General features: G+C 37.6%; 11 protein-coding genes and 3 long non-coding RNA genes across 21 annotated transcripts in view; 7 read left to right on the top strand and 7 right to left on the bottom strand.

Annotated features, from left to right (window-relative positions):
* Positions 1-18,761, top strand: part of card11 (caspase recruitment domain family, member 11) — a 28,409-nt gene extending 9,648 nt beyond the window's left edge. Inside the window, exons 2-24 of one of the 2 annotated variants that reach the window (XM_082189082.1) lie at positions 3,076-3,291; positions 4,738-4,875; positions 5,187-5,512; positions 5,651-5,830; positions 5,943-6,089; positions 7,875-8,000; positions 8,097-8,291; positions 8,453-8,602; positions 8,698-8,749; positions 8,889-8,995; positions 9,088-9,191; positions 9,400-9,452; positions 9,552-9,687; positions 9,866-10,064; positions 10,142-10,268; positions 10,582-10,822; positions 11,005-11,089; positions 13,865-13,960; positions 14,069-14,189; positions 14,541-14,723; positions 15,729-15,853; positions 16,847-16,962; positions 17,111-18,761. In XM_082189082.1, the coding sequence (XP_082045208.1) occupies positions 3,090-3,291; positions 4,738-4,875; positions 5,187-5,512; positions 5,651-5,830; positions 5,943-6,089; positions 7,875-8,000; positions 8,097-8,291; positions 8,453-8,602; positions 8,698-8,749; positions 8,889-8,995; positions 9,088-9,191; positions 9,400-9,452; positions 9,552-9,687; positions 9,866-10,064; positions 10,142-10,268; positions 10,582-10,822; positions 11,005-11,089; positions 13,865-13,960; positions 14,069-14,189; positions 14,541-14,723; positions 15,729-15,853; positions 16,847-16,962; positions 17,111-17,315 (3,414 nt within the window). In that variant the 5' untranslated portion in view covers positions 3,076-3,089 and the 3' untranslated portion in view covers positions 17,316-18,761. Of the gene's footprint in view, positions 1-3,075; positions 3,292-4,737; positions 4,876-5,186; positions 5,513-5,650; positions 5,831-5,942; positions 6,090-7,874; positions 8,001-8,096; positions 8,292-8,452; positions 8,603-8,697; positions 8,750-8,888; positions 8,996-9,087; positions 9,192-9,399; positions 9,453-9,551; positions 9,688-9,865; positions 10,065-10,141; positions 10,269-10,581; positions 10,823-11,004; positions 11,090-13,864; positions 13,961-14,068; positions 14,190-14,522; positions 14,724-15,728; positions 15,854-16,846; positions 16,963-17,110 lie in introns of both variants that reach the window. The other variant, XM_082189081.1, reaches the window with a different exon arrangement.
* Positions 18,762-23,769: 5,008 nt separating this feature from the next.
* Positions 23,770-58,381, top strand: gna12a (guanine nucleotide binding protein (G protein) alpha 12a). Its single transcript, XM_082189616.1, has 4 exons — positions 23,770-24,766; positions 33,851-34,066; positions 54,957-55,007; positions 55,701-58,381. The coding sequence occupies exons 1-4, from the start codon at positions 24,446-24,448 to the stop codon at positions 56,268-56,270; spliced, it is 1,158 nt and encodes a 385-aa protein (XP_082045742.1). The 5' UTR covers positions 23,770-24,445; the 3' UTR covers positions 56,271-58,381.
* On the bottom strand, positions 34,366-47,253 carry LOC309513951. The gene is made up of 2 exons (XR_014211574.1): positions 35,794-47,253; positions 34,366-34,503 (listed from the first exon to the last, which is right to left on the bottom strand). It is a non-coding gene; the product is annotated as an uncharacterized lncRNA (long non-coding RNA).
* A 3,543-nt stretch (positions 58,382-61,924) lies between the features above and the next one.
* Positions 61,925-74,434, top strand: eif3ba (eukaryotic translation initiation factor 3, subunit Ba). The gene is made up of 19 exons (XM_082189373.1): positions 61,925-62,162; positions 62,544-62,736; positions 62,991-63,110; positions 65,545-65,602; positions 65,707-65,835; positions 65,955-66,112; positions 66,434-66,565; positions 66,662-66,728; positions 66,816-66,862; positions 67,183-67,393; positions 67,481-67,553; positions 67,641-67,763; positions 67,858-67,936; positions 68,024-68,162; positions 68,696-68,821; positions 68,915-68,992; positions 69,097-69,205; positions 73,778-73,890; positions 73,976-74,434. Exons 1-18 carry the CDS (start codon positions 62,060-62,062, stop codon positions 73,876-73,878), a joined length of 2,046 nt encoding a protein of 681 aa, XP_082045499.1. The 5' UTR covers positions 61,925-62,059; the 3' UTR covers positions 73,879-73,890; positions 73,976-74,434.
* LOC309513957 lies at positions 71,340-73,771 on the bottom strand. Its single transcript, XR_014211575.1, has 2 exons — positions 72,933-73,771; positions 71,340-72,902 (listed from the first exon to the last, which is right to left on the bottom strand). It is a non-coding gene; the product is annotated as an uncharacterized lncRNA (long non-coding RNA).
* Positions 74,435-76,324: 1,890 nt separating the features above from the next.
* chst12a (carbohydrate (chondroitin 4) sulfotransferase 12a) lies at positions 76,325-83,090 on the top strand. 2 transcript variants are annotated; one of them, XR_014205577.1, is made up of 3 exons: positions 76,325-76,462; positions 77,955-80,159; positions 80,194-83,090. XR_014205577.1 is itself a non-coding variant. In XM_082167768.1 (2 exons), exon 2 carries the CDS (start codon positions 78,002-78,004, stop codon positions 79,316-79,318), a length of 1,317 nt encoding a protein of 438 aa, XP_082023894.1. In that variant the 5' UTR covers positions 76,325-76,462; positions 77,955-78,001; the 3' UTR covers positions 79,319-83,090. The 2 variants fall into 2 exon arrangements, 1 of the variants encoding a protein (XP_082023894.1); XM_082167768.1 differs by having other exon boundaries at positions 77,955-83,090.
* Positions 83,091-97,442: 14,352 nt separating this feature from the next.
* On the bottom strand, positions 97,443-100,421 carry LOC309506606 (neuropeptide FF receptor 2). The gene is made up of 2 exons (XM_082180486.1): positions 100,351-100,421; positions 97,443-99,618 (listed from the first exon to the last, which is right to left on the bottom strand). The coding sequence occupies exon 2, from the start codon at positions 99,451-99,453 to the stop codon at positions 98,164-98,166; it is 1,290 nt and encodes a 429-aa protein (XP_082036612.1). The 5' UTR covers positions 99,454-99,618; positions 100,351-100,421; the 3' UTR covers positions 97,443-98,163.
* Positions 100,422-102,740: 2,319 nt separating this feature from the next.
* Positions 102,741-107,090, bottom strand: grifin (galectin-related inter-fiber protein; the record flags this gene model as incomplete). The annotated part of the gene is made up of 4 exons (XM_082166923.1): positions 102,741-103,063; positions 103,170-103,332; positions 105,007-105,086; positions 106,932-107,090. The coding sequence occupies 4 exons, from the start codon at positions 107,088-107,090 to the stop codon at positions 102,899-102,901; spliced, it is 567 nt and encodes a 188-aa protein (XP_082023049.1). The 3' UTR covers positions 102,741-102,898.
* Positions 107,091-145,582: 38,492 nt separating this feature from the next.
* Positions 145,583-164,614, bottom strand: LOC309496137. The gene is made up of 3 exons (XR_014204962.1): positions 163,440-164,614; positions 163,320-163,345; positions 145,583-152,560 (listed from the first exon to the last, which is right to left on the bottom strand). It is a non-coding gene; the product is annotated as an uncharacterized lncRNA (long non-coding RNA).
* lfng (LFNG O-fucosylpeptide 3-beta-N-acetylglucosaminyltransferase) lies at positions 155,222-163,215 on the top strand. The gene is made up of 8 exons (XM_082166147.1): positions 155,222-155,774; positions 160,168-160,216; positions 160,484-160,586; positions 160,683-160,836; positions 160,937-161,022; positions 161,114-161,279; positions 161,382-161,467; positions 161,563-163,215. Exons 1-8 carry the CDS (start codon positions 155,361-155,363, stop codon positions 161,627-161,629), a joined length of 1,125 nt encoding a protein of 374 aa, XP_082022273.1. The 5' UTR covers positions 155,222-155,360; the 3' UTR covers positions 161,630-163,215.
* An 8,750-nt stretch (positions 164,615-173,364) lies between the features above and the next one.
* Positions 173,365-242,701, bottom strand: ttyh3a (tweety family member 3a). Its single transcript, XM_082189486.1, has 14 exons — positions 241,763-242,701; positions 224,028-224,197; positions 212,158-212,269; positions 211,786-212,006; positions 210,537-210,632; positions 207,408-207,480; positions 204,604-204,679; positions 198,460-198,515; positions 194,344-194,436; positions 193,255-193,347; positions 191,511-191,647; positions 185,483-185,656; positions 182,973-183,048; positions 173,365-176,960 (listed from the first exon to the last, which is right to left on the bottom strand). The coding sequence occupies exons 1-14, from the start codon at positions 241,886-241,888 to the stop codon at positions 176,886-176,888; spliced, it is 1,578 nt and encodes a 525-aa protein (XP_082045612.1). The 5' UTR covers positions 241,889-242,701; the 3' UTR covers positions 173,365-176,885.
* A 2,254-nt stretch (positions 242,702-244,955) lies between these two features.
* snx8a (sorting nexin 8a) lies at positions 244,956-256,532 on the top strand. The gene is made up of 13 exons (XM_082189498.1): positions 244,956-245,109; positions 246,608-246,735; positions 246,936-247,065; positions 248,028-248,218; positions 249,507-249,627; positions 249,951-250,087; positions 250,287-250,367; positions 250,456-250,616; positions 252,345-252,474; positions 252,553-252,621; positions 253,164-253,313; positions 254,678-254,827; positions 254,973-256,532. The coding sequence occupies exons 1-13, from the start codon at positions 245,088-245,090 to the stop codon at positions 255,060-255,062; spliced, it is 1,560 nt and encodes a 519-aa protein (XP_082045624.1). The 5' UTR covers positions 244,956-245,087; the 3' UTR covers positions 255,063-256,532.
* A 303-nt stretch (positions 256,533-256,835) lies between these two features.
* nudt1 (nudix (nucleoside diphosphate linked moiety X)-type motif 1) lies at positions 256,836-260,081 on the bottom strand. Of its 5 annotated transcripts, none has more exons than XM_082189842.1 (5): positions 258,944-259,079; positions 258,773-258,834; positions 258,466-258,624; positions 257,445-257,590; positions 256,836-257,343 (listed from the first exon to the last, which is right to left on the bottom strand). In XM_082189842.1, exons 3-5 carry the CDS (start codon positions 258,618-258,620, stop codon positions 257,171-257,173), a joined length of 474 nt encoding a protein of 157 aa, XP_082045968.1. In that variant the 5' UTR covers positions 258,621-258,624; positions 258,773-258,834; positions 258,944-259,079; the 3' UTR covers positions 256,836-257,170. The 5 variants fall into 5 exon arrangements, with proteins under 5 accessions (XP_082045968.1, XP_082045969.1, XP_082045967.1 ...); XM_082189843.1 differs by having other exon boundaries at positions 258,773-258,820; XM_082189841.1 differs by lacking the exons at positions 258,773-258,834; positions 258,944-259,079 and adding an exon at positions 259,943-260,081.
* mrm2 (mitochondrial rRNA methyltransferase 2) lies at positions 259,475-261,995 on the top strand. Of its 2 annotated transcripts, XM_082189706.1 has the most exons (3): positions 259,475-259,599; positions 259,781-260,096; positions 261,354-261,995. In XM_082189706.1, the coding sequence occupies exons 2-3, from the start codon at positions 259,796-259,798 to the stop codon at positions 261,776-261,778; spliced, it is 726 nt and encodes a 241-aa protein (XP_082045832.1). In that variant the 5' UTR covers positions 259,475-259,599; positions 259,781-259,795; the 3' UTR covers positions 261,779-261,995. The 2 variants fall into 2 exon arrangements, with proteins under 2 accessions (XP_082045832.1, XP_082045831.1); XM_082189705.1 differs by lacking the exon at positions 259,475-259,599 and having other exon boundaries at positions 259,613-260,096; positions 261,354-261,994.
* The last annotated feature ends 26,363 nt before the right edge of the window (positions 261,996-288,358 follow it).

Below are 288,358 nucleotides of genomic sequence, written 5' to 3'. Positions count from 1 at the left end.
GCGTCATAATCACGCGACTCTCTGTCGCACAGTAGAGAGATTACCGTATTGACGGGAGGAGAAGCTCACGAGCAATCGGGGAGACGTGGAGGCAAAATGACAAAATAATTAATCAGAATACCTAGCAAAAGTTTCTCCTGCTCCTAGCTCATGGACACCTCCTACTCACGATCTCCGTCTCTGCAAGATTTGGAAGGGAATGATTCAGATTTCTCTTGGCACAGCCACTAGAAGACAGACGGGTTGCTCACGTCACATCTACGTCGTCAAGCTCAGTTTGAGTCTGCGCGTCAGGAACGGAAGTCCTAAAAAATCGCTGAAAATGGGCTTCACTTGCCTCAATTGAGTTCCAATGAGATGACTCTGTCCATTTCTTATACTGTCTATGGTTATAATGCGTTGCTATTGACGACCGTCATTATAAGGAAGGAAATGCCACTGAATATAATCTTGCTTAAAAAAGTCCATAGAGCTGCTTGTTTTATTTGTTGTTTGTTGATTTTCAAATATAAAACTTGTTGAACTGTTTGTAGTGTGAGCATCAGTTCTTTTTGAACACTTTCATCTCGTTTTAACAAAACCGTGATAATATTGATGATCACGATCATTTTGATCACTATTATCACGATATGAAATTTTTTTTTTTTTTTTGAGGCAATTCTCAAAATATCTATGCTTTTATTGTGCCCTACCTATACACATAGAGCAAAGATCTCAAAGCTGTTCATTACATTAATAAACCCCTTAATTTATTAATCTAGTATTAAATTAGCAGCAAGCGTTCGGTACTTGCACCTCCTCACTTTGAAAGCTTTATTAAAATTAGATTTAATACAATTTAAGTGTTCGTTTAATTCCAGTATTTTTGAGTCTTCATAATGTATTATGTAAAACCTTTATCAGCATTTTATCAGCCATCTGCAGGCCTGCTCTCGGCACTCATAACATTTGACCGTTAATCACTGTGCCGCAGTACCGAACAGCTACACCGTTGATTCACACGTGTGTGTGAGTGTCTGTTTGAGCTGCAGCCATCAGCTATTCAGAAGACAATCAGCTCAGTTCTGCAGTAGTGGAGACAAACTCTTTCACATCAGCGGTGTGCTGTGACATCTTTACAGCCACTGTCCACAAGGTTTAAAAAAAAAGATATGGTTTGTCACACCTCTCTGAAATGAGGCAGTGTGTGGTGGCACTGACAAAAGCGTTCCCACCACCACAGGACATGAATACCCACTACAGCTGCAGGTCAATCTCGCATGAATTGTTTCATTGTTGATTTTATGCTGAAGATATTCAAAGACAATAAATGGCTATTAAAGGTAGTAGTGTTAAAGTAACTTTCCACAATTGTGGAAACAATAATCATTGTAACTGAAAATGTATACAGTTGCAAGTGTCAGGGACAGTTTAATAACATATCGTATTACTCTCTTGTAACAAGAAGTTGTATTTAAATAAACTATAATTACCCATTAAGCAAATAAATCTACATGAAACCCTGTTTGCGGATTTAAAATCTCTAATGTGAGTGAAACGGGAGGAAATCAGTTCAGCTGACAAAACCTTTGACAAAATGTCAGATTTTCAGTATAGCTAAAAATGCTATAAAATAGTTGTGAAAATTGTAAGTTTCAAACCATGTGTGATCTGTAAAACTGTACGTCTATCCATCACAGCCTCATTTTCATTAGTGTTAAATTCATTATGGCATCTACCCTGATTAAAGTTTATTGGCTGCACGGTCAGAGACATCAGCAGAAAAGGAAATAAAACGTATCAAAAAAGATTATATTTAAAGCCTGTATGATTTGGGGAAAAAACTACTAAATAAAATGATAAAATTGCAGTTTAAAATACCATTTTAAAAATTGCTATGTTTGTTTGTATGGCTACACAATTTGGCAAAAAAATAATAATAAAAGGATTATATATAAACAATAAAATAATAATAATGATGATGATGCTTATAATAATAATAATAATAATCTTAACACTTAATAATGTTTCATTAGTTAACATTAGTTAATACTTTAGTTAACATGAACTAAGTTAACAATCTTAGTTTATGTTTATATTAACATTTGCTAATACATTATTAAAATCAAATGTTGTATTTGTTAACATTAGTTAATGCACTGTGAACTAACATGAACAAACAATGAACAGCTGGATTTTTATTAACTAACATTTAACAAAGATTAATAAATTCTGTAACAAATGTATTGCTCATTGTTAGTTCATGTTATTACATGTCTTGGTTGAATTCTAACGTAGAATGCGGTGTGTTATTTCTTGATAACAGACGCTGCTAAGGATAACACACCGTTGCCATGAAAAACAGAGCGTTGCTATGGACGCAGGATGCTAACCGTAGAGACGGAACGGACTATTTTCTTTAGCGGAAGCAATACAATCGTTTTTAAATCAACAAACTCCTTTTTAAATCAATATTTTGTGTAAAATGATTGATTTATTTGGTAGGTAGCCATGTAATAAGCGGGATAATGTAGAGCGAGGTGGTTGTTATTGCGAATACAACCCCTTCAGGCTGACTCAAGACCTGATCAGCCTGTCGGGGTTGTATTCGCTATAACAACTGCCTCGCTCTACATCATCCCTTACTTAGTTAGAATACATTAACTAATGTTAATAATTGAGACCTTATTATAAAGTTAAAATTCTAATAATAATTGTTGTTATTATTATTATATACAAATATTCAACAAAATATGATTACTATTGTAATATTTGATTTTACAGTGTAATTGTACATTTACAGTGCTAATATTTATGTATGTGTTCTTCAATTTCAAACGTTAAACCATCAAACTTATATTTTGGTGGAAAACTGCAGGTAGCCCTTAAAGCTTGTAGAGAACACAGTGCTGTGTTTATTCCAAAAGCCCTATTGTGATTTTGGTTGTATTTCGATTAATCATGCAGCCCACATCTATCTTTGTGCATGCAAAAACATGTTTTTAAATTTTTTATCGTATGTGCTTTCAATGCTGTGGGTGTGAAAGGAGTGTCGAAATAGCGTCTGAAACTTTATTCTCCCTCATTGTCTCATAGGGGCCTCTGCAGGAATGGAGAACGGAAGCTTAATGAACTTGCTAGAACATGGGGAGGCCTCGTGGGAGAATGCAGAGAAGAACCGGTACATCTTATGCCGTTTCATCAACCCCAACAAAATAACCTCATATCTGCGGCAATGCAAGGTCATCGACGAACAAGACGAAGATGAGGTGCTCAACTCACGTCTGCTGGAGTCCAAAGTCAACCGAGCAGGTATTATTCAGTGTCCTTGTGTGTGTTTAAGCACTGTTGATGATGTGATACGGATCCATCCAAGGTTGGTTTCACTCTCTAAGTTGGATTGAGGAGACATCAACATTCATAGATGCCAGTGACAGACAATACTAAACACTGTGGAATATGGAAATGCAAATTCCATGCCGAAAACATTTACATGCAAATCACATCATCAATCAGTTACTCGGTCACCCCATCTTTCACTGTGTTTTTTCCAGTGGTGTAATTTGATGATGAATGGACGCTTTTAATCCTGTGAGCTGCTGCTGTAGTTTTTCTTTCCCAACGACTCCTTCCTGAACCTTCGTATCATTTTTCAACTTCGGAACGGCCAGAGGCAGAACGGATGACAAGGATTTCGCCGAGCAGCTCGCTGAAGTCTGCACTGTTTGTTTGTCACAAAGCAGCACATCAAAATGCTTGTTTACCACGGCTGGGATTTTCACAGCCCCCTAATGATTCTCTTTTCCCTCTGGGACTAGCAGTTTGGCATGTAATACAGAAGATCTTTCAAGTGCTTTTTGTGCCATGACTTTCTCTAGTGAGTTAAAATACAATGCATCGCTTTTATCAAAGACAAGTCTGGACATTCCTGCTACAGTGCAACAAAACTACAAAGTATAAGTCCAGCTTCAAGCAAAATGTCTGTCCACACCAGATGCGACATTTCTAATAGAAACTAATAAATAAATTACAAATCACAGCCAATCAGAATAGTGTGTGTGTGGGCGGAGCTTTCTCTGCAAGGGCATTTCAGTCTCATTTTAATATAATGTAGATCACAATCAGTACCTAAGCTGTCAAGCTGTGAAATGATAGGGGTGTGGTTTAAATGGATAGTTTACCGTAAAATGAAAAGATTTGTCATTAATTACTCACCCTTATGTCTTTCCAAACCTGTAAGACTTTCATTCATCTTCGGAACACAAATGAAGATATTTTTTATGAAATCTGAGAGATATCTGAGAGAACTTTGTCGCTTCAACAAGTTTCATTCAAATATCTTGATTTGTGTTTTGAAGATGAACGAAAATCTTGGAGTAAATTATGACAGAATTTACATTTTTGGGTCCACTAACCCTTTAAGCACTCAGAGAATAGATGGGGTGAATTTCCATTTTATTCTGACTTAAAATGATTATATACAATTGATCAATATTTGCTTTCATTTTTTGTCTTGTCGGCTAAATAACTAAACTAAGATGCTGTTTTATTGAAGAACAACATAAAAAATGACAATTATATTACATAAAATGACTAAATTAAGTCATTAATTTACGCTGCTGCTGTTTGATATAAATGATTCGACCTGATCCAATTAACAGATACTAAGTATTTCTTTAAGGGTCACATCAGTTAGAAAAACCACATTGTACTTTTCTCAGTTCAACAAGTGTAATGCTGCAGTGTTTTTTGTCTCAGGTCGGTTGTTGGATATCCTGCACACGAAGGGAGAGCGAGGCTATGTGGTTTTTCTAGAGAGTCTGGAGTTGTACTACCCTGACCTCTACAAACTGGTCACGGGGAAGGAGCCCACTCGCAGATGTTCCACTATAGTCGGTGAGACGCTTTTAAATTAAAATGCCACCCATATAAATGACCTACGACCATGCCTTAAAATGTCTGTTGCCTTCCACCTGCTTCCCCTCTGGGATGAGCATCTGCCTTAAATCCTCCTTCAGATTTGTGCAGTAGCCTAATAAACCAGTACTGTGGTGGTACTATGGTGCACTAGTGGTATCAGAGGGTACTTTGGTGATAAATGATTACCATACTCATACACCGTGGTATTTACATTACATCTCAATAATAACATGGTACTTTTTTGTGCAGTTGTGTTTCTTTGACTGTATTTGGTTGTTTGCCTGTAGTGGAAGAGGGCCAGGAAGGACTCATCCAGTTCCTAATGAATGAAGTCATAAAACTACAGCAGCAGTCCAAGGCTAAAGACGTGCAACGAGTGGATATCTTGACCAAATGTCGCACACTAGAGGATGATTCCAAGAAGCTACGGCTGGTCAACCGGGAGTTGCTGACTTTCCAGGAGCGCTACAATAAGATGAAAGAAGAGCGCAATAACTATAATGATGAACTTATAAAGGTGAAGGATGACAACTATCAGCTGGCCATGCGGTACGCTCAGCTCAGCGAGGAGAAGAATATGGCCGTGATGAGGAGCCGAGACCTTCAGCTTGAGGTCAGAGGGCTTCTGAAAGCATTGCATTGTCTCTGTCTCCTAGATTTACTACTAAAAGTGATGGGTCACTCATATTTACATGAATTATTTGACTATGTGGGATACAAATGTTGGCTGCTGTCTCTCCATTTCCTCTAGATTGACCAACTAAAGCACAAGTTGAACAAGTTGGATGAGGAGTGCAAAATGGAGAGAAGGCAATCTCTGAAATTGAAGAATGACATTGAGAACCGCCCTCGGAAAGAGCAGATATTTGAGCTGGAGCGGGAGAATGAGGTCTTGAAGATCAAACTCCAGGAGCTGCAGTCCATCATACAGGTGAAGACCCTTTCTGCATCACAGTAAATAGAAGACAGTGAAAAGCAAACAGTTGGGAAAGGTTATTCAAAGTTAGAGTTTTCACAGTCGTTTTGTTTCTTTTCGTGCATAGCCCGGTCCTCTGCCTGATTCAGACAAGGCCATCTTGGATATCCTGGAGCATGACCGGCAGGAGGCTCTGGAGGATCGTCAGGAGTTAGTCAACAGACTCTATAACCTGCACGAAGAGGTCCGACAGGCCGAGGAGCTTCGGGACAAGGTCAGGACTAGCCTTATGCCTTGAATAATCATTTCAGCTTCAAGCTCCTTCCCAAACAATGCATTGCAAATATACATGTTGGGTAAAATAGCCTATTTTTAATTAGATAAAAAAAATGGATGCTTTTTAAAAAAGGCCTCGCTAGGAAAAACGTAAAAAATGTTAAAACATCAAATTGAAATATATTACTATTCAAAAGTAAAAAAAAATTATAACTTTTATTAATCAAAAGTGACAGTAAATATAACATTACAAAAGATTTTACATTTCTAATAAAGGCTGTTCTTTTGATCTTCTATTCATCAAAGACTCCTGAAACAAAAATGCATCAGTTTCCACAAAAATATGAGGCAACACAGCTGTTTTCAATATTGTTGATAATAGGAAATGTTTCTTGAGCATCAAATCATCATATTAGAATGATTTCTGAAGGATCATGTGACACTGGAGTAATGATGCAGAAAATTCTGCTAAATGGTGAATAAATTACATTTTAAAATATATTTATATATAAAACAGTTATTTTACATTTAAAAAATATTTCATAATACTGTTTTCTGATCAAATAAATGAAGCCTTGATGAGCATAAGAGACTTTTCAACAACATCTTACCGACCCCAAACTTTTGAAAAGTAGTTTTCATGACACAATACAAGTAGCCTGTCCAACATGGGTGTGCTAGTTGCACTGTATTCTGGGATTACCTTATCTGCAAGTAATGCAGTACTTTTTTTTTGCCAAAATTAGTCATGTCATATAACAGCACAACTTTGCTGCCTACTGTTTAGATCAGTCTTTATGTCATGAGACTGTATGTGATGCTTTAAAATGCTGTCTGGATAGGCAGCTCACTTTTGGAAGAGAGCTTCAGAATGGGGTCATATTGGTCACTTTTTGGTCACATCCTGAATGTTTAAATGTCATAATGAACATGCCAAATGTGATATTACATTGGCATCATGGGGCATTAAGTGTGTTTAATATGGACTCAGCATGTGAGTTTTTAGTTGATGGCTAGAAATAATGAAGTGTAGGCAAAGGTTGTTTTTTTCTTGTCACACATGAACGAGAAGTGACAGAGGCTGATGAGGACTGGCTGCTCTAAGTGGCCCCTTCTGCAATGTGCTGCAGCTCTAATTAGAAGTGCATCTGAAGTGACGTGTGAAAAGTGTCAGAATTCAGGGTAAGGCAGGAAGGGGGGAGGGGTGGTGGCAGTGACGACTTATCACAGTCAGACCTTTTTTTGAGCTTTTCAAATGTTCCAATTCTTGCATAAAATGTGTATTTTATAGTGCTGAAGGCCTACTTTTGGCAAAAAAAAAGTATTTTAGTTAGTCTTACCAGCATCTTTCTTAACTCTGCAACCATGTTTAATACATGCAGAATGCTTGTCAAAGCCAAACAATATCTTCCACATTCCCAAATAGATCTTTGGTGTTTGTTTGTTTATTGACATGGAAAGTAATCCTAGTTTGAAAGGATTTCTGTGCTATACTGAAATTTCTGCTGCAGCAAAATGTAAATGTATGCCGTAGCAGAGCTTTTTCTCTGTAAATGATGAAGCAGTCAGCAAGGTTTGAGCTGCATAACACCATTGTGAAGTGTGAAATGTTGTTCTGAGGGTTAGGTATTAATAACGTGCTACAAACTGTTGCTTATAAATCTTTTTTACAGTTTAGAAGGTTTCCTCTCAGGTTCATGTGATGCAGTGTTGAATGATGCCACTGTGCTCTTTATTCTACTGATGGGTTTAAATGAGAAATGTTTAATCTAATAATACACAGTACCTGGAAGAGAAGGAGGACCTTGAATTGAAGTGCTCCACGTTGGTGAAGGACTGCGAAATGTACAAGAACCGCATGAATACAGTCATGGTGCAGCTGGAAGAGGTGGAACGTGAGCGGGACCAGGTTGAGTACTAATGTGTTCCTAGCGATGGCTTTAAATCAGTTCACTTCCTGTTACTTAAGAGCTACCGATATAGTATTGCTTTCTTCGTCTCACAGGCTTTCAAGTCAAGAGATGATGCTCAACACCTCGTGTCTCAATGCCTGGTTGACAAAGACAAGTACCGCAAGCAAATACGGGAGCTGGAAGAGAAGAGCGATGAACTTCAAATTGAAATTGTACGCAAAGAAGCCAAGATAGTCAACCTGGAGTGCAAACTGAGACGGTTGGCCAAGGAAAATGGTTTGGATCAGGTGAGACATTATCTGTCCGATTGACAAGTTGTGTTTTTTTCTATTTTGAAACTCCCCTTTCATGTCTTTGTCACAATATCAGTTGTTGGTGCATTAGATATATGCTTTATTCCAGCCGCTGAATATTTCTTCTGATTTCTTTCATGATATTTCCCCCTCAGAGTTTGCCACGAGACATTACTCCACTAATTATAGCTCAGCACTTTGGGCAACCTGATGCAAATACAGGAGGTCCTTCAGAGGACTCTGGAGAAGAAACTGTTGATGATCACGAGTTTAAGCTCCAACGCAGATGTAACCTCAAGGGCAGAGTGAGTAGAAACTTCTCATTGAATGTCTTTGTAATTATTATATGGGTATAAGCTATTATTGCTGCATTTCAACATTTGTCATTCTCATTTATTAGATTAACAGACCAAAATCTCCAGCAGCTGGACCCAGAAGTCCTCAATTCCAAGGTAAAATGTTTATTGAAGAGCTCTGATGGTGCTGTATGCAAACTTGCAGTTAATATGTGGTTAAAGCATGATAACGTTCACGAAATGTTTGCAATAAGATTGAGCTTGGCTTCTTTTAATTTCATCTCTTATTATGTAGCCGTGCCTTTCACCAATGGAGATCTATCAGAACATGCAGCTTCTGACAACACGGGTCTTACCAGTGCCAGCGTAATGATTTCTCCTGCAGAGACCTTCTGTAAAAATGTATGACTCATTTTCATCTCATTTGTTTATCTCTCCAAGTAGCTTTAATTTGAAGGCAACTGTTGTGTATGTGCTTTTTTTTTTTTTTTTAGCTACGTCCCCGTAACGACAGCATCTTGTCCACTGCGCCAGAGCCTCCAGGCCCTCAATCCATTGTCAGGAGGATCAAGGAGAACCCAAACTCTCAACACAGGTGGTAAGTGTAACATACACCCATACAACTTGTGTAGCTGTATATCTTTAAAACTAGCTGTGGCTATATTGTTGTTACTTTTATAGATTATTTAGACTGCATTTCCACAAAAAAATACCATAGTTAACGCAGTAACAATAGTAAAGTCATATTGAATTGTTGTTGGTTGGTATTATAGAGTAAGATTTACTGTGCTGAATCTATCTTTCAGTCTTCCCTGTTCAGAAACTGCAGATACTGACAGTGGAGACAATGCCGACATGGGTATGAACATGCATAAATGATTTATTCTGCCCACTCACCGTCTGAATCATACACTTAAGTGACTTGTCTTTGTAAAAATGTATTTTTCTTTTGCTGTAGATGACCATGACTTAGACATGTCCTCCTACGGGCCTTCATCCATCCATTCATCTTCGTCTTCCCATCAATCTGAGACAATGGACTCGTATGATTTGGAGCAAGTCAATAACATCTTTAGGAAATTCTCTTTGGAGAGGTTTTTTTAATTTTATTTATAACCATTCTTTGAACACTGCTGTGAATTCCTTTTTGGTGACTTTGAGAAAAAAAATCGCTATGTCTCCGTCATCTCAGTTCATCCTCACTTTACAAAAGCATAAATCAATATTATAACTTCTCTTTGATCTGTGCATTTCTCTTCTTTTTTTTTTTAGACCATTTCGTCCTTCATTGACCTCAGGCCCTCAGCGAAACTCATTGCGGCCGGTGCAGAGCCTTTTTCTCTCTGGTGAAAACCTACTGTCAGAAATCACTATGATTGGTGGAAATGATAGTGGCATCTTTGTGTCCTTTGTCCAGTCTGGCTCTGATGCAGAACAGGCCGGAGTTAAAGTCGGACACCATCTTTTAATGGTGAGTTGAACTCCTGCATTTGTTCCAAAAAAAAAAAAAAAAACCTGTAGTAGTGGTGATTTCGTTTTTTCCCCAAGCTGGAGGGCAGTATCCGTGGAGAAGCCCAGAGTGTGGCTTTGGACACCTGTACCAAGGAGGAAGCTCACTGGACCCTGCAGAGATGCACCGGACAGGTGCATCTCCATTACAAGTCAAACCATGATGGTGAGTCCAGACTCTTAAAAGGAAAGAGTTTCAAGATTTCAGTGCGAGGGTCCAATATTTCGAAAAGTCTTGGGAAGAGCCTACTAACATATGCAGACTCTAAAGAAAAGACAGGGCTTTGGTTCTGTCTGAATCAAATGAGCTGCTGCTCTGTTTGGTATAAGTCTACTCTGAGTCCATCACACACACCATCTTATTCAGTGTGGTGTTGGGTTGCATTCAACTCTCAGCACCTCAATGGCTCCTTTTCTCAGATGTTATTTATTAGACCAAAAAAATAAATCCTGTTTTGAGCCCGCTTTCTTGTTTCCAGGTTACAGACGGCTGCTGAAGGATATTGAAGATGGCACAGTGGTGTCTGGAGACTCCTTCTACATACGTCTCAATCTGAATATCTACAGCCAGTCGGACAGCTGCTCACTGAACGTACGATGTGACGAGGTCCTCCATGTTCTGGACACCATGCACCAGGGCAAATGCGAGTGGCTGTGCGCCCATGTGGACGCTTTCACCGACAAGGACCTGGAGAGAGGCACCATACCAAGCTACTCCAGGTAAGGACACTGAACAATGAGTGACCATTATAGTGTCGGTTTCAAATCGAGTGTTCACATTTGTCTATTGTCTGCTGCAGATTGTTTGTCAGTGTGTGGGTGAGTGTGTGGGTGTGCATTTTTATATCTGTTGACTGTGATGAGAAGCTGTGAAGCAAACTTAGCTGTCACCTCCTCCCCAGAGCCCAGCAGCTCCTCTTGGTGAAGATTCAGAAGCTGATGTGTCGAGGAGGTCGAGAGGAAGCTGAAACTCTGAGAGGGCTCCGGGTCAGTTCCTTCTGCATTGTTGGAGAAATGTGCCCACTTTCGGCTTTTACATTTGTAGATGAGTCAGAACTGATAGGACACAACTTGAATGCCAATTAAAGGGACCATATTCAACACTTTTTGTAGCTTTTTATCATTTTGAAGGGATAGTTCTCCTAATAAATGAAAATTCTGTCATCATTTACTTACCCTCATATCATTTTAAACCTATATGACTGACTTTCTTCATGGAACATAAAGATATTTTGACTGTTTTTGTCCATCTAATGACAAAACATCATCTTTTGTGTACTGGTCAACTGTAGGTCTAAAGGCCCGTTCACCCCAAGAATGATAGCTATAAAGAAAACTATAACAATATTAGCAGCATCCACAACATCGCACGGTAACGTGGTGGATTCTGTTGACTATCAATGTTTTTATCAGCGATATTGTTCTTCTGTCAATAATGTTATAGATGTTGATTGCGCCATTCTCACAGAATCAGAACGATTATTAAAACTTTTATCAGGGGCCAAGCACCGAAAGTGCGTACTGCGTTGGCACCATAGACTGTAAAAAAAAAATATAGACGTAGTGTCCGTGACGTCACCCGTAGGTTTCTGAAGAGTGTTTTTTTGAAGCCTTAAGTAGACGGAGCCAGCCGTCGCCATCTTGGCAGCGCGTCACTCCCGGATAACAGAAAATGGGCAAAGAGGCGGGACGTGGGTGGAGCTGAGGTGCCTGGTTGTTGAAACCACGCCTCCTAGCTTGACGTGATCTAGTTTGCTTAGGCTTAGGAGCTAATGCTATATACGCTACTGGCCTCGTGCTAAAGTGACAGCTGACTTGAAAAAGTAAAGCCAATAGTTAAAGTTCATGTTTTTGCCCTTCGAAATACTATAATAGTTAAAAGACAACTAAAAGTGAGATTGTGTATCGTGATACATTATTATTCTGCTAGTTAAAAATGTATTATCATGCAGTAACTTACAATATTGCTCTGCTTGTGCGTATGACAGTGATTCATGCGCATACATGTCAGTCAGCGTGGCATCACATGTCAAGTTCGTTTGAGAGCTTTATTCAGTCCATTCTAGGTCAGGAGATATTAATTTTTTTTCTTTTTTTCTTAAAACTTCTAAACGGATTGGCCAAAAATCACAAAACTGGTCTCTTTAGATTCAGTGCATCATGCCGAGTCGAACGATACCCAATTTTCCCATATCGGCCATTTTCAATTTGAATTGAATTTTGTTGTAAAATGCTACATTTTACGAACGCATTGGCGTATCGTTATGCAACTCGGTTGTTGTCTTCGGCACCATGCACTGACAGTACTCAAAACGTTTCTGGGCAGCGCCAACTTGTGGTCAAAATTTTAAATGAATTTATTGAACAATTTGAATAAATTAGCCTATAGGCCGATGTCACACTTCCTGCTTCCGGAACGCGGAGTAGGGATTCAGAACTTCCGGTCAACAGTATTTCTCCATAAGGATTTAGATTATCAGCCATAATGTCTAAACCATCCGAGGTAGACTGACCACGAGCTATGAGGTTGTGAAACGAAGGTTTTTGCTCCTGTAGAAGCTATAAGTTCGTATGAAATCAACCTTGTTTTAAGAAAAACATGTTTTATCCGCGATCTTATGAAAAAAAACTAAACTACCCACAATCCTAAGCGTAGCAGCAACGTCTGCTGATTGGTCCAACTCGCTGTTACCATAGAAACGTTTACCTAACTGGCGAACGGCCCGCCGCTGTTGTTGTAGTGTACCGGGTTGCTCTGCGTCAGGACGTAGACAGCCATAACTCAGCTTTCACGCTTTTCCACTTGAGAGTTTTCTTTTACCATCCGAACCACATCGTCATATGTGACTTCAGGCAGGTTGCGGAGAGATTTGGTCCAGCGGTATCTATCGAACTCCGCCATTGTAAAGAGCTAACCGGAAGAGCCGTATCCCTACTAAAAGACGTACTTCCGGTCTTCAATTTTTTCGTGACATAGGCCTATTGTAATGACACTGGTCTTAATAATTAATTTGGTCATGCTGAGAACATAGATACCAATTTTGCCATTTTTGGCCGATCTTCCTGTCCGCCATTTTGATAACTTTAAAAACCTACTTTTTCGAACTCCTCCTAGACCATCTTCAGACTGTGCCGCCAAAAAGTTATGGATTTCGTGTCGATAGCTGTTTATACCTCAGCAACAAATTTGAGGCATGATGCCAAAATGATTCTGAGGCTGTATCTCAGCATAGTGGCACAGACGTTACTCTGACCACACCACATCAATTTGGTCACAGCGCCATCTATTAGTCGAAAGTGATAGACACGTTATGATTTTTCAGGCATTTTGCCAAACATGATCTTAATATGCCTTTAATTACTCATTGTTGCAGTTGTTCTGATGCCCAGCCATGCTTGTCCTTGGTGTAAACAGGCCGTTTTAAGTTTATTTATAATGTCTGTCAATGCTTCTTGGACCAAAACAGTCATAATTTGAACATCAGAATTAAACAAACTGTTTTTGCTACTTCACCTCTGTTATGATTGGCTAACCTCCATATTACAGTAGTTCGCACTGTTGTTGATCAGTGTCGCTCAATACGTTGTAGGTGTTGATGTGTGTATGGTAATATGTCACATTATTGATAGTCGTGATGTTTTACCTACAATGGATTTGGAATGAGACGTTTTTCAGCTTAGTTTAAAAAAAATCTACTGGTAAATCTCACTTTCCATGTCTTCCATTCTAATGAATTCTCTCTCTTCCGTTTGTGCTCACAGAACACTCTACAACCTGAGGAACCCGCACCTTCTCTAGACCCCAAGTCTAGTCCACGTCTGTCCAGAGCCAGTGTCTTCATCTTTCAGTTATTACAGGTAACAGGTCCTCTTGAGTTTGCTCACACTGCCATAGGGCTGAGGTCTTATCTGCAGATAGGAAAAGAGTGGAGTCTTGCTGAGATTAAAAGCGATCCCTGGTGTCAGTTTGTCAGCAGGGTGGATAACAAGTACAAGAGGATGAACAGCAGTGAGCGTGTCCGCATTGTCAATGGAGGAAATCCATCATCAGTTTCCAGACCAGGTTTTGAAACCCTGAGGCCTGAGGGTAAGACTGCCCAGCCTTGTCTTTACTTGTTTATTTCAGCAGTATTTGCAGTGGATGCCATAAGATGGGTTTTCATACTAAATATTAGGGAATTTTTATAGCTTGATTTCCAGGACTGAAAAATTAATGGAAAATGCAATTGGAAACAGAAATGTTATGCTCTAAATTGTTCTATCAGCTAGTAATTGCCCTTTTTGAGTGCAATCTCCAAAAAAATATGTTTGAATGCCTGGAAAATGTATTGGTTTAAAGGGATGGGAACAAAATGCTTATTCACAGTCCACCCATGTCCATTTCTAGTGTTTATGCTGATTCACATTTGACATTTAGCAGTTTTTTCCATTCTTTCAGACACATCTGACCCAGAGAGCGACTTAAACAAGAGCTTGAATCTGATCCCTTACAGTCTAGTGACCCCACACCACTGCCAGCGCAAAAGACCCATCCTTTTCACCCCCAACATCCTAGCCAAGACCATCGTCCAGAAGTTCCTTAATCTTGGAGGGGCTATGGAGTTCAATATCTGCAAACCAGGTAAAAATAGCTGGAAGAGGTAAAATTATCTTTCTAATTATAGCAGCACACTGTGGTGATGATGATAGAGATGTTGTTCTGTATATAGAAACAGTGGTTGCTAACTATGGGTCACATATATGATATATTTATCTTAATAAATGGATCCTTATTTTAATTTGTTCCATGACTTCAACTATTATGTCACAGGCAGCAACCCACTCAGTCCTTGTTTAGCACAAGTATTTGCATAGCATTTTTAATGTATGTTTCCAGCTGTTACAGTAAGAAACGAACTTTATCAGTTATTAATGTAGAGTGGGGTTTCAGTAGGGCAGGGCATAGAGATTGACTGGTGTTAATGCGTAAGTGCCTAATAACCAATATTCAGGACTATATGCATTTATTTTTTTGTTTGTATTTATTTTTGTTTTATTGTTCTTTTTTTGTTTTGTTTTTTACAGAACTGAATCATTCATTAATCTGAAGGTGTACAGCCTGCTTTCTGAGACTTGTATATAAAAATAATTTATGCAAGTTCAAATAAAGTAAAAAAAATGTTTTTCAAAAAATAAACGAGTAAAATAAAGAAACCCCATGTGACAATCAATTCATTAATGGTTCAAGGAAATCTGCATTCATAAACTTTTTTTTTATTTTTTGTGCTAAACTGACTCTGCAGGGGCATGGCAAAAAAAATAGTTTCAGCTTCAGAGATTGTGAGAATCTGAATGCGAAGAGAGAGAAAATGAGGTGCCATAGTCAGATTCATGAAAGAAATGAATCTCATTACCTGGTCTTTTAATGAATGAGTCGAAAAGACTCTGTTTAATTGAAATGTGAGACTTAAGTGTCCACAACAGAGTTTAATTGTAATGGTGCTTCAAAAGTACCAAGATAATCATAAATATAACATTTAACGAACTGGAACTACTTAAGAATAATCGAATCAGTACCACATCCTTGCAAGCAATGTTTTCCTTGACACACCTGCTTACAAGAACTATAAATTCATCTTCTTTCCAGACATTTTGACAAAAGATGAATTCCTCATGAAACAGAAGATAGAGCCCATCATTTATTCCAAGGAAAAGCAGACAGGCACATATGAATGCATCACCCCAGATAATATCGAAGCGGTTGCCTTTAAGGTACAGTAATAAATGTTCTTTTCAGAACAATTTAATAATAGCTAAATTATGTTTTTGCTTTTATGTGTGGTCACATCGTCTGCTTACTCAAGAAGCTTGTCAGTATGTGTGTGCTTTCTGTTTTTCCAAACAGTCTCATTTAGAAGAGCTTCCTCTTAGTGAGTGCTTAACCCTTTCCTAAAGACAGCAATGGGATTTTCACACTACACCTAGCCCTGGCCCAACTTCTTAAATACTAGTTAAGGCCAGCAGTTTCACACGTTCATCCCGAAAACTGAAAATTCAGTCATTCTTTACTGACCCTCATGTCCATCATTCCAAATCCATAAGAAACACAAATTAGGATATTTTTAATGAAACCTGAGAGATTTCTGTCCCTCCATTGAAAGTTCAGGTAGCCAAAATTTCAAAGATCCAAAAAGGCGTCATAAAACAAATCCATATGAATTGAGCGCTTTAATCCAAGATATGATCGCTTTATACTGTTTGATAAACAGATTTAACGTGTGCTCTATATGTGTGCGTCGATCATTGCCTTTATGTAAAAGCCTATCACATATGGTAAACATGGAAACTCAAAAAGTCTCACTGTGTTTAATGTGACTGAGAGGGGAATCGGCAGTAGTATATAGGAGACAGACTGCTCCTGATGGCTGCAGATGCAATCTGCTTGTTGGGGTTTTATCAGGTGGTTAGATGAGAGGCAGCATATTGTTTTTCACTTGCTAATGTGTCAGGAGATGAGTCTAATTTTCCACTGCAAATCTTGTTCGAGAGGTGTGCCAAAAACAGGACAAAAAAAACGAGAACCGACACCTTGCTGGATGAGTTCTCAATTCTCAATTCTCTTTTCTGGTTTAAATTATACATGCATATTTACAATATAGTTTATTAAGTGCGGCTTTAATTGTTAACGCATGAATGCAACAAAATGAAAGTGTATAGTTTAAAAAAGAAAAAGACATTCTATTAAATCAGTCTTTTGCGTCTTAGAATAAGCACTGTCTTCTGGAAGCTGATCTGAGCTGTGTCAAAGACCTGTTGAGGAGAGAGATCTACCCCATCGTGATCTTCATCAAAATCTGTGAAAGGAACATCAAAAAATTAAGGCAAGCAGTCTTTCAAGGTCTTCAGACTCATTGCACTCTTTGAATGCATGTCATATTGATTATTCAGCTCCAGTTTGAAGATTCATTATTCATGGGCGAATGATCCTTAGACCGTTTAGTAATAGTTTGTGATGTTTTCTTCGAGCAGACGGCTCCCTCTGAAGGTGGACTCTGAGGAGGAGTTCTTGAAGATGTGTCGCTCCAAGGAGAAGGAGCTGGAGACTCTGCCGTGCTTGTACGCGAGCGTGGAGCCTGACTCATGGGGTGGGGTTGAGGATCTTGTCAAGATCATCAAGGACAAGATTTTTGAGGAGCAGAAGAAGACGGTCTGGGTGGAGCAGGACCTGCTGTAACCTGATCACGGAAGCAAGTTTCTGCGCTCCAAAACTCTTGTCTGTTTGCACATTGGTGGAAACGTGTGCATGCGGCGCAGGCTTGTGAACAGGAAGTGACTCTGTCAAAGGCCACAGCTTGGTGAGGTGTGTTTCTCTCTCTGCTGTCAAAAAAAAGAAAACGCTCGGTGGAGGAACGGCTCCATGTGTTGCACCTGAGGTTCACATAGTAAGCAGTGGAAATGTTCTCACCCCTGAGATTTTTATCTATTATTCTCCTGAAGCAAAGCTGTTGTCAATAAAACATTATCCTTCCCAGCATTCACCTGTAATGCTCAATATAGTGCTGCCAACTGCATTTTGCTTCAGTTTTATTCTGGCCGATTTGTGTACAACTGTAAATTCAATCAGATGCAATTATTGTTGCAGCATAGAGTATGTACTTTTAATCTTTAAAGGCACATTACATACGTTAATATAGTTTGTTTGGCACTTCTATATTTATTTTAACACAAGCCCATATTGTAATGTGTTTTCTAAGTTAATCTTTATACAGATAACACACATGTGGCTTTTCTCGTGCCCATTTCAGCTGCTACCTAAATACTTGCCAAGGTTTTAAGCTTACTGTAGTTCAATGGCATTATATGTATTTACATGCTGAGCTCAACTTTGTGGATTTAAAAAAAACATTTTTTTTAATGTTGGCATTATTTTGGAGTCTGTTTAAGCTGCCATTGACGTCCTAAAGTGGGCTCTCATGTTCTCTAGATGTTATCATAACGAGAGCTGTTTCTGATGTAAGCCTTATCCAAATATTCTTATCCATGTACCGTCTTTACAGATGATTTACTGTTTGCCATTTATACACACCATGATTTACGGGTAGCTTACGAATAATAGGATTTTTACATTTTAGGTTAATGTGAATGTATAAGGGAAAATTTATATTTTAGGTGTTTATTGTCATTCACGCCTTGAATGTATGAAGTCATCAAAAACTTCAAGTGTAATAATTATAAAAAACAAATATTGAACGATTGATGTCAACTACCCTTATTCTGACCCTTGTGATTTTAAACACAGCATACAGATGTGTATATAATTTTATATATATATTTATTGTTGAGATTGATGCCAGCCTTATCACCTGTTTAATAAAGTGAAACGGCAGCGACCATCTAAATGACAGGATGTTTTTTTAGTTAATGTTTGTATATGGCATCTTATCTAGGGATGTACATCCTTGTTTCGAGGGGTATAAATTTTGGAAAAAACAACACAAATTTGTCACTATTATGTTGAAGATATTAAGAAACTTTTTTTGTGTGTAATATGCTACCCCAAAGCCTTGATTTTAATGATATTTGTACATATTGTTTTATAAACGGACACAGGAATGTACTTTGCATCTGACACAACATTGCATGGTGTGTTTTATGTAATAAAAGGATTTGAGAAGCAGCATTAATGGGTTAAAACTCACTCTTCACGCACATGTGCTTCAGAAAGTGACACATTTGTGCTGTTGAAATGAGAAGTGAAAAACAGTAAAAGGGCTTGAAAAGAGGAAAAATCCTGAAGAGAGTGTGTCACGAGCAGCGCAGTGGAAATTTCAGTTGGGCCCTGACAAGCAGACTTCTTGTTGCTTTATGTGGTGTTGGTGGTGGTTCCTCTCAGAGTAAGCGTCACTCGCAGACAACAACTCTGACGGTAAACCAACTTTCCACTGTGATTGTAAACACCATTGAAGAGGCTCTCGGATCTGTCGCTGCTCACTAAAACAAGGAGAACGCAACACATCACATTAGATGTTTACCACCTGAAAAGACTGGGCATCTCGTGTTGTTCAGAATGAAACGCTGTGTCCTTTTGAATGCGACAGGTTCTTGTTTAGGATTAATGCATATGTAAAAGGCCAAGGGGAAGTAGAGATATAGAAATATAATTTGCACATCAATGCAAACACATTATGTCTTGGACAAACAAACGTGTGTGGCCCATTTACTTTAGGGATTATGCACAAACTGATTTGTATCCTTTATCATAATATATTCAAAACCCACAACATGAAAATCCAGTCTATATATAACTTTGAGCCTTTCATTGCCACACTTCCAGCGGTTTCTGTTTGTGCCTTTCTTACACAGAAGATCGCTACAGGAAGTGTTGCGTACGTCTCGAGCGTGTCGATTTGCTGTGGCAGATGGCTTGCCAATCTGTTGAATGCAGTGGTCCCTGCATCCATCAATCAAATCTGCGAGAAGCACCGGCGCTGAAATGTCATAATAGACTCCATGAAGGAGTGTGTCTGTCACAGACATCAGAACCTTTGTGTCTCAGGCCATCTGTATCTCCCTATTTCACCCACAACCGTATAAGCTTTCAGATCTCACTCATCCTTTCTTCTGAGAAGCACAAGGCGTTTAGCTCCTCTTCTAGCTGCTCACCAAAGCACAGATAAATATGTTTTCCGCATTGTTAAATATGTTTTTATGTGCAGAGAAATTTGTTAACAAAAACACATTTACAAGATCATTGCTTCGATTAGGAGAGGAAAGCTTTTGCTCATCAGCTGCACCCTTGGAAGGTGTTTGAAATCACCATGAAATCGAAATGAACAATTCTTGTTTCTTTATGGAATATTGCAGTATTTATTATGAATGATTTTTCTGTCAAATTTTTTATTTATTATTATATAATATATTTGATCAAAATAACTTTTCCTCCCTCTTGCATCTCTTCTCTTCTCTGATGACGTGTTTACTGGCGCGAGGGCGGGACAATCTGTCACTCACATGAGATCGACCAATAGCAACCCACAACCATCCAATCAATTTCCATGGACAAAACCAACTTTTTTTTTTCTTGTTCAAGAAGCCGTTTCACTCACAATACATCACAGGGAACAGGCTAGGTAAGAAAAGACTATTGCAATTTCCGTTTCATGCAGACTTTAATGTTCACATACTCTATGCTGCTCTTATATGTTAATATTATCACTTTAAAGTTGGATGTTATTTATTTGGTATCTGCTTGTGAAAAATACAACTGCTATTTTCTTTTGTTATTATTCCTTTCTCCCTCCCCCTGATAAACATGGCCTTGGTTTTTTTCTTCCAGCAACCCTTCCTCAGGCTAAAAACATCGTGGCCATCAAGTACGAACCTCTATTAATGACACATACTCTTTTCCATGTATGAGAGTCAATATGCTGGAATCAAAGAGTATAGCATAAATTTAATTATTTGCTGTTTATTTAATTAGACATTTCCCTCTATAGTCCTCTGATACCAGATGCCTGCTGGGTTTAGTGAATTCTTATCTCACTTAATTAGACTGGACAAAACAAGCTTTGAATCTGTTTTCTGACTGTTTTACTTTCTGATTCCCTTGCTAAATGTGTTTTCCAAGTATTTGTGCCTGAAAACATTATTTTATCCGCTCAAAGAGGCTTTGTTCTAAATGTTCTTAAGGAATAGTCCTAAATAACCGTTAGAAAACAAGGTTAAAGGATTAGTTCACCCAAAAATTAACATTCTGTAATCATAAATCATTCTTGGCCTATAACAATAGTTCATAGTGAACGGGGCCAAAACAAAAAAGTCACCATTAAAATAAGACTTCTGCATGTACTTGCTTGAGAAAAAAGAGCTTTGTAAACATCCCTCAAATATTCTCCTTTTGATGTACAGGTTTGGAACAACATAAAGGGGAGTAAAAAAAGACAAATATTTAATTTTTTGCGTGACTTGTCCCTTTAAAACGACTGCTTATTAACAAGATTTTTTAACAAGGCTTTTAAAGACTAAAGAGTCTATGCTGTTCTGATTTCTTATGTAAAATGCATACACGAATGAATGTTTTTTTTCTTTTTTTTTTTTTGGCTGACATTGACAACACATGCTCATTCGCCAGAATATGCAAAAGACTTACCATAAGACAATAACTTTGACCACTACACCAAAAAAAAAAAAAAAAAAAAAAAAAAAAAAAAGAGAAATGAAATGAAATCTACATTTAAGGCTATGTTTCAATTCAGTGACTTACCAACAGTTTATATTCAATTATTAATGCCATAATAACTGTTGTCTGATTTTAGTACATTAGAACATTAACATTTAAAAAGCTCCAATGCATCTTACATGGTGAATTAAATAAAACTCTTGCTGTATCAAATGAATGAACTATATGAATACCCAAAGTTACAGCACTTGGTGCTGCATTGCTGCCTTTGCTTGGAAGCATATAGTGTGAAACATGGATGGCGGTGATGGTTATTTCAGCCTTAGCTCGCCTCAACACTCTCCAAGAATGCTATCATGTGCAATTGACTCCAAAGAGAAGAATGGATACTTGTATTTCTGTTGCTTTCTGAATTTGGTGATGAAAATGTGTAATCATGGCCGTGTTGCTTTCTGAAAGCCTCTTCAGCTGCATTTCGTGTGCATGTTGATTTCATTTTCCCTCCAAAAACCCAGTCCAATTAACCTCCTGCTTGAAAATCAACTTGAAAGCTTTTCCATTAAATGTTTTCCTTGTGCACATCAACTCGACAAATAGGTTTAAGAACTCTGCATCGGGACCACAGTAATCAGAGAGTGTTTTTTTTCCAGTGCTGTGAATGGTATTGAATAATCTACTTGGAGGAGGAACGGAAAAATTGTCACTATTTATATGCTAATTTTGGAAGCCCTGATTTTCATATGTAGGTGGTCAGTGGGACTAAATTAGCCCGCTCTACTTTACTGCACCTGTGGTTTTAATAAGAAAAATGTGTTTGTGATACTGTGCTGCATGGGCAAACATTGAAATATTAAATATTATTTTATATTGTAGGACATCATGTGTAATCACATAATGACGGTGTCTGATTGGACAAAATAGAACAAAGCCATACTAATGATGACTGATTTCCATTCAAGATGTTTTAATAAATAAGCTCATGTTTTTTTAACCTGCGGATGAAGCTAACTTTCCTTTTCAACAATATTATTGATCTGACTGACAATGATATAATTTTTTTTGCAGAATTGCTTTATAGATGAAATGAACTAATTTAATAACTGTAATGAACTTTACAACAGAACTGAACTGAATGCATCATTTTCCAGGTATCACTGTAAAGCTGCTTTGAAACCAAATGTAGGCCTATTGTAAAGTGCTATATAAATAAAGGGGACTTTTCTTTTCTTTGCTTTTGGCTCGACACGTATGAATCTAACAGACAGAGCTCATTTTACAAAACAACAACAACAACGACAATGATGTACATGCACTAGCAAAACATGACTAAAAGGAAATGTATGAATGTATGCGCAGGTGAACACTGCCCTCTGCTGAATGAACAGGGTTTTTTTTTATGAGCCTTTTTTGTCCCTATAATAACCCATGCAAATATATATAAAATATTTGTCAGGCATGATTAAATAAGTGTGAGATAAAGTGGTATTCAGTTGGTCATACCATATCAACATTGCAGCTCACTTGAGGTGACCCGCTCAAATATTAATGCAGGAATTTATTAGCCTACGAATATGACTAATGATCATTTAAAACTATATGTAAGAAAAATACACTGTAAAAAGAGTTGCTGCCTTAAACTTTTAAGTACAATCAACTTGGATGTTTAAGTTATTTCAACTTAAATTACATTAAACTGACTTTTCCTGGTCTTGTATATCATTAAAAGGCTGAGAAAAAGTAGCTCCGCATAATATTTTTCATTGATAAGCAGTGAATCGATTTTGTTTAAAATATTAATATTTGAACAACGTTTGTCAATCAAAAAGCAACTTTGTTGTCATGTGACAAGGGCTGGGTCTCCTGATTCGATTCACAAGCTCTTGATTCGCTTTACGATTCGCTTTGATTTCGGTATATTTAGTGTCCATTTTGCTTACATATTAAGAAACCCTCGCTGCTAATGCTGTAAATATACAGGGCAATAATAATGATATTAATACATAGGTCTTATTCAAGGAACTTTTATTTTCCTTGTTTAAGACTATTTCAACTAATGAAATACTAATGTCTTCAAACTAATGTTTAAGACTATTTCAAATCAGATCTTGTCCTTTTGAACAATTCATTAAAGTCCCCCTGTAGTCAATAATTGTATCCCTTAAAACTCATCTTTGATCACCAGATGACATATTTAAAATAAAATAAAAATTCATGTGAAAAAACATCTTCATGCCTTAAAGCTTATATCCATGAAGATGCTAAAAACTTGATTTTCACCACACGGGGACTTTAAAAGAACAAACCCATTAGGTTAATTTTTTTTAATGACATTTGCCCTTAAATGTTACACCGCTGAACACTGTAGACCTAACATGTAGGGGAAAAAAATTATGACACCAAAATGAATATTGCTCCATTTACATCTCAGAAATCCTTATTAGTCACTGATCCAGTTGCTTTGTACAGAGTGTATCATGCAATTTGTTTTAGCCAATAATAGGCCTACCTTTTTTTTATACGCTGTTTGCTAAGTTTCAAGTTTTAGTAAGCACTGCCACACAGACAGTAGTCCATGACAGACTTGGGGCCACTGAATGGCATTTCTGGCACTGGAATCCCCCTCAGGTCTATTCAAACGGGCATCTCGCTGGCGCCCCCTACCGACCGCGCGCTACACAGCAGGAGGGGCATCAGATCGGTCCAGCAAAGAAACTTCCCACAACTGAGAGGAAACATCAGAAAGTCGCTCGCGCTCCTCCAGTATGAACTTTTGGGACTTACGTCGCTACCAGATTATAAAGGAATACGTGTTTCAGCGAAATAACATTTCCTGACAACATTTACCGCTTGATGTTTGTTCATTACCACGACCAACGGATTTGTTAGAAGGCAGCTGCCTTTTTTCATAGTTTCAGCGGACAGCAGTGGTCGCTTTGCTGGGGAAGAACTTCTTCAGTGTCAACGGTTTTTCCTTCACAAATGTCTTTATAATGGAGGAAAATGCTTATTGTGTTTCAGCTTTTTCCGTTTATTGTTTGTTTTAACCGCTGAATATTCGCAGATTGATATTTGCCGGCGCCAGCTGAGTCTATTCCATGTAGATTTTGTACAAAACATAAAGTGAAGTTCTCGCGCACTTTAATGAATACATCAGGTGGTCACTAACCGTGTCGAAGTTGTAAAGGATGGCTGGCGTGGTACGCACCCTGAGCCGGTGTCTGCTGCCCGCTGAGGCCGCTCACGACGACAGGAGTACCGGGAAAGAACGAGCCCGCGAGCGCGACGTGAACCCGGAGCGCGAGGCGAAGCGGCGCAGTCGCGAGATAGATGCCATGCTCGCGCGCGAGAGGCGCTCGGTGCGGCGTCTGGTGAAGATCCTGCTGCTAGGCGCCGGAGAAAGCGGCAAATCCACATTCCTCAAACAAATGAGGATCATCCACGGAAAAGAGTTTGACCAGAAAGCGCTACTCGACTTCAGGGACACGATCTTTGAGAATGTCATCAAGGTACGGTCTAATACATGACAGCTTGCTTGAGTTTTTGTTGTTTCTGACGTCATAATTGTCTGTTTTGTTTGTCAATAATTTTGTGGATTTGCTGCCTTTTAATTTTTTTTTATGTCAGTCATACACTAAATGGGATAATCAAAAACATTGTTCATTCACACAAACAACTTGAATTAACTTTAAAAGCGGATTTGACTACTAGGATAGAGAAACGATTAATTAATTGTTCAAGTTAGTGATTGATAGATAGATAACTTAGGTTGTTTTAAATGTTACTGATATAAATATAAATTACTTTTTAGTTTATAAATTATATACATTAGTGCTGTCAAATCGATTAATTGCGATTATATGTATACATAGTCTACATACATACATACACACACACACACACGCACACACACACACACACACACATACAGATATATTTATACATATATATATATATATATATATATATATATATATATAAATGATACTTATATATATATGTGTGATTATATGTGATTTGATGTGATTAATCCCAATTAATCGATTTGACAGTGCTAATATAGGCTACATGAAAACAAAAAAAATTAGTTTTGTAAATTATTTAATCAATATTTATAATTTACTTAAACTTGAAGTTACAGTGGACATGACTTGATCAATAGTCAGAATAATTTAGTTAGTAATAGATAGATTTAATTAAATGCAACTACTGCATCAATAATCTTAATAAAATAATACTTTTATAGCATCAGAATTCAAATGGTCTTAAAATGATGTGCCAGATGATTTAGTTATTCTAAGGTCTAAGGACAAGTTTCTTTTCCAATCTTGCCTGTTTTCTGGTGAGACAGGCTCTTTTGTCACGTAAGCTAAACATGCTCCTCACAAATGAGAAACACACATAAATGCAATTTTGCATTCAGCATAATTAATACTTCCTCACTCAGTCTCTGTGCTTTAGTCACCAGCAAGTGCTCACATGAACTCCCATCACATGTACACGATCCTTCTTATGCTGTCAAACATGCAGTCACATTAGTTGCTATCAAACCAATTCTTTCTTCATATAGGCCCATATCAGATCAGACTAAATCTAGATGTCCATCTAGAAGGTGTTTGGACACCCATGGCCATGTGAAAAAAAATGATTATATATCTGACTAATTAATTTTGCTGTTAATCATGTGATGATTGTTTGAGGCATCTGCTCTACCGCAAAGCAAAATCCATGGGGATCGTTCTTGGGTCATTTCCCTATAAGCACGTCTGTTTAAGATGCCTGTGTTTAATAACAGTGGCTTGACTCACAGCTCAGAGTTAACGGGAAAAGAGTGAAAATGCATCCCAGAATGTGTGTGTGTGTGTGAGAAGGCATGGGCCTGGGGCTTGTTGGAGTTGGCGAGGATCATGAGGAACAGTGTTTGGCCTTTCTGGTAGAAACAACTTTTTTATATATTTTTTTACAAACCAGTAATCACAAATCAGCAACTTAACATTTACAGGCTGGCAAATGTTCTCCAGAATTACCAGAAGACTAAGTTTAGCTGTCCTTAAAATTAAGCAGTACATTGAGTCACTTTGTTTTGTCTAGGTTCATCCCTCACTCCGCTATGAACGGAGAGACTGTGTCTGACTTATCATTGTGATCAGCTCATGTGCTTTCTGAGCTCACGTGTCTTTGGATGTCTCAATATGTCTTGATAAAGAAGACTTCTGTTATTTTCCCCTATCTGTGTACTTTCTGCTCTTGTGTCTTCCTCTCTTAATCTCTTACTTAGTTTCACATTAGGTTTAGGAAGTTTACTGATGTGATACATCTGATGTGATCATAGTAAAGACTTTAAGATGAGCTGCTGATAGCACAAGACATGCTCGCATGTTACAATAGAGATAGAGAAGATCTAACACTCTTTCATGTTGTTCAATACGTCTATGTGCTTAACAAGCAGATGACGGAGTCAGAATTTTTCTGTGGCGTTTATTTATAACAGAGCATGTCCTTTGTTAAAAAAATCAGTGTATTGTGCATTGTCTTGTCATTGTCGTCTTTTTTGTTGCTTTGATTTTATGTTAGATGAAACATTTATAGAGCTGAAATTATATGATCAATGTCATGATGCTCATTCTTGCCTTATCTAAAAATGTATTAAGAATACATAAAAATGCTGTTTATACAACATGCAGAAACATGCAGTAATGCAAAACAGGAAATGATATCATAGTGAGGAGGACCCCTGCTGACCTTCATGACTGTGTGTTGAGGTCAGTAAGTCAAAATATCAGACCATTTTAGCTTTTTTGACAAGGCCGGGTTAGTTCAGGTTTTAAAATGTCATGTGGTGCAACTCCCCAAAACGCAATGATAAATTATGAATTAAAAATTCATGATATTGTAAAAAGAAAACACCTTTTACCTTGAAAAAGTTTGTAAATTATTTGATTAAATGCAACTACATTAATCATCACTGTTGTATTGCATCAAAACATTTTAAAGCAAACATGGTCAACACAAATGAGAAACACAAACAAGTGGCATATTTTGAAAGTAAACATTAATATTTGTACACTAACATGTATTCAAGGTTTAAAGAAAAGTTATGTTTTAAGTGATGGCTACACCACATGACATTTTTAGAGTCATTTAATTTTAGTTTTTAAAAATGCCATAAAGTTTTTCAAACCAGCTCTACTGAACACAAATATGTCTGTATTCTGGCAAACTATGGTGATCATTTATTAAGTGGGAAACTGAAATGATAAATATTCCTATCCTTGGTCTTGTTATCTTGCCCACAGTTTGGCCCAAAGCAGTGCTGCCAGATCAGAGGTTTGGCTCAGTGGAAGAGTTTTGCTTTATATGGAAAAGGATATGTTTCTCAGAACGTCAGTGCAGAGGTCCACATGCTCCATCTCCATCATTCTTCTTGTCCACCAAAAACTTAGCCAAACTGTCAGGCATCACATCATGCATCCTTCCCAAAGCCAGTGAAATGTTCTTATGTAAGCTTTTGTTTAGACTCCAGTAGAATATTTCGTACAATGACACGGCTGAGACAGAGCTAAAAGATTGACTTTGTTCGACTGGGACTGATTGCGATCAGATCCTCTTCTAACCCCACAGAGGACCTGGAGCAAAGCTGCAGAACTGAGCTTTCTTTGTGCAGATGATGTCATCAGTTTATTGTTAATAAGACCCCTTCACCACAAAGTAACTAGTGGTTCTGATCTTTTTAATTAGCTTCAGAGGCAAATGTTGAGGTCTGTCTTTTGGAGCATCTATTTGTATATGAGAACTTGAAGTGAGTTTTATGACTAGTTGCACTAAACGGCCTAAGTGTATGTGTTGGCACTGATTACATGGTCCACTCACTGCCCTTTCAGTCAAGTGAAAAGAGCAAATGGGCATGAAGAATGTGCCTAAAGTCTTGTGTTTCTAAATAGTTTACCATGGAGTCTTGTCACCAGTCACCACACTTGGTTTCATTAACTGTAGATGTCAAAAAGCTTTATGAAACACCTCGTGTAGATTTGAAAATCTTAGATTATCAGGGTCTAGGAAGAAAAACGGAGGCCTATTTACACTAAAGACTCTTTAACACCAAGAACGGTAATGATAACTACATTAGCATTCACACCAACGGACAGTAAAAATATTATAAACCTGCCACAGCTATGGCACTCTAAATGCAGGTGGCAGTCAAGGTTTTTATCATTCATCAGCTGGAAAAAAATCATTCCATTAGTGATTCCAACAATATCATTACTCTGTGTCGTTAACCTTATAGTTGTAGTGTGGACTTTTCTACTCTCATAAAATTTTAATAATTTTATGAGAATATAAAACTGCTTTTATTCAAGTCAAAATATTTTTTGGCTGAATCAAGGTTACAGCAACAAAAACCCTAATATGCCCTTGTGGTGCAATTTTAGCCGTTTCCCACACAATGTGTATTTTGATGACATGACTGCTAAAAGTATTTTTTTTTTATTACACTAGCATAGAGATGACACAGTTTGACTAAAAGCCTAAAACGTTTGATTTTATTGAGTGTCTAATGGTGAGTCAGAAATATGATACGTTTTTTTTTTTAATTAATTCAGAGGTTTTGTGAACAATTCATGCAGCTTTCTTTTTAGGAAGTATAACATTTCTACATTAGAATTGGTGTGAATAATTTGATAAAATTGTTTGGGAATTTCATTTAGTTTAGGTCTAAAACAGTTGCCCGTTACTGGGGCAAAACCTTTTTTGTAGAACAAGTGGCCAGTAAACGTAAAGCATGTGATAATATGTTATTTCACAGCCCAAAAGATGTGTGAATTGGATGCCGAGCTGGACTGGAGACCTTGTTTGTTAGCGAAGAAGTCAAGGTCAGATTGGAATAACTCCACAATGGTGGTCTCTATGGGCTCTTGGTATCGCACAGTCCACAGAGCCAGAGGAAATGCCTCTCCTCAGTGCAGACAGCGAATACCGCAAACAATGGCGATTCAGTCGTGCCATCATCTCCCCTCTGACCATTTGTCATCACCCTGTTGTTCAGCCCATCCCTCTGTAGGCTTTAGGATGATGACAGTGTCGGTTATGTTTGTTTCACTGATACCAATTTGGAGGAACCCCAGTCCAGACTTTTCCTCAGTGGTGGAAAAAAACATGAACACACAATTAGCGAGGTTAACAGTTGCGTGAGCGAATCTCGGCGTATGTGCTGATCAAATTATTGGTTATTTTAAAGATAACATTATCTTCATTTCAGCCACTTTACAGTGGCAAAAGTCCAGGACATAGTCCTCTCAACTCCTTCCAGATCCTTCTATCAATGCCTTTTGAGTATTACGGCACCATTTGTCTGTAGAGGTGATCTGGAAAGAATGTAAAATGTTTTTACAATCATTGATTTTTTTTAAAGACAACCTTGTAAGTTAAAATCAAATTTTAAATAAATCCTTTACCATCGTTCCAGGCCGTATTATACATGATTTGTCAGTGCACATTATTGGACAAAAAGGGGGTAACATTTTACTATAAGGTCTAATTAGTTAATGCATTGACTAACAACGAGCAATATTTTTTTTACAGCATTTATTAACCTTTGTTAATGTTATGTAGTAAAAACGCTGTTGTTCATGTTAGTTGACAGTGCATTAAGTAATGTTAACAGATAGGCTACTTTTGATAAAAAAATAAATAAAAAAAGATTAATAAATGCTGCCGAACTATTTTTCATTGATCATGTTACTGATTTAGTTATGATCCGATCCAAAACTAGATGGGAAAATCAAATCAAATCCCATCCCATAATAATTCCCACTGAATGTCATTTGATTTACAAATATGCATTACAAAAGCTAAATGTGTTGTGAGTACAGTCTTTAATGTCCATATAAATTATTTGATACACCACAGTCAGTCTTTCCTTTCCTGCCTTGTTGTTGTTAACGCACTTTGAGTAGGTTGTGTAATTTATGTCTGGGAATTTATTACTTCCTAGATCAGTAGCGAGCTATCTATTCATTACTGTTAACTCTTTGTGAGAGTGATTTAAAGTCTGACCTGAGACTGACATGACATGTCGGGACACGATAAGATCTCACCTCTGTATGGCCCCTCGTACCCCTCACTTATCATTTGATCCTCCAAGAGTCAATTTCCCTATTGCTAAGGTCTCTTGTGCAATGGGAAACCACTGGCATTGAAGCATTTCCTCTGTTTACTACATCCTTGAGAAAATAGTTGCGGTATTCAGTAACTGCCCAGAATGTGTTTTTGCTCCATCATCCCAAGGAGAGCGCGTACGGAGGAGCAAATTATCAATAAGTTGTGCCACACCGAAAGGTTTGAATTCATGCGTCCTGTTTGCAAGAAGTTTGTGGGGGAGGATACAGGAAGTAGCTGAAGGGTGACACAGGGAGCAAGCATATATCAAGCCCATCTTCCTGTGTGATAAATCTGAGAGTTCCTCTGTGACTAGAGTCTTGGGAGGCTCCTTCACAGGCGGCTTGTTTATGGCTAAAGAGTTGTTGCTGATATAGCTGTGGTTGCTCACCGGTGGGGAACCCATGAGCGGCTGCCTGGATTGCTCCCCACATCTGCTTACGCTGCAAAATCACAGTGCTGCCATGACCACCACTGGAGTAATTACTACGCCTGACACGCAGGGCCCGTCTAATGCGTGTCAGATGAGGGCCGATGGTTGGGATTCGCTGTCAACTGTGTCTCTCGACAGAAACCAATATCCCTGAATTTCATTTTTACTCTTTGTTGACTGAAGATTCAGGAAATCCCCTCCTTTTTTAACAAACAACAAGGAGAATATAATGAGTTGTTCTGTTTTAGACATGGAAAAGTCTGTGGCTTTTTGTTGAAGACTTAAAAAACAAGTCGCTTCGGAAGATGCCATTCAAAACAAACACTAAGGGCTTGTTTTCAGGAGGCATTCAAGAAACACTAGGAGACATACTCACGGCGAGGTGAGGTTTTGGTGGTTTTCAGAGATATTTTTGGGACTTTGCCACAGCTCAGGAAGAGATTGGAAGCCCTGCAGCTGACCTCTCCGCTGTGATAAAGCCGCCTCAGCGCTCTCTTTCTCCTCTTGCCCTGACTGTGTCAACGGATCAAGCCAATGAGGGCAGGAAGATACGTCTACGCTTCCCAGATAGTGTTGGCCAGAAGTGGGTGAAAGGTAAGAGATGGTTGGAAGGGTTTTGGGGACTGCCTCTTGGAGACAAATAAAGGCAGAAGTGTGAGTGAGTTTGGCCCCTAGGAAAGTACCCTGACAACCCTGAACCAAAGCACACTATTAAGATCATTAAGCCTAACCAGCAGGGAGGCCTTAGGCATGAACAACTGTTTACATTTGTGAACTGTTTGATGGCTTGGGAAATCTTGGGATTTGGGAGGTGGGGGAATCTGATGGATTTGATGGAGTCAGCCAGACTAACAGGACTGTACCACATTCATTTCCTGTCGCTGTCCTGCTGTTTTATTGGTTTTGCAATGCATGCGTCTCGTGCTGATATGCAGATCAGTTGTACATGCGGACAGACTAAGAGTCTCTGTTGCGTTTACACCTAACCCAATGACCTGTCGTGCTGGAATGGCATTAAACGGACTTGTCCGGGTCACAGGGTCAAATCCCATAAAGCACCTGTGCCTGAGGGACCCTTTATCTTCTTTGGAGGCAAAATCTGGCTGGGCGCTCTAATTACTGTAGCATACATTTGCCCAGGGCACTTTTGAGTGCTAGTGTCGATGATTCATACGTGGCCCTGTAGAGCAGAAAGAGAGGCCTAGGACCCCCTTCTGGGACCCTGAACATCAGGATGTTATTCCAGTGAAACAAAAGGAGGGTGAAATGTGCTGCAAAGCAGGATTTTGCCTCGGTTGATAGAACTGCAGTTATTATTGTGAAAAGTCAATGGCCTTATGTTACATTTACAAAGCGTCTCATGATATTTCTGCTCGTCCACAGAGCCCAACCCTCCTGGTTACTGCCAAAGAGTCTCAGTTCAGGGTTTTGTGTATTCAGTGTTATGCTTGGAAGTGAAGAGGCTCATCGCGGAAGTTTAGTTTCAGTGCATTTGCTGTCCTTAACAGGGCTTTCTGGAGATGTTTTCATTTTTGGCTTCAGAGTGGAGTGTTTCAGGCATAGGCACAAATCTTGTCTTTTGGAAATACATGTCATGACTGAACAGCAGCATTCTTCGCCCAAATGCAGTTCAAACACCCTTCAGATTTGTCACTCTTTTAACTAACAGTGGTGCATATTTAAAGGGACCATATTATTGACTTTATTTTATTTGACATCTTTTAATTTTTATTTATTTAATTATTATCCTGAGGTACAAAATATAATGCTAGGCAAAACCGTTTCTTGCACCAACAGTAGTAGTTTTACTAAATGTTCTTCTCTCTCTCTCTCTCTCTCTCTCTGACACTTTTGTTTACAATAAAAGCCTGTCCACACCAACATAAATGTTCAGCACAAAAATGATTGTTGCATGCGATTTGTCTGTTCAGGCCAATATAGGTAAAATGCCTCTAATATGATTGGCTAAACTCATATTGGTGTAGTTCACACTGCTGATCATCAGGGCAGGCTGCCATGTTGCTGAATACTGAATTGCAGTGGTATGGGCTAGGGCTGTCACTTTTGTGAAAATATCCTGTTCGATTTTTGAGACATAAGTGTTAATTGAATCGATTATAAAATCGATTTTCCATGTCTAAAGACGTTTCCATTTTAAACGCCAAATATGGGCAAATCCACGGTCAACTAACAGGCATTAGGACGCACGTAAAGAGGGCGCTTGAGACGCACAAGTCAGCAATATTTCTGATGATTTAATGGCGTGAAGTTTCGTGCACAATGACAAACAGGACTGCAACATTCTCGAAAAACAATAAGCAGAGTGGATTGCCATAACATCAATGAAAAAAATTACTGCAGGATTCAACATGGCTGTGTTTACGATTAGAAATGTCAAACAAATTTAGCCTACGTAGGCGATTGTAGACCGTAGCCCGAATCTGTATCTGTATGCATGAGACTGTCTGAATACCGGCAGAATTCACATTTTTGTAGTAAAAACAGACACATTATGCAGAAGTATAATTTGCTGTTATGTGTGTTTGTCAGAGCCTGCAGTTGCTGTGTGACGCGCGTTCGCTGCGGGCGTATCATGACGAGCTGGACGCGCTCCGAGAGAAGTTGAAATCGATTCCCTATTTTCGTTTTCGAAACTTGTGTTGGTTGGTCCGATCGATTGTGCAATCGATTTTCGAACGTAAAGTGACAGCCCTAGTATGGGCTCATGATTGTATTTATCCAAAGCCTTTTTACTTAAACATAAGTTAGTAACTAGTTTGAAACTGTGCTTGGGAGATTTACAGGGGCAGGATTTTAGCATGTTTAAAGTGTGCTGTAGTTAACGTGAAAACATTGCTCATATCTTTATTTTGTCTCCAGAAGAATTGCTACATCCAGCTTCCTGCTTCCAGCTCCAGAGGACACACCCTGCTGTTGTTATGCACCCTTGACATAAAAACATGGCATTCATCTCTCTTTGTCTTTTTTTTTTTTTTCTTCAAAGGGGATGCGGGTACTGGTGGATGCCCGAGACAAACTTGGCGTTTCCTGGCAGAACTCAGAGAACGAGAAGCATGGCATGTTTGTGATGTCCTTTGAGAACAAAGCAGGCATGCCCGTCGAACCTTGTACCTTTCAGCTATACGTCCCGGCACTGCAGGCGCTCTGGAATGACAGTGGCATCCAGCAAGCCTATGGCCGACGGAGTGAGTTTCAGCTGGTGAGTGTAATCATATTTTCTGACAACCTGTGCCACCTGGATACTCTTACACGTCACAGGAAGCGCCACACGGTTCTTTGGGTAGTTGCCGACGAGTGTTCTCATAAAACAACTGATGTATTATTTACCTGTATTCACCTGGGTTAAGTGCATTGCTCAAGGGCACAGTGGTGATTGCTTATGGATAGCCTGCTATAGTGGAGCTTCAATCTGACTAACCTTTAAAATATAGTGATATTATTTAGCTAAATTGTGACAGTACACCCATTTATAAATTAAATGATTTCTATTTCAAATAAATGCTGTTTTTTATTTTATTTTACTTTCTATTCATCAAAGTATCCTGAAAAAATGCATCATGGTTTCCACAAAAATAATAAGCGGCACAAATGTTTTCAACATTGATAATAAAAATTAATATTTCTTGAGCAGTAAACCTAGCCTGGGTTTCCCCATACTGCCTTGAGCAGCGCGATTTTATTCACGCTGCAAGGTAGTCTGGCTACCATGGGCTAATTTTTCCCCTGAAATAGGGAACCAATCACAGAACGGGGAGGGAGCAGCAAGACGATGACGAAGTATATGCGACACACCGAAGCAGTTTGTTTATCTATGGATCCAACATGACAGACGTAAAAATATATGCATATTTAGTTTAGCAAGCAAACACATCTACAAAAATATGCCTGTATTCAAGTTGATAAAATAATTTAAAATCCACATCAGTTTATTTGTGCCGACGCGCCACCCCTCCCAGGATCTATAACGTTACCTAGGCTACTTCCACTTTTAAAAATTCATCATAACCGCGCGCGCGATCTGCTTGCAGTCGTCGAGATGGATGCTGAGGAGTTGAAGAAAAGAATAGCTAGTGGAGATTGTAAAGTTGTCGACAATACGTCATCAAAAATCAAGTCCAGTGTGTGGGAGAAATTTGGAGTTATCTGAAGAAAATATTGTAAAAAGCTTTGCTGCAAACATTTTCGTGTTGGATAGCCGCAAATGTGGAACTTCATCCCTGAGGAAGCACGCAGATAACTGGTAACAAAGCCGTTCTATCGAACGGTATTTTTCATATTTAACACTGTTAGTATGTGTGGTGTGCAGGGCGTGTTTGAACCCAAAATTGTCAGATGTAGGCTAGACGAAATTGCGTGGCATATAGTGGTGTAGCCGCGTCTGTTCGATTTGTGTGGTAACGTTAGCCATGTTCTTAATGTACCGGCCTTTTGACAGCTTCGGCTGAAGTTGTCCTTGTGTTAATTGTCGTGTAACTTCTGTATGACCTGGCAATAAACATTTTTGTAAGTGTCTATAATGTGATAGTCTAAACTGATTTTATTTCGGGTGCGGGTCGGGTGTCGGTTCTATTTTAAGCGGGTCGGGTGCGGATTTACAAAATCGGACCCGTGCAGGACTCTCTGGTGTACACATAAATCTCTGACCCATCGTCGTCTTCTTCGTTGAATATCTGTCGCTCTACTTACGTCATCTGGTATAATTTGAAACGATTGGCTATAAGCTACGTACAGGCGCATTTGATAGACATTTGTAGCGCCCAATAAACGGCTCTGGGCATTCGTAAACCACGCCTCAAATACGAGAAAATGAACATGTAGTATCCAGACCACGTCTCAAAGAGAAAGTGGTCTGACGTTAGCCAGGCTATCTCTAATGTAGGCTAGCTAGTGAGTTGTAATTTGTAATTGAGCCAGGCTACAGTAAACCAGCATTTTAGAATGATTTAAAGGATCATGTGAGTAATGATGCTGAAAATCCAGATTCTCCATCACAAGAATGAATTCCATTTTAAATGTATTAAAATAAAAAAACAGTTATTTTCAATTGTAGTAATATTTCATATTACTGTTAATATTAATTTAATATAATCAATCAAATAAATAAATCATAAGAGATTTCTTTTCAAAACATAAAAAATCTTACCAACCCCAAACTTTTGAACAGTGGTGTATATTCATATAAAAATAAATAAATATGTTATGTTAAATAATATACTTCCTGACTATTCAATACATTACTTGTATCTGTGTTCCCTGAGAATCAAAACCACAAGCTCTACCATTTGAAAGTCTAGAGGTTACGGGAAATACAGTAATATTTCAGTGTCATTTAGATGTAAATCGTTGGCCTAGCTATTAAAGCTAGACACTGGGAGACCTTAATTAAACGTGCTGAGTGCAGAAAAGCAGAGGAAGCTTGACTTATTTATGTGCATCTCATCTCAGCGTGTACGTTGCACAGGACTTTAATGAGTTCAGAAGCTGTGCACAGGAGTCTCTCAAACTTTAATCGCTCTGACTGCGCACTGGAGCGATGCGAGTCACATACACGTCTCTGTCACAGCACCTCTGGATCTTTATGAATTTTTTAACTTTGTTGAGAGTCCTGAAGATCTAGGTCAGTGGTGCAGGATGGAGGACAGGATAGACAGTGAGGAAACCTATGAGGAAATGGCACAAATGTCCCTTCATGCATGAGATGGTTTGACTTCTCACTGCTCACGTTTTTCATAAAATCTGCTTTTTCTCTGAAATTAGGAGTGTCTGAAGCATCTCATTGATTATTTTGATGAAGTGGCTATGATCATACTCATTTCAAAGGCTGAGAACAGAGGCTGTAATTTGCTAAACCATATTTCTGTCTTTGGCTCTGATGTGATGAGCTCATCTGAAGAGCTCTGCCCCCAAAACCCCTTGTCTTTTTCTTTCTTCTTTACAAGTGGGTTTACATCATCAGCCTTTGCTACTGTGATGAAACACAGAAGGTCCTGATTAAGGACGTGTGCATCAAAAAAAGACTATTTACTTGTAATATTCTTCGGATAAAAGTTTAAAAAGTTTAAGATATTCAATATATTACTCAAGTTGGACAATTTATTGTGTATTAAAATTTGATATACTTCCCAATTAAAGTCACAGTGATTTTGTCCAAATTGAATTGTGACTAGAAAAATGTGAAATTTTTTAGAGTAATGCTTTGGTTTAATTAGTGGTCGAATGGATTTTCTATTTACAAAGTTCAATGTTGATATCTATAATGCTGATATAGTCTATAATAAGTTTTAATGATAGTAATCGATAATATTTATACAAAATGCTGCAATTATTTAAATATTAACCAAAAAAAATAAAAACATAACATATAATTTTTAACTGTTGACGCCCAGAATGACGATTTATACTATAGTATGCTAATATGGATTAGAAGTAAAGAAAATTATATATTAAAGTTTTATGGGAGTAGATGAAGAAGAGTGCTGTTTTTTTCCCATTTATTTCATTGAATAAAGTGAACAGATCTCAAGTGATGTCTGTTGTCTTTTTCCCATTGTCAGAGCAGAATAAAAAGAAGGGCCGAGAACTAACATCACAGCACTTTAATGAAAGATAAAATAGACCTTGATGGAGAATTTGAAACCCAGTCCATCAAAGTGATAATTTAGTGAGAAGAACTAAGAATCTCTTAACATTCAACATCTAGCTGGGTAAGCTTTTTAAGTGCGCTTCTGTCCTTTTAAAGCCATTATTTGCATATGTTTGCCTTAATGAAACATGTGTGACGACTGTGGAGTTTGACCCAGCTGTTTTTCCAATTCGGTCCGTGACATGAGTCTTTTGACCCTATAAGGGTTACGTTGAACTGGCCGACTGGGCCAAAGGTTTGGTGCCCCTGCCTCCCTCAGTCTCTTTTGTTCTCTATTTGCTGTGAAGGCCTGTTTGTTTGTGAGTTCATTCAGAATCCTGTGAGTGGGAGGACATTACAGGCTTCAGCCTGTCCGACTGAGCAACTCCTGTTCCCTTTTGACCAGAGACCAAGCATTAACCCTGTCCTACAAAATTTTAGTTTCTGCCCCAAACAAAAGTGCGCCTGTGGGAATGCTTCTCTTTTTTCCCTTTACAGAAAGTCTCTTTTCTACCAGTCCTATGAAACATTGAGTAGAGGACAAAATTTGAGACCAGAAACTCACTCTCTAGATCCCACAAACCATCTCCAAACAATACACAGTAGTATAGTGTAGTATACTTCAAAATTCAGAGACTGAATCTGAATTACACTATGTAGAGGATTTTCTGGATTTTGAACATTTAATTCCAAAGAAATGTTATGATAGGAAATTAAGGAATATTTCAGTAATTTAAGTAAATTTGAGACTTTGATCAGATGTTTCGGTCTGATGTTCTTTGGATCATCTCAAATCATGCCGGAGAACATGATCATCAGATTTGACATACTTGTGGAGTTCATGCATCTCTTTGTGAGAATCTTGGCCCGGATCTCACCAGTCTCTACTCCGTTCCTTTAGCTCTTGGGAGGATTATGGTGGTGCGAGGGCGGTCCTTCATCCCTCGGTTGTAGCCTATTAGAGGATCTCTTTAGGGAAAAAGTATTGGCATTGACTATGAGAAACAAGCATAAGACTTTTTGTCAGTATGCAACCCTAAATTAATGTCAGAATTCCGTATGACCATCGGATGTGAGGGATTGTATTGACTTGGCTGAATGGATCTTGATAAATTTTTGTGATTTGAATTTAATGGTTGAGTGAAGGGATTTGTGCTGAGATGTAATTTCCTTCTACTAGCATTTATACGAGGAAAATTTTGAAGGGAAACTGGCTTTAATGTGTGTGAGACTTGCACATTAACATACAAAAAACAAAGAAAATGGATTGTATCCATTGTCAGTAAGGCTGCCAAAATCCCAAGACTCGCCATTAGCGGGAAGGCGGCTCTGGTCATACTGTGATTGAACACAAACGTTGCTTTGCTTGAAGGCTGCGGAGAGTTCATGGACAGGAAGTCTGTATTGCTGCTTTGTTGAAGGCTGATGCCGCTGCTCCTCCAAGAAACCACGCTAGATCTCACGGCCCAGACCAGCAGATCTGTATGAGCAATGCAGCTTCACAGCTGTTGAGTCAGGGCCATCATAAATTCCTTCCTGGCAAACTCACCATAATCTTCACATACGCACAAAAAAGGGTGGGTCGCTTGGATATCAAGTAAAGTGAGATGCTGTTGAATAATCTTCATAAAACTTCATGAATATTTTTAAGATTTATAGGAAAGCTTAATTCATTTCAAATGACGGTATTTGGTTTGAAACCGAAAACAAAAATTGTGTAATCACAATGTTACTAGTATTGGCTGTGGCTGTGCATCCACAACTGGGTGATTCTCCGAGAGATCGTGGTTTGTATTTTGGATCATATTTCTCCTCAATATAAACAGAAAAAAAGGACATTATATTTTGCATAAAGAAAATAGAGCCTTTAAAGGGATAGTTCACCCAAAAGTGAAAATTAGCCCATGATTTACTCACCCTTAAGCCATCCTAGGTCTATATGACATTCTTCTTTCAGTCGAATACAATTGGAGTTATATTAAAAAATGTCCTAACTCTTCCAAGCCTTATAATGGCAGTGAATGGCCATCTGTCGGAAGCTAGTTATTTTAGTTGATAGTTATAAATAGCTTTTATCATGGATGGATGCACTTTTTTGGGCTTCAAATTTTGGGCTCTCATTCACTGCCATTTTATTAGCCAGGGCATTTTTTAATATACCTCCGATTGTATTCGTATGAAAGAAGAATGTCATATACACCCAGGATGGCTTGGGGGTGAGTAAATCATGGGGTAAATTTCATTTTTGGGTGAACTATCTCTTTAAGACTTATTTGCATTGTGACATTATTTTCATTACAGTACACTACACAATGAATTATAAAAAAACAAAAAAAGTTGTTTTCTTTTGAGTTGGAAATGAAATACACAGAAGACAGTTTCTGTAACAAAAATCTTGTAATTGCGACTTTATATTTATTTATATATTTAAAATAAAGTTGCACTTGCAATATAAGTTTATATTGTGAGATCTAAATATAGCCTACATAATATACAAATCTCATTATGGTTCTGATTTCTCATAATTGTGACTTTATACAGCATGTCACATTACTTTTTTGTAAACTATATTTCACAATTAGCCTATCTTATTTTGACCTTTTACAGGCTTACATAGAAATATAACCTAGATATGTTCTTGACATGGTATTATTCTTATCTTATATTCTGTTGTTGTTCACCCTAAGGACATGAAGTAGACATTTAATTGATCTTTTTTTTTTTTTTGCCCCGTGATGGTCGGGATCAGATGAATGGATTCCAATGCATTTTGTAGCACATATGAGAGCTTTGTCAGAGGACAAGATCTATGTTTCTTAAATGTCAGTTTCTTAAGTCAAGGCCCAGCCATATTTCACCCGTGAAAAGCCACCTCAACCACGAAGGGAAGCTCGCTGGGATTTTGCCAGCGAAAGAATCTGCAGGAGGAGTAATGATGTCTATTTGTGCAAGAGAGGGAGGGCTGTGTCATTTACACAGAGAACAGTGGGGCTTGTCATGTGAGCTTCAGCACATATAACCACACAGAACATCGTTATACCATTCCATTAGTGAGCTTGTTATCTCATGTACACAAAGAGCAGAAATGAAGACATTTTTCAGGTTTCACACATCCGCCCCACATAAGAACATTTCAGGTCGAGCCCCAAGAAAGATATCCCTGCCGCTTCCCAAGAGCTGGGCGGCATTCAACATTCCTCAGGGAGATTGATGTTGCTGGGATGTGTCTTAAATTCCTCACGGCTGAAAATAAGATGGGTGCTGGTACCCAACTTTTTCTGTACGAGATGTTTTAATGAGATTCCTGGCAGCAGACCGAGCGACCGTGCTGTGCACATTGTTACCCAGAAACAACAATTTTAAGGATGATCTTTAGTAGTTTACGATGCCTCCTGGCAGTCTCACCAGGTCTGGGCCTGCCTTGCTCTATTTTTCTTTTTCCACTCTGTAAATGTGAGGACCATTTGAATTGTTTGATGGTCTTAGAGGGCCAATCCAAAATATATAAAGTGAATCCATACAGAGGAAGGGCGTATTTGTTTACTGAGCGAGCTAGGAGCGATGGCTTATAGCAGAACATAAGCCGTCCTCAGAAGAGTTGGAGATAAGCAGAACAGCTCACATTCCTGAGCAGCTGCAGAGTAGATCTCCAGAGACCGGTCCACCTCCCCAATAACACACTCAGCCTAGACATCAGCACAACACAATAAACAAAAAAACAAAACAAAAAAGCATAACTAGAAGCCAATGCATGGCTATTTCTGTCAGCAGCTAGTACTAGTACTTAAATGTTTATTTGTTTTTTTTGCAGATTTGTTAAAGGAGGATTTAATCATAATGACATATAAATTAACTCGCCCACGTGCCGTTCCAAACTCCTTTTGATTTCCATTTTGAAACCCATTTCCTTTTTCTGTGGATAACTTAAGGTATATTTTACAGACGAACATCTTAAAGTGCTTATTTGAAAATATGCAAATGGGAATGAGTTGAAATAGGGTGTAAAAGTGCAGCTTTAACATTATGCTAAACTTCTCCTTGTGTGCTCCTCTAAACCAAGTTGCATCAGTTGTGCATAAGTTTCAACTTAGCCTAATTGTGATGTAAAGGGACACTAACTTACACACTACTAAATATTTTGCACTATTAAACTTAGTTGAAATGTAACTCTCGTGTTTAATCTAAATATGATTATGTATTGTTTCAGTGGAATTTTTTTTTAATCGTTATTTACACAAGGCAAAATAAGTAAAAAATCCACCTTAACAAGATCACCTGAAATCACTGTTTCAATACTTTAAACTTCTGATTCAACTTCTTATTTGAAGTATGATATTGTATTATTGAACTGAATTGAATTGTGATATTTAATTTTTTTTTATTACAAAATGCATTTTTAGTACTTTCATATTTAATGTATTAAATATAGACAGCAATTAAAATGTTTAGCACAATACATTTGCCCATGTGCCCATTTTGATATTATTGACAATTACATTGAATTTTTTACGTTTTCTTTGCTTCCTATGGAGGCAGTATTCTCTGTAAAACTGCTTTGGAACAATATTTATACTCACTTTTTAAGAATGAAACAAATAAAAATGGATTGAACATCTTTTTTTTCAGGTCTATACAGCTAGCTAGGTCTGTCGCTATTTAAAATAATGTTTGTTAGTGCCATCAAGTTGAAGTTTTATGTAACAGCTGCAGCTCAAGGCATGTGACCAAAAGCGCAAATCTTACTGGTTGGCCAGTTTTATTTACAGTGCGATAGAAAAGAAATTAGAACATTTCTCCATAAATAAATCCATTGCACTGATGGCATGCAAATGTTCATGTCGGCCCGAACAGAAATTAACGGCTGTTTGTTCAAAGTAAAAAATGTAACGCACCGAATTAGTTTTTTGCACCGAACATTTGTCTTGGTGTGAACAAGCCTTAATAGTGAGTATAAAAAAGTTCAATGTCAGCATTATACAAAGAAAATATTTTCCCAATGAAATTTGAATAATTTTTTTCACACATTCTAAATAGGATTTTATACATAAAAGTTGTTGTTATACTTTAGGAAGGGGTGCCCTTGGATGCTTGTGTGTCCTTGGCAAAAATTTGTTTTGTTTTTCGAGTAAATGATGACATAATTTTCATATACTATTCCTTTATGTAACGTTGCTGAGGAAGACAGGCGAAGACAAGGATCTAAACGCAGGGTATTTAATAAAGTAACAAGAAACAATGGAACACAGAACTCAAAGGAACAAAACCAGGGGAATCACAGAGACAACCATTACACATACAACAACTGACAAGGTAACAAGTGAAACACAAGGGCTATAAATACACAGAGACAAACAAGCTTAACTAAGTAACAAGGGGGCGTGGTTAATAAGAAACACCTGGGGAGACAAAAAAACAAGAAAGACTACAAAGGACTACAAAACATAGCACAGAACAGGAAATAACAAAAGTGCACACAAGACAAGGGAAACACAGGACAGGAATCATGACACTTTAAATCCTTTTGAATCAGTAAAGTTGTATGTTTCATATAGATCTCATTGTGGATATCTTCCATTTTTGGCTTGTGACATCTCAATTTGTATCGGCACCTCTCAAGACTTTGTGCTTTTGTCACTCCTCTCTTCTTGTTGAATCAATCTGGCTTCTCCCCCAGCGGATGTGGCTGCGATTACTGCTGAGCGTTTGTGGCCGCTGGAGCCCGAGTATGCTTAGTCAATAGTTGCTTGGTTTTTACACACTCTGTAATTAAAGCAAATCCACCTAAGAGTGTGTGCAATAAGCAATAATATAAGTGCTGAGCTGTGGGAGAAGTTTTCTTGCTGAGTCCCACCACTCCTTTGGCTGTGGCCAGGGTAAATAATGCCTTATTGTTGCTCAGTTGACTCCCGGTCAACGGGTAACACTCTCCACCCCAGAACACAGCCAGACTTATTCACACAGCTGGGATATAGACACTGTACTGGGACATTCATAGCAGAGTCCGGTTTGAAATGTATGAATACATGGAGGAAACGCAGACACAATGTCATTCATGGTTCAGAGAGGGTTACGGTTAATTACTGCAGTTAATCGCTAGTGGCAAGATTGATGAAGGCATACTGACCAGATGTTTTGTGGGTTTTGGCTGAGAGATTTGCTGAGATCATTTCCAGAAAACATTTTATTAATTCCTCAGTTTTTTTAATTTATTTACAGAGAGCAAGAAAAAGCACATAATGAGGGAGATGTAGACATTAGATAAATAGCTTTGCTACTAATGGGTTCATTACATTATTGCTACTTACAAACCTTTAATTGTTTGTGTTCATCCACTGAATTGTTTCACATAGCTAATCTATACAAATAGCTTTAAAGGAATTATAATACTTCCCCTCTGTTTAGGGCATCCGTAAAAGAGATGAAAATAGACATGTATATTTAACTGTATTTGGATATCTGTTATGTAACATACTGTTTTATGGAAATTTACAACAATCTCACTTCTGTTCTTCTGAGACAAACAGAATTGTGTTTTCTTGCAGAAGGAATCTTGCAAATGAAACGTGTGGGTACTATTGCACCCTCAAACCAAAGGGAAAAGTAATTCATTATATTTTGCATAAAGGAAATGAATCCTATTTTTTTTGCATTGTGACAATGTAAAAATTCTCATTCTCATTCCTGTAATATTGTTTTATTACTTATAGTTTTATTATTTTTTATTTACATCACTTTTTTTTGTTATGAAATGTGTTCTTTATACATTTTGTACATTTTGATACATTCACCCAATCAGACTTTTATTTTCAGGCCCATAATCTCTGCATCTAAGATGAAATGGCTTCACTTTAGGCGGAAGTACCCGCTTTTTGACATGTTTGCACCGCAGGAACTAGGAACGATTTTAGTTATAGGAACGCCTTTTGGAGGAACTAAATTAGTTCCTACTTCAGAGTAGTCTAACCCAGCACAATAGGAACTACCAGTGACGAAGTGCAGTGTACATTTATTGGCCGAACCCCAGACAGCAACATAGTGTCGGCCCAGATCCGGGCCAAATCTGGTACATGTGGATTCCATGCGGACGTCCCGGATGTGGGCCTGATCTGAGCTGACACGTTGTTGCTGTCTGGGACGCATGCCATACGAAACACCTGCAAGCCGCATTTAAAAAAAAATCTATCGTGTAAACACACAGCTTGCATATACTTACTCCACAAACTAACATTTAGCACATAAATATATAAAAAGATAATGTTAACGGCATTTACTTTCCCGCATTTGTCTGCGACGTTGTGTTCTTTTCTCAACCTTGATGATGTTTAGCACTGCAAGTTGTTTCAAGGAGATTTCGTCTCTTAGCCCTCCTTTTTTTGCTCTATCAATCGCATAACTTATACGTCTACATTCCATCTCCGTTATCACGAAACCCACGACACACCGCACAAACACAGCTCCAGTTGTTGCATTATTGAATGCCGCGCTTAAATGATGTCGCTGTTGGCCGGCTTTAGGACCCGATATACTCACGGCAACGTACTTTTCCGTTCTTCGCTTAGTGGGTAAAGCGAAGTTCAAAAGACATGAGCAGCGATATGCTGTTACCGAACATCCAGACGCCACCCACACTGCTGAGAGCTATGGTTAGATGAATTTGTAAATAGGTGCTGTGCGCTTTCCTCTCAATAACAAAATAAACACACAACAAAATTTTTCTAAAAAAAATAAAAATAAAGCATAAGAAAAGCATCGTGTATATGTTTGCATGAGCTCTGCAATTCGGCACTCTAGTAAAGTTACGTCACGTTTATTTATAGCACTTTATACTATGGATTGCTTAAAATCAAGCAAACAGTGTCAGTGACTTGTTTCATCAGAAGTACAACTTTTTCTATTATAAAGCAGCTCTCCAATGTGTTCATGTTTTCACTTGCGGATGTCTGACCTCAACGGACTGAACAGGAGAAATTAACCGGAAAATTAACCTTAAAATTAACCTTTCCACGTCAAAGAAGGCGCTCTGCACATATCTACCTATTGCATAATCGCCACAGACCAGTGGTCGTACAAAAGTGTTTACCAGCCGTAGCAAACTATCCATAAATTTAGCATTGGCAAGCTGTTTCGAACGCCCAAGTTTGGCCTGATTTTGTTGGAAATTACGTCACATTAGTTCGCTCTTCAATTTCACCTGAAGTACATCGGACCCTTTATGTCACTTCAGAGTTCCTAAAAGCGGTGTGAATGCAACCAGGAAAATGTCCCTAGGTGAACTAGTTCTCAGGGGACCGAGATCACTGTTTGTGCTGCTAAACATTTTTGAATTTGCCCCTTATCTAAAATGACTTAAAAAAAAAAGAAACAGTTAATTTAGTCAAAAAACATAATTTAAAGACCTTGACCTGCAATTCAACATCTCAAACAGCACTAAAATCAATGTTCCCAGATTCCTATCATTCCCACATCCCCTTTCTTCCCTCTTTTCTGGCCATCATGTCCTCGCAACATCACTATAACCCCTCATTTCTCAAGAGGCATAATAGAAGTGACAGCGCAGAAAGGCTTTTGACTCTGAGAGGTGTCACTGGTGCATTCAGCCATATTTCTTCGACTGCCCTGTCATCTGTCATGTGCTATCTGTAGACAGACTGTCAGGAGCGATAAATGCACGCTCATTTTGGCCTGCTCCTCCAGTGTCCTATCTGTCTGTCTGCCCTATCTAGGCCATTATAGTACAACTTAGTCAAAGTACTCCACAGGCATTGCTGAGGTTTGATATGACCATGACAAACACTTCCATTGCCTTGACATTCCTAGGCTGGAGATTATACACCTAAGTGGCCTATCAAGGTTATTTCACTCCTTATAATGGAAATGAAAGGGTTGTGCATGTGTCTGCAGGTGGTTTCTAGTCTAAACTCCCATTCATAAGTTTAAAATATCATAATGTGATAATTCCTTAAAAAAATCTTTCAGCATTGATTCCTTTTTTGGAATAATTTTTTTGTCTTTAAAAAAAAGATCTTATTTACTTTTACTCAAAAGCTTAGTCTTTTTGTCCAAATAAAATAAATTAGGATAGTAACAAAAAATTTGCATTTTTTTATTATAATAATTATTTGATTATGTCAAAGAGGCTTTTAAGGGGATATTTTACCCTGTCATAATTTACTCATAACATTAAACGACTTTCTTTGTTCTGTGGAACGCTAAAGGAAACTTTTTGAGTTATGTAATGTAGATTTGAGGTAAGACTGGACATTTCAATCTGTAAAATGACATCTTTTTGAGTCTAATCTTTTCAATGAATCGAATTATTTGTTTGTCAGTCTGAATGGTTTGTTCATAAATAGTTTTTCAAGTTCATCTCACTGTCTAAGGGATTCGTTCACAACGGTTGTTAGTTTATAAGATTATCAGCGAATAACAACATAATTGTTGATCTGTTTCTCACACAATGCTATTGTATGACTTCAAAAACGTCAAAAATAGTCATGTGGGTCACTTTTTTGTTACTTTTATGGGGCCTTATCGAAGCTCCCTTGTTTTCAACTTTGATAATAATAAGAAATGTTTTTTGAGCATCAAATCAGCATATTAGAATGATTTCTGAAGGATCATGTGACACTGAAGACTGATGCTAAAAATTCAGCATTACCACGACAAGAATAATATTTTTATTCAATAAATGCAGCCTTAGTGAGCAAACATTAATAAAATCGTACCAACCCCAAACTTTTGAACTGGGGTGTACATTATACATATATGTGTGCACACACACACACACACACACACACACACACACACACACACACACACACACACACACACACACACACACACACACACACACACACACACACACACACACACACACACAAAGACATTAAATTCCAAAATCACAATTGCTTTCTGAAAGGTCCTCTGGGAATGATGTGCTAAGAGAGACATTGAACAAATTCATATTGCTCCATCTGCATGTTCAGTAAAGCTCGGGACACAATTTAAAACCACTTTCATGTCCATGAGAAAAGTGTGAGGATTAGCAATAGATATTAAGTTTTGAGCCCCTGTGAAACAGATGGCGAGTGGGCTGTTCTTTTTGAAAACAGACCCAAGGGGAGCTCAGTACTGGAAGAGGAAAAACGGACTTTACAGGCAGCCGTGTCCTTGGATGTTTGGCTGTTGTTGAAAACATCATACACCCACACTGTTTTTCTTGACTATTTTATCTCCCTCACTGTTTTTATTCCACCCGTCAGTGGTTTGTTTCCAGGCCTGTCTAGGGTCAGTCTCCCTGAGGGGCCGCCATTAGGCGAATGGATAAGATAGGAGCTGAACTGTTTGAGGTGAGACACAGGAGAGAAAAGTAGGAAATGCCCACAGAGCCATAGAGCGCCGAAGGAGGAACAAACACAGCGGCACGGCTCTTAGTCTCACGCTTTTTACACATTCTCACATTACAGGGGACTTGACAGACTGTGTCTGCTGCTGAGGTCACAGCCACAGTTCACTTAAATTGAGCTGAGGAAATGATGACACTAGAGCTGCAACAACTAACCGATAAAATCAATACAAATCCATAATAAATGTTCTCTATTGAATAGTTGGATGCTTGAGACTTGTCCCCATTGACGTCACTTTACAGTTGTGAAAACCACATTTCTATGGAGAAAAAAAAAAATAGCAGAAAAACATGACCAATGTCGTCCAAAGCATAAGCACTTTATATTAAACACTTTATTTCTCTCCAGTGCATAACTTAATTTATGTTCTCTGTAAATGTTGTAAATTAAGTCATTATCTGACAAGTATGTTTAAAATAAATCTATTTATAATCATAAAATCATGTAATTATATTTTTTATAAGAACAGTGACTGGTGGCATAGTAGTAAATAATTCTTGACATTTACAGTCAGTATAAGCACAGTAAATGTCAGTAATAGCACTGCTATTTTTGTATTTTTGATTTTGTGAAAAACTATCTGTGATTTTTATAGTAATATTTATATTTTAAAGGACAATAACAGTATGTAGAATACCCAGTGATTTGCACATTACTTGGAGGACAACATTGAGCAGGATATAATAAATAAAAATAAATAATTTAAAAAAAATTATATCAAAGATGTAATTGGCAGATTAATCAACAGTTTTTAGTTGTGGCCCTAGCTTACACCACATTATCTTGTGATTCAACAGGACAGGCGTCTCCTGTTCTTCTATTACTGCTTTGAACCAGAGCAATGCATTAGATTGACAGGGTGTGCAGATCTTCTGCTTGGAAGTGACATTTCTGTCATGGTATCTGTTCCCATCCACTACCACTAATGTGAGATGTCAGAAACCTGTGGACAGATTTCTCAGGTTGTCTGCTCATGTGTTTGACATTTTGGCCGTTTTCTGTATTGAGCGAGCAACAATGTGTCACATAAAGATATATATATATATATATATATATATATATATATATATATATATATATATATATATATATATATATATATATATATATATATTGTGCTGTCAATCATGATTAATTGCATAATTTTTATTATGGTTAATATACAATACAGTTTAAAAGATTTGGGTCGATTGTTTTATCGAAAGAACTGAAGTCCCTTATCCTCACCAAGGTTGCATTTATCAAAAAATACAGTAAAAACTGTAATATTGTGAAACATTATTACAATTTAAAATAACTATTACATTTTAAAATGTAAATAAAATGGATTATGCAAGTCTTCAGTGTCACATGATCATTCATAAATCATTCTAATATGCTGATTTAATGCTCAAGAAACATTTCTTATTATCAGTGTTGAAAACAGATGTGCTGCTTAATATTTTTTGCTGAAACTGTGATGCACTTTATTTCAGGATTCTTTGATGAAAACAAAGTTCAAAAGATCAGCATTTATTTGAAATAGAAATCTTTTGTAACATTATAAATGTCTTATTATACTGTCACTTTTGATCAGTTTAATGCATCCTTGTTGAATAAAGTCATTACTTTCTTACTAACCCTGAACTTTTGAACGGTAGTGTACATAGTCTTTTGTTTCTAGGAGCACAGCTCATGTTATTGCTAACATACCTCTGGCATAATGCAAGTCTTCGAATTATTTTCAGAGTTCCCTGACACTCATCCATTTTCCTTCTTCTGGTCTCCTCCAAACTCAAAAATCTTAATACGAGTCTATCCGCAAAGATAAAAGGCAAGGTGTACGGTTACAGCTAGATCAACAGTGTGGGAGCAGCCCGAGGTTCTGTGAAGTTCTGGAGGTGAAGGAGCTCCATGTGGGGGATTAATATGAGTTCTCTTCTCGCATCCAAACCAAACAGGCAATCCCACTCCAAGGACCGGGAAATCAAACTCTGTTTGTTTTGTGTGAGGATTATTTACATAGTCTGATATTTACGGAGGCGAGGGCAGACATCGTCACTACAGAAGAGAATTTTTTTTCTGGCTGAAATGAACAGAAATGAATCTTTGCTATGGTCTTGGTATTCGGTAACACTTTACAATAAGGTCTCATTAGTTACCGTTAGTTAATGCATTCACCAACATTAACTAACAATGGGCAATACATTTGTTACTGCATTTATTATTCTTTGTTAATGTTATTTGTAATATAACTTCATTTTTAGTTAATGTTAGCTCAGGTCCATTAAATAATATGGGAACACTTTATTTTGATAGTGCACTTTAGACATTTTGCAACTACCAGTCATTAGAGTATTAGTAGACTGTGAGCTTAATATCTACTAACACTTTATTTTGATGCTCCACAACAGACATTCTACTAACTAAGTTACTTTGCAACTACTGTCAACTTATTCTACTAACCTGAACCCTAACCTAAGTCTACTAATACTCTAATGAGAGTTGGTTGACATGTATGTAGTTGCAGTTACGTATAGTTCTATCTAAAGTGGAGTGGACCATCGAAATAAAGTGTAACCAGTAATATTAACAGATACAACTTTTGATTTTAATAATGCATTAATAAATATGAAAGCTTGTTTCTGCCACTGAAGGTAATTGCGATTTTGTTTTATTTATTTTTCATCTCACAATTCTGACTTTTTTCCTTGCAACTGTGTGATATAAACTGGCAGTTGCGGGTTATAAAGTCAGAATTGCGTGATATAAAGTCAGAATTAAGAGTTCTCGCAATTCTAACTTTTTTTATTAACGAGTTATAAAGTCCAATTCTGAGGAGGGAAAAAAATGTATTTTTTCTCAGAAATGTTAGTTTATATCTCACAATTCTGACTTTATAACTCGCAATTGCTAGTTTATATCACACGTCCTGACTTTAAAACACACAATTGCGAGTTTACATCTTGCAATTCTGACTTTATAACACAATTGTAAGTTTATATCTTGCAATTCTGAGAAAAAAGGTCATAATTTGTGAGATAAAAAGTCGCAATTACCTTTTTAAATTTTTTATTCTTGCAAGCTTCCCTAAGTAAATGTTAAAATTAACATTAACTAAGATTAATAAATGCTTTAGGAATATTTTTCCCTTTGTTAAATAATGTTAACTAATGGAACCTTATTGTAAAGTGTTACCTGACATGTTTGACATTTCCATCATCATTTACTCTTTCTTTCTTCCATGGAGGAGATATTTTGCAGAATGTCTAAGCTCCTCTTTTCCAAACAGTAGAATGAATGTGGACACGGGTTTTAAAGCTCCCAAAATGATAATATTTTGTATTGAAAGTCCTCTGAAGCTATACATGTTCAATTTTAGGATGAACAGAATTAAATTGAATCATAATTTGCTGAAAATCTTTTTAAATGCTGAAATCTCATTTGCGTTAGCATTCATTTTTGCCATTTGGACCCATTCATTTTTTACATTCTTCCAAATTTCTTTGTTTTCAGTGTAAAAATAGAAAGCCATTCAGGTTTGGAATGACATGAGGACGAGCAATTATTGTAAAACTATTATTGTAATCTATTCCTTTCAGCCAGCCAAACAATCTCTCTTGCGAAAAATAGGAACACACAGCTGTATTTCACTTTTCTAGGCACAATACGTTTCCTACAGAGAGAAAAATGAAAACATTTGGTGATATGTCTGTTCGCAGTCACTGTGGAACGGTTATCCACCAACAAAGCACAGCTGCTGGATCTGGCAGTTAAACATCACTTTAACAGGATCGCCACTCACTGCCTAGGAAGGTTTTTCTGTCAGATATAACAAAGTGTGAGGTGAAAAGAAGCCCTGATGAACTCGCTGAAGCTCTAGGAAAGCATTCATCCCTTTCGCTCAGCTTTGTTCACATAAGCTCTATCCCAAGACGACTCTCATGCCATTTGATTGAAACAGAGACTAAATAAAGATTTATCAGGGCTAGTTTTATGTCATGTTCCTCTCAAAATTTTCAAAGATGTTTTCCTTCAAGGCATTTCCCTTAGTTTCTTTGCGATTAGGCTCTGTATTTGAGTTTAGGGTCATGAGGGATGCCTTTAATTGGATCTCATTTCTGCAGATCTGCTGTTTATTTGAAGAAGACTGGGGCAGAATTGCAGCGACTGAGATCACCACTGGGAAGGGAGGGGTTAAGACCTCTGAACATGGCCGTGCTCAATCATGCTTCCCCTTACTCACTGCACAAATACCCATGGGCACACTTTCCTACATTGTGCTAAAGTAGTGGCTGTGGCCTGCAAGGCCTCAGCGTAGATCTTTCCCACACTCTCAACAGGCCGTCATGTGTGCGTTGAGCTCAGATCGAGGGAGGGGGGAGACATCAAGCTTTATTGGCCAATGACCTGCAGCGTATACTATTGTGCAGAGCAGGGACCAATCAGAGAGCTCACAAAAGGGTCAGTCGACAGCCCTGTGCTTTAGCTCTGCTCTGCTGCAGCTTCTGGCTACACCGCATTGGGAGGAATTCATCAATAACATTTATATACATTTATATAATGGTACTTTCAAAGTTTTGTCAATAACATTACATTACGATTATTATAGAAAAGTTATTTAGTTTTGTTAATTTTCATTCTGACTGTTTTTTAAGTGTTTTTTGTTTTGTTTTTTCACAGTATTTATTTTATATTTATATTATTTTTGGGCAGCCGAGATTAATGCATTAGCTAATGTCATTTAACAGTATTTATCACTGTCTTTAGTGCAGTCTTGTGTTATTGATAACAAGGTTAATTTTCAGATAGGTTGTAAAGGTTTAAAATGTTATAATATCCTGTGTATCTAAAATTAAATGGATTCTGTGTCAGTTTAATTTTAGTTTTGGAGTCACGACTATATTTTAGTTCCCTTATTTCAATTATGTTGTTTCAATTATTTCAGATAACAATTTTTTTTTATTTTATTTTTTTATTTCGGACTGCTTTTGGACAATGTTTCAAAAACATTGCTTAACAATTTAGTAACAATATTTAAAATAAAAAAATATTTTATACATTGCCCATCTAAAATAATATATTTAGACATAATTATTTATATAGCCTATACTTTTTTAGTGCCGTAGAGGTTTTTTTATTATGTGTGCATATCGAAAGGAAAGATCAGAGACCGATAAATGCCACATATCAGATATCTATGTGATTTCCTTCCTGTGGTACATTAAGCCCTGATGATACTGTGCCGTGTATTTGTGTGTGAGTGTGTGTGGTTCAGGTATATCCTACGTTATGGGGACATATTTTGGTCCCCATGAGGAAAACAGCTTATAAATCATATTAAATTATGTTGGTTTTTTTGAAAATGTAAAAATGCGATGGGTAGGGTTAGTCTTGGGGGATAGAATATACAGTTTGTAAAGTATAAAAATCATTATATCTATGGAAATCCCCATAAAACATTGAAACCCAACGTGTGTGTGTGTGTGTGTGTGTGTGCGTGCAGGGTTTGGGTGTTGGGCTTCAGTCTGTTATAGAGGGCCAGCGCTGTTCTACAATCCCCTGTTTTCACACACAGCTGTTTCCTGTTGGGAACATGGGCCAGGCTAGGGGCCTTTGTGAGACACACACAAACTAGAGGACACAATTTGCTTTTCCAGACAATGTTCACTGAAACGCCAAGGCCGCAGTGTCTGCCATCCAAAAGCCTGCGTGAAAACAACTTTGTCAGGAAATAATGCTCAACACAGCAATTTAGTTCATCTCTCTATTTCTTCATTCTAGGGAGTCCATTCCATTAAGACAGAACATGTTTTTTGCTGAGAAAAGTCTCCAGATATTGGGCAATAAATGCAGTTATCAGTAGATTGTGGCTTATGAAGTCAGCAGATATAATTGATTCTTGGAAGAAGAAACCAGTGTGAAAAATCCTGTTCTGACTCAGATCACCCTGAGCTTCAGACTTCTCATCAGTCAGCTTTATTTATGGATTAGGCTCTAACCTCTGGCCTGATTCTCCTGTAGAATAGGAGTGAAAGTCTGAGCTGAGTTCAAGATAAGAAGCCTCCAGTCATTCTTGTGCCTGTTCATTTGTAATATTTGGAAATAATAGGATCCATTTATTACAGCCAACGTTCTGTAATGTAAACCACCCTTAATGTAATGCAGTCAGGACTGTAAAATGTGTAAATGTGCACTTAACCAAATGTTGTTCCAAGGGAGCAATACTTGAGAATGATTATTCATCTCCCTACAGCACTTAATGAAGTAACAGGAGATTATAGGCATTATGTGTAAAAGCTACGTTTTAGAGTTAACTGAAATTCTGCTGACGGGCACTGTGTGGTATGAGCGTCCCGAATAGTTCTCAGACAAAGATAGGAACATCCTGTTACTTTTAGACTTTCCATTCCTGAATTAGAACTGCTTTTGGGATCGTGTTGCCCTATTTGTTTTAATAAAAGTGTAAAAAAATATAAAAATAAATAAGAGAATACGAACTCAAAATGTGTTTTATATCAACTTTTATTGTCCTGCTTGTGTAGAAGTCTCTTATGCTGTTGTATGCAACACAGTTCATGTTCAGGTTAAGGAGCCAAACGATAAATGTGAACTTTAATCACAATATAAGCAACAACAAAAAAACGAAAGTAAGCGGCAACCACCCCACGGCCGACTGTCACTTATAAAGATAATAAAGCATTACCGTAAATGTCCCAAGCCTGGTCCTCTCTGATCTTCTACTGCTGTCACTTGTTATTTTATCTTTCCGGAGCTCCTCCATTTAAAAAAAAAAAAAAAAAGTCCTTACTGTCACGTTTGATCAATATAATGCATCATTGCTGAATAAAAATATTAATTTCTTGCAAAAAATAAGTATTACTGGCCCCCAATTTTTTAATGGTACCTCAAGGTATGAATCCTTTATTTAATTATAGTGACTGTATTAGTTGATGCCGGACTGTTGTAATTTATGTAATTATTTTATTTAGCTTTTTACTTTGTATAAATGGGAATAAGCTGAAATGCTGTTGTTCTGTGTACAGAGTGAAACACTTATCTTTTTGTTGGTTTTTTTACAGAGTGAATCAGTGAAATATTTCCTGGACAACTTGGATCGGATTGGCCAACTGGTGAGTCATGATAACGCAGCATTATTAAATAGTGCCAGTTCTTCATGGTATATGACCATGCAATATAAACAAAGATAGTCAGTAAGAATAGTGTTTGTTATGCAATGTTTCCCAGCAGAGGTGGGGGCATTGAAGACTGGAGACACTGAAAATGAAAGTAAAATGGTCTCTTTGAGATTGATATTGGCCAAGGTTGCCAAGAACACATAGTGTGTCTCAGATGAGTGATAAAAAAAAAGGCCTGGAAGTGTTTTGTGTGAGCATGGAAACCAAGGCCAAAGACAAAACAGATACATGTTATAGTTTGGGTGGGATGCGGGCCTTTTGAAAACTGCTTCAAAGATCATTTTTTTCTGCCCTTGTGGCAATTTTCATTAAGGATTGTGTATTTGTGACAAAAGATTGCCTGGAAACCACTCTTATTTTTGCTTTTGATTTATTTTTATTTTAACACATAGATTTCACAAAAATCTGAATGGTTAAGTTTGCAAAAAGTATAGTTTTTCTGTTTTAAGTTGCATAAGTGAGAAAAGAAGATCCTGGTAGAAAGTGAAACTCTAATAGACCTGTGTCAATAATAATCCTTCTTAATAAAAATATTTCAGATCAATTTAGCTAAAGCAAATTGTAAAAAATGTGTGCCAAAAAAAATAAATATATTATTGACTTTATTTACTCAACCTGTTCTTACAGAATTATCTACCAAGCCGACAGGACATCCTATTGGCCAGGAAGGCCACCAAGGGAATTGTGGAGCATGATTTTATCATTAAGAAGATCCCTTTCAAGATGGTAGATGTGGGTGGCCAGCGCTCTCAGAGACAGAAATGGTTTCAGTGCTTTGATGGCATCACCTCCATCCTCTTCATGGTGTCCTCCAGCGAGTATGACCAGGTGCTGATGGAAGACCGGCGCACAAACCGCCTGGTGGAGTCCATGAACATCTTTGAGACCATAGTCAACAACAAGCTCTTTTCCAATGTGTCCATAATCCTCTTCCTCAACAAGATGGACCTTCTGGTGGAGAAGGTACGCAAAGTCAGCATTTGCAAGCACTTTTCCGACTTCCGGGGAGACCCTCACCGACTGGAGGACGTGCAGGCCTATCTAGTGCAGTGCTTCAACCGCAAACGTCGTAATCGCAGCAAGCCACTTTTCCACCACTTCACCACTGCCATTGACACTGAGAACATTCGCTTTGTCTTTCATGCCGTCAAAGATACAATTCTTCAGGAGAACCTTAAGGACATAATGTTGCAGTGACATTTACAGTAGTTTGATCTGTTTTTGCCATTGTTTGAGTCCGATTTCCATTCTATCGCAGGAGGAAGTGCCATCTGGACTTCTTGCGCAGGAAAAAAGTCATGGTGCAAAATGTACTTTGCATCTTGTGTTAGCTGATCAAGTACTCCATTATGCAGAGCTTTATATGAGAGACATGACATTCATACACAAAAATTGAATGAATCTCTCTGTCATCACTCATTTTAATTTCTTCCTGTGAAACAGGAAGTTTGAAGACACCTTAGATGGTGGAAAAGCCAAGAACATTTGAGGGGATTTTAGAGTATTTTCACCTCCTTTCTTAAGGATAAACTCAAACAATGCACAATAACTTTATACTGGCTCATCTCCCAAATAACATCCTAAAAATAAATGGCAAACCTGCACTGAACATCCTGCTTGGTACAAGTAGTTAATTTCATGTCATTCGACAGGTTTATTTTTGATATAATCTAACATTTAAATCACATTTTGCTTTATCTATACTTGTGAGTTTATAGATAACATGCAAAGTTCTCATTAACAACTAAGCAGGGTTTTTGTACATAGAGTGAATAGCCGCTTTTGTACATGTTAACTGTGTCTGCTTTTGTTTGTCTCTTCACAGTAAGCTACAAGCTTTGAGATTTAGAGTAGGGTCAAATCACTGGTTATGCCTAACACCACTAACTTAAGATGAATAATGCATTAATGGTATTCTTTAAATGTCATTATTGCACAGCATATGTACTTTATGAGTATTCATATGATGTTAAGCCTCTGTGTAAATGTATATAACCTGTTTAGTTTATGACTCTCCAATGAGAATTATAGAGGGAGTCAACCTGATGCTGTTCAGTTATACCATCAGATCTTAGTTGTTCCTTGATTTCAGCCAGGGACTGAGCTTTATTCTCCAGGTCTTGTTGAATGGCAGCTGTGAACAGCTGTGTGCTTTTGGTTTTAGCTGATGTGGCTGCACGAGTCCCAGGTTGCGACCCCGGACGAGCCCCCGATTTGTTGCACCCATGTTGCGGTCTATTCTTTTGAACTACTCCATGAACAGGGTGTGAAGCGACTTCCCTGAGACTTCTGCTAATGCTGAGGAGCATTTGTTGGTGGTGGTGGCACAATTTTATCTGTTTTCCAGACATCTGTTTTTGTCATCAGAGGTAGTGGCTGACTCACAGTTTCCTCGGAGGGCGAGCGGTTTCAATTTCAGTGCAGGTGTCTGCTTGTCAGAAATTTTTTTTGCTGTTGTTTTGTGTTGAGAGACAGCTTGAGATATGTTATCAAATAGTTTTCAAGAGTTTTAAAAAGAGCATCAAGCTCTTTTCTTGAATGCTTTCTGTTTTATGTACTGCAGTGGACACTGTGACTCATTTCTATTACAAAGCAACAATGACAATGTTTCTCTGTGCCCTAAAGGCATTTAAATTCTGTCCTTCCTTGTAATCACCGCAGTGCCATGTTGGCTTACTGAACGTTGGCAGGAAGGGATTTGATTTGAGAAATTGGACACACCCTGAACCTTTGTCCCTGACAGCTCTTCCCAGTGGGAGCAAAACATGTGCATTTACTGGAAGATCTCTGGCTCTTGTGCACATAAAGAAGTGGAATAGATTATTTAATTCAAGGCTGTGTTCATCGTTGTTTCCTCTTTTAAGACCATAAATCCATTGGTAGAGTTTAAAAGTTAAATAGCGGAAAAGAAACACAAGTACAAAGACTATTAAAACTCGTAATCAAGATAAGCATATGGCGTGTTCTTAATTTGATATTAATTAGGCTATATTTGGAGAATAATAAACAGATAAACTATTTCCAGTTGTGATTTTAATCTGCTGAAGATGATTTAACTACAGTATTTACATTACATTTGCTGCTCTGGTGTTTTGTCCCACTTAGGATGTCATGAGTGTCACTGTTAACATGATGTCTACTTCAAAACTCCTTTGAGTTTTACTGTACTTTTTTCCACTTTCATATTCTGCTTCCCTAATGTTTTACGTATCCAGTGGTTGTAAAAAGTGTGAAATTCCAGATTAACTGCATTATGTGTGTTTTGTATATAAGAACTGTATAAATACAATAAAAAATGTTGAGTTATGCTTTTTGCCTTGTTCTTTACTGCACATTGTATAACTCAATATGCACTGTAACAAATATCCTGTTATATTTTTGGTTAAAAAAAAAATAATAAGCAGCTGTGGTTGCCTGAAGTTCAGCATAAAAATTCAGTGTAAATGTTTCAGGTATTACAGGAAGGCATATTAGTGCCTGTATATCTTACAACTTATAACTGTAGGCTATATTTTATTAAGTGATAGATTATTAATATACCAATCATATTTTTTCAAGTCTTGTCCTTAAAACATGGCCAACACTCATATATAGACGTGGCCAGAGTCACACACACAAACTATCTGATGCAAAAAAAATAATGCAATAAACATGAACTAAAATGTAACAAAAAATGTACATTACTGATATGAACATATTAATGTCTGAGAATGTTCTTTTATTGCATTTCATTGTAAATTTATATGGTAATTCATAGTTTGTACTTACAAAAACATACATTATTTTAAAGTAAAATTACTGCAATGTTAAAATTTACAGCTTTTATGTGGTAAGTTAATTTACTGTTAAGCAATTAAAAGGTTTGTACTGTTGCATTAGTATTTTTTCTGTATAAATACATTTTTTTACAGTATGTAGAAGTTAAAATCAGTCATAGGTAGGCTTCTACCATGCATGTGACTTCCAAATACCATAGTTTGATCATACAATCAACTTTTGACGTCAACAACACCCTTTTTAAAATATCTTATGTCCGATCATAAGAATAGATGCATTTCATTATTTGGCTTTTGCATTGCTTATTCATTTTTAGGTCACCATTGTTTGAGAACCACTGATATAGGCCAATAGCCTTTGTATGTTAGCAGACTATTTGGGATAATTTATTGTTGTTTCTGCATCTTATTACTGTTAGCTTTCTGATGTCTTAGTTGTGTGTAAAGTTTAAATCTGCCATTTTCCCATATATGAAAAACCAAACTTGTCCCCACACTGTGCATTTCCTGCACACTGCTTTGGGAGCAAGTTCAAACAGAGACAAATAAACAAAAGTTATGCAAGAGTTAAGTGCCAGAGGAAGTGTTATCCCAGCCTGTGCTCAGTAAGTACCATTCTAACTTGAAGCTTAGATGCATCTTTTTCAAAACGCCACCCGTCTTTGTATCCAGCTATTTTAGGCTTTATTGTCATATAAGAGTTGCTGAGAACTTTTCCTTTCCTGTGAGGGATCTAATGTTTGACTATGAACAAAGAGGCCCTATTATGGTAAGACGCATCTAAACAAATATTCCCCATGTAACCCTTGAAAAATCCCCTGCTCAAGGAAGAAGATAATGTCTAAGCACACAAAGTGCCTTTTCTGGCCCCACCATGGCTTATTTGCGTGAGGTGAAACTCATGACTTGTGTTATACTCACATTTCCTCCAGGCTGCCTTTCATTGCACTTCAAAATTGAATGCTGATATTTAGTAATAGTAAATAAGGGCAGCAGTCATTGCCAGACTATTTAACAACGTTTCAGTCTGCCCTTTATTTTAATCATGGGATTAATCAATCGTGATATTCCCAGAATAAAGGAGTGAGAGAAAATGTCAGCTCTGACATTCGCTGGAAAAGATGATGAGCCTACGGGAATTTTACTGTTAGTAATCTAATAGCAAATGCAAAAAACTTTGCTGGAAGGACACGAATCAGTGTGCAGATGGTCAGAGTTTGTACAGACAGAACAAATCATCTGACTCTTGTATGACTGGGAAATCTCTCACCAACCAAAGAAAACCATAATGAACTTCAAACACCTTGTAACAAGAGCGCCCCCTACTGGTTATGAGTAAAGAAGTGACTTTTTTTTTTTTAAACGACCCCACCTTGTACTATAAATCTCTTTAGTTTAGAACATGATATTCAATATTAGAAGGTAATTTAAAAATACAATGATGCTTATGTTTAATTTTTTTTTTTACATTATGTCCAATATCAGCTTAGAAAAGAATAGTTGGCCTTTCATTTGATCGTTTTAATTTATTTATAAAGAAATGTATACTTTTATTTAGCAAGGATGCATTAAATAAATCATAAAGGTAAATGAAAGTAAAGAAAATAATTATATTTAAAATAATTAGGCCTACTGTCCTGTTCTTTCAAGCTTTATATTCATCAAAGAATCTTTCACGGCGTGTAAAGTAAAATAATGTATCACGGTTTCCACTAAAATATTAAGCACCACAACTGTTTTCAACATTGATAATAATGATAAATGTTTCAAATCATCATATTAGAATGATTTCTGAAGGATCATGTGACACTGAAGACTGGAGTAATGATGCTGAAAATACAGCTTTGCATCACAGGCATAAATTACATATTACAATCTAAATTTAAGAAACATTTGATAAACCAGTATAAAGAGGAAGAGTTACAAGTAGTTGATTCATGGTTCAGGTACTTACTGTGAAGTAATAGCTTTTAACAACCAACATTGTCGAAAATAAATGAGGTTCTTAATTAGGGCCTTTTGAGGAGGTTACTTTGCAATCTCCTCCTTCTACCAAAAAGTATTTATGTATCAGAAACTTTTAAACAAGTGTGTCTTTATACCCCAAAATATACGGAATATATGGAACAGTAGCTTAAAGTTCACACAGATGCGAATACAATTCATTAGATGTTGAATTGTGGTTTAGGTCCACAGTTCATTTACTGGATGAAAAGAGTAGCATATCTTTATACTCCACTGTGCTTATTTAGTACGTAACAATCCCCTATTGTGTTTAATAGTTTCCGTGTGGTGTGTTTCTAGGACTGCCACAGGTCATTTTCAATCAGTTTAATCAGCTGGAAAACATCCAAATAAAATAGCTTCTTAAGGTTTTGGTAATGAACGAAATCATGTAGACATAAATTGTGTATTGCCGTCATGCCCTGAGGATGTATTTGATAAATTACTCTCTTGTAATGTTTCCAGCCGCCACAAAGATTAAAGGGTTTCATTTGTAGATCATTACTAGGCTTTACCGTGTATGTGTATATTTTACTATGCAATGTAACATGCATCAAGCAAACCTTTTATGCACCCTTGAAGTACAGCAGTATATGTCCTCCTTATAATTTTTTACCTGCTGTTCAAATGTGCTAAATGTGTCGTTTTACTATGAAATGTTGAGTGATTGACCCCTTATGACAAACGTGGTCTTTCCCTTTGCTTATCCCTCTGCACATCCTATTACTAGGGCTTGCAAATTAAGTCCCAGTTTGACATACAGCTTTTTGCAATTGCAAACTACAGTAGTGAAGTACCAAGTACGCCTATTCGGACGGGAGGTACATGTCACATGAACAGGAAGTTCAGAGAGATAAGCACAGGGAAAGACCACGTTTGTCATAAAAGGGGTCAAGCATTCCACATTTCACAGTAAACCGACACATTTAGCACATTTGAACAGAAGGTATGAATTATAAGGACACATACTGCTGTTATAAATTCGAAAAGTTATCTTCCTCCTAAATCTGTGTTGTACATGAATACTAAACAGTCACCAAGAGGCTTCACCCGCTCTCCGCACACATGGTACGGTCCTTCTCTCGCTCGCAGTGGTTGGCGCCGGTTGCTTTGCACATGGCCGAGTGAGAAAAAATCTCTGGATTACTGCAGTAAAATTTACCACCGACTTCTCACCAGCCCGGACTGACAGGAATCGATCTCTAAATGCGAGATACGGAGAATATGGAGGCCGAAATGGAGTATGACGACGGAGAAGAGCCTTCGTTCAGCGATCCGGAGGATTTCGTGGATGACATCAGTGATCAGGGTAAGAGAGGCCTACGCTATTTAGCCCGCCTGCTAACAGCCTACGAGTCGCACACTAAACCCTAAAGCTGAAAATGTCGGCCTGGAACTAACACGAACACCCTTCGGGTTAACTGTTTAGTAACAGTTGATGCTGCACCACTGCCCTGTTTAAGAATAAACGCGTTTTATTCCGGTTAAAGCGCTCTTATTAACGTTAAACATGTGCGCGAGCAGGACAAAAGCATCGTAGCAGCTTTAGGGAAATAGACGCGCGTGTCACAGCATTGAGTCAGCAGCTGTTTGCGCCTTATTTCAGAAGGTGTGTTGTAGTGCTGTAACGTCTGTTTACCCATACAGTGTGTTTAAGATGTTGACGGGGTCTTTATTTATCTGTATGCAGAGCTGCTGGAGGATGTTCTGAAGGATAAACCTCTGGAGGCTGACGGCATCGACTCGGTCATTGTGGTTGATAATGTCCCTCAGGTCGGACCAGAACGCCTGGAGAAACTCAGGAACGTCATCCACAAGATCTTCTCCAAATTCGGCAAAATCACCAATGAATTCTATCCAGACGCAGACGGAAAGACTAAGGGGTAACTTTAACTATTGGTTTGCATGGGTGTGCTATGGGAAGTAGGAATGCTCCATGATGTCGTTGTCATTTGGTGAATATTATACGTCTATTGCTGTTTTAAAATGGATATGTTTATATAAACGAAATGGATGGATACTGTACTTTTGTAACCTATTATGCTTTTACTGACTAATATGATTCTTGATATGGTAAAGCATGGTGGGATTGTGTCAGTCGTTGAATTCTAATTTTCAATGCGCTTCATCTTCACAGGTACATTTTCCTGGAGTATTCTGCACCAAGTCACGCTCTTGAAGCAGTCAAGAACGCCGATGGCTACAAGCTGGACAAGCAGCACACTTTCCGTGTCAATCTGTTCACAGACTTTGATAAGTATGTTGTCCTTAATTGTGCTGATATTGTGACAGCATTTGTTGCAGAGCTCACAGAATTATAATGGAAACGGCACAGAAGAACGACACTGTTGGAGACAATTTCAAAAAGATTTTTTTCTCCAGCTTATGAGCAATGAATCATTGACAGCCAATCAGAATCCATCCTGCTCGTTAAAGTTCAAGCATTTAAAGCGGCAGACAACAAAACTGCAGTGCGCCCATATAATAAACAGCACATTTACATGCACACCAATAAGATAACCCACAAAAAACAGCTTAGTATATAACCTGTCATCTAGGGCTGTCAAAATTGCTCAAAAATGACGTTCGAATATTCCCTCTAAAAAACACACGAATATTCGAACTATTCGAACATCTGGTTGCGCATTTTGTCAGTGACGCACATTACGTCAATAACAGGACAAATTAATACAAAGAGACATAACTACTTGTATAGGTAGTTTAAGTTTATTTGACAACGTATTACCTACACAAAAACAAACAAGTAAATCTCCTAATGGCCAAGACCGCAGACCTCACTCTCGCTACCTCACTCGCAGGCACTCTTTCTCTCTCTCGCCCTCACCCGCTGCGTTCACACACCAAACACGAATAGAGCGTCTGGCGCGAGTGATTTCAAATCTTAAGTCAATGTAAAGACGCGTTTACGCGCGTCTGGAGGTCTTGTGGCGCGAATGAGGCTTCACGCTCTCCGCGCATAAAACTTTTGCTTTTGACGCGCGAATTCAAAATGTTCAAGAGTCCAACTAGACGCGGTAGATGCGAATTCGACATTGAACGCTCCGAGCGAGCTGTGCAGTGGTAAAAATTTAACTTTTCCTTGACATGAAACGGTAAATAATCAAACCAGTGGAAGCCTGCAGTGCATGAAACTGCTGTATCTAACCTACCTTATTCATGCTGCGCAATATCTATTCAGTCAGTGCAGTAGCCTACTCTTTAGTAATGTTTCTGTTTACCGTTAACGCTTCTTCCTGTGACCTGTCCCTGAACCCTCAGGCAGCGCGCCCACTCGCAAAGCAGACAGCCGCACCTCTGCTACCGCGGGCGTTTTTCCACATTCGAATATTATTTTTCACATTCGAATTTCAGTTTTTTAAAACTATTCGAATATATATTCGAATTTAGAATATTCGTTGACAGCCCTACTGTCATCCCAGTATACATGCAAACCTGTAACGCAACGCAAGTAAACCGTGTTTACATGATTCAAGCTGGTTAAGTGGTCGTAAAAAATAGTCACAGTTGTGGTCTTCGGTGAAAAATGACGACCATAGGAAATGAATGGGAAATCGACACCAATTCTGAGAATTCTGAGTACAATCTACCAATCGGCCACAATGTTGAAAGTGCACAGCAATGAAGGGGTGAAACTGAAACCTTTAGGAGTGCAAAACAGACACACACACACTCACACACCAATGAACTATAATAGAACAAATATGTTAAATAAAATCAATAATTCAGCGATTTCAATGCAGTACAAAAGTGGACAGCAAGGAAGGGGTTACTCTCTAAAACATCAATAGTGCAAAACGACCCACACACACCAACACACCTACAATTATGTAGACAAATGAACTGGTAGGGCTATTACCATACAGCAAAAATGAGTCAAGAGTGAAATAAGAGGTTGAAATGAGATCAGATCCAGGTGGATTAAGCTGTGATGAAGCATTCCTGTTTATTTTTGTTACATTTTTATTGAATTTTATTGTTACTTGTAATGAAATGCTTTATTTGTATTCAGGTTTCACTGTAATTATAATAATGCAAAAACGTGTACACTTCATATATATATATATATATATATATATATAATAAACCTTGACAAAAAGTAGTATTTGAGAACTTCTAAAAAATACATTCAAATCCACATCTTAAAAGTAAGTAATTTTGTCCAAAAACCTCTAGAGGATTCAAAAGCCACTCCATAGAGAGCTATACAGGCATCTAGTGGTAACACCATCAAATTACATGTTTTCTTTTATTTTCTCTCAACAGATTGCGCTAATCCACCTTAAAATTAGTTTGAAAAGGCCTAGTCTCTATATTCATCTGAAATACTGAATTAATTGGAAAATTATTAAGAAAAAAAAAAATTTCAATGGCAAAAATGGACCATAATTATTGCATAAATATTAATAAGTACCATCAAATTCTCTCAAATTACAAAAGAAAAAATATTATTGAACTTAATATATTACATTGATTTTACTGGGGAAGGGAGTAAGTTTCATTTTCAGGTGTCCGGTCACTTTTGACTGCAAAGAGAACAAGTGTGACTCCCAAATGAGGAGCACCAATTCCTGATAGAAGCCCTGCTTCCGACACTTATCGGCCAAAGAAAACACATTTCAGCAAATGCAAAATATTGACAAACACTAATCTAAAATTTCTCATTTCTGTAGGTACATGTCAATCTGTGATGAGTGGGAAGCTCCTGAGAAGCAGCCCTTTAAAGATTTTGTGAGTAGTTATTGTTAAGAACTTTTCTGATTGTGTGTAATCCAGACCTGTATGCTTTCAAATCTGATATGCTTCTTGATTAACATTTGGTGTTTTGGTCTCAGGGAAATCTGCGTCACTGGTTGGAGGATTCTGACTGTCGTGATCAGTACAGCGTAATCTATGACTCTGGTGAAAGAACAGGCATTTTTGCTAATGATGTCAAGGAGCCTATTGAAGTGGAGGAGAGAGCGGTGAGTTAAGTTTCAAATTTTTTTTTTTTTTTTTTTTTTTTAGGAGCGTTCACCCATTCATCTTTAAAATATAGCCATGTATACTGTATTCAGTACCTTTTTGTACATTTTGCTTGTAGCGCTGGACCGAGACATATGTGCGCTGGTCTCCAAAAGGTACCTACCTGGCCACATTCCATCAGAGAGGCATTGCTCTGTGGGGTGGTGAGAAGTTCAAGCAGATCCAGAGGTTCAGTCACCAGGGGGTCCAGCTCATTGATTTCTCTCCCTGTGAGAGGTATGCCATGTTCCCGTGTTGAAATGGGTTCTTATGTTATATAATGATGACGGTGATAATTATTATATCATTATTACTATATTTATTTGATAGAGATTTCGGAACTTACTCTATTTAAAAACGCACTTGCATGATTCAATTTATGGCGATAATCTGAGTAGCCAAATAATGGCAGTTGAGTCGTTCAATCACTAATTCATTTGTTTAAATACGTCTTTAAGCTAGCATAACATTTTTCAATGTTTTATTGAGCAATGCATGGTACATTCTTTTCTTTTTCATGCTATTAAACACATTTTTTAATGTAATTCGTGTTTGCAGATATGTTGTCACGTTCAGCCCTCTTATGGACACTAAAGATGACCCGCAGGCTATTATAATCTGGGATGTTCTCACAGGACAGAAGAAAAGAGGCTTTCACTGTGAAAGCTCTGCCCACTGGCCAATTTTCAAGTAAGTGTGGTTTGAGTTAATTTTCATGGCACGTGTTACTAATTTGATTAGTCGAATTGGAATATAATTACTTAATCTAAAACTTGTTCTGCTCAGGTGGAGTCCAGATGGGAAGTTCTTTGCCCGAATGACGCAGGACACACTGAGCATCTATGAGACTCCTGTAAGTATCTTGTGTCAGAGATGCAAGGTTGGAAAATCCTCAGGTTTTATTTGTTTAATTAACAAATCAACTTTTGTCCTTTTGTAGTCGATGGGTCTTTTGGACAAGAAGAGTTTGAAGATAAATGGAATCAAGTGAGTAAAATAAAACTATTGAGAACATAAATATACTGTAGTTCAAAATTTTGGAGTTGAAAGTAAGAATTTTCAATGCTTTTAAAAAGGATCTCGTAAGCTTCACTAAGTCTGCAATTATTTGATCAAAATAGTCAAAACAGTAATATTGCAAAATTGCTTGAAAAATAAAAAAGCACTATCCCTAAACTTTAAAAGTTTTATAAATTTAAATGGCTTGCGGCAAATCTATCACTATCCATTACACTGAATTATTTATCTGTTTGATGTGTGTTTTTTAAAAGACATATTTTAATGTAAAATGAATGCAATGTCCATAGGGATTTCTCCTGGTCACCTGGTGATAACATCATTGCATTCTGGGTTCCTGAGGATAAGGACATCCCAGCAAGGGTGACACTCATGCAGCTTCCATCAAGGAACGAGATCAGAGTCCGCAACCTGTTTAATGTTGTGGATTGTAAACTTCACTGGCAGAAAAATGGAGACTATCTCTGCGTGAAGGTTGACCGAACACCCAAAGGAACACAGGTATAAGAGCTGTATTGAATTTATACTACCAGGTTTAGCTTAAACATTTCCTTTTCATGGATTTGATCAATTCGTTTTGTACTTCAGGGCGTCGTCACCAACTTTGAGATCTTCCGAATGAGAGAGAAGCAGGTACCTGTGGATGTGGTGGAGATGAAAGGTAAAGAAAAGATAATGTTGCGGTTTCTTTCTTTCTGACTGTCTTTTACCCATACTCTTGGTTCTGATTTCTCTACCTATCTTACAGAGGGCATCATTGCTTTTGCTTGGGAACCAAATGGCAGCAAGTTTGCTGTGCTACATGGTGAATCTCCCAGAATCAGTGTATCTTTCTACCATGTGAAGAACAATGGCAAAATTGACTTAATAAGTGAGTGTTCACATTGTAAACGCATTTCTCTTGACAAGTAGTTTTTAAGATATGTGCATGATCTAAATATTAACCCCAAAATGTATTGTTTCAGAAATGTTTGACAAGCAACAGGCAAACAGCATCTTCTGGAGTCCACAGGGGCAGTTTTTGGTCTTGGCTGGGTTGAGGAGGTCTGTACTCAATAAAAAGTGTGGTTTTTCTATGCATTTATTTTTAGAGTGGTTCATTTGTATAATTTTACATGTTTCGTCCTGTAGCATGAATGGAGCTCTTGCTTTTGTGGACACGTCAGACTGCACCATGATGAACATCGCAGAGCATTACATGGCCTCAGACGTGGAATGGGACCCCACTGGAAGATATGTTGTGACATCCGTCTCCTGGTGGAGTCACAAGGTGATTTAACTGATTTAAATACAAAAAAAGCTCAAATAACAGTAGTGGTCAGAAAGAATCGAATAATACTGAAAAAATGACCACAAAACAATTAATCAGCACAACTGTTTAAACATTAATAATAAATGATTCTTCAGCGGCAAATCGGTATATTAGACTGATTTCTGAAAGATCATGTGACACTGAAGACTGGAGTAATGACTGCTGAAAATTCAGCTTTTCCCTCAGGAATAAATTACAGTTTAAAATATATTCAAATAGGAAAGTTATTTTAATTCTAATATTTCACAGTAATTCAGTTTTTACTGAAAATGACTGCAAACTTTGTGACTGTAAGAGACTTCCTTCAGAATCATTTAAAAAAAAATATCTTACCGACCCCAAACATTTGAATGGTAGTGTATATTTAAACTCTTGTACCAAAGATTTTTTTTTTTTTTTATGTATTTTTTACATGTTTATTATTTTTGTTTAATGTGTTTGGATTGGGAATGCATCTCAGGTGGTTTTTGAAAAAAATGTTTTTGATTTAGGTGGACAACGCTTTCTGGCTGTGGACATTCCAGGGCCGTCTTCTGCAGAAGACCAACAAGGAACGCTTCTGCCAGCTGCTGTGGAGGCCCCGTCCTCCCTCTCTCCTGAGTCAAGAGGAAATAAAGGTGAGATGGGGTCAGATGCATGGTCACTTTCATTACTCTGTCAACTCACTTCAGTGTGAAGTCTAATCCCACCTCGCCTTTTGAAACCCACAGCTCATTAAGAAGGACTTGAAGAAATACTCCAAGATCTTTGAGCAGAAAGATCGTCTCAGTCAGTCTAAAGCATCAAAGGTATGAGATTGATGCTGTTATTTTTTTTTCTAGGATGCACACAGTATTTAGATGTGGATCAAAGTTCAGTGCTCAAATTTAGATGAGTGACTTGTGCTTTACAGGAACTGGTGGACAAGAGACGTGCCATGATGGATGAGTATCGCAAATACCGTGAGAGAGCCGCGGATATTTACCAAGAGCAGAGACCTCTCCGCCTTGAACTCAGAGGAGGTAACTAATGCAGAGAACAGCTCTGTCCATCGAGTTTTATTAGCCGCTTTTCCACTGTCGAGCCACGGCTAACAATGCGCCGGGCGGGTTGCCAATAGCCTCAGACCTCGAGCCGCGAGACCAAAATCAAGCTGCGTTTCCACTGTCGGGCCAAACAAAATGAGTGGGCCACAATATATTTATTTATAGGCTATATATATATATATATTATACACATATATGTGTGTGTATTTTCCTTACAAATGTTCAATGAAAGCATAATTTATGTTGTTTGGAATGCAGTGGCCTTATACATTAAAAATATGAAACTCGCTGACAGAGGGCTGCTTTCAATTTCAAATAATCTTTTGGCGTAGGTCGACTTGCGTACGGCCGTCTGCCGGAAGCTAGTTATTTTAGTCAATAAAGTTTTAAATATGGATATTTTTCTTACACGAAAAAGATATAGGCTATTTAAAATTCTTAACATGCAATTGTTTTAATTTAATTAAAGTGTAATTATTTTAGAAAATAAGTTCTATTAAAGGGTCATGAAACCCTCCTCTTTCAGCTCAAGTCTAGTTCACAATCTTTTTGAAAAATGCAACTTAATTGGGCGTGGATGGCTGTGAGAAGAAGGGAGGGGAGTGGGTGTGGTATGGCACGGCAGGGGAGAGGCGAGGGGGGGATAACCGTCATCACCAGTGGCCCATGCATATCGACTGTCACAAAAATCAGTGGTAAAACGTGAGGAAATGCTCTCTTTTTTTTTTTTTTGCTGGCAAATTTAAAGTCGAATGAAATACACTGACACCTTGTTTTTGTCCTTTCAAAAGTAACTGAATGCCCTGCTTACATGTATTAGCCTACAGCAGGGTTTCTCAAACTCGGTCCTGGAGGGCCACTGTTCTGCACAGTTTAGCTCCAACCCTGATCAAACACACCTGAGCAAGCTAATCAATGTCTTGAGGATCACTAGAAACTCACAGCTAGGTGTGTTTGATCAGGGTTGGAGCTAAACTGTGCAGAACAGTGGCCCTCCAGGACCGAGTTTGAGAAACCCTGGCCTACAGTAATTGTATTTAAACTAGAGGTGGGCATAGATTAATTTTTTTAATCTAGATTAATTTTGAAATTAATCTAGATTAATCTAGATTAAAATGGCTCATTTGAATTCTGCCGAAGGCATTCAGAATATGTGTGCTACCCAAATAATGACTATAAAAGTAAGTCTTTGAGAACGGGTTTCTCAAGCCAGGTGGCGCATTAGACCAGGGGCTCATCTCCTGTTTCCAAAATGCATCACAAACTGCTTGAGAAAGCTGTTCTACTCATAGACTGTAAAAGGTTACTACTGTACTGTTACCGTCCGTAGGCAACATTAGGTAGGCCTATGTTATTATCAACTACTATAGGCTATCAATTAGGGATGGGCGATATGGCCTAAAATCTATATTGTGATATACATTGCAGCCTCTTGCGATAACGATATACAGTATATTATAATAAAACCATTTCAGAACAGATTACACAGACTAGGGCTGGATGATTAATCGAAAAGTAATCGAAACTGAAATTCAGAGCCTGTAACCGACATAATTTTACCAAGTCGGTTATTTCGGTTTTTTAATCCTATTAATATTTCCGCCTACTGTGTGTGTACTTTCCCCTTAAAACATATTACCGCGTGTGTAGTCACTTGACTCCGCCCCGTCCCTGAACGCGCGTCTATTTCGCTTCAAACGCTCGCTTACGCGCGTCCTATTCGCTTTGGACGCGCGAATGGATTCAAAATGTTTAAGCGTAGAACTAGACGCGATAGACGCGAATTTGACGCTCTATTCGCGTTTGCTGTGAACGCAGCATAATGAACAGGCTGCGATGTCAAGATTGCAATGCTGGAATGTGTGTGTCAGAGAGAGAGAGGCACGGGCGCGATCGAACAGTGGAAACATAAAAACATCATTCGTCATTATAACATCAACGTCAATTTGTTCATACAGGACATCATTAAAACTGCAAAGTGTTCAGCCTACTTATATTTGTGTAAAACATTGTGCTTTTGTCAAACTGTAAACTCTTGTCAAACTGTAACCTACAACTGTCACCCAACCAAAATCACACACACACACTGTGTACATTTTTTAAAATCAAATTATCAAAAAGCAAAAATGATCTCATCTTTTGGACATTCATCATATTGCATTGGTTTTCATTTCTTGTCCTAAAACAGAGCACTAATCTTTTTATTTTTAAGTTACACATTCTACATTGATTAAAAAATTAAATCAAATGTTTTTAATGGTAGTATTATTTTATACAGAAATAAATTATTTATAATTCAGATGAGAAGTTAAAGTTAATTTAAATTTTAAGGAAACAAATATATTGATCTGAAATATAGCAAATTAATTTTAAATTCATTCAGGTTACCAAACATATCTCAAGGCCTTTTGAATAAAGGGTGGCAGTCTTTCATTATCAACTGTTGTTGTGGACTACTGGAGAAGTATTTGTTCTCCATTTGAGTGAGATGTTTTTATGTGGCTAATTGAGGAAAGTGCTTCCATATATTTTATTATTAGTAGTATTAGTTCAAGAATAAAATAAAGATATCGGCAAATAGCCAAAGCTGCGGCATCGGTATCGTATCGGAAGTGAAAAAGTGGTATCAGGACATCCCTAACTCTTTCATTAGAAAAAATAACCGTGAACGTATTTACAGTATAAGCCTTGCCAGTGACATAGGAATTTAAAAAAAAAAGAATCGTTCAATAATCGTAATCGAGGTAACTTGTTTGATTAATTGCGATTATGATTTTAGCCAAAATCGTCCACCAGCCCTAACACAGACCCATGCTAAACAACTGCTAAATGTATTTTTTTTTAAAGGGTGTATGTAGTTTTGAGAACATATATTGTGCAAAACTGTAAGTATACAACACAATTTTGCAGATAAATAAAATTTAAGTACACTAGCTGCAGAGACTTAAGTAGGTCTAATGTTTATTATGGCTTGGAGCTTATGAAACCCCAAATTTAAAATTAGAATATTGTCTAACTGATGTCTTTTCAGTTAAAAAGAAACACAACAACGATTCTTAAAATCGAGATTATGTGCTACACCACTAAGATATATTGGAATGGGAATAATACGCGCGCGCTGGTATTCAGTGATATCATGTTTCGTTTTGAATTTGAGGTGGTCGAACGGATTAGTCGTGTGTTAACTTACCGCACTGTTACCCCACACAGAACTCTGTATATAGTTTGCTGCTGCTCGTCTGACGGCTTAAACCCGAACCAAGTCCAAATAATGGATGCTGCACCGATCTTTTTCACCAGCTTTCACTTTCAGCCGTGTTTACTTAAGATGACGACGAATATGCGTTGCAGCCGGGTTTACCTCGCGAGTCGCGGCCGCGGGTAGATTGCGTCATCATAGCTTGTGGAGCCATCTCCCAACCCAACTTGGAGAATAGATTAACGGCGATATTTTTTTTATCGCGCGATAAGAGTCTCGCGTTAACGCAGCACGTTAACGCCGATAACGGCCCACCACTAATTTAAACATATTAATGTACATGTATAATTATAATGTCATTATAAAATATATATTTATTTATATACACACTTTAAATGCATATATTTGAAAATAATACATTTTCCGCTTAAAAAAAAAAGGGTAAACTTAAAAAAAAACACAAAACAAAAAAAACTTTCCGTACATAGCCTAGATCTATGCTACGTTCCGTACATAGCCCCCTGAACCCCCATAATAAAGATGGACAGTGACAGAAATTTATTTATCTTTATATACAAAGATTTATTGATTGTCTTTGTTGAATAATACAGAAATTACTGCATATTAAATCGCAATATTGGTTAAAAAAAAATCGCAAGTTCAGCCCTGGTGTCATTGCACCATCATAAATGACTTGCGTCTCAGAGCGCGCAGATGAAATACAATAAACCCTATCATGTTCTCTTGCATTTGGATGCTGGTGTTTGGGAACACAATCGTGAGACACTTCTGTGAGGGAATTAAACTAAATCATTCTGATGACAGACTCTAGCTCAGGCATTTCAGGATGATCAAACCAACATTTGAGATGCTGTGCAATAAAATTTCTCCGCTGGTTAGTCTAGTTATCCAATCACATTCTCTTTTTAGGCAAAGTCATGTGAGTTTTTTTTTTTTGTTTAGTTGTGCATAGAGGGATTTATTTTGTCAATGTGTTACCATTGTAGTTTGTGCACGTCGTCTTATACGATAACAAATTGAACCACCTCAGTTGAGCTTAAGTTTAGGCACATTTTTAGAATATATGCGATTATTGGCGCTTTCATCCAGCATTTTTATTTTATGCAATATCCCAAAATGTGCATAAAAATAGGTGAATGGAAACAGCAAGTGGCAAGGAACCCAAAATACATGACAGAAACAAGACTCAGTCTGTGATGGTTATGACATTTAATTGTCAACAGAATAATTATTGTCAACATGTAATTATTGTGACCGTCCTACCTAGAGGTTGAGTTTGGGTTAAACACTATATTCTAGTCATCACTGGATTTTCTAATCTTTTCTAGGTGTGGACACTGATGAGCTAGACAGCAACGTCGATGATTATGAGGAAGAGACCATTGAGTTTTTCATCAATGAAGAAATTATTCCCATTGGAGATCTGTAATTCCAACTGCAGGTACTGTATGTGCAGCAATATTACTCTGGTATGGTCTTTGTAATACCTTGGCACAGTTGTAATTATATTGTTTTCTTATTTTCAGTATCCGTTTTTTAGTGGAGGAGTGTGGCAAATTGAGGGATCCCCATATAAGAGTATTCCTTGTTATCATCAGTCAAGTGCCTTTTAATACTGGTCGCTGCAGAAGGAGAATTTGGTGCCACTGTTGACTGCTGCTTTTTAACAAAATCATCCAGCTGTGGGAGAATCTGCCCTGCCAACATCATCCAGGCCTGCTTTTGGTGGATCTGATCGTAACGTGTTCTTGTTTCCTGCCTTTGGTTGGTCTACCTCATCAAAGGGTGTCACCATGGCACAAAATGCCATAAACTGTTTTTACATTAACTCACCGAAGGGAAACTTTTTGTTTCCTAAGATTTTCCAAAAGGCAAACTTGTACTCTAGTGTGCAAAAATGGCACTACAGTGGTCTATATCCTCCTCCATTCAGATTACCTGATATTAAATGTGCAACAAGGGAATAAAGTTGAACTGAAATTTAAGTATTTGTTGTTTTTCTGTTGAATTTGAAGCAAAAACACATGATGAAACTTTTGCTAGTTCTACCTTACTAAACTTTAGTTGATGGGGTATTTTAGACAATAATGTTTTTGTGCAGAAACAATATGGGGATTTTAGGAAATGTTGGAGTAAATATAAAGGAATGATCAATTTTGTATTCTGTGACATTCAGGACATTCAGACACACACACACACACACACATTTAATTTAATTCAACGTTTAAATGAATTTATTTAAAATATATTTTTGTGTGGAAAGATGCATGCCTACACTTGCTAATATACAGTATATACTGTATAAATAACAAAAAGCTGTTTCTGCCTAATAAAATATTTTAGAGCTAGGCATAACTAGAAAAATATTTATTATATTGACTGGTATTTAAGTCAGTGGGGTCCATCAACTCCCATATTATTCAAAATATATTTTGTGTTCAACAGAAAAAAATCATACAGGTTTGGAACAACTTGAGGGTGAGTAAATGATGCCAGAACTATCCCTTTAAAGTCCCCATGAAATCAGAATTGAAGTTTTTTTGGGGCTTTTAGTATGAATATGTTAGCCTTACTGTTATCTATGAGCTAGTGTGCTCCTAAACAATGACAAAATTCACATTTAGAAGATAAAAGCGTTCAAAACTTACAGTCCCTCACTTCTGCCAATATGGATCAATGATTTTGATATCACTCTGCAATTCAGCTTCTCCTCAGATTTTCTGTCCAATCAAATGCTCTCTATAAAGTGTCCTGCCCCCTACACTATAAATAGATGCTGAAGCTGAGGCTAAAATCTGTCATTTTGTTCACACATTTACTATCTTCATGATGAATGGCACATAGTGCACTATATGGTGGATAGGGAACAATTCAGACAGTGTAAATTATACTTTCCATTGGGGCGAATTAAGTCTGGTTTTACGTTACTGTCGCACAAACACAGACTGTTCCGGTCCAGAGACACGATATCACAGAGCGGATAACAAAATGTATTGGACCCCATTTGAATTTGCACAGAATGCTATATTTTAAAGCGATATGGAGGAGAAATGTCTAGAGATTGGGAGGAAACTGCGGCTTTACCAAGCTGGTAAACTCTGGCTGAGCTATTGGCTATTTTTTTTTTAAATGGGAGGAGCTATTCGGTATGCCCTGCCCTGTCTTCCTGTTTCAGTGGAAATTACGCCTAAACTCATCACATTGACTGCATCCGGAATGGCATACTTATAAAGTAGGCGAAAAACAAACATTATGTGACACAAACTATGTCCGAATTCACAGTATTCTAACGAGTAAGCAAAAATACCCGGTAACCTACTTCTTCCGGTGAGATTCTGAAGTGTGCATATGATGGACACTTTCCCATGAGGCCACGAGAGAGGATTTATGAATGGCAGTGAAGCGAGGTAACTCTGACTGGTAGGTCACATGATAATTACAACATGGCGATTCTAGTCCAGATTACATTCATACAACACACATTCACCTTGTGAAGTAATTTTTTATTGAAAATAAGTAGCCTACCTACCTAGTATGCGATTTCGGACGCAACCATTGAATAATGCTGCACGTTTCAAGGCACTTTCTTGGGCTTTTACATTTTTTCCCACGTTTGATTTTATGTGGTCCCATGTTGCTATGATTAACATTGTTGCAAATGTTAATTAGATTTATTTTAATTTTTATTGATGCTGGCTCTAGACACCAAAGTTTTATTGTGGTAGCGTTTCCAACTGTTGCATTTTGCCAGAAATTATTGTATTGTAGGTAATACTCGTTATTCTCTGACACCTTTCATTATGTGGTCTTTTCTCTATAAAATATAAAAAGCGAAAGAGTGCTGTGCTGACAAAACTGTATCAGCAGAAGAACCTTGCGTTCACAGTCACAAATCTCGCGATATCTGTGCGGAGCACTGAAGCGCTGCTGTGTCAACAACCCGCGCGCTGCACATCCCTCCTCAGCTGACGCCGACTGCCTGCCTGCCGAGAAATATACACTCCTGCTATGAGGTGAGACCGTTATCGTTACAGCCACGTTTGGACACGTTACACATTAATTTCGACCATATCATTCTAAACATAGTACTCATTTAATTCCGTGTGCTCGAATCACAACCGATCTACAAAACCCCAGGCATGAGTAGCTTCATGACTTCCTATGGAAAAAAGTGGTGTAGGCACTTCCTCTAGATTTGAATTAATATCTTCATGTTGTCAATTTAAAAAACAATCGACACAGTATCATCCAATTTAACCGGAATCAGCTGCTTAGTAGAAAGTATGTATAACGTATATGAATGGCTTAGGAGGAGTTTTCACGGATAAGCTCGAATGTTTGCAGCTTCCTCCCACAGTAAGAGATGGTGTCAAAGAGCTGCATTGTGTCCAGCTGAATGTGAGGGGTCGCCTTCGCCTTTGAAATGAACGCGAGGGCATGGCAAATGTATAGCTGTTCAACTGTGAGTTTTCCGAATAATAATTGGCCTGAATTTAAAGAAATTCATACATCGAAATTTAAAAATCCACATGTGTAGCTGGTAAACATTTGTCCGTTTTTTTGAGTGATTATGATTACGCCTCGCTAGCTACTATGCACGCACATTTTGTTTGTAGCCGACATCATTTTGTGTTGTGCTGTGACGCCATTCACTAAACGAGCCAATAACTGTGCGTTATCAGCCTCATGTTTTGTCACACACGACAAATGTTACTGAGGAATTTAATGGTTCTGTTCCAACAAAAACATTAATTACTGCTGTTTCCTATGTAGTTGTGTTCGTATTCTGTCTCCGCACTCCCTACAAGAAAGATAATAATCATATCAATATTTAATGTAGAAGCCTGTAAACCCCTTCAGGGTAATATGAGGCCCCAGTGTGCCAAAATAATCATTGACAGAGGTTACATTACATTACTTATTAAATAAATCTGTTTGAACAAAACACCCTCAGTGTTATGTAGGGGATAATGTTTAGTCAGTCAGTCAGTCAATCTGTCAGTTATTATGCTCAAACAACCCCTGACAGGATTTAATTTGTGAAAATGGCCTGCTGTCCAAATAAATGGACATGAGGATCATGTGTCAAAATATGAATATCATATTGTTTATCTTAAAGCATCCAATAAGAAAAGATCTGACAAGCATCTGGTCAATATTATGAATTATTTGTAAAAGTAACTTTTTCCATGGACCGGTTAAGGCTGAAATATACTAAACAATTTAAAAAATCCTACCAGATTATAATTTTTTTTAAACACTATGCATCATACACTTGCTGACTGTACATAAATGGTTAATGCACTAAATGACTGACTGATCACACACACAACACTCAATCACGACCATCCAGTCAGAAAGAAATTAAAATGTTGTGTCATGTAAAGAGAATGTGAAATGTTACTTTTCTATTGCATAATGAAAGTCGCAATATTGCAAAACATTGAACCAAGTCGTTTGCACATTCTTGACTTCCCTTTTCTGATTTGTTTTCCTCTACTTCAGAGTATGATGTATGCGGTCTGGGCTGTGGATTATGTAATGGAGTTGAGATGAGAATGGCACTCTCTCAGTCAAAATCAACCAAAATGGGTAAATCGAGACTGTTCCGCATTTTTATGATCGTGTGTGCCGTCTTCATGATCCTTCTTATAATCATATATTGGGATGATGTGGGAGCCTCTAATTTTTATCTGCACACAACCATCTCCGGGCCCCATCCGTCCCGCCTCTCTCCACAGGCCCGTCGTGACCCTGAAAAGAAAATAGAGGAAGACAAAGAGAGCTCGTTCTTGATGGACATAGATGCTTTTGTCAACCAGTTCTTGGAAGGAACCGCAGACCCCACGGAACAGGTGAGAGGAGAACCGCCCCCTGGAGACCCTCACAATCAGTCCTCTGAGAAATCGGATGAGAAATTTGTCCCGAGACGAGAGTGGAAGATCCATCTGACGCCAATTGACCCTGAGAAAAAACAGAAGCAAGAGAGTAGAAAGCAGCTTATCCAAGATGTGTGCAGTAACAGAAGTTTTTTAGACTTCCCTGGGAAGAACAGGACTTTTGATGACATACCCAATAAAGAGTTGGATCACCTCATTGTGGACGACAGGCATGGAATCATTTACTGTTACGTTCCCAAGGTGGCCTGCACAAACTGGAAGCGCATTATGATCGTGTTGAGCGAGAGCCTGTTATTGGACGGCGTGCCCTACCAAGACCCTCTAGATGTTCCTCAGGAGCTCATCCACAACAGTAGCCTGCACTTCACCTTCAACAAGTTCTGGAAGCGCTATGGAAAGTTCTCACGGCACCTCATGAAAATCAAGCTTAAGAAATACACCAAGTTTCTGTTTGTCAGGGATCCTTTTGTACGACTGATCTCTGCCTATCGCAACAAATTCGAGCAAGAGAACGAGGACTTCTACAAGAGATTCGCTGTTATCATGCTGAAAAGATATAGCAATTACTCGGACCCCCCGGCCTCAGTCGTGGATGCTTTCGCCGCTGGGATTCGACCATCTTTCTCAAATTTCGTTCGGTATTTACTGGATCCTAACACTGAGAAAGAGATGCCTTTCAACGAGCACTGGAGGCAAATCTACCGTCTGTGCCATCCCTGCCAGATAAATTACGATTTCGTGGGGAAGCTGGAGACCTTGGATGAGGATGCTGAGCATTTGTTGCGGATTCTCCGCGTAGACAATGTCGTCGAGTTCCCGCAAAGTCATCGTAACCGTACGGTCAGCAGTTGGGAGCAGGATTGGTTCGCCAACATACCATTGGAGTCCAGAAAAGAGCTGTACAGGCTCTATGAAGCCGACTTTAAACTGTTTGGGTATTCCAAACCAGAGAAGTTGTTACATGTGTGATATGTTCATCGTCAGCTTTACTGGGGTGCTGAAAATATTTTCACAGCACAATAAACACCGTGATAGGAGCTCCTGGTTCCTAATGCGTGGCTTTTTCACTTTATGCTGTTTATAAAGGCTCTTTCACATGACTCTCGTCCAAAGGATCAGTGTTTGTTTAGTTTGCATGGTCCACTTAAATCCTGCAGGTTGATACTCTAATTGAACCATCTGCTTTCAAAAAGCATCTTTCTCCACTCAGCCATGCACATTACGTGCCGGGAACAAAAACAAGATATTGTGGCCACGTTGTGCAAATTAGTTCAGTGTGGCCACATTCGTTCCCTTGTTTTAGTCCAATCTTAGCCATGATTTAACCTGTTAAAGGCAGAGTATGCACGTTTGCAACTGCTAGAGGTCGCTTATTCAAAACAATAACACCAACGTAGCTTGATGACGCTGTGACGGAGCGTGGAATCATGGGAGTTGTCGTGTTCACCTCCACAGCTGTTTTCTCTTTATGGGGTTATATTTGGCGACAGAACCCACAGTAAACGGTAATGAATAATTTGTGGTCTATCACGTATGTGCAAAACAAACAGCTGTGGCTTGCTAGACGTGTCTTAGCTATCACCATAAATGATGTATCATTCGAAAGCTTGCACACTCAATTTATCCTGTGAAAACCGTTTTGAAATCGGAAATTGCATTACAATGGAAATGGTCATTTAAATCCTTTTAGCGGGCTCAATTTTTGTGATATCAACTTAAAATTTGGAACACAACTTGGTTTTGGCACATCATGCCTTTGATTTTCTAGCACGTTTAGAGTCCAAATTATGTTATCATTTTTTTTAGTTCAGTACATTTGGTTTACAGTAAACAATCTTTTATAGCTTTATTTATTTTATTTTTTTAAGTGCTTTCACATCTGCAATAATCGGCTCAGTATCCTCTTTAAAAAGCTTGCATGAACTACAACCATTTTCACATATATGTTCAAAAAGCGGAGTGACAATTAACAGGTTAAATAACTTAAAGGGAGCAAATTAGTTTAACGTGGCCAATTGACCATGATTTAACTAGAACAAGGGAAATAAGAGTACAACATGGACACAATTTAACTAAAATGAGGGGACAATTTGTTAAATCATGGCTATAAATTAAGTTGTGGGAAGGATGATGATAATAATAATAATAATAATAATTTGTTACGTTTATATAGCGCTTTTCTAGGTACTCAAATCGCTTTACATGGAAGGGGGAATCTCCTCAACCACCACCAATGATTTCTTCTTGGCCAGAGTATCTATTTCTTTCGACTTGTCATGTCCGTACAAAAGTATTTGTTTTCACAAATATTTAATTGTATAATTTGTTTTATCACTTTATATTATAGTTATATTACCATTGTATTATAGTTTTTTTTTTTATGATTTACCAGTGCCTGTTTAAAAAAAAAAAAAAACGATTAAATGGGATTTGGATGTTTTTTCCTGGATCTAGCCTTTGACGTAAAAGCTGTGTCACTGGCTGCACTTCCAAAAGATCAGTGATAAACAGCAGACTTTGCGCTGTTAGCATTTGCCCTGTCCTGAGGGTAATGCTGTAGCTTGATGCTTCACACTATATGGTTCAGTGCATCAGATGCGAGTCATGTGAAAGAGTCTTTTGGTCTTTGTGAAGCTTATGGGCATTGAAAGTAATACTGTAGTGAATATACATTCCTTGCACACAGGTTACATTTCCTCAATCCATTTCCCAGTAACCCCCTAAATGTGTAACTGTTTGCATTTGTATATGGACCTCATCGACAATTTGGAGAGAGACATTTAGATGGTTACCTTCTCAGTGAAGCCTGCACAATGTTATTTTTTAATATACCGAACAGTGGTTTAAAAACCAACTCGTCACCTCATCAGTATTTTTCTTGTTGTTTGGATGGATGTAGATCAGAATGGATGTTCTAATCCCAGCAAGAGACATTTGTCCCTCAGTTTTGTAGTTGTATAGTTGTGTGTATTAGTTAATAAACATCCACCAAACTAAAATATCACAAGAAATAAAAAAAGTATTGTACATTAAGCAAGTGCACATATTAGAGTATTTTAGAATATTTTTGTAACCTTTTACAATTAAATGTGAAAAGTGAAGGCACATTTGTCCTTGGAAAAAAGCTAGATAACATTTTGAAATGCAAGCAAACATTTGACACATTTATTTTTTAAAATCATAAAGGGATCTACTGCTCTTACAGCAGTTCATTTGCTTTTCTTTAAGATGGCACATTTATGTGTCCGTTGTTTCCATGGTTTCCACACATGGATTTCCACACACTTTTTTTCCACACATGGATTGTTTCAACCATTTTAAAGCAGTTCACAGTCTTTTATTGTACAAAATTGCTAGTTTTCTGCAGTGAAACAAGTAAATGGAGTAACTGACATCAGAAGACATTTCTTTGTTACAGAGGCTGGAGTATTCAGATTATGGCGTGTTCTTGTCAAGGAAATCTTGCCTTTCATCATTTTGATCCTTTTCTTCTATTAGTGTGTAGCAGGGTCTGATCTGCAGCATGCTATAGATGTTAGCATGTGTGCCTTGCAGTCCTTCATAAATATGCATCACTCAAGAATACTGTAGCAAACTATATTCATTTTTTGCTCTGGAAAAATAAAGGCCTTGTTTGCATATTGTTCGGAATATGAGTGAAGGCACAGGGTATTTATTTCTTACCTCGTAAGAGTTATTCTGTGTAATTGCTTTAGAGAGTTAATGCACAGATGTCAGTTTTGTTTATAGTTCCTCTACTAGTCGCAATTTGAACGTGGGCATGTGCAAAAGTAGTATTTAAGGGTTTATTATGATTATTTTGAATAGTATTTACTTTACTAAGAAAGTGTTTCTTGTACTTTCGGTCATGTTTTTGTGCCGCATTTTGCACATCCGATCACATGTATAAAGCCAACCTTAAAGGCAGTGAGAGATGGGATGAGATATTGTAGTAGGAATAGGATTTAATACTGTGGAGCACAAGTGTAGCATGATTGTCGTGATAGGGCCAAAGGCAACGGGACGCCCCAGTTCAGCCAGCCTTCAGGGGAAGCCACAGTTCTGGATCGCTGCATTGTTGGGCCCATTTGGTTGCAGTGCCTTTGGAGAAAAGTTTACACAAAGTATTTTTGTAAGCGAGTCTCTGACTTGCCGTGAAAACAATCAAAGCTCCTACTTTTTAAAAAAAAATTAGTAGTGCTTATAATATGTGTTGCATCATGGAAAATATCAGATTTTTTGCCACAATTCTGGCGGTGCTGTTGAGATTTGTCACATCAGTTCAACGTGATCTTATTTCATAAATCACAAGACCTGTTACTTGGGGAAAAGTTTTTAAAACGCATGTGCAGTTGCCAATGTTGTTGATTTCTGTTTTAAAATGAGGACCTGTGTTTTGTATACAGTTGGTGCCACATTGTACAAAGAAAAGTGTTGTTTAGTGATTGTTTTAATGCCAATATTAATGAAAAATAGTAATTTTTTTTGTACTTTTCAGTCATAGGAATTTCTTTGTTGCATGAAATATTTTCCAGGAGATCATGATGAGTGCAAAAGGGAAACATTTGTTATACATTAAATCAGGTCTTAGCCTAATAATGTTTTCTTGACATTTTGGATTGGTTTGCTTTTCTCTGTTGGCCAATGTACATAGCTCTTCTTTTATTTATTATGATATTATTTAATGCTTCAAAAGAAAAAAGATTCAATAAAGATCAGTGCATGGTGCAAACACTGTAAAGCTGTTATCTGCCCTTTATTTGTTTTACAGAAGTGCTGTTCATTAATACAATAACCACGTGTATTCAGTGAAAGAGCTCTGCTGATGTTCAGCCAGATTGATTCAAACTATAAGTGTATATATTGATAAACTGTCTGTTGTATTGTATCCCAAATTTCTCTACTCCAATGCCATGTTAAAATTTAGTGCATGCAAGTAGAATAAATAAAATACTATAATTATCAATTTAAATGCTACAAGGGAATTTAGCCATCACAATATTGTAATGTACAGAATGAAACATTAATTTAGATATTTTTTAAAGATTACATTCAAAATTAATTTGAACAGTATTATTTTAATTTTTTGGGTGATTTTAAATATGAACTGTGAGTGTAAGATGACTGCATGCAGAGGTAATGTAAATATAAAATATGCAATTAAATAGCCAGTATCAGCCATATATATGTATTTATTTATATATGTCATATAGGCTGGTAGATTGTGTATTCATAACAAAAATAGGCTACATCAAAATTCCTACTACAGAGGATTGGCGTTTTGACAGCTTCTTAACCACTAGATGGCACAGAAGTACACAATTTCACTGCATGGTCGACAGCAACCTTATGGAGCGCGCACGTCTCCGGTCGCGGGAAGGGATTGTCAAATCAAGATAAAATCTCACACTTTAATTGTATTTATATCACCTTACTTGAATAAAACAGGCTGTGGGACTATTAGGAATGATTGCCTGAAAATGTAAGTCTGCATACAAGTTCAAGGGACTTTTTAAAAATTGAAATAGGCCTACATAGGCTACACCTCTTTAGCTATTGTCACGTGCCAATGATTATCCCTCCTGGTGGCCATGTTGGCGACCCATGACATATGGGAACTTACATAGGCATAATAGTAATAAGCTGATTGACTGGTCTTATTATCAACGCAGTGTCCACTTTTTGAAAGATTCACCACCTCTGGTATTTAAACTGGGGATATAGTGTCTTCATGTTGGATAATACAGCTATTATTAAGAAAAAAGGGGAGTTAAAGCTGTTAGGACTCACTTTGGTAGGTGTCTGTGTGCTGTAGGTACGTGTTACCAATGTACTGAAGCATAGAATATGTCTTCCTCTGTCTGGGGAAACATCAGTGTGTGGAACAGTGTGGTCATGAGGGCCACACAGATGGACTGAGCTCTTTTCTTTACTTCACCCCATGGCTACAAGAAACACAAGTCAGGTTTTTGTCAGTCTTGATTCCAACAGAAATATGATCAGTTTTTATTGCATGCTCATAAACTTTTAATGAACATTTGAAGGATGTTATTAATTATACTAGTGATGTTCGTCGGTCTAGCTGTGGCTCTTCACAAATGAGAAATTCCACTCAGGATCACAAAGGGGTGTAAGCACATATTTGGTATGTTTTAGTGTAAGGACTTGCAGACTAAGAATGGCACATTAATGTTACTGTCAGCAAAGACACAATTTATAATCATAATCGAATGCGTACTAATATAGATGATTTGTATGCAGAGCTGAGTGGGTAGCTTGCATTTGTTTCCACATTTTATCTTAGTGCATAGAGTTAGACCCTAAAGATATTTGCAATTAAAGATAAATGCAATATGCAGCATGACTCTAACAATTTTCATCCGCAGGCTACACCGAAAAGATAAATTAAAACGCCTGTTACCTAAAAACTCAGTATTTTATAATCTAAAAATCAATATTTACCCTATTAATTAAGCCTCCAGAGCCATTTCTGTTTCTGAATTTATGAAACAGCTTTGGCCTGTGGGGAATATGAATAATTATTCACTATAGATGCACAGAGGCACATTTAAAATAAATAGGAAATGAGATTTTAAATGGCAAAAATGTAAATGTACACCATGATCCTGAGACCGAGACCAGTTAGAGCTATTTCAGTCCTACCAATATCAAACAGACCTCTCAGATTGAATAGAAGATGAGATCCTGCCAAGGGTTTTGCAAAGTGATTGCCTTTTTAATTAGTTAAACTTCAAAATGACATGCAGGTATTTTGTGCTTTATTAATTGAATCAGAACTCCCAATTGATTTCCTGCCTCTCCCTTTTTGTCTTTGAGCAAGACATAGCTGTTTTTAATGAATGTAGACACTCTTTTTACAGTTTTTTGTTGGTCCAGTGGTGTCTGTGCATGTCACTGTGATCATTTTCAACAGCTGTCTAATGAGAAATGCTAATGAAAATGGTCTGCCGATAGGTCGCATGACCGAGGGCATAAAGTCTGGTCAATCACGTTTTTCCTTCGCAATGAAATCAGTGGTGTTAACCCTTTTATCGAATTAGAATTAGATCGGCTGAAAGGGCAAATGTGTCAGCAAGTTTAATTTTAGGTGGTATTAAAGGGCAGGAAAAGATCAAAAGTTTTAAAAGTGTTTCTAAGAACTATTCTCCTTGCAGGCACGTTTCATGAGAATGAAGGTTACGATTTTTTTGGGTTAATCTTAACCCTCGTTCTCTCGAACCATGTGCCTGCTGCTAGTAATTTGCGTAAAACATGCCCAAAGCTTTCCATACAACCCTCTATCTGCTCACTTATGCTTTCTTTAGCTTGCGCATGTGTGGCAAAGTAATGCATTTGGCCAACCGTGTAATCAAATTACTTATTAGGCCAGCAAATATGATTTTTGTGTATGTGGGGTTTCGGTCCAAGGTAAAAAGTATATGCCAATTAATTTGATGGTCAATTAAGAAGAATACATTTTAATTCGGAGAAATATTGCAAGCAAGATTTCCAGCTAAATCTATGGATGTTCCTAACTTCAAGGTGAGTGCTGTTAGAATGACCTTGCTGTTAGTAAGTTGTTTTTTTGAAAGGCCAGCTGGCGTGTCCCCAGGAAATAACCCAGGGAGATGATTGCAGATGTTTAGATGCAGCACTCCTCCTCTCTCTCCTCTCTTGAATGAATGCTATCACAGTTGAGGCGAAATGACTGCAGACAGAGGGTTAAAGTAAGCCATAACACACATCTGCCATGCCACTAAAGTCAAAGCTTCTGTCCCTCTGCAGAGGAGGTGATAGCATTGTAAAGATGAAGTTGTTGACACTTTGCTGTCTCCACAGGACATAAGTGTCCTGTAAACATGTTTTTGAAAATATGCCAGACTGGGCTGATGGCCTGCGGTACAACAGCTTTCTAAAATAAATGCTGAATTCATGTCTACAGCAAAGAGGTCATCTGTCTATCTGTCTGTCTATCTATCTATCGTCCGTCCGTCCATCTCCTACATACAAGAACATTTTAGGGACAAAAACCTGACAAATGTCTTGAAATATAACATCTGAACAATGTCTTCAGGTGTTGTAACCGTAGTAGAAGCAGAATAACGGACTCTGGTTCATTGAATTAAAAAACTAATGCACCATTTCGGGTGTGCATTAGTTTCTAATAATTCAACCGACCATTGTCAATTATTCCTCGATTACACACACATGCACACACACTTCTGAAATCAAATTAATTTTGATATGTTTATGAGGTGTAAAGTAAAAAAAATCTGGATGATAGTCCTGGAATCATAATGATTTTTTTATTTTATTTTTTTACTCTAAAAGAACATTTTTGGAAAGTTTGGCATAATCTTATATATATTAGTATATATTAATATATTATTAAAAATATATATTTTAACTAAATGTTTACCTTGGAAAATAATATATTTAAAACATTTGTAAAAATAATGAGGTGTACACTCGCATTTATTCAAAAGTGTTGCGCCACATGATATTTTTAGTCATTCAGTTTAATCTTCTCTTGAAAATGGTATGAAAGTTTATACCAACATGAATACAAATATTATATATATATTTTCTAGACACGTTTCAAACTAGACTTTTAAAATATTTTTTTTCCTTTTATCTTCGACATTGTGATTTGTTATTGACCCCAAAAAGTCAAGACCTAAAGGTCTCATCTCTAAATGGATTTTACACATAGTCCATTTGTGTCACATGACAACCTGCTTGGAAACTGTGCAGAGGTTTAAGTTATCTGTCATCATAAATATGAGACAATAGCACTTAAACGGGACAATAGCACTTAAACGGCATTACTTATGATTTATCACTTCAGATGAACTCTTCATCCTCATGATGAAGTCATCTATCACCTGACTGCATCCTGAAGTACCGAAAGACCAATCTTTATATGCTGCAGCCTCCAATCCTTATATTTATATTCCCTCTGGTCTTTCCTTTGACATCATGAGAGAATTTGTGGCCATAAGTTGATGCGCCACAACTAATGGATCAAAGCAAACGAGCTCTAGAGATCCGCTTCTTGAGTATTTGTATCCATTACAAATTTCCATGAAATGCTCAGAAACTGTTTTGGTGCTTTTCAGAAAGCTATGAAATCTGCTGGGGGATGATACTGAGGGATTTGAAATCACATTTACAGGAGGATTTTGAGCAGAATTTAACACAGAAAATAAGGTTTGGTGTCTTTTCTGAATAAATGCTTGTGCTCAGGGACTATCCCTGATAGCCTAAAACAAGCTTACACCTCTTCTCAAAAAACCTTCACTTGATGATAGGGATTTTAATCATTTTCAACCTATCTCAACACTTTTATTACCAAAGCATTGTAGAAAACTGTTCTCATTCAACTCCGGTCTTTTCTTTGCTCAAATAAAGTTTTTGAAACTTTCCAGTCTGGCTTTAAGCCTCTGCACAGCACTGAGTCGGCTTTATTACGTGTTTTTAACGATATACTGTTAGCGACTTACTCTGGTGACTCTGTGATCCTAATACTGTTAAACCTAACCTCGGCTTTTCATCATAAAATTCTCTTATCTCAACTAGAATGTTTTGTGGGCATCCAGGGAACTGTCCTCAGTTGGTTTAGATCATATTTAACGAATAGACGTTTCTCTGTTAGACTGGGTAATGTCTTCCTCGCCTGCTCAACTCTCCAGTGGAGTGCCACAGAGTTCAATTCTCGTACCCATTCTTTTTTCCCTGTATTTACTTCCTCTGGGCTCCATTTTCTGAAAGCATGGTGTATCATTTCATTGTGAGCTTCTGTCATGAATGTGTGGTTTGCCCTTGTCTCTTTATCTTGTGTTGTGTTCAGCACTTTGGTCAGCCATGTTTGCTGTTTTTACATGTGCTATATAAATAAAATCAAACTTGAAACTTGAGTATTTGAATTAGCCGTATATCATATATGTCCTACGGTGTCACTGATGGATTTGTTTCTAAACCACTTGCATAGAGTATCATGTCCTGCAATTGCATACTTGGAACACGACAAGCGTACTAATGGGCCCTGTTGGTTATTTGGACTTAGGCTATGCCGTGGAATGGCATTATATTTACGTTAGATGACCTTGAGAATTTATGGAGGGAAGTGTATTATGGTGGATCAGCACAAGTGTATCAACCTGCACTCATCCACTGCCGATGAGATCGTAGCAGGTGCTCTTACTCTGCTGACAGGTCTCTGGGATTTATCTTAGCAGATGGTATTAAAGGGAACATTGCAAATGGAGTTAGATATGTGACCATCTGTGTTTATTCTCTGACTCACCCTGCTGGGGTTAATGGAAGTGGAACCACACCAGGGTTAAAATGAGTCATAGAAGTAACTTTTGCACCGTGAAGGAAGAGAATCCATCACTGGGTATCATTGAACTGATTGTTGCAGGTTGGATCAATGGTTCACATGATGATGATGATCACTGTGATTAAGAAGGAAATAGAGGAAATAGAGAATATTAGGAAATAGAGGCACTATAGAGACACCCATTATACTCTCTTCTTCTGTCTTTCCCTTCATGATGACATGACATGACTTTGTTTCATACATTTGTACGTACTTGGTGTCTTTTACCTAAAGTACATTCTTGAAACTCTTCTGCCATTTGTAGAAGTACATCTGAAAGCATCAAAATAATATTTGTATGTCATAAAACATTTTATGTTTGAGGTATAGGCCTTTTTGAGATATTACTACCACTGAAAGCTTTCCAAGGGCTTTTTTCTTTGACAAAAGCATTTGAATTATGCCATTTTGTCCCATTTGTTGGTTGAAAGAACTGGAGACTGGATGGTTGTAACCCTTTAGCTTTAATAGCCATCTTTCAAAAGGTCAGTATGTTTTTTTTTTTTTAAATGTTTTTTTGTTTGTTTTTTTAAATAAATGAATACTTATAATTCAACAAGGACACAATAAATTAATCAAAAGTGACAGTAAAAACATTTATAATGTTACAAAAATGTCCATATCTAATAATTGACATGTAGTTCCAAAGGTACTTAATAGACTGTCTAAAGAAAACCATCGGTTTACTCCCAACTCTGTGAACATTTATACAATAACACAATTCATGCAAACAATTACATGCAATAAACCCTTAAGATTAGAACATAAGTGGTTATTATTATTTTTTTAAAGTAAATATATTTGTACTTGAAGCAGAAATGACCCTCTTAGATCATATAATGGGTGCAGATAATTTATTTGAAATGCCTGATTTAGTTTCATTTGAGCCATGCCTCTATCCATCTATCCATATATCCATCTAGCCATCTATCTATCCATCCATCTTTGAGTGAGGCATTTCTGAATGTCTCAGTATTTGGTTTGTCTGTCTTTTAATTAATGATGAAACTTGAGGATCAAACCTGAGGATGTGCCCGGTTGCATAAAACGCCTTAAGTTTTTCCCTTAAGTGTGGGACTTAAGGCGTGATTTCCCCTTAACTAAGGGAATGATTTAAGGGTGTTGCATATAATCCCTTAAACAGTTCTCTTAGGTAAAGGAAACCGTTAAGTGTTTCACGACAGCGATCCAGGTTTGCCGTTATAAAAATCTATTGTTGCCATAGACACGCTACTGTACACATTAACCCATAGCTAGCTTTAAAACAATGGATACAATAGATAAAGAAATGGATAAGAAAAACAAAAAAAGAAAGCCAAATTGGATAGAGGTTGAGAAGTGTATTCTTCTTGATGAATATGGGAAAAGAAAAGCAATTTTAAGAAGCAAACTTAATCCTGTTATAACTGCTGCCAAAAAACATAAACAGTGGGAGGAAATAACCGAGAAAATTAATCTCCAGAATGATTTGAGATTTTCCAAAGAAAATCTTGAGCTTCAATAGAAAACATCTGAGCATCTGTACAAAGAGTCACATGATCAATGTTGTCACACATTTTCTTCTTTCATTAGTGACCCAGAATCTAAAATTCTGAATTCATTGTGTGTGAACTTGAACAACTTTTTCAAAGAAATAAAAACACCACCACCACCACCACCACCAACAACAACAACAACAACAACAACAACAACAACAACAACAACAACAACAACAACAACAACAACAACAACAACAACAACAACAACAACAACAAGAAGATTTGTGAGCCCCTTGGTATGTATTTTTTTTAGAGGTGGGCATAGATTAATTTTTTTAATCTAGATTAATCTAGATTAATTTTGAAATTAATCTAGATTAATCTAGATTAAAATGGCTCATTTGAATTCTGCCGAAGGCATTCAGAATATGTTTGCTACCCAAATAATGACTATAAAAGTAAGTCTTTGAGAACGGGTTTCTCAAGCCAGGTGGCGCATTAGACCAGGGGCTCATCTCCTGTTTCCAAAATGCATCATAAACTGCTTGAGAAAGCTGTTCTACTCATAGACTGTAAAAGGTTACTACTGTACTGTTACCGTCCGTAGGCAACATTAGGTAGGCCTATGTTATTATCAACTACTATAGGCTATCAATTAGGGATGGGCGATATGGCCTAAAATCTATATTGTGATATACATTGCAGCCTCTTGCGATAACGATTTACAGTATATTATAATAAAACCATTTCAGAACAGATTACACAGACCCATGCTAAACAACTGCTAAATGTATTTTTTTTTAAAGGGTGTATGTAGTTTTGAGAACATATATTGTGCAAAACTGTAAGTATACAACATAATTTTGCAGATAAATAAAATTTAAGTACACTAGCTGCAGAGACTTAAGTAGGTCTAATGTTTATTATGGCTTGGAGCTTATGAAACCCCAAATTTAAAATTAGAATATTGTCTAACTGATGTCTTTTCAGTTAAAAAGAAACACAACAACTATTCTTAAAATCGAGATGATGTGCTACACCACTAAGCAAGGCTGGATTAGTACCCCCAGGGGCCCCTGGGCACTGAAGCTCATGGGCCCCCTCCCCTACCTGACAACCACACCCTCCAAAGGAACACACACCAGGTGTGGGATTTAACATGCCAATCACTATTGATCAAAAGCTAAATGACTAGTTCACAAGACAATGATACGAAATACATTTTTCTGAAAAGTATGGCTGCACGATTTGGGGAAAATGTCATATTGTGATTATATATTGCGATATGTGATTGCGATATAGTAAACAAATGGTTTCATGAGTTAACTTGCTTATTTCTCAAGTAAAATGCACACACAGATTAGTGATAATGCTGAAATTTGTAGCCCATTTCTCAACTCAAACTAGAAACAACAACTAAATGCACTGTTTTCAAATTAAAATAAATTCAATATTGTTATTTGTCTCAATAATACAAGAGTTAAAAATAAATGTCATATTTACCTGTGCCTGTCAAACAGGTAGACCTAGGACATATACCGAAATTGTCAAACTGCACTGCATAAATTAAATATAGACTAATCCTTATTATAGCAAAAAAAAAAAAAAAAACTTTAGTCAACAGCAGTGAGTCATTTTCTCTGTTCTTTTTGTTCTTTGATTAACTTTACTGACAGAAAGCTTTATTGGCTGCTGTCTCTTTAAGACCAGCTGACGGAGACGCGGCTCTCGCACGCGCCTCATTCTTTCACAACTCTTGACGTTCATCATAAGACAGCTCTTATGTTATGAAGATACTCGACAAAACGGACATTTTGGCATAATTGTGTGTGTTATTGTAAGTTCAAGCACGAAAGATAACTGTATTCTGGCGTGCTGACCCCACACACTCTGTATATAGTTTGCTGCTGCTCGTCTGACGGCTTAAACCCGAACCAAGTCCAAATAATGGATGTTGCACCGATCTTTTTCACCAGCTTTCACTTTCAGCCGTGTTTACTTAAGATGACGACGAATATGCGTTGCAGCCGGGTTTACCTCGCGGCCGCGGGTAGATTGCGTCATCATAGCTTGTGTAGTATAGAGCCATCTCCCAACCCAACTTGGAGAATAGATTAACGGCGATATTTTTTTTATCGCGCGATAAGAGTCTCGCGTTAAAGGAGAAGTTCACTTTTGAAAAAACTTTTGCTGATAATTTACTCACCCCCATGTCATCCAAGATGTCCATGTCTTTCTTTCTTCAGTCGAAAAGAAATTAAGGTTTTTGATGAAAACATTCCAGGATTTTTCCACATATTATGGATTCCATTGGGACCCAAACGGTTCAAGGTCCAAATGACAGTTTCATTGCCGCTTCAAAGGGCTTTAAACGATACCAGACGATGAATAAGGGTCTTATCTAGCGAAACGATCGGTCATTTCAAAAATAAAATAAAAAGTTGACGTTTTATAAGCACAAATGTTCGCCTTGCTCTGTTCTGTGATGCGCGTTCGTGACGTCACGTAATACGCAATTACGTTGAAAAGGTCAAGTTTGATGTGTTTACAAATGTGCGGAAGGAGGACCATATAAACATTTTCAAATGTATTTGTGTCAGTTTATCGTTTAAAATGCCCATTTCGTGTGCGCATCCTGAGTGTTTTAATATTAAAAAGCCAAAAAGAACATTTTCTTCAATTTTTCAAGCGTGACCTTTTCAACGTAATTGCGTATTACGTGACGTCACGAACGCGCATCACAGAACAGAGCAAGCCGAACATTTGTGCTTATAAAACGTCAACTTTTTATTTTATTTTTGAAATGACCGATCGTTTCGCTAGATAAGACCCTTATTCATCGTCTGGTATCGTTTAAAGCCCTTTGAAGCGGCAATGAAACTGTCATTTGGACCTTGAACCGTTTGGGTCCCAATGGAATCCATAATATGTGGAAAAATCCTGGAATGTTTTCATCAAAAACCTTAATTTCTTTTCGACTGAAGAAAGAAAGACATGGACATCTTGGATGACATGGGGGTGAGTAAATTATCAGCAAAAGTTTTTTCAAAAGTGAACTTCTCCTTTAACGCAGCACGTTAACGCCGATAACGGCCCACCACTAATTTTTTTCTTCTTCAAAATAAAAATTATAACTGTTACTCCACAAATCTAAAAACATTGATGTGTCAACAAATCCCTCATGAACAAATAGACAAACTTTGATATTCAACATAATTCAATGTCATAGATCACTATTTTCCAGAGACACAAACATATAGCTAACTAACCTCAAAACTGGCTGACTAAATCTCACAAATGGTGATATTCAGATGGAATGACAAAATAAATAAAAATATAGCCATGAATCAAAAGTGCTGAGATGAGATTTTGTGTCATCCATGGTCAGGATGTTACCCTACACATTGTTATTACATCACATGTACGTTTTGCAGTTCTTCATTACATTCATGACCAGGATCTCAGTGTAGATTTGGATTCCAAAATGTAATTAGAATTTGGTGTGCAAATTCAACGTTTTTGTGTTTGAGTTGTAATAAAATAACAAGGCATTTAATTTTTCATATTCAATTGAGTTAAAACCAACAATTTTATTTGAAACATTCCTAAATATACTAAATGCAAATATAAATGCAGAATGTGTCAGATTATAAAACATGTATTTTGATGTCAGCTCATCTAGAGGGATAATACTATCTTCAAGATATTCACTGATTCTGGGTCGTTGTTGTAGTTTTTTTTTCCATCCAAAAAGTGCTCCTTATACTTTCTATAACACCCAGTTCCTGTGAAAGACGTGCTACTGAGCTCGGGTTAATAACTGCTTGCGGTCTGAATCTATATTAATATATAACAAAATTACTATTCATCAGCTTCCAAAATCTGCTCTCAGTCGCTCGTTCTTACTAAAGTGAAATACCATTATTGCGTATTATATAGGCTAATCAAGCCCTATTCTGCAGATTGAGTGATGTGACAGTTGCTAATCAGAATTAGCATGAATATGAAGGGCAATGCTAGTGTCTGTGGAAGGCAAAGAAGGAGCTCTTGCTGAGACGAGGATTCATGACTATGAATAGCTAGGCTACTTGAATGAGGATATAAAATCTCTATATGGCTTCATGTAAACGCTTTTGTTATTGTAGTGTTCCCACTGTCATTCAGACTTTTATGAATTCTGTTTAGTCCATCTTTTGCTTTTGTAAATCTCACAAAGTCTCATGAAAACAGAAATGAAGAGGCGAAGGTTGTTTAATTCATTGTATTCTCTTCTTCAGTGTATATGTGTGTGTGTGTGTGTGTGTGTGTGTGTGTGGATCTGTTCCCATCAAAAGATCTGAGGGCATTTTAACTTAGTGAACCATCTCTGATTCTATTCATGTTGGCTTCCATTAAAAAAGGCAAGTACAAATGATTATTCACAATCAAGCACAGTACATTTAATTAAAATCAAATTGCTATGCATCTTTACAAGGCATTTAGGACCTATACATTCTCTCTGACCATTTCCTTTATGCACCCATGAAAATGACAAATTTGAACGAATGCAAATGTACACGAATATATGTTTATAGAGACAGTATGAGAAATCGATGTAATACACTACATTTTTTATCCACCATAATTTAAAACAGAGTTTTCAAAACATTTTGAAGTCAAGGACCCCAGCATGGTGACATTTAAATAGGCAAATGCTTGTCTATGATTGGATCATTATTGCTGTGACTATTATGTTTCTAGCATGTTATGTTTGGCAACAGTTCTTCTAACCCTAACTGATGGAGTGTGAAGCTTTTCATTTCTTAAACAACATATTCCAGGATGACAATGACAATGACAATGACATAAACTCTTAAGCATTTGCCTATTTAAATCCAAAAAGCAACCTTTTTGGCAGGACAGTGTATATTCATATGTAAATACCCATTTACACTGTATGAGAAAATATTAAACATGATATTATAAGAACAATTAAATAATTAGCTTTTATATTGTATTTGTTCTAAAGCCAAAACAAGTGATTAAAATATCTGGAAAATTCACAATTAGTCGACAGTGTATTTTTTTCTTACTGCTATTAGAGTGCAGTTAGATGCATAACATGAAACATTTTAATTTTAATTAATTTTTCTTTTCAATACAAAAGCAGTTTTCACAATCACAACAAATATAATTTTAAACACAGCTTTATAAATGAGCTTATTTTGCCTTACAACCAAGATAAAGGCAAAAGAGGCAAAGAGAAACTCTGTAGAATGACACAAATACTAAACTATTCTTTAACATATTTGTAGGTCATAGGGAAAGAGTAATGGCCACTTGGAAATAAATATATTTTTCACAAAACAATGCAAATTTAGAAAGAATAATGAAATAGTAAGAATATTCAATTTGGTGAATGTGTTTAAAATCACTGTGTTAAACATGTTTAATAAATATATTTAGTTAACTGCGAGTCCTAAATAATGCATTTTGAAAAAAATGGTTATGTTTTTTTATATTTTTTATACAAATGTTCTGTTTAGCTCCTAATGGCCTTTGTGGGGCCCTGGACCCCAGTTTGAATACCCATGATTTAAAATACATCTGTCCTGCTTTTTAGTAAAGGAATGTTCACACCAACACAAATGTTTGGGAAGAAAATCTTTTAAATCAGATTTTCGCATTTCCAAAGAGTAAAACAAAAATTAAAACACAGACAGACTGACAGTAGAAGTACTTACACAAAAGTAGAAAGCTTTCCATTTCTGACACCTGTCTGTCACAGAGAAGAAAGGAAGTTTCACTCAAACAGCCATTCAGATTTTTGTATTTGCTTTTTTATTTTTATCAAACCACACCAAATACAAGAGTAGGCTACAAAGAATGAGCGCCAGATCTGGATCCTTTCTGTATACTATTCACTGTCACCTAGAAAAAGAGTCTGCTCAAGTCATTGCACTGCAAAGACTGTTACAGCAAAGAGCTATGCATACTTGTTTTCAAGCAGCTAAACTTTAATGAGTGTTGATCATTGTTGTATTGGCTGCTTGCCTAGTGTTATTTTTCTTATAATGCTTAATGTGCAATTAAATTGGACGAAATGTGAGTCAAAAGAGTTTAGAACACCTCTCTGTAAACAAATTTGGCACATTAACTGCATGTGAATGTTCGACTAGCTGTTCATTCAAATTAAAACGTTTATCACACTTATTTTATCGCATTTTTGCATGCGAACATTGGTCTTGGCCTTAATTCAGAATTTATGTACAATCAGTGATGTCTATACAAAACAGTGCTCTTTATTTACAGGAAGTACAGTGTGTATGTATCACCATGAATGTGATGATGCAATGTAACAGTGGATGCCCTTACGAAAAATAAGTTTATTCAAGTGTTCTATGAGTATACTTCTTTTAAACTAAAAATAAGAAAGTATACTTTCAGTCTACATTTTATATACTTCTCAAAAATATACTTTATGTACTTCTCAGAAATATACTTAAAATTACACTTAAGTGACTTATACTGAGAGAAAAGTCCAAGTATATTTGGCCTGTAGTTGTACTCGATATATACTTAAAAGTATAATTAAGTATTCAAAGTATACTAGGCTTAGTTGTGTTAACTCTTTTAATCGAGTAGCCTATTAAATATATTCTTTTTTTTTCATACACAGTCTTATGAAACTTACATTGTTTGAAAATATTGATTAGAATATTGATATAACACAGATATGTTTCTAATTCTGCGTATCAGATTTTTTGTGTAGGCTAGTCCACTGGTAGTGTATAGGAATTTACTCTAATTCTACCTTTCCCCACCATTGACTGAATTTTCCAGCTATCCATGTTTTCACTGTTATACGGTAGGGGGCGCTATGACACATCTTCTAGAACAGAATCTCCGGATCAAAACACAGGAGAAGAAGAAGCTGAAACAAGTGATAGAAGATTGCTCACTCAAATGTAAAATAACGTGATCATCAAACATTAAACAGCTTGTAAATCAAAACTGCTTAATGTTACCAAATGAAATGAAGCATAACCCATGAAGAGAAAAAGACTGTGAAGCTTTGGGGTGTTGGACTCGATCTACTCCATCTGTGTTTTGATCATCGTTCTTAATCTGATAAAGGCGTAGTCTTTGACAAAAATGTGATTTTCTCAACCTTTTTTTTTAAATGTTGCCTTTCTTTATGAAACTTACCGACATTCAAGTGTTGATTAAAAAAGGATGCATGAAGCTGATAAAATGTTTTTCAAATTAAAGTACAGTTTAATGTATTTTTCAAGTATTAAAAAAATTATATCTACATTTGAACATAGTAGTATACTGCAAGTGCAAAAATAACATATAAATAGTAAACTATAAGTATAATATTATGTTCACTTAAAGAAAACTTACAAGTATACTTGCAGTATAAACTACTAAACTTCAGTGTGTACTTTCATAAACTAAAAAAATTACTTGTATTAAAATAGTAAACTAAGTAGTTTACTACTCTTACACTTATAGTAGCCTACACTTAAATGTATACTTTTATATACTAAAAGTGGGCCAATTTAGTCCCAAGCAGTATTGAAATAGTACACTTACAAGTTTACTACAAGTACACATTGATATTAGTATACTTACTACATAAAGTATACTTTAAAATATACTTGAACATTACTTAAGTATACTTCATAAAATGTACTTGAAGTATACTTCTTTTTCGCAAGGGTGGTTACGAACACGAACTATGCTACATGTTACATTAGAATCACATGCTTTTTGACAGTACGCAAGACAAATGAACAATACTTAAAGAGATAGTCCACCCAAAAATGAGAGTTCTGTCATTATTTACTCACCCTCATGTCGTTACGAAACCTGTATGACTTTCTTCTCCTCTGTGCAACACAAAATAAGATGTTTTTGGGTGAACAATTCCTTTAAGTGCTCTGTGTCCTTTAAGGTAACATGCGCCCTTACTACAAGTTCGATAATTCAAGATTGCTTGTAGACATTATCTTCTCTGAGAGGCTTTGGGGAGAAACCATCTGGCTGTTGTTGGAACACCAATCAGAAAGAGTCTCTACTGACACCTGACTCACGGCACCTTGTCGACGGCCAGTTTTCTGCATTTTGAGAGAGAGAAAACTGGACAGTTTAGAAGAGCTGGATGATCTAAAGACAGAAAGCATCCTCTGATGATACTTGGACCTGACTGCTCTGGCAGAACGGTACAAATCGCCCAAGAAACAATAACAGATGGGATTGAGGCTGGAGTTAGTAAGGCCCAACCACTGTGCGAAAGGCCGAGTCTGCAGAACCCAGTGAGGAGGATGAACCTCGTGGTCAATGAGGATGTCTGCCACGTAAAGCGGGAGCCAGGAGCCGGCGAACAGGAGGACCAAAGTGACCACCACCTTAGCGATCTTCTTGCGCATCTTCAGACGCGAGGCGTGTATGGCCAGGCTGTGCGGATCGAAGTCTGCGAAATGTTGAGAAGCCCTCCAGAGCTTCCTGCCCGTCAAGAAGCTGATGATTAGGTTAAAGGTCACAGGGATGCAGTAGAGAGCTACGAAAAGGAGCACGTTGTAGACCTGCTTGAGTCTAGCCTGCGGCCACAGCTCTCGGCAGATTGGCACGGCGATGTCGATCAAGTGGATCTTGTCCAGCTTGATCATGAAGAGCAAAGGCGCGCAAATGGCAGAGGACAAGACCCACACGCACACAATGGTGATGTAGATCTTCTTCTGGGTGAAGTACGAGAGGGAATTCAGCGGGCTGTGAACGCTGTAGTATCTGTTGACGCTGATGACGGTCAGGCTGAGGACGCTGGCCGACACGGACACGGCCTGGATGAAAGGAACGGCCCGGCACAGGAGGTCTCCGTACACCCATGCGGTGTAAATGGTGTGGCCGAGGGTGATGGGCATGCAGATGCAAACCACCATCAGATCACACACTGCCAAGTTCACGAGTAAATTCCGGGTGGCACTGATACTCTGCAGCCTCTTACTCTTCTGGCAGGTAAGCATGCGAATGGCCATTAGATTTCCAATGAATCCCACCACGAATGATAGTGAATACATCACCGTGAGAGCGATAGTGGTGGGCTCTTTGATCGTCAGCAGAAGCAGTCTCTCCAGCTCTCCACTCTGGTGGAGGTAAACATCGCTCATGAAGTCCTCGGCACCGTGGAAAGAGACATTCAACGACAGCAAGGTGTTTAAGAGCATATGCTCCTTTTTCAGCAAACCTGCAGTGAAATTCATATTCCTTTTGTTTCCCTTAAGGAGATATGCAATGTTTTGATATGCGGTGGTTGGAATCCAAAGGCTGCTTCAGGCATGCCAGAGTCGAGTAATAAAGCTTAAGGCATCTTCATCTTCAGCCAAAACGAGTAAGGTAATGAAATCCATCATTTAGCCAACCGCCCTCTACGGAAACATGGCACACATTAGGAGGGAAATTAAATTACAAGAAAACAAGAAATCCAAGGAATTGCATTGACTTAACTGTAAGCCTTAAAATCGACTGCCTGATCAATGATAGATAACACAAATAACTCTCTCTTTTAATATTATATTTTCATTTCATTTTCTTTTCAATCTTCTCTTTTGTCATACAAGATTAAATTGTGAATTATGCAAACCACAATAAGTCGCTGTTACAATAAATCAGCTGCTTAAGCAGAATAAATAGTGTATGATATTGTGTGATATTGCTTAAGGACACAATTTTGCTAAATTATTCTCATTTCAGACAGTTTTGAGCTATGTATTTGCAATAAAAAAAATAAAAATAAAAATAAAAAACCTAGAGAAAACAAGCATTGTGTTGTGCTTCGGAAAAAAAAACTCAACACAGGGTAGTATTAATAATAAGTCTGGCTTTTAATATTGCATGCTGATTCTTTCCTTCAAAATCATTCAGAATTAAACTGAATTACGCAAACTCTCGGAAATGAAGGATCTGGACCAGCAATAAATCTATCTTTACTAGCTGCTTAAACATAATAAATCCAGCTGTTTTTAAGTACTACCTATTAGCGATTTCCCACTGACATATTTTACGCATGTGTCACTTTCTCCTTATTTACTTCTGCCATGCATTAGAGTAATTATTTAATCTACAATGTAAACCGCATCAAGAGAAATCCAAGTACATACCGATGTGTGTGCAGTAGCAGGTGCAGTCAGAGGACGGACTGTGTTAGTGTGTTCAGTGTGTTTCACTATCATCTCCAGCTGAAGGAAAGAAACGAGGGTCTGCGGATGTGGCTCTCTCTCTCTCTCTCTCTCACACACACACACACACACACACACACACACACACACACACACACACACACGACTCTCTGCTGACGGAGGCGATGCATGTCATTGATGTAATGGAAGCAGTTTTCTCATTTACCACACACACACACACACACACACACAGGCTGCGTTTTTAAATATCCACTCACCAATGTTTTGCTAATTAAAAAGTATCCACATAACGAAAGGAACCACACTTTTGAGAAATACAATTAAATAATGTGCACCCGAATGAGAGATTTTGTAGACACTACAAAATAATTTTTTTAAAGAAAAGGGGGCCACATTATGGGTGCCGTCATGAGATCACATGGCCATCTGTGTAATTCAAGTGAATAATAATAATAATAATAATAATCATGTTTACCTGATTGCTATGGCTAAAAAATGCTAGCACACCAAACAATTCAATGGAATTGTCAATGCTGGAGTCAATAGCGTAGTCCAGAGTGCGTATTGATCAGCACTTGTGTGATCCATGGTTCAAACTTAATGAGCATGAGTGAAAAAAAAAAAAGTCCACAAAACAACCCAGGACAGTTCTTTGTATTTGTATTTTCTTAAAGGGTTAACAAAAAACATAAACCTTTAAGTTCTTAAAGGGTTATGTAACCCAAAAATGAATATTCTGTCAGTAATTACTCACCCTCATGTTGTTCCAACCCGGTTAGACTTTCGTTCATCTTCGGAACACAAATTAAGATATTTTTTATTAAATCTGAGAGCTGGCTCACTCCCCCATAGGCTTCTATATTGAAACTTGCCGGCCCAGAAAGTTAGTAAAGACAATGTTAGTCAAGAAATAGTCCAAGTGACTACAGTGGCTCAGCATAAATTTATCAAGCGACGAGAATACTTTTTGTGCGCAAAAACAAAACAAAAATAATGACTTTATTCAACTATTCATTTTCTTCTGTGTGGGACTCTGAGTGAGTTCATGTAGTGTAACAGCGCAGCACTTCTGGGTTGTACGTCAGAGCGTATGATTATTTTTTAAAGTTAATTTTTTTCGGGCACAGCTTAAAATGTTAGCTAAAATCTATTGAAGAAGGTATACTTTATATAGATATTTTCTGCCATTAAACAGTCTATTATGAGCTATAATGGCTTTTCAGCTTATAAACAGCATTATATGATGGGATGCCCTTTTGTGATGTACTTTGTTAAAGCTCTTTATACAAGCTATATTTAGTCTGCCTGTGGCTGTGAGGCAGACCGCCACTCTCAGCATCTGTATCTGCCAAAAAATGGGAACACATTGCATTATCACTGATTAAAAAAAGTTTTTGACCACCATTCAGAAGTTTGGGGTTAGTAGCCTACGATTTTTTTATTACTTTTATAATGTTGCAAAATACTTTAAAGGCTTTTGGACTTTCTATTCATAAAATAATCTTTTTTTTTTTTTTTTTAACTAGTTTCCCCCAAAATATTCAACTGATCATAGTAAGAAATGTTTCTTGAGCAGCAAATCATCATATTCGAATGATTTCTGAAGGTATATGTGACACTGAAGAATGAAGAATGCAATACATTACATTTTAATACGTATTCATTTCACACATAAATTATTCTAAATCTAATAATATTTCAGAATATCACAGTTTTTTTTACAGTATTTTTGATCAATTTTAATGACCAATCCTACATTTGTAACTGTAAAGCATAAAAATACATATATATATATATATATATATATATATATATATATATATATATATATATATATATATATATATATATATATATATATATATATATTGTCATATGAAGTTCTGTTAAAGAGAGAGAAAAAAAATCTAAAGTTAACCAGTTATATTTAGATTTATTTGTCATTTGTACAGTTTCTACATACAGTATATTAATTAATATTCATAATAAGATTTTTCTTTTGGAAAATTGGTTGAAGAGTTTTATGTCAGTTTGGCTAACTGTAATGTATGCAGTATATGTATAATTTTATATTTCTATTCGTAAATGCTTCCATGCAAAGAAAATAGATTACAAGACTATTGATGTTTGTGTTGTTATTCAATGAGATGTGAGCATATCTTTAGTATTGATTTCTTAGGACATTTTCTCATAAGCCGGCCCAGATGGATCTCCAGAATCTTTTTTTTTTTTTTTTTTGGGACACTGATGACACCAGGAAGTCACCCAGAACACTCTGACCAGACGAGTCTTTCATAAATCTTTTTTAAGCCTCTCATTTATTCACAGATTCATATGAATATGTAGTTCAGCTAAGGTATGTCAGTACCATTAATCACACCTTTACAGGGAGATGAACTCAAGATGCATGAAAGGTGTGTAAACAGAAATGCAAAAAAACAATAACCAACTGTAAACAAAGAAACGGCTCATTCCAAATGAATCGCCTGCTATGCCTTACTGCCCACCCTCAGAAATAGTGTTTTTTGGTGATCTCTAAAGAGGAGATATTGACGTCGTTCACCACTTGTACTTTTGTGATGGTCTTCAGCTCTTCCACACGGTGTTTATACTGCATCACCTTGGTTTCATCAATGAAAACATGGAAGTTATCATTGTCAGAGTAAATTTCAATCTGTTGAGAGACAGGGAGTTGATGATGATTAAACAACTCACTCATAATCAAACTCAAACTCTTAATTATCACTCAAAATAAAAATGTTCTCATGACGCTTTATCACCTGGAAAGGCTCCTCTACTCCGAGGGGAAAGTTGCTGCACCTCTCCTCCTTCCCCCAGTGGTTGGCCATGTAGGAATTGCAGATGATATCTGACTCAGTGAAGCGGGGGTTGAAATGGAAGGCTATTCTGTCATCGTGTTCACAAAGGAAATTGATCTCAAACCTTGAGGACAGAGAAAGAAAGACCAATTCGTTATAATGAACCAATCATCTTATATTAGCCAATACTGAACCTGTGACAGCTTCTTGTGCTAAGATGAGGCACTTGTGTTTGAGCTATTCTCCATCACTCTCCTACAAATGAATTTGAACAAGAAATGGTTGAAGAAATCACGTTTAACCTAGATTATACTTTAGCTTGTGTTTGTCTCTATAAAAAGAATAATAATTGAACTGCATCTGGATTGATAGATCTGTTCTGTTCAGCATTCTCAAGAAAATTGCACATACATGAATTGCCACATGAATGCGTGTCTCCTATGATTGTATTGCCATTTTTATTATGTTGGCTTTCTGATCTACTTCTTAAGGTTTTTTGTTATTATTCCTAAGACAAAAATTTCTAAATGCATTTCTGTGAGAATAAAAATATAAGTAGCAATATTCTTTTTTTTCTCTCTTTGACACAGAATCATCCAGAAGCTCTCAAATCACTCATATTGATGAATGATTCATTCATCAGGTTGTTTATAAAGAATAACTGCAATGTAAACTATTTTATAATTGAAGAGTAGTTCATAACAACTATTAAAAGCCTAACCAGAACGTTTGAAGTGTAGTTTAAACAGCTTTAACCCTTAACCCAGAAAATGATAAGCAAAAAAATAAAAAAAATAAAAGTCATTTCATGTAACTTTTTACATCATCTTGACTTAAGTTAAACATATCCAAAGGATTTTCTTAAATATTTGATATAATTTGGATTTTATGAGTATCTCCATTGCCCTAGTTGATAAAAAAAAGCCAAAGTCATCAATATTTCTATATTTGATATACATTTTTTTACTGCACGTATGATATGTTTAAGTGTCCTAAAGTTGAGGCATACACATTTCTTGTGTTTTTACGCTGCTGAACTGTCTCGTCTTCAACCTCAGGTGTGGGAAACTGTTTGATGTCCAGTGTCCTGCAGGGTTTAGCTCCATCCCTAATCCATCACATAATGCAATTTATGATACAGCTAATTACCGTTTTTTGTAATGATAAACGATTGGCTGCTGATCCTGGGGATTAAACAACTATCCATGTGGGTGTCTGTTTGGGCTTTTTAGCCTATAAAGTAATCCTGAAGACTTTGGTTAGACTTTTCTAAAATATTATATATTTTGCATATTAATCTTTTTTTTTTTATCAAATAAATCGTAGAAATATTGATGACTTTGGCTTTTTTATACCCTAATAGGGCAACAGAGATACTCATGAAATCCAAATGATATCAAATATTTAAAAAAATTCCTTTGGATATGTTTAACTTAAGTCCGGATGATATAAAAAGTGACATGAAATGTTGAAATTAACATTAACAAAGATTAATATATGCTGTATAAGTGCAGTTCATTATTAGTTCATGCTAAATAATAGTAAATAATGAAACTTATTGTAAAGTGTTACCAACAAGAATATTTCAACTGATATTTTCAATCTCACAGAAGTTTTGAATGGGCCTATGGACTCTTTCTTCTGTATCTCTTTGTCAATTCTTAAGAGCGATAAAAAAAAGCAAATATTATCTATGGTTTGCCATTAGCACAACACTTAAGTTTTTTTTAAAAACAAGTTTTCTTTAGACAACTCCTTTTGCATTTGGCAATGAGCTTTACAGAGGCTGATGACTTACTTGGTGGCCTCTGCTGGAGTCTCTCCTTTCAGGATAACACTCCATCCTGGACATAGTCCATTAGGACAGGACGCCTCAAACTGATTAAAAAACATACAAAATATCAAGCATAATCAATTTCACTAGTACAGAGTGGGGGTCAATCCATTTAGGGTTTTTTCAAAGGCTGATGTTTATAACGATACCGATAACCAGAGAGCAGGGTGGTTGATATAATTCCAGTATACTGTAAGACTATATATAGATCAGGGGTGTCGAAACCTGCTCCTGGAGGGCCACAGTTTAGCTCCAACTTGCCTGGAAGTTTCTAGCATAAAACTTTAATTAGCTGGTTCAAGTGTGATTAATTGGGGTTGGAGCTAAACTCTGCAGGGCAGTGGACTTCGAGGAACAGAATTGGACACCTCTGATATAGATAGATATAATTCACTTACAGCAATTTAAATGAACACATATATATGCAGAATACACATGCAGTACTTACAGTAAACAGTTTACATCCACAGTAAATATTTAACAAAGTATTCTAAACATATGAAATATATATGTACCAAATGTATAATATTTGAGCCTTTGTCTATTGACAAGGCTGTTGGTAAATTTAGGAACTGTACCAAGTGGAAGGAGATGCTGATAATGTCTGAATGACCAAATATCAGCAGATTTATAAGCCTATCATGGTCTAGTCTAGGGGCTTCAATTGTGCAATTACGACAGGCGTCCATTCAGGAATCTCTGTTTTACTGCACGGCTATTGCCATTTAAGAAAGAAATGAAGATGTTAAAGCAATATTCTGTGGCCTGAAGCTATCTGTGACATCAATAATCTAACAAGCAGCTGTGTTTCACACAGATAACTGACTGAGTAACTGATCCCATACGTTTCTGCTGAATAAATTTTTTTTTTTTTGGCAGTGGTAGGCAAAATAGTAATTGCCCAGTAAGGTCAGCAAAATCCCAATTCACAAATTGCTAAATGTATGAAGCCATAGCATAAACAAAAACAAAGCAGTTTAGATGACACACGAACAGGGCAATATGAAGATACTGGGCTAGAAATCAGGTAGACAGAGAATAAACTCGGTGATGACTGGAAAAACATGAGAGGAGAGAGATGAGACGCCGCCTGCATCCGCAGAATCAATTCAGCTCCATTGGCCAGCACCTGTTTTATCTGAGACTTAGATGTGCTTCTGTGCTGTGCCACATGCTCTGTTATCTGGATTATGAACCACGTTCATATGGTGCCACAGGGTGTTTGGGTAACCGAAGGGAAATTGCAAAAATCGGCACATCAACGCTGAGCGTCAGGCTCCAATAACTGGTTGCAAAGATATGCACGAGATGTCATGCAGCATATATGAGCATGCAAGCAGCAAACAGTGTCTGTCGACTTTTTGCGTTAAAAGTGCAGATTTGGAGCTGCACCAAAAGCCATTGATTTTTAAAAGCCTCTCAATGACTTTAGAAAGGAAAATGAGATGATTTCTGGTGTTTTACAGGTAGTGATGGATTGTTCTTTAGATCGAAACTGAGCCTATTTTAATGTCCCCATTACTTTGAGTGCAGTCACATGGAAAATAATTAAAGCATCATTAGTTTAGCTTGCAGAGAAAGAGAGTGAGAGTGAGAGAGCGGGCAATGCACTATGCAGAAGAGTTAAGAGTCACCTTCTCATCTCACTGGAGAAGAAAGTGCATTTTAAATCAAATATTTATCATCTAAAACTGCTCCTGGTTTAAGTGATTAAAATGTAAAATGCCAGACCACAAACTGCTGTAATCACATCAGCACCTTTCTGTTTAAATGCTTAAATGCATTTTAGCATCAGTAAATCTTGAAAATCTTGGCATTACTCAACACAATAAGCAAACTTGAGCGGACTTTGTTCGCATGTTAGCGGAGCCGGAGGGTGTTTTGCTTACCTGTAATGTCATCTCGTTGGCAGTGCCAGTGTATTGATCAGCTTCCAGCTGGATGTGTTTTGGCGGTGAGGGGTCATTTAAAGAGAGTGGGACACCACGTGAGGGTGAGCTTAGCAGGATAAAGGCTGCAAAATAAGCTTTTGTGTGTGGCAGGTTCATGCAGTGAAAAAAAATTAAGTGTAGAAATACAATGCAATACAATAGATTTGCCTTTGGCCACATGGGAGGCTCGGGATAGACAACCAGAAATAAACAACATCAGGTCAAAATTTCAGGTACTTCACCAGTTGCATAAACACGATTGCAGATATAATGGATATCGTATATGGAAATAATGATGTGGTTAATGATCCATCGCTCATTATGAAACACAAAACATCACTATTGAAATGAATCACGGGATTTGTTTTTCAGCCAATGGAGTGTATACATTATCCGGGGGAAGATAATGTGTTTTTGATGACCGTATTTCAGCCGCTCGGGACTCCCGTAGGAGCTGGCGCAGAGGAATTGTTGACATCAGCAACGAGCGAAAGGTGCCATGTGACTTTTTTCAAGGTTTTTTTTTTTTTTTTTGTAACGTAAACTATTGGCTGCTGATCCTGGGGATTAAACAACTATCCATGTGGGTGTCTGTTTGGCTTTATAGCCTATCAAATCTGCCAGCCCTCAGGAATTTCCTGTCTGCCTTTAGTCACAATGGCTCACTAAAGCTCATCGGGGCCGAGTGTATGTCCCTGCTTACAGCTGCAAAATACTCTGAATTTCAATACCGCCTAGGCCAAAACGATACTAGGATTCATAAATAAAATTTCACGGTTTTGTGTACAGTCTTTGCACAATGTTAAAGCAAGTGAAAAACTCTGGCAGATCTTCTGCGGACTCTTATTACTATGGCCTTTGGAGACTGGAGAATGTCCAAAAGTACCTAATCTACTCTCAGCCAGATCATGTCTTGTATAGTTCAGTGTGTGTGTGTCTGTGTGTTTACATACATGGCCCCTGGCTCCTCTGCAGTTCTCATCAGTTGGCCAGGCACCCCCTATACCTCTGAGATAGAAGAGAAGGACACAGCAGCATATTCTGATCACAGTACTGTCATCTCCATGCACGCCAGGGGCTCCGTCCTGCTAGATTACATCTCATATGAGGCTGTGAGGTGCCTCTCGGGTAACTCGAGCCCAGACACACAGTGACAACAAATGGCTTGTAACTGGGTGCGGGTCTAAACAGAATGCTAATATGAACTATCAACTACACTGAACTATCACAAAGCATCGTGACAAATTGTGTCGCTTCTAATGCCGGTGTAGTGACATATTAAACACTCTTTGGTGAAGTCAGCTTTACGCTTGTAGGAATTTAGAAATGAAGTGTGTCTTGTGAAAAAAGTTATTAATATTTACTTAGACAGACAGACAGACAGATTGACAGACAGATACATTCACGCTTAGATACAATAGTGTAGTAATTAAACAGTTGAATGCGTTACATAAAGTGCAAATCTGAATACACACATGCATGAATGCACTGGGTCAAAGAGTGTGAAATGAACTGTCCAGTGAGGTTATTTTGTGGAGGATGGGGGAAGGTTGTACTGTCTGATGCAGTGAGAACAAATGATCCACCATATCTCTTTTTGGAATAATGTTATTTATAATACTCATGGTTTAATTAGGTAATTACCTATGTATGAGTCCGGTGTTTGTGTTGCCTGCCCTCTTTCTCATTACAGAAAATCACTTGTGGAGACACATCATTATGGACTGAAATTTCATTCTCCATTTATTACCATACATTTTTATTGAGAATCTAAGCCACTGGGGGAATACTGTGGAGAAGATGAATGTCTGAGTCACATATGCTAACATTATATGCTGTAGATCTCTGCTGGCAACCTTCATATGTTCAGATGTTGTTTGGCATCATTATGTGGTGTGTGTGTGTGTGTGTGTGATCACAATATTACATATTTATAATATTACAAGGCTGTGCACAGATAAGCCTTTACTGACCTTTATGTTTGGCATCTTTATAACTGATCACAAACTTGATAACATGCTATATCTGTCTGGGGTCTCAGTGAATCTGGATATAAAACAGGAATAAATGCAATAAACTTTTCCGTGGCAAGACTGTCTAACTGGTGCTTACTTCACTGTAGACTATGTACATTACTGACAGTTTATTTATTATATTTATTTATTCATTCATTCATACTGGCTTTTTCTATGTTTTTCAGGGGGAAAATTCAATTGAATTAAATTGAAAATACTTTTAAATTGTCCTCAAACACAAGCAACATTATGATGTTTCTTACAGTCATATTTTAAAAGAGCATATCTTCTCTAAATCCGTAATACCTTCAATAATACATCTGGTTTAGGTAACAGAATTTACTAAAATAATTTAATGGGAAAATGAATGCTAATTTTGTGAATGTTGCATGCAGCCCTGCCCTGCAATAATAAATATACAGTCAATTCTGTCAGAATATTAGAGTTATGGAGGTATGCACTTGGCCAGGAGAGGGCGACAAAGATTGACTTACATTCATAACGAATACAGGAAAGACCTATTGTGTGAAATGAAAAACCCTGTTGCTATTGGTATTGAAACCAAAATAGACACCACAAAACGAAGTGCATTCAATAGAGTGTCTGCCCCTTTTATCATTATCAACTTCACCGCCATTTTCTTTCTCCATTGGCTATAAGATGCACATACCCATAACCTAATGTCATTGTTTATATGGGCAGCCAAATATATGTGTTTTCCACTTTAATAGGCTTTTACTCACACAAGACGGAGCTTAATATGGAATAACTCACCAAACATCAGGGCCTGGGAGAAAAGTCCTGTGAACTGCGTCCGTACTACCGATACTCCCACTGTACTAAAAGCAAACGACCCTGGTCTCCGCTGAAGCGATATTATGTTCCATAAATAAAAGTGAAATCTAAAAGGGCCCCAAACATATTCTACTTCCACTTACAGTATAAACAAGCAGGCTATACATTATACTAGTATATGTCACAGATCAGTTTTGCCCCTTCATAAAACACCCCATAAAATGATTCTCAAGGCCTGATTCCTTCAAACCCCAGTTCGTTGTTTACATCTCAGTCCTGTCTCAGGGTTTAAAGCTCTCATTCCCAAGAGAGTCTAGACAAAAAAAGACAAACATGCATCAAGCATGTCTCCATTTTTAAAAGGCCTCCATTATTCACCGCGTCATAATGCCGTGTCTTTGTTTGCTCCGTCCTGTGTGCATAATAATGAGAAGAGGCTGAAGTTTTGGCCTTGTGTTCAAGGCCCCCACCGATCTCAGTATCTCTATTTACATATTGATGCTGTGCGATGCAACTCTCTCAGAGCCTTGTGAATATGTGCCATATGGTGCAGATGGGCCAGACTACAGCATGACAAGCAGGGCAGCCTGATGGAGCTCTGACAGCATTTTCTCACCCTTCGCTTGACAGAGGTCACACAACAGGCTGCTCTTGTGGACCCTTCTTTGTGACAGTCAAAGCATCATGAATCATCCCACTTGTGCCATATGAACGAGAGGATCCTATGATTTTCAATGTGTAGAAGGACAGACAAGGAAACAGTGTCGGGCTCTGGCTTATTTTGCACGTCTTCAGTTTGCGGATAAACATTGTTTTTGTTGTGCTTCGGTGAATATGATTATTCTACTGCTCATAAATCATTCACTTCTAGGCTTAAGAGAAATAACCAGTTTAGATGGAAAGAATCTCAAGCTGACTAACTGAAGACGTTACCCAGACAGATCCGGCCCACATCTAGTACACGTGGATTCCACACGGCCCAAATGTGGGCCGGATCTGGGCCGACACTATGTTGCGGTCTGGGTAGCTTTACACATTATACCAATAATTCAATACTTCATTGAAAATAAATTCCAGCACAACACTACAAAACAACCATAATGAAATGACCCTTCACAATACTCACAATATAACACTTATTATAGGCTTACTGTAGTGAATCAGGGTAAGACAAAAACACGTTTTGGAAGAAGGATGTTGCATTGACTCATTATTTAAATGACAAAAAGTTACACAGTGTACCTTCAAATAACATTGAGCAATACATTTGTTACATTTATGAATCTTTGTTAACGTTAGTTAATTCAAATACACCTGTTCATTGTTAGTTCATGTTAGTTCAGGTCCATTAACTAATATTAACAGATGCAAATTTTTATTTTAAATGTTAAAAATAACATTAGGCCTAATATTAATGAATGTTAATTTATTATTGTACATCTCATTGTTAATTCATGTTAACTAATGAAGTTAAATAATGTTAGCAAATGAAATCTTATTGCAGTTACCAAAATTGACAACAAAATAAATAATTAAATAATATCACATTACACTAGTTGTTTCCCCACCAAATCCATTCTGATGCCACAGTCGACAGCATATGAAGCTATTTATGAATATATCTTCACTAAAGCAACTTTTTGACTCAAATCCGGATTTAAAACACACATTCATGTGGATCTGTTTTTCACAAAAAGCTCAGATTCACACAAGTATATGCGCTCACACGCATATACATGTACAACAGATGGACAGATGCATCAATACAATAGGGTAACTAAGTCCAGATGGGAGCCATATTAGCTCTACTAGCCCCAGCTGCTGTCTGAACATGACTATACAAAATCCATCAGCTGCCCTATCCTAACAGACAGCGGCCTGTTCATAGCCATGGCAACAGCTCGACTGCCTCGGCCGGTACCTCCACATGTGCCTACGGAGAAAGGGGCATGCACCGAGCGATCTGATTGGCCGACGGGCCTCCTGCTCCTCAGCTCTGTTTGTGTCTCTCTATGGGGTAAAGTCTGGGAATCCTTTGAGGATGACAGTCCTTTAACCTCTCATGACACGCAGAGCGAAAGGGCACCAGAGCTGAATTTGAATGCTTAAAGGTTGCTCCTTTATAGCTCACCCGACTAAATTAAGTTATCAGATAGGTTTCATTTAATTATCAACTTTGTCTCTATCCTAATTATCCGTAGCAGAAAAATTTTGCAGAGCAAGGGTAAATGTGACTACACCTTAACTCTAGAGAAACATTATTTTAGATATTTTTACCCCCTTTCACTGCCATTAAAAAAAAAGCAGGTGACAACTTCTGCCACCTACTGGACTGGAGTATGAAGCACTGCATGGCGCACAGGAGAGAAAAGTCATCTGTTGTGATTTTACTTTTAAAATGACTTAAATATTTGGTTGTTTCCAACCATAACCAATCTGAGAACTTGGAAAATGATCAGTAAGCTGCATATACTTTTTTGCTGACAATCTTGGGTGCTTTATTAAGCATTATAGCAAGACACTATGTACCGTCAGTGTATTGAATTAACACAACCAGATATTCAATCTTTTCTTTTCTACATCAGAAAAAAAGTAAGTCATACAGGTTTGGAACTACATGAAGGTGAGTAAATGATGACAGAATTGTCACATTTCAAGCTAAAGTCTCTCAGTGCTTTCTAGGGAAAACAATTGAGATATTAAAGAGATGTCTTTCCTATTGACTAAGCCATCATGAGGGCCCAGTAAAAGGGCAGCATGCCGGCTCAGCTACTGTTTATGTAGAGACCGCCCCTGACCCTCACCAGGTCACACACTCTTGACTCCTCACAAATCACGGGGCAGAGGAGAGGAGGGCTCATGTGTGTTTGTTTGTCCGCGAGCAGCGCATGTGGCATGCCTGCCCCTCACAGATGATAGACATCCCAGGGGAGACCCCCCCTGCAGAAACACATTCCTTCAGCTGCGGAGGCTGTGGTGAGTCTTGTGACCACAGCTCTGATCAAATACGGACCCTTTGATGAGGAACTAAGCCCTCAAGATCAACCTCACAAGCATAATGCAGTAACTGTTCACATGTTCACACCACTGAAGAGCTGTCAGGACTTCTGTTAAAGCAGATTTATGATATTTCTGTCCTCATTTACATTACGACTTTACTAACTTGTATCACTTTATTCATTTAATGAAATACAATAGGGACCAAAACAACATTGAACCATATCTTTTTTTTTGTAAATATCTTCGTTTGTGTTACACAGATCAGGGCCGTCATCATTTAAGAAGTGAAGGGGGACAGACATTTTAAGTTTTATAACTTTTTTTCTGACCTTTGTCAAATTTTTTATTTTATTTTTTTATTTTTTACTGTATGTCAACAACATTGCTAAGTCAATATTATTTGTTTCATTTTTATTTTTCCTCTTTTTAAGAGTAAGAATGTTTAGAGAAACACCTGAGAGAAAGTCATAAAGACCATAATGAGATATAACTGGATCTCCTGAACGAGAAAAAAAAAAACCCTCCAGTATGGTGGAGGCATGAAAATATCTGCTGGATTTTTCAAAGATAAACCTCATTTGCTCAAAGAAAGAATAAAACGGCTGGAGATACACAGTATACAGTGTAAAATCTATCACATTTGAATTTCCATGGTTTTATTAGGGACCATAAACAGCCCTGGCTCCACCAATAAAGACCTAACATGGCCTGCTCAGGACCCATGAAAGGAAATGAACGTCTTTGTTCTTGAGGAGGTGAGATAATGCGGCACAGTTAACATTTCTTTATCATAAACCGGGGTTGTTTGCACAGGTGTCTGATCTTTCGCAGTTTTGACTATATAAATCATACTTAAGTTGTAAGCGTTCTTGTTTGTTAGCGGTCTGCCTTATCTGTTTGGACCAAAGTCCTGGATTTGTTAGGCATTTCAGACAATGCTGCTGTGTTTTTTCACAGTCAGGCTCTGTTAGGCTCTCTGCTTTGAGGTCAGCTCAAGAAATGCAAGACAATGACAAGCCAATGATAAGGAAACTTTGACAGATAAAGCAACACTTGAAAGGCAGCCCCAAAACACTAATATTACACTGTAATTTAGCAGGAACAGCTAAATATTTGGAAAATTTGGAAGTTGTGAAATAATCACATTTGGAAGTGTGTTTTGTGTTATTTTTCTCACTGGTAACAGCAATAAATCCAACACACGTTTTTGCACTTAAGGAATAAAAAGGTTGGCAAATGTTTCCCCTCTATTTTAGTCAGTGTTACTCAGTGATGATGTAATGCTCCTCTGTGCTCCCTTCTAGGGAATACTGTGAGGGGGAGACAGAGACCCAGGAGTAACTTTCTGCCGCATTCATTTGTTGACTCACAGGATTTGAGGCTCTAAATCTCAGTTAAACAAACTCCTTCATGGTCTGGTGAGACTTACAGACCCTATCAGTAGGATCCATGGTGTCTTACTACTGAACCAGTAAATCCCCAAGACAGGGGAGGAGAGTGACGGGACGGGGCAGCAAGGGAAGGGAAGGGAAGAGAAGAGAAGAGAAGAGAAGAGAAGAGAAGAGAAGAGAAGAGAAGAGAAGAGAAGAGAAGAGAAGAGAAGAGAAGAGAAGAGAAGAGAAGAGAAGAGAAGAGAAGAAACAATGAGAGGCGAGAAGAGAAGAGACGAGAGGAGAAGAGAAGATGCAAAAAGATGGGAAGAGACGAGAAGGGGCAAAATGAGAAGAGACAATAAGAGACGAGAAGAGACAATAGAAGATGAAAAGAAATAACAAGAGACGAGAAGAAGCAAGAAGAGAAGGGAAGAGAAGAGATGCAAAAAGATGGGATGAGACGAGAAAGGGCGAAACAAGAAGAGACAACAGGAGACGAGAAGAGACAAGAAGAGGAGAGACGAGAAGAGGAGAGACGAGACGAGACCAAATGAGACGAGGAGAGGAGATGAAATGATGCCAAAAAGAAATAAAACAAATTGATAAAAGAAGTGTGAGAAAAGTGAGAAGAGAAAAGAAGAGAAGACTTCAAGCAAGATATATTTAAAATAAAATAAAACTATGAATGTTTGTAAGATGCTTTTATAAGAGAGAAAAAACATTTATGCCATGCAGTTCCCAAAAGGTAAAGCAGTACCTGAGGGTCCTGAACTGAACGGCCCATCAATAAGAGGCATGTCACCTGCCCTCTGGTCTACTCCTATTAGACTGCTGTCTCAGGTGGGAGGAAACATTAGGATCATTAGGACTGACCTCTCTCCTTTAGAAACCAAAGCTCTCTCCTGTCCTCACAGAAACCCTGAATCATCGCACTCTGTCATAACACTGACACTGCGCACTAATGCAGCACTTACCATAATTACCAGTCCAGATCTGCACTATCTATCCTGCTCATAATTCTGCTCATTTGACAATCTGTGTATTAGTGAGTGAGTTGTTAGTACAGGGGGGCTGCTCTGTGTTTACTCAGCTTTTATTGGCCACATTTCAGAGAACGAAATGGCAGCAAACAAAACAGAGGCCTTATGGTGCCCAGCAGGGCTCCTACAGGAATAGGGGCAAGTGGTTTGTGGACCCCGTTCTGTTTTTTCTGTCTTTCTTTCGTACTATTTATTTTCAATGACCCCGGGCACATGCAAACTGTTTTCTGGCAGCACTGTCATATTAATGACATTTACAGGTGCTAGAGCACCGGGACAGCAAACAGCAGGCATTGGGATTTTGCCAAGACATGTTGACACGAACATTTAGTCTGAACTCCCTAACCTATCCATAACTTATCCCTAACTCAGAGGGAAATGATGAATAACACTGAAGAACCTAACCCTGGTTGTAAGTCTAAACTTGACATAAACTGTAAACTTGTCCCTCAAATCTGATTGGTTGATTGGAATGTTGTTCCAGGATTAACAAAGAGGTTGATCCAGGAACATGTTGTATTTGGTGAAATCACGTTCACCTCATAAACATGAGCCGACTTCATGCCGTGCAATGAAAAGATAATGTCAAGGACATGAGGTATTTTTCATAATAACATATAGATTTGATTGTATTAAATTCAGACAGATTTTTTTATTATTATTTATATTAATATTTTTATTTGGTCAAATAGGAATTGTGTAAATGGCTTAAGAAAATATTGATTAAACCTTCATTCAGTAATTCAATTTGTACTTCATAAATTAATTGTTGCATAATAAAGCAAACTGTCAGGCAGAGCATGGAAATACTACAACTGTAAACTAAATCTCGAAAAGTAAGGACTCCCAGCCACAATGTGTAGCACATAACGCTGTGTTTGTGACATTTCACACCCGTCGAGACAGTCATAGTGTCGCCTGACCCTCTATTTTAAGTTCTTTGATAAGATTAGGCCTCTTAAACCTGACAGGTCGACTTGTTCTGTGTCCAAAAGCACTGCACGTCTGTCACTGCTGTCTGAAGATATTGTGTCTCTTCAGTCAATTCCAACAACCAGTCTTGTACAATGAGCGAACTGATCCTTTACATTTAGGCAACATTTAATCAAAATTCTATACATAGAATCTAGATTTAATGTAGCCTAAATGTAAAGGATCAGTTGACTCACTGTACAAGACTTGTTTTATATGAACATGAGATGATCATCATATTTTCCTTTAAAAAACATAATATCTATCTTAAATAATATAGGCTGCAATCTGTTATATGCTAATAAAGCAATAAGCTACGAGAGGCTGAGAGTTATAATTTTTTTACCACTGGTAAAGCGACCAGTAGTCATACAGAGCTGGTAATGTGAGTGTCCAAAAAGTCTGATAAAAGACACCAATGTTTTATACAGTTTAGTCATGATAACTATCGGGGTAGTTTATAACACATTATATTAACACTTAAATGCATGAATGTTTCTCCAATCATTTTTACATATTCAGGTCTTTAGCAAACCAGATCTATATCTAGCGCGGATGTCGTGATAAAACTCTCCTGATATTAGAGTAACAAGTACAGAAGAATAACATAAACCATATTGCTACCTGGAGCTTGGAAGAATTCAGTTGTTTTATACCATCATCACTGTCCTTGTCAGAGCTCATTTCCCAGTATATTCAGAATCTGCGAATTCAGAATATTTGCGATCTCAAACATATTCTCAAAACGATTATTTTTAGCATCTTCAAAATCAAAATTTGGATCGCCGACAGCTTCTTCACCTGATCCACCAATCAAGTGACAGTGACACTAATATTTGATTGCGTTCAGTACTTGCTTTGCAGTAAATCGCTGAGCCATTTCAAGTTTTGCTGATGATACTTCCTATTCTTTTGTGAAACGTCACTTCATCATTTCATGGCTGAACTATTAATTTCTGCTCATATATAGGTTAGCATATCTCTTGTAGAATATGCAGGATTATAACAGAGTAAGAGGGATCATAAAAATGTATAACTGAATTTACATAATTAAACCAGTTCAAAAGTTAAACATCTGTTTTATGAAATGGCTTATTCAGACAGTACTAAATAAAAAAAGTAAAATGCAATTTATATGATCCTTCTTAATGGGCTAAGTAATATAGTTCATAAGCCTGTTTATGGTTGCCAAACATCATAGCAATTTGTGTAATATCGTAATATCTACCACTAAGATCATTTTATTAATATGTGAACCTGGACCAGAAAACCAGTCACATGGGTTTTGAAATTTATACTGAATAAATAAGCTTTCCATTGATGTATGGTTTGTTAGGATAGGACAATATTTGGCCGAGATACAACTATTGAAAATCTGGAATCTGAGGGTGCAAAAAAAGTTTAAAAGTTGTCCATTTATGTTGGCGATTGTGCAGCATTCACTCACAAAAATAAATGTTTTATATATTTACGGTAGGAAATTTACAAAATATCTTCACGGAACATGATCTTTACTTAATATCCTAATGATTTTTGGCATAAAAGAAAAATCAATAATTTTGACTCATACAATGTATTGTTGGCTATTGCCACAAATATACCCGTGCGACTTGTGACTGGTTTTGTGATCCAGGGTCACATATGTGGTCCTAGTTGTTTTATCTGTTTTACCTGTTTAATCACTATTTAACAGTATAGCGTCAATATACGGCTCATCCAACAAAAATGTATAATCAGAACTGTGTGTATTAAAATGAGTTATTTTTGTGTATTATTATTAGATTATGATAAAGAACAAAGTATTAAGAGTTCTTTATATAAATGACAACTGGTCTATGTTTATAGTCTGTGCAGTGTAATGTGCTGTGCTGCTTTAGCCCGTCCTGAGCAGTTTTGTTTACCAGACGTGCGTAAATCATGATATTGGAGGTCTTCTGGGGGCGTAGGGCTGTGTTGAGGGTCAGAGCAGGGTCATCTGCTAAAATCATTAGCCTTTTGGACGTGCACAAGCGCATCTCTTGCATCCACCACTCATGCGACTAGCCGCTTATACATTTCACCCATTCAAAACAAGGCAGCAGATATGCCATAGACAACCAGGCACTGCAAACGCCTTGCCATTAAACATGTTTGCAAGATTAATGAATGGAAAGAAGCAGAGAGCACTCTCAGGATATATAGCGACATGGTTCAAATGTGGGATATGTTGATAATTAGCATTTCTAAGCATGTTAGCCAGGGTTCAGGGGTCACAGATCAGGTTCGCGGTGTCTGTTACTGAAGAATATACCATGTGTGGGAGCATGAGGTGAGTTGCTTTAATAATTTTTGAATATTTTCACAGATGCATCCCTGCTACCATTTTGTTGCACAATTTTGGGTAACACTTTACAATAAGGTTATAACATTAGTTAATGTATTGACTAATATGAACTAACAATGAGCAATACATTTGTACAGTATTTATTAAAGTTAGTTAATCTGTGCATTGATTGTTCATGTTAGTTTGCAGTGCATTAACTAATGCAACATTTGATTTTAATAACGTATTAGTAAATGTTGAAATTAATATTAATTAGATTAATAAATGCTGTAGAAGTATTGTTCATTCTTAGTTCATGTTAACTAATGTTAACTAATGAACCTTATTGTAAAGCGTTTTCATTGTTACACGTTACATGTACTTATTATAGTAATAAATAATAAATAATTACACACAACTAACCAGCCCCAGTAAGTACATGTTGTAAATGAATACTCAGTACTTAAATGTATAATTACACTGTAACAAGGACACCATCAAATAAAGTATAACCAAATTTTGGTCTTGTAGACATCAAGTCTGCAAATTGGATGTTTAGAAAACAGGAAAATTTGACTGAGAACAAGAAAAATGTGCACGGCATGTTGAAAGTCAAAACAGGTAAGAGCACTTACAGCTGTTATGTGAGATCTTCAAAGGGTACAATCATTACGACACATCAGAAGACAGTGTTTTGCCAGTTTTAAAGTAAAGTCAACATGTGACCATCATGTCATAAAGGTCCCACGGTGGTTTTTGGAAGTTATGTTGTGATTGTCCACATGGAGATAATGACCCTCGTGCTCTGAAGCCTGCAGGCCAGACGGCAAGCCTTAATTCAATAGCCCTGAAGTTCTTCTTGTGTGTGTCATGTCTGGAGTGATGGTCCACACGTGTGTTAGAGGAATCATCTCTGATTTGACACCTTGGCCTCAGATCAAAGGTAGGCCAGGACTAGAGGTCTGGGCACAATGTGTACAAAGCAGTCCGTTGACAGATTCACGTTCTGACCAGCCGTTCTTCCTGAAGAAAAAGCTTGTGCAGGATGAGCCACATATTATACTGAGTGACACCCATGATAATTTGATCCATACACCAAAAACTGGAGATGAAAACCACCATCACCCTTCATCTCAAGCGTAACAAAGGCTCATCTACAGTATTTCAAGGGGGTTTCAATCTTTTTGAAGCCAAGTGAAGAAGAGGGACCACCTTCCCAAAATATAAAGAAAGCTATGTATTATGCACAAATTTACACTAAAAAAGGTTAGTAAGTTTATATATAATACTATATATAGTAATACTTTTTCTTTCATTCAATTGATCAAAAGCAACAGTAAAGTCGTTTATATGATTTATATGATTTATATTTATATGAATGATTTCTGAAGGATCATGTGACATCATGTAGGATCATGCTGAAAATTCAGCTTTAAAATCACAGGAATAAAATACATTTTAATATGTATTCAAATAAAGCAGCCTTGGTGAGCATACAACTTATTTCATAAGATTAAAAAACCTTACCCAACCCCAACATTTTGGAAGTGTATTTTTACACTTTATAGAAAAAAAAGTAAATGTGATTGTTTGCTAAATTAAATCAAAAGAAGCCAAAAGAAATCAATAGATAATATCTGGAAATCATTTACTTTGTACTATTATTATTATTATATATGTCTTATGTTTCATTGGAATATCGCACTTTCTAATATACAGTATGTATTCTAATTTATGCATTCACTATTCATGATGATAAAATAAATTTTTCCCCTTATGCTTTTAGTAGGCTACCCCATTCCCTGAGCCCTTCGACTACCTGTATTTTAATTTATTTCCTTAACCTGTTGGAAGGTATGACTGACAGAGATATGGTGTTCCTCTGATGTTTCCAGGTGCTTTCTTGTCTTCATCCTGTTAGCCATTTGATTGTAAATTTCGGCCCTGAAAGCCTCCTCCTCCACACATTCCCACATCCTTTTGTTTGCATTCTTCAATAATGGTCTTTCACTTGTAAGAGTGCTTACTTTTCCTTTAACTAACTGATTTCCAATCAGACAATTATTATTCCACCATTCAAGAGCTCTTTTAAAAGCGACCTGGTGTTTATAGTGTTTACAGAACATTTACAATTAAAATAGGGAAAGGGACTTTTTCCTTTTCTCTCAACAACATGGCAGCATGGTGCTAGTCGACAAAATAATTATTCTGTAATTGTTGTTACTTTCTATCGATATCTCTCAAGTTCCAGGCTGTCTGAAGTGCTTTTAGGATTTCATTTTCACTTTTTTCATTTTTTTGTAACTTAATCGGGGGCAACCTGAGAACAGACACAATCACTCTATGTTTCCCAACTGTTTTATATTCAAAAGAGCCACAAAGAGAACAATTGTGGAAACAGGTCAAACTGCAACGAGAGGCTTTATGTGGCGATATTATTTACAACTTCCTTTATCATCTACTGTTCTGATGTTGTTGCTGTTCCTTTGTTATTTGACGGACAGTATTTGTTTCAATGAACAAAACTCAGAAGAGATAGACCAGGTTCAGAAAAAGGAGAGGCTCTGTAGAACCAGAAGTGCTTGGATACAGGAAATGAACAGTCTTATAGACCTCTCGATTAATTTATCTACAGCTTGATGACAGAAAAAGCGAGTGCAAATTTGTCATACTTTTTACTCAGAGCGACCAATGGAACATTGAATGCATATGTGCACAGAGCATGTGCAAGATCATGTCTGAGGAGCGAGGGAGGGAAAGAGAGAGAGAGAGAGATGGAGAGAGAGAGGGAGAGAGAGAGAGAGAGAGAGAGAGAGAGAGTCATGGCAGATGGTGGGGCAGGGCCCCTGAGGCTATAGAGCAATGCTATACCCTGAGACCAGAACACCTAATAATGCCCTGTTGAGCTTCCCACCTGCGGCTCCCCAACAGACAATGTTATCTCATCTCCCTGACCTATTGTGCATCTCATTGGCTGTAATGATGGTGGAGAGATCCACACTACAATCCAGATATCTCCCTGGAGAGATGGACCCTGGGAACGGCTCTGCAATCAATGCATTCTCCCCATTACACCCAACCATCAAAATCACCACCAATGCACAGAGACGTGATAGAGATCTTTGAGGGTCAGTCATCTATGAAGAGACATGCAAATTGCATATTCCTGAACAGTGCTTTACACTTGGTTGGTTGTGATCCAAAAATGACCAATTGCAAACACTAAAATGCAACCAAATAATCATGGATTAGGATAGCATAATAAATAGGATCGTCAGTCATTAAAAGCATGGGAAAAAAATGCTTCTCATATCTTCAAATCAAAAATCAAATTGATCTGTCATTTGATAGAAGAAGCCAAATTAGACAGACACCAACACGGACAGGTTGAGTACAAGGTTAAAATAAAGTTACTGTAAATATGGGTCCACTTGCCACTTAAAATACTATATTTTAAAGCGATATGGAGGAGATTAAGAGAAATGGCTAGAGATTAGGAGGAAACTGCGACTTTGCCAAACTCAACGGATCTGGCCGAGCAAGCTGTGAGATAAACAAAATGCTATTGGCTATTTAAAAAAAATGGGAAGAGCTGTTCGATATGCCCCGCCCTGTCTTCCTGTTTCAGTGGAAATTACATTACATTACAAAAATATTAATAAAATATAATGAATATAAAATGTACTTTAAATATTTTTTTTTTTTTTACAATATTACAAAGTGTACTTGTTAAAAGTGTACTTAAGTGTGTTAATAAACAGACTGGAAAGTGTATTCTCTTTTAGTATAATTAAGTGGTCTTTTATGTAATTAATATTATATTATCTGCAAATAAAGTTTTTTTTTATAGAAATATTTAAGCCTTGAACTACACTACAAGTGCACATTAAATACAATTAAGAGCACTTCTTTTTCACAATGGTTAATACTTTTAATGTTTTTTTGGTTTTGTTTGTTTATTTTCTTATTTTGGTCCTGTGTTGTGTCACCACTTGATGTCCCACTGTAAAATCTAAAGCAAAAGCAGACTTTATATGCATATTTGAATGTGTATGTAGAGATATGGATCCATATGTTGATATAGCAATTAGTTGTCTCAACATGACCACCAGTTTATGTATTTGTTTTAATTTTGGGGCTTTTGCCTTTTTGATTGGACATCAGTTACAGGAAACGATGGGGAGAAGGAAGGGGTGAGATCAAGGAATGACCCTAGCCGGGTTCGAACTCAGGTCACCCAAACACAAGCTAAAATGTCGGAGCATGTGAATTACCCCTAGGTCTCTGACTAATTTTTGTAATACTTTCTGAAGTCTAATATGAAGTCATTTTGACAATCATAAAGTTATTGCACTGTTTAATAATGATACAACTTTCCAAAGACAGGCTACACTGTTGCTAAGTTTATTAGCTAACATTTAAGATAGTCTAAGGCCGATTGTTTTCTGCATTGCAATGGACTTGTAAGCTTAAAAAAAAAAAAAAAAAAAAAAGTGACAGAGACACATCACGCCTTAACACTCGCCCTTATCAGTCCAAACACAGGCACTGTCCCAAATCCCTGCACTCTCCCCACTGACTTAAATCCACACAAGGAATGTGACTGACCCGGCTTGGAATGTGCCAAAACAAGGGTCCCCTCGGATATTTAAATAGCAATCAAGTAAACTTTCACATAATCTGCCAACACAGAATATCTGACCCTCGGTTTTATTGGGTGCATCTCTCTTGAATGATTTACAGTGTTATTCTTCTGTAACACAGCACCAGACCAGTGCAATGCTGAGATAGTAATTTCCAGTGGCTTCTGATGGAGGTTTTATTCACAGGTCCTCCTGATAACAGTGCTAATCATTGTGTTAGACTTTAATCTGCAATGTAGGTTTGCCAAACAAAGACGCTCATTGTTCTTCAACAAAAAAGAAGCGGCTAAGAGGAAACAAAGTGGTTCAAATGCTTTCAATATGCTGAGGGGTTTCTTGAGAGCACCTGGGGCACTGTACCGTTACTGAGAACAAATGAATCATGAGACAGGTGGAGCGAAGTACCTCTTAAAGGTACTGCCTGTTAACAGAGACCATTTGTAGGACTCGTTTTAGGGTTTATAAAGAGAAAAAAAATTCAACTAACTTTTTTGTTAATCTTGTGGACTGGAATTAATCTTGCTATTTGCGCTTAAAAATTAAGGTTGAATAATGACTTCCCCAAAGAACCTGTTTCACTGAACAGTTCTTAAAAGAATAATTTTTCTTAGTGCAAAGAACATTTTAATAATAAAGAACCCTTTTCAACTATGCAGAATCGTTTGTGCGGTGGAAAGTTTCCATTGATGTTAAAGGTTCTTCATGGAACATTAGATTCCAAGAGAGAAGGCTGCATTTTAGTTAACAACACAAGCTACACAGCTCACATAAATCTATGAAAAGTCTTTGATCTTTTAACCCCTCCACCTCAAATAGTTAAAAATGTAATGCATATTTTATGACAGGCTACACTCCAATGAAAGTGAGATAATTACTGGTAGAACATATACTGCCATTACCAATACACATCTAAGCACACAAAGAGGGAATGTTCTTAGGAAACTGGAACCCAGAGCTTTGTCCTACCTCTTATCTAAATGTCTCTAGAGAAGACTCTTTCCTGTAACCCTCTGCCCTTTCCCTGCCTTACTTTACATTATCCTTCCCATAAGGGAAAGCCAAGAAATCGGAGTTCAGCAATCACATCTCAGATCTATTTTCAAGTTTCAGATCTAATCAATCAAATGCTCAATATGCACTATAATGATTTGTAAATGTGCTTTTAACAACATACCATTCTATCTCATTTACATTATAATGGGTTTGCAGATCAGCAGTTTTACTGGTTGAGGTTCACCCATGCATAGGATCATTAAGGGCTGGGAATGGAATAAACAGATGTTGATGTGTAAGTAGTTCTGTCAGCTCTTAATATCTCTGGCTAAGTAAAGGCCTTTTCAGCGAATATTCGCCGCAGTAAGGCTAAATTAAAACAATGTCTCCCTGTGGATCTATTCACACAGACGATGAAAATTCAACTGACAACAAAATGAGGACTGGGATATTGTGGTTCTTAAACTGGCTTATTCTCAGAGATATAGTTTCGATGACATTTCTAAAAAGGCTATCACTACAGTCACATCTTATAAAGCTGTAATGCATCTTTTACTGATACAGGCCCTGGTCCTGTGCGATCCTCAGTGTTGGGTAAGTTACTCTAAAAAAGGAATGAATTGCTAGCTACTAATTACAACAGTGTAATACGATTACTGTACTAATTACTCTCTCTAAAAAGTAGGATTACTTTTTAGTTACTTTCAAAAATCCCATATCAACCTCGACCAGTTGAACAATACAAGGATAGACAGGAAACTGCTCTTTTAATTTTTTTCAAATAAATAAAATACAATTGCATAAATGATTCTAGAACTGACCAAAGTACTTGGAGAAGGTTACATTAAAAACATTTTAACATTAAATGTTGATGTTAAATCCACTATTGTTTTATATCGAATTGTTCTATAGTATACACAGTATTTAATGCAATTACATCAGAAGTAACTGTAATTAAATTACTGAAAGATTAAGAGTAATCCCTTTAAATTACAGTAATTAGATGACTTCGTAATTATGACTTCGTAATTAATAACACCCAACACTGGAGATCACCATGTGTCCTGGCAGCAGATGAAAATGAGAGCTGTAATCAGAGCTCAATGCCATGCTTTGAACCATGCCTGACATCAGCCCGTCTCTCCTGCTATACCAGAAAGGCATCGACGTTGAGGTGAGATCACTTGTGCCTCTGTGCCAAACCATGCTGGACATTTATCTACCGCCCTTGTGGACAAAAAACAAACTCATGGCAAACTTGCTTGAGAGAGAGCAAACAAAGCCTTGCTCTTTACTGATGTCAAAACAAACAACTCTCCCTGTTATTTTTAGATGATAACATCTACAAGCACACTAACTCAAACAGTATGATAAAACGGTTCCTGTCATCTTTTGCAGTACTCAAGGGCCGATTGGCACATATAAATGACCTCGATACTTGTGTATCTATCTTAGACTGAAAATTAAAACACAAAACTCACATATCAAAAACAAGTCAAGTCAAGTCACCTTCATTTATATAGCGCTTTTAGCAATATGGACCGTTTCAAAGCAGCTTTACAGTGATAATAGGAAATTAAAGTAACAGAGATTGTGTTGGCTTTACAGCAGCTCTAAAATAAAGTTATTGTCCAGTTAAAGTTAGTTTTGATTGATTCACTTCCGTCGCAACAATCATTAGTTATTAACTTAGGGGCCGCTTACACGACACCGTTCTAACAGAAAACCCTTAACGTGCTCCGGCCCGCTCATTCGCAGAATTATTTAGCGCTTCCGAGTAGCCAGTGAACCGGAACTATTTTGACAACGCTTTATCTGTAGAGAGGTAAAGGGAGGGGAGGGAGGCCTTCACAGGGGAGGGACTAGTTGACACTTCAGGAATGCGTTGTCGTCGTGTCCAGGCACAGGTCCTTCATCAGATCCGGATACGGCCTGGATCCGGCGGACTGCGGTAAACCTCGGGATAAACAGAGAGACTAATAGCATAGACGCCATTCTTCTTATGATGTAACGAGTACATCAGGATTTATTGGGAGTGTTCCCGGTTCCGGCAATGCAGCCTAACATTTCATATGTTATGAATATAGTTTTTCATAACATATATGAATACAGTTTTTTTTTTTTTTGGACAAAAAAACGAACTTAAGTTGTAGCCAGGAATGTGAAGTATTTGAGAAGTACATTACAATCCTTCAGTATTATTTTGAGGTTAAAAATGTCTACCAAATGCATAAATGTAAATGGCAAATATGAACTTTTATAACCAATCACATCCATTTTTAGTGAAAATTGCATTTGGATGCAACTATAGACCTTGTGAAGAGACATCTCAGTCAACAAAATAGGTGTAACGATTAGAACACAAAAGAAGATATTTTAGATGATATTTTAAAGAATGTTGGATCAAAGTCAATGGATACCGTTAACAGTTTGGTTACCAACATTATTTAAAATATCTTCTTTTGTGTTCAACAGAAGAACAAAACTCATACAGGTTGCTTTTAAGGTTGCAAAAAAAGATTCAAGTGTGAACACGGTATAACTATTCAACCGTCAAACAAGCAGAAAATCAGACGCTGATAAACATTTGCAGGTAACAAATTTCAGGATATCAAAAACACAATTTCTCAATTCTTAATACAAGATAGATCACAATGCAATTCTAGTGAAAGAAAAGCCAAGGGAAAGGGAGAGTAGAAAGGACTGGAGATTGACTCACAGACTGACAATGAAACTGATGAGCTAGAGCTTTAGGACAGGAAGTGGGTCTCAGTCAGACTCTCTCTGCTCTTATCTCACCCAAGCCAGGAGCTCTCATCCCGCCCGGAGCAGTCAGAGGGGGTCACACACATGCTTTCAGTCCGTGAGCCAGAGCACTTCTGTTTACACACTCTCCCTAAAGCTGTCACAATGGCAATTAGTGAAGATTTACACCACTTTCTAAGGAGAGCTATAATCTTAGGACCCTTAAACAGCAACCATCTGAGACTAATCAGTACAGATAAAGAGAGCAGAAACATTCTGCTAATGAGTATTTCTAGTAAATAGCTTTGGATACTATAAGGGTGAATTCACTAAAGAGCTGGTGGCATAAAAAAAAAATAAAATAAATAAATATATATATATATATATATATATATATGACAGGGATATTTAAATTGAGTTCAAAATGTTTTTTAGAAGGTGTAAACTAGAATTTCTTAGTTTGGAGTCTGTTAGATTTTTAAAAGAAGTCTCTTATGTTACTAAGGCTGCATTTATTTGATCAAAAAACAGTAAAAACAGTAATATTATATATGTTCATCAAATCATGTTGACCAATGTTGGCACTTAACACACTCCTTCCAACATCTCATCGCCACATCAATTCCACCTTTATTATGTATTGAATATTATTTAAATATTATACAAATCTTAATTAAATAAGTGGTGCAGGAGGTATTTACAATTTCAGACATATGGACGAATGCTCCATCACCGACAACAAGCCAAATATGTTAACCTTCATCCTAATGAGTGTATTATGAAACTCTGAAGTCATTCATGTGTTGTATTTTTTTTCAGCACAGACACGTTCTTTTTATTAAAAGGGATAGTTCGCCCAAAAATCTACATTCTGTGATCGTTTACTCACTTTTATGTCCTTCCAACCCTGTGTGACTTTTGTCTCCGGAACATAAAAGAGTTTCAACTGTCCATACAATGAAGGTCACTGGAGTCCAAAGCTACATTGGACCCCACTGACTTTCATTGTATGGACAAAAAGCACAAAGTCGTATTTTAAATAGCAATCTTCATTCCACAGAAGAAATGAAGTCGTACAGGTTTGGAATAACATAAAGATGAGTAAATAATGACAGAATTTTTAATTTTGGGGTGAACTATGATGACAGAATTTTCACAGTAAATTACATTTTATTAAAGAGATGTTTGTGTACATTTTCTGTTGATCGTTGCAGCAGTTATTGACAATTGACGATGGAATGATGCATAAAAGGCACTTAACTCTGCATACGTATATTAGTATAGATGAGTGCATTTTTGGAAACTTTAGGAGATTTTTCAGAGCACTAAGAACTGACTCCTCAGAACTGACCCGCAAGTTGGGGAACTGCACTGTGCAAACTGTCAGATGACTGTAGAAGATTTCCGATTTAATGCTTCACCAACAAATATGCTCAAGCTTTAATTCATCCTTTCAGACCAGCGTGATTAGACACAAGCACAGCGGACATTCAATGGAGCATTACCAATGGAAACCGAAAAATTCCCTGGATGTTCCACAACAGCACATCCTGTGTTCTCTGCATATCTGTGTCCAGCAGCGCTGCTCTGTTTGCTTTGTGGCTATCGAGTGGAAAAACTGACTCATGGTGTGGCTCGGGGAGCCCACCGACGCTATTGGCCTCGCTGTTGAGCAGGCCGCAACATAAACACAGATCCCTTCAGCAGCCCTGTGTCAATTTCCCACTATGCATTGATGCAAACACATTTCCTGTTGAAGGAACGGTAAATTCCTAGCACTGATTCTCAGTCCCTTTGACTGAACTGGTGCTTCAGACAAGTAGATCTGGTGGGAAGTCATAATTACAAGGATGAATAGAGGTTATGTGCGCCGAAAAGACAAATTTAAGAAGCTTTTCAGCTGCACTTAGCAGGCTATCTAAACACTTGCCTTGGCATGGGTGTTTCAGGAAAGTGCACTTTAAAAATATATCATACCACCAGTAGGAATTACAATTTGTTTATCTTAAAATGCTTCGCTTTATTTAGATTGCTGTATATGTTGGAGCACAAACAAGCCCTTTTCAACCGAGGTCGACTTCAATGGCAATTTTCACTTTATTAATCAGTGCTTTTTAGTATTTTGCAGGGTTATTTTTCATTTCCTGTCCAAAGAGGCAGTTTCGTATCAGATATGGCGTAAGCCCAACTGAAACAAAACTGACATGTTTTCCCTCAGTATCTGCGGCACGGCGTGCGATACGATCTTCAGCCCCGATTCCACGCCACTCGTGAGTTTCCAGAGTTCACGGTTCGTGTGATTAGAGGAACAATGATAATGTTCAGTATGAGAGATGGTGTGTATGGCTCTGGAGGCCCGAGGGAGTCCCACCCATGGAGAGGGAAGAGGAAGAGTGGAGGAGGGTGGTCAGACACGCCGGGCCCTCACTCACAGTGCTCGCTCTGTTTGTTCGCTCCTTTGCCAGAGACAGACAGTAAGACTTTATTGGATCAAAGCGTGCACTAATAAACGTACGCCATGTTCCCACACATAGCATCAGCAAGCAAAACAAGTCAGATAATAAGGGGAAGAACTTAGATCAGTCTCATTCTTAGCTATAAATGGCTTCCACTGTTTTCTCTGATGAGCAATCACACACACACACAAAAGCAGTTATACACAAAACCACATTTATAAACCATTTTACTTCTATAATGTGATGTATTTCCAAGTGAAACAGGATATTCAACGAGAAAAACAAACGTAGAGCAGGACTTGATTTTATCTAATGAATTAATTGGATCATGAAAAGTGGGCATTCTCCTGAATTGCAAAGATTGCAAAGGCAAACAATTTATTTCCTTTAGAATAACATGCACTGACAAAATGTGCACAATAAGACCAGGAATGTGCATTAATAAAGTAAATAGAGACCATTTTGAACTCATGTTGACTTTAGGGCATTTAGATTGCTTACCATGCTTGAGAAAAAGAAAGGTTCTTAATTGTGTTGATGAATGTGCATTTAAAATCTTAAAAGTATATTTCTATAAAAGTATGGCTGGTCTATCTGATTTTCCAGCCTGGTCATAGCTGGTTTAGCAGGCTGGGTTTAGAGGGGTTTTGGCAAATTCTTTAGATGGTCAGGCTAGAAGACCAACTGACCTACTAGCTAAATGCCAGCTTGGCCAGGCTGGGAGACCAGTTTAACCAGCTTAATCCAGCTAAGACCAGTCAACCATCTTAGTTTTTTTTTTTCAGCAGGGAAATACAACGCAACACTATAAACAGCAACGTATATTTGTGATCCTACAAAGCTAAGTGTTAACAAAAACGGCTAGTTACTAGAAAACGACATGCTACTGAAAGATGTTGAGTAACTCAACATACATCGAAACAAGACAAGCATTCATAGCTCTTTAATTGAACATGCTAAATGCTACTTTATACTAACTAGTAAGTTACGATGGTGTGTTGAATCTGATAACAGCCAGCACACTGTCTCCTTCAAGGCCTTTAATGCATTGCCAAATAGGATTTATGTTTCCAGCAGATATGTTTGAGCCTCCATGTAAGCAGTCCAAAGAGACAGTAGGGATGTGATAAATAACTCCCATAACAGCCCATGAAAAACTGTTGACAATGGTGGGAATCTTCACCGTAGATGATGAAGCGCTTATATGTACGAAAACAACTGCCCACACCAAAAAGCATGACAGCCATCCAAGTTCTCTGTGAGCTTCTGCCTCAGCTGAGGATGACTGATATTATGATTGTTGCGCGGTAGGAAGCGCATGAGGAATGTTTCTCTGACATCAGAGACCTCTGAGTGTCCTGCTCCACGTCCCGGCTGAAAGGGAAAGGAGGGTGGAATCCAGGCAAACGACTGGGTGTTTTTGTGATCAGGGGTTTTCCTGGAAATTTAAACACATTTACATTCCTCGGGTCAGAGGAGCAGTGGCTGGTCAGGTTGATTTGAAAACACAGAGCTTCCTGTGGACACCCCATAACCTGAAAGGAAATGGATGTTTTTCATTTTTTTCATTTTACCTCTCAGAAGAATATGAAAAGATGTCAGAGGGGGGTGACTCTTCCCTAATAATCAACCTCTGGCTGGCTGGAAGGAAAAAACCTCCTCCCAAAACATGGACCCCCACCCTATGATAAGGTCTCTACATTTATCTTGGCTTACAATTGAAAACATGGTGAAGAGGATTGATCGCCATATCCTGTAGATCTGCTTATGTAGACAGTTTATGAATGACTGAACTGTGATCCCTCTCAATCTCTTTCAAATCTGTCACATATGTGGACTATTTGTAAACCAACTGAAACAATTTCACAAGCTTAGTGTGTGTTGGCATAGACTTTTGTTTGTAATATTAGATCAATAGCGCGGATACAAGACTTAAGGAATCATTAGCAAAATATATGAGTGTTGTACATTTTTACATCTCAAAATTTATCATAAACAATTTTATATTGTTACAATCCTTTCTCTTGTCCTCTTGCCCCTGTAAAAGAAAGTTTACTTTAGCATACTTGGATATAATATACTTTAAAAGAATACAGCCTACTTGTGCAAACTGAATTTAGTTTCAATTTAATGACAATGTATTATAGTTTTCATTTATATTAAATGTAATTAACTGAACTTTACAGGTTTTTTTTTAGCACTCTTAAGTAGGACTTACCGTAAGTATATCTTGATGTGTAACTTCATACATACTTCTAGTGTTTTTGAAATATGGTTAAAGTGTGCCAAATATACTGGCGAGCATTTATGTTAAACTAAAATATACATGAATGTCACTTCTATTAAAACTTGTATGACATGTATTTAAATATATTTGTAATTACACAATTATTATGAAGTTGCACTTTAGTACATTTATAAACATTATAAATAAGTACTACAGTACATGTGATTTAGTATGTTAGTCAAAACATCAAAATAAGTGTACGTCTTTAAAGCATGCCAAAAGATTATGAAAGCATAATGATTAAAAATGTGCAAGGGATTAAAACTTTTTAAAAGTGTACTTAAGTGTTACAGTAATAAACCTTGTCATGAAAGTGTACTCTCTTTAAGTACACCTAGTGGCCTTTTATTCCATTAATATTACATTGTCTGCAAGTACAGTTTTTTAGAAAATATCCAAATGTTATGCATAATAATAGGTTTCCTCGTGCTCATGAGGTTTCCGAATGCACTCCAAATTCCTCGCTGCAAAAAATGAGACGTGTCCTTTTTAATTGCACATGAACACATTTACACCTCACTGTCAGTTTGGGTGATTTAGATGTAAAAAGAAGCACGTGTGAGCACACTCGCCATTAAAGCAGGGTGAAGTTAATAAAATAGGCCTGAAACGTGTCAAATAACAGACCCACTGGCTACAGCTGCCACTTGCAGCATATAAAAGAGGCCCACATGACCTCTGACGGACTCACATTTTCAACTACATCAACTTCCATAGGATAACATTTCAAAAATGCTGCAGCCATAGGCTCCCGTTGACCTCTGGCTGAAGTTGACCTTCAGAATCCTGACATTTCAATTCGATTGAATCACACTGAGAATTGAGGATGGATTTTTTAAATATATTTTTTTAAGATAAACAATCTACCAGTCTCGATAGAATCCATCTTGCATTTTAATATGAAACCGTTTTATAGAATGTTCGGAACACATCCTTACTTTGTGAATAAAATTGTGAGCAATTAATGTCTTTTCTGTTAAAGGCCACGGTTTGCCCCGGTCAGCAGCTTATTTGCTCCAGAAGAGAACAAAGAGAGAATTTATCTTTTGAACCACTTAATCCACACAGATCTCTCAGACCACCATGAAAACCAGTAAGCACTGCCACAATCTATGACTTTGCATATAATTAATGAAATATCAGTGCTTTTTCTAATCTGACAGCACTCAAAAAATATTCAGGTCTCTATGTATTCACATTAAGTTTCTGTTAAAACTGTCATTCAAATGGATGAACTTTTATATGCAATTCAGTGCAATCCCACAACCTACAGTAAATAACACAATCAAAGACCTATCATGGCTCAAAATGCTTCAAGATGTTCTCCTAACCAGCATCATCCAAAGTCTCTGTCTTATCCCCAGAAAGAGTCCTTCGCAGGTCTAGGATGTGTTGAAAACAATCCAGATGAACACATGATTAAAGCTGGATGGTTCATTCACGGTTAAAATATTTTGACTTGAGCTGGGCTTTTCAGTCTAAAGACTTGGCTTTTCAGACTTTAAGACTTGGCCCCGTTCTACTCAGAGGCCGGACCAATGCTTTCCTGCACTCTCTGACCCAAGGCTCAGCTAATGTCATGCATCAGCAGACTGACCGATGCAGTAGCTGTCGGGAAGCGCATGCACCAGCCGAGGAGACCTAAACAAACTGAACAATAGCATTTGTTGAGCAAAATCACGTAAAATGTGGCCTGTTTTTCGGTTTCAGTTTACAGCTTTTCTGAATCTTTCATGACCCTTTTATAATGTTGTTGTTTTTTTTCTGGGGGAAGTTTTTTGATTTGCTATAATACACTAGTTCCATAGAAAGGGTATTTATGGGTCCCTCTGCCAAAAATGTAAAGAATTGATTCTGACAATACAATCTCATCAAATGTATCTATCACCAATGAAAGATGTTGGGCCTCATTTATAAAATGTTGCGTAGAAACCGTCCATAAGATAATTTCTCGCAAATGATTCAGAGAATGAGCATACGCACAAAAACAGTGCGTATGCCTCTCTTCCAGAAGTGAAATTTATAAATCGTGAATGATCTTGAAATTGTGCGCAGCTGAATGGTTTCAGATCTCCACCTTGTAAATGGCACCTAATTAATGACATTAACATGTAAAATAGCAGCAGTCAAAGTCCAAATGCTTTAGTTGAGAATGGGCGGCAAAAATGGCGTAGATTTCCAAATACCTGCAATACTCTGACTTTCTGCCACAAGGAAAAGTGCGTACGTCTGATCAGAACCTGACGTGCATGGCGCTTTTCCACGTCACAGACCATTTTTATAAATATGAATGTTGGTGTGGAGTTTAGACACACTCTATAGTCAAATCTGTGCGTACGCACGTTTTATAAGTGAGATTGTCCGTGTTTTAATGCTCTGTTTCTCAAGGCAGTCATGTTACACTGAGCCCAGATATAAACACTTAAGCGATGCATTTTCCTCCTTCTGTCAGTTTTCTTCTGTCACTATATATTCTGTTGTGATTTTGAATTAAACGCTTTGACTTTGCTCCAGGTCAGCAGTATGATGAACTTCTGTACTGCAATGCTCCATCTCCCAGCACTATTTTCAATTACTGCAATGATTAATAAACAAATTCAATTCATCCCTCACCCCATTTTCCCTTCTGCAATGTTGTTTCAAGCATTATTAATAAAACATTCTGAAGTAATCCAGACTCAAATAGTTATCTCCCGTGATTTGTGCCAATGTTTTCTGCCAAAAAAACGACTTGGTCTTTCGAGTTTGTTTGTTACTTCTGAATTATGACAAATTTGGCATTGAGTTACAGGATTTGTGTTCCTGTGGGAAATCTGATTGTTTTAATCACATCAGAATCAATGTCTTAAAGTATTCTGTACAAACTCAAGCTGTGGTTGAACACAATGTACTTTCCTTGGTTGGCGTCTTTGTGGATCTTACATTAATTGATTGACACCAACAAACCACAATTAACAAAGGAACATCTGGCCAGAACTAAGAATAAGCAGTTTTTTTTTTTTTTTTTTCTTATCTTGTGTCTGCAGCTCCCTGTGGTTTTGGAGTTGCTGCAGTCCAATGATGGGATGGTCTGTGGCCAGTGAATTCCACAGTTTCTTGTGTAAAGCAGTGCCAGTGACTTCATAGAGTGAGTTGACTGCAGGCCTCCAGCAGAGCCCCGTCTCCTCCCAGACTGCCCTGCCGTCTGCCACAAGTGCCTTTAGCCGCTCTTCAGCTCCTAAATATGTTAAACAGGACACATGGCAATGAGCTGTTTTGTTGTTTAGACCATTTCATTTGGCAGATTACGAAGCAAATTATTTTAAACAGCAATACTGCCACTAATTCACTTTTAAAAATGCATTGATAATTGAACATGTATATGACTGAATTGATGATTGAACATGTACATTGAAATACAATTTAATAAATGTTTGGACACGAAGTCAACACACACATGAATTTAAGTGTATTATTTAACATAATATGTTTCAAAAAAACATTTTTTTAATAATTAATTAATTAATTAATTAATTATAATTAACTATTTTTAAGCTTCAAACTATACTGTTCAAAATTAGAACATAAAGCAAGTGGAAACGATCTTATAGTGGATGGATGGATGGATGGACAGACTAACAGATAGATAGATAGATAGATAGATAGATAGACAGATAGATAGATAGACAGATAGATATAATATTTTATAGCTTAAATCTATCTATCAAATGTGAAAACTGAATATGAGATCTGAAACTGATTTTAGTTCTGATAAAAGATCAGATTTTTTCTATAAATTTTTATATTTTATCTAATGCAACAAAAAAAAACCTCAATGTGAAGTGTGTCTCAAGTGTCCAAGTACCTATAATTTATATGATACTGCCACAATATTGTTTTTCTTCAATGAAGGAAAATATTTAAAAGCAATCTTGGCACCATCCCACTTGTAAATCCATCAGCCAAGTACTTAAAACACTGACCACATATTAGATTTTATTTTTGGCATCCTGTAGGGTTTTAGTTTTGACTTGAGTATTTGAAAGTATGTAGAGCTGGAAGGACCAATAGCATTCATCTCCAAGAACATTCACTGTCGCTGTCACAGCAACCGGTCGTCAAGGAGACAAGCCTGTTTGGGCTGTGTGATTTTGTAGGAGTCTTTCTCTTTTGTCCCTCTATAGCGCCACACTTTCCCCTAGGGCATTCCTCATACAACATCTGTCCCTCTCAAGTCCCCGCCCCACATGCTCTGCGGGCCTCTCCCATGAAAGCTCGGTCACTCACACCTGCTGAGAGGGTCAGAGGTCGCCCTCCAAGCACGCACACATTAATGCTTCTTTACTTGACTGCAATTCGCTGCCATCCAATCGTGACCCTGTGGTCCGCCTTTGTCTCTCTGTTTGAGGAGAATTTTCCACTAGGCATGACAAACTCCGCAATTAATAATTCAAAACTGGGGTTGAGAGGCTTGTTCAGATGGTTTCTCATTCGTCTCGATGTTAGAGGCAATGCCAGTTATGAACAACAGCCCATTCAACCGCATTACGCATGCAATTTGTGCTTTCGTTCTGAAAAGAGCATATATCATTCTAAGAAAAAGTCTCTGAAATGAACGATGACTGTAAGAGGATTACTTTTGAAGCTGCTTTGATCTACGACATTGGTGGCCTATTTCAAAACTAAACTCCGAAACATTCCTGATGTTAATGGTTAGTCTGGCGCACCACGTGTGCGATGCCCTAATGAAGATGACAAAACGGGCTAGTTTGCAGATTATCAAAGCATGCATGTCCTGGGCACATGTTGCTGAAAACGCAGGCCGCATCTGCTGCGTGGAAAGAGTCTGACCCCTGTTGCTCATGCTGACGTCCCTGTAGGAATGACCCATGCAAAGCCTCTTCAATCTGTCCGAAAATTCCTTTAGCACGGACAATAGCAGCTCTCACTGACTCTGGCAGATGGCTCGCCTCGGGCTCTCCAAGCCAAGCCTCTTTTGTTTACCCCTGGGCTCGATGAACACACTATCAGTCATCCTTTTCACTCTATTTCTGTCACTCTGAGCACCATACCGGGAGATGAGCCATAGATCTTACCCTAGAAGACGTTGTCATACAAAAAGCAGAGGATTTTCTGAATTTGTAGGTGCTGCGTACAGTGGAGGGCAAATGAAGGGTGATTGATCACAGCCACTGGTGCCTTCCATTCATGCACTGAGATGCACATGGCCTCAGAAATCTGTAAAACTCAAATCCTTGTACTGACACTTAACTGTGATATGGTGAAATCAAAGAGAGATCTCACCACTCTGAACTCAGAATTAGAAACTCATACAATAGTAATATACAATAAATTCTTGACTGTAATGCACCTGTTGTTGTTTTCTTTCTGAGGGGGCATTGGTGGCTTACCTGGTCAAGACAATACATGACATAAGAAAAATAAAAACTAGCAGTATATCTCATGATTTGTGTGCAGAGTGTCTCTGGTGCAAATATGGTTGTAATGCATAATTGTTTAAATAGACCAAACTATATACAGTGCCTTGCGAAAGTATTCAAACCCCTCCCCGACAGAAACACAGTATCGGCCCAGATCCGGCCCACATCTGGTACACGTGGATTCCACTTGGCCCAGATGTGGGTCGGATCTGTGCCGACACTATTTTGCAGTCTAGGCTTCATTTATTTCACATTTTGTTATGTTGCTGCCTTATGTTAAACTACTTTAAATTACTTTTTTTCCTACACTCCATAAACCATAATGACAAAACAGATTTGAAAATGTATTAAAAAAGAAAAAGTAAAATAAGTATATTGCATAAGTATTCACTTAACTCAGTACTTGGTTAAAGCACCTTTACAGGTTCAAGTATTTTGGGGTATGATGCAACAAGCTTTGCACATCTGCATTTGGCAATTGTCTGCTGTTCTTCCCCTCAGATCCTCTCAAGCTCTGTCAGGTTGGATGGCAACCATCGGTGGACGGACATTTTCAGGTTTCTCCAGAGATGTACAATTGGGTTTAAACCCTGGCCAGCTCTAGGAACAGTCCTGGTTGTTCCTTACTTCTTCCATTAAGGATTATGGAGGCTACATGCTTCTGTCAGCCTTCAATACAGCAGATTGTTTTTTGTAGTCTTCTCCAGATCTGTGTCTTGATATGGCAAGAACAGATGTTTTAAGAGGCAACATTGAGGAGCTATGGAGACTTTACTGGCACATGATGCTCCCTGTGCCAGTTTGCTGTAAAAACAAGAGGGGAAAGTTAGTCACTGTGGTTAAGTTGTGTCATGAGTGCACTCACCACAGGCCTAAAAGCCAGGAGAATCCAAGTTCTCTAACCGTCTGCTTGGAAATTAGCATAAAGCTGTTCTGAAGAAAAGGAGGAGAGCTTATTCAGAGTTTGTAACGACAGGCTGCGCTTTCTTTAACACATCTGCTGCGTGCATGTCCATACAGCTCACAAACAGGTCTGTTGACAGCATCTCCTTTCTTCAGACCTGAAAGAACCTTCCCACCCTCTCTGACAGATAGCCTTCATTTAAATCAAAATAGCCTCCCCGCCGAAAGAGAGAAAGGAGAAGCACCACTCCAGCGCACCCCTGTGTAAAGCCCCTAAAAGCTGCCTTCTCTCTAAGAAGAAAGAGTTCTCTTAAACAGCCTGATACTGAGCCTAATCACATACAGAGAGAAAGAAAAGAGCTTGTGTCCCAGCCTTAGGCTTTATACGCCTTTAAAGCACAGATCCTCTTCCTTTAACATGTCTGCCATGACACACTGTAAACAGCCACAATAAAAACGGCTAAATCCAGGCCACGTTATAAACAGCTTTATTTTGTCCACATGCAACGAATCTGAAATGTATTTAGGTGGTTGTACCTCACAAAGCGAGCTTATTTGAACATAACACATGATAACAAGGGCTGGCAGGACAGGACAGTCCTAATTTGCTTAGGCTCAATGCGTAATAGGAACGATGATGTAAGACAGCTGGGAATCAGAAGCTGCGTTTCTGAAAGTACCAGCTTGAATCACGGATACAGGACTAAGACCGTGTCTAAAGTCATGAAGTTATTCTAACGGGAGAACGACCAAGGAAAACAGAAAACTGGATGCAATTATGAAACCCTTGAAATAGTCCATATCAAACATTTAATTTATATCAGACACATGCTGTGCATGTTTCCAAGGTCTTACATACTCTGTTTATTTCAAAGTACAAACGCAACTATCTTTTTTTGTCAGTCTTGTTTTTAGTTACATCCTCATAATCTTACTTGGCGTGAGAGAATGTGATGAGGCTGCATAAGGAAAAAATCTTATCTATGGTTGTGGGTGAGTCAGGATGTTTTCCTTCAAAGGAACATTACTTTTCAGGATGACAACCAGGTATAAATACAATGTTTAAGACTTTGAGACAGCTAGCACTTTTAGATAGTTTGCTGTTGTGTACTTCAATGTACTTCAAGTGTGTGTGTGTGTGTGTGTGTGTGTGTGTGAATTTATATATATACTTCATATAATTTAAAACCCTGGTAGTCAAAGTAAATCAGAAGTTTTCAATTTGAGAGAATATATAAAGTTTGGGGTTGGTAAGATTTTTGAAAGAAGTCTCTTATGTAACATTATAAAAGTCTTAACTGTCGCTTTTAATCAGATTAATGCATCCTTGCTGAACAAAAGTATAAATGTACTTAAAAAAACAAATGGCAGTGTATACTGTATATTTATCACTGTTGCTATAGTATCTATGCTTAAGCATTCATTTGCCTCAACTGACACTCATATTAATTGTTTAAGCATAGGCCTGTTTTGCTTCCTAATTCAGCAATTAAGATGAATTGGAATGTGAGGTCAGTGAGCGGATAACATTTATCAGACCACAGATCCGAGCAAATACGACCGGGCTCCGACTGTCAAAATAACATGATTATACTAACCACTTTTTGACAGCATGAGGAAAACAGACTAGGATTACAAATGGTGATAAGCGAATCGCGTTTTACCAAAGTCAATAAAATCAACTAATGCTGTTCTGGAGTCATGCTCACATCAAAAACAATCAGTCTTAGCATAAAGAAAAACACTCTACATGGAAAGTTTTTGCTGTGAGCGATGTGTTTTTCATTGTTGAACTGAGTTCCAGTACGGGGCAACATGCTTCACTTGTCATATCTCATATACACCACATGACCACAGCCAGAGTCTATCCCAGAGCGTAAACTATACAATGACTTTCAGGGAGGTCTGCAGTTTAAAAAAAGTCATTTTTATAGGATTTTTTTTTTTTTTACAGCACAATCTGTTGAGGTTCATCTCACGGTCTCCAAATTGTCCTTTTAGCTATCTACCAGAGCACTGAATGTATTAAACAAAACAGTTAAGCATTTTGAAAATATAATTGTGAAATGTAAATCTATAATAATGACTGCATTTGTGTTTTCTAAATGGTTCAATGGACAATGATAAATCACTCTTGTAATTAACTGTTGTTATTACTGAAACATTTGAAAACACTGTTGAAACATAAATAGTTTTAAGGCCCTTTGGTCTGAACCTTTAATTTGACTTCATTTGGGAGTTCATGCCTTTAATTAGGGGATCAGATCCCCCTCCCCCCTCTCCCCGCCCAACCCCCAATCCCCAATCCCCAATCCCCAGTTATTAAAACATGGCCTACATTTTAAAAGAACAGACGCAGAGAGGAAATTAGTGAGATCCTTAATAGTATCGCACAAAAATGTCATGTCATTTTTCTAAATAGCCACATTTGACTGGTCAACATCAGCTACATTGGCTACTGTTCAGCTTTCTACTGCATTCATTGCAGCACCCATATTAATAGCATTATGTTACTGTTTATATGCCAGGGAATGTACCCTATCATTCAAACGTTTGGGGTTAGTAAGATTTTTTTTTTTACATTTTTGAAAGAAATCCCTTATGCTCACCAAGGCCACATTTATCTGATAAAAAATACAATATTGTTACAATTTAAAATAACTGTTTTCATTTGAATTTATTTTAAAATGTAATTCATTCCTGTGATGTCAAAGCTGAATTTTCATCATCATCACCACTCCAGTCTTCAGTGTCACATGATCCTTCATAAATCTTTCTAATATGCTGATTTGCTGCTCAAGAAACATTTCTATTATATTATTATCAGTGCTGAAAACAGTTGTGTTGCTTAATATTTTGTTAATATTTGAAACATTCTAAATGTCTTAACTGTCTCTTTTGATGAATTTGTGCCCTTGCTGAATAAAAGTAATTTCTCTAAAAATAAATGTGTTCTGTGAATGTAGGGTACGTTTACAAGTCAACGATGTACTAAAAAAGGAACAGTTTTTCCTTCGCGTTTTTCTCGTGCAGACGACAACATAGTCAAAACGATCTCCATTCACACGGATCCACAGAAAAAAAAACTAAAAACGTTGTATCATTCATGCCAGGCCAGTAGTTGGCGATGTCACTTTGTAACGAAACACTACGCGCCTATAATACGCATTCGCATGATGTCATCGTTTCCACAAATTCACATTTTTTTAGTTTACATGTAGGCGATTATCGTTTACAAAGGTTTGCATTTTCAGGCACCCAAAACACTGTTGTTGTGTAAATGAACAGTCAAAGCGTTTTTAGAAAACGGTGTTGTGTACTCTGCACTCTTTCTAAAATGCCTAGTTGTGGCTATTCACAAAAGAGCACGACCTCTCGTACATTATCGCCAATGTGTCCACACTCACGTACCATCCTTTCCTCTCATTAGGACATGCTGTCTCTTCAGAGCCCATGCCATCTCCCCTGTATTGTCTCTGTTGGAGCTCCATCTTAAATTAGAACGGACAGTTCTGGAGCAGCACAATGGGCCTCATTGTAGGGCCCTGAAAGGCGAGCATGTGCTTAGCTAATGCTGCAATCACTGCAGCCAACCTCCAGGACAACTTCTACATTCAGCCTTTGATTAAGGAGGCACATTTAGGCATGGATGACTTCCTCAGAGGTGCCTGGGGGTTGTGGGAAAGAGACGTGGAGCAAGTGTGGCCTTGTCTATGGCTGCCGCCGACCGGACTGAATACAATCAGAGGTTATTAATAGTGGGTCTAATATGCTAGTTGGTTCCACGAGGATTGAGACATGAGGTTACCCCAGTTAATCTGGATGGGACAGGAGGTGTTTGAGGGATTTCCTCAGAGTTGAGAGATCTTACATAAGTCTCATACCTCAGATCAAGTGGTTTCAAGAGCCCAAAGACTATGTGGAATGAGGGTGAATGTTGAGGACAACAGGTGGCACTTGTACAAGCTTCAAACTTGTCCTTGTGGTTAAAAGGACATGTGTTTGGCATCATTCCATAACTTCTGTCAGTGTAACCACTCTCTTTTAGGAGACCTACGCATTTTCAGAGCATGCAGGTTTTTTTGGGGCAGTCCAGGTTCACTTGGTGCCATAGACAAGACATAAAATGAATAAAGAAAACAAACTTTTTAAATAATTATTAGTACAGTGTTTAACAGTTTTTATTTAACACTTTACAATGAGAATTTAATTAATCTCCAATATTTGTATTAAAAAAAATATATTTTTATATTTTACAGTATTTATTAATGCTTATAAATTTACTATTATATGCAGAATTAACATATAACCTATATCTTAATAAATGTAGTAAAAGTATTGTTCATTGTTAGTTCATAATACCCAATGCAATGTTAAAGTATAGAATCTTACTGTAAGGTGAACATTATTTAAAATGGTTTAAATTATTTTTAATTATTGTAAAATAAAATAATCATGCATTATATTTTGTATTACTGTAAAGAGAACCGTAATTCTTTATATAAATGATTGATTACCTAAACTAATCTTGCAACTTCATTTTCAGATACAAATATTTTAATATTTTTAATTATTAATATTATTAATATTATTAATACACTTAACATCTACTTCATTTTTTTTATTAAATTGTTTATTTTAAATAGTTATGCAACTTAATTTTCAAAGAGACAAATATTTTAATATTGTTATTTTTTATTTAAATTATAATTTTTTTATTACTGTAAAGTGTCATAAACTGGCTGTATTGAGCACAAGGAGGAGTAGAAAACAAAAACAGTCTTTAATAAAAATAAACAAGGAACACTCGCAGGAGAATATATAACAGCCACGTTAATACTGATGATACCGGACAGTGAACAGAAAGAACTCAAGGCTAAAATACACAGGGAACGTAATCAGAGAGAACAGAAACAGGTTTGTGGAAACCAATTAACAGCCAGGGAAACTAACTAGGTTTACTAATTAACACAGTTTACTCGGGAACAATGGTGTTCTTTCTGGAAGCATCATGTGATTGAGGAATGTTTACTCTGCCACAAGCGCTCTGAAAAATCAAAGTGACCACAAAATGAAACATGGACAGATCATATGATACAGTTATCAGTTGTGGACATTCATTCGGTGTAAAATCCCTCTATTCACTGACGAAAATTAGTCTAACTGAAACCGTAATGGGTTTTCATTTATGCCTATATTGAGCGCGAGTTTTTGCTCGGGACAGAGTGTTAACTCTGATGAAAACACTAGTGTTATGAAAAACACGGTTTATGTTGGTCTGGTGATGGTGGACCAGCACAGCAAAGATTAACTGGTAAATACAGTCAACCAGCTTTCTGATGAAGCCAGCTGACTAGTGTAAACCTTGTTGGCATCAAAAACACAACATATGCCGGTGCCCAGTTGCGCTGGTCTTTGCGGGATACCCAAGATGCTGTTTTCCCAGTCAGATGCTCTAGATGTGGTCAGAATTACACTCCTGATGTCTTACCACAAAAAACATTTGTGGTAAAATAATAAAAGAGGTTTTATGGCTGAACTAAACATGAAAAGCAAGCTGACACAGAGAGAAAAGAAGACAAGCACTTTGAGAAGTACATGTCTGTCATTGGGAAAATGAATTAAAGGATCCATTTAATCCAACTGTGCAGAGACTAATCATAGTCTTAATGGCCATTCTCAAAGGAGTTTGTCTGTCATATCACAACACCTTTTACGGCTCATTTGAGCCACTCAGTTCCTTCTTTTAATAGCCCCATATGCTTACAGCAGTTTCTTAAATGAGTCCAACTGTGGCGAGTTAACCTGCTCCTCTGTGATTCCTCTCGTGGGAAATCAGGATCCTTGTAACCTGTGGAAATGCAGTCTGTTCCCACGCTCACTGTACGAGTTTGGCAAACTCACCAACCTCGGCTGGCTCTGTAAGACCTCCACCTCAATCTAATCATACCACGAGTCTCTGTCCATTTTACATTAGCATTCCTAACTCTGGAGTCTGTATGATTAAAAAAAGAAGAAGAAATGAATCGTTTTTTTTTCAGCAAGGATGCATTAAATTGGTCAAAGGTGACAGTAAAGAAGATATTTATAATGTTACAAATGATTTCTATTTCAAATAAATACTGTTCTTTTGAACGTTCAATTTATCAAAGAATCATGAGAAAATGCATCAGTTTCTACAAAAAATATTTAGCAGCACAACTGTTTTCAACATTATTAATAATGTTTCGCAGCAGCAAATCAGCATATTGAAGATTTCAGAAGGATCATGTGACACCGAAGACTGGCGTAATGATGCTGAAAATTCAGCTTTGACATCACAGGAATGAATTATATTTTAATATGTATTAAAATAGAAAACAGTTTTTTTTACATTGTAATTTCTATTTCACAACATGACTGTTTTTTTGTTTTTTACTGTATTTTAGATCAAATAAATGCAGTCTTAGTGAGCATAAGAGACTCTTTTGAAAAAAAATAAAAGCTCCTTATTAATTCTTCTGTTAAAACTTGTATTCTTATATGTATTATTTTAAGGTTTTAAGCATTAGAGTCTTTTCTACTAAACTGAATGTAACTTTACACAGAAAAAGTTAGCAAGCGATTTATCACACAAAAAATCATGCTAACATGCATGTTGTTCACGTCTTGTGGATGTACAGTTTAAACAATAGGTATTTTAACATTACAGACTGGCCTTATTCACTTCCATTTTAAGTGACTTACCTTAAAAAAAAATTTAAGAGAAGGAAGGACATGGAAATTCATTTTAAAACCACATTATAGCACAAATGCGGTTGATTGAGCTTAACTGTACAGAACCTGGAATATTCCTGTAATGTTTTCTAAGGAAAGAGTGAGAACATTCAGTAAGAGCCTGAGTAGTTTTTCATCTGATAATGTCCTGGAGAGATGGGGCACGATAATGTTAAGTGGACAAAACCTAAACAAGAAAGGTCCTGTTTAAGTAAGGGGTCGGGTCGTGCCTGCTCTGCCTCTAAAAGCCTTTTCAAGGCCCTCACTGAAGCTGTCGGGTCGTATTGAGCCGATTCAATGCTGGGACGGACGCTGGTGTCCACCCACTAGAAAAGAGCAGGTCTGTGACCCGGTAGGTGGATACATGGGCTGGCATGTTTATTACTGACCCTGGGAATGAGCCAGTCTTATAGAGAGCCAAATAGAGCATAAGATTCAGTCAGCTGACCAGTGCAGCACGTCTAGAGAGAGCAGGAGGGGATGGGGGTCTGTGTTTGTGTGTGTATTGAGAGGGGGGCAGCTGATAGCAGACAGACTAAATCTGTGTCTAACAGGTGGTGGTCTCGGTATCGTGTGGCGTTTCTGACCCTACCCATGCACCCGACTTGACTTGTCGTAGTCACAGAGCTACTGCTACTGCTCTGATTAATTAATTCAGAAAATATACTATTGACACAACTGTTTTCAACACTGATAATAATAGAAAAATGTTTATTGAGCATTAAATTGGCTCATGTGACACTTAAGATGGACTAATGATGCTGAAAATTCAGCTTTACCATCACAGGATAAATTACATTTTAAAGTATATTCAAATAGAAAACAGTTATTTTAACTTGTAATAATAAATTATTTCACAATCACTGTTTTTACTGTATTTTTTTATCAAATAAATGCAGGCTTGGTGAGCAAAAGAGACTTCTTTGAAAAAAACTTAAAAAAATCTTACTGTCTTTAAAGTTTTGAATGGCACTGTGACTGTCTATATATTTGCAGTGCCTGAATAGTTCGGTTCGACTGAATTTCTCTTTCAAATGAGTTGAGAAAAACATTCAAAACAAACAAAACACACTTTTGTTTTTCAAAAATAATAATAATAATTAAGTAATAATTTTGGATTCATGAGAGAAAAACGATTTTGTGTAGCTTTGAATGAATCTGGAGCAAGAAAATGAAATAAACCGGAACTGAATTATAATCAGATTTATGTTGGTTGATGACTGAAAGATTGATGATGGTTAAAACCTTCAATCTCACAAAGCATATTAAAGCCCCAAAATATGATTTCCTGTGACGTAAGGCAGACGAGTGAAACCATAAGAACCCATGTTAAGGCAGTTTGTCTTTGGTGATTATCGTGGCCGGGCTCTGTGTTTTGTGTTGTGTATCCAGCATATGTCTCACATCGCTGTAAAGTAATTTAACAACTTCACAGTCACATCTGCTTCACATTGAAAGGACGTAATTCCTCTGGCCCCCATGGACCACCACATAAAAGACACCTTACTCTACATCCTAACACGGGCCATGCGAAGGGTTTTCTTAGTGCTGACAACCTTAACGTTATTCGAAGACTGCTTTACAAGACACAGACTAGAAGATTATCTCACAGAGACTGTTAGAACTATGTGTCTTGTTTCATTGATGCTTTTTTCTATATCCTTTTCTTCAGTGAATTGAACCCATAACCGTCAAACTTCAATAAATCAAACACTGAAAATCTGTTTAAAAGACACCACAAGGGACTGAAACCTGAGACGCCGACTGCGTAGTGGGAAATAAAAGCAGCCAAAACTGTGAAATCTAAAATGGATTATACAAGAAGTGTATTATTACAGATTGGCTAGATTGCTGACCTTGAATGGCCGTCCCATCTGTCATGGTTTCTCTTCCTGTGTGTACAGGAGCAGCAGCAGGGTTGAGGGCCCAGGCATGGCACTCACATGTTTTGGGCCTCTCTTGATGGGGAAAATTAGTCAAACTGGGCTTCAAAAGCCAGCGGTTACTGTACCAGAGACAGATTGACTCCATGGGGCCACTGCGTGTCCTGAGCCCTTGAGGGAAGGGAAGTCAGGGGGTCGTAAAGCCGGGTTCACTGGGAAGCAGATCAGGTATCGGGCTAGTGCGAGGCCCGGGACCTTTATGAGCTCTGAGGGACTCAGGCAGGTCATAATGGTGACATTGAGGCGCCTGAGACCGGCTCTAATACTTCTTACCTGCAGAGAACACTAACACAAGACTGAGACCCAGACCAAAGCATGGGAAACAGACAGACCTCACAATAAATGTGAGATCTTGAATAAAAACAAAACATGACCATGAAAAAGGATTTTGGATCTAATGTACATAATATTTCCTCTCAGCTGGCTTTGTAATAATATTTAAAACATTAATATGAAGAACGGCTTAATTTTTATCAGTGCTGTGGGTCTGTCTTATCAAATTTGCTAAACTAACAATCATTTAACAATCATTTATATCATATAACAATAGCAGATATTTCAAATGTGCTCCAGTTGCTCTTAACCAAAAATACAAACATCAGAGAGGTTGGGACAGTGAATGAGTCTCATTTCTGAGAAAAATATTGAACAGCAAAAATACTGGTGACTTCCAGTAGTTCCAGTTCCAGTACAAACTTTTTGCATCAATTCACAGCTTTTTCCAAAAGTAAAATGGTAGCCATCTGTGAAACTGATCTGTGAGACTAACCTTGAGGTAAATGTTCCCCATAGACAGTATTTTAATGTTCTGGATCCTTTAAATGGATAAAAAAGAGAGACTTGGTGTGGTGGTATGTCGTAAGCAAACCGATCATCAACACATTCCAAACATCAATTGGCAATGAGCTCCTGTTATTTGGTCTGCTACAACCAATAAGTACAACTAAATTCCACTAAAGTTTTATTTTTATTTAATAACAGTATTTACTCTACCATTCAAAATTTTGGAGTTGGTAACATTTTGTAAATCTCTTATGCTCATCAAGGCTGCATTTATTTGATTAAAACTACAGTAAAAACTGTAATATTGTGAAATATTATTACAATTTCAAATAACTGTTTTCTATTTGTATATATATTAAAATGTAATTTATTCCTGTGATGGCAAAGCTGGTCTTCAGAGTCACATGATCCTTCAGAAATCATTCTAATATGCAGATTTGCTGCTCAAGAAACATTTCTTATTATTATTATTATCAATGTTGGACACAGTTGTGATGTCTGTCTGCCACTTTTGATCCATTTTAATGTGCCCTAGCTGAATAAAGGTATTATTTTTTTATTTTTTTTATTACAGATGCCAAAATTTCTGTGAATTTCTTCCAGCATGGATAAATGAGAGGTTAAAAGAAAAGCAGTGTGCATTATTATCATTTCTTAAAGTCACTTGGATGTTACGTTGTTAATTTAACAGGTAACCAGTTACTTCACTCTTTACTTGGAAAAAAAGTAAGATGATTACATAATGCATTACCCCAAGACTGCAAATCAGACTGGTGAGTCATTCACTAATTCATCTGATGTCTGTAATATTATTTTTTACAGTGCGCTGTTTAATTGGGGATTACTACTGAAGCTGGCAAACCATATTTGATCTAACCTTGAAAACACCCACTGCTTCGCTAAGTCCGATGAGACAAAAAAAACCCCAAAAAACAATAATAATTAGGACAAGTGAGCTCATCAGCCAGTCCTATCAGTCAGTGCTATTTTTCCCATGTCTCACGCTTCTCCCTCAGTGTGTGAACTGCGATTAGCATCACACACACAAAAAAAGTCTCAGCGTTTTCCCAGCACACTCGCTCTCTCCTGCTCAGCACTTTGTGAGAGTTCCCCGTGAGATTCTCACACAGCAGCACTCTGTCATCCTACCCCTCCACAGACGCTTTCTCTCTCTCTCTTACGTTTGCCTACAGTATCGCTTCCCAATGGCTTAATTCTTCCCCTTGTCCCGCATTGGCAGATTGTGTCCCCTGTGACTACACAGATACTTCACATCACAAAGCCCATCCGAAACTCAACATAGCTGATGCAAGAAAAAAAAACGAGAAGACATGGACCAAAAAGAACACAATAAACAAGCAAAATCAAGCAGGACAGCACTTTCGGTCTCGACTATGTTAATTGGTACGGCCCCGGGAGGGACGCTGTTCTCACTGCTGTTCCAGATCCACCCCCATGTCCTCTCATAAACTAAAGCCCCAGTTAATATACAGTGGATATTCTCTGTCTCACGGGGCTGTAAGGCAGTCACTCATTAGCAGGTTCTCAGGATAACAGGACGGGGTCAAAGGTGAAGTTATGGGAAGAGAGTGGAAGTGGGGGAGGGGTGGAAGTAGGACAGGAGAGAAGAAAGGTGGGGGAGGGGGGTCAACAGTTATGCAAACGAGTGGGTCCAGATAACAAGACAGTACAGACACCAATTAGCACAATAGATTATTCTGGGCTGCTAGATGTCATACTGCTTTTATGAACCAAGCAATAAAACAGGACCACTGACAACTAAAAGGCACTGTGTTTTCCTCTTGGGATGTGCACATTTAGAAACTATAGCCTGATTGGGCAACATGTTGTTCTTGTTACAGCGACAGATAGACATGAAAACAAACAGATCAAGAATTCATTTTGGAGCTTGTTGCAGTTAATGAGAGTCTACAGGGGTTTTGTGTTTGAAGCTGTCGCCCACTTACCGGCGCTGAGGCTTTTGACACTTTGGACAATGACTTTCACGCTTGCAGGTATGACTTGTGTGGCCTTCATCATCAGCCTGAAATGACGTTTTATGGTGTTTAACTTACACACGTCCGTGCCACACACCAGTTTAGTGCGACATCTTCACATCCTAAACCCTGTGCTGAGCTTTCACACCCAACTGTTGATTGACATCATGTTCAACACTCATAATAGCACTACAGCAGTGTTTTAGTCAAACTACAGTCTTCATCTGTCTTTCCAGGTATACATGACGCATTGCGTAACCAAATATAAGAAGGATTAAATACACATTGCACATCATCTCTGTCTTTCTGAGCAAGCGCATAACGCAGAGGCCAATTGTAGACCAATACCTGCTGAATGAATTAAGCAGAGCTAAAATCGTACACTCTCAGAAAAAAAGGTACAAAAGCGGTCATTGGGGCTGGACCTAAAGAGTGCATAGTACCTCAAAGGTACATATTGAGACCAAAAGTGTACATATTAGTACCCAAATGGTACATATTAGAAGCTTTTTAAAGGGTACTGGCCCAGTGGCAGCTTTTGTATTTTTGTGTAAATCTAGGTCTGTTATTCTGATCTGCAAAAAATAGCCTGATATGACTTTAGTCACACTAAATGCTGGAATTACACTAGACTTTTGCACCGATTTGTAGTCAGAAGGAGCCAACGTAGTTTGGAATGTCTGATTTTGGCCAGTCGGAGTTGATAGGTTTCACAGAAAGTCAAATAATGTATGATGGGCACAGACTTCGATTTTTTAGTTTGAGACTATGAATCTATCCTGATGATATTTTGAAAAGATTTTAGAACAGATATTGTTTTCAGTTTCCTAGCAACAGTTTCTGTGAGTTTCTTGTGTTCAGAAATACTTGAAAGTCTGGAATGGTTTGATCCTCAGTCATTTAGTTTATGACGCTGAGTTTTTATCTGTAACCATTTGCAAATCCAACAAATGTATGATACTTAGTGTTTTAAAATCCGGTCATGTATTGTATTTCAAGTTTAAAATGTTTATGTGACATAAAAAAAAAAAAAAGAATTACTGTTTCAGTCTGTCTGAAATCCAATAATTTAAAATGCATGTAAACACATGAGACTAACAAAACAACACAAATACACCATGGCTATCCTGGGCACATTCATCCAGGTTTACATTTGAATATCAACAGTGGCTTATCTCTCCATTAATTACCATTGAAAGCACCAGGAGATCCACATAATGAGATCTCTGATATTCTCCCAGAGGAGCCATCTCAGCATTCCCAAATGCCATTTAGCATTCGAATAACCAAAATAGGCTGGAGAAAAGGTAATTCACCTCAACAGCGGTCACCCCACCCAAACCCCACAGCTGCAATATCCCATTGTTTTCAATGAAAACAAAGGAAACTGTTCAACATCTCAGTGCCTGATACCCCAGGCCATTTAAAGCTACTTGCTACAATACAACTGTATAGAACACCAAGTATTTAAGGGGGAAATCAAAACATATAAGATAAAGTTAAAAATGTGGTCACTCTGACAACAGCATCATTGCATAGATCCGTTTGGAAAAGTCATAGCTGGAATGAGATCAATGAACCCAATTACAAAAGGACATGGGGTTACATCATAAAAACTGGCAGCATTCTCAGAACCCAAAGGTGGGGAAACCCAACTTACAAAAACCCACTCGAATTTGTGGCTGGAATGTGATGGGTGCTTCTAGTGACAGGCCTATTGGCATGCAGCGAGCTATTAGAATGAGAATAGAGGCCTGATGAGAGAGACCTACAGTAGTGCTTTAGAGCTTAATGGGCTTCGGGCAGCACAGAAACATGTCTCAGTTTTCAATGGTTGGTTCATTGTCTCGCTCAGCAAGGTAGTGGCAGGCTACAAAAGGGAAGGGTATAGGTTGAAGAGAACTCTTTCAAAGAGGCTGAGTGATCCAGAGCCTGATTCTCCCACAAACAGCAGCGTCCTTGTCCCAACTTCACTGTTCCAGCACTATACAAAGAGAGCCAAGCGGCTCCTTTCCCATCATTACACCTCCCACTTCTTCCCCAAACTGTAGTCAGCCACAGAATGTTACTTTCAAAAGGTTGGGGAGATGATTTGCTTCTGCTTCTTGTATGTAAATCCCACATATGCTTCTCAAAAAAAAAAAAAAAAAAAAAAGTGTTTAATTGCGGTTCCAAATGGTTACACAGAAAATTATTGAGACGAATGAGCAGTTAATTAAAGTTTTCCTTATGATTGTAATTATGAATGGTCATTCGTGTCAGTGAAATATTTAATATCACTTAGAAGAGTTTTGGGAGCACTACGTGTGTTATGTAATTTTGCCACATTACGTACATTGAGCATTTGTGGTTGAGGACAAGCCCGGACTAGCCAGGGGTGCAATCTGACCCCCCACTGCTACAGAAAGGCCATTTAATCCATTGCTAAATTTCCCATAATCCATTTGACATGGTGGAAACAAAGCACAAGTTACAGCAACAGCAGCTGGCACTGTGACACAGACCCTGGCGTCCAACATCTGCAATAAATGACAGTCCAACAATCTGCAATTCTCAGAATAACAAAATTAAGTCTCCTCTAAAGGATCGTAGGATCTGGCGAGAATGACGGGTGAATCAAATGCTTGGATGAGCCCTGGGAAAACAGACAATGTTTATTTGTTAAAGTTGCAGAAAAGCAGAGGTGCAAACCCAAGTCACCCCAGTGCATTTTCTCATTCAGGAATATTTATTCCAAGGCTGAAATAAATGCGCCGTGAGAGAGAAGGACATGATGTATAAAAAGGGCCGTGGCAGAAGCCAATAGCTCTGTTTATTCTCCCAGCATGGCTGTGCTAGCATTGATAGGATTACAGGTCACACCAGAAGTGAGAGCCAGGGGACTCCGCGGCCCCTCAGAAGCTGCATTATGTTTCCCTGCTCTGGATGCAACCGTAGAGGATATGCTCCACGGGATTTATAGCCCCAAAAAAGACAAATAAATAGAGAATGTTTTCCCCTCATCTGGCTAGAGTACATAGATACTTTTTTCCATCAACTGAAATAGATTTTACCCAGATGGGATGAATATAGTTTCATTGTATCACTGTGTCCTTACAAGAATTATATCCAGGGCCATCACTGTCTAGAATCCCGTTTCATCCAAGAGCTTTGGAGAAATAAACCTGGAAAAAAGAAGGAAAGAAACAAGACAGTGAGACACTGAAGCTCCAAGGACAGTCTCACACTTGGCAGGAATTGGTGCTTGTATTATTCAATCGAACATTTCACAGATCCCCATTAAATATTTCAAATGGCCATGACCACCATCTCAAAGAGCCATTTTCCCCTTTAGTTGGGGAAAGAGATGACTGTATGTTCAATATTTGAAAGTTCTGCTTTGTAACTGGCCAAAAGGAAGAAATTACCTCCAAAAACAGATAAATGTTCTATTATGTGGATCAGAATGATAAACAGGAGACTGTAGACTGACAGACAACCACTAACCATCCCACTGCATCCTTGTATATATCCACTTTACAAGGATACAGTGGGACGCCTTGTAGCCGTCATCCTCACATACAGCTGTTGTGAATTTAACCTCCATCTTCAAAGAATTTGCCCAATGGTTAGAGGGAAAAGAAAAGACAGAGATAAAAAAATAAAAAAATGGAACGGATGAAGGAAGGATGTGCCTTTTATCAACATGATGCCATTTTACCACTCCGAACAGACCGCTCTCATTACCCAGAGTATCTATGTTTGTACTTGTGGGTATTACGATCAAAGCGAGTCAGTTTGCATCAAGGGAACTATTTAAACTGAATGGCCAGATAAGACAACTCTGTCCTCAAATACAGCTAACATGCTGAAATTGCTTTGTTTACCCTACGCAAACATTCAAATCCCAAATCAAACAGTTGCGCCAAGCCTTAAGAGTTTGTGTTTTGGCAGGCGGGAAAAGGGTATATTCAGACAGGAAGCATCCAGTCTCATTTAGCAAGGATGCTTGCCACACGCATTGATACACCTCTCTTTTGTGCTACACAAATTTAAGTGACTATAAATAGCATAGTGGTAATTATATCCATTCATCTGAAATTCTCCATCATTCAGCTCCAGATGCCATGGTGGGATAGTGGGAAGGGGTTGCAGGGTTGTTACAGGAATGGGGTTGTAGCAGGATCACTGGGCATTCTTGTGGGGAAGCGGGTTGCGCTTGATGGGAGATTTCATTTAATTGGAATTCGGCGGTAATGTCTTCAAACGGGGAAAGATCCAGGATGTGGTATGGAGGGCAGATGGGGGAGCCTTTTTTTTTGAGAATGAAAGGGAGGATGGAAGAAAAGAAACTTTTTTCTTCCCTTTTTTGTTATCCACCAGAGGAGGGGGGGAAGGGGGTGACTGGCATGAATCTGGGAAACAAGCGGAACTTTCGCATTGTGTGGTTTAGTCCTGCTTTTCATTGCACAGATTGTCTGAGGAGTCTGACAAGGAGCCTGTCAACGTGTTCCTCCATACCAGAGTAAAAAAAAGGGTGCTGATCCTAAAACAGAACAGAGGCCGGGGGAGGTTGAACCCTCTGCCTGGTTTCTTATACTTGTTTTAACACATTTTTTTTTGTTGGCTGCTTCAAAAGATTAACAAAAGATGCTGTCAGTCTGTTAGCAGCACTGGAAACTTTCACGCTTTGTCTTGGACCTGTAGAATTTCTGAATGAGCAAAACTTTTTTTTATTATTCTTAATTATATGCTCCAAATGACCATTTCTTGAGTGTTAATATATCTTTTATCAAAAACCAAGTTAGTTATTCAGCCTGACTTGAGAGTGAGGCCTAAAATGTGGTGTCGGCTGCTTGTTTTGCAAGCAAGCTGTTGAGATGGCTAGGATCTAAAGCATTTAAGTCTGTCACCAGCAGTTGCCAAGCTGTCAGCTGGAAGTCATGGTCAGGGTCGTGCTCCCAGCTCTACAGGCTCTTCATCGCAGAAGAGGCGCCATTTTAAAGCAAGCATAAGGATCATGCGGTTGTTTGAAGGCCTCACAAGGTCAGCTGCTGTGGATAGACTGGAGCACACTATCATTGTGAGCTTGATTTGAAATGTTGACATTGAGAAATGGCTGGTACTTGATGTGATTCAACATGCCTTCAGTTGATGCTCCATGTCAGTAGCAATCTTATTCTTCAGAGGTGAATCTAACAAAGACATGTTTTTTATTTTTTATTTTGCAATAACAAACTGATGTCTGTTTGTGGGACAATTTTGCTTTGTGACAGTCATGTTCTCGTTACTGTAAATGTAAGAGGTTTGCAAATGTAAAGAGTGCAGTGAACTCTTTACTGTAGGCTGTGGTTTTAAATTTAAGTTAGCAATAAACTTTACAGAAAACTCAATCATTTACATTTCCATTTACTTCATGCAAAAATAAATAAACAAATTGATTTATAGAATTGATGGAAAAAATAAAATAAATTAATTTCGGAGAAAATAAGACCCCACTTATGTATTATGCAAACAGTATATGCTTACAGGATGTAACCCATGTTGCAATGAATAAAATCTATATTTACATATTTGTACAATTATTTTCTGCCCTGCTCCTGATAATGAAACATACTGTGATTCTAGCACATACATAGTTTGTTTTAAAAGAGCATGCACTTTGAAAATGTTTAGGCCTGTTTGTCCTCTTCACCCTCCCCCTCTTTGTCCCTCGCCTGCTGTCCTTTAACGCGTCCTCCCATTGACAGTCTCTCTGCGGTTCCCACAGCACAATAGCCATCAACGCCCCGCCTACTGGGCGTGACCAATGCTAAGGGGCAGTTTATAAAAACCCCTCCGAGTTACAATGAGGAGACTCTCTCAGCGCTAGTATGCTGCAGCTGTATCACACGCTTGTTTTTTAGAGGAGGCTATTGGAGCGAAGTTTAGATTAATGCTGTGTATATCACAAAGAGAGCGTCCTTCTCTTAGAGTTTAATAAACATGCTGAAAACGTACGGTAGTAAAGTTGCGCTCTCCCTCGCGGGAGCGACAGTCACCTGTCTCGCGCTACTGTTATTTTTGTCGCAGCATCAGCGGATTCAGATGGATGAGATGCAGAACGAGAGTGACATCGGGTTGCGCTCACTGCAGAGTCTGGGGGAATCAGATGTTGATGATGGAGCTCAGCCTGAGCAGAATGGAAAGAAAGGATTCTCTGCCTATTTTTCTAAGCTGACCCGCAGCAGGAGGGAAGCGGATAAGCCCACCGAGGCGTCCAGAGCGGCGACAGACGCGCCGCCTGCAGAGGACATCAGCGCGGATGACATCTTCATCGCAGTAAAGACCACTAAGAAGTTTCACCGGTCCAGACTGGATCTACTGCTGGACACTTGGATCTCCAGAAATATACAGCAGGTATGTCAGTTTACACTGTTACAAAATGTTTCCATAACTTGTTGACAGTTTTGGTTAGGTAGGCTACATATTTCACCAGCCGGAAATAAATGGGATTCTATTTTCGTGATGGCTAAGAGTGTTTAATATCAAGTCACGCTTGTATGTATCTTTATACATTATATGTAAATATAATTAATTTAAATAGTACTAATTTGAGATTTATATATATAAAATGTAACACGAATATTTTTATGATTTTTTTCCCCCCCATTATAATTGTTGCAAGTTTATTTTCCTTTTTGTAGCTTACATTACCTAATTCAATTACTTTACCTGTGAACATTGCTGTTTCATGTTAAACATACAGTAGTATAATGGTGTTCCACTTCAGAGACCCTTTGGATGATGCCATTTATTAACATACCTAATAATAATAATAATAATAATAGAAAGCCGATTAAGTAAAAATGTGTGGAAAAATATCTTATCACCCTATCTATGGTCTTAATACTAACAAAGTGTATCTACAAGCAAAAACTATCTAAATAGTTTTTCAATAGTATTATTTGCATGGCATATACATATACATATATAAATATATAAAAAAAAAAAAAAAAAAAATCATATTCATAGTCTCTCTGTGCTGTCTGTAGCAATTGCAGTGTTGCTCACAGAGCGATGGGTGGCTGTAAGTCCCCCCCTTCTCCCCTCCTGCTCCATTGTTTGGGGTGTCCCCGTGAATACGCCAGGGCTAAGGATGCATCACAGCAGCGGCTTCAGAGCTGTCCCCTTCTCAGCACTAACAAAGCGTCTTTCTGAAGGGGGAAAGAAAAGCTTTGCCAGCCCCTTGTCTCCCACTCTCCATGGGAACCGGGGATCTGGAGCAGAGGCTGGGTCAAGCTACCCAAGCGGTGGGAAAAGAGAGTCTTCGTTATAGAGATGCTGGGTGGCACAAAGGGACAGCATCTATAGGCAAGGAAAGGCTTTTCAGCAGCATGCCGAGTGGCTCACAGTATGAAAATACAGCTCTGAGAAACAGGCCTCTTTTGCAGCCAGCACAAAAGCACTCTCGGCACCTCGACAGCAGCAAGCACAGAGCAGTCAAAGTGATTTTACCCACCACCTAGAGTAGTCGCTTATACATTTTTATAAAAGTCATTTTAATTTGCCTCGGGGCTCTGTTACAATCAGTTTCTCTCACACCTTAGACAAGAGGGGGTTTTATTATTGTAATTTGAATATGACACAGCTATAGCAACACTTTTATATGCTTGCAGAGTCTGAGTACAAAGATCATTATGTCTGTGAAGGTACTCTGAATATAAGAGCATGTGGAATGTGAACATTTAGATCAGACAACTTTAGCTTCTGCACTCATTCAGTCAGCTCAGATTTGTCTTTCACTATCCAGCTAAACTGATATGACCACTCCAGGCTTCAGGCGAGATTGGAAAACTAAGAGTCTATGGAAGTTAACCCACATAAGAGAGAGTTAACAGCAGGGATTAATAGCAGCAGCTGGTGGGGAGCAGTGCAGACATAAAAGACCAGTGCAGACCAGAATACAAGGGGGAGTTCTAGGAGAATGAGTGCCAGGTGGCCTGGTCTCAAAGAACAAAAGATGGCTCTAATGCCAGCTATATGAATCCTCACATGTACACATGGAGGGCCGCTCTCAAATTATTTCAACATTCATCAGTGCAACACCTGAGTATGTTAAATCCCAGTTATTGTCATCTGAACGGCCGGGGATTATCCCAAGGACTCCGGTGTACTGTTTGGCCACTTGCCACAATGGCTGGCACCAGACAAGTGTTTCAATGGGCCAGGCATTGTTAGACCTACAGCATGGGAACTTTGTCACATATGCCAAGTGAGATGTTCCGTGACCGACATTGTGAACATGTTCATAGGGGTTCGAATCTTGTGTAGGAAGGATCTTTCTAACTTGCTTACCTACTTCAAATGCTGCCCTGACAGGTGATGAACAGCTCACTGTCTTGGGCTGTTTACATGTAAACACTGAGAGTAGATCCAATCTGTGTCTGCTGTTGACACTTATGGCAGCCTGTGGCTCTTCTTGGTGGGAAACTGTCTTATCTTTGTTTAGAGTTAGTCACGGTCAGCTAGAAGTTCCCCTACCCTTGTCAGTATTTCTCTGAGAGAATGAAACCCTAGAGTTCTGTTGCTTTCTGAGTACTTGTTTCTGATTATTAAAAGCATGCTTTATAATTGTCTTGACTTGATGAGTCAGGACTCTTGAATAGTGTTATTCTTTTCAGTCAGATCTGCCCCATTTTAAATTGTTCATGCTGCAGCTCTGGCATCCGCTGTTTCTCTAAATTTCCCCCCTGGAACAATGCAGCTTCCCCAGTGAGAGAAATTCACAACAATGAGAGAACAGCCTGTGCCGCGGCTGTGGTATCCGGTGTCCAGTTACACAGACAGCTACCAAATGCCATTAAGATCAAATGCACACTTGGTTGATGCAGAAGAAGTACCATGACCAACCTCATTACTTCTATCTGAAATACTTAACTGCATAATTACTCACTGTTTAAGGCAGTAGTTTCTCTGGCTTAAGCACAAGATGGTGAAAGCTGTGCAGATCTATTGTGGCACGAGTCTGTGCAAGTTTCTGGTCTCTTACTGGCACAGGTAGAGGGAGCAGGGCTGTGTGGTGTTTAATAGAGGGAGTAACATCTCTCCACTTCCTTCCTGGTTAGAAGGAGACAGACAGCCAGGCTCCTTGCTCTCCCTGCCCAATGCCAGACCTGCCTTTGGGGGGGTGGGAAGTCCTACCAACCTCTGCCCGCTCATCAGAACTCTAAACAACCGAACGAAAACCCTCATCCTTTCTTGTGTGCCGAGAATGCTGGGAAAAGTGCATTTAGAAGACAAGACTTGACATTTATGAAATAAACCACAAAAGGGTCATTTTGGCTCACAATATCTTCAATAAAAGGGAAACGGAGAAACAAAGCCTTGTACCAAGAGAGGCCTCTCTTTAGTTAACCACTGCAGCTGTATGCAAATCCATGCAGGCAAACATATTTAGGCTTTACCCAGTGACAGCTTTACCCACTCCTCATTGTCTCAATGCAAAGGGACAGTGGGAGCAGGATTGGGGGTGAGTGGCCACACACACACATTGTAATGCACTAATCAGCTCTGAGGTTTCTCTCTCTGTCAGTGCCCGGCCTGCCTTGGCAGCTGCCTGTGTGATTAGTCTGTCCTTTCAGCGGAACTCTGTGCAAACAGCGCCAGCCTCTGATCCTTTACCCGGCCCAACCGCCAGCCCTCCCTGAACAAACAGAGGCCTTGGGCCTTGGCCCCCGAGTGCTGCGCTAAACATCTGCTTAGAGTTTGTTCTGCAAACCAATCAAACATTATCTGGCAATGTTTGAACGTTCAAAAAAATGCGACTGTGGAAAGGGGGAACCAGTCCACGTGTGTGTGCGTGCGTGCTGGCATTTGAAAGGCAACAAAACATGAATCCACTGTTGAGATAAAGATCACAAAAGAGCTGAAGCTCATAAGAGAATAGTTTTGTAGCGTAGGTGTACATGTTCAAGGCCAGTTGGGTGTGGGCAGGTTGATCTGTTCAGACACGTGGCTGTGATAAGGCGGCGGGTGGCAGGTGCTGTCTCACCTGAGGTGGAAAGCAAACAGGTTAACGACAGTGCATGACCAGGGGCATGCCGCCTTTTCATCAGTCTGTCTGAGGCGTGTGGCGTCTTCTGCTCAATGGCTCCTTTGAGCTGGGGCTGCTGCCTTGCACCTGCTCTGTCTTATCTCCCACAATGAGATCCTGATCCCACCCCTTCTATTTTAACGTTAACAAAACCCTGAGGGGTCAGACGTCAGTGAATGCACACTGGGGAGAATGTATATTCATCAATCCGAGTATGTTTGGGAGAATAGGACATGGCGCTCCTTTCTTTTCTTCCAAATGACTTGGCCATTCTTTTTTGGGACATTTTTAACATGTCTGAAGTGGATAGAGGGATGAAGAATGGAAAGACTTGGGAGGCGGTGAGGGGCAATGGAATGGGGGTGGAGTGTTGGGGGTGGTGGGGGTAATTGGGGTGGTCTGCTCCCCGCTTTGTTCTGGGCCTGGGATGCTTTGGGGCGCAGAGCAGTTGCCATGGAGAGACTGACAACAAGAACAAGGGGCCTTTATTTTTGGGGGTAGAGTTTGGCTTGTTTAACTTGCTGAGTTTTCCATGGCGTAAAACTCAGACAATGGTTCCTAATCAGTCCGCTTGGGATAAATAGCTCTCGAAAGCACATGATTCCAGTTTGGAACACGCCAATTCCTGTTTCGTCTTTGCTCTGGTGCAGTGATTAATTGACGAACTTGTGTGACTGCATTGAAAGAGCTAACCGGGCTTTGTCTTTGTTTTTGCAGACGTACATCTTCACGGACGGCGAAGATGAGGAACTAAAGAAGAAAATTGGTGAGTGCAGCTTCCTCAAGCAGAAGTCACAAGGCTAGAAATAAGCAGACATTCCCTCTTTGATATGCGCATAGTTTGGACTCAGTCTTCTAATCCTCTTAAAAATCCTGTGCTTAGCTTATGGGGGCTGGGCTGTTAGGGGGGAGATGGTAATAGGGCGCGTGCAAAGTCACCTGACCTATCAGATAATGGCCATTTCTCAAGTGATAGACATAAGTGGAGTATTACATGAACACTGACAAAGTATCCATCTTCTTGTCCAAACAGGAAGTCATGCAATCAACACCAACTGCTCTGCTGCCCACAGCCGCCAGGCTCTGTCCTGCAAGATGGCAGTTGAGTACGACAAGTTCATTGAGTCCAGAAAAAAGTAAGCATTGTATGATTTTTGTTACATTGTGAGTACCTGTTTTAGCGTCAAAGCAAACCATTTTGGATGTTCTAATGATATCTCTGTCTGGTTTAGGTGGTTCTGTCATGTGGATGATGATAACTATGTGAATGTGAAGACATTGGTGAAGTTGCTGTCCAACTACCCTCACACTCAGGATATGTACATTGGCAAACCCAGCTTGGACAGGCCAATTGAAGCCACAGAAAGACTTGGGGACAACAAGATGGTAGGTTTTCCAAAATATCCTACATTTTTATATACATTGGTTGTAAAGATGAGGAGGAGTGTTAAGAACAGAAGCTGATGTTTTTGTTTCTCCATTGCAGAGACCCGTCAATTTCTGGTTTGCCACGGGAGGTGCAGGCTTCTGTATCAGCCGTGGGCTAGCTTTGAAGATGAGCCCTTGGGCAAGGTGCAAAAACTTTTCAACTATCGTAATGCAGCATCTAAGAACACAATGTTTTAAGATATTAATAGACTTTTTGTTGACTTTTTTATGACAGTGGTGGCCATTTCATGAACACTGCTGAGAAGATCCGTCTTCCTGATGACTGTACCATTGGATACATCATCGAGTCAGTTCTTGGGGTTCCTTTGACTCGAAGCAGCTTGTTCCACTCACACTTGGAGAACCTGCAACAGGTGTCCAAATCAGAAGTACACAAACAGGTAATGCGCTTTATGAAAGCTTGATACAGGAACATATTGGTTCTGTAATAAAATACAGTATAGTTGTATTAACGCCCTTAAATTTCATTCGATTTCATTTAGATTACATTGAGTTATGGAATGTTTGAGAACAAGAGGAATATCATCAACATGAAAGGGGCTTTCTCTGTTGAGGAGGATCCATCCAGGTAAGACAATTTTCTTAACATTCTAGATCATATTTGGATGTTTCTTTTAAGTCTGCATGCATGTACTAATATAACCTCTTTTTTAAATCTCTCAGGTTTAAGTCAGTGCACTGTCTGCTGTACCCAGACACTCCGTGGTGCCCTCCTCAGGTTGCCTATTGAGGCGACCGACTCCTCTGTTGTATCCTCGTCCCTCACTGCCTCGGTATCTGAAAGGCATGAGGGACCAGTGTGTTATTGAGCCGTGTGGCCTCTGCATTTACTCTGCAGTGGCGCACGGCATTCCGTGGTTATACTGGGCTGCTGTGCGGCCCGCCTTTAAACTGTTCCTTCCTGCCTGGTGCCTGATCTTCCTGTCCAACTCAGACATGACGGAGGGCCCGGCTTTCAGAAGGACGCTTTCAGCGCCAAGCTTTGCAGGCAATCAACTGTGCTTTATGTCGTTATTGTTGCTTGTATCCCATTTGCAATTCTCATAGAATGTAACTTTCTAGTATACCCAAGCCTTTTGCCAGCTTTATGTGCTTAGTTTTAAATTTTAATTAGCAAATTAGAGCATACTTTATATTTTATTCTCTCCAAATACCATTCAGGATGTTCTTTCCCTCAGGTTTGATTTAACGATTGAAATCTTTAAAATAGTCGGAGCAGATAAGTAACATGGGTGCTTTATTATTTAGTTCTGAAGGACTCCGGACAAATTGAATGAAATGAAGGTCTTTTATTTGCAAATTTATTTCTTTGATGTCAGTGTTATTATAATTATTATTGCTATTAGTTTTTTTTTATGATATTTTGTGCTGGCAATAGGCAAATTTTCCAAATATGCTGTCAGGTTATTTTAATCTGTGGCGTATGAGGATTAAGCACTTTTCTCCCTAAATCATCTGGGCATTTTATGGTGGTTGAACTGTTATAACTTAAAGCTGTGTGAAAATGCACCAAGTGGCCCAAATTTTTAGATCTTTACATTATTTAATGCCAATGCATTTACACAATCTTGGCAGATAGATATGAGATTTCTGGCATGATTTATTATATATATATTTTTAGCTTTCGCTCAAAGATGTACTGAAGTGGGAGTTGCACAGCTTGGTTTGAATGGACTGTTGGTTGCTCAAGTAAAGTATCGCTTAGCAATCGCTAACTCTTTTGAATTGGCACCAGGGCCACTGTCAACACAATGTACATTGTTAAAACAGATGGCAGCTAAAGTTTAAGACGTGTTTATAGCACGGATCCGAGTTCTATGATTCCTCTTGCACAAAGCGGTCTGGCCTAGAGCCATCGTTTTTCCCATTCCTTCACGGCTGGCAGTTGGACATCACTATGCCGACTATACAAAACATGTTAAGTGTGAGCTTTACATGAGCAACAACAGTGATCCTAACAGAGTTTCGGTTTCTCTGTGGGAATGACCCATATTGGGTGAGTCTGTATATATTATGTAATAGCAGTATTTATGTACTGTGCCATTTTAAAACAATTGTATTTGTACATAATTGTTTAGATATTCTATGCATTTTGGACACCTATGGATCAGGCCTAGTTCTGATGAGTCCTTTAAAATGTCTCTCTCTTTTTTAAATGCTCTGAAATTTGCTAATGGCTGTAATTTATAGTCCAGTATCTGGATTCTTTGTTCAAATGTTGTCCTCTCAGGGATCACAATCCTGATATTTTTACCTTGGGCTACCTTGGTAATTCCCCATTCAGCTTTTGAATAAAGCAGCATATTTGCTAAGAAACTTTGCTGCACTGTTGTTTGTTTTCATTCTGACACACTACATATATATTTCAGATTTAAAGGAAGATTGGCCCAAAAATGTAAATTCTGCCATCATTTACTTACCCTCATGTTGTTCCAAACCTGCACAACTTTCTCTGTTAAAAAAAAAACAAAAGGAAAAATTAAGAACATATTTTTTTATTCAATCCAGTTGAATGGTGACAACAGATTCAGTAGTTAAACACTTAAATTTTTGTTTGTTTTTCACTCAGATCTAACATATGATTCATAGGGACCACTTTTTTCATCCACAATGAATGGTGACCAGGTGCTGACAATCTACTTTCACTGTATGGAAGAAAGCAGCATTGTCATTTTCAAAAACTTTTCCTTCCAGTTCCTCAAATGAAAGAAAATCATACTGGTAACGAGTACAAAATGACATAATTTTCACTTTTTTTTGGTGATCTATCACTTTCAACAACATATAAGACAAACAGTGAAAAGGACAAACTTAGCGCAACACAGACGACTTGCATCAATCACTGGAAGTAAAATCATTGCCAGACCGCAGAAGTTCAGAGGCCAGTGTGTCTTACTCTGTCAAAACTGTTGTGAACTGTTACTGAAGCATGCAAACAAAACAAACTTGGCCTCTCGTGGGTTTCGAGTGCTGGCACTGACCCGTTGTGTGTTGCTTGCTGAATTAATGAAACACACTTGAAAGTTTAGTCTCACTCACACATAATTTATTATTCTACAACAAATGCCATGGGAAAGACCATTTCCTCACTACCGGTTCTTTCAACACACTATATAAGTAACGCCATCTGAGGCCTTGAATATATAGGGGAGAACGAGTTGAGATGTGTCACCACTTTAATTTAGCAAGCTGTGACCATTAAAATATTCTAATATATAAATATTAGATGTTTAATATAGTTGTTATAATATTACAACTTTTTCTTGCTGGTAAGTGAGCAAGTAAAAGGCCTTTTAGTATAATTCTTAAAATGTCCACCTTCAAGTCATGGCACATGTATCATTTAGTTGTAAAATCTTTAATGATTTTTATAAAGTAAACATAAGAATAACTTTTTACATTGTTATATTTCAAGATTATCATTTACTGTGCCGAAGCATTTAGGTTACTTGATAATCTATTCATCAATTTATAGAAAAATCATGTTAAAATGTATCAAATATGACACATTTGAGGTATGCCATTTATACATCTCTCGATCATCATTGTATTTGGCACCCACAATTAAAACTATAGAGCTGGGATCATAAAATTGTATCTTTCTTTTTCAGATATAGAGTGACAACTGCTATTTATATGCATTTTATGCAAGTAGTCTGCTATACTGGTAAAACGATTGAATTACATAAGCTGTCAGAATTTTATCTTACTGTAAAAAGCAATCAGTTGGGAAACCTGTTGCCTTAAAATTATTAAGTAAATAAACGTCATGCGTAATTGAAAAAAAAAAAGTTATGTGAACTTGACAAATCCACATAACTTAATTTTTTCAATTACGCATGAAGTTTATTACTTAATAAATTTAAGGCAACAGGTTTCCTCACCTTTTTTAGGCTAAGTTAACCAATCACTTTTTACAGTAACAACAACAACAACAACTGCAACAAATATTAGAAAGCATATACTGTTGGACACAACATGGACACATATCTGCATGAAATAAAGTTAGATTTTGAGTCTGGTCTCATTGAAAATGTCAACAGAGAAAGATTATAATTTACAGAATCAGTAATATGTGCAGCAGCCTTGAAAAAGCCTAAAGAAACTGAATTTCTTTCATTGGATAAATTAATACATTTTGAAGACTTATTTTCCTTCGGATGAAGGAATTCCTCCACATAAATGGTAGGTCAACAACAGAGATGTTGTAAATGTTATTGCAAGTAGATACAAATCCTTTTATTCCTTCAAACATTAATAACAGGCTGAGGTCATATTTTGAGAACTCAACCACAAACATTAATTCCACACCCCGATGACACTATTTAATATACTTTTGAAACCACAATTTTTTACATTCCAGTCAGATCACAAAGATCCTATAACAAACATAATCATGTTTTTATTAAGTCACATCTGTGCCTATTTGAATGGTGTGAGAGTTTATATTCTTAAGCCACGACTGCCTGTTTTCCCATGAGTCTGAGGGCAGAGAGGGGATTTCTGCATTCTTTAGGGTAAGTCTGAGACACGGATCACCCCAAAATTAACCACTGCACCGAAAAGACTTACTTCAATGAGTCTGAATCATATTTCTTCCTCCCAAAACCCTCTTTAAAGACTTCACACAGTCCATATGTCATATGTGGCTGCAGATGTCAGAAAACATGTCTGCAAGAGCCGAAGCATCAGACACATTTGAGCATGTGTTCGCTCTCACTATACTGTAATAAACCAAACCTATGATTATGGGTCCTGGTCTTCAAGTCTGCATTCCAAGAAGCTTTTTTATTCAGGCTGAATTCACACTCAAGGTGGATAGCGAGATTGAATTATGCAAAGCATTCTTTGCAGGGCAGACAGCCAGAGAAAGGTGATCTGCCTAAAGGAAAGATAACTGCCTAAACACTACTGAGGTAGTTATCAGTTAAAAGAAACCAGGTGCCTCTAACCCGACTGTACACAAAACACCCAAAACATTACGTCTTCAGCGTGACATATAAACAAAGCTGCCTGTACCGTAACCAAAACTACTTGCTTATGACCTCAAAATTATAGTGAGGGTTATCAATGTGTAAGCTACACCCAAACATTCATGCCATTCATCAACCTGAAGGGCTTATTAATGAGTTCTGCTAACCACTTAGCTAGTTGGTATGACAAACATTACAGAGAACCGAGCTTTAGAAATAGAATCCATTTCCGTTCTCATCCTCGTGCCAAATTCTCATTTGTAATTAAGACCTCGAGGTCTGTTTTGACTGCTTCTGCACTGATGCGTGAAATACAGTCAGACCACACAATGTCTGGGTCCGCAAGAGACTGGAAAATGACTAAAAAAGTAAAAAAAACTAATAACTAAAAAACTCTTGGATTAAAACACAACCGATCGCTCCCTTTGACACTTGACCTTGATGTATCTCGCAATGCCAGTTCCACCTCAAAAACAAAAACACTAGAGCTTTACCGAATGCAAAAACATCAGGCCACAATCCCACATAGTGGTTCGCCAGACAAATAAATGGTTGCTTGAGCAAAGCGACCGTTGCATGGTTTCTTGAAAAGAAGATGGCAATGTTTTTATTATGAGTCAGAGGGCCCTGCAGCTCCTCATATCTTTACATTCTCAAACCTTTTGCACTCTCGAAACTGATCATAGCAATAAACGGTCTGTATTTTTTCCCCGTTTTTGTTCAAGCTACATTCATATCGAACTTTATATTATCTGTCTCTAAGTAGAAATGTTTGTTTTTTTACACAAATCCAGTGGCATATTCTATGTCCGATTAAAAAAGGTGGTGAAAAAAATGATGTTGCGCCAAATGTGTACAGTCCAACATCACAAAACTTATGCAACAGAAAAGAAAAGTAGAACAAAAGGCAAAAGCTCTCCAACTGTTCGTTTATTACTTCAACAGAGGCCTCAAAGAGACATGCACGTTTTTGAGTGCCATATTCGATTAAAAAAGGTAACAAAACTGTGTTCAGTGAAGTAAAAGGGCTTGCAAACTCATAGTGAAAGCTTCTGTTAGATAGTGATCAGACAGGCTTCCTGCCAATTCTACAGAAATAACTCCTCTCATGAAGATGCTACTTTCACTAGCGTTATCATCTTTATATCATCTTTTATGGTTACTAAAACATTCTGAGCATTTTTAGCATGTTGTTATGTGGTTATTAAGGTGTTTTGAGCACTGTCATAGTTTATGTAGATTGCGGAGTTACACAGTTCAATACTTTAGGGTTAGAGGTTTGTTCAAGTGAGGTACCAGATAAAAGCAATGAAGTTGCTTTTATGTTCAATTTGAAAGTAAACATTAAAGCTTAGCATTAACACTAGTCACCGCTGTCATGCTAATCTTAAATGTTTACTTTTAGTCACTATAGTAGCCCCTTTCACTCCGTAATCCCAGAACTAAATTACCGTAAAATTACCAGAATGATTTATCAGTAAATACACAAATATGTTCTGGCTTTTTACAGCTAACAGATCATTCACACATCAGCACAAAAATACTGGTAAATTCTGTAGTTATTGGAAATGATCTTTAAACGCAGAGGAAAGGAGAAGCACTTTAGTTTTACAATCTGGTCAATCTGACAACATGTTATTTACATCTGACAGCTGTATGGCATGATCACACTGAACGCATTTTTGCTCTTAAAAACGTGAGACGCGCATATCTAACTGCAGAGCCGTAGCGCTGATGATGATTAGAAAAGAAAGCAGGGTCAATAGCGCAATGCTGAAAAAGCTGTCAAAGATCTCCATCTAGCGCATATTTACATTAAAAAAAACTATTAAAAAGCAGCTGAACTTTTATGATTGACCCAAAACGTGTTCGGACCTCGTATGTGCTCATACCTCTAATCTTCATTCTTTGTTCACACACAGCATCATACCGGTAATTTACTCTGTTTCAACTTCTCATACCGGTAAATTGCCAGAACTGAATTGCTGGTAGATTTTAAAAGGTCCTGTTCACACATGATCTCCTACCGGTAATTCTCTTCAGTCAACTCTTTTGAGAGGATATAATTACAGCGAGCAAGCGCCTGCACACTACAGCAGATCTCCAGGCCTCCCAGCTACTGGCTGGATCTATAATCCCTATGAACATGTGCTCAAAGGAACTGAGGGACAATCTCCTAATCCAGCTATCAGATATCCTCGGCGATAGAGCCTTTACCTCACAGAGCAAAAATGTCTGTTTCAGGGATTCTCATGGAGGGTTATCAAGCATGGTGAGAGATGTCTCCTGGGTGTCCCACGTGTTGAACATTCATTCATTCAGCAGTTCATTTGTCTGTAATTTTTGTTGTTGAATTCCTTGGTAAAGCTTCCAAGATGAACTCTCACCTGGATGACAACAAACAGTCAACTCATTTAAAAGTTTTGTTCCACATTTTAGAAACCAGCATACATTTGAAATAAAACACCAGGAGACGATGTTCTGCCAATAGCAAGGCTAAATGTTATGTGTGATCTCATTCTCTACTTCCTACAAGCAGATCTTTCCAATGGCTCATTCTGGAAAATGTGATCTTTCTTTGGGCCCTTTCTTTCATCAGTGTCTAGCATAGGCTTACTCTGCATAAATTAACATTTGACTATTTCCAATTGAAATAAAGATTGGGTGGGACTGTATCCTACACACACACACACACACACACACACACACACACACACACACACACACACACACACACACACACACACACACACACACACACACACACACACACACACACACACACACATGAAGTACATTTCCTTCTGTCATATTTTACATTGGTTATTGAGGAAGTTGCATTATTTGAACTTTTACTTTTAAAATGAGTAGTTCAACAACAATCAAGGAGCTTGAAAAAGCAGTTAACTACACCAAAAAGTAAGTAAAACAGAAGGTGCAAGAAGGTATTCCCCAGCACAGACCATTACAGTCTTAAAAGTTATGTTGAACAGGAAGGGAACATTATAGGGAAATTATTATAAAAGAGCTTTTTGTGATGTTAATGTTAACTAAACTAAAACTATTAAAAATAGCTTCAGAAACAAAATAAATCTAAATATTCAATGAAAATGGAATTGAACTAACCCTAACCCTATAGTAAGTATATGTAGTTAATTATTATCACACATGTAACACGGACACATAAAGTGTAATTGAAATATCTTACTAAAATCATATGAGGTACTAAGCTTCATCTAATGGAATGATAATTGTGCTCCCCCAAAGCTGGGATGAGTGTGTGAACTACTCAGGGGAAAGTGATCTTTTGGTGATTCTCTGATGCAAAGCAGAATGCAAATCAGTTAAACGCAAAGATTTCTCTCAGGGCAGGGCAGGACAGGATGTTGCTATTAACTGATAAACAAGTTTATTCACTCTAACATCTTCAGTTGAGCCAATCAGCCACTGGATTGTTTAACCGCAAAGGTGCATGACAGGACAGTAATCAATTAGCCCCTTTCACACAGCAATCCCGGTAAATTACCATAAAATTGCCAGAATGACTTTACCTGTAAATACACAAATATGCTGTTCACACAAGCAATGGCGTTCTGGCTTTTTACAGGTAAGAGATATTCCCACATCAGCTCCAAAATATCGGTAAATTCTGTGATGTCAGTCATCGGAAGTGATCTTTAAAAGCCACGTCGTTGGCTTCATCCGCCCACACAGAGCACATTACCGGTAATTTACCGGTGATGTTACAACTTCCCTTACTGGTAAATTGCCGGAACCAATTAGTCAAGATTTTGGAAAAGATTCTGTTCACACATGATCTCGTACCAGTAATTTGCAAGTAAAGACTGAATGTGTGAAAGGGGCTAATATCAACAACCAACTGTTATGAGTAATAAACCCAACGGCTTTCCTCCTCAAGGTTTCAGTTTTGACATGTCATCTTCAACGGACACAACAGACCGAACCTCCTTTAAAAGAAATGAGTCATGTTCACTTTAACTGGAGAGCTCAACTCTCCGGCCCTTTAGCACAATGCTGTTTTGGTGTAGAGCAGCTTTTCCTGCAGTTGTTCATTCTTGAGGTATTCTGGGGTATTCAGAGGCAACGTGGTGCACTAATGTGGGTTATACCTTGTTAACTTTCCCTTGTCCCTGTGCTGTGGTGGGAAAGAACACAGAGGTTTATAAATCGCGACAGTGAGGGGGAATAAAGCTGACAAAATGGGTAAGAAAAGAGCGTAAGGCTCAGAATAAGCAGCCTTAGATGTTTCTGAATGGTGTGGGTATTAGAGAAGAGCAATGGGTGGAGTTTGAGAAGTTAACTGACAATCAAAGCCAGCACTGGAGGAATGCCTGCTTCTCCACACTGCTCTTAAATAAAGGAGAGGGGAACAACAGGATTGAGTCTTTCAGAGTGGCCTGCTCCTTCCTGCTGGTGGAGAATGATGTTAAAAAGAGCCAGTGGGGTGTGAGGAATGGGTATGCAGACCCCCTGAAGACAGCTGCCCCTCTGTATGGATCTGAGGAATCTGCCCTGTCACCGTGACTCAAAATCTTCTCCATCAAGATGGAGTATAAAGACAACTGAAATTGACCTTTCGTTAGGCCCCGCCCTCCTTGGTTGCTGTTGCATTCTTTATTCTTACATGGGCCGGATTGAATTTTGATATCGGAAAACATTTTTAGGTAACACTTTTCAATAAGATCTCATTTCTTAACAGTAGTTAATGCATTAAACAACATGAACTAACAATGAGCTACATATTTCTACAGCATTTATTAACCTTAATAAAAATGTACGTGTTCATGTTATACACAGTGCATTAACGTTAATTGATACAACTTTGGATCTTAAATTTTTTTTAAGATCACTGTTTCTTTAAATTAACTAATGAAGTTAACTAATGGAAACAAACCTTATTGTAAAATGTTAGCAGTTTTAAATTCCATTTGTAGTTCTTCAAATAAATTGTTAACTTATGCAAGAATGTGGTTTAAAAAATGTGGGGACAGGAAAAGTTCTCCAATATTGACAGCATAACAAAATTAACATCTGCTGGGAAAGCCCCCAACAGTTTCCTGACAAACAGAAATAATTTTTCAAGCAGATGGTTGCAGATGATAACACCCCTGAAGATATATCACCTGATCAGACACATTGATATGTCCCCAAATAAAAGGCCCAACCGTGAAGCGAGAGGAAGCCACACTAAATGTAATGGCATTAAGCCCTGTGTCTAATAAAAGCAAATCTGCTATGGAGGGGTGTTTCACAGGAGCCTGCATGGCATCACCCTCATTTCCATTCACTTAACCACTCCATGGCATTCGCAATGCATTCCTGAGGCTCAACAATAGGGGCCTAACTCAATTTCCAATTAGGCTGTGCAGAATTCCATTTGCGATCCCAGTTACGGAATAAACCTGTGGCATTTTGTATTAGAGGGAAAAGGGGTCCTGTGACACATACGCAAGCGTTTCATTTGTGTGGATTGGCAAGCTAATTTGTTTCTTTGATGCCTGTTCACATTTTGAGTTTGTGACTTTGTCTGGCTCTCAAAAAAAATATACGCGTTACATTTTTATGGACAATGGAAGGAGACAAGCAGGGTGTGCTCTGTGTAGAGATCCCTTGATTATGTGCTTTGTGTTTTCCCAGAAGTCCACCCTCTTCCCCTTCACACACACACAGGGCCAGTGAGGAGGCTGACAGGAAAGCCACTATGGTGGGTGTCTGTCCTGTTTGTGACACTGGGCCCCATGACTGAGGTCATAAACACAACACTGGGATTTCTGTTTTCCTAGCTGTCAGCCCCCAGACAGCATTCAATGCATTTGACTTGACTGAAAAAATCTTTAGACAACAGTGAAGTTGTAGGAAATTCTGGTTAGATGTTACAGTGAGTCTAGATCAAACACTAAAGGCACATGAAAAATTTGGTACAAAATAAAATAACCTTTAACAGTAGCTAATATATCTTTGTGTATATGAAATACAGAAGACAAGGAAATATTGTTGCGCTCAGATGAAGGCTAGTTATAAGTCCAGGTGCGTGAAAACCAATGAAATATTGAAGAGACTGTAGATGGTTCGCACTCTGAAAAAATCTCTTAACAAAAAGAATCAATTGAATAAAAATACAGAAATTATTAATTAAATGCATTATTAATGTAGTGAAATACAAAACCGCATAGGCCTACTCTTAAGTCTTCACTTCAGTGTTATATAGTAAGCTCAGATTTTCAGTAGCCTACGTAAGCAATTCCCTAAAGGATAGACCAACTACATGATATAATATGAGCAGTATATACCTTTTTATGTGAAGAAATGCATCCCACGATGCAATTGATGTCGACCGTCCATTTCCAGTGTATTTGATGAATCTGTTGCAATTTTAACCATCTCTTTCTTGCCTCATTACTCTACTTAATGAGACTGACAAAAGCTATTATTATTATTATTATTTCACAACGTTTGATTAAAAGTTTTAAATTACTAGACAACTCACCGGAAACAGTTAAAGTAAACATGATACGTGATGCCACGTGACAACAATATCGAACAAATAGCGTTTGAAACGTTCTTGGAATAATAAACTGTTTCACTTAGCCTACTGTTTTTTTTTATAGGCTATATAGCAAGTAGTAAGCTGGTATAGCCTACCCTTCCGATCTTGTCCATAGTAAAGTACTTTCTTTTGAATGACACAATGCTGCCCTCCTGTGTTTAGGTTTATACACTAGAACGAAGTCAACTGTGCGCTTATATCCACAAGCCATAGGGGGAGTGATTGAGTATAAAAGATGAATGGAGAACGTACACTCATAAGAGGCTAAATACATTCACTGCTTAAATTTAAGAAACCGCTTTCATGAAGACAATATCATTGAATAAGTGTTAAAGCTAGCTTTGGAGATGATGCTGTAGAACATGGATTCGATTGCAGATACATTATGAAACAATCAGTATATATAAAAAACTGTTTTCAGCATCCTATCACTCACTATTACTGTCTCAGGTCTTATATTTCATATAGCAAATAAGTTATAAAATATATTTCTGATCCTGAATAAAAGATAAAACAATTAAGCTGAAGCTCATGTGCACAAAAAAAAAAAAAAAAAATTCTAAAAGCTGCTTTAGTCATATATATATATATATATATATATGTATATATATATATATATATATATATATATATATATATATATATATATATATATATATATATATATATATATATGTATATATATATATTTATCTCTGTAAGAGTGCAGCTTATGTGGTGTGATATAGCCTAATTACACTATAAAAAAAGGTAAATGACAAGTAAGCTAAAGATGATTAAATAATTAAATGATCTTTCACACTTCTCATGATGTTGGATTAATCAGAATAAACACCATTATAATATTGTAATATAAATATACTCACAAATAAAAGTTCTGCAGCAGAGAGATCAACAAGCTAATAGTTAAACATAAGACACGTGTATCAGTTAATGTTAGGTTTAATCTTAAAGTTCAAGCTCAATAAAACATTTACAACATTTTAGTAACTGAAAAAGGTCATCCTACAGTGAAGTCATATAAAAACATCTTGATAAAAGACCAAAATCATTTATTCGCATGAAAGAGACAAAATATTTTGTGCTTGCTAATATGTCTAAAAATATGCCAGACTAAAAATTAAAATAAAAGATAATTAAAAATGATCTGTTTGAACTACAACAATTCCATGTCCTTAATGGGCCATTTTCTTGCAAATATTTCCTTAATGTACTGTATATACATTATTTTTGCAGTATGACATTACCAAGGAGTAAATGGCGACATAAATTCAGAGATCGCATCATCACAAACGTGGTCATTTACAGAGAAAAATAAAGATACTCCCACAACGTCAGGCTCATGTTCACAGGTGTCTCATTTGGTTGCTCAGGCCACACAGAGCTCATGAGGAAAAAAGTCCACTTTAAAGATGAAAAACATTTAGAGATTCACAGAAGGTACAAAGCTGTTGGTTATTGGCACAGTCAAGGATGTACAGACCTCGTTCATTGATAAAAAAAAGCATCATCAACCGAGAAACCAATGCAAGCGTCAGTAGCACACAACATGGCTCCATTCCACATTTATAGGATGACCATGCTTTGAGAAGCAGAAAAAGAAAAAAAAGAAAGAAAATGAAATAAAACGCTTTTGTTTATAGCTGTGATACATCCCTTTAATTCTCTTCACCATGAAGTTCTTGCTTGTTTTCATAAAAGTCTGGGGAGTCTCTGAGCAACTTTGTCACATTGGCATTTGTTTTAAGTCCCACATCCCCGTCCGCATTTACAAAGCATGCATGCAATTCTGCATTCCCACACGACTTTCTGTGAGATGGAAAATCAGGACTCAACAATAAGAAATGACCCACTCGACCGGGGTCAGCATGAAACTTCACTTATGAACCTTTATCATTATTCATTTAGAGCTGTCATTATTCACAGCTCTAAATGAATACATACATACACACTTCATATTTTAATGTGAACAATATCTAAAATGTAAATATATATTAATGAAAAAAATTAATTATACACACATATCTTCAGTAATTTTGGGTGGGGCAAGTGAAAATGTTGGACTAATAAAAACGTATTGTTGAGCCCTGAATATGTGGTAAGGACATGACATGAACTAGGTGTCCTGAAATCCAGACGTTGGCCGTATGAGGGAAGAATGTGGTCCTGAGGTGTGTGAATGTGAGACAGATGATGCCCATGGTATGAGAACATTGGCACCCTTATATGAGGTCCAGAGCACCAGAGAGAGGTCTTTTGAGGAGACAGGGAGTCCGACCGGATCAGATGCCAGCTGTTGGCCTTGTCTCATGTGCGTCTGTGCTCTCATCAAGGGGAAAATATTCAGTTTGACAGCACATCACTTTTATGTCTTCTTCAGGGATGGCAAGATTCCTCTCAACTCTGGGAATGGAAGCAATTTGTGGTACAGAAGCAACAAGCCCAGGAAATTGTGGGCTTTTGAAAGTCACACTGAATTACAGCAAAAGTTACTGAGGCTTGCGGTCTCTCTTCTGTTTCTTTGAGAAAACAAGACAGGCCATTGATGACTTCACTTCCTGCCATATACTGTAGGTGTCCCCCTCCCTGAGGACTCCACCGATCAGCAAAATTAAGGTTCAAATGTTCAGTTTACATTGTGTACAGTACAATGAACTCCTCTCCCAGCCTCTTGCCTGGAACTGATAAGTGATGATGAATCGTCTTTGAGCTGGTCCCAGTGTCTCCGTATTTGTACAGTATTAGGACAAATGTAATGTTCAGATAAGGTCCCAGCATCAGACAAAGCAATTTTAGATTTTTGCTGAATTCAGATTAAATGGAGTTGAAAATATTCAGATGCAAATGCAGTTCGAGGTTGTCCAGATCATCAGCGTTTGGTCAAAATCCAGATCATCAGGGTTTGGTCAACAATCAGAAATTCTCTCAATTTCCTCTTTGTTAGGCTGGTTTGTCTGGCTCCGTTTTTCCAGGTTTTCCAGCAATGGCAGTGGATATAGCCCAGTTAAATGAGTAGTTTGTTTAATGCAGTCCATGTATATTGAGAAAAAAACCCAACAAGGATTTCATTAGCTACACAGCATCTACACACCTTAATTTCACACCAAAAACTCAAGCCTTTAAATGAGATGAAAAGATCCATTCTTCCCACAACCAGCGTATGCTACAGATTTAGGCCTGAAACGTACTATACACAAGTACAGAAACGTAAAAGCTAAACTAAAGTTTGCTAAAGCGAGCATTCGTTTTTATCTTATTTCAAATTTTTGTCTTTAAGATCCATTACTCTCATGACAAAGCAACTTTTTGAAGAGAAAGTTGGGCTGTGTTCGAAATCACCCCCTATAGCCTTATATAGTGCACTATTTGAACATTATTGAGTGTACTCATTCAATCCCATAATGCACTGCAATCGATGTACACTCAACAGCTGGCCACTAGAAAACAAGCACAACAAGCGTCATGCCAAATGAACTTCTGCATCTCGACGCACTTTATGTGTACTAAGTGTCCAAATTCACTCTTTAATTATTCACTTATATTAGTGGAGTATATTAGCAGTCAGTAGTGAATGAGTGTATAGGAGGAAATTTCAGAAACATCCTTACTCAGCTAGCAACCTAAAAAAAACACATCTGGCTCTCTATCACCCCCTTGAGTATGAAGGTTAGCGCCACAGGATGTACAATACATTTATACTGCATTTCTGTACTAGCGTAGAGCGTGTTTCTGGCCTTATTTCTCAAACCATTTCATTGCTATCCAAGCCAAAAATAAGAGAAACCCTTAGACTCTTCCTTAGAGTTCTAAGGAAATTGTCAATGCTCAAGAGTTTCTCACGCTATTAAGATTAGATTGGTCCAGTTATATTACAGTAGATGCCACTGATGTTAACTGTATAGAGTTGGACGTGGCAGTAGGTCACATTTCTTCAAATGACCAGAGGACAGAGGCCAATCAGGAATGTAGGGTTATGGGCATTAAACCCTGTCCAGTTTTTCAGTTCTGGACCTTTCTGAACCTCTGGCAAGAGCACCACAATTGAGCAAGGGCAGCATGGATCAACACACACATACACACACACATCACTCAATGTATCTGTACGTAATGTAGTTCATACTCATCACAGATGCTCACACACACACACACACACACACACACACAAACACTCAGGGCTGAGAGTAACCCTTCTGTTGCCGCCACGCTGAACTAGCTGCCTGAACTGAACCGGCCAACTGGAAACAGCACAAGAGGCCTCTGGAACATTCCTCTGACAGCAGTATTTACATGATGCAAGGACGTCCTTTATCAGCTGGGTAGGAGAGCACGCATCAAAGATCAACATGGCTAAATGAGCAGGCCTGGGGTGAAACTGGTCTGGGCTGTGGGAACAAGACGTGGATGAGGGGTAGCTTTAGACTGAAGGGAAAGGAGACAGTGTTCCTCTAGTTTGCTGCGGAGCTGCTGTTGGGGTCGGGTCGGGCGTTCGCCAGGTACTTGGCCCTCATGCTGGATGTGTACTGGAGGGGGACAAAAAACAAACAGACAAACATTCAAAATAATTTTGATTTTAGACTTAATTTGGCTTTTACACAAAGAACAGCCACTGATATTAAACCTGTGGCCAAATACCAAAAGAAAAACAAAAATCAGTCATTTTAAATGTCACGAGTGCATTTAGGCATTATAACGTTATAATGTGGAGAATGAAAAATGGTTTTCACTCTGAGATTCGCTAAAAATTACATTTAACGGTGTTATTACATTTTTAGTGATCTTAAAGAATGACTGGTAATCTAGACGTAAAATTTGAAAATTAAGATATTAGCACACATAATTAAATAACCAATATTGATGCCAACAAACTATAAAAGGTCTGTAACATCAGCTAATAACAAATGGCAAAAAAAAAAAAAAAAAAAAAGGTTTTAAGCCAATTATTTGTATCTTTTGCTGTAGTGTGTCAGTAGGAAATATCAGTTTACATTTCCAAACATCCCTTTTGCCATAAATTGTAATAATCCAGTGAGATTTTTGTATGCACAAGGAGTCTGACAACAGCCGGTATGATCCACACAGATATCTGATCTCACCATCATACAGTACAACAAAAGGAATTTTAACTGGCTTAAAACCATTTTTTGGGGTGAGAATAGGACTTAGTGCCTAGGACTTTAACAATACTGTATAATGCATGGTTTCCAAAAGTTATGATTAGATTGCATTTCCCCCCCCAGAGTTGTACTTAAAGATTTGATATCCTTGTTTTGAGACAATTAAAGTGTTAGTTAAGTTCACAATTGTTTGCAGCACTGTTCACTTTTGAGTGAATCACACATGGTGGATGTTAATAACAGTTGTAAAGTGCTAAAAAATAATAATAATAATAAAATAAAATAATATATCATATAATAATACAACTAATAAAAACATTAATAATAAAACTGCCACAGCACACCTAGAATCATTTAGACAGCCTTGTAGATGCAATATTATTGGGTTTGTAAAGAGCACACTATTGCAAAAATTGCAAATTTCAACAGCAAGCAGTTAAACTACACTATGAAACATACAACTAATGTGACTTAAAGGGTTAGTTCACCCAAAAATTAAAATTCTGTCAGTAATTACTCACCCTCATGTTGTTCCAACCCCATAAGACCTTCATTCATCTTCGGAACACAAATTAAGATATTTTTGATTAAATCTGAGAGCTGGATCACTCCTCCATAGGCTTCTAAGATACTATAACTTGCTGGCCCAGAAAATGCATTAAAGACATCGTTAATATAGTCCAAGTGACTACAGTGGCTCAATCTTAAGTTTATAAAGCGACGAGAATACTTTTTGTGCGCAAAAACAAACAAAACATAGTATCTTAGAAGCCTATGGAGGAGTGATCCAGCTCTCAAATTTAATAAAAAATATCTTAATTTGTGTTCCAAAGATGAACGAAGGTCTTACGGGGTTGGAACAACATGAGGGTGAGTAATTACTGACATTATTTTTGGGTGAACTAACCCTTTAATAGTCAAGAATGAAGAGACATATTCCTTTATACTTCTAGTCCTAAAATGCCCCAAAACTAATGTAAAGCCACTTTTGCTTCCATTGAGCTAATTTTATTCTCACTGAAGTCTTTGACTGTGGCATGAATGTACTCTGTCTGTCTATAACATTTGCAAAGTGGCTTGTTCAAACTTAATATAGTTCTCAATATAGTTTAGAGCATAATAACTTATTCCTTCAGTTGGAAAATCACCACGCTCAGTCACGTACGCTTGTTTCTAAATGAACGAAAAGCCTGTCCAATCTGTACATTCAAGTCCAATGTACACTGATCCTCAACAGTGACTGGAGCTGGCAGCACTTAGTTAAAACTTAAATTTGCACACGACATGAGGCCGATACTGACTCCAGTATTAATGCATCCCAAATAGGACTACTTAATATTTACTTTTGAAAGATAAAAAGTACTAATCAAAGCCTGACATGCCTACTGTTGCAATCTATCGAGCTACATGAAGTTACTTTCGTTCACAAGACTTAACAGGCATTCACACTGAAAGAGTTTTGCCATGACAAAGCGATAAGAAGAAGATAATTTGTTATAAAGACCAATGTCTCTGGAAAGTTAAAATGCTCGTTTGTTGATATTTCTTAAGATTTACCAAAACCTATTTGATTTGTTCATGATAGTTGTTCATCTCTAATGATAAGATGCATATCAGTTTGTGGTCATAGGTTTATATATATTTTTAAAATACAGCAAATTGACCCAACTTTTTCTCCATTCACATTGGAGAGAATATTCATTACTCTGTATAATGAGAGCGTTGTAGGTCTGCGTTTTATTGGTTGTTGTATCCCTTCTTTCCACTCCCTTTTCCACAGCTTTTCATGCCCATTTCTTGAATGTTTTTGTCACTTTAAAGTCACCATGAACATTCTTACATTTATGGATTATTGCAACATTTATTTTTAATGATTTATCCGTGCACTTTAAAAAAAAAACTGCCCTTGTAATCTTTAATCAAAATAACTTCCCTTTGCAGCAAGATCTCTTCTCTTCTCTGATGACGTGTTTACAGGCGTAAGGGCGGGAAAACCTGTCACTCACATGACATCACAGCAGCAAACCACAACAATCCAATCAATTCTCCATGGACAAAAACAAGCCCCGCCCAGTTTTTCTTGTTCAAGAAGCCGTTTCACTCAGATATACGTCACAATAGGGAAGAAAAGACTATCGTAACTTCCGTTTCATGACGACTTTAAACAGTGCTGATTTTTAGCAACATGACTGCCAGGGACCATTATAAAGAAGACAGAGCTCAAATTTATTCAAACTAGACTTGAATCTATTAGCACTGCGGCTCAATGACCTCCGACGTTTTAATAACTGTCAGTGTGAATTCACCTTTAGGATGCCAATCATTAGCTAAACTAAATTAAAAAGCGGTTCTCTCCCTTAATGTCTTTGTTAATGCATTTATCCCTCTCGGTGTTCTTGGAAATTGGATTCTATGTCAGATACATGAAGAGTTAATACTGGTGGAGGGAGAACATGCTGCCCCACAGATGACAAGACCAGGGAAGCACACAACAGAAACATCAGGGGCGAGGGCAGCTTGCTTGGGTCGGGATGAAGGTGGTTTGGGGAGGAATCACGCTGTTGTTTTCTTGTTTTTGTAGGGAGGGAGGTGGGCCAATAAGTGGGAGTGGGGCATTTGAGTACCTGTTGGAATAGCTGAGGCTGTTACCAAAACGAGCGGGAACTCTCCGATGGCTTTAACTGCCAGCTGTGACGGCTGTTACTGTCCGTGGATGTCAAATACAACTGTGTGGATTTGCAGAAAAGAAAACGACAAGAAACTGTAGAGCAGATAGACACCACTGACATCTCCAGCTCAAGAAACACGTACACATGAACTCCCAACACACACAAACCAACACACAGGGTCTAGAGGACACAAGACCAGACACAAAGGTGTGAGGGGACAGATACACGGTGTGAGTGGGAATAACTTACACCAGCAAGTCCAGATAATCTGTAGCTCGCCTACACTACAGGTAAACTACGTATATGTATATGAAATTTAGATTTTGTTTTACTTTACAAATGTTAAACGAGCAATAATTGTTAGCAAAAAAACAATAAAAAAATATACACTAATCTGGTAAGCAATCTGATAATGGTCTCATACGCAATCGAGTTTCTCATAAAAGCGGATTCTCTTCCAGTGGGATGCATGACTCTAACGAGAAGCAAATATGCCAGTAAAAGTGTTTATATTGGTGAAATTTCAGCAAAATGTCACATACAAAAAAGGCCCATTCTTTATTGAAGTTTTCTGTTTGTCGGCATGGCAAATCTGTCTCACCAACTTGAACTTGTTGCAAAATGAGCATGGGGAAATGTTTCGCCATCAAAATTCCAGCTCACGTGGAATCCTATTGAAAATATTGTCATAATTGAACAGTGTTGGGACAACAGATTACTTTTTTAAAGTAACTAGTAAAGTAACGCATTACTTTAAAATGTACAATAAAATATCTGGTACATTTTCAGATAAGTAGTATGCAAATAAATTTTTTCCCACGTGTATTGACTGACAGCTCTCCTGTCCCCATGTTGAGAGAAATCATAAGTTACGAGGCGTTGAGTGAACATGATGGTTACTGTAGTTCTAGACTAAATGTGAGCAGGCATTCACTCACCTCACTTGCACAAAAACAGGTTTAGTATTCCTCAGAATGAATAAAAGCAGTTAAATGCAAACTAAATATTAAATATTACGCAAACCTGCATTAATTAAATAATACAAATATGATCCAATTCAACCATACTAATAAGCAAAAAATTACTTTAGATAAACATCCCATGTGTGTTTTTTTTTCATTCCTAAACTAAGAGTGCTAAACTTTCTTCTCTTGCATCTTTTTTCATCTGCAATCCAACAGCACAGCAGAAAGGTTTGTTTTAACTGTGGCCTCTACTGTACAGGCGTGAATGTGCATTTCCTTCAGCCTGATGCTGATTCATTTCACTTTTGGTGTGAAAGAGCCTTTTTTTGTTATTAAAAAACAAACAAGTAAGCCTAGGTGAGAAAAAGCAAAAAAGCAAAAGTAACATAACACACATTCCATACAAAGCAACTAAGTAATGCAATTAGTTACTTTTATAGGGAGTAACGCAATATTGTAATGCAGTACTTTTATAAAAGTAACTTTCCCCAACATTGCATTTGGGTGTGTCTGAAAACACACGTCATTATCCTGACTTTAACATCACGTATCCACAGTGCCACCTAACGTGTGCAGTTGTAATGGTGATGGGCTGAGTGAACACAATGGGAATGTTTATTTTGGTGCTTAAAGCAGACAGTTGTGCAAAGGAAAATCTATTTTATAATGTTTTTACAAGTCAACAAGGAGGTGCAGAACACTTACTCAACTAGTTAATTATGTGCACACGTTCTTAGCGTGTATCAGTGAGCGAACGCTAACAGTCCCACCAAATCAACTCCCAGACGAGTTTGTTTTGTTGACTTTTCTTGTTTGCCGGATTCTTGCAGAGACAAGAATGAAACTGCCAAAATAGTGTCTGAACTTCAAGCTACATCCTGTTTTTACTTTGTGCCGCAGAAAATGATAATTGCAAACAGTCCAGAAAGAGTGCTGTCGAGTCCATGGTGCTCTCTTACATTTGCATTGCGCTCCAGTTCTTATTTTGGAAGAATCATATTGATCGGCTGCCAAAGTAAGGTGTTAAAAACGCATGAAAGGTCTATGTGAAATGTCGGAGGCACTCGTTTAATCAATCATCTCTAAACGGCGAGTGTAACAGCGTGATTTCAACAACAACAGGTGACAGTGTTGACATCTCGCTTCCGTTACCCAAGCGTTTCGGGTTGGTAAGTGAGCAGCTGGCTCAAAAATCTCTCTTCTCCTTTTCCTCACACATGAAAAAATCAATGCGACATCGATCTATGACTATAAATCTCCAGTTTTGTAAGCCAGGCAAGAAGTTCCCACTTCGGAACTGTTGCCCAACTACAGTTGGCTTTAGAGGTCTGTGGTCGATTCTCTCTTACTCAATCATCCACAAAGACTTGATTTACTTGCACAGAGTTCAGGGCTCTTTGTAATGACTTGCTGTGTACAGTGACGGAACTACAGTGGGGGAGATCACTGATTTACACAGGCAAACTATAAGAATGTGCGGTAACACTATTTTAAGGTGACGTAGTTACACGTTACTACATTAACTTACTATAGTGATAACTATAAATGATGCATAATTACAAGTAACTAACCCTAAACCAAACCTTAACCCTAACGGTAACTCTACAGTAAGTACATGTAGTTAATTATTATTACTCAGTACTTATTTGAGTAAGTACAATGTAACTACTTCACCTTAAAATAAAGTGTAACTGAATGTGCTATTTATGGTGAATATTTAAGCATTCAGGCTGTCAAAATGACTCTGTGATTTGTGTGTGTGTTGGACGAGTGCAGATACTTACAGAAGGAGGAGGAGATTCTCTCCCGATCAGAGGAGTGTTCTCACAGCGAGGGTTCTGGAAGTTTGCATTCTGGGTCCTGGAAATGAGACACGCACACTTTACAAAGATCCCAAAAAACTCCTGCATTAATGTTAAAGATCTATTTCAAATGTATTGTACTCGCTTAATTACACTACGGTTCAAAAGTTTGGGGTCGGTAAGATTTTCTTTTCGTTTTTTTCCTCGTTTTTTTTTTGAAAGAAGTCTCTTTTGCTCACCAAGGCTACATTTATTTGATCAAAAATACAGTAACAGTCATATTGTGAAATATTATTAAAAGTTCAAATAATTAAAATATATTTTTAAATGATTTGGTGCCTTATTATTATAATGTTTGAAAACTGTGCGTGATTTGTATGCTTAATATATTTTTTAGGATTATTTGATTGAAAGTTCAAAAGAACAACATTTATTTGAAACATAAATATTTTGTAACATTATAAATGTTATTTACTGTCATTTTTGATTAATGCATTATAGGCAAAACTTTTATTTATTCATTTCTTCACCTCACTTTTGTTACTTTTTACATAAATGTGTCATATTACACTACTTCAATTTAGAAAACAAAGGGGTTTATAGATTACATTGCATTCTCTCTCTTCCTGAACAGTACTGCTAGTCTTGTGTTTTTAGGTAGTTTTTGCTGTTTTTTCACCCGTAACATTCTGCCAGGTACCCATGGGCGTCAGTTTGGTTTGAAACGTGCTGGGGACAGAGACGCATTCGGAAGTTCATTTTCAGAAGTGCTGGGTACAATGACGCATTCATTTTTTTTTCTCTTTCGCGCAAGTCATGTTTTGAAAGACGATGTCCTGTAGCTTACTAATGTAAATAAATAAAAATGTATACAAAAATGTGATGATGTCAGACTCGTTTTATGAAGAAGAAAGCCTTAAGTTTTCAAAAAGCATTAGACATATGACCCACTATTCTGCTTCATAAGTACCATGTTGACAATATGACATGACGTGGTTTAATGTACCCAATGATTACCAAATTTCTCTCTCATATTGCTCCTCATAACCACTGAAAACTGTCAAAATTATGGACGTTAAGTTAAAAGTGGTGGGTACAAAATGACTCATGACGAAATCGACGCCTATGCAGGTACCCCACATCCCTCTCCTAGCCCCTGCATCACCCCGCTCCCCCATCACTCCTCCAGAGACACACAGCTGGAGAGGAGCAGCTGTTTGAGGTTCTCTCAGAGGATCTCTCATCCTCAGTTCAAGACACCACACATATGGAGCAGTCGATGGCAGCGCACGTTCAGTCCTGCTCGTGTGCAGCACATATGGTGTGAGAGAGAGACAGGCAGGGCAGCGATCAGCTTGAATGGGATGAAATCAGCCAACTATTTTTTTAGGATGGATGAATACTGATTACGTTTGTTTCGGTGTCTGATAACTAATATGTAGAACTAAATTGTTGTTTTATATCTGATCTTTATATCTTTGACAGAAAATAAATCATTATTATAACAATAAAAAAATAATATGTATTATGACTGTCTTAACAATACCATTATTTTTTATAAATAAAATAGTACTTGTTACTATAAACAAGACATTTTTATAAAACTATTACTACTATGACCAATAACAATAATAATAATAATAAAAATAATAACTATTATTATTATTATAATATAATGATATGGTTTTAATTATTATTATTATAATTGCTATTATTAATTATTTTAAAATATAATAATAATAATAATAATAATTATTATTATTATTATGTGGCAAAAGTATAATAAATAACATTATTTTCATAAATATAATAATACTTGTTATTATAAATCATGCATTTGTATACAACAACAAGTACTACCAACAAAATTATTATTATTATTATTATTATTATTATCAACAACAACAACAACACCATATAAATATTATTACATAACTATATGGCTATGATAATAATTATTATTAATTATACAACATCATATTATACTACTACTATATTTCTATAACAAGAACAATAACTACAATAATACAAATAATAATCATTAATAATAAAGTGGTGGAATTATGATAACAATAATAACATTACTTTTATCATACAATATAATTCATATTATTGTGCTACTACTATATTACCATAACAAATATAATTAATACCAATAATACCACTATTATTATTATTATTATTATTATTATTAAGCATCATCATTGTTGTTAGTGATCTAAATAGTCCCAAATACATTTTCATATATTTCTTTAGGTTCTGATAAAATTGTTTTGCTTAAATGACTATTTTTCTCACATATAAATGAATGGTGGCACATGGAAGAATCAAAAAGCGATCGAGTAGAAATGTGGGGATCAGTAAGAAACATTGGTCAAAGTGATTGAGCTATTTCTACACACACCCAGATCCTTCACAGGAGGGTAAAGGTGGCCTGAATGTGTTCAAAGACTGTGCATGTGTTGTTGATGTTGTGTGTGTGTGTAACTCACATGTACTCAGTAACGGGAGCGTTGCTGACAGTGTGTGCTCCTGCAGGGATGCTGGTCTCGCTGCCGTAACTGCTGCCGCAGCTGTAAAGGCTTGGCATGTGCACTCGGTACAGGTTATCATGATTCTGTCTGCCTCCATGAGCCACGGACTCCTCCTCACTGTCTTCTTCAGGCCTGTTTGTACAAAACACACAACATACAAATTACTCCTCGCATCAACTGTTTTTATATTCAAAGTGACTCAATCCCGGGACAGATCCATCAGATCAAACTGGGTTGAGCTCAATGGTGATAATTCATAGATTTCACAGGACATCCTTTCCCACATCTTTGTTGTTTAGTCTTTCAACAGAACCCAATGTCACAGAAGTTGTGAATTGCTGTGAAGTCGCCTCACTGAAAGTGCGAGCCATGATCGCGGTGGGAGTGTGAATTGGAGTAAAACTGCCAGTTAGTAGTGTTAGACACTGCAGATAGCAGACAAGCACTGCCAAATTCAGATAGGACCCTCTGGAAGGATTGGACATTAGAGGAAGCTGTCTTCTGTATACAAAACAAGTGAAATACTCTCTGTAGATTAGCACCAGCAAGAACAATGCTGTGTCTACAGATAAGCAGAGGAAACATACAGAGAAAGTTCTCAATGTCCAGAACAGAAGTAGGTGACAAAAACATTGACTTTTTATTAGAAATAAAGTTTTCCTGATGCTTAAAATGTATTTTAAATTACATATATACACACACACATATACATACATATACACACATGTATATATATATATTATAAAATAACACAGTGAAACACTATTGATCAAAAGCGTAGGGTAAATTTTTATTTTAAGATGAAATTAATACTTGGGCACACATTAACTTTTGAACGTCAGTTTATATTTCAAGTAAATGCTGTTCTTTTGAACTCTGTATTCATTCCAGCTTAAACAGTACCACCCTTTTCAACTTTGATAATAATAATAAATGTTTCTTGAAAATCAAATCAGCTTATTAGAATGATTTCTGAAGGATCTGAACTGTAGTGTAAACTCTGTAACATGAACTTCACACATCACTGCTCTACAGTAGCCTATGATAACATTTCTCAGCTTTGTCAAGTCACTGAACATACCAAAATAGCAAACAACAACAATTTTGATAAATGGATGACTCCATTAAGAATAGGGAAGAAATGATGAATCATATTCAAATATTGAGAGATATGTCCAACTGTGCATTAATAAATTCTCTCTGATGTTCACCATTAAAGCGTCACACTGTGGCATGGACAGCAGAGGGCGACCTCAGCTGTGTTTCTGATGACAAACAGGAAGAGCACACAGGCATGTGTTTGCCATCCTAAATCTGATTTGTTTCAGCCACAGAGAACAAGACAGCAGTGTGTGATCCGCTCTTCTCCATTTCCTCTTCAGAGGGAGGACATATTACCATTTGAGGGAAAAGCTTGGAATCACACAAATACCTGCATCAATGACTGTATTACACTTAACAGTCTGTTCTCTTGTTTCTGCTGTGATTGCATATGATCGGGAACAGAATGGGATGCATCAAGAGTGCTTTAGTTTATTGGATGTGAATGAAAAAGCTGATGGAAACCAGAGGGAGTAAAATAAACACTATCATTAGGACTGTAAAACAGTGTCGCGCTATACATATACAGATCTTGGCCGCCCCCTGATGGTCATTGGTGGTACATAAAGTTTCATGAATTGTTTAAAAATGAGATTTTATTCATCACTATTCAATGCACAATAGTTTAGCTTCTGTACTAGTGTAGCTAACACTTAAAACTTAGCATTATCATTGGTATAAAGTGTGGATGCGTTATGTCCACAGAGGTGAGCTTATCAGAAGTGATCCAGTGCACAATATGAAGACTTGTTTACACCAAGTCATAGTTTTCAGTACTAGGTTTAATGACAAAAATAATATTTATAAATGTTTTGTTTCTATGCAGAAAGAAAAACATGACAACTGTATAATAATGAGATTTTTGTTTAACACTTTTGTGCCATTTATTTGCAGCAGATCATGTTGTGGGTCAATTTGACCCATTTCGATTTTTGATTTGCCAGAAATAGCTTACTTGTTAACCTATGATGTATTTTATTGAAATTGTGACATGTTTAATTAAGGGTCATGAACAAATGTGCAAAGTCTCGACTCTCTCATATGCTGTGGAAATGTGTGTACAACTTCTTTATGGTTAATTTGAGCGTATATTGCATATCCCAAAACAAAAACAAAATACATTTTAAAATAAATTCAGTTTCTCGACTACAACTGAGGACATTTACATTTATGCATTCGGCAGATGCTTTTATCTGAAGAAACTTCCTTTCTTTTCCACACTCCTTATTTAAAATTGGTAAATGGTTAAAAATAAACATAGTAGACATGTTACAATATAGTTGTATAATCAGTTTGTGAAAAAATAGCTGTTAAACACAATTTTAAATATATATTTTTTGTAAAGTGTGAGTTTAAAATGCTAAAACTTAACTGTGTTAATTGATTGAACCCAGATTTTTGACTTAAAGGCAGGGTAGGTAAAACATTTATTAAAAACTTTCTTCCAAATTTGTTTAAACTTTATATATATATATCAATGCATAATTAAAATGTAAGAACTCTGATAAAAAGAGTATCAAAATTGAGTGACTCTAGACCGTTTAATCTGTATTAAACACAGCTCATTATTTCCATTCGGGACGAAACATAGGATTGGCTTAGGCGGCTGTCACTCTCTCGCAACCATGGCAACCACCCATTTGCCACACAGAACCTGCCCACTTGCGCGTCCCGTTTGATTTGAGGAATTCAAGAGGCACCTAGGAATACCAAAACAACAGCAGAGAAAGAGCAAGCAAAATTCACAGTACCGGCCTATGCAGTTAGTGAAGGCAAACCAGGCAAAAAAAGGAAGACAGTAACAGTACAAGAAAAGGCATTGAACAAAAAGTCTTTGGATAAACAAAGAAATAAAACGCGAGTTAATATCGGCGTGGCTTTCCAGCGATGGCGAGAACTGAGGGACCTCAAGGGGCTGAAAAGTGACTCCTCGATGGCTTTATTTCTGCTGGACAGGTAAATCTTTCTTTTTGTATTTTGATCATACATATTTATTTTTTATTTTTTCATGAAGCATGTGTCATTAGCACACGTAGCTGCGTAATATAGGCTAGCTAACATATCATTACTTAGCGAGCTGTAGTAGAGATAATCTATAATCTATCGTAGTATAATCTATTGGTCTAGCTCAAGATGATAGCTATAGTGTTGAATTGTGCATAATTTAAACTTTACCAATATCAATATGCTAGCTTGATAGTGAGTACTAAAATACATCTTATTTGTTTATATTCATAATGATAAAGTTCAATTTTTTTATTACATGTGATTCTGACATGATGTCACTGCATGCACTGCGCACCTCTCCACTCGTCTCAGGTAAACAATGCGTCTTCAGCTCAGCTGTCGGAGTCGCGCGTTCATGTGTTTTGGGGGCGTGGCTTTGGAAGGAGCCCAGAAGGGAGGGGGTGGAGTGAATGGAAATAATGAGCTGTCTTTAAAACAGTCATGAGAGGTCTACAGACACTCGATTTTTATACTTTCTTTTTCAGAGTACTTAGATTTTAATTATGCATTGATATATATATAAAGTCTAAACAAATTTGGAAGAACGTTTTTTTATACATTTTTTACCTACCCTGCCTTTAATACAATGGGCACTGTCTTTTTTGTAACATGTGCTGGTGGATTTACAGCCTAAGATAAGTCACCCATCATTGATTTATAGACATAGAAAGACAATGCACTCATATTACTATGAATGGGAGAAAGTGCAATGCGCAATATGGCGGAATAAGTCCCGCCTTCTGAGTAAAAGAGCCAATCGCCAGCTAGTTAAGTCATTGCATCACTGCAGCTGCCATTAGAAGAAACTCCTGTTGCTACATTTGCTGGACCAGCCTGGAAAATGCAGTCTGGTGTCATGATTTGAGAGTTTAGAAACAATTTATGAGACGTTGTCGTCAGATTTCATTCGTGATTTCAAATGAAAATTATTTGAAATTTAATAGTAAGCTTGGTGAACAGCTTTGATTTGATGAATTTGATGTTTCCCCATTCAAAGAGATAGGAGCTGCACTTCCATTACTGAAATAGCTGCCCGAGAGGAGTTTCAAAGATGGCCGCCGAGAGAAATGACTTGCCTTAAAGGGACTTTGGCAGTATTTAATTGGTCATGTGACCAACATGTCTGCCCCCATGAGGGACCCACTATGGTTTAAATAAATGTTTTATTAAATGATTATTTAATTAAATTATAATTCTTTATATTTGAATGCAGATAACCGATCAATCTAAATCCAAATTTTTATATAAGTTTTGAGAGCATAACAAAAACAAAAGTCTCACTATGTCCCAAGCACACAATTATAATGATGTTTTCTTTACAAAGTTATGAAGCCTATATGACAGACTTGCACTTTTCAACATGTTGCAGTTAATTGTATTTTCCATTTGTTTGATGTCAATAACAGCATGGCGAACAGTGCACATCTGAAGTGTCTCAGCTAAAGGAAATTATCCATTATTTATCTGCTTTAATATATTGACCAAATTTTCTTATCGGGCCAATAACAATAATATTAAAAATGAATACATACATACATAAATACATATATATATATAGAGGCCACCGACACGGTGGCCTATATATCGTACATCCCTAGTTTTAATAAAATCATTTTTATTAGGCTACTAATGTGACTGCACATCGTTTTAAGCTATTTACTATTAATTTTTTAATCAGGAAAAATGTCTAAGTACACCTTTTTAATGCCAACAAAAAGTTATTTGAATATAAAAACGCATGCAGCGACTTTTCCCAACACTCCTCGACACTGCACTGCCTGCCACAGCCTGTCTAAACTCATATTCAGAAACTGCTAATTATCTATAATGAAGAGGTAGCGTGAATTGCTGTGTATCATGAGACGTACACTTATGAGTGTGATAATTACATAATGTGCCTAAGCTGGCGTCTTTGTCTTTTCTATCTCTCCCAGTGTAATCCTGTTTGCCTGATGCAAGCCTGTCCTGGCAGAGCAACTGCATGGGGCTAGGCCGGGGAATTATTAAATTTTATGTAATTATGGGAGGAAGATGTGAGTGATTCCCACACAGAGCGCTTGAAAGGAAGGAACAAAGGGGGGAAGAGATGGAGCGAGGCAGCTGTTTCCGTATTGCTCTTGACCGAAGTGTGTGATGGAAACATGAGGTGTCTGACCATAGTCTTCACAGCAATGCCCACGGACACACAAACATACCACTAACCACTTCCACTGTTGTTTTATCTTTGGTTTAATCCTCTTGAGTGTATTTAACTACAAAAATTGGGATGTTCCACTGAATGAATGTGTCATACCAAAAGTATGCATGGGAAAAGAACAGTAAGTTTTATGACAATAACAAAACTGCACCTTTCACGGTAAAGCAAAATACAAGCCAGATAATGTGGATTCAATGTGGATTTAACAGTGCGTATTAATGATATGATTACAGAAATATATAGCATAAGGTCACTAACAGATGCATACTGTCATTATAAAATGGAAGGTAGATATAACACTAAGGTAGGCAAGCACCTCAATTTCACTTTTTGCTTGGCTTGTTTGTTACTATGAGACCTACAGTTGTTTGTTCGACTGGAATACCACTTCTGGACACATTACACAAAAGATCATATCTTTTGGCAGTGCTGGGAACATTATTAATAAATTGATTCCAAATTACAGACAAAAATTGATATAAAAATACAAAGAGAAAGAAAATATATTCCTTTCTTTGTTATCAACAACATAAAGTGCATTACATATTACATCACATCAGGGCTTCCAAATATTTATATATTCATATATTTGTATATGTACAGTATATGTATATGTATATTAGCCTGGCTAACGACAGACCTCGTCTCATTGAGTGATTATATATATAATAAAGATCTCACCTTTTGCCATGCCATGTGTGCGGCACGCTGCAGATGACAGAGGTGAACATGAGAGCTGTGATGAATGAGAACAGCACCAGGTAGATCAGACCCTCCAACCCATCATAACACACTCCGGTCAATGCCTGCACATAATCCTGCACAGAAACAGACAGAGGCAGCATTAACACATATACACATTAAACACACAATCCCAGCATTGCATGCAAACACTGCCTGTTATTATACAGATGAAAAATCGGTCATTAACTCACTGCCATCATTGACTTTCTTTCATCGGTGGAAGCATAAAAGTAGCATATAGGTTTTGAATGACATGATGCTGAGAAAATATTATTCACACAATGGCAGTAAATCACAATTTATTGATCCTCCCTAATTCTTTTTTTTCCAACTTTTCCATTTTCCTTTCTAAAAAGCCTGTCGCTTATGTATGTTCAGAAAGTCTTATAGTTTTGTTGAATTGCACACACACAGACCAGCCACTGGTCATATGCCTATAATTACATGAAAAATTGAGAGGCCACACAGACACAATATTTGACCACTGAATTTACAACCATTTCACTTTTAAGAAGAGCTTTCTCAGCATTACCTCATTGCATATCTAATCAACTCCTGTCGAACACATTCATTATTATTTGAATTATCACTCAGCGAGTCATTTAATTACGTATTGGAATTTTGGATTTATTTTAAATGCATGATTTAATGATCAGCTTTTCATTAAACTGCACAAACCCTCCTTCATGAATCACAGTCTGGGAAACTCCGATATAATGTGGTTTAATTCCCTTCATGTAGTTGATTAAGAATGGAATATATACAGTAGTCAACATTTGAAATGGATCAAAACCTTTCATCAAAGTTATACATGAATTTTGAACAACACCCGTTCTTTTCTTAGGGCAACTTTGATGAATTCTTTTGATCCACTTCAGCACTGCTTGCATGAACCAAACGGATACAGAAACCAGCCTATCTCTGCTGGGTATGTGAATAATAAAAACAGAAGATATGATAACATCCAGTGCTAGACTCTCTAACTGAGGACTTCCTGCAGTAGATGGCACCACATGCTGCAGAGAGAAACAGGGGTTTTTAATAATAAATGCTGACTGAACTGCAACCAGCCCTACACATGCTGCTATCAGAGAAACATGGCAGCGTCTCCTTCCTCCAAATTACCGTCATTATTAACAGCAAAATTGCTCCATTTGTAATTACTGCCGGCACTGTTCTGGATCTCCAGCACAAACGCTCCCACATACAGCCCAGATGTACGGCTTGGACGACTGTGAAGGGTGTTATTGCTTTTGCAGTATGAAAACAACATTAATAATGTATAATACATTTCCAAAAGTCCATATTTTATCCGTTACTTTCTGTTCTCATGGGAAGGAGATGCATTTTCAGGACCACCCACACAGCAGGTCTCTGTCTTTCAGCCATGAGGAGGAACTCTAGTCATGCTGAATCCTGAAATATCAGACATTTCCATCTTGGAGAAGAGGACAGGCTCCAGACTGCAGCAGTAAGTGCTGGTGAGGTTTAAAGCAGATAGAAGATAGAAACACATATGTGTGTACGAGTGTTTGTTTGTGAGTGGATTGCAAGCCTTTGGTTTTTCATGTCAACAGAAACCCACAGGTTGAGGTTACAGTGAAATACTTTGCAAGCTGTGCTTTACTTCGAGTCTGAGTGGAACCGGATGTGCAAAGTGGTCATATACTCTATTTCTCACCATATGCAAACTGCGGCAGTCCACAAGGGCAGTGAGCTGGTGCAGTCCAACCTCAGTGGTGTTCAGAGCCCCCTGAATTTGCTCAAGGTTTCCCTAAAAAACAGCCACAATAACATGGTTACTCTAAATGTAAAATCTAGATGGACATGTTAGTTATACACTACTGTTCAAAAGCTTGCTTATTTATTTAATAGCAATATTTTGTAATATCAAAATAACTGTTTTCTATGTGAATAAATTGTAAAATGTATTTTATTCCTGTCATGGCAAAGCTGAATTTTCAGCATCATTACTCCAGTCTTCAATGTCACATGATCCCTCAGAAATCATTATAATACAGTATATGCTGCTCAAGAAACATTTCTTAGTATCATCAATGTTGAAAACAGTTGTGCTGATTAACATTTTCGTGGAAATTGTGAACTTTGATGACTAGAAAGTGAAAAAACAACAACATTTATTTGAAATGGAAATGTCTTTTTTGATTAATTTAATCTATCCTTGCTGAATAAAAGCATAAAGTACACATTACTTTAAAAAAAATGTTTACAGACCCCAAACCTTTGAACTGTAGTGTATATATTAAGCATAATCAATTTCAAACATTTCACAATTTTAACGCTCTATTCAGTTTTTATGAGTTCAGCACTTGATGGCAGCAAACACATGACAAACAAAAACATTCACATAGAAGGATGTCAAAGAAGAGCGGCTTGTTTTCTTTCTTTTAAAGGCTCAGTATTGTGTGAGGTCTAAGTTGTATAAAGCTGCAGTGGTAAACAGATTTTATCTGGTTCTAAGGGTGAAATATTTCCATTGATTCAGCATTTTCTCTCAACGCTTGTGTTCCAGCGAGAGGACGGCTTTCTTTCTCACATGTACTGAATGTCAGCCATTACTTTGTGCCAGAACACACACAGATGCTGCACAATGACAGAGGCCCAGGGGGAGAACGAACACACACACACTTTAGGACATTTGTGTATCAGGAATTGTGGGAAATGGACCGCACATACAGCTCTGAAACACACACACACACACACACACACACACACACACACGTGTAGATACCAACATACGAGTGCTCACCTTTGTGCTGGGGTATTCCCGGACTGCAGAGCGCAGTAGTTCTGACACGTCGTCCTGCATTTCCACCAGTGCTTTGTGACTTCCTGACAACTTCTACAAGAAGACAAAAGAAATCAGTTATACAATCTGTGCAAATGTTATCTTATAGATAAGCTTTTACTCTTCATAAAAACTTGATTCAGAAATCAATATTTTCATTTTCAACATTTACATTCTGCATTTTTAAGTTTACTTTAATACTTTTAATTTTTGGACAACAGGATCACAGAGAGGAAAATAAATTATAGGAATCAGTATTTTTTATATACTAAAAGTAATATTATCTAAACTATTTTTGTTAAACTCAAACATACAACATGAAACTAAAGACATTGGTTGAAAATTAACTATAAAATAAACAAAATTAGTCATTTTCATCATTGCATATACGCAACTATATTTATAAGACTTCCCGTAAAGCTTGGCATAGACACTTTTGTTCAAAATGTTGAGGTTTGTAAGATAAAAAAATAAATAATAATTTATAACTGTTTTCTATTTGAATAAAATGTAAAATGTAATTTATTCCTGTGCTGTGAAAGCTGAATTTCCAGCATCATTACTCCAGTCTTCAGTGTCACACGATCCTTCAGAAATCATTCTAATATGATGATTTGATGCTCAAGAAACATTTCTAATTATTATAAAAGTTGAAAACAGTTGTGCTGCTTACTATTTTTGTGGAAACTGATAAATTGTTGTTCAGGATTCTTTGATAAATAGAAAGTTCAAAAGAAAAGAATTTATTTAAAATAAAAATATTTTGCTAAATTATACATTTCTTTACTGTAATTTTTTTAAAATGTAATGCATCTTTGCTGCACACAAATGTGATTTTTCTTTTTTTAATATTACGGATTCAAAAAATTTTTTGTTCTTTTTTTATTTTTATTTAAAAGTTGAACCACTTCATCACGTCCTTAAGCATAATTAATGAAACTATCACATTATTAATCAGTCGTTGTTATTGTTTGATCATAGTTATTCTATGAAAAACACAAAAAACACTGTTAAGAGCTCGACAGGTTATATAAACTGGGTTGTACAACTGCCACTTCCCGATTCCTGCCCAGTGTAGAAGTATTTCCTCTCAGAGTTCATTCACCACGGCACACTCCACTCTTAGTACTGCAGCAGGAGTCAGAGCTGCTTGCATAATGCAACAGTGCATTTACACCCAGCAGCAAAAGTCAGTACAGGCTCTGGCACCCGGCCATTAAGGACATTTTAAAGTGTCATGGAATATTTCAAGAGCAGAGGTCTTGAAAACATGAATATTTGAGACGCCAAATGGCCACTGTGTCAGCTTTGTCTGTCAACAGTTCTACAATGATAGGTTAAAAATTTGCTGACATTCACTGAGAAAGAAGCAGTGGAAGTACGTTCTTTACAGAGAGCACAGGAGACTTTTGGCCCCAGTGTTACGTGCGGGCAACATCGCTAGAAACTAACTTCTGGAGACAAAAGCCAGCAGCTAGGACAAGCTTAAGGTGGGCTTGTTGCGGTTGTCGGTGTTAGTGTTCGGCCGTACACTAATTTACATTACTTGCTCACCATGGCACTGTCGTTTTGCTTTTTTATGGAAATAAAAACCATTTACTTCAGTTAGACAAACGATGTGACAATTATAAACTTAAAGTTTCTGCTCTGCTCTACAGCACGAGTTGACTTCACTTATCACGTGATGAGAGTGAGGCGAGATTACTGACAAAACAGAGGCAGAGGATTTGGTCATTGACAAATATCTTTTCTTGTCAAATGTGCGGTCAGTTCCGCTGCTTCCAATACACAGAGTACGCATTATAGCAAATTCGAGAGTGCATTCAAATGCGATTTCAATCGTCTCCTTTATGCCAGCAAATTATAGGCCTATACACAGAGTACACGTGATCGCAAATTCGAAAAGCGAAAGTGAAAAGCGTGCTGCTAGCAGGAAGTTAGGCAGGAATTATGAAAAGCAATATGACACAAACGCTGTTCCAACATTGTTCCAAAATGATGCTGCCTTAGAAGATACACTTTGTGTTGCTCAAATTCTAAGGCAGCATTGTATACATAGTTCAAAAGTGTGGGTTTCTTTAATAGAAATTACAACATCTGTTCAGCAATGACACAATAAATTGATCAATAGTGACAGAAATTGTTTGTAACATTATACATGTCTTTGCCATTTAAAAAAAAAAAACTAAAATAATAATAATCTTTTGAACTTTCTATTAATCAAATCTAGAAGAAAAATGTATCATGGATTTTTTTTTTTTTTTTGAAAATTCAGCTTTGCCATCACAGGAATAAATTACATTTTAAAACATTAAAATAGAAAATATAATTATTTCAATTGTAATATTCTAGAATATTGCTGTTTTTACTGTTTTGATCAAATAAATGCAGCCTTGGTGAGTATAAGAGACTTCTTTTAAAAACATTAAGCGAATCATACAGACTTTTAAATAGTAGTGTACATTAGTCCATTTAGGATAAGGAAATTCCAGAAAAACACTGTAAAAAAATTATATGATCAATATGTTATGACAACATATGTTTTTACATTGCTTTAACTCATCAAAATAAGTTAATAAATTATATAAATTATACAAGATTCAACTAATTTCTTAAAGTCTGTTTAATGTAATTTCTAAGTTGAAATGATGAACTTGAAAGTTGGTTGTACTTAAATTTAAGGCAATTTTTTTTTTTTTTTTTTTTACAGTGTAGTTATTTTAAAACAAGAACATGTCTTGTGTGAACAGCCCCTTAGAAGGTACCTGACAGTAGACAGCAAAGTAGCTCTGATGTTTGAACTATAAAGCATTAAATTGGTTGCAGAATCTTCAACATTTCTCTTTAAATGTTCCTGGATGACATTTTAAGCCTAAAATCAATATCCATTCCACTTATTTGCTGTCTCAGATGTGAATCAGGAAGAGTTCATCTGTATGCTGCATGAGAACTGGAGGAACTCCATTTCTAGGCATCAGCTGACAAAGTACAACGTTCAATCTCCATATGGGCATTACCCTTCATTCAAATTAAGTGATATCAAGACAATGGAGCTGTCACTGACATAATAGATCAATCATGATCAGTTAAGAGCTGTGATTTGTTTGAATTATGCACATGCATTAGTCAAATAAAGACTTGGAGAAGGACTTCATTAACTAAAGGGAGAGGCAGGAAGCCAAAGGAACACACATTTCCATCGAGCTCTCGCAACGAGGAGAATGCTAATGTACAGGGACAACGAAGCAGGGGGCGTGTGAGTGTGAGGAGGGAGAAGATTGGCTGTCTTCCAAAGACCAGAGAGATGCCTCGCTGTCTATTGTTTACACTGGCAACTACCATCTAAGGCAGCTTCCTTAGCACAATGAAAATCAAACTCTTTACCGAAACAACAACATTAATGGTCCCTCACACCTCACGTTACGTGCACAGGACTAAGTTCATTCTCCCAGAGCATCAGTGATGGTATTGTTAACTAAAACTATTCAAAATCGTTTTCAGTAACTGAATTAAAGCTGAAATCAATTAAAATCTAAATATCAGATGAAAAACCTAAAATGTACAAAATTTGACCAATTACTAAAAGTTAAATAAAAAAAGGGGTTACAGCTAAACAGATAATTATAAAGCCTATTCAAATATATTGATAAATAACAGAACATAATACTAAAATAAAATATTTGCTCAGTATTTAAACCAAATTTTTAATTAAATGTAACTTTTTTATTTACACTACAGAAATGTAAAAATAAAATTGTCACAGTTAGTGAAATTGTCACTATCTGTGATAATTTCACTAACTTTATCGCAATGCATTCTGGGATTACCTCTTCCTTGAACCAGACCAGTAACGCTGTGTTAGGGTTAAGCCAAAAGAGGAATCTATAAGGGTGTTTAATTTTACAGTTCTCAAAAGCCTTTGCATTGGAAATGTACCTAAGATGCCAAATTTGTCTAGTTAGGAAGCTCACTAGGGTTTGGAACAGAGCCGATATACATTCTTGAGGACATCTCTCAGAGGTTTGAAGGTGAGGGATTTAGTTTATAGAGAAAATCTGAATCATTATCTATGGTTACCTGTTGATAGGGGTTGACCTGACCCACGTGACATGTGAGGTAATACTGCAGGATATCTGTGAAGAAAGAGAGAGAGAGGTGTTAGGTTAGAAGAAATCAGCATTTAACATCTAGATGAAGATCCACTCATGGCAGTGTTTTTCCATTTGCTTGCCTCTACAAACTTATTAAAATTCGACATGAAACGGAAGTTGCGATAGACTTTTACTTTCCTTCTGTGTCCTATTTCCAAATGAAACGGCATTTCAAGCAAGAAAAATGTAGGGCGGGACTTGATTTTGTCAATGGGGAATTGTTTGGAGGATTGTGGTCTGCTAATGGTCGATCTCATGTGAGTGACAGGTTGTCCCACCAAAGCGCCAGTAAAGACGTCACCAGAGAAGACGAGATGTTGCTGAAAGAGGGAGGTGAAGTTTTGACGAATTTTTCTTAAAAAATATAATCCTTCAGAATTGTCAATTTGGACTTCATGGTGAATAACAACAAATTGTGACTATTTCACAAGCACAGTAAGTCATTACAAACCTGCAACAAGCTAAAAATCTTTTCTCATTTCTTTCCGTTTCACATCCGCCCTCAGCAGATGAACTCACACTGACACACTATCATTTGCTGACCTCAGAGAGCCCACAGCAGCCATGTCAGGTATTTGAATAGCTATATTTCCAACCACGAGGCAATTTAGATTCAGTCCACGACTGCCTCACTCAACCAAGATAAGCCTAACATATAATTTCTCTTCTGTAGAGGACAATTTCCCAGTCAATGCAAATAGAATCAATAACTAATCCTAGACTAGACCAGATTTTTTTGCACCGATATTAGAGGAAAATCTGTGGAACGGATTTAGACATGCTAAAACATGTTAAAATTAAGCTGAGAACACTCTTATTGGTAGCTTAAAGCATTAACAAATAGCCAAAATATTGAATAAATGTAGGCTTTCAGTCTTAGGGGTGCTCAAGAATAACTCTTGCCTCAGGTGCAGTAGGTTGCAAGTTCAGATCTCACTCAACTGGACATTAATAATTGCATATGCTCGTCAGTAAATGTGTATCAGTAATGGTTGTCATATTTGGTAGCAGTTTACATTAACACTTATAATATCACTAGAGTGTAGCGTGTTGGGATGGTAGAAAAGGAGAGAAGCTTCTGACAGCAGACAGCTTAATGCAGCTACTACTTTTAGCAAAGGTGAAGAGAAAATCACAATCACACATTTGAAGAGTGTCGATTTTTAGGACAACTGAAAGAAATACGAGACCTGAAGACCTCCTAAAAAGAAGCACTAGGGTTAGTACCTCAAACAGTTTGACAGCTTGACACTAGTAACACCAAGGTCATGGGTTCGAGTCCCATAATATGGAAACTGTATGCCGATTCGCTGCTCAAGAAACATTTCTAATTATCAATGTTGAAAACAGCTGTGCTGCTTAATGTAAAAAATAAACAAATAAATACAAATTCTTAATGACCCAAACCTTTTGAGCAATGAATCTGACGTGTGACTGTAACGATGAAGAGTGCAGTGACGATGTAGACTGCAGGGTAAAAAAAACAAAAAACCTTCTCTATTTCTGCACCGGAAAATACTAATTCACACAGTCCTCTCATAAACCTCCACACGCCAACGCAGATGGAGTCTTGGGCCATCTTCATACGCAGCTTGCAGAGAGTTGCGTGGATGAGAATCAAAAACAGACACATGCGTCAGAGCAGTGGGTTTGTTGAGGAGGAGTGATGCTTTCATCACTATCATTACACACGTGGACAAGCACATAGCACCGGTCACAGGGAAAAGTGCCAGCAGTGGTGTCTGTAAAACCTGCTTATGAACAAGCAAATTCTCCCATCGCATACAACCGGCCTCCCTGATTGCATATAAACGGTATAATTATAGCAATAATGAGGGAATAAAGCAGCCTCTCAATTCTACCCATGGATGGCTGTATACAAAAGGCTGAAGGGAAAGGCATTGGTTTATAGTGTAGTTCATGGCTGGATTTATAGGTTGTAATAGCATTCAGGCTGTGTGTCAGGGCCCCATAGTCTCACATGTCATGTGTGAATGACCTCCAGTAATTGGAGGCAATATTGTTTGACTGGTGATGCCTTTATGAAACAAAGACAATGGAGCGACTTCCAAAGCGGTTCTGAGAGGAGGCCGAGCTTTAAATCCCACTCACTCTGCGATGACTGCAGGCTGTAAAAGATCCTGATTCATGCAAGACAGGAAAAACGCCAGATCTTCTTTATGAAGGGTTTCACTGCTTTTCTTCAATGATGATTCTTCTGAGACGTTACCAGATGACTAAACCGTGTACATCATGGAAGACAATTATAGCATTAAATTAAACACTTTCCCCATTAAAAGTAGAGATACCGGTATGTTTGGACTATTTTCATCTTCTGGGTTTGAAATCAAGATTGAGCGAACCTCACATGTGATGAGGATAAACATTGTGACACTCTTGTGAGCAACAATGTGAATTATTATTGGTTAGCCAATAATAACAGGCGATTTATAGCCTGACGTCATCATACTCAGATTCTAGTCAGAATATGAGTCTGATACTGCTCCATTGGGCTGTGATTATGGGGCGTTTTTCAACCGAACCAGGAAAGAAAATGCCTCTGCACTCAATTGGTGTATATGCACTCAATATGTTCTTCATTCATCTTTCCGATCGACAAATGCCTTCATCGCGGTTCTCTGTTCTTCTTTTAAAATTAATGCGCTGTCGATATCTTCTATAACAGACCTGATGGCGGAATCTACACATCTCAATTCTCCAGCGGCAGCCGTCTTTGTTGTAAACAAATTCAACCTAAGCGCTCTTTGGTGACATGGATGATTACGTTACTGTTGATCATCTGTCCATCATCGTATAAAGCCCGCCCTGACCATTTGATTGGTCCGAAAATCTCTGGTTCGAGCATTGTTGCTCCACAACGGATCAAGTCCAGACCGAACTTCCCAACCTCAAATGTTGTGGGAGGGGCTAAGTTCGGCTGGCATCCAGGCTAAGTGATTTACATATTGAAGTAGCAAAAGCATTCAGTCTAAGGGGCAATGTGAACGACACAGAAAACAGAAAACTGTTTTATTGGTTTTGGCCGTTCATTTACATTTGGGTGTCTGAAAACGGACACTTTCCTGAAATGTTTTTGAAAATGATACAGTTATAACTACTGTGTAAACTACTAAAATGTGAATTTGTGAAAACAATGAGGTCGTGTGCATGCGTATTATGTGTTCAGTCTATAGGCGTTTTCTTTACGTATGTAGTGTTTCTTTACAAAGTGACATCGCCAAATAATGGCCTGGCATGAACACAGCGTTTTTTGTCGTTTTTTTTTCTTCAGATCAGTTTAAACGGGGATCATTTTGACAACGCTGGTGCGGCAAAAAAAACAAAAAAAAACGCAAAGTAAAAAAACGTTTCTGTTTTTAGTACATCATTGTCATGTAAACGCACCCATACTGTAAACTTTTTTGGGAGTAAGGAAATTTAAAAAAGGACCCTTTTTTACATTTCAAAATGTTTAAGATGTATATTTTCACCCAAACACCCACTATTGTGTTTTCATGACATTACAAACTCACAGCAGTGTTTACTAGTTTTTTTAATTGTTGTAATGCCAGGCTAATATAAAAAAGTATAGTGTTACATAACTATAATAATAATAATAATAATAATACAAAAGTTTGCTAGATTTTAATTATTGCATAAATGCATAACAGTCTGTAAAAAGTCTAAAACGTCTGTAAACAACTAGACTGTGTATTAAACGCCACAGCACAAAAGACATGCTGGAATACATATTGAGGCTTTCCTCACAGAAGGCAGACACACGATGGCACAGGGACATGCATGCAGTTTGTAAGTACAGAGAAGCCTGGGTTCTATTCTGGGGAAACGCAGTATGACTCGTCAGTCTAGGACAGTGATGGCCCGAGGGAACACACTCAAAGCTTCACTGATCACTTTTTCTCTGTGGATTCCATCTACAGCCATTAATGCTTCCGGCTGAATCACTGCTCCAAATCTTTTTCTGGATTAAAGGGATGTAACTTGTGCAAAGGTGTGAGCTAAAGTCTGATGTGTTAGTTTTAATTAACAACAACACTGCTTCAAAAGACTTCACAACAACAACGATAAATATAAATATAAAGATAACCATAATGATAACTATATTAGCATCCGCACCAGTGGACTATATCGTTCTGTTTATTCTAAGCGTGTGCTGGTGTTTCACCTTAAATGTGCGAGCTTGTTTACAGCAGGATGGATTCTGATTGGCTCATCAACTGGATAAAATAGTTCTGAAAGTGATTCCAATGATATCGTCCCTCTGTGTCATTATCATTATAGCGGTGATGTGGACTTCACTATTCTTTAACTATATATTTATCATTCTCTTTATAGTAATCATCCTTGGTGTGAACGGGACTTTAGAATAAAGTGCACAAGTCACATGGAGCACTTGTGAATTTTTGGTGCTTGACTGCACATGGACACTATGAACTGGGTTAGACAAAAAAGTCTGGGTAAAACAGACACATATTATTTTTATTTCCACAGACCCCAAAAAATTACAAATTGAAATTACATCAGGGTGGATAAATAACAGCACAATGTTCAATTTTGGGTGAACTATCCCCTTAAGGAGTTATTTAGAGCAAATGAGAGAAAGACTGACGATAGGAAGAACAAAGATAAGAATAGAGCCCAGAAAACACACAATTTCATGGGTGTGTGAAGCTGAGAGTCACACGGTTTATCATCCCCATCCTTCAGCGGTTTTCTCTTCCTCTCCTCTTATCTCTCTCCTGTTTTCTGTTCTTCAGAAGTTCTCTTTGCTGTAGCTCTTCTCTTCACAGCTGACTAACAAATTGATTAATCATAACAGAGGCCAAAGTTGACATATCGAACCTGCTTATGCTACACTAAAGCATACAGGGATCCACATGCATTCATTATTACACTTCTGCTTACTGCGAAGCACCAATGCTAGGAGTCATTCACTGAGCCCCAATATAACCTCTGCACCTTAATGACAATAGCTCCAACATAACGAAACCCATTTAAAAGCATTTAAAGATGCCATAGTATGCCACTTTCACAAAGTCTTGCTTTTGTCTTTGGGTCTACTAGAATAGGTGTTCACACTTGAATGTTTAAAATGCATGATTGCAGCACCTCTCTTCCCAGTCTGACGCTCCGTTTAGTTCCTGTCTCTATGACACCCCTCCTTCCGAAAAGCGCAGTGTACTCTGATTGGCTGTCTGGACCAGTGTGTTGTGATTGGTCAGTCGCTTCGAGTGTATTTCAGAAATGTCCCGCCCCTTACTATAACTGAGTTTCAACACACTACTAATGCAACTCAGTCAGGCCTTGCACTTTTTTTGTGGATGGGGATTGTTTAAATGAGGAATATTGTGATGTGTACGTTCCTAAAAGAAAACTCAAGATTACAATAGAGGCGTTTGAGGGAGTTCAGAAACAGTTTGGAGTGACTTTGTAACTTTGCAGACCTTTTTCATACTCAAACAGTAACATTACACACTAAAGAAAGTTGAAAATGTAAAGCAGCATAATATGTCCTCTTTAATAGGATTCACACATGTTCAAGCCTGTGAAAATGCTTCCTTTCCAGGGAATAAGTCACAGGAAGACCATTTTTCAATGGGCCGTACCCTGAGTCCACCTCGATTAGGCTTGACCAGAACGTATGATCTCGCTCCGGCCACCCAAAGAGGAAGGGCTTGGACACACAAAACAAACACAGGCTGGTGGATGAAACACCCACACAGTTGTCTCTTCCCACTGATTTACTGAGAGCATCCAGCCTCCTGTGGATAATAAGGTCACTTTGAAGAGGAACTGCTGTGTTGAGTAATGCTGATAAAGTGAGGAAGAGAAAGTCAGATGGAACGCTTCCTCTCTGAGCCAACAGGAAATGAAAGCCTGTGTGCTGTTCACTCCTCAGAGAACACGCTCCTCCGTCAGGAGGTGTAGGACAGTCTATATTCAGACAGACTCGCGAGTGATTCACAATAACACTTGATAGATTAAGCGTCTTACAAATCAGCAGGAGGTGGAAGAAAGAAAATGGTAGAGAGAACTGAATAAAACGTACCTTTCTTGATAAGTGTGTACTGCTCTGACACCTTGGTAATGTACATGTCAGGTGCCGCACAGAAGTCACTGAAGCCCTAAAATGAGAGAGGAAAGCAATTAAATAGAGTATATTCTACACTTTATAGCATGTTATTTTCCACTGAAGTTCAGAAATATTCTTCAGGACCAATTAATCGCCTTAGTTTATTCATTAAATTAATCAAAACTGACAGATTTCTATTTCAAATAAACACTGTTCTTTTAAAGTTTCATGACTTTTCTTTAATCGCAGTTTTCACGATATTAAGCAGCACAATTGTTTTCAACACACACACAAAAAAAGTTTCTGCCTTATATTTGTAAGTACCTTAAACTTGGATACTTAAGTCATTTCAACTTAAATTACATTAAACTGACAATTACAGTAAAACTTAAAAAAATGAGCTGAATCTTGTATAACTTATGAAAACTTATTTTAAGTTTAAGCAATGTAAAAACATATGTTGTCATAACTTATTGATCATATAATTTTTTACAGTGTAATAGGAAATGTTTCTTGAGCAGTAAATTGTCATATTAGACTCATTTCTGAAGGATCATGTGACACTGAAGACTGGAGTAATAATACATTTAAAAAAAATAAATGTAAATTTTTTTTTAAATTTTTTTTTTAAATCAAATAAGTAAGGAATAATTGACGACAGGCCGTTGAATAATTAGAAAAATAATGCACACCCGAGGTGGTAATGCGGTCACGACGCGAAGCGGAGTGGCCGTTACACCTCGGGTGTGCATTATTTTTCTAATAATTCAACGGCCTGAAGTCAATTATTCCGCTTATACTACAGTTACCACACCTCGAAACATTGTTCAGATTATGTATTTCAAGACGTTTGTAAAGTTTTTGTCATTAAAACGCTCTTGTATGTAGGACTAATTTCTTACGCATCTAATCCCATGCCTCCGTTGCTAATTCCAAAACGTAATTTCAGAGTTAGTAACGGAGGTTTGAGCCGCTGATAGCAGACTAATGCTGGGACACACGACTAGCTGACACATTCTCTGACTGGTTTCATCGACTGCAGCAGATTTTAAACACCGACTTTGAACACAGACTGAACGCGCTGAACACGCGCGGGCATGATCAGTCAAAGTATCAAATTACATTCATAACCGGCCTTAAAGTGTGTTCCCGGCTTTATGCAGTTATTAATGCAGTTATTAGAGAGAGATGTTGCAATAATGAGACCGAAAAGCATGTGCGTCAATATTATTATTTATTAATTAATTCAATCGTTTTAATTAATTCGTTAATTCTTTTTTTTTCTTCTATTATTGACAGATGACAGTAGACTAGCCAAATAAATGAAACCCAAAGCCCTTTTAACAAGTAGGCCTATCAATAATTATTTATTTGTTATTATCTGCAATAAAAATCCGTGCTGCAGGACTATCCATTTATTTAGCCTATATTCAGTTTAATTTTCTATTGATTATAGATAGGACTTTATAGTTTATTTATTCAAATTAAACTGCATGTTTCTATTGATTGTGAAGCTAGACATTGAAAATTGCAGATCAAGCGCATGGGGCGAAATGCTTTTTCTTGTTATGAATTGTATCCTATTTTCCGTTATTACAGTTGACTACGCGAATTGATATGGAACTGTAATGCGGTCAAGACCTGCCTGGAACTACTTTAGCCGTGCGTTTCCCTGAAAATAATGCACACCTTAGAACGTTCGTCAACCAATCAGATTCAAGCATTCAACGGCCCTGTAGTATAAATAGAGCTATTGTTAGTATAAGAGACTTTTCAAAAACATTCAAAACCATCCTGCTGACATCAAACTTTTTGAATGGTAGTGTATATATTTTAAGTTGTTATTTTTAGCGGCAGTGATTTAAATAGCGTCCTGGCAGCTTGCTGTGCTTTAGCTATTTGACAAGTGTTGTATTTTTATTATGGTATGTCAAGTTAAAAAGTCCTTTGCACCTTTGAGATCCCTGATTTCTGTTTCATTGCATTTTGCACCAGCAAGAAAACATCTTATCCAAATTCCCCCCAAGAAATGCATGCAATCAGGGTCAGGTCAATCTGAAACTAGCCCAATCATACAGGGGCTTCCATACAATCGATTTGCCAACTAGTAGTAGGCAACCCACTGACTAGATGATTTTGAGGTTTGTACAATGCTAATATGTAACTGTCTTTTATGTGAATTTAGTAAAAGCAGCACCATGAAATTGTTTTATGAAGTTGCTTAATGATAAATAGGAGTTGATATGTAAACGCTGTTAATGTGCTAATGGTTCTGATGTCCCATCCATGGCAATTTCTATTAATGTCCGGTGTGGACTGGGGAGGGAGTTTTGCATAGTGAGTGGTAAGGTCCTTGCACACTGAGTCCAAAATTTGTGTATGCGTTTTTTCGTATTCGTCATTCGGTGGCTCTGAACTGTCAAAACACTTCTCAAAGTGCTTGCTACAGATGCGAAAAACGCAGAAAATCGATTGAGCGTGAACGTGATTGACACAACGTGCGGTCGTATTTATTTTTTAACAAGCAAAAATTTCGACTCTATGTGCAAGTACCTTTTAGAGTACATCTACAAAAAAAATGGCATGATATCTCCCCTTCAAAGCAGTAATAAGGTATAACTGTGCTAAACAGGCTGCTAATCAGAGATAAGCTATTACTGGCTGCTTTAGGTAATTCCACAGATATAATTCAATATTGTGCAGGAAAGATCATAAGAGGAAGCATCAGTATAATACTGCCCTGCCTCTGTGTGGAGTAGTGTTGCCATGGAGACACTCACCGAGGAGACAGTCAGTTCCAGACCCAGTGAGCCCCAGCTGATCACCAGCGCCAACACACCCAGAAAACACACCCTGAGAGAACAAAGATAATGATTATCTCAGCCATCATTATATACAGTTTATACATGTTATGAACATTTAAATGGTTGGAAACCCCTCAAAAGGTTATTTTTGCTGGGGAAAACCCTTCATCCCACAACAATTTCCATTACTTTCAAATATAATTAGAATTTAATGGAGGTAAAATTACGGAGGCAGCAGTTGGATTAAGCACACATTTATTACCATCATCCATATAGCTTGTTATGAGTATTATCTTTGTCTAAAACAACCAAAACATCTGCTTATCTTCACATCTTAAGGCCATATCTGAGCATATATAACATATTGCAGAAAAGCAGACTGCAAATAATTAATAATAATAATAATAATTTATAGAATTAAATCATATTAATAAAATGAAATAATAAATAGTATATATGCACACACTAATTATTATCATTTGATTTTATTAATATTATTTAATACTTAACTAAAATACTTTTCTAAAAACGAATATATCTTACATGTTTAGTTATATTAAGTTTATTTATCTTATGAATGTTTATATATTTTAATCAAAATTCAGAACAAAAATGACAGTTTGCAGTATACAACTCTAAAGTTGTTTTCTATAATTAAACGTACATTAATGAACATTTTGGCTCCATCTGTTCTTTTAAATTAAGGCCAAATCAAACAGAAGGATGGTATCTTGGTATCATGAATTGCCTTAAGTCAGGAGTGAACTATAGCAACCTCAAGATGTCGTGATTTTAGCAAGTAGCAACTTTTAGTACTGAGCAAATCAATATCCTGACATTTACCTTCTGACACGGCCTCAAGTCAAACAGGCTTTTTTGCTATATAATGTGAATGCAAAATGTTAAATGTCTGAACATATAATGGGCAAGACAAGCCAGAGGAAATCGGTAAGCCAGCTACAGGATGGAGACACCAGGCTTTAATGTGAGCTCCAGCCCGGGGAAACAATGCACTGCTCCCTTCTTTAAGAAACGGCAGGTTATCAGTGGCTAATGAGACGGCTCTATCCGTGTTTTTTGGCTGGGCTAGTGGAATTGTTTTGCACAATCAACTAAATGACAAAACATGATTGGTCCCACACCATGCACCTGAGGTACTCCGGTGTACCCACAAGAAACAAACATACAACATAAAAGTGACCATCCAGCCAGAGATGGACTCTCTAACGTACACAGACAATATCTCTATTTCAAAACCTGGTTTGCTGCCTAAATACCTAAACAGCAAGCTCCTGACACGAAGGCTGTAGATGAGCAACACGAGTTAACTACATTTTTTTTTTTTCTTCTTCTTTTAGTATAGCGTGCAACAGCCGGGCCCCAGATTTAAAAATCCCATTAACTGCCTCCATAGAGAAATGAATTTTTAACGATAACTAAAGCCCTATTCGCACGGGATTAGTATTACCTAGGGACCTCCGGTAATTTGTAATAATCGCAGAGGTCGTCTGTGATTTTTATCCCGTGCGAATCTGCCATGTCTGTAAAAATTCCCCCGAAAATTACCTACCGTATTTCGGCCAACACAGGGGTCCTCTGATAATACCAGTCCCGTGCGAATCCCCATGTCTGTGATTTGGGCTGTTTTTCTGTGAGCCTATCGTTTCCTAAAGAACGTAATAACCATTATGGGCCGTTTAACAGTCCATTTTACGTCTGTATTAAAACTATATTAACAATAAAATCTCTCGATATGCTCTACTCCAATCCGATTATAGTTTTTCTCCAATAAAAACTATGAAGTGCTGCAAAAGAGAAAACAAACTACAGTAAAGACGTGATCCGGAAGCTCAACTCGGACCGTTGTCATGGAAACGTCAAATTAAGTATTTTGGCGCAACATGGAAGCTCTTTTGGAAAGTTTGGACGCTTTTTGTGGTAGTGTAATTTAGTAGTCTGTATCGTGGAGCATTTCTTTGTCTCACACGGCCTCTAAAGACGTCCATCCTGTAAGTATCTCAAGAAATCAAAGTGTGAAAGAGTAAAAATGATATAAAATGAAATAAACCAAATAAAATGTATAGAAAAACAAGCCTATCGCGACGTTTCAGTATTTATAATACCTTCTTCAGGCAGGCTTGTTGTAAATATGGACAAAGAATAAAAGAAAAAGAAGATATATTATATATTTATACAATAATATCATATTCTATAATATATACCATATATTTCTCTAATAAATTGGTTTTAAATAAGTTCTTTTTTTTGAATTGCAATACTGCAGCGCGGTCTTCGTTTCAGCACGTTCAGCTAGTGAAGTGTGAATGGCACACGCTGTAAAGTCCGTAAACTCGAGGGAATTACGAACATTTATTTGCCCGTGTGAATGAGCCACCAAAAACACAGAGGTCAGGGGGTAATTTCTTAATTACAGAGGTCCAGGGGTAATACTAATCCCGTGCGAATAGGGCTATCTGAGGCTCTTGACTGCAAGAACTAAACGTTGAAGTTTCAGTTACTACAAATCCACCAAACCTTTAAAGACAGACCTACTGTGAGCTACACAGTTAATTGATGGTATTTGCTTTGGTTAAAGCCATCAGCCCACATCATTTCTACTTATTTTTTAAATATTGTGTTCAAGAGAAGAAATCCTTGTGAGAAACTAAAGAAATCTGCACCTAAATCTGTCCCCACCCACTCCCATGAAGCACTATGACAAACGATTCAGTCCCCCGGTTTCACAGACAAGGCTTAAGGCTAGTCCCAGACTAAAATGCATGTTTGAGCTGTTTTAACTGAAAGCAACTTGCAGTGACATATCTTAAAATACAGTAATCAACATTTGAAGTGGATCGAAACCTTTCATCAAAGTTATACATGAATTTTGAACAACACCCGTTCTCGTCTTAGGACAACTTTGATGAATTGTTTTGATCCACTTCAAATGTTGACTACTGTACGTCAGTGCCAATAGCTACGTTTACATGGATACTTTTTGCTTCAATCATAATTCATTCATTCCAAATTCTATAAGCACTGAAGCTCTATTTTCCCTGGTGTACCACACATGACTCAAAGACACATCTAGAAGAACCTTCTTACCCAATCAGAGTTCCTTTGGAGTTGCGTATGAGACCGAAGAGCACCAGAAGGCAAATAAGCACATCAAACAGCAGCAGACCCAGGTAGCCCAGCCACCTAATGAGGACAACACATTAACATAATACATTTCAACCGCAGCAAATTCTACAGCATTAAATGTCACTAACACTAACAGATCACTTGTCTATTGTACACTTCCAAACCTTTATTCCGCAAGGATGCATTACATTTATCATTTATAATGTTACAATAGATTTCGATTTCAAATAAATGTTGGTGTTCTGAACTTTCATCAAACAATCCAAAAAAATCACAGTTTCTACAAAAATATTAAAATAATTACTGTTTTACTGTTTTTTTTTTATCAAATAAAATGTAGCCTTGGTGACAGACCCAAAACGTTTGAACAGTAGTATATACTATATACCGGTACCAAAAAAAAAGTCTAAGTTTCATAACAAATCTATTTAAATGCACATGCCCTAGTGAAGATCTTTACATTTTTTGAAGCTTACTCGTGCAAACTTTCCATCACGATGATAGGGTTTTTGTTAGATGACATAAAGGTGGCAACATTTGTAAAAAACGTGTTTAGAAAATGAACATTTTGGGAATCCATACCTAACATGTTTAGTTTTATAGGCTAATCCTGGTTTGGAAGCCTGGAATGCAACTTCTTTGACTTTTTTAGGCAAACTAACAGACCCCCACGGCTATTTCTTTCACTGAGAAATGTAAATGGTTGACGGGAAGTGGAAAGAGACAGCGAGTGAACAGAATACTAATTTCTATTCTCTCTGAGAATGCACTGTTCACAACTTTTGTGACACAGAGAAATCCTTTGAGCGTTTTTTTTTCTCCCAATTTTTTTGGGGGATGTTAAAAAGGTTTTACACAAACAAAATATACTTCATAATGTGTCACAACACCAACATTTCAGTTACCAATATAAGGAAGATAAAAATATATATTTCAATAACACCCCACAATAACACTTAAACTAGTAATAACACATTTCATCTTTTTTAATAAGTGTTTTTATTTGTATTGTTTTTATTTTGAACAAAAGCAAGCTAAATTCCTTTATTAAAAATAACTAAATGTATAAATTCTTGCATCTGGATACTGAAATCTGTATTTTGTTTTTGTTTTGTTTTTTATTGACTTGGTACTGAAGTACCAGAAAGTTTGACAACCCTACAGATTTCTTTCACTGATCTCTTTATGTGACAGATATGAATGTACGTACCTGTACCAGTCATATAGTTCAATCTGGGTTGCCAGATCTTCCAGGGAGATGCTGAGATTGTTCCAAAAAGGAATGTCAGCCATCTGATAGACCAGCTCACCCCGCTGAGCCTGGAGTTTCTGTATGATGGACAGGTAGTCTGTATGCTTTGCATACTGGTCCTTTAGTAGCTGAAGATTCTCGTCCACAGTCTGGCTCTGAGCTGATGTACTTTCTGACACCTACAGAAACACACATTTGCTTTATAAGCTCTTTTCTCATGAGCTAAGGATCAGTGTAACAACGGTAAGTCAGTGAGAATGGTAAGCTCTGGTGTGTTTTGGAGGGATGGAGAACCATTACAACATAACCCAGTGTGCATCAGTGCCTCACCAGTCTGTGGATTCCTGACACGGTGCGGTTGGCATGGCGGAGGGAGTAAGTAAGTCGATTCACGCCGTCACAGGTCTCTCCGTTCCCGTAGAAACCAACAGCAATGCCGGCGCTGTAAGGACACAAAAAATGAAGGCCTTCAGTAGAGCCGTGGTAACCCTGAGGAATAGGTCAGTAATTTCTAAAACCCTGCACACAGCCGGAAGAAGATAACACAACTGAACACATGATATGAATGACCCATTAAATAATAGTTAAGGATCACAGATAATTCAGGATACTGATAAACAGCAGTCATTCCCGACCAGAGGCACTTAAAAGGATAGTCCACCCAAAAATGAAAAGTCTGTCATCATCATAGTAATAACAGTCATTCAGTTACTGGAAATACAACAAATGTGTTTATATAAACCACCGTTTGGGGCGTGTAAGATTTTTTTGTGTGAGAAATTAATACTTGTAAATGCATTATTTTAATTTTTTATGTATATGTTGTGATTATTTTAACTCCTTTTCTATGTAAAGCACTTTGAATGAAATGAAATACCATTGTGTATGAAATGTGCTATATAAATAAACTTGCCTAGCATATGCAAAATATTTCCATTTCAAATAAATGCTGTTCTTTTGAACTTTTTATTCATCAAAGAATCCTGAAAAATCATGGTTTCCACAAACATATTAAGCAGCTCAACTGTTTTCAACATTGATTATTAAGTTTTCAATAGCTTTTAATCATTGACATTTTTATTATATGTGTTGCTTACGTGATGTTTCTATTTCAGATTATATCTTTTTCTCTTTTTGTGTTCTGTGTTACATTGTAAAGCACTTTGGTCAGCTTGTGTTGTTTTAACTATGCTATATAAATAAAGTTGCTATTGCTATTATATATGGCTCATAACCAAAAGGTTGCTGTTTTAAGCCTCATGAAAGCCTGTGAATAAGACAAACAGCCATTTGCTCTAGGGATGCACGATATATCGGCCACCATATCGGTATCAGCCGATATGCGTTCATTTTTAATATTATCGTTATTGGCCTGATAAGAAAATTTGGTCAATGTATATAAAAGCTGATAAATAATGGATTATTTCCTTCAACTGAGACACTTCAGATGAGCACGGTTCGCCATGATGTTATCGAAATGCTTGAAATATGATTGGAATCACTTTGAAAAGGAAAATACAGTTAAGAACAACATGTGTAGAGCAAGTCTGTCATATAGGCTTCATAACATTATAATGAGAACATCATTATAATTGTGTGCTTGAGACATAGTGAGACTTTTGTTTTTGTAATGCTCTCAAAAACGATACAAAAATTTGGATTTAGATTTATCGGCCAATTTAGCCTATCGGTCATAGGCTTTGAGATATAAAGAAATATCGTATAGGCCAAACTTTTCATATCGGTGCATCCCTACTTTGCTCCAATGGGAGGTCCCTAAAATTTAGTATAATCTAAATGACTACTTGCTTGCTTATTCATTTGTAGAGTTAACAACTAACATAATGTTGTCTGTGGCTTTATACAGAGATCCATACAGAGAAACATAGTGGTCAGATGGATATCACTCTGTGATACTCAACACACCACTGACACCACAGACTGTTGGGCTACTACAACAGCGCTGGGAAAAGTGAGATGAAAACGAATCGATTGCGCTAACAGCTTTGACCGACAGGGAATCAGGTTACAAACACTCGCTGCCCCACAAACCCACTGAGGCCGTTCACAGCAGCGGACCACCTGCACCATCTGAACCAAAGATACAGATCATGACCATTAACACATCTGACTTGAACTTGTTGCCTCTCCACCAGGTGGCACAACAGTACAACCTGCCAGTGGGGCTTTCAATCCCACTCATTCCCATTCCCCACCCTCTCTCGCTCAAGCATCTCACCCAACTCCATTGTAAAGCATTCAATGGCAGCTACAATCAGCAAGCCACCCCATTTACGGGGGGTTCTGCGGCTAAACAAAGAGCTATTCACGACAGGACAGGCCCGCAGCTCTCAGCTAAAGTACATTTAAGACGCATTCCATGCGTTTGCTAGTCTTATTGTTTGTTTCGTGGACAGGCCAAAGACTAAGTATTAAGATTTCACAATAACGTGGATTTGAAGGTCCTATTGTCAGTGAGGCACTACGCAGGAAGGAAGTCACTTGAGTTGAATCGAGTGACAGTCTCTTAAACTAGCTCAATATTTTCTAAACAATCAGTTGGTTGTGTTAAACTGATGCATAGTGTTTCGGTTTTATGCTCCAAGCGTTTTCGTGTTTAGCCGGGGCATGTTGCGGCACGAATGTGCAGATCAGGAAGCAGATGTCACCTCGTCGTTCCCCCCGAGGCCACGGTCATGTGACCCACATTAGAGAGGGCTCAGTGGAGTTCCGAGCATTCCTACTACACTGCAAATCTGGTTGATAATCTGCAATACCAAAGTTAACTAGCAAATACACAGTCTAATCTCTCATACCAGGTCATGAATGACTAGACCGTGAGATTTGGGCAATTTATTTGCTCAAATTATAATGCTACTTGTGTGTTTACACAAAAAACAAAACTGTGCAATGACTTCACTAAGAAATTATTTGTTTGTAAGAAGCAGAGGTTCATATTTGCTGAGCCATAACTGCTGCTCAGAGTAAAATATCAAAGAATACAAAAAGTTAGTACGGTGGTACAATGCTGGTTTCAGATTGCACAAGAGTGGCCCCAGAAAATTATCTGGAGAATTTTGGACACTGTGTGTTTGAATCTCACAGCACTAGAAGCAAAAAAATCAAACCAATGGCATCTGAAAGTAAGTGCTTGAGCTTTTCTCAGAAGAAACATTTTTGCAATGACTTTTAATTATGTAAGGTGTCCAGTCAGAGTTCACCACATTGTATCTGATGTTTTACAATCTAAAAAAAAGTAAACTTATTTTTGTTAACTGTTTTGACTTAAGTGTACTGTTGGCATTTTTCTTTCAAAATAAATGCCTCTTGGTTTTATATTTTGTTATATAAATGCAAAAAAAAAAAAAAAAAAAAAAAAAACACTATACTCTGGCTACTATATACCATGTTACTGTTTCATTAACATACCATGATACTTAAAAGAAAAAGCAGAAGAGGGAAGCAGTGAGGTTTATAGGATCAGATGCATTCAACCACACAAGAGACATCTCCGATAATAGTTATGCTGAGAGATGGGAAGTGATTGTGGGCTCTAAGGCAAGATGTGACCCGAGGACAGATCAATCAGTGGTCCCGCAGATGTGGCCTATGGTGGGCCGACATCACTGCTATCCTGTATTAATTAAAGTTCAGTCTGTTAGACGGTCTCTATTCTGAGCCTAAGCTCTCACGGGGCAATACAGACATACTGCAAACAAATAAATAACAAAAATAAGCCACATGACTCATCGAAATCTATCCCAGGGCTCGCTGATGCTAAGCAGCAGACTATATTTGAGTAACATATAGAATAAGTAATGACCTGTGAATGTTGATCGATGTGAACGGGTTAAACACTCCTTAGAGAATAACACTCCATTGACTGGGCAGATCACACTGAGCGATCTCATTACTTATGCTCGTTCTGGTGCACCCATCCCCCTAAAGCACAGCGTCCTGAATCAGTGGGGATTTGGCTAAGTGGAGTGTCACACGGTTAAGACGAGACCAGTTTGGTCAAAATGTGCCTGAAGAGTGAGCGGCCTTTGGTGTTCTTCCCAAAACAAAAGGCTCTCATGTGCAGATTCATTTAATGACTAATTTAAAAACAGTTTGAATCACTATTCAATAGGACAGGGCAAAAAATGTATACGTCAATATTTTGCCAAATTTTGCCACTGGCTCTATAAAGTCACAGAGTGGGGTCACCGAGTGCTGAGGTATATGGTGCATGTGGTGACAACGCTCTGCTGATTCCATAGCTGAAGAGTTCCAAACTTCCACTGGCATTAATAACAACACAAAAACTGACAGTGACATGACGTGAAGGCCAAGTATGGTAACCCATACTCGGAATATGTCCTCTGCATTTAACCCATCCAAGTTAGTAGTATTTGAGTTTATTGCCATATCAGCATCACCGGCTATTACATGGCAGATACATATTAAACATTTAACAACATACTATCATAAGTACAACATAATAAAACATTTTTACAAAAAGTACATGTACAAAATAAATGCAATTCTATAAAAGGTTCTTTAAAAGTACTTGTGCTAAAATTCTTTTAAAAAAAATTAAAAAAAATCTGGATCCATAAGTCCTTAAAAGTTTGTCCTGATAAAAAGCGCCATCTCATAACATTAAAGATTGGGCAGTACAAAAGAATATGTTTTACAGACAAGTTGGTACTACAGTATTGACATTTTGGTGCTAGTATGGACTATCCGACACCTTGCTCGGGTCTTGATTTAAAAGGGTAGACGCATCTTTTCCCAACCACAGAATTTATTTCAAATAGGCCTAATTTGTTATTCTGACATTCTACTTGCCATTTCTCTAATATGTATTGGTTGATTAAGGGATTTATGTCCCTATCCAAGTTAGTGATAGTGAACACACATTTAGGAGCAGTGAGTAGTGAACACACACACACACTGCAAACCGTGGACACACACACCCGGAGCAGTGGGCAACCATTTGCTGTGGCGCCCGGGGAGCGATTGGGAGTTAGGTGCCTTGCTCAAGGGCACCTCAGTCATTTCCTGCAAAGACTTTCGGGTTGATAGTCTGACTCTTCTAACCATTAGGCCACAACTTCCCCTAAAACTGTGCGACAAGAGCTTCATGGAATGGGTTTCCATGGCCAAGCAGCTGCATGCAAGCCTCACATCAACCAAGTACAATACTTTTTAAAGTGTATATACATTTATATTTTTGGAAGGTCTTTGAAGGACAAAGAAACATATGAAGAACAAGGAAACACATTACACAGAACAGGTCTATTGATTGAAAACTCCAGCACCTAGAGCAGGTGTTGAGTGGATTCTCACTAACTGAAACGCGTCTGATTGGCCATTGCATTCATGCCGTAAACAGACATATCGGAGATTGGCTACAATGCTGCAAACACATTTGAATTTTTTTTTTACGTTTTCAAAGATCACACATGAGATTAACTTTTAACATTATCATGATATTCACTATTTTCCATAATTTTATATTGTCAGCAAAGAGATCACGATAACATTGCTAATATTCAATGCATTCCCAAGCCCTACTGCCAATATTAGCAGAGACAGAATATATTTAATAAGTATGAAAAATGGACGTTATAACTGAAATATATCCCAAATGATTCAGAATTTGATCAAATCTGGAATCAAGTGCTTGTGAATCAGAATGGAAAACAGGAATTCTGCTATAATTAAATAATTTGTATATTTTACAGTGATGTAGAGCTGGACAGATCCATCATATTGAAGGCATAAAAATGTTGGATGGACACAGATTATATCTGTCAGTCTCAGGGTCTTCAGAATTCCCAAATGAGCTTCTGTGATGCTATCGAAGTCTTTGAAGTGGCTTCAATGTCAAGTCATGAGCTGCTTAGCATAAATGCTGTAAAGGTTTCAGAGTCTTGCTCTGGATTTCCATAATCTTCAGTTATGCAGCACTACAGCTAAAATGTGCCTGAAGCTACAGATATCAGAAGTCCATGCATGAAACTTAGGTGCTGTGCATCTGAAATGAGTCCTCATTTCTGGAGTCCTGTTTCACACCAACTACATTCAAAACCGCTGGCAAAACCAGCAATGCAAGTTTGAGAGGTGGCACCCCGACAAGTCTCACGAGAATCACGACTTGCTTTACAACACAACGTCACATACATCAACAAGATATGAAGCAGCCTCTATGGAAGACACTAGCACGCATTTCAGACTTGAATCATGGCAGAGTCGACGAAGAAAGCGCGGTCGGAAGAGTGCAGAGACGGCTCTGCGTGAGTGGCATTTACCACAGTAACGTTAAATACAAGTACTTCACAGCGACTCTAGGGGTCGCTGTTTGAGAAAAACAGAAACTACATAGTGTGCCTTTAATCAAAGCAAATTCATGTGTCTTGACCTGCAAGCCTCCACTATATCAGTTCTGATTGAACAGTGTGCATTTGATGGGATTTCATCAGGACTAAATAATGCATGTGGTGCAACAGAACTCAAAATAGATGTCAAAGAAACACTCCTATGTAGGAATAAATACCAACACAGACACTAAATGTTCCTCACAACCAACAGGAAACATTTAGAGTAGGTGTTGGCCTACATTACTGATTGGACGGTAGATGAATCTACAATATAACATGCCTTAAATTCTGCTGTTTACGATCGCTCCTCTGCGTCCTCATGAATCATTGATGCAGGACAGAGGATTGCTTGTCTTAACCACATTTTGTAAAACATTCTTGTACTTTCTGGTTTCTATTGAGCGCTCAATGCATCCACTGAGATTTCTTGTAAAGCTCTCAAAATATGTGCCTTCATCAGCAATTCTCAGGAGATTTCACCATACTTCCAAGAAAAAAAATGTAATTTATTACAAGGGCTTCTTACTAAACAACCTGTTCCTGTATAGGCTGTCTAGATCCACAGGGTGTACAGCAAAACTGTCCACTGGACGGACGCCATGAGCTCATTTCCTCCTCATGCATAAGTGATGAGTAGTCCATGCAGAATCTGCACTTTTACACATTTATGCGCTGATTGGGGAGGAATATCTGCATAGTTTTGCAGAATAATCTCAAATATGGTAAGAGGGGAGAGGACATTTGTATGACTAACATACAAAAGAATTACATGGAGAAATCTGCAGAGCTTTCAGTGGAATTCTGATGATGCCGTTCTCATGCAGGCGTGTTTATGTGGAATACCATTTCTGTTGTCACTGTTACGTCCTCCCCTGTCTAGGGTAGAGGAGAAGGAACAGTTTTAAAATAAAAGCTAAGGAAACTAAATAGATTAAACTAATTAATGTTACAGAGCCCCTGTCTCCTGTCCCAGCACTTTTGAATAAGCACCACAATATTCCAAATACAAAAAAGTTAAGGAACACAGTAACCTACCTGTTTTAGTCAAATAAATAACCTAAAATAAAGACGCAGTTCTAAACATAACTCCCTCTCTATAAACAAGAGAAAAGGACAACTAAATAAAATGGAGCCCACCTCCCTACAGCTTCCTTAAATTTCAATAATCAATAAAGAAAGAAACAAACTCAGGGATAAAATGAATATCCAATTAACAATCAGTGCAACAAATCTCCCTTGAGATAGTCTCACACAAAACTAAAATACCTTACACAAACACAAGGAAATTTAACAAATGTTTGAAACAGGAGAAAGGGACCCAACAGAAATCCAGCCTCACGTCTCCGCATCATTCCACACCTGGTCGGCTTTTGTATGGGAGCACAAGGCCACAAGAGCGAATCAGAAGAGGGAGACAGTTATAAGCGCTGATTAACATCAATTGTTGCTTCTCATTCTAGGAGAGCGGAAACAAAGTAGACAAACAGGAATACACAACACATTTATAAGATTACATTCTAAGACAACCATGTCATCCAGTTATGCTGCAGAATTTGGAATGTTAGCCTTATGCATCAACATCGGGAACGTCGCCAGTGCATTTCACATCCCAAAGGCGAGAACAGAATTTTCAGAGATTTCTGAAGCTCTTGGCATTAAAAGAACTTGCCATTAGCTTTTCAAAAGATCAAGCTTGTTCACATTAGCAGAACAGACTCTGTCCACACAGTCTTTTAAGTGGGGCAGTGGAAAAGAATCCGGCTTAGTAATACTATTCACTTTGCAATAGCCTGTGCAAAAGTGAAAGGTTGAATCTGGTTTTGGGACTAATAAGCAAGGTGAGACCCAGGGACTTTCACTAGGTGTTGCGAAATAATTTTGGAGTAAATACTCAACTATAGCAGGATTAATGGGCAGGCTCTTACCTACATCAATATCATGAACATTAGTGTGACTCGGAACATCAGAAAATAAACTGTTGTTGTTCAAGGAAGATAAGACGGGTAGAGTCTAGATCAGACAGCATGACAGAGTTCTGCAAGCGTCCGCACGAAAGCTTAGCATCACACACAGTCAATCCATCGTCTTCAGGAATGTAAACGGTTAGGAAGAACAGTAAAACTTTACTCGAGTAGCTTTAAAAGTAACGTTTCTTCCGATACTTTAAGTGTACCAATTAAAAGTGAGAATGAAGCCAGCCTAAAGCATTAAAGGAGCTGTATATAAGAAATGTATTTCAATTAATCATAAAATGGCCCTGATATGTCACTAGACATTAAGAAATCATGTTCATTTCAAATACTTACATCACTGACAACAGTAGTCCGGCCAGGATATTGTAATTTAAAAAGTGAAGTTGCAGCTCTCAACTGATGTTGATGTTGTCATCTTGTGTTTTGGCCTGAAGCGCCACCCTCCACCTATCTACCAATCACGAAGTCAGTAGTGTTTCGGCATCCGGGTTGCCAGCTCTGCTCTAGTTACCACAGCTACGTAGCAGCCTACGTTCCTGCGGGATCCTGCGGGATCCTGCGGGATCCTGCAGCCTATCTGGCAACCTCGAGTCAGGGAGGAGGGGATACACCGCTCTACAGTAATTTGAAAGTGATTGCAGTACCAGTTTTGGCCACAATCTTACATACGGCTCCTTTAATGACTGCAGGCACATATTATGAGAAATCCTGAGTCATGTCCCTCGCAGGTGTGATGATTATTAATGGTGTTTGTGTTGAAAACGAGCTCATCTCCCTCTCCGTGGGGGGAAAAAGTCAGCAGGGAGTCTGTGAAGACGACAGAGAGAGGGTTCTCCGTATTTCTACTTCCACAGGACCAGATGTGCATGGATAGACTTTCACAGAAGGGAAGATAAGCACAAGATACATAAGATGTAAGTATATATATATATGAAGAGAACGGATAGAGTGCGAGACTGACAGAGCGAGACACTCTTGGTGAGTAGGTAAAGAAAGTGAGAGGATGTGTGAGACTAGCTCTTCATGGATGAAATTAGGCCCACATGAAATACATACTTTCCCCTCTTAAAAAACAACAACAACAAAAAAAAAACAAGAAAAAAAAACACACAAAAAACAAACATAAATAAAAAAACAATCCAAAACGGAAAACACCAAACACACCAAAATCCAAAACAAAAAACACCAAACAAAACAAAAAACAAAACATCACAAAAAAAACCAGCAAACCAAAACAAACAAAAAACAGACCAAAACCTGTGTGTTATGTTATATGTTGTTATGTTGTGTGTTATGTTATAAGTTGTGAGTTAAGTTGTGTTATGTTATATGTTGTGAGTTATGTTATACGTTATGTGTTATGTTATATGTTGTGAGTTATGTTATACGTTATGTGTTATGTTATATGTTATGTTGTGTGTTCTGTTATGTTATATGTTGTGAGTTATGTTATACGTTATGTGTTATGTTATATGTTATGTTGTGTGTTCTGTTATGTTATATGTTGTGAGTTATGTTATACGTTATGTATTATGTTATATGTTATATGTTATGTTGTGTGTTCTGTTATGTTATATGTTATGCTGTGCTGTTATGTTTTGTATATTTTTTTAAATGTGCACTGATAAATCAATCAAAATAAGACCAGGATATGTAATTGTATATTAAGTTAGTAATAGGGTGCATTTTGCTTCCATGGTGGCTTTGAAGAATATATGAAGAGACAACAACACTCCTTTGTCTTTTTGACTTGTCTTTGAGCTCTTTATAACTTCCGAGGGGGAAAAAAATGGACCATGTATTAAAGACAGGATTTACTGCTTGGTGTGTAAGTCATAGTGACCATAAAGTTCTCACCTGTCATCTTGCCTGACAGCTAAGAACATGAACTGAAGGAGAGAGACCCATAAAACCACACAGCAGGCCCTCTCTCATGCCGACACAATCACAGACGGACTCCCTGTAGAGCTAGCGCACGTTAACATGGACAAAACATGAGGAGCGGTCATGAGATACGTGAGAGGTGGTGGTGGGGGGCTGGAAAAGGGTGGTGGTCTTTTTTTGTGAGTACACAAGTTAGGTGCTGCCGGGAAAGACATTGCCATAGCAACAGGCCGGATAATAGTCAAGCCTCAACTTTCCCACCAAAATCTTTTTATTCACATTGTCCGTCCATTTCGCTTTCGAACATCATCATAACAAAAGCCAGCATTACTAATGCAATCTGTTTATGAATCCTTCTAGTGGTTTGCATTCGCTCAAAGAAACGTCTTGACATCTTGAATTCTAATGGATTATAACGCACTTGAAATAAAACAGCAGCACTACGGTTGATTTAGAAGACATTGAAGGAAAACTAGAGTGAAACTCTTTGTGATGGCATGTATAAGAGCAACAGCCCTAGAGAGAATGTTGCATTTGAAGTAATGACTTTCTCATGCACAAACCCACGTTATTCTGCAGCTCAGCACTTTGTCATCTCTGACACGCTACACTAGGAATAGCCAATGAAACAGTCAATGTTTCACCTCAGCAAATTTGACCAACCAATCAATAGACATCCCGTGATTAATCCAAGCAATCCAACACTAAGTGTGTGGAGAGGGACCCAGAGGGGATTCAAGACTCCAGAAAAAGTCAAACATGAATTTTTCTCAATTTGCATTAAAAATTCAATTCTTCTTTCAATGAGATCCTAATGACCTTGACAAGATAATGAAAAGTCACCTAACAAACCATCAAAATTAAGATATTGGTGTTGCACCAGAGAATTGAACATAATTGACAAAGCTGGAAAACATGCTGTCAATCAATATTACTCCATACTTATTTGTATAATTACACTGTAACAAGGGAAGCTTAAAACAAAATGTAATTTAAAATTCTATATATTTTGCCTACACTTAAAAATAAAACCTTGATTGTTTTAAATGTTTGTCACAACATTATAATGTACAGAATGAAAAATGGAAATTCATTTTGAGATTTACTAACGATTACATTTAACAGTATTATTAAATGATTAGTATCCTAGAAAAAAAATTTGACTGAATTGTTTTGGGTAGCAGAAATTTCAATGCACCCCTACTGTTTATTGTTAGTAGCATATATTCAGAATTTTCAGGTCTTTTTCAAACCCTGGGAACCACACAAGACAAAAAAAAAAAAGCATGCCATGGCAGAGAAATGGTCTGAAGAGAATCTTGCTAAGCACGCAGGTTCAAGTTCAGCTATACCTGAATAACAAATTGAATGGCTCATGGACATACACATCCTTTCCTACTAAAACTTTGATGCTATTAACCTGACAAACTTTGGCAAATCCAGAGATTAGATCTTAATCACTAACCATATTCAGCTTTTACCTGCTTCTTAACACAGATTCTTTACCAGACGTACTGAACAACAAATCTGGGCTGTTAATCCTTTAAATTGCATAAAGCCAGCCAATCAGATAAGAACTGCTGATTTCAGCCAGAACTGCCCATTTTTGCGTGCAATTTGCATCAGACTACCTCCAAAATCGGCATTGACGGATATCATTCTGAATAATCGGATATCGCTGGAGAAATTTAGTATTGGTGCATCCCTAAATTAAACCCACGCCTGTAGCTATCTCCAAATAAACAGCAGAGATTAGTGCAGAAATGAATTCCCTTCCAGAAATGAAACCCTGCAATGTCAGACAATGCAACACGTCCTTTACACTCCAACAGGATGGGTTTTTCCAGCGGCGGGAACATTTGATAAAAGCATCTCACTTGAGACCAGACTAAGTGAGCAGTGACTACATGCGTCATCTTCTACCTGAATATGACGCTGACAGAGCGGATATGAGGAAAACTGCATTCAGACTCACCTGCAGACGAGGGTGGCGATGATGACGCACCAGGCGGTGCAGCAGCAGTCTGCATTCGGCTGCTCGTCGCTCTTCTTACGGCGACAACACAGCCAGCAGGAGTAGATGAGGAGGAAGAGGAGGTCCAAAGCCAAGCATGCCAGAGCTACACTGCCCAGCAGCAGGATGGACTGCAAGAGGAGAAGAGAAAATAGTAAAGTAAACATCTTTTTTTCCATGCATACGCTAAGCTATGCGTACAATTAGCATGATGCAAATTTCTTCAGCAGCATAGTATGTGGGTAGCCAGATTTCTCGACCCATGCATAAACTGTACGCTCAGTTTGTGTATGAGCCTTGAATTTTCTTGGTGGCGACACTGGCCCGGGCTGTTTTTTCACAGTTGAAAGAGACACAAAAGAGATGAGAAAAAACTAAAAAACAAGGCGCTACAACAAAAGACACCCGTGCTGACGAGCACTTGGATGAGGGGGTTAAGAGACACCACGCAACTATATGGAGTCAATATAGGGCCATATATATCTGCAAAATAAAACAATGTTTTGCAAACAAAAAAAATGTTTTGCAAACCAAAAAATTTTTTGCAAAAAAAAAAATGTTTTGCAAATAAAAATAAGAGTATTGAGATTTTTTTTTGCAAGTAAAAAAAAAATTATTGCAAAAGAAAAGTTAACCACTGAGAGAAAAAAGAAAGTTTAGCAAAGTAAAACTTCAGCAGCATTGACTTTGCAACACATATTTCCCTTTGCGCCGCAGAGGCACAGATGACTGAAACGCATATTTAAAGGAGCGGCGCAAAGGGAAATATGTGTTGCAAAGTCAATGCTGCTGATGTTTTACTTTGCTAAACTTTATTTTTTCTCTCAGTGGTTAACTTTTCTTTTGCAAGAATTTTTTTTTTACTTGCAAAAAAGCAAAAAAAATTCTCAATACTCTTATTTTTATTTGCAAAACATTTTTTTTTTTGCAAAACATTTTTTTTTTTTGCAAAACATTGTTTTATTTTGCAGATATATATGGCCCTATATTGACTCCATAAAACTATTTAAAATTAATGGAAGGACATTTTTTCGGTCATAATTTTTGGAGGAAAATAGTGCAGACATTTGCAAAAAATAAATTAAAGGATAGGGTACCATCCTTATGGTACGTTTACTGATTAAATATGTCATAAATGGAAAAAAATGTATAATAATAGTGCAGACACTGGACACGGATGAAATATTCTAGTGCCTGTGTGTCGACCGCTTGTGTTCGCACACACTATCAAATAGAGTATACTTTGATACACTATGTGTTCAGCTGTACCAAAGTGCTCTTAACTGAAGTATAAACCCTGATCCAAATCCACTGTCAGCTATCATTGGAGTACCATCTGAAATGTACTTTTCAGCATCACTGCAAAAGGTTCTGGGCCTTCACAACTTAATTAGCAAGATGTCTCATTATTTTAAAGTGGAAGCCTGTGTCACCCTCTACATTTAACTCTTTCCTCGCCAGAATTTAAAAAACAAAAAAGTTGTCAGCCACCGGCAGCGTTTTTGATCATTTTTACAAAAATCGAATGACCCCCAGAACATTTGTTGTATAGGGCCTATATGAACATACAATACAACAAAAGAAAGAACAGAGTCTCTGCTTTTAAACAAATCAACTTTTTGTTCTGTCTTCATGCTTTTTTTTATTTTTTTTATCAACACTTGAATGTGGGTAAGTACATAAAAAAATTTAAATAAAAAACACTACAAGACTTTAAGACTACAACGTACATAAGCAATGCTTTTATCACTTGTTTCAGCTCCTTTTTTGTCTGTGTTTTATTCCAGAGAATCTCTACTCTTTCAAAAGATGTATAATAGCGCCCTGTACCGTATAACAGTCGAAACAAGGACAAATTCCATCAATGTCGGGGAAGCGTTTTCTCAAATTATGGAAAAGTCTGTCAATAGCAGGGAAAGAGCTAATGTTTATTTAAGTATTTACTTGAATAAAAAAATAAAAATAATTTACATGATCCTTAAAGACTTTAGATATGATATGGCCTGCCTTTTTGGATAAAGTACTGGCTTACTCTACAAAACAGTTAAGCTGGGCACCACCTTTTCTTCAACCCCCTTTTTTATTTTCATTTTCTATTTATTTAATAATTCATTTTTAATGATGTATTTGTATTTATATATTATACTGTTCTGATTTTTTTATTTTTTTATTGTTAGGTATTTTATCTTAACATTTTATTGTACTGTCTGTTTTATTGTATTATAAAACACTACAATAATTATAATTATATTGTTTTGTTAGTCAGGGTAATCATTTTGTGGAATTTGAACTTGTGATGAATGGGTTTGGTGTCTGTACACTTTTCCTGTGTAGATAAATCCAATAAAGAAACAAAAACTGAAGTATACTTCAGGCTTTAGCCTCCAAAGCAAATAATAAAACAATGTTACATCTAATGTTGTAAAAATAAAGGAAAGTAGTGTGCCTTGATATTAGTTCATAAACGTAAAAAAAGCTATATGTTACAACAAATAAATGACCTAATTTGTTGAACCCAACCAAGTATGCGTTCGATTTCTTTGCAGCTGTTCATTTCAGTTTTATGACTCGTTTGAGTTCAGAATATGACTAAGACAACTCATCATAGGCACCTTGAAACACTTGAAACGACGTCTGTGTGGGTTGCTCTAAGCCGAGTCTCCCGCTGAAAATCACGTGACAAATAACCTGCAGGGGAAGTTGTGTGTATAATGAGGTCAGAGCTATTCTCGGTTAAGACACACACTTCGCTCTGACAATCTTGTTGTGACAACCACACAGGGATTAAGCACTTTAAGATCATCTGCACTCAAATTCCTCAAAAACTGACCCAATTCTGGTCGCGCCTGATTCCGGGGGAATCGGTCAAATGGAGACACCCATGATGGGTTTGGCCTGGTATCCAATCAGTTAATCTGCACAGACTCACTGAACCCCTCTTCACATATAAGCATTTCAAATCTCCCAAATCAAGTAGTTTCCATACGGCTTTCAACCTGTGCCAAGTGTCCGTCAAGCTCACAGTGTGTGATCACAGGAGAGCTGGGAAAACCATTGTGTCGGTTCAAAAGGGGCCCAGCAAGTCAGACTGGAAAAGCGAGCAGGTCTTAAAAGCACAGTCTGTAATACTTAAAGGGCATCATAGCTCAATGCATTTACTTTAATACACAAAGCCTGATTGTTCATCTCAAGGTAATTACTTAGGCGTTTTAGGCTCAGATGAGTCCGGTGAATTTGGTCCAGAGTGTGAAGGTATATCAGACCGCCATGAAACAAAGTTTACATTTGACCAGACTGCCGCAATGACACCTTCCGAGGAAGAACTAGTTGCTGTAAGTTGTGGATTAACAATTGTGTCATTGAGTCTTGAAAATGAAAGAGTTCAAGAGTTTTGTTTTAGGCAGCTGCTAACAAGTAAACAAGATATGAATATAACTATTTCATTTTGTCTAATGTCCGTGAAATAGACAGTATTTGGTACTTTTGGGTGAAGGGACATTTTGAACAAAGTTTACACATACACTACCATTAACATCTGTGGTCTGTAAGCAGGGCCAGCAAAAGCTGTCTGTAGGATTTACTGGGTTTTTTTTTTTTTTTTTTTAGAAAATTCAGCAAGGATTCCTTATATTGTTTAAAAGTGACGGTTGAGATATTTATAATGTTACAAAAATAAAAATCTGTTTTAATAAATGCAGCCTTGGTGAGCATAAGAGACGTTCTTCAAGAACAAAATTCAAAAATCCTACCAACCCCCAAAATTTTAGATTTAGTGTATTTTCTACTCATTTGTTTGTCACTGTCATTGCTGCAGCTATTTGAACGAGCTACCACATTGCACACTGGTCTATTATTGTGGCATCATTAAATTCAGCTCCATCCGGACACTGGCTGGTTATTTTACATGTCAGTCATTCAGTCTTTTCCAGATTAAGTGGACTATTCCAGCCAGGATATGGTACAATGTGCACCAGACTGATAAAAGTCTGCCTCACCATTAGATTAATAATTATATAAATTACAACACTTAACCAGATAAAATTCGAGTTAGGGTAATGCAACAGAATAACAAGTATGCTTCACAGCTCTTCTTTACTAGATATAAGCCATGTTAATTAGGTTACCTCAGTTAACACACTCAGCACTCAAAACCAAGGATCAGTCAAGATGGTCCACCAGCTGATGGGTCTTTGGCCATTGCAGAAAGTTAAAAATATCAATACATCTGTGTTCTGCATAGATTTAAATTCAAGACCACTAGATTATATTTTCAGAATGTCTATTACTTCATTACATTCTGACTTACATTAAGAGAAACATGACAAATTATTTCCAAAAAACAAGACAACTCTCAGTCCCTGCAGGCAAATGCTAAACTCTGATCTAATTTTAGAAGCACAATTAAGCCTTGTACTCTATTGACTGTGAAAACCACTTGTCCACCAACCACAATGCCCACTATTCACAGTGGCACTTCAAGAAAAATGAATCTTCTGTGACGCCCTCTGTCTGTTTTTGAACTCCCACACAGTGAACGATTCAGTGATGCCGACTGGCAACAGGCACCTGGACTTTACGTTTAAGATTCTTTTTAAGCCCAACAGGTGAATGACCAAATAGATGCATGTTTAGGATAAACAAACCAACCGAGACAACTTTAATGATGACTATCTCTTATAAATAGAAGATGGAGCATGAACCTCTTTCCTGGTCAAAATCACAAACCGACTAAACATTTGTTGGATGATTAGCTGACTATCACGACTATAGGGGTTAAACAGATCGTATTTGATCCATGATCCGTACGGGCCAGGCTCCACGATTCGGCACACATGTGTGTTTAGCAGATTAATTGCTAAATTTCACCATCAATTCGGTACTTGCCCATACGTGCCACATTTCAGATAGCAAGAGAACGGCGAATTGATTCCTCTTTTGCATCTCCATGCGCTTAAATGGACATATACACACAAACTTATTTTTAAAATACCAGTCTCTGCAAGTATTCTCATAAACACAGTCGGTTATGTCTTAAGTTAACGTAAACAGTTGAGAAAGAAATCGGATGTGTATCATTGTATTGGATCAGTGCATTCACTCTTAAAGTGACAGCAACCTATAAATACCTGCTATACTGTCCAAGTCATTAATGTTAATCAAACAACAAAACAAAGATTAATCTATATTTAATTTATAGAGTGAACGCTATTGTGTTATTTTACATTTAGGCCTAATTATTACATTCATAGTCAAATACACTACAGTTAGACCTTACTTTGTAATATTGTATTTATCTATGCTTGTATAGTGTATTTGTTCTTATTTTTTTACTGACTCAACCCCAAAACCATCCAATACAACAATAGGTAATATGAGGCAGGAATTCATCGGAGACAAATGAGGTGTGAATGATGATGATGATGGGTGAAATGACGACTCAGGAAGAGGAAATGGTGCTGGCAGAATGGCCAGTAAGCACTCTTGATATGATTAATCAGTGCTTAAATACGCTCATTTACAAAGAATAACAGCTCTAACTAGAATGGCATAGCTGACAACCTCTGATAATGTGTTTGGAGAATGTGATTAACAGCCTTTGTGCCTATGATATCATCTCAGCGTATTGGCAGAATGCTGTGGCTTTATAAACATACCATGCAATCGAATAATCAGCACTAGTAGAAGATGGCAGAATAAACAAGAGGTTTGGAGGTCAATTTATCATCTACTAAATTGGTTTCAAACAAGAAAACCAAGTTTCAAATAAGGGAATGCATAAACTGATCAAATGTGTACATTGAATACAATGCAAGTTGCTTTGAAGAAATGCATCTGCCAAATGCGTAAATGCAAATTTTATACGATCTACATGTTTTCGAGAGGCCTCCTCGCCGGATAGAGGTTTGAAACACAACTGGCCTTTGCCAGCGGCTCATGATCGTGTTTTCCTGTGAGAACTTGTGCCAAGGAGGTCACTGCAATTACAGAGATTTCAATCCTGCAACGTTTCTCCTTTAGCTGGTAACAGGAAAAGACCCAGACTCAGCTTTTCTAAACAGACGGTAATCTTCAGCAGATTATCTTAATGGATCTCCTCTTTCCATATGCTGATTCAGGACGCAGCACAGCGAAAGACCCCGCTGAGCGATACCACTGCCCAAGAACAGCAGCAGCATTTCAAACACAAGGTCACTGTGCTGAAATGTGCTCCTGGCTGTAGGCCATCCTCCTGATATTTGTAAAATATGCACCACCCTTTATTTTGTTACGTTTCAGAGAAAATAGATTTTCGCCATAAATGGAATCTCACTGTGCTCTACTAAGAAAATACACTTTTTTCATTTACTATTTAAATTACGTTCACCACAATAAATCACCACAATAGAACCATAGTTCACCCAACTATGACAAATATATTTTTTGCGTTCTCATTTACCACAAAAGCAAAATAAAATAAAAATCCATGAGAACATCTCAATGACTTTCCAAAACAGGAAAAAAATATACAGAGTGACCGATCACAGTGGTCAGAGGAGAGATGTAAAATTTGCCTTATGTCGGGTTCAGACTACACAATATTTTTGTCTGTTACGATAGTCTCTGTGTTAGATTATGTTAGTTTAACTCCTAAATTCTTGTGTTGTGGACAAGAAATGTCTAGAGAGACAACACATTGCTTCCCAACCAATCATCGCATGCCATTTTTAATGATATGCGTGATGTCAACGAGAATGCGGAGCTAGAGATTGATTTCAGGAAATAATATATTTAAAAACTTCAAAACAAAATTGAATATTAAAAAACGTTGCTAGATTTACAATGGTAATAACTGTGGAAACACAGTCTTTGAAATAGGTTCATCCATATCTTCTCTATGGGACACTATAAACAATCACTCATTGAGATTTGTTTCAGAAGATCAGTTTAAAAAAAAAAACTGTCTATGAAAGGGCTTCATTCTCCTATAGGAGACGGTGGATGTGGTTCTTTGAATGAATGTGGCACAGCAGACAAACTCACAGACGGTTTAATTCAGTCTGGCAGAGACTGAAGCTCAAAACCTTCTAAAAAACCTACGATAAGTGTCTAGAATAGTTCAGCCTTAAGCGCTTGAGTGAATGTCATTGGAAATATTAGGAAATTACATTGGAAAATGTCACAACTGCCCCAGGAAATGACACGTTTTTGTATTATTCAAATGTGTGGCTTCAAAAACAAAACAGAAACTTAAGCTACAGGTTTGAAAGATAATTTAGTTTCCAAAAAAAGCATCTTTGTGGGTGGTGTGGTACAGATGTGGGTAACAGAAACCATGCAAGGTGCACATTTTATTCATGCATGGGGGTAAATCACATTATGAAATAAATGTTTTTCTCCAAAACATGTTGGCCACAATTATTGGCACCCTTTTATTAATTACTTTTTGCAATCTCTTTTTGCCAAGATAACAGCTCTGAGTCTTCTCCTATAATGCCTGATGAGTTTGGAGAACACCTGACAAGAAATCAGAGACCATTCCTTCATACAGAATCTCTCCAGATCCTTCAGATTCCCAGCTCAATGTTGGTGCTTCTTCTCTTCAGTTCACTCCACTCATCAGGTCAGGGAACTGGGACGGGTCATGGCAGAAGCTTCATTCTGTGCTCCGTAACACATTTTTGTTTTGATTTTGATGTTTGTTTTGGGATTGTTGTCCTGATGGAAGATCCAACCACGGCCCATTATAAGATTTCTAGCAGAGGCCGTCAGGTTTTGATTTTTTAACTGTTGATATTTGATAGAATCCACGATGTCATGAATCTGAACAAGATGTCCAGGACCTCCAGCAGAAAAATATGCCCACAACATTAAAGATCCAACGGTATATTAAATTGTACACATGGGGTACTTTTTATCCTTGTGTGCACCAAACCCATCTAGCGTGTTTGCTTCCAAAAATCTCTCTTTAAGCTTCATCTGACCATATAACCCTGTGCCATTTAAAGTTCCAGTCGTGTCTGACAACTGAATTTGCTGGAGTTTTTCTTGAAACCCTCCCAAACAACATGTGGGGATGTAGGGGTTGTTTGATTCATTTTTTTGGTAGGCTTCTGAAGATAAGATCGAAAGGATAAACAATGCAGATTTATTTTTTACAGCCAATTTAGATCATATTCACCAGGGGTGCCATTAGTTTTGACCACAACTGTACATTAAATTATATAGCTGCCATTTTAGGAAACCATATTTTAAAAAACCACATACGACAAACTAGCATTTCATAGGCAGATATATTTGTTCCTTCTGAAAAAGCAAAGCAGTTTAATTTCATTTTTAAGCAAATCAAACACTGAACAAAGAAAAATGTTGTTGTGCTTAAAGCCCAAAATTTAAATGTTGATATCCCAAAGCATCGCTTTCAAATGGTTAGATTTTCCTCAGGGAGCGATATAGCTTCCACATTGTCATGGAAAAGAGTGAGGCTCTTTTCATTTGCTGTTGGAGCAGCAAGGGGCCAAATCTGGGTCAGAGATTTCTTTGGGAAACCAAGAGTAATCTGGGGAGGGGTTAGAAACACTTTCAGAGTGGATGCTAAAAGCATTTCAGCCTTTGAAGGCAGACTGGAGGCAATAAACTGTCCCACACACATGCACAGGAAGTCAGTAGTTAACACCTAACTGTAAATGTAAACTGTAAAAGAAACAGCCACGCAGATCAGATTTGGAGTCAAACCAAAGCAGACATTAATATTTCAAATAGGATTGTGTTTACATCGTTCCATGAATGGCTTCCCTCACAAATCCTTCATAACTAGCCAACCACGTGATGAATTTATTGGCAGTAAGCCACAATGAGAGACAGCTTGTGTTTCCTGCCTGGCCTGACGACAGGACGGCCTCGTCAGTCTGTGTCGCACCATGCAAACACGCTGACAAAATAGATTAGCAGCATCCCTGCTCTCGCTTCCTGTGCGCCCTACGACATCCCTGAGAAGGACGCGCTAGAATGACTAAAATGATTCAACAAACACCGGCGATACAATTATCAAAAATGGAAATGTTTCCAGTGCTCCCCTCACGACATGAAGAGGCCAGTCACGAATTTCTCCAACCTCCCCCACAGCCAGCCTGGGGAGTGGGTGTGGGAAAGCATGTAGGGGTTGCGTTTCTCAAATTTTCACTTCAAGCCGTGCTCAAACCCACATTCTCACTACAAGGCAAATTAACAACCATGCTCTGATGTTTTTAATAAAATAGTGGTGAAAACTGTTGAAATCAAAACTGTGATTCTTTTAGTCCACATCTGTTAGCTTGGAAGTCAAATTCAAGTGAGAACACAAAATTCACATAGATTTTACAATCTTTCTCTTCTGGCAAAACTGGCCAAAAATATGAATGATTCTTCAGGCACACACTCTCAGAAAACAAAAAAACCTGTCAATAGGGTGGTACCCTTTCAAAAGGTTCTAAAATGGACTATTAAGGTAACAATGTGTACATTTTAGGCACCACTATGTACACTTTAGGTAATAATTTGGTTTCTACCCCAATTAAACACACCTGAATCAAAGTAAACAAGGTCTTCAGGATTACTAGAATCTTCTAGGCAGGTATTTTGGGACAAGTTGGAGCTAAACTCTGCGGGACATTGGCCCTGCAGGACCATGATTGGACACGCCTGCTTTAGGGGTAAATAAAGTACAAAGGTGAGTTTGCAAATCAGCTTTTGCAATTTTTTTCGTTCACAGGGGTTCATTTAGTCAAATAATATGTTTCTAGAATGAGAAATGTCTTATCCCTCTAATTATAAATACAATCTCTTTCCAACTATCACTAACAAGAGGCAAATTATGGTTTGTTTGATTACATCGATTATGCACTGTTTATGTTCATCCATAATCCTCCGGCTCTCCGTGAGTAAACTAAACTCGTCATTATTATTATACAGTTCACTATGGCTTTACGCATTACATGATGTGGCAGACATAGTTGTCCACTGCAGTTCGGTTAATTCAGCACGGGTTTGTCGAGAATGCGGTAGTGAGTCCCGAAAATGAGTTCGGTTATAGGTTGTTAAGCTTGTAAAAAACAAAACGCTATATGAACTAAGACTAAATAAATAAATACAAACAGCTGAAAGAATTAACACTAATAGAAAGGCACACTGCATCTGCTTGTTGTACTACTTTAATTTAAAGTGTGTGCTGAATCCTATTGAGAATATTAAGCTGAAGCTTGACTTTACAAAATTAAAATCACAAATCAAATCGCAATATCTGTCAGAAAAATCGCAATTAGATATTTTCCCCAAATCACACAGTCCTAATATGAATGCAACCATACTAAACGCCACTGCCAAATTATGAGTATCCCAAGAGTTTTGTGTTGTGAATCACGACAGGGTATTAGGGACGAACATAAACAGTGCGTAATCTACGAACTCGATCACGTTGACGCGTCATTCCAGAATCCAGCCCTAATTTTTATTTCTGGCCGTTTTCAATAGTGTCTATAGATTTAAAGGGCTACGTCAACTAATTTAAAATTAAAAAGAGACAATGAGAAACCATTCAACACAGGAAAGAAACTGCGCTTGTCAAACGATTTCATCAAGTAGAAACGTTTGGTTTTGTTGAATCTGGCGCTTGCAGAACGTTTGCGAGATTTTATTGATGCGGTCAGGACGGGATAAAACCCAGTTTCTTCCAGACTCGAGTAGAATCTGGGTAAATGATGGTAAACAAATTTCCAGTAGAGTCTCTGAATACAATTATTATCTAATCAAGGTTCTTACTAATAATCTGTCTTGAAATGTTCAGAAAAACAAGCCTTGTTTATGGATTTAAAGGGTTACTTTTAAAGCTCCTATATTGCCGTTGTTTGTTTCAATTCAAATACACTTAAACTCCAGAAAATCTGCTTAGAAAGAACAGTCCAAGCAAGTAAAGCAAGTAAAAACATGGGTTAGCATGGTTTGAAGACTAAATATGAAAATACCACCTCTTTTTACAAGTCAATATGAAATTACACCAAGTCTGTTTACTCTTAACTTGTTCACATACCCATTCCCAACTCTGGATGGAAATCATATACCGTAGCCTACTTACTATACAAGATTTCCTAAACTCTACATTTAGGTTAATCAACTTGTGGCAGACAACCCAGTGGCGGCACACTCAAGTTAGCCTTGTGTGCCCTCCTCATCCGCTGGCAGATCTGTCCTCACCCAAACAAACCCAGAGCTCCAGTCTCATCCATCATCCAGCTGACTGGACCTCACCCCCTTCACAGCTTGGCTTTCATCCACGACAATTCGTGAGAAGCACTGCTCAAACTCCCACAGTCCTGGCCTTTGTAAACATGCGAGACATGCTTCTCTCAATGCAATACCCACTGATGGCCAATGACAATTGTTTGGGGATGGGAAAGGGTGAGGTTCAACTAGAATATTAGACATTGATTCAGTGCACTTGAGTTCACAAACGGAATGGTGGCCACAAAGATTTAAGAGTTATCGGCCAATATGAAATATATTTTTCATTTATCTTTAGCGATTGTTATACTTTATTTAATCGGGCCTATAAATAACAGTTAATTGTAATTTTAGCAAAACTCAGAATGAATTTTACATCACATTGTGATGCCTATATTCACTTGTAGCATTTAAAAATAACTTTAGTTTTTTAAAGAAAAAAAAATGGTATATTAGACATGATTTCAGATAAACTACCATCAAAAGTTTGGGGCCAGTAAGATTTATTTTAATTTTTTTGAAAGAAATTTATATATTTTTATTTAGCAAGGACAAATTAAATTGATCAAATGGGACAGTAAAGACATTTATATTGTTACATATTTTCTTTAATTAACATTTATAATAAATGCTTTTTTTTATTAATATCCATATTATGTAAATTTGTTTTACTGTATTTTTTATCAAATAAATGCAGCCTTGGTGAGCATAAGAGACTTCATTTATCATCTGTACAGTTAAACGTTTAGAAAATTTAATTTTAAAATAATTCATAAATAATTCATTAGCAAGCACAACTACTGTATGTTGTTAATGCTATAAAATAAAGTTAATTTTATGAAAAACCTATATTTTCCCAAAGGTTCATTAAAGATACAGCTACAACTAAATATATGGCATATTTACATAGACCGACCCCACTGTAAGACAAGTAGTGTAATTCCTGTGTTAAAGACCCATGACCCAAACTATCTTCAGTATGCATTTATTGCATTAGCTTGTATTAGTATGCATTTGTATTAGATTGCATTAGTATGCATTTATTGCATTCTTGACAGTCTACAGAGCAACATTAATAACCTGTCATCTACAAGTCCAGTAGTCCCCAACAACTGAATATTTAGGCTGCAGCATTAATAAATAATGATTTTATGCTAAAAGCGAGTCTGCCTTTGTTCTTTTTAATGGAACCAGACCATCAGAAGTAAAAAATACTGAGCTGAAATTAAAACTAGTACAAAGTTCCCAGATAAGCGCATCAAGGAAATCCCAACTGGGGCATCAGGAGTGAGCTTAACCCCTAACTAGTGGCCAAACGAGATGACATCTCTAGTTAATTCCAATCCTGTGAACAAGCGCCATTCAATGGACAGCAGGTGTCCTCTCTCTCGCTCTCCCTCTCCCCCATCCTCAGCTGTGCTGTCTTTTATCATTCAACTATGTGTGCTTTGACTCCAAGACAAATGTTACAGAGAACAGGCTGCTAGTACAAGCTGCTTGAGCGTCCTGTCAATTGCAAATGTGTATTAAGGAAAGCAAAAAATATTTCTTCAGCCAATAAATTAGTGAATGGTCGTATCAGTAAAATTAAGAAGTCTGTGGTAGAATTTACAGTTTTTTTTTTTTTTTTTTTGCAATTAAATAATTTAAATGTAATATTTTTGTATGCTTAATGTAGTGAAATATTCAGATGTTTTTTTCTGACATAAACTGTAATATTATCTGCAAAAATGTGCCTAAAAATGTAACATTTTATTTATTTGTATTATTCTAAATCTAAGAAAACTGATAATATTCTTTAGCTGATTTAGCTAAAAAAAAAAAAAAAAAAAAAAAGCAGCATTTAAATGATTAAATTGCTAACCGAAAAATGACTACTTGGTGCAGCAAAAGGGTACTTATCATAAATTATAAAAAATAAAACCTAGTGGCTAGGAGTCAGACCCTCCTCTCCATCCATGGCAGATGAGCTTCTAGACAGTTCACGTGTTGTCTGTAATGCTATATGCAATTGATGCCAATGGCATTTGACAGGAGGGGGATAGACCCCTTAGCACAACTGTAAAAACAGAGAATCTTTGCTTCATCTAAGTCTCTTGCTTAAGACTCCTGCCATGCTGTTTTAAGACACTCTTCCAATCCTGTTGGCTCTGTGAAACATTTTCAAACAGCTGACAGTCTATCCTGGGCTTTATGATCTAGAAGCACTGAATTTTCTGACTTTACCTCTGCTCTCCATCTTATCTGCTTTCTCGTGCGACTTAACATCTCAGTGACCAACTTTTTAGTAGAAAAAGCCAGAAGATAAGCAGGAACTGAGCATTATGTCGGCTGTCAGCTTGCAACTGCCGTGTCTAAATTAATCCACTCATTCCTTGATCTAGTTCCACTACACTTGTAGCTTTTAGTTGAAAGAGAAGTGATTCTTATCATAATGTGCACATATACACTGGCCCCGAGCCAGTGTCTAGAGACGTAAGTCACACTTATAAATTTCATTGCAATTCATTAAAAAACAAACAAATATAAAAGCAAATGGCATCTGTTAACTAAACAACTAACTAGTTTTTTTGCAATTACTTTTAATCAAACAGTGTCATGGTGATTTTTTTTTTTTGTGGATGCACAGTCAAAAACTATTTTGGCTATGACTAAATGACGTGTAGGTTAGCACATTATACATTTCCAATTATTTTAAAATAGGAAATATTTTTTAATATTTCACAATATTGCAGTTCTAACCTTATCTTTCATCAAATAAATGCAGCCTTGATTGAGCATTAGAAACTTTTTTCAAAAACACACAAAAAAAAAATCTTACCAACCCCAAACTTTTGAATATATGCAATGCATCCTGAAGTCAAAACTGTATTGACTATGCCTAAATTATTACTACAGTACCCAATCAGTCATTGCCACCCCACCAAATTATCACCTGTATGACTGCATAATAGGCTTGTCAAACATGGCAGTACTACCGGTGATAAAAAAACAAAACAAGTTGACGGTACCAGCATTTCTGCAGTACCAGTATTACTGAGTATCGCGTATATTCGGTACCCGCCGATAGATACTACTTTCAAACACTTTTGTTTGTGTTTGTTTGAGCATCACAGGTTTCTATTTACAGTGTGTACATGCATTTAGCCATGTAGGTAGCTAATCACAATCATATCTGTTGAGTGTGTGACTGTGAATGCAATGGCTATATAGAAACCATACAGAAACAAACTATCATGTGAAATGAGATACTAACACTTCCACTCTCAAGAGCCCACAGCTAGGCGTTTTCAGCTGGCTAAAAATGTTTTGGTGGACAAAACTTTCTGCTTTCTGTTTATTACCCATTCACAATTTGAATGCAAGTTATGTTTTTCATGCTGATAAGTACACTGCAAAGTTTATAGATTGACAACCATGTTTAAATGCTCGTTTGAATCGGAAACTGCGATGATTGGCAGTGATAACCAACGGACGAGACAAAACGAGACAAAAAATGTACGTATATAATTCAACAGTTTTTGCTCTTTTACCAAAATTGGAACAGAGAACCGCAAAATTGTTTGTTGTTGCACCTATAACAGGGTTATCCAAGGTGTACAGTCATTACACAATAGCTCTACACAATAGCTTTACACATTACACAATAGCTACTTGATGTCTTGTAAATGGTCCTCTTAATGGTTCACTGTGTTTTTTTAGACATCTCTTCACAAAATATGGTATTTGTTTGTTTTGTTTTTATATTTATATATATATATATATATTATGCAGTAGGGCTGTCACTATATCATGATTTTGTGCCTATAGTTCTGACAATATATGGTACCACCTGGCTTCTCAATTTCATTCAAATGTCTAAATTTGTCATCCAAAAGTTGCTCTCTGATGGCCAGGCACAATTATGGCTTTTTTACATTAGTATTCTATGTTACCAACTGGTTTAACCCAAAACTCCATAAAAGCGAACAACAGGGAAGGCCAAACTTGATTTAAGGAGCTTTGATTAAACAATGTCACCAGGCTGATGGCACTCCTGGCTTGTCTGTAGGCCATCTGTTGTCTCTATGATGAAACCCTACAGCCAAGAAGTTCAAAGGGTCCTCAGAAGCCTACCTTCTACCTTCAACAGCCACACCTGGGTGTGTTCAACATTAGAGACATGCAAGCATTACAATAACAATTATGAAGTCATCATAAAGATTGAATGATCGCTATTGCATTTTTATGGCACAAAGAAATGCACATCTGCATAATCTCTTTAAGAGATAAGCTACCCATTAACTCGAGCTAAAATTAACAGTTCGTTCTGGTCCTATAATGCGATAGACAAAGAAATGTTCCACATCAAAGTATCAGGGTTTCTTGGTGCGTTGAAGTCCTCCTGGGAAGTTCGTATTTACAAATTGGGAAGTTGCGACGTCGGTTGCGTTCAAATGAACTTTGGCCTAAGCAAGATGATGATGTACTTTTTAAAACAACAACTGGGGAAAACCAATTCTCTCACATTTCTATGGCCAATGGCACCATAATCGAAGACAACATATTATGCAATATCTGTTCATCAGAAAACTGTTTTAAAGATTTAAGTTTCACGTTAAGCGTTTTAAACTTGCATCCATATTCTTGGCTCACGTTTGCCTTTATATATAATAGATCGACAATAAGGTGTACATTGAGTTTGCTTTTAATATTAATGTCTTGGTACACCAAGCATTTCTTTATATAGGTTTTCTAAGAGGGAAAAAACGTTTAGTGTAAAAAAATAAAGTGGGTCAGGTATGATGCATTTTTTTGTAGGCAAAAACTCAGAAACGAGTTAGCATGTTAGTTAGCACTTCCGGTTCCATCGTCCCAGAGTCAGTGGTTTTCTTTTAATGTGATTTTGGTTAAATTACTTAAATAAGATCTGTGGTTAACACAAGCTCAAGATACTTTAATGTTTTATATTACAACATAAAATACATTACACCACTCATGATTTTTTGAGTGGTGTTACGGCTTGAAAAATGTGGTTGCTAACAAGTGGTTAAACTGGACAACAGAGGCTGTCGGGAACATTAAACATTAAACTCAGTCCGCTTTTACAGCCCCTTTATGCTTATAATTGTGCTCTTACAAACTATTCTAACTAAAACTTTCAGGGAAAATGTTTTTAGATAAAAACTTAAATAGTTGTCGGAAGCTTATTGATGGTGACGTTGAAGTCGTGGGACCGTAGTGCAGTTTGTTTATAGCCTACCTTTAGCTTTTTACTTCTGGCAACTGCATTTAGGCTTCAATATTTCATAAAAGTTGTCTTCATCTGTGAAAATGATCTTGATGGACAAAACGTAATGTTAAATATCATTAACTTTTGTTGATCACAGAGCTTATTTTTTTGCGCTAAACCAAAAGCCAATGGAAAAATCCTATTGGGTTTTTGTCAAGGGAAACAGTGTGATGCTAACTGCCGATTGGCCTACAAAGTGACGTCATACCTGCACCACTCTACTGTCTTTCTGCATGGATCACAGTGCCATTGTCTTGGTAGTAAATGAGTAGTAAAATGTAACAGAAATGTGGTTTTCCTTGGTCAGTCTTTTAGCACATTAAACCACGTTAAGCATTTTTCAAATTATATTTTTTAGGGTTTCCCCTTAACAACTATATTTTTGACACCAGTTATCTCACTACTGTGCTGGAAAGTGCAAAATGGAAAACTACGTTGTGCCGAATTTCGATTCCCATTGTCATTGAAACCCACCCCCACATTTAAACAATTCAATTAAAAATTGCTTTATTGGCATGACCGTAAATATTACAATATTGCCAAAGCTTGGGATTTGTATTCTTAATTTGTTCTACTTCAGTAATGGCTGTAAAGGTCTTTATTAAGTTTTGTGAATTTATGTAGAGGTCTCTTATTGATTTGAATTTGTGACAGTGAAGGAGGAAGTGCATCTCGGTCTCAATCTCTCCTGTCCTACAGTGAGCACATCTTTTCTCTTTTGTTAACCAGCTCTTTCTGTGTCTGCATGTCTCAGTGGCTAGGAACAAAATATAGGAACTAACTAGCCAATTTATGTCTCAAACTAATGAATTAATTCACAGGTAAAATCTGAATTATGTTGAATATCAGCAACACTTACTGTTATCTGCCTTTTCAACACACATCATGTCATATTACACAACAGCATTTCATCTGCACAAGTCGCAGTATCAAACACAGTGTAAAAATAGTTGCTGTCTTAAATTAAGTACAATCAACTTGGATGTTTAAGTCATTTCAACTGAAATTACATTAGACTGACAAAAAATGAGTTGAGTCTTGCATAACTTATAAATAAAAGTTGAAAATTGCTTAAATTTTGATGAATTAAAGCAATGTAAAAACATATGTTGTTTCACTATTAAAAAGTTATTGATCATATCATTTTTTCTTTCTTTCACAGTGCAGTAGCAGGGTTAATGCATGGACTTACCTGCTGGTATGATGAGTCCTCTGGGCGAAAATCACTGCTGGTTTGTTCAAATTGCAGATTAAAGTGAGGCAGTCTGTGCATCAAGTTAACCCACCACGGAGGAGAGTAATTCACAACGGCAGCCATAATCTTAATGGCAATAACACTCCGAGCCCAGAGAAACTAAAGCAGGAAGTTTAAAACTTCTGTCGGGGTTTAAACAATGTCATTAGATTACAAAGTGACACATAAATCTGCCCTTCCCCGGAAAATGCACGTCTATCGTCCTTCACCCATAGTGATATGGAGCTAAATGCGATTAGTTGTTTAAACCGCCTGGAGAGAAACAAAAAGCTGGTTGTAAAGTAAAACGAGGGGTTTAAACAACACGCAACGACAAAGAGCTAATTATTTAGAGAATCTTCTCTGCTTAGAAGCGTTCAGCTGTATAAAACAGGACTTGAGCTTCCCTTTCCCTACCGGCTGACTGTGTAAACACAAGGGAAGCGTGTATTACAAGATCTTACTTCCCCTTTCAAAACTGCCTTTTGTCTGGATACATTAAAACTAACGTTACACGCATGCACACCAACCCTGAGATATGCATTAATTTAGAGCAGAACCCTTCCTAGATCCAAGACTCGGTCCTCAGGTTGCTCGCAATGCCAGCCAGTTACGAGATGTATCTCCCTTGCTTTGGTCGAGATTAATGCCAAGCGTTTGTCTGCGGCTCCGTCATTCCCACGGTGAAACTCCTCCGTCCTTTTGTCCTTATTAGTCATAAATGACCGGGGAAGGTGTTTATGAAGTCAAAATGTCCGTGTGTGGGTTAGCAGACGCCACGCGACTCCTCCCTGCCGACAAAACTCGGTGAGATGATCTCTAATCACCAGCGTGAGTGTGTGAAGAACAGCCAAGCAACCCAGATAGTATATGCCCAGATTGCCTACCGAAACAAACTCACACCGAGATAGTGGAGGTTTATCACGGTATGAGGCAACTGTTGAGAACAGGGACATCTAGTGGTCAGACACAATAATACACACGAGGCTTACTTGGAGAAACCACCTATTAGGATCGCACCTCTCATGTTGTATTAAACTAGGAATATTCCCTTTTTATGAATATTTAAAATAAAAAAATAAAATAAAAAAATCCTTAGGAAGAGGAGGATGGTCATTCTTGTGGAAATACATATCAAATGTATTTTGTTTATAAAATGAAATGTATAAAATAAAATAAAATTGTATAATAAAATTGAAAATAAAAATTAAATCAAACGAAATGTTTACGTAATGTTTTGCGTAGTAGCCAATACGTAGTAGGTGACAAATAAATGTTAAAACATTGCATTCACAGCCTCAGAAAACACTGATACATTGATGTGCTTAAAAATTCCCCTTAAAGGGAAAGCTCACTCATTAACTCACTACCCTCAAGTTGTTCCAAACCTGAATGCGTTTATTTCTTCTGTTGAACACAAAATAAGATATTTTTGAAGATATTTGTATATCTTATTTTGTGTTCAACAGAGAAACTCAAACAGGTTTGGAACAACTTGAGGGTGAGTAAATGATGACGTTTTCATTTTTGGGTGAACTGTCCCTTTAACTGTCCTCTCACAGGAAGAAACCATAAAAATAACCTTTGACCAAAAGTTTAAGGAATTAAAACCTAAGCAAAATTTGTTCATGGCAGTATAAATGAATATCTGGATTCTGTCTCTTTCGCAGACAACCAAAACAATTTCTCAAAACAAGCCTAAACGAAACCTAAAATTGTGTGATGGTTCATGCTGTTATACTGAATAGAATATGCAATTTATCCAAGAATAAATAATAGGCCTACATCTCTGAACATAAGGATATATGCCAGGATGGAAAAATGTCAATATGTCAATGTACAATGTCATCAAAGTATTATTCAGTCGGCCCTTGAAATAGTGTGAAAGTCTGTCTGAATATACTTTTTAAGGACTCTATCACTACTAATGAGCAAAAATAAATAAATAAAATAAAATAATGCTTCAAAGTTGTATCTTAAAAATATATAAATGAAAGTGATTTTAGAAACACCAAACTTATAGAACATACAGATTTAAGGAGTAAAAAGATCCATTTATCTTAAATCTGACAGGAAAAGACTGTCTTACAAATACAGCTGATGCAGTGAAATTATTAACCTTTACTTTGTGAATCAACAATTGCATCATTTCAGTGCCATAACCACAAACTGGTAACTGTCTAACTAAATCTGGTAATAATCAACAATGCATACTAGTTAACTTGTGCTGTAGCAGTTGGCAACTTTAAAATACTGCCTTGGTTGAGTCTAAATAATTGTGCCTTTTCACTTTCACTTGTGGCACTGGGATCAAAATGATATTTGCATAAACTAAGATCTGCAAGTCATTTTGAGCTTAGGCATTTAAGCTTCACAGAGCAAGTATACTTACATGATGATAATTAGTCAACAGTATGCTATACTGGAAATGTTAATGCAATGTTAATACAGATAAAACATAGGCTATTTATGTTTCAAGGAAGGATTCATCAAGAGTTAGACTCCAAATATTTTTTTTGCTTGTAATGTGACCTCAGCTTTCCTCAAACATTTTTTTGTCATGTATTCACTGAAAAAAAAAAAGAAGAAGAAGAAGAAGAAAATTCCAATATTTTGGTTGCATTTGAATTAGTCTTAAAAGAACATTCTCAGTCATTTATGACAAATCAGTTCATCATGACTATTTTCAGTTCCTTAAAGTTAAGTTGGATTTAGTTTAGGATGTGTTGTTTTGTCTTCAACAGAAAAATATTTTTGACTGAAAGAGGAACAATGAACTTGGAAAGAGATTAGAGGTTTCATGCTCCTTGTTTGTGGATTTTTCTTCTTCAGAAATCTCTGTATTAGTGGGCAAAAAATGATAATAAGCAAGTTGCAGCAGCAGGCGGGCAACACTTTTTATAAAAAAAAGATAATACTTTTTATTATAATGGTAAATACAATGTTACAATATGACATATTGTGAGTCTAATATGGATGTTTTGTTTAAGAATACTGAAGGGTTTTTTTTTTTTTTTTTTTTTTGCTTTCTCACTTCCCATGGGTGAATTACATATTCTAACCACACAAAACCAGTCAGTAGTGTCATATAAAGATGTGTTTGTCCTCAAAGAGCCTGTCGAACCTGATGAGTCTCTAGCTCCACCCACCCATGTCTGTCACACATAGCCTTTACTGTACCATGTGTTTCCACATCACTACAACTTTAAGGAGAAGGACATTCCTACTCTTTTCTGCAGGAAATCACATGGAGGTGCTATCGCTCTCACATGACATCTAAACTATGGCAGGGGACATCAATGAAGGTAGGGAATAGAAATTACGGTCATTTAAGCTAAATATCGCACAGTTTTAAATAATGTTTTGCTGTCTGTTTTATGTAGCGTATGTATTTGAACCTTTGTACTACTTTGCTGTTTTATATATGTATTTGAACGGTTATCTGCGAATTAGTTTTCTTGATTTCGCTGATGATGTTTTAAAAATTCGCGACTAAAAACGTGAGTCTCTTTAACGCGAGTTAGCTATGCGTTTTACTTTGTTGTCTTGTTACGTAAATGTTTATTTTTTATTTGTTTCTCCAGTTTCTCCTGTTTACTGACTTGTTCATCGAAGTTGTCCAGATTGACAACTCAAAGTTTAAACTGATATGTTTTTATAATGCTATAGCTATGGCCTTTTCTTTTTTTTGTTTCTTTTTTTTTTGTATGACAACATTGTATCGATTTATTCACGAGTTGGCACAGCAGAATGTTTGATTGCAATGATTATGCATGCAGTGAATATCCATTCCTATAGGCTGAATGTTGCCATAGAGACTGTCAGTGCTGCCGCGAGAATCTGCTTTTAAGCCAATCAAATCATTTTCTCTGCGAAGCCCAATTTAAATTTCGAATGGGAACTCAATTTACCCCTTGAAATGTATTTTATTAAATGTTAAAAAGCCCCCTAAAACGGTTTCTGTTAAATTAAATTAATATGTTTGTTTGTGATACCCTTTAATTTTCGTTGTTTTTATTTTTATTTCGTTTCTGTTGTACACACTACTATTGCAAATGCACTGAGAACTTACTGAACTAAAAAAAAAGACAAAAAAAAGACATTCTGTAAAAATACGAATGTATTGCGCAACTACAATGTCCTGTCAGTGTTTTAGCAATAAGCTTTTTTGGATAAAAAACCCCCCAACTGTGTTCTCTTGTTGAAATGAAATTGACCATAGTTGTTTATTCCTAGTCATAATTCTTCTGTCAATTTGTTATTTCAACACAGAGCTCTTAAAGGGATAGTTCACCCAAAATAAAAATCTGTGTCGTCAATTTAATGTTTAAATGTCATCAATGACTCACTCACGTGTCATTCTAAACCCATAGACTGTCGTTAATCTTCTATATTTGGATATTTTTAATGAAATCTGAGAGATTTCTGTCCCTCCATTCACCCAAAGCTCTGACAGTTTAAGCATGCTTGAGCTGCCGTTTACCATATTTGTTTGCTGATCAATGTTTACATGTGAATAAAGCTTTAATTAAATCCGTTCATCATTTAAAACGAGCTCATGTCTCTAAACCGCTCCATTAATATGGATTTCTATTACTCTTTATGAAAGTTTTGAACCCTCTGAGTTTTGAGTGAGACTTCCAATGGAGGGACAGAAATCTTAATTTATAAGATAGATACAAATATCTTCATTTGTGTTTCAAGTATTAAAGAAAGTCTCATGGTGCTGCTGAGTAACTGATGACAGTGTTTTCATTTTTGGATGAACTACTATTCCTTTAACACACAGTCCTTTGAATCTAGGATCCGTCCCTTCATACTACCGTGAAGTGCATCAAGCCATCTGCTCCAGAACTGATGAACGAGTGCCTATCAGTGTATTCCTGAGAGTTCTCAGCAGAACATCTCTTTCCATCACTGTTCAAAACCAGGTGAGGCTTACACCAGGATTACGTCTTATTATTGGTTTGGAAGACCGTAGCTGACAGTTAGCTAAATTACATCCCACAGGCTTTTTTTCAGTGACCTTATTTACAGCTGGATAAGGATACACATCATGATTTTGTTGGGTTATCTTGTGGAACCATGACTTATTCTGCATAGACTGAAAGATATCTCATTTACATTTTAGATAACCGAACATGTAAACAATAGTGATGGATTCCTAAGTAAAGTCTCGCTGTATAAAGGCTTGGCTCTCATTGCCCTTGCTCAACAAGGAAAACCACCAAGTCCCAAACTGCTGGAGAATTTCATACAAGGTAAGCAAAAGCAGATCAATTCCTCAGCTGACTGTAGTAAATGTGTAGCTTAATCAGATGTCATTTTAAAGTCAGTAACCCCAGTTAGTCTCCATAAAAACTGTCTTGTGTTCAACATATCACGTGATATTGTATTGCCTCTCACATGCTATCCCAACTGAATTACATCCAAGCTGCATTTCACTGTCACCATCTGTGTGCAGTGATTTGCGCAAGAGCAAAGCTTAATAAGTGGAGGTTTTATATTACTGCTTTCAACATTTCAGCACTTTTCACTGTTCTCATGGGCACCTTTACAGCATGTGTGTATGATTTACATTCCTCGGGTCTATGGTTATGTTGGGTTGGTTGTTCGATGGCTTATTTTAATGATTTTTCATCAGCTCTGAAGGGTTAAACTTTCTATTCAATACAGGCCTCTTGTGTTATTTCAGGTGTTGCCAGTATGACAGTTGACTGTGCACTTTAATAGTGAGGTTTCCTGTTCTCTCCTCTAAGCAAAACCGAGTTTCCCGTCCATTGCATGCCAGCTGCTTATCTCTCTATGGAATGGCCAAGAAGGATATTTTGTTGTTTTTGCATTTTACCAAACAAAAGCAAAGATCCTGGTTTGAATCTGCTGAGACAACTTTTTGTTATGCAGAGTCACGTTGTTTTTTCCCCTTTACCAGATTTTCTTTTCTAAATGTGGCACACAAACCACAGAAATCCACCGGAAAAAATATGGTGTGCCACATAGCTCAACATTGTTCATTGTTTTTCTCTCATTCCTTCTCGTTACTTTTGAGATTTCCTTCATGCTGTGTTATTAATGTGCTGTCATAAGACTGTCGCGAAACAGATATGAGATATGAGATTAAGTATGAGACTGTGATCACCCACATGTTACTAATGTTTAGTAAGTCACATGTGGCTGTCACACCACGCTGAATACATTGTGTTATATGTCATGTTTTTTTAAGAGTTCCCAAAGCCTCAGCTTGGAGAGCCGAAGGAGCTTCAGAGTCTAAAGATGCAGTCGGTTCAGGAGAGTCCTCTGATCTTGTCCGGGACTCTGGCAGAGCTCTTGAAGAAGGACACCGTCAAAGTTGACCTCATTCCTGAGAAGAAGGGACTGTTTCTTAAACATGTGGAGTATCAGGTCACCAGTGAGGTGAGTGAGTTTAGATTACAAGTGATTTTGAGCATTACAAGTTTACAATTTTCTGTCATTAATCAGACAAAATCGATTGGTCCAAGTCTACACCCTAACAATGACTCAACTAATGGTTTAGGCCCTAAACCATTAGTTGAGTCATTGTTGCAGTGTCACTGTCATGCTAGCCATGATGCACAAACAAACAAAAATCTGACTAAAATGTTGGGGAAATGAGCCTAACATTTTCTTCTCTCCATATTAAGCTGAAAAAAACGTCTCACTTCAGCATTAGCATTCGTGTTGGGTGATGCCATCACACTTGGACACCCTAAAATAAATGTGTAAACAGAGACCACTGAGTCTTTGGGATCACACTCTTAAAAATAAAGATTTCAAAAGGGGTTTTTTGCTGAAGAAATATTTTTAGTTCCCCAAAGAACCTTTCAGTGAACAGTTCTTAAAGGGATAGTTCTCCCAAAAACGAAAATCCTGTCATTAATTACTCGCCCTCATTTCGTTCCAAACCTGTAATACTTTTGTTCATCTTCGGAACACAAATGAAGATCTTTTTAATACAATCGGAAAGCTTTCTGTCCTCCATTGACAGCTACACAACTACCACTTTGATGCTTCAAAAAGTTCATAAAAAGATCGTAAAACTAATCCATATGAATTTAGCGTTTTATTCCCAATTTTAATGACAGATTTTTCATTTTTGGGTGAAATATCCCTTTAAAAGAACCATGCATTAATAATCTAAAGAACCTTTTTCTACTATAAAGAACCTTTTGTGGAATGGAAAGGTTCCATTGATGTTCTAAATGGTTCCATCAATGCCAATAAAGAACCTTTATTCTCAAGAGTGGAGTATCTTAAAGGGTTCATATAATGAAGGATCAATTTCCTTGATCATTTGAGATAAAATAGCTTGATGAGCAAGTCAACATATCCTCTCCAGTCTAAAAAGGAATGTGGCGAACCAGTGGTGCATTTCAGCGCAGACTGATTTGTGATCCTGTCACAGTAATCCAGACTTTGCAAAGGGGCTGTTATTGAAAAATGAGGAAATTAAAATCTATATTTGACACAAAAGAAAAGCCGTTTCAGAGAAAATGATTTCTGGTGCAAAATATAGTATCATATAAGGACCTCAGCAGGAGAAATACAATTAAACAATATTTATTTATTTTTCAATATAATAAAAGTATGTCATTTTTAAGCATGCTGCTGAGTCATTGCAACAGTTACAGTTGTATTATTTATATGTATCGCTGACAGTTCATGTGCCATGTGCCCTTTCCAGCGTTTTACAGTATCGGTCTATCGGCGATACAGCGATTTTGACGTCTTCCATGAGCTCCTGCTTCAGAGATATGCTTACAGAGCCGTGCCGGCGCTTCCTCCCAAAAGGGCGCTGAAAGGAGGTAGGCCGTTGTTTTATTCACTGTAAAATACCAGCCTGTGAAGGGTTTGTGATCAAACCTTTAGATTGTAGTCTTGTTCACCTCTCACTTAGGCTGTGCTGTGACATTCAGTGCTTTCTGGGAATCCACCAGACAAACAATCGCGGCTCTGCCAAGGTTAAAAAAAGTAAACTTGTTCTGATTTTCTGCAGACTTCAGCAAGTTGTACTTCCATAGTAACTGAGTACCAGAAAGCTCCTTGCTGTGTTGTATTAATGGAAGGACTATGTTTTGTTGTTTCTGGAAAAGTTTAATCTTTTCTCTGTTCTTTGGCCCCGCTGCAGTCCTGACCTCCATGTCAGAGCGAGAGTTCATTGAAGGGCGGAGACGAGCCCTGGGAAGGTTCCTAAATCTTGTGGCACGACACCCTGTCTTTTCCGAAGATGAGCTTGTGAAAACATTCCTCACCTTCAGTGGCTCGGTATGGACTTTTTCGCCAAACCTGAACACTAACTTAATTCAAAGTTCTAGATAAACAGGATTGAATTTTATGATATATTATAGTGCAAGAAAAATAAATTAGATATGGCAATTTTGGGTTGAGAAAATATATGTATATTTTTTTAATGTTTTTCATAGATGTTCATCAGGTTGTAACTTCCCTTATTTATGTCCCACAGGATGTCCAACCTAAGCTTAGAGATGCTTGCAAAAAATTGGGGGATGAGTTCATGACCTGTAAATATGCAACACAGGCCAAGGTTTGATTCAGCTTTATTTTACTCGTATGTTAAATATTTGTTAAATATTTATTGATCAATATTGCCTGTATTGTGAATTCTCCTCCAGGATTACCTCCCAGCAGATATCCAAAGTCAGTTTTCGTCCAGCAGGGAGCTCATCAGAAATATCCATAACAGTTTTCAGAAGTTACGAGACCGGGCAGAGAGGATGGCCGAGCGCTCAAAGGAGAACGCCACAGATCTGCTGATGTTTGGGAAGGAGCTCAGGTACCAACTCATCCTGAGGGTTGTGCCTAAATCTTTGCAGTGCCTCTTAGACCAATGGTTGGCAAAAACAGCACCAAAACATTATAAAGTTTGAGCTGCAGATCATTTCATTAGTTTAATCTTACAGTTTAATTTACTGTGAAGGGTTTTGCAAAAATTCTCTAGGTGTATCATACGCAGCATGGAACAGATGAGGCGAGGATTATACGCAAACAGTATTTATTCAACAAACACAAAAAACAGGAAAAAACTAAATCCAAATGGGAAAACAGGAGACGCAACAGCTCTACAACAGAGATGTAAAGACAATGACTGACAACAAAAGACTCAAACACAGGACTTATATATACAAACAAGAGGATAACAAGGCACAGGTGAAACTGATTAAACGCTATGGTGACTAAAAAGGGTTACTAAGGAAACAAAAAGCTGTGTCCGAAATCGCCCCCTATACCCTCATTCACTATTCCCTACATTAGTCCATTAATATAGTCCAGTTGAAGGAGTGAATTCAGACACTGAGCTGCCGCTTTTGCATAGTTTGTGCTTCCCGTTTAATAATCATTTGACAGGTAGCAAACTGGAAGCTCCAGTAGAAAGGAAAATATTAATCTTGAACTCTGTCATGGAAAATATGTATAAACCTTATTTAAACAATTTCATAATCAATTTAAAAACCAATTTATACGATATTATGCTGTACCCACATTGGACAAGCGTTTTGGAAAATAGATGTATGGATGATTAACATGCGGGTGCCATCTTCTGGTCAGACGCGGGAATTCATTCGTCGTGTGACTCACAGTGCATTATGGGTACTCTCTAGCCGTTGAACATACATTGGTTGTACACTCGTTATTGCGGTGCATTATGGGATTGAATGAGTGCACTCGATAACGTCCACTATGGTTTCGGACTTCACTACAAATAGCTGTCCCTTTATGTAATGCACTATTTAAGGGTATAAGGGGTGATTTCGGACTCAGCCGAAGGCAGACAGGAACTAAACACTGGAAAAGAAACCAGAAACATCAAGGCAACAGAACTCCATAATAAGGGTCCTATAACACAAAACACAGTGGAAATCATGACAGGGTCAACTTTTTTTTAAGGGCTGTGCTGCCATTCTGGATTGCAGGAAAATAAAGTTTAACACTTATTTCTCCAATAAAAACAAAACAATCTAGTCATATTTGCTTATGGTTACCTGAATCATCGAAGGTCAGCAGCAAGTACATTGGTCAATAAAGTGAGATTAAATGCATACAAATATTTGTTCTATTTAACATATTTAATTATTGGAGGTTTGCATAGTATTCGGATTTTGCATTTCACTGATTTAATTAATTTTGAAGAATACTGAATCTTTTTTGGTGCGAATGAGATTAGTAAATGTACTAAATGTCCTTCGGATGTGACGTAAAACCGAGGTCCTGACTCTCTGTGGTCATTAAAAATCCCATGGCACTTCTCGTAAAGAGTCCCTCCCTACATTGATACAAGTCTACTAATCACCCTGCAGTGTTTTTTTTTTGTTTTTGTTTTTTAAATGAAATTGACTATTTGACTGTACATCTCTTACACACAATAGTACATGTAACATTAACTGTTTGAATAGTTAGAAAATACTGGAATATTTATTATTGCAGTGGTTTGAGAGAGCTTGATTGCCAGATGTTTGTGACTATTGGCTGTATAGATTTAAGCTTTGGTCTCTCTCCACTCCAGTTGTTTGGGATCAGATGAGTCACCTGTGCCTGTCCTGGCGTCCTGCAAGAGTCCCTGGGCTGCTCTTAGACACTCTGTCAAAGGGCTCTCTGTTGAGTTCTCACTTCTGTCTGAAAGAGCTGCCCAACAGGTACTGTGCCACCCACACATACCACGTGAATTGGTGGCATGCTGCTACAGAGGAATTTAATTTGTTTGCTTAATACAGGGCAGAAGAGAGGAGGATGATGTGGTGGAAAAACTAAATCTGTTTTTGGACTTGCTGCAGTCGTACAGGGTGAGTACCGATGCATTTAAAATTTTTGTCTCAGCTGAGAAGTTTTTCTTTCTTTTTTTGTCCATTTTTAGGAAATAAACTGAAATATGATTTTTTTTACACACTACTGGTTAAAAGTTAGGAATAATTAAGATTTCTTTAAATGTTTTTGAAAGAAGCCTCTTATGTTCACAAACTCATTCATTAATTTGATTAAAAAAATACAGTAAAAACGTAAATACTGTGAAATATTACAAATATTATTTTAATGTTTCACCTTTATTTATTTCTGCATCATTACCCCAGTCTTCATTGTCACATGATCCTTGAGAATCATTCTAATATTCTGATTTGCTGCTCAAGAAACATTTCTTATTATTATCAATGTTGTGCTGCTTAATATTTCTGTGGAAACTGTGATTTACTACTACTATTCAAAAGTCTGGGGTAAGTATCTTTTGATTCAGCAAGGATGCATTACATTTTTCAAAAGTGACAGTAAAGACATTTATAATGTTACACAAATTCTGTTTCAAATAAAAAATATGTTTGTTCTCATACAGGACTTGTGTGAACGGCACGAGAAAGGGGTCTTGCACGAACATCAGCGAGCGCTACAGAAGTACAGTGTCATGAAGAGACAAATGCTGAGCGCCACTGTGCAGCCTAAAGAACAGGTTTCTGTTGAGCAGCTGGAGTCCCGCATCGTCCAGGTCAGCCCTCACACACTCAGACATACACACACACAATACAAAGAGCTATAGCAGCTTGTGAGGTAGAATCAGCAGAAGGGAAATGTGGGGACCAGTAGCTTCAGGGGAGCTGATGCATCTCTTTAATTTAGTAGGTGAAATTGATCTGAAGGACTTGAAACTAAAGCCCCAGAGCAAAATTTGTGTCCTCAAAATCCCTTTAGGGATGCCGCAGGAATATGAACTGGGATCTCTGCCATGCCACTTTAGAGAGATAGCAGGAGGCCTCTTTTTCATCTTGGGTTTAGACCAGGGGTTTGTGAAAGATTTGAGTTATATATATATATATATATATATATATATATATATATATATATATATATATATATATATATATATATATATATATATATATATATATATATATATAACTCAAATCTTTATATATATTAGATAAAGATTTGAGAATATGTATAAAAATAATATGTTAGAAGATGTTTTTTAGTAATGTCACAGTTAAAATGTTAGCTTAAGATGTTCAATTTTTAATTTATTTATTAATAATTGAATTCAACATGGACACATTAAATTGATTAAAAGTGACAGTAAAGACAATAATGTTATACGAGATTTCTATTTCAAATAAATGCTGTTCTTTTGAACATTCTATTCATCAAAGCATCCTAAAAAAGGTATCACAGTTTCCACAAAAATATTAAGCATCTGATTTCAACACTGAGAATAATAATAGCATGTTTTTGTTTTTTTGTTTTTGCAAGTCATCATATTAGAATGATTTCTGAAGGATCGTGTGACAATGAATACTAGGGTGATGACTGCTAAAATACATAAAGGAAATAAATTACATTTTAAAATATATTAAAATAGAAAATACTGTAGTTATTTGATGTAAAATTTAACAAAAAACAAACAAACAAAAAAACCCACTATTCTAATGTAATTTCATTGCATCAAGAGCACTCAAAATATTGTAAAAGCAACCAAGTAATTCCAAGCAAGTTTATAATCTATAATTTTACTGGCCAGATTTTTTATTCGACCAATTTAAATAAATAAATGTATCAATTGAATTTTGTTAGAAAAATAACTTTTATAAAGGCTTGTTCTCTTTTTATGATAAAAGCCCGGCCTGCTGGAGGAAGATAGAAAGTATATCACATGATGCAATGCCAAGTCATGTGAGGCACACACTGTATCTGTTTAACCTTCAAATAACATGTCATGATCCAGTGGGTTTTAACTGCTGGATGGCTCATTGTGAGCAAGTAGCAGAAATTGGTCACTACAGGGAAGATGATGATGATAGTTAGGGTGGGATGATGTGACCACACCGTGACCTCACTCTGATCTCTGACTCACGGCAGCAAGAAAACGCCATTCAGGTCATGGAGCTGCGCAACTACTTCTCCCTGTTCTGCCTGCACCAGGAGAGCCAGCTCATATTCACATACCTGCCCATCACGTCTCTCATCCTGGGAGCATTTGTAGACTCACAGGTGCTGGGACATAAAGATGTAAGCTTATCCTTTATGTAGTATCAACAGTATGTGTGTTAAGAGTTATTCTTTTCAGTAAGTGCCCAAGCTGCTTTCTTTATTACTTAGATGTTAACAAAACCTTGTCATATTTGTTGATGTGTCTTATTTTGCTCTGATCTAGATGGGTGAGGTGTGGCAAGATCTTCATTCCAAGCTTACAAGTCTTTTTGGGGACGGTAATGGACGGTCTCCGCCTCTCAGCCCAAAATAGCCTCCCTTCTGTGCCTTCAGAATCTCAAGAAGACAATGAACTCTAGCCTGGTTTGAATTGCAGGATCTCTACTGGAGTTACAGATAGTCAATATTATATAAAAGCACCTTGCAAAGAATTATGGGAAACTGCGTCTATTCACGCAGCAGATCTTAAAGTCTTACTGAGGTGAAGAAGGCCCTCGATTTCCTGCAGTTTGAGCAAATGGGACGGCTAAAATAAATGGCTATGCTGTTGAGAATCATTTTAGGAAGACACTGTATTACTGTTTTTACATGTAGCCTATGCAAAGATGATGTTGCTGTTTAGAAATGTAAGCTAATCTGAAAGATAATTTTTACATTGTACAAAACAGTGTAACACATGAAAAATGACCTTTTCTAGATGCTATCTTAGGTGCAATAAGAAATGAGCTGAGAAGCTAATAGCCAGAGAGCTAGAGGTTGCCGTGTTCAGTTGAATATACATATCAAACACAGAAAATATGCAGAGATTATGCTATTAGGTGCAAAGGCACTATATTATTATTTGTTTGTGGTTTCAGCTGCCAGTCTGATATCTGTTGTGTATTTTGTGATCTGCACTCCATGTGCTTCCGGCTTTGTTTTTTTACATTTCATCATTTTGAAGGAATAGCTATAGGCTATACACTACCATTCAAAAGAGGTTAGTATTTTATTCATTTAATTTAGGCCTATTTCTTAATTATTCAGCAAGGATGCATTAAATTGATCAAAAGTGACTGTAATGACAAGAGCAAAGACATTTAGGATTTCTGTAATCAAAGAATCCTGAAATAAGTGCATCATGCATTAAACAACACAATTGTTTTCAACGCTGATAAAAACTCAGAATCGCCATCACAGGAATAAATTACCTTTTATAATAAAATAAAATAAAATAAAAATGTTATTTTAAATGGTTTTACTGTAATGCAGCCTTGGTGAGCATAAGTGACTTTCAAAAACCTTACCAGATATTCTTACTTGAACGGTAGTGTAGGCTATAAGTGAAACACACTTATAATTAATCTTTAAAATGTGAAATGTATTTCTATTACTCTATATTCTATTACACTAAACTCTTTTCTATATTTTCTGTAACTAAGTCTGCCTGGATCGAGAGGGTCTTAAAATGAAGCAATATAACTACAATTAGCATGGAATTGTTAGCCGCTAGCTGCTCTATAGCATATACACCAGACCTGTTTTCAGTCATTTGATAAATCACAAAGGTCTGAAATTCTCAGACTGCTTGTAAGCTATTACGTGAACTTTACTTTGAAATATGTCTGCCAGTTTTTGATGTTGTATAGATTGACAAATTGCTGTTGTTGATAACGCATGTATCATGCGTATTTTGTCTTAATTGTTTAACATTCTAGTAAACCCATTTGCAGAGCTTATTATTATCAGTTGTTCATGTTTGATGGTTCGGTTAAGGAAAGCAATAAAGGAATGGAAACCTTCATTTGTACTCTTATGTATATTCAATTCTGCCATCTGCTGGCACAGAGAGTAAATGCAAGTTTGAGAAGTTTGTTCAAAAGTGTCAGTAACATTCATAATGTATAAAAAATATTTTGATTTCAACTTTTTTATAAAAAAAGAAAAGAAAAAAGGATTACTCTTTCCACAAAAAATAAAAGCAGCAAAACTGTTTTCAACATATATGTTTCTGAAACTGGTTCATATTATGCAGCCAGGTTTTTTTTATTTATATAGATATATTTATCATATATAATTTGAAATCATTGAAGAATGCACAAAGATGTACGTCAGAATATTTAATGAAGTTAAACTTCTGTTTTCTTCTGATTAAACTTGTTTTTTAGAGGACAGATAGTTGGAGATGAAAGAACTTTATGTACACTACTGATGGAAAATCAGTTGTAAGAATGGAACAAAGAAACAGATCAGAATACAGATCATGATGCATTTGAGGATTCAACCAAAAGATAAATGAAACATCAAACTAATGGATAACGTTATTTTCTTATGCATGTCGTGCTCCATGGAGTCATGTACTCAGCAGTGTGAACATCAGATTTTGCTGGATAATTTCCACTGATACAGTGACAATGTCCATCAATGGTATTAAACCCCCAATCAAACGTCGTCCACCTCCTCCAGTTTATGCTCCACTATCACATCATGACCGTGGAATTTAAAATATCCCAAAAACTTCTTTTTCTGAAGCATCAGTGGGAACCACTGGACATCATCTGCCCACATCTGGCTGAAAGGTATTTTGTCTGTGTCAAACCACTGTGGCCTCATCTCTGAAAGACAAAACAAACCGCTTCAGTGGCACGTTATTAGACCTTCTGTCTCAGTATGTGTCTCACAAACTGGATCATAAAGTGATGTGGAGCTGTATTACCGTCTGATTCGGTTGGCTCTCCTTTATAGGTGTCAGCTCTGAAAATGTGGACATCGAGCAGTTCTGTTTCCCCAATAAACTCAAATTTGATATTTCCAATCTTGAGAAGGGTGTCAACAGTGAGGCCACTTTCCTCTAGCAGCTCCCTGTCAAATTAAATGACATTTTGTTTCAGTTGGAAACCAATAAAAGCAGGGAAGATTGAACATGACCAACCGCAGACACCATTGTTAAGTTCAACAGAGAAGTAAATGATATCAATCATTCGCAGCGTTACAAGGTTCAAACTGTTTAACTTTGATGTGTAGCTTCAAGGAAGTGAAAAAACAGACACTGGAGGGAAAAGTATGGCTTTTCTAAAGTATGTTTCACTTTCAGTCTCTTGGTACCAGAAGGACGACCATTCTTAATGCTTTTGCACCTGAAAAACACTGCTATTACTCAGTGTTGGAACTGTAACGCAATTATATTAATGGGTGACCATTTTTGGTGTCCAGTTCCCGGAAATGTCTAACTTTATAACAAATACACTCTAAAATTATATTTTTTCATTAGCTCAGCCCAGGTGAGAAAAAGTAACATTTCAGAAATCTGGTCACGTTATATTAACCAGTGTTATTATTGTTAACAAATGATAAAAAATAAAATACAAATAATTTCCATTACTTGAAATTAAATAAACACTAAATAAAATTAAATATAAAAACTCAAATTTATTTTATTTCAGCTAGTTACCAAAGCAACATTTCAAATTTTTGTTGTTTAAACTTAAGGACTAAACTTATTAATACATAGCTATATAATGTTAGACATTTAACAAAACAAAAAACAAATAAAAACACCTAATAAAAACGACACAAACACTATACTCAAACTTTAACACAAACTAAATGAGAATGAAAACAAAAATTCAATTCTAATTAAAAATGTTAACAAAATCCACAATAGCATATCAAGGATACTGAACTGTTGTGTGTCATTGCTGCAGAAGAACACATCAGTGACTGTGAGTTGGACTCACCGTCGGGCAGCCTGCTCTATAGTCTCTCCTGTCTGGACTTTACCTCCAAACCCATTCCATTTGCCCGCTCCAAAGCCTCTCTTCTTCATTCCCAATAACACCCGGCCGGGCTGCACTACCAGCACCAGGGTCAGCAGTTTAGAGCTCAGCATCATCACCCTGTACATATAATACAACATGCTGTAATACAATGTCTTTATATATGGGCTATATCATTATAATGTTATGTCGTTTAGCAGTTGCTTCCTGCAATATAGAGGATTTGTATTTTAAATAATATATTTCATTATACAGATCAAGTTCTTACTTTTATTTACACTAGCACTGCAACATTCAAAAGATGATTGCCAGCTAGCTTTTCTTAAGAGTCTATAAACAACAAGCGACAAATGGTAATTTATATGGTAACGTTAGATGATTAATATAAATCAGTACAGTGCAGTTTCTTAAGTTGCTTCTACCCAAATAATTTGCTTACTTTGTCCAACGAAATCAGTATAGACAAAAAAATGTAACATATAAAAAATAACAACATATATTAAGACACATGCGTGATTACGGATATAGTAGAGTTTAATGAGTCGGTCGAGCTTGTTTCCCGCGTGTTGCTCGCGATCACGTGGAGGCTTCAGATTGACAACAGTGAATTTGGTCATCATAGTGACTGACGTCCACATACGTGTATAGTTCAACAGATGATTAACAGATCTGCAAAATATATAAACTCCGCCTACCTAAGATTTGTAATCGAGAGTGCAACAGTGAAATGTTCTCGGTCGGAAATCCGACTCGTTTCTGTGAATCGGTTCTTTCGAACAGAACTATACGAACTTAAAAAACATGTAAACCACCTAAAATCAATTAATCGTTTTTTTTTAAATGTTTTGCAAAATATATAAAATACGTTTTATTTAGTAACATTTCTGCTATGCGACCAGTAAAGGCTATTATTTCTATATTTCTACTCATTCCGTCACATGAAGTTCATTGAAAAGATCCGACTCAAAAGAACGAGTCCTTCACGAATCGGACATCGTAGTGTGCAACAGTCAAATATTCTCGACTGAAAAAAATATTAGACAGAAATAAATTAAAGGATGGCCATCTAAAACCGTGAGAGTATCTGATATATAGGTTAATACCTTTAATCTAAATGATTAACACGTTATCCTAAAGAAAAATAAAGCACAATAATGTATAACTCAATGATTTGAAAAGTTCTGCGCAATGTTCGCGCATCTTTGACATGATGCGGACACCAGACGCACATGTGTCTTCTTGTTTTCATGTACTTCTTCATTAATTTCCTCTACAGGTCACTTCTTTGTAAATGATGTGGAAATGTATACAAAGGTCGTGCATTCACGTGTCAGCGGTCTCGCTAAAGAAGACGCCTCTGCACATGAAGGGGAAAAGTGCTGCTGATCAGAGATGGCTGGTGCGGCAGCTAAATGACCCTTTCGTTAAAGCTGCTCACCTGCAGAATTACCGCTGTAGAAGCGCCTTTAAACTGATCGAGATAGATGACAAATACAGACTTCTGAAACCTGGTTTAAGCGTCATAGATTGTGGTGCTGCGCCTGGTGCGTGGAGTCAAGTTGCCGTCCAGAGAGTCAATTCAACAGCAGAAAGTGAGTGTCTGAATTGAATTTAAATGAATGAATCACTAATATAATATCACATCATATGATGTCTATGCATGCCATCTTGTGGGGCAAATAATAGTGGCTAGTTAGTTAGGTGAAGTAAGCAAAAAAAAATAAAAAAAAAAAAAAAAATATATATATATATATATATATACAATTTTTTTTTTTTACAAAAATATTTCAAATAAATTAGCTTAAATCCTGAATGGTTTCGACAAAAATATTAAGCAGCACAACTGCTTTCAACATTGATAATAACTACATGATTCATGAGCATCAAATCAGAATGTTAGCACAGGTCAAAAGTTTGAAAACATTACTATTTTTAAAGTTTTTGAAAGAAGTCTCTTATGCTCACCAAGACTGCATTTATTTGTTAAAAAACAACAACAACAAAAAAACAACAAAAAAAACCCAGAAAAAAACCCCAGTAATATTGTGAAATAATATTACAATTTAAAAAGATTCAATGCTGAATTTTCATCAGCCATTACTCCAGTCTTCAGTGTCACATGATCCTTCAGACTGGTTATGATCAATGTTGGAAACAGTTGTGCTGCTTAATATTTGTTTGGAACCTGTGATATTTTTTCAATGATTTATTGATGAATAAAAAGTCAAAAAGAACAGCATTTATTCAAAATAGAAATATTTTCTAATTAGTCTTTACTTTGGATCAATTTACCACATCCTTGCTGAATAAAAGTATTAATTTCTTAAAAAAAAAAAAAAAAAACTTACCCCAAACTTTTGAACGGTAGTGTATATTGATACAAAAGATTTATATTTATATAAATGTTGTTCTTTAAAAAACAACAACTTTTTATTCAACTAAGAATCCTGAAAAAAAGTGTCACCGCACATGTTATAACAAATATTATGCAGTACAACTGTTTCCAATATTGATAATAAATCAGCATATTAGAATGATTTCTGAAGGATCATGTGACACTGAATATAATATATGTATAAATATGGGTAAAAATAAGGGTAAAATATAGTTCTAAAAATCGTTTTAAGTATAAAAGATTAGTGCAGTCCACACCACAACTACACCGATAACAACACAGAGAAACAATATTGTTCAGGCTGAACGATAAAAAACATTGGCTGCCAATCAGAATCCATGCTGCATTTTGTCCACTGGTGTGGATGCAAATATAGTTATTGTTATCTTTATAGCTATCATTCTTGGTGTGAACAGGCCTTTAAATGTTTATTACATTCTTTGGTTCATTCCAGGTGCAGATCTTCCAAAAGGAAGCGTAGTAGGAATAGATTTATTACGCATCGCCCCTTTGGATGGAGCTCAGTTTCTGTCCAATCATGACATCACTGCTCCTTTAACTCACATGGCGCTGGAGAGGCTCCTCCCTGAAGCTCGAGCAGATGTCATCCTCAGTGACATGGCCCCCAATGCCAGTGGGCTCAGGGAACTGGATCATGAAAGACTGGTCACCATGTGTCTATCAGCGCTGGACTTAGCTGACAAGGTTTTGCGTCCCGGGGGCTCTTTGATTTGTAAATACTGGGATGGAGCTCTGGCCCATAAGCTCCAGCAGAGACTTTCCTCTATGTTTCAAGATGTAAGAACCATAAAGCCAAGAGCAAGCAGGAAGGAGTCAGCAGAGCTTTTCTTCCTGGCGAGGATGTTTAAAATGAGATAGGATGAAGTCTTTTTCATTGCAAATGTAATTGTAATATATGAAATATAAATAAATATGTATTTAATAAAAGAAAGTAGTTGGGTTTGTATTGCTTGCCTATAACCAGATCAGTGCATTAGAAACTAGAAACCTAATACGTATCCTGAACATAAAAAAATGCTATAGCAGAATAAATATGAAGTCAGATTTGCATGTGATTTTCAGTTTATCAGTAAGGCCTATAGCATTGTTAAAGTCATTCTTTTAAATAATTTTATAAAGACATGATTGGCATGCATCTAAAATGCTTTTCAGTGAGTAATTTCTTATATAGTATATTTTACACTATAAGAGTGTATAGTTTCCTCCTATTAGTAATTATATCCTTACGAAAGCACATGCAACATAATATTATTTATTGGATCAGTGGTTCTCAAATGGCCATCCGTGAAGCATTTGTATAAAGTTGTGTAAAAACTAAACTAAATAAAATCATTAGAATTGACTAAAAGTGACTAAAATTAACTGATTGTGTTTGCATACATTTTTTAATTTACATTTGTGTTCTCTATAAATACTTAAATAATGTCACTCACTTTTATCCATCAATGTAAGTGTTCGGCCTGATTTCTTAGCCAAGTTATGTATGGACTGCTGTCAATATTTGTATTTATTAGAATGGTGTTAGGTACTCCTACATGTTAGGTGCACAGTTCTGGAGTAAATGTAATTAGTTACTGTAGCCTACTTTAGTATCTTTTTGACTGAGTGTAAAAGATATTAGCAACTTTTACTCTACTTTACTACATTTTTGAATAAGTATATGTAGGCCTACTCTTTACTCCAAAACATTTGTGATGAGTAATGCATGACACCAAGCTTTTTCTGAGGCAGTTCATTTCTGCTAGAAAAGACTAAGTATCTCCATCTACAGGGCATTGAAGGTATTATATCTTGTGCATTATTGCTCTTACTCACCCAAACTTGTCAATAAAGCTAATTTACTCCAATACAAGTGCAGTAGCAGGTAGTTTCTGAATCGCAGGTGTTTCATATAGGAGATGAGGACATGCCTGCAGTTGGTGATGAGGCCGATGACGTTGAGTGCAACATTGCCCAGCAACACTGCTCAAAAAGTTGCCCTGTGTATCATCATCTAAGGCCGGCGACACACTGGCTGCGTGGCGTGAACGTTTTTATTTCGGCTCCCATGTTAACAGGTTAGAGCTTGCTAACCTCCTAATGCCTCATAATGCCTGTGTGACACGCGCATCGAAAACGCGTGCATGCTAGACATAGAACCGACGCCTATTTTTCACGCGACACGCAAGCGTGTTGGAAGCGCTTCCAGGCAAAATACTAATAGAATAGGAAAATATATTTCTATGACATTTTGACACGAATACATATTCATAAATTACATTTTGATGTTTGAAAGTCTCTAGGTTTTGGCATAAATGCAGATATAAATGTAATTAAATTTTTTTTAATCGATTTTCAAATATTGCACAGTCAATGTAGAACGAAATATTCTGTAGCCTATTTTTTTGCCGTCAATACTGCCGACGTTGTCTGTGCTGCTATATATTTATGTTTAACATGAAGTATAGGCCTTCCAGAACTCTCTCCCCATATGTCAAATATATATCCAATGAGGCTTATCATATGTCACCAAGCAGCAGCAGCGCCGTGTCAGATAGGCTACGTTTCTGGTGTGCAAAGACAGAGCCACCCTCAGGCCACGCAGCCAGTGTGTCGCCGGCCTAAGACTTTTACTCAAGTTGTATTGGAATTGGTGACTTGTAACTTGTAATTAAGTCATTTTCGCTGTAAGGTATCTGTACTTTTACTCTCAAGTATGGTTTTCAGGTAGGCTACTCTTCTTTACACCTCTGGGTACTCCACAATTTTTGTTTTACTCTTGAATTTGTTCCCCATCTAACACTGGATTGACCAATATTCAGTTGGCCTGAAGATGGTGCTCTTGAGTTGCCAGTACGAAAGCAGCAGAATTATAGCTGAACACACTCTCACACACACCCCAGCAGTTTGAAGAAGAGGTGGCGTGGACCGGCTGTTATTGGAACCCTGTTTTTCCCAACCGTTTGGGAGTCGAGTGCTCAGGAATTAAAAATCTTGCATTGTCATTTGCATTTTTAGCAAATTCTTGAAGTGTGGCTTATTTGACAACGCTTTAATCTTGTGTTTCTCTAACCGGAAAGCTAAATTGTTTGCGTAATACCGGAAAAAAAACAACGTTTTTCCAGTTGCATAGAAAGATGCAATCATTCTCTCATTATAAGCGAGGAGCTGCAGAGAGGATGGATAAGTGTCTTATAGACAGTATGACTAATGAGAATCCTTTGTCCCTGTAGCAGTGCAGTCTCACAGACATTAGCCTGACACATTATTATCACTCTCTTTCTACAGTCCAGCTGTGAATGACATCCAGCTTGTGCTTCTTACGTGGACAGTTTAGACCTAACATTTGTTCAAGTATGAAATAGAAATGTTACAAATAATAAAAGGGGTTTTAATGATTCATAGAGGTTAGAGCAGAGTGTAGCCTATTAATCACTAAAGCCTCATGGAGTTGGGAGTTTTATGGTTATACATTCCTTGCCTATAATGCTCAACTCCTCAAACTTTAAGTAGCTCAAACTGAATGCTGCATGCTTGATTTGAAAGCACTAGAAAAAGAATGTCAGGTCCGACTCTGGATTGCTCTTATCTCAAGCTCAGGGAATCTTCATCTGAGAGACTCAAACATACCTAAATGAATTCTGCCGGCAGCTCCGGCGCTTTCATATTCGACTGAGCTGCAGCGTGTACCAGTATGGAAATTCTTGCAACCTCACTCTTTAATCTGAGCGTCTGTGTCAGCAATATGTTTAATGTGTGCCGCTTCGGTCAATTTGAATGCTGTGGTTTTTGATCATCGCTCTGACGTATCAAAAACGTACGTTCGGGGGACAATCCACTCCTGCATCAGTGACATGTCAAAAGAGCCTGGAGAATTCATTATAGAAGATTAAGGAATTTATTTGAGAGCTTAGTTTTATACGCCTCTTAACGGTTGTAGAAGTGGAGACTATAGTGTGTGCAGGGGTTCAGCAACACTGAGTGATATGGAAATACAAGTGATCGTGCTAAATTTATAATAGCTTTTTTTGGGGGGGGGGGGGGGGGTGGGTGTATCATCTTGATTTTAAAGGTTTCTTTCTCTTTCTTTTTATTTCTTTATTGTTCATTTCTGTTAATTCACATCCTTCAGGTTTCTTGGAACATCTCAAATACCTACTCTCAGAGGTCGAAGTTCAGGCACTGTAATAATTTGCTGTCTATTATTGTGACAGACTTGAGAGTTAATACTGGATAGCAAAATCTTTATAGGATTTGTGCTCCATTCAGAATTATGTGAAAGCTTTCTACATTCATGAATTTGAATTTGTCTTTAGGTAGTGAAAACAATGCAAAGTTGAAATTCAAATGTAAGATATTACATATATCTTTGATTTGTAGCTATGCTAAAAATCGTTTCCGGGTCGGGTATGCTGTGCACGTCTGTGCTGCCGCGTCGTACCAGGATTGTTTGTATGTTTTGCCTGCATATTTTTTTCTGGTCAAATAATTTTTTATCGGAACTCTGTGTGGATTACTCCGTTTCTCACTGCTGATCTCTGAACTGGACTGTTGCCACTAGCTACCTCTGCCGTCTGTAAGTTTGACCTCGAGAAGGCTGTGCGTCTGTGCAGCCGCTTCGCACCTGGTTGGATTACTCAATTTTTCAGTGGTGATCTCTGAACTGGATTGTCTATAAGTTTGCCATCGGGCTGCCGCGAGCTCTCTACCCTTTTACATCTTTACCACGCTCGGCTCTTTAGATGGTATCAACATGCCTTGGGCAAAAAAAAATAAAAATCTTCTTTTGCCTCATTTTTTTGTCTTGCATCTGTAATGGATATAGGATATTTACCATCACAACTAAGGGCCTTGAACTGCCGCCTGTGTCTTGATCCGATGACGTATGAATACTGTCAGAGACTAGAGATTCTCCATCCGCCACGATACATACACCGCTCGCAGCGTGCACTCAAGAGTACCTTTTGGTCTAAGCCTAATGCTCTTCCATGCATCTGGACCAACTACAGACTGTCGTCCATACCTAGACAATTGCCTGCCGGTCACACTATTCAGTACTTTCTGATCTATCTCATTGATAGCGATCAGCATCATACCTCTAATTTGAATGTCTTGCATCATCACTTTGCACTTTTGAACTGTCAATCAATCTCGGACAAAGCCCCTTATCTCAATGAAATGATCGCTGACAATAAGCTTGACATTTTTCTTCTCACTGAAACTTGGCAAGTTCTTGAAGATTTTCTGCAGTTAAATCTACTTACACCAGATGGATATAAGTATCTGTCTAGACCTCGAATGCACGGTAAAGGGGGTGGTCTCTCTATCATCCATCGTGATAACCTCCGACTCAAGCAACTTGACTTTCACGACATCAATATATTTGAATACATGGTATTGAAGGCTGACTCACTTATGTGAACTGACTGTTCACTATTTAGCTTTTATTGAACATGTCAAAAATTACAAATTGGCCCTGAACTCGGCTCGTTCTAGTTTTGTATCTGCCACAATTAACAAATCAAGCAACAGGCCAAAACCATTATTTAACACAATAAATAAATAAACTGTTCATTCCTGAATCACTTGCTAGAAAAGACAGATGCCGTCCACCAGTGCTTCTCTAATGATGCTACACATATTAGATATTTGCAGAATCAATCTGGTCAATCCCTGACTTTCTTTTCTCTGACTACTCCATCTTCTGTGTCTGAGTTTATTTTGAAATCCAACCCTTCATCTTGTCGTCTTGACCCTGCTCCTACTCCTTTTCTGAAACTCTGCCTGCCATTCACTTATCTCTGCACCTATCTCTAACGTCATCAATGTGTCTCTTACCTCTGCTTCATTACCTCTGCCACTCAAAACTGCTTCTGTTAACCCTGTTCTCAAGAAACCCAACCTTGATCCCTCAGTTTTATCTAATTATCGTCCTATTTCAAATCTACCCTTCATAGCAAAATTACTGGAAAGTACTGTTGCCTCCCAGATTCAGTCTTTTCTGGTCGAAAATGATCTCTTTGATCCCTTTCAATCTGGTTTTCACCCCCTTCATAGTACTGAAACTGCACTTGTCAAGGTACTGAATGATCTGCTTCTTTCTGGTGACTCTGGTTCTCTGTCTATACTCCTGCTGCTCGACCTCGGCTCTGCCTTTGATACTGTCTACCATGAACTACTCATTTCTTGTCTTTCGGATTTGGGTATTTCTGGTGCTGCTCTTTCTTGGTTCTCTTCATATCTCTCTGACAGACAATTCTACATTTCAGTACAAGATTTTCGCTCGCCTTCTGTCACCCTGAAGCAAGGTGTCCCCCAGGGATCCGTTCTCGGCCCATTATTATTCATAATTTACATAATACCTCTTGGTCAGATCTTCCACCGTCACGGTTTTAATTATAATTTTTACGCTGATGACATCCAATTATATACCATCTGTACACCTGCTCTATCTGTCACAACGGACAAAATCTCTGCTTGTGTGCATTAAATAAAAGATTGGCTTCATTTCAAATGTTCTAAAACTTAACATGGACAAAACTGAGATTAATTTTACTGGACCTCCGTCACTCACTAGCAAAATTCCTACCAATTTCACCTGTGAGATTGCTGGCTCTCACATCAAACCATCTAGTACTGTTAAAAATCTTGGTGTAATATTTGACTCCTCTCTCTCTTTCCAGGCTCATATTAATTCTATCACCAAATCAGCATTCTTTCATCTACGTTGCATCGCCCAGCTCCGTCCCTTCATCAGTATCAAAGATGCTGAAAATGTCATCCATGCATTTGTCACATCACGTCTTGATTACTGTAATGCCCTTTTCATTGGTCTATCTGCTAGCTCCATTTCCAGATTGCAATTCATTCAAAACTCTGCTGCTAGAATACTTACCCACACCAAGCGTTCTGCCCATATCACCCCAATTTTGTACGATCTTCACTGGCTTCCAGTGACTTATCGTATTAAATTCAAAATCCTCCTGCTCACGTTTAAATCTCTGCACAGCTTGGCTCCCCCCTATCTTTGTAACCTGCTCCACCCCGACTCGCTCTCTACGACAATCTGACTCTAGCCTTCTCGTTGTCCCTCGGCATCGCCTAGCTTCAATGGGGGGCAGATCATTCAGTGTTGTTGCAACCAAACTATGGAACTCTCTCCCCCGATCACTCTGTTGTGTTAAAACTATTTCTGAATTTAAAACTATGTTCAAAACTCACTTATTTTCTGAATGTTACCATTCTTAAGTTGTATTACATTTAGTTGTGTCTGATTGTATTCTGCTGTATGCTACCCCATCTACATAATTCTCCTTTACTGTACTTTTACTCTCATCTACCTACTGTTGTTTTGTTTGTTATCATTGTCCATTGCCATTATTGTTGCTTGTTCATTGTAAAGCATCCTTGAGCCCTGGAAAGGCGCTATACAAATAAAACATATTATTATTATATTAGAATTAAACTTCTAAATGAAAATAATACGAAGGAATTCATACAACTTTTAAGTATGAATTAAACACGTTATTAAACGCATAGCATATGTGGTACTTTCTGGAACATAATTTTCCATTTATATTTCATTATACTTAATCAAGGATTTTCATTGTGTGGAGCATGGTAGAAGAACAATGAAGAAGCGCAAATGTATTGACAATTTTGCATATTTATTTTTTCTTATTTATTCCAGAGCTGATATTATATAGGATTGCTTACAAGTACATACAAAAAAACTAAAAGCATTAAGGCCGTGGGCCGGTTGCATAAACTGCTAAAACTAGTCTTACAAGTAAGTCATCAAATTCTTTATTTAAGACTGGACATAAAAACATAGAATGGTCTAACAATTTCATCCCCTAAAGTAAGACTGATTACCCCTAACTAACTGCTTGTTGTTTGTACTAGTTCTTAAAGACACAGTCTTAACATAATGTTCAAGCAACTGGCCCCTGCATCTTCAATAGCCTACTACTATATAATTTTAGACAAAACCATTATGCTCTGGGTATAGAAAGCTCCTTTCCACAGTTTACAAATTGACCCCATTTACTTTATTATTACACCTTTCATTAGTGAATGATTCATCTTTGTATGTTATACCAAAGAATAAAAACACAATGGTCTTCTTAATCTTTCATCACATTGTAATAACTTTCTCAACTTTCACTTCTTGCAGCTAGGGATGTGCAGTCTATAAGTTCATGTTAACTGATAGCCATATAGTTTGGTGTTGTTAATGCAGCCTTTCTAAAATATTGTCGATATTTAATGTCAGCATTAAATTTCATGTTACAATTTATTTTTTATTTTATTTTTTTTTTGCATGGTGAAATAACTCTGGTGACTTATGCTGGACTCTGATCATTTAGTCTTCTTAAACTAAATGACTATGGCTTGCTTTCACAGACAGGGCTTAGATTAAGCCAGGATTAGACCTTAGTTCAATTAGGACATTTAAGTTGCTTTTATAAATGTGCCTTAAAAAAAAAAAAAACCTTACTGGTGTGCATTTTGAGACAAAACAATGGCACTGACATATTTTAAGATATGTCAGTGCAAGTTGCTTTCAGTTAAGACAGCTCAAACTGGCATTTTTGTTTGGGACTAGCCTTAAGGCTTGTCTGTGATACCGGGGGTAAAGGTGTCACAGCTGGTTGAGGTGCAGATGAGAAATAAAGGCTGGATCTATTCGCATGCAGTATTCTATTTTAAACTAAAAAAAACGTGGGAGTGGTTAGTTTTCACAATGAGCGAGAAAGGTTGACATGAAACGTCTTGGTTACGTATTTAACCCTCGTTCCCTGAAGGAGGGAACAGTGACTGATGAATGGGGGTTTCGCTTAGAAGCTTATCACCTTCGAGTTCTTACAAAACTAGCCAATGGCAAGGCAATGCCATGGGTGTGCGAAATTTGCATAGCACAACTCCGCCCCACGTCATGGGTATATAAGGAGCTGCGCGTGCAATCTCGCATTATGTTACCTGCTGAGGAGCCGAGACCGAACACCCGGCTGTTCCAGCGGCACAGCGGTTGTGGCAGGTGGACGTAACATCTCCGTTCCCTCCTTCAGGGAACAAGGGTTACATACGTAACCGAGACGTTCCCTTTCAGTCAGTCACTACGAGTTACATCAGTGACTGACAAATGGAGGTCCCTATTTAATCATGCCACAGCGGCCGTCTTCCAGTGCCCTGCGCAAGTCTTAATGCAGGAATACCAAGGTACACTGGGAAGCATATCCCCATGGAAATATGCAACACAATGCCTGCCCGCAGGGAGGTCTTACAGAATACACGTATGACCCGCGAACGGGATGCATATAGAAAACACTGAGGTATTCAGCCCGCAGGGTGGAAGTTTCAACCCCGGGGTGGCAAGGTGGTCTTGCCAAGGGAAAGACACATGCTCAAAGAGACTTACCGTGGAAATACACATGTGGGGGTTGCCCAACGGGGGAACCATGCACACGGAGGCACCTAGCCTGACATGAAGGCTGCCACTGGCATGCACTCCAGAGCGTTTCCTTTTGCCATGCCCATCTCGGGAATCGATTGCGAAGCCAGTGCTGAAGCGGTCTCATATGAAGCAGTCCGAGCGGCGTGACTGTCGCTGTGGATGCCATATGCCCAAGGAGCCTCTGAAATAACTTCAGTGGAACCGCACTCTTGCTCTCGAATTGACTCAGGCAATTCAGCCGTGACTGCACGTGCTCACTCGTAAGCTGCACGTACATGGGGACTGAATCGATTTCCATACCGAGAAAAGAGATCCTCTGCATGGGGGAGAGTTTGCTCTTTTCCCAGTTGACCCGAAGGCCCAGACGGGTGAGGTGCCAGAGCACCAGGTCACTGTGCTCGCAAACCTGCCTAAACCTGTCTGTGTTGAGGAAGAATGGAGACAGGAAAGTACGAGTCCTTCAGGTCGATCACTGCAAACCAATCCAAGACCATTCTTTCGAACGCATTCGAAAATGAACAAAAGATTCTCCCCCGGCCCACCTCCGGGGGAAGGAGTGGCCCTGCAACCACCTCCTGGAAGGAACAGCGGTCTATCTCTGAGCAGCGCGTATCAGGATCGACGTTTTGCCTGGTGTTTGGCAGGCTGCGGGGCAGATGCGGGCTGGGGCGCCTTCCTGCGACCACCTCCACGGCGCGGCCCGGGTGAAGGCTGCTGCTGGGGCCAGGCAGGAGGGACGGTAGCCTCAGGGGGGCGCCCTTGGCGGCGAGCAGACTGAGGCATCTGAGCCGGCGGCTGGGTGGAGGCAGCAGCTGGCCGCCGGGGCAGAATATGTTTGATGGCCTCAGTCTGCTTCTGGGCGGCCAAGAACTGTTGGGCAAAGTCCTCGACTGCGCTGCCGGAGAGCCCAGCCTGGGATATGGGAGAGTTGAGGAAACATGTTCGCTCAGCCTCCCGCATATCAGCCAGGTTGAGCCACAGATGGCGTTCCTGGACCACACATGTGGACATCACCTAACCCAGGGAGCGCGCCGTCACCTTCGTCGCTCATAGAGTGAGGTTGGTGGCGGTACGCAGCTCTTGCATGAGCCCTGGATCAGCCCTGCCCTCATGCATGTCTCTGAGTGCCCGTGCCTGATATACTTGCAGGATGTCCATAGCATGCAAAGAGGAGGCAGCCTGCCCCGCAGCTCTACAGGCTTTAGCTACGAGTGTGGACGAAAACCTACAGGCTTTGGAGGGGTGCTTAGGGTCGCCACGCCAGGTGGAGGTGCTCTGGGGACACAGTTGCATCGCCACAGAACGTTCCACCGAGGGGACCTCAGTGTACCCTTTGGCCGCAGCCTCATCGAGGGCAGAGAAGGCAGAGTAGGCCGCTGAGTGGTCGCGAGAAGTCAAAGGAGACTTCCAAAATCTCATGACCTCTTCATGCACTTCCGGGAAGAAAGGAATTGGGGCCGGGTGCTGACAGGTGTCATCATGCGCCGCCCCCAAAAACCAATCATCAAGCCTTGAGCGCTCATGTTATGGCGGAGGGTTCCACACAAGCCCGATGCTTGCGGCTGCCCGGGAAAGCATGGCAGTCAATTCTGGATCAGACTCGGGCAATGCTGGCCCCCCCCGAAGGAGGCTGCACAGCCGAGTCTTCATCTCCAGATGACTCAAGCCCACCTTGTGATGCCGCAATTGACATGACGTCATCTGCCGGGGAGCCGAATGAAACGCTGGGCCTGCCACAAGACTGTCCAGCGACCTCATCCGGAAACCTCATGGGTTGCATTGTGCTAGAGGGGGGTGTGGCCCTAGGAGGATTCGGGTTGTTCCACACCGTCACCCTCAAATCACCTTGGCCACCAGCCAAAATGTCCCCTCTCATGGAGGTAGTAGATTGGGGTGTGGCCGAGGGGATGCTACCTCTACAGAGGTCATCGAGTCTTAATCGCAACATTGCGATTGTCATGTTCCCGCAATGAGAACATGACGCATCCACGAATGCTGCCTGAGAGTGATTCAAGTCCAAACACACAAGGCAGCGTTCGTGCCCATCAGCAGAATTAATCTGTCTACCGCACCCAGATATACACGGGCGAGACATCTTTAAAAAGACTGCTGAAGCGGCCAGGGAAAAACTGTTAGCAGATCACTGCATAGACCAGCAGCAGGAAGTTGATCTCGCTGTAATGCGCTGTTACACCAACACCGCTGAAGAGTCGCTCATCTCGTATTTCACAGAACTCGTAGACCATATGCAGCGGAGAGAAGTGAAGTACACTCGGCTCTGAAGCAGAAACATAATGCAAGATTGCATGCGCAGCTCCTTATATACCCACGAGGTGGGGTGGAGTTGTGCTATGCAAATTCCGCAGACCCATGCCATTGTCTTGCCATTGGCTCGTTTTGTAAGAACTCGAAGGTGATAGGCTTCTAAGCGAAACCCCTATTCGTCAGTCACTGACGTAACTCGTAGTGACTGACTGAAAGGGAATAGCTAAATCTCGAACCTCCGGGGAATCACCAGCTTTAAAGGGGTGGTATAATGCCCTTTTCACATGATGTAAAATAAGTATTTGACGTCTCCAGAGTGTGTATGTGAAAATTTAGCTCAAAATACCCCACAGATATTTTTATATAGCATGTTAAAGTTGTCACTTTTTGAGGGTGAGCAAAAACGCACCATTTTTGTGTCTGTCCCTTTAAATGCAATTGAGCTGCTGCACCCGGCACAGGGGACGGAGCTTCAACAGCTTGTGTCCTTTTACCTCACACAGACATGCACTGAAAATTTCAAAAACTTTTAGCCTTTTATGTTCAAACCGGATTCGGACAAAGATGGAGAGACTCAAGAAGAAGTGACAACATGTAGAAGCAACAGGACGTTTCTGAATGGTTAGTTGATGAATTTATGTAGCTTATGTGTAGTTATCTTCTAGTCACTGATTAGCATATTCTGTCATGATAATCTATAAATCGCGTTCCTGGGGGTGGGGTTTATGTAAATTTTAGGGTTAGTGATGTCACTATCCCGGGAGGAATGTTGTGTAGTCCCAACCAGCCATTTGTAAAAATCAATTTCTTTAAAAGCAAATATCTCCCTTTGCTTTGAACTTTGAGCATTGTAACTTTGCAGATGTTACTTATGCTCAAACAGCAGCATTACACACTATACACACATCATAATCAACCACCCCTTTAAAAAAAGGCTGAACAGTGGAGAGCCTTCTGAGAAAAAAAGAGAACGAGACAGAGCTCGTAATAAAAAATAATCAACATTGCATTGGCTTCATGGAAATGGCGAGAACTGAGGGATTTGAAATGTTCTGAAAGATTTGCGACATGGAGATGGCGTTTTTGTTACTCAACAGGTGAATAAGGTATTTTATTGAACAGATAAACTGCCATAATAGAGTTCATTGTTAAGCATTAACTATTGTGAAGGGTCATTTCAGTGAATTTAATTTTAAGGAAGTACCGTGTCTATTAATGGCTAAAGCTACAGTAACATCTTTAGCTAGTCAGCTTGAGATCCTTTCCATCTAAACTGGTTATATCTCTTAAGCCTAGTAGTAAATGTTTTATGAGCAGTAAGATAATCTCTCTCTCTCTCTCTCTTTTAGTTATGAAAAATAACCATATTCATCTGCACACTAGCGGAGAGCCAAAGCACAACCAAAACAATGTTATTTCGCAAAAATGCATGCATGTTTTGTTTTATATGCTAGAGGGCCAAAAGTTACAAATTGTACATTTAATTACTGAATTAATGGGCTATGGATTTTTGATATACTTGTTTATCATAACAGTATTTCTCAACTCATTTTACACATTTCTCCAAACTAAGATAAATTCCCAATACTCTCAAACCAATTAACGCAGACATCTAACCCGTTCATAATTTTCTTAAACAGTTTGTGCGTTTTCATTTATTGGATACAAATTACAATGTTTTCTTGACATACTACACATCAGTTTCCAATTCAAGGCTCATGCTGTCCACAAGCCAACACAGAAAAACTAAAGCAAAGCTATAATAAAAAGCCAGAACACACATCATGTTGTCAAATGCCGTCGTATTGATTTTTGCTGTAATACACACAGCACAAGTGCAATTTACTAAAATGTTCGATCATCCATTTTTGTCCAAAAAGAGAAAACCCAGAGTAAAGAAACAATGGAGGACCATGGAGAATGAAACAGAAGGTTGTGTAGCACTGAGAATAGATCAAGTAGGGAGAAACACAGTGCGGGAAAGAACAAGAGGAGATGGTGAGAGGAGGAGAGCAAAGAAGAGTCTTACAATGAGATGAGAGTCACTCTAAGTGACCATTGGTTGACATGGTTGGACAGAAGGTTCAGCTCAATGTCAACAGATAATGTGACTTCAGCATTAACGAAAAAGGAGAAGAAATGGGGAATGTCAGTGATCAGTAAATGCAGAGGCCTGCAAAGAGACTGTAAATGGGTGTCAGGATTCAACATCCATGCCATTCTTTCCTTAGATCCATCTGAAAAACATACGTGTGATGTAGAGACTTCATGAACATGTAATTCAGTGGCAGGAACGTGTTTGTGGGCTTTTTGAAGTTGACTATTTTTTTGCAATATGTAGACTTACTTGACATCCTTGTCTATGTGACCCTGGATCACAAAACCAGTCACAAAAGGCACGGGTATAATTGTGGCATCAGCCAAAAATACATTGTATGGGTCAAAATTATAGATTTTTCTTTTATGGCAAAAAATCATTAGGATATTAAGTACAGATCATGTTCCATGAAGATATTTTCTAAATTTCCTACCGTAAAGATATAAAACATTTCTTTTTGTGGGTGAATGCAGCACAATCGCGAACATAAATGGACAATTTTAAAGGCGATTTCTCAATGTTTCGATTTTTTGCACCCTCAGATTCCAGATTTTCAATAGTTGTATCTCGGCCAAACATTGTCCTATCCTAACAAACCATACATCAATGGAAAGCTTATTTATTCAGCTTATTTATTTATTACCCATGTGACTGCTTTTGTGGTCCAGGGTCACATATGTAACCAACAGATAACCATCCAGTATTACTGGTACAGTATTTTCTTTAAACAAATGTTTCCCAGGATGCAGTACTTCATTAGTAAGACAATGCAGTGAAATTAAACTGCTAAATTCAGAGTCTGTTTGGATGACGGTTTTATCTGTTTTTAGAACACTGACCCATTGATTAGAGAAATAAAATCAATTATCTCTCCAGATCAATATTTTACTAGTCAACAAATTAAAATTTAATTACAAATGTTTATTTTGATAAAGGGGTTTGTGTGAACCATAAAACAATGTGGTGAACATTTTGTGGTACTGTATGATAAAACAAAATTATGAGGTTAATTATTTAGACAGTATTTAAAATAGTTTAGTGAAATATGTCTAGTTGACCAAATTGTATTCTCTAAATTAGGGAATAATTATGCATAATTAGTCAAATTTAATGATGCAAGTATTGCACAAACACTGTAAAAAAATTCTAACCTCTCCAAGTCAAATTTTTCTAGTGACTGGTCAAATTTAAATTGGCCCAAGTGCAATTCTTGTTGCAATAGTCTGTTAACATTGGCTCAATGAGAAATAATACGTCAGACTAATTGAAAAATTTAGATGTTATCAGTCACTAGAAATTTTTGACTTGGGGATTTGTTTTGTTTTTTTACAGTGAATGATATGCCTCTTTTGTGCAATGTTGTACATTTATTTGAACAGCAATTCAGTAAATTCATTTTCCTGTCATCCCAATTTAAATTCAACATCCTTAATGAACACACTGCCCCGGGTAATACATGTTGCATGAATAAATGCCCTTCAAATGAACATAGTAATATCTATTGTTGCAATCTGATTAAACCCCAGAATTATCAGGTTTTGAAGTCTGATTAAGCCATTGTAAAACTTAGAATAGAATTTGCATGCATTTATGAACTTAGAGAATTGTTGTCATTTCAGCAAATGTGAGAATGACCCCCCAGCTGCAAAAAAATACAGCTGTCTGTTATTCTGGGAGGATTGTAATAACCGTAAGCAGAGTTAAAGACTTCTTTCCCTCCACTAATCCCCTTCTTTGATGTTTTGATCACATTTGATACTACTCCCATGGCAATAAATGCTCAAATATATTTGTATTTAATCAAGCAATTCCCTGGCAGTTGGTGTGCTGTTTCGCACAGGTGAGAATTGCACTCTTCAATATTAAATGAATCTGTTCCAAGAGCGTTCCAAGGGGATGGTGCACTGTCAGGTTAATTTACTTTTGTTAGGACAGCTGGTGGCTTGTATGTAAATATCAGTCAATTAAGGAAGAGAAATTATACGCAGAGACTACGTATACTTCCAAAAATTTAATTATGAGAAAACGAGATCAGCTTTTTAATCTTATGACTTCTGGCAAAAATGCAAACCAACCTAGCAGAAATAAAGTTAACTTGCTGAAAACTTGATTTGTTTGGTGATATACAAATAAAGATACGCTTAAAAACATTTGAGTGGAGTGCCGGCTTATTTGATCAGCGGCTGTGTAATGCTCTATATGAAACTGCAGAGTCTGACAATGAATCTCTCAGATATGAACAGATACTTGCACCTTCCAGCGCTGAATGAACACAAATCTGCTTTCTGTGAGCCTGGAGGAAAGAGATTAGAATGTTTTCTCAGAGAGTTTTCTTCTCACAGGTCTGTCATGAAGGCCTATTGAATGGGAAAATGAATCAAACAGATTATTTTGACAGGATTTGGAATGATTGAATGACAAGTTTCAAATGGTCGAGGAAGCGAGTATGGAGCCCTTAAAGGGACATAGTCATGGAAGAAAAAAAAAAATGAGATGGGAGGAAAAGTTATCTTCCGTTCTCCGAGAAACTTTATGTTCCTTTGTGTTCCAAAACTTTTGCGAGCAAACGCAAAGTTTCTCGGATGAACGTAAAAGTTTTGTGAGGGAACGCAAAGGTTTTGCGAGCGAATGCAAAGTTTAAGACTTTTGTTTGTTTATTTCATTTTATTTAGTTAAAAATCATTTAGTACAGTCAAATCAGTAATATTGTTGAATATTAAGTGTCCCCAACTAAGCAAGCCAGAAGCAACAGTGGCAAGGAACCCAAACTCCATCATGACAGAATGGAGAAAAAAACCTTGGGAGAAACCAGGCTTAATCGGGGTGCCAGTTTTCCATTGGCCAATGAACGAACAAGGTGTGATTATGATTCAGGCTGCATCACAAGTCAGAATTCAGATCAGCGTCGGTTCCTTTTTGCTTAAAGATCGGATTCATCACGCCAGTATGAAGACAAAGCTGGTCATAGGTCTGTGCAGAGGACTTGTCTGGTTCTTGTGGTCTTTGCTGAGGATCTGTTAAACAAAGTGGACTCGGGTAATCCATTTAGACAGACCACAAAGGCACAAACAATACCGGACCCTGAACTAAAGAAACTGAGGGACTTAAACACACAAAGTGAGGGACTTAAACACACAAGGTGATGAACTCAAATACAAATGGGTGTGCTCTAGTAACATAATGAATAACCATGACAACTAATGAAAAGAAGGAATAAAGGAAACTGGAAACAAAGAGAAACATACTCAAAGACTTTGAAAACGAAACCAAAAACAGACTAATTGTGACAGTTAACTTCACCCCTAAACGACAGGCAAAATCTAAACAAACTATAGCTGTTCGCTTTATGTTGTTTAGACAGTCTTTTCCCATCTAAGTGGGCGGTTTTAAGTCTGGCTATATGTGACACTAGTAATGAGTGGCTTTGCACACTCAAAGCTATAAGGCCTTCTCTCGTCAGAAAGAATGGGAAGTGGAGCATGAGTCTGAATATTCATTGCTTCACAGACATTAGGTTGCTAGAGTCACATTCAGAGAGGTCTCTGTCTGTGAAGAGCCTCTAAATTGCAAAGAGGTTTTCTGATGAAGCTCCTGGCTCCCAAGATTGCAAATGTGCAGCAGGCATTAATGCTTATTTCTATAGCTGCACATGTCTAAAATAATCAGGTGTGTGTCTGTATCTAATTTCCTCTAGAACATTTGCGATAACATAGACTCAGTGACCTCTTATAATGATTCAATGGCCTTATTGCATATGAACACAAACAAAAACTTTTATGATTTCATGTTAAACAATCCATCAATCCCTTTTCATGTGAGAAACAGCTACACAATTTTAGAGGAGAAAAAGGGGAAAGTGAGAATATAATGCACTGCATTTTCTATCCTTAACCATAACCTGCCCTTAAAATCATTGATCACTCATTTAATTATTGCAGGTTTGTGTAATATTCAGAGTTTGCGTTGTAGTGTTTATATTCATTTTGAGGCATACTATATCTGTTTTTGTGCACGTGAGATGAGTAAATGCCTGTTCACATTTAGTCTAGAACTGCAATAACCATCATGTTCACAAAGTGCACACAATGCCTCGTAACTTACGATTTCTCTCAACATGGGGCAAGAGAGCTGTCAGTCAATGCGTGGAGAAACAAAGTAACTTGTTTTTCTTATTTGAAAAAGTAACTCAGAATGCATTACTTTAGTTACTTGAAAAAAGTAATCTGATTACATAACTTGTGTTACTTCTAATGTGTTACATCCAAAACTGGTTAATTCTATCCAATTAACCGGTGCAGGGCAGGTGTGGATTGGTACATGGGATCAGAAAATCAATCTAGGTGGACAACAGAGAAACAAGTTAAAAAATAGGACACAATGGCAAGAGACTGCATGACATGCATGATGGTACACAAAGTAATTTTGGGATGTCTTTATTTAATCTATAACCTGTCAAACAGGAGGAAATGATCTAGACTCATGGATAAGACAAGAACGAAATGTTTTTAGTAACCAATCAATCAAAAAGTAGCCTACATGGTTTATCTGTTGTTTGCAGAGTACCATAAAACAAGGACGATTTACTTTTTTTTGTTGTTGCATGAATTACATTTGTTCTAAATTAATCATTGTAATACTGATAAAAATATGTAGTTCTGTTTCTGTATATGTGTATATACAGTATATGATGTTATATGATGTATATACAATTCAAATGTCAATGGGGTCATTAAGATTTTAACACAGATTTGAATACTTTTAAGATATTAATATTTTCATTAATCAAAGATGCAGTAAAATTGATCAAAAGTGACAGTAATTCCGTTATAATGTTACAGATGATTTCTATTTGAAATCAATGCTAAGCAGCACACTTTTTTTTGAGCATTAAATAAGCATATGATTCCCTATTGTGGGGACATTTTAGTAAGGGATAGTAATACCACAATTCTTGTGGGAAAATTTTTTGTGTGTTTTTTTGTTTTGAAAATGCAAAAATGCAGAGAGTTTTCTGTGATGGGTAGGTTTAGGGGTAGGGTTAGTGTAGGGGAATATAATACACAGTTTGTACAGTATAGAAATCATTATGTTTATGGAAAGTCCCCATAAAACATGGAAACCCAACATATAGTCTGTTATTCCCTGTGCTAGGTTTCCAGAGGCCCATGTGAAAAAGTATGATTACATTTCAAGGCTTTTCCTTAACATCTCACTAAAGCAGATCAGAGTTCATCACCTCACGCAGGCTCATAATTTCAATGACGGCTAAATTCAAACCCCATAGAGTCCACCACATCCACTTAGCATTTCCAGTTCTGGCTGAATTCCCCTCCGGGTTGCTTAAGGAGCCCAGATGGAGGCTGGGGAGTCTTTTTAGAGCACATGGTCATTAATCTTTCTAAAGATGCTGAAGGCATGGTTTGACACATCGCTGTAGTCAGGTCCACAGGGGTCCTAGAGAGGAGAGAGCTGGGTTTGTCACACATTGAGGCCATGAAACCTCCCACTTGCTTTTCGTAGGGTCTGGCAGTCTATTCAGATAACCGGCAGGCCTTCCAACATCTCCGGGAAAGTAATCTCTCGGCTGCTGCCATTCTCATGACAAGTGCAGTCTCACCTGAGGAGTGAGTGTTCAGCTGCCAGCAGGAGGCCAAAGACAAGACTTTTGGCAAAGTGTCTAACACTTCCTTCATGATGGATAACAGCGGGAAAGACACACAAGAGGAGTATGACTGATCTTGCTACTGAAAAATAGCTTCCAGTTAAATGTTTTGATTTAAATTCATGAAACGTTTCACTTGGAAATTTATCAGTTATCTTTCGTGACATGGCTTTTGAAGAATAATCGGGGAATCCCAGGAGCTGCTGATCCTGAGTGCCAAGACATCTTTATTGAAGTGACTTGTTAAAATGTGTGTCCATGTACCACGTTACTGTTTTCACAGTGTATATATACTTGAACAAATATCACCAATAATGACTTTCACTGTAGGAGTATCTGAAATCCAAAGAAACGATTTCATGAATGTATATGGAGTGGTTTTACACAATTTCACAGGTGCCTCATTACCATATGCATGCAGTTTGGCCATATATGCAAGAGTAAATAGACGTTTTGCTACCTCAGGGTTAGTTTTCTACACTACTGTTCAAAAAATTTGGGGTCAGTAAAATTATTATTGTATTTTTTTTTTTAAATAAGAAATTAATACTTTTATTCGGCAATAACATTAAATTGATCAAAAGTGACAGTAAAGACATTTCTAATGTTACAAAAGGTTTCTATTTCAAATAAATGCTGTTCTTTTGAACTTTCTTATATTTATCAAAGGATTCTGAAAAAAGTGTATCAGTTTCCACAGAAATAACATTTCTGTTCAATTTTGTTCAAAATTAACAAAATTAATATAATTAGTCAATACATCATCAAGCCTTCTTCTAAAACATGTTTTTAGCCGAAATTTGCCTTCATACTTCACTCACCCATGCGTTTCTCGTCATAAATGTAAATAGAGAAAAGTTGCTCCATTGTATAGTGAGTGACAGGTTAGGTTAAGTTCTTCACAATGAGCGAGAAAGGTTGGAGCAGCTAAATCTTGAACCTCTTGGGAATCACCCGTTTGCTGCACATGACTGAGCTCATATTTCAGTTAATGAACACATTATCTTTAATAAATCATATCATATTTTCCAACTGGCACAACCCATAAATGGGTATAAATGGTATAAAAATAACAGGTCCCAACTAAAGAAACTAATTTAATAAAGTCTTAACCAGCAGTCATCTGCTTTTATCAAATATTTTGTTTAACAGACAAGACATTCTATTACTTTGGCTCTGGGTGTCTGCCAAAAAAAGAAAGAAAAAAAGAAAGAAAATGAATAAAAAATGATTGTTATTCTTAACATGAGAAGACTGCTGACAAGCTTATCAGACTGAATGACATTTATCATGTTGAGATATGTTGTCTATAATGGTTCATTTTTCAATTAGGATTAGGTTGAACTATTGAACATGTCAGTATTGAGAATGTCTGTCTTTGGGAGAACAGACACAGATTATCTCAGACAGCAAGGAAGAGGTTGAGAATTAAAATATGAAAGAAAAAGGGAGGAGCAAACGACAGACACAGTGGGTGAGTTTAAAAAAAAAGACTTTTAATTGAGTAAAAAAAATTTACGTAGTATCTGCACTTTTTCATTTTCAATTTCTTAGTACAGCTCTGCTTCTTTCCATATGTGGTTTAAAGTAGTATTCCAACTTTCTTTCTGAATAATATTTCACACAAAGTGATCTATCATTCTAAGATCCTAGGAACTGGAACTGAAACACATTTTATTGTTGGTGGGCAACTGATTTGGATGAACTCGTCACCCTAAAAGTTTCAGAAGTCCCTCATGAGTCTGGTTTCATATTCAGCAGTCAAAGAGTATTATCTTGGTTGAATGGAAATGAATGATGCTTGGTTGAAGTCACAGCACTTTAGGATGTGGGGCCTACAGTGTTTCCCCGCAGGCAACACACTGAAACAGCTGTTAACTGTGATATTGAAAGCTTGTCAATCAATGTGCAGAGCACAGGGAGTTTGGAGTTGAGAAGTCTGGCAAATTGTGCCCAGGCAGATTCATACTGACATATCAGCCTGTTAAGTAGGAAACGTCAAATGTCATGTCATCAATATGTCATATAGGACAACACAAACCACTTGAAATCTTAAAGGACGACTGAGACCAGTACTCCAAAACAAATTGTCTGATTTACAATATCTGATAATCTGTGTCCAATGACATAAGGCACTTATTTTTTTCATCCTTAAGCCTTGCTCCTGTCTTTCTGCGGGAGCTAGTGATTCTGCGTTTGAAGCCTTTCATAATTCAGTGCTGTTGGCTATATATAGATTCAGGGTTTCTTAAAGCCCATGGGGCACAATTACTATCTATATTCTCTTGCCAGGCAGCTTCAGCTTTGTTTTCTACACTGGTAGGGATGTCATTTACGAGCCCCCCAGAGTAAATGAGGGTCTAGCTTGACTGACACTGTTTAGAGACCACATTTGGCTCAATATATGTGGATGAGTGATCAAGGCAGGTTTGGGTTTAGCACACCAATTAGACATTTGAAAAAGAAACTTTACTGGTGGAAAATGTTAGCACTTAAAGACAGCTTTTTGAACCAACAGATTTTCTTTATAGTTTTTTGCAGTTGAAACAAGAATTTAAAGAGTATAGCTGACAGCACAACATGCAGTAGGGTCAACAAGTCTTGAGACTTTGGACACTTTGGACACTGTAACTAGTAACTTTGCAACTATAAGTCAACTAACTCTCACTAGAGTATTAGTAGTAGACTGTAGGTTAGGGTTAGGTGTGAGGATTAGGGTTATGTTGAGGCCACACCACAAGATATTCGGGCAGATTTCTCCCCTTCCGACAATCCTAAGTGAAATCCCGATCATCTTTATGGTTCTACAGATTATTTCATCAGGTTTTCCTGTGGTGTGAGGTGTGTAAAGAGTGACCGAACCCGTTTGGAAGAGCGTCGGAGCCGCCCGGATCGCGAATCGTAAATATTCAACATGTTATCCTGATAAGAAATCCTGATGTGTGGGGGGAACCCCGAGGAAAAACACGCACCTACTCTGTTGATTGTCAGGTGGAACGAAACGATACTTAATCAGAAAGCGAGCTGACAGAAGACAGAAGCATAACAACCACAGTCATGGCGCAACACAGAGTGAAATGGATATGGACACCTGAGAGAGAATCAGCTTGTCTATTTGTGGCAATGTTCTGTCAAAAGCATTCCAAACACTATCATAGCAATTTCTTCCTGCCTATCATCTGCCATGTTCATTCAGAAGTCTCGAGAGATTTTGTGAGATTTCCCGTGTTCACAGTCAGGACTATTGTAAGCCCGTCTAAATCGGTCCAATGGCGGTATCCGATAGAAACGGGTCTCTGCGTGTTACTGTTTTTCCTTTCACGCAACACAACACAACATTTTCTCATATGTATTACCTCGTTATTTCATCTGACTCCATAAATGAAAAAAGTTTGAATGATATCTGAGCATCATTAAATGTGAGCGAATGTTTGATTATTCTTTTTAACTCTTTACTTATATTTTACCCGTTCATATTAGGAATCTATGTCGCTCTGAGGTCCTCACACCTTTTGTTTAACGCGGGTCTCACGATCACAAACTCATCAGTTTCGGTCATTACATTTATGCATTTTGGCAGACGCTTTTATCCAAAGCGACTTACATTGCGTTATCCTATACATTTATACATAGGTATGTGCAATCCCCTGGGATCGAACCCACAACCTTGCGTTGTTAACGCAATGCTCTTACCACTGAGCTACAGGAAAGAGATGGTCGCAATTTACGCTTTCACAATCAAAGATACTTTGGTATAGCCCCCGTGGTTTCGCATACACTTGAATTTAACGTAAATTTTACTTCAGGCAGAGGTATGGCCACTACTACAGATATAAGTTGGCGAACCAAGTACACTTGAATTGATGCCAAATATTAGTCGTCACTAATCTGACGCAAAATGTGCGGTAACATACGAATCCGTTTAATCTACTTGGGAAAACAATTTCAGAGTCAGTCAGAATAAAATCAAATGTAGCAATTTATTATGTCAGGTAAATGTATCATGCCAATTTCATAATCAGTTCAAAGATAATCAATATAATAACATCAAATGCTCAGAAGATGTAGGCTAAACCCGAGTCCGACATTTAAAAAAATACATAATGCTGAAGTCTTTGAGGTCCTTCAACATTATGGGCTGATCTGAGTTACAGAATCGCCCCGAGCCTCTCATTGCATTTCTTTATATAGACAGAAACTTCTTTCACATGGAAACATTTGCTAACAATAGGAATTTGCATTCAGAGTTTACACGCATTGGGCAAGATGCCATTTGCCTGGAAGACACACCCTCCTCTGTGTGCAAGTTATCTCTAAACTCTTAAGAGCTTTTTTTTTTTTTTTTTTTTTGGTTTACTTCTTTGAGAATGAGACATTTGTACCAGTAGCACTGAGACATTTCAAATGATACCAAACATGTATAAAACTGTATGATAATTATTCACATTAAACCATATAGATTTTTTGGGTGAATATCTGGTGATCTCAGTGTGAGAGAGAGACAACATGGGGGAGGTGATTGACTTGGGGATGCTAGTTTCTCAAGAGAGAGTCAAATGTTAATTTCCAGGAAGGTCCTCTGTCTTCTTGGGGAGTGGTTGTTCCTCAACCAGACTGCCCAGCATTTTCTTATTTCTCAATTCTTACACTATGGTTGAAAATCTGTTTGTGTGTGGTGTTGTCTTCTTCACATCGCGGCACACCACACACTATAGGAGCAAAACTGTTAAATTTAGAATTTTTGTCCTCATGTTTGTGATCTCTCACATTTTGAAAATCTTATAAGATTTTGAATATCTTTTGGTGTGGCCCCAGCATCAGTTGTATAAGTTGACATGTAGTTGCAAAGTTACATATAGTCAGTGGAATGTCTGTTGTGGAGCATTAAAATAAAGAGTTACCATAATTTGAATTAAAAATTAATTTGAATTATTTCATTATATAAAAAAAAAAAAAAAACTAAACCTTTCCAGATTCAGAATTGGTTTTTTTTTTTAATCTCATATTTTTCAGTGTGGTCTCAGAGTTTTGGACCCTGTGTATCTGTACATTAGTTTACAACCCAAACCACTGATTAATATAGAACAGAAGAAAAGATGATAAGCTGTTGCCTCTAAGATAATTTTCTGCAGCAACAAAAACAATCTGATTATTTAAAAATCCTATCAGCCATCTGCTGAAAAGGCAATTCCTTGTGGATATACGAGAAGGAAGATGTATAAATAAAAACATAAAAGAGCCATGAGATCTAATATACCTAATGACTAAAAAGAGAAAAAGATATTAGTGTTGACATGTGCTCTAAATGTGTCTGTGTTTGGTGATTTGAAAAATGAGAATTGTGCCTTGTGCAATGAGCGGGTGAAAGAAAGGTGTATGGCTTAATGTAGATAACAAAATGCAATTTCCTTTGCCAAAATGTGAGAAATGATGTCCCAAAATTGATGGATAACCCATCCTCAGGAATGCTATTTTGTTGAATTTGTTTGGATTACAAAACCTTAAAAATCTACAGGTGAAAACCACAAAGACACTCAGTCTTGGACTAAGAATACTGTATATTGTAAGCCAATGTCTTGTTTTGTACATCCAGTATGTTAATAAGTTTCACATAAGCTAAATAATTAAATCCAATTACCATAGTTTTTGTTTGGTCAAGCTATCATCTAAGTCAAGCCACCAGTGGTATATAGCCTTATTTACCCAACGAAGCATTGATCCGGGAAAATGTGTTCTTCCAGATACTGCACATAGATCTGTGATGTTCTCCAGATTGCAGTCCCTTGGTGATTATTGTCTTCATGAATATGCAGTTTGCTAATTAGCCTTAATTGAGTGCAAAAATAAGAAGGAAATACATCTGAAATGCAGTATTTTTCAGAGCCTTTGGCACAGATGTGTTACACCAATTCCCGAGTTATCTTTATGTGGCCTGATTGATTTGACAGTTTTTAACAACAATCTCATTGGATTCTTTATGGAAATTTCCAGGAAAATAATAGAAAACATCACTTAAAAAACAAGGGAGAGCCCGAGAAGATGCAAACCCTCCAACTACTAGTCTTTGATTGCCATAATGGTACACAGATAAGTACATCAATAATTCAAGGAATGACTTAAAGAGCAATAGGGAAACACTTTAATGTGTTTTAAAGCTCAAAAAAATAAAAAAAATAAAAACAACTTCAATATCTGCATTTTCTAATTAGCTATTATAGGTAAAGCTTATCATTGCCATATTTCATTAAAAATAGCCTTAGACAAACAAACAAATGAATGGATAGTTTCTTTTAGAAATATCACAGGAGCAAAAGTGCTGTTGTTTCTAAAACTGATATTCAGAGCTAAAGTACGATGGAGACTGGGATTGCGTATGCAGCAGTTCAATAAACAAGTTAATATTGAGTAATTTACATTTTAGACACAATACTGACTGTTACTTTTATATGTTTTTTCTCCACTAATGAAAATAAATCCACTGCAAAACTTTGCATACCGAGCAAGACTCAACAGTGGTGTTTCTTCCTGAACGATTCAGTGTTTTTGAACAAATTACACTCATTCATAAAGACCTTGGCTGCATCTGAATATGCATACTTACCTTCTAAGTAGGTAATATTTTCATAAAAATAGAATGAATATAAAAAACGTTATACTTAAAGTTATTATAGTTATCATCGTGGTGTGAATGGGTCTCAATGATTGATGGACAGAATTGAACAGGATCTCTGTTTTGTAATAGCATGAACAAATTCTTAAATATAATCTTTTTTATGGACTATGCATTCAAGGACCTGAATTAGATTTTCTTAATCATTGTCTGTATTCTGTATCTATTCAAGCAAGAAAGATGATTACTTCTCTTTTGATATAGAGGTTGATGACACTGCAGTGGCAGATAATCACCTGGGTTATGGATTTTCAACTGTGATGTATTTCAGATCAATGTTAGAAACCGCCACACATCTCTGTAATTTTTGCAGTTACTGGGGAACGGCTGATGATGGCTTAGAGACATTGCAGGGAAATCTGTGCAAATGAATTATGTATGCTGTTGCCTCTTGATAGGCCAAGCCAGACAAGAGTTGAGCAAGTAATTCAAAGGCTCTCTCCCTGTTGAAGCATGAAAGTAAAAGATAATTAGTGCCAGTGTCTGGAATAAACATGATAAAGTTAAACAAGGAGTGGGCAAACACTTGGAGAGAAGTAAGAAAGTATTTTGCATGAAACAATATTGACACGGCTTTCTGCTTTTTCATGCTCAGACTGCAAAATGAACAGCTGTCTGAGGGAAATCAATAAAGTGGGCGCTCATTTGTCTCAGGTATAGGCCAGTTAACGATGAGAATGTTTTGAAGTAATTAGCCTATCTTGCTTTAATGGACCTGACCTTTTCTTGACAGAGGCAACCCTCTTTGAATACAACGCACCGGTAACTCATTTTGGGTGCATGCACAAAATTGAAATATGATTTCTTTGTAGAACATTCAAACAAGACGTAAAGGTTTGATGTCTCTTTAATTGCATTTTTTTCCTGCTTCGGTTTGATGATAGGAAAAAACTAATTCAAAGTTGTTTATTTATTTATTTATTTATTTATCAAAAAACCTTGCATAATTATCTGAAAATGAAAAATTACATTTACAAATTCATTGTATGTATGAATGTTCTTTTTTTGTGTGTGTAAGTGATCATTGCCATTAATGGCAGTGAAATATGAATAATCTACACTGTCAAGATTAGCATTCATAATTTTTGAACAAAACTAAAATGAGCATGTTTTAGCAATTAAATCTTAATGTCCTTATTTAAAGGACCATATCTAAATAAATTGAAAAATACTTTTATTCAACAACACACTAAAGCACACTAAATTGATAAAAAGTGGCTGTAAAGACAATTATGATACACTGTTGCAACATGATGTTATTAATGTAACAAAATGTTTTTGTTTCAAATAAATGATGTTCTTTTGAA

Source organism: Leuciscus leuciscus (genome assembly GCF_965113295.1).
Source record: "Leuciscus leuciscus genome assembly, chromosome: 1".
Classification (NCBI taxonomy): Eukaryota; Metazoa; Chordata; class Actinopteri; order Cypriniformes; family Leuciscidae; genus Leuciscus; species Leuciscus leuciscus.
This window is presented reverse-complemented; position numbering and strand designations above follow the sequence as displayed.

Bases quoted from the DNA above. Each gene is read 5' to 3' on its own strand.
- gna12a (XM_082189616.1), top strand. From the start codon at position 24,446: ATGGCTGGCGTGGTACGCACCCTGAGCCGGTGTCTGCTGCCCGCTGAG. The intron at 24,767-33,850 runs GTACGGTCTAAT...TTTTCTTCAAAG, and splicing joins TCTTTGAGAATGTCATCAAG to GGGATGCGGGTACTGGTGGA. The intron at 34,067-54,956 runs GTGAGTGTAATC...GTTTTTTTACAG, and splicing joins GACGGAGTGAGTTTCAGCTG to AGTGAATCAGTGAAATATTT.
- eif3ba (XM_082189373.1), top strand. From the start codon at position 62,060: ATGCGAGATACGGAGAATATGGAGGCCGAAATGGAGTATGACGACGGA. The intron at 67,554-67,640 runs GTAAAGAAAAGA...CCTATCTTACAG, and splicing joins GGATGTGGTGGAGATGAAAG to AGGGCATCATTGCTTTTGCT. The intron at 68,163-68,695 runs GTGATTTAACTG...TTTTTGATTTAG, and splicing joins TCTCCTGGTGGAGTCACAAG to GTGGACAACGCTTTCTGGCT.
- chst12a (XM_082167768.1), top strand. From the start codon at position 78,002: ATGAGAATGGCACTCTCTCAGTCAAAATCAACCAAAATGGGTAAATCG.
- LOC309506606 (XM_082180486.1), bottom strand. From the start codon at position 99,453: ATGAATTTCACTGCAGGTTTGCTGAAAAAGGAGCATATGCTCTTAAAC.
- lfng (XM_082166147.1), top strand. From the start codon at position 155,361: ATGCTGAAAACGTACGGTAGTAAAGTTGCGCTCTCCCTCGCGGGAGCG. The intron at 160,587-160,682 runs GTAAGCATTGTA...TGTCTGGTTTAG, and splicing joins TTCATTGAGTCCAGAAAAAA to GTGGTTCTGTCATGTGGATG. The intron at 161,280-161,381 runs GTAATGCGCTTT...GATTTCATTTAG, and splicing joins AATCAGAAGTACACAAACAG to ATTACATTGAGTTATGGAAT.
- ttyh3a (XM_082189486.1), bottom strand. From the start codon at position 241,888: ATGGCTGCCGTTGTGAATTACTCTCCTCCGTGGTGGGTTAACTTGATG. The intron at 224,198-241,762 runs GTAAGTCCATGC...CTCCTCTTGCAG, and splicing joins AGGACTCATCATACCAGCAG to TCCATCCTGCTGCTGGGCAG. The intron at 176,961-182,972 runs GTAAGTATCTGC...GTCCCCCTCCAG, and splicing joins GAGAATCTCCTCCTCCTTCT to TACACATCCAGCATGAGGGC.
- snx8a (XM_082189498.1), top strand. From the start codon at position 245,088: ATGGCAGGGGACATCAATGAAG. The intron at 246,736-246,935 runs GTGAGGCTTACA...TTTACATTTTAG, and splicing joins CCATCACTGTTCAAAACCAG to ATAACCGAACATGTAAACAA. The intron at 250,617-252,344 runs GTACCAACTCAT...TCTCCACTCCAG, and splicing joins ATGTTTGGGAAGGAGCTCAG to TTGTTTGGGATCAGATGAGT.
- nudt1 (XM_082189841.1), bottom strand. From the start codon at position 258,620: ATGATGCTGAGCTCTAAACTGCTGACCCTGGTGCTGGTAGTGCAGCCC. The intron at 257,591-258,465 runs GTGAGTCCAACT...TTAATTTGACAG, and splicing joins ATAGAGCAGGCTGCCCGACG to GGAGCTGCTAGAGGAAAGTG. The intron at 257,344-257,444 runs GTAATACAGCTC...TTTGTCTTTCAG, and splicing joins AGAGCCAACCGAATCAGACG to AGATGAGGCCACAGTGGTTT.
- mrm2 (XM_082189706.1), top strand. From the start codon at position 259,796: ATGATGTGGAAATGTATACAAAGGTCGTGCATTCACGTGTCAGCGGTC. The intron at 260,097-261,353 runs GTGAGTGTCTGA...GGTTCATTCCAG, and splicing joins AGTCAATTCAACAGCAGAAA to GTGCAGATCTTCCAAAAGGA.